Source organism: Pelophylax lessonae (genome assembly GCF_965119305.1).
Source record: "Pelophylax lessonae genome assembly, chromosome: 8".
Taxonomy (NCBI): Eukaryota; Metazoa; Chordata; class Amphibia; order Anura; family Ranidae; genus Pelophylax; species Pelophylax lessonae.
In genome coordinates this window covers 211,701,572-211,989,929 of record NC_138775.1, presented here as the reverse complement: position 1 = coordinate 211,989,929, position 288,358 = coordinate 211,701,572, and the positions used below count along the sequence as shown (strand labels likewise).

The following is a 288,358-nucleotide window of genomic DNA, read 5'->3' as shown; positions in this document are numbered from 1 at the left end:
TCATTATGAAGTGCCATGAGTTGGTGAATATCGTTTTGGAATAAACCTGTGGGAGGTTTTTCTGTTTTGCTGGATATGCGATTATTTGATAGTTATCTGGTGAGTGAATAACCAAAGGGAGCAGTGTCACACATTCACGTGGTGTGGTGGAAAGCTAAACTCAGAAGTGTCTCCTTTATGAACTTTCCAATATTTATTTATTCATTTATGGACGATTTTTATTTAGTCATTAACTAATATATCATTCTCTTCACAGGGGTTGTTTTGCTATGTGCCACTTTTTACCGTTATTGTTTGTTTAGGAGGTAGACATATTTTTAATGATTGTCCTCCAATAGACTTCAATAGGGTTTGAAGTTAAATTAGGGTTTTGCAGACTTTAAACAGGATTTGACAAACCCTACTGAAAAACCCAGGCAGACTCACACAATCCTACTACAGATTCAGTCATAGTTCCTTTAGCAATAGTACTTTAGAATACCTCTAACATTAATTGATTGCAGGTACCAGTCCTGCACAGAATAGCTCACGCTAACATCAGGAAAGAAGCAGTGCACATAGGGAAGTCTAAAGTTGGCCTGCTGGTTGAACAAAAACAATGTATCATCTATGGGTTGCCTAACTTTTTTTATATTTTAAAAACTACTAACATAAAGCAAATCAATTTGTAAATACTCTAACATATAAGTCTGATGTACAATGCTGTGGCAGGTTTCTATATAAGGCAGATTTGATTTAAGAGAACTTTGTTTAAAAATCTTTTCTATCAATAATTACTATAGGAGATGACATTCTCACCTGTAATATTATTGCCGATAAAGGTGGATAATATGACTCCCTGTCCCTTCATTGTCTTGTTTCGCCTTGTACAGTAATTAAAATTTCTCAGTGGGACCCTGTAATGGGACAGCTTGTCACATCGCATTATAGAAATTGGCTGCTCGTCGCTAAGAAAGGACAGAACCACCCACGGTTATGTCATCTGTTTCTGAGATGTCCCGAGAACTCATCAAGTAAGACTCAGCGGCTTCCGTTATCAGGAAATTGTGGCTGCTATGGACTGGTAACATCACACCGATACTTGTGAAATCCAAACATTTCATGACAGACTAATGATAGATCTCTAATCCAACATTAAAAAACATCTCTAGGTAATAAGGAATATTGTGCCAATGCTGTTCAGGTAACTTTGCAAATGTGTTTTATTAAAAGTCTTTTATTTGAATATTTTATAATACATTGGACCCAGATTCATGAAGATTTTTATAGTTCTTCTGGTATAACGTAGCTTCCTGTCACCTAATTTTGTGCTGTGAAACCTTTCTCTATAGGAACTGCAGATGGAGGTGGCAGGTATTTTGGCAAGCTTAATGTTAGCACCATTCAGGAAACCAGAATACCAGTGACCACAGGGAATTGGCAGCCAGCTGCAAAGATTTCATGCCAGGATGTACACTAGAGCCATCAGCAGTTAAGCCACTGTGTGAGTCTAAATGTAAGCTTTTCATGTTTAAATGGAGTGGACCTCCAGGAAGGAAAGGTCTACTTTTGCTAGCAAAATAATATATTATATGTAAACCATCCAGACCATTTTGAATCTGTTAAAAATTCTCTTTTCATTTCAATCAGCAGCTGCAATAATTTTTTAAACTATCAAAAAATTTAAAATGTTGCTTCCAAGCAATATGACAAACTGGAGAAGGGAAGGAGAAGTCTGCATAGAGCTGCAAGTCAAAATAAAGGCATCTCCTGCAAAAAGAAGTTTCATTTTTGCTAGGAATAGGATACCTTATTAGACACTGTTTGGCTAAAACAAACGAGAAGATGCTCTGTTTTCAATATCAACATTGAGATTGCTCATAAAATGATAATGAGTGCAGGTCTTCCTATTTAGCACTCAATTTAAAGTGTTACTAAACCCAGGACCCTGCATTCACTATATCTGGTCTCTCACAGTACACAGAACATGGAAATACATTTATTTTAGTAAATATAAACTGCCAAACACATTTTCTCATTAGCCGTATATATAGCAGTCTTCTGACTTCTATCAGTGTCCGGCTGAGCACTGGTTAAAGCTTGTAGGAGGGGTTTTCATTCTCCTCTTACTGAGGCTGCAGGACCCCTATCTGGACAGTGCTGATTGGACCTGTGCTGATCACATGCACCCTCCCCTCCTCAAAAAACTCTCTAGCAATACACACTAAACTGAGCATGTGCATGTGCAGAGCCCCTCCTAGGGCTCTGTTCTATCAGCAGATGGATTGGGGACTGTGGAAGAAGAGGAGGATCAGAGAGGACAGGATCAATGCAGAGGATTAACCCCTTAGGTTCCACAGTTAGTATAGCAAGCATGCTTTACTGCATATTAATACTGATTTTACTCTTGTGGGTTTAGTAACACTTTAACCAGTTCAGGACTGCCCACCCCAGTTTATACTGCGGCAGCTCAGGTGTTAGGCGAGTACCTTAATGGGCGATGTTCAGGCCAAACTTATGCTTAACCCAAACCATTTGCCTATCCATAGTGGTGCCTGAACACTGTAACCCCTCACATTTACTCTTGCTGGGTGTAGGGACAGACACTGCTGTTAAAAATTAAAAAAAATTAAATTACATGCACCAGTCAAACAGGTGCAGAAAAATTGGGCCTTGGGTGTTGTGGTGCCTGAACACTGTAACCCCTCATAGTTACTCTTGCTGGGTGCAGGAACAGGCCCAGCTGTTGAAAATTAGAAAAACAATTGAAGTTGTATGCATCTCTCAAACAGGTGCAGAAAAATTGGGCTTTGGGTGTTGGTGGTGCCCTAAACCAAAAACATTGTTGGAAGCTGGCGTTATCAAGATTCAGGAAAAAGATAGGCAGCATAGGAAGTCTTCAAGGCACCTGTTACATCAGTTACATCAGCATCAACGGCTTGATAGCTGCTGTTGATCCAGGACTAATTAATGTCAGCCGGTCAACAGAGTCTGTGGACAGACACACTCTTTTATCCCTCACAAAACCTCCTGCAGCAATGAATGTCTTTTCAAAAAGCACGCTGGAATCAGGGTGGGCCAGTAGCTTGATTGCATATTAAGCAAGTTCTGGCCAGTGGTCCATCCTCAAGACCCAGTAACCCAGTTGATACGCAGTTGTAAATGTCTCCAAGTCTGCCCTTGTGCCTAGATAATTCTGCACCATATTATATTATGAAGACGCTGTCGTTGGTTGTTTAAACCTAACAGCCCTGGGCGCTGAGGACTAAAAAATTGTTTAAAGGCATTGGTCAGCCGGCCACCTTCTCCACCGCTCCTCCTTTGACCGAATGAAGCCTCATAAACACGTTGTCCAGGAAATGGTAACCTCCCAGTGTCTGGAAAGGTTACACAAATTTTTCTTCAAGGCATCCTCAAGATGTTTCATCCTCTGTGAAGGCAGGATGAGCTCTGCAACTTTACCCTTGTAACGTGCATCAAGAAGGGTTGCCAACCAGTAATGATCCCTCTCCTTGACACCACAAATTCTCGGGTTCTTTCACAGGCTTTTCATAATCAGGGAGCCCATACAGCGTAAGTTTGAGGAGGTATGAGAGTCTGAGCCCTCTGGGTCACTAGGGATGACATTGTTAGGACCAACCTCTCCCCAGTCATGTACAACTCCTGGGGTTTCTGGGGAATGAAAACCTTCCCTTAAAGACTGCTGTATGTTATCCTCTACAGCCATGCTGCCACAACCCTCCTTCTCCTCTCCCTCCTGTGTGTTTTGCATCCCCGCTGGAATAGTATCTGCATAAAGGGGCCTTGTGAGGAAAGGAAGTCCTCCTCTTCCTCCCGCTGTTCTGCCCCAAGTGCCCTGTCCATGATTCCATGAAGCGTGTGCTCCAGCAGGAAGACTAGACGGATAGTGTCCCTGATGCATGCATTGTCGTGGCTCACCACCCTTGCACCCTTGTGGCCTCCTCAAATAGTGACAGGACAGTGCATGCCTCCTATATCAAAAGCCACTGGCGTGGCTAAAATAAGCCAAGCTCCCCTGAGTCTGTCCTAGTGCCATACTCACACAGGTACTCATTGATGGCCCTCTGCTGCATGTGTAGCTGCTGTAGCATTGCCAATGCTGAGTTCCACCTGGTGGACATTTTACAAATGAGGAGGTTGGTGGGCAGGTTGAATTCCCGTTTAATGTCAGCCAGCCGAGCACTGGCATTGTATGACGGAAATGGCCACAGACTTTTCTGGCCTGCCTCAAAAGATCTTGTAAGCCCGGGTACCTGTTCAAGAAACTCTGCACCACCAAATTTGGGACATGTGCCAAGCATGGAACATTAGTCAAGTGTCCCTGTCGGAGGGCGGAGAGAAGGTTGGGGCCATAGTCGCATACAACCATTCCTGGCTCAAGCTGCCATGGCGTAAACGACTTCTGAGCTTGTCCCTGCAGAGCTGACAGAATCTCTGGCCCAGTGTGGCTCCTATCCCCTAGACAGACCAACTGAAGCACTAAAATACATCTTTTAGCCTGACTGCTTGCGTAGCCCCTTGACCGCTTAGGGAGCACTGCTGGTTCAGAGGACAATTCAGCAGAAGAGGCTATAGAGAAAGAAGAAGCGGAGGGGGTGGAGCAGACAGATGTGACAGAATCGCCACCAGCTTTTTGGAGGCGTGGTGCCGGAACAATCTCCAGCACTGAACCCTGTCCTGCATCCTTTCCAGCTGCCAGTTACCCAGTACGCTGTGAAGGAAATGTAATGTTCCTGACCATGCCTGCTTGACTATGAGTCAGCGGTAATACGAACCTTGCTGCTGACTGCTCTGTCCAACAAGGCCAAATCATTGCCTTCCACATGATGGTACAGAGCTGCAATGGCCTTACGTGAAAATAAATTGATCTTTGGAACCTACCACTGTGGTACAGCGCATTCCGCAAATTCACGAAAGGAAGCAGAGTCTACCAGATGAATAGGCAGCAGTTGTAGTGCTAGCAATTTGGCCAAGCTAGCATTTAAATGCTGAGCATGTGAATGGCTGGGACTTTTCCGAATCAGCAACTGGGTTAGCGAAATTTGCCTGTTGGTGAAGTCAAAGGGTGCTTTACTGCTAGCAGATTGGGCGCAAGTACCTGTGACACCCATTGCTATACCATCATCCCTCTCAGTGGAGGTTTTTAAGAAGACTTGAGGTATAGAAGGGGTAGAGATCCCGGATGAGGAGCAAAGAGAAGTCTGCAGTTTTTTATGATGTGGGTCTTTCAGGTGCTGTTGCCAATGGACTGCATTGCAGGTCATCATATATCTTGTCAAGCAAGTGGCACCCAAGCGGCTGGTGTTCTGGCCATGTTTGATCCGCTTCAGACAGAGATTGAAAACAGCAATGGTGCGGTCTGCTGCACATGTGTTGAAAAAAGCCCACACCAATGAACATTTGGAAGTCAGCAGAGAGGTAGCAGCGCCCTGCACCTGTGGAGCTCTGTGGTGTGATGCAATAGGGTGGCTGCCCTTAATCCGGCTCCTGGAGGACATCCTGCTTCGATGGAGTTGTCTCTCCTCCCCCTCACTTTACTCCTCTATTCTCTCAGGCACACAAGTACAGTCAGTGACCTCATCATCCTCTATCTCCTCCTTGCTGGAGCAAACTTGGCTGTATGCTGCAGCTGGGGGAACATAACTGCTAATTTCTTGTCTGTCATTGGCACCCCCTCTCTCTAGGCTCACTTTATTCCCTTCCTCAACCTGGGAACAAACATTGGAGCATTCAAATTGCTGCACATCCACCAGCAGCATGTAACTGACACTATGATCGAATAATTCAAGGGACTCAGGTGCATAATGGTGGGGCTATGGAAGGAGTAGCTGTGGACAAAGAAATGGTGGAATAGCCCACTTTGGCAGATGTGGTGGAAGGGAAACTAGTATGAGCCTGGGTGACAGAGGATGAGGAGGATGAGGACGACTTAGTTATCCACTCCACCTACTCTTCTGCATGTTGTGGCTCAATAACAAGGCCATCACCGGAAAAAAGAACAAGAAAAAATTAATAAAGCCAAAAAAAGAAAAACCACTGCTGACGCAGAAGGAATAGCACCTGCAACGAAGAAGGGGGGCAACAATTATGCCACAAATGATATTAGTGCTGCTGCAACACAAAAAAAAGGAAAGAAAACCCCTGCTGACGTAGAAGGAATAGCACCTGTGACGCAGAAAGGGGGCAGCAATTATGCCCTAAATATTATTAGTGCTGCTGTGCCACACAAAAAAAAACCTCGCTAACGCATGCGATGCAGAAGGGAGACAGCAATTATGCCCTAAATTTTATTAGTGCTGCTGCGCCACAAAAAAAAAGAAAACCACTGCTGACGCAGAAGGAATAGCACCAGCGACACAGAAGGGGGGACAGCAATTATGCCCTAAATATTGTTAGTGCTGCTGTGCATCGAAAAAAATGAAATAAAAAAAACACTGCTGACATAGAAGGAATTACATCTGCGATGCAGAAGGGGGAACAGCAATTATGCCCTAAATATTATTAGTGCTGCTGCGGCACAAAAAAAAATAAAATCACTGCTGATGCAGAAGGAATAGCACCTGTGACACAGAAGGGGGAGTACTAATATTGCAGCAACAGAACCTGATGAAAAATAAAAAATAAAAATATATCAAGGAAAAAAATGGGATCATTGGGGTGGCACAGACGTGTTGTATACACCAACACTTCAACACTTCAGTGGCACCACTACACTTTTGTTACACAAGAATAAGCACAGCCCAACACTACATTGACTGCACTAAACTGACTAAACACACACAATCCACTAACTACCTGCCTAATCTCCACTCCAAACATACTACACAGGGCTGCTGTGTAAGCAGCCTTATATAGTGTGGGGCGTGGACTTAGCCCCTGATCCATGATTGGCTAAAGGCACCCTGCCTTTTGCCAACTATAGCTCTGACAGGACATTGTGCTGTGGTTGGCCAAAGCATACAGGTCAGGCGCATGCTTTGGCCAATCACAAGCAGGTAATGCAGTGTAATCACACAGTTCATTATGGGGCGCTCATTGGTAGGCGAACTTCCTGCCAAGTGCCCCGAATGTTCGTGTGTTCAGCAAACACACAAACACCCAATATTCGAGTCTAACTTACGTTCGACTGGAACATAAAGCCCATCCTTAGAGGGGATCACTAGCTGGAGAAGTTTGTTATAATGTACTAACATGCTGTACATGCTAGCATAATATGGCTAAAAGCTCCTGAGGTCCAATTCAAATTTTTTTTTAAGGGGGGTTTAATTCCACTCATGCACCTCCTCCTGCTCCACCGATTTCATGTGGTGCTCTTATAAAATCAGAGAGCTCAAAGGTCTGATTCTCCCAGTTTACTTTAGATTGACTTAGAGATGCATCTTTCATCTTTTTCTTCTAAGCTTAACAGGGTGTTACATGACTGAGAGCTATCACATTGTTGCCGCATGAAGACTTTGCCACACTAAATCAATGAGCCGTAAGGATTCACCTGCACATAATGTGCACAATGCGGAATTGTTCAGAGTGAGACCCAACTCAGCCAGAGCGATAGAGCAGCAGTGAGGTCAGCCGGCCACATGTCTGTCATCCCGAGTCTATAAAGAGGGGCTGAGGCTGGACCTAGACCAAATGAAAGGCCTTGTCTGTTCCACTGGCTATCTCTCATCTCTCTGATGTCATGGACTTTGCCTCAGCAACTCACTTCAAAGGATCCATCCTATGTGTTTTCCTTTTAATTGGGAATAATAATAGAACATTTGCTGCCTTCACCAGATATGTTATTTACACACAATACATAAATGTCTTCTTGTCTACCCGCTCATATTGCTAGTTTATTTGTCCACCCTGTACTTGGTTTTCACGTGACCATTAGTTCAGTTCAGTTACATTTGGGTTATACCTATCCATTTATTGCATTCAAATTAAGTTCTTCCCACAGTGTTCTATAAAAACAGTATTAAACATCTGTGTACATACCAAGTCACTTACATAGAGTGCAACCCTCCTAAATTATAATAATTATTTTAAGAATTTATGCACTACAAGACACTAACAAGAAATGTTACAGAACAGTGATAAGGTCTAAAATGTCATAGTAATTTGTCCTAAATTCCACTACAAGTAACAAAAAAACTCTAGCAAGTCAAGTTAATCTTCAGCTAGTTTGAGTGCCAGTTCACATATATGAGATGCGGGAACCCTGCAAATCTTCTACAGATTCCCGCATCGCATTCAACTCGCAGGCACACTGCCATATGCAAATCGCAGGGGGTGTCAATACAAAGCTAATGACACCCCCAGATCAGTTTGCATATCGCAGTGCGAACTGTCAGTTCGAACATGAATCAGATCGCATAGGTGTGAACACCCATGCAATCTGATTCTGGTGCGGACCCAAAAAATCGCATGTGATTTTCAGAACAGTGCGATCCGAATCACATGCGATGTCTGTCATTGCACATATGTGAACCGGGACTGAAGCATGGCTGCAATAATGTAAAACGAGTGTTAGAAAACAAAGTATGTGTGCTGCTTCTAACAGCTAATGGGAATTCAAATCTTTTACTACCTGCCCTGGAAGAATGAATGCTGGAATCTGTCTGGAATGTGGGAAAACGCTCATCCATTCCTTTCGTTTTTCTATTTTAATAGATCAACCTTAAAGCATATCTAAACTCAAGTAAAAAATACAATTCTATACACTACTGTGCAAAAATTTTAGGCAGGTGTGAAACATGCTGTAAATTAAGAATGCTTTCAGAAAGAGAAGTGCTAATAGTTTATTTTTATCAGTTAATAAAATGGAAAGTAAATTAACAGAAGAAAAATCCAAATTAGATCAATATTTGGTGTAATCACCCTTTGCCTTCAAAACAGCATCAGTTTTCTTAGATACACTTGCACACAGTTTTTGTAGGAACTTGGCAGGTAGGTTGTTCCAAACATTTTGAAGAACTAACCAGCTGCCTCAAATCCTTCTGTCCCTTCATGTAATCCCAGACAGAATCTGTGATGTTGAAAATTAGGGCTCTCTGGGGGCCAAACCATCACTTCCTGGACTCCTTGTTCTTCTTTAAGCTGCACATAGTTCTTAATGACATTGGCTGAATGTTTGGGGTCGTTGTTGTGCAGAATACATTTGGGGTCGATTACACATCTCCCTGATGGTATGGCATGATAGAAAAGAATCTGCCTGTATTTCTCAGCATTAAGGACTAGGGCCGTCTTTAGCACGGGGCAAAAGGAGCAGCTGCCCAGGGAACAGTCATTGTTGTAGGGCCCAAAGCAGCTGCACCTTGTGCCTTTGTAGCCCACAAATAGTCAAGTGGATTTGGCTATCACTCGAGATGAGAGCAGAATTGAATGCTGGGGGCACTGGCGATTAGTTGGGTGTTAAGTTTGCAGCCTGTGCAGTAATTGGCCAGCTCAGGAATGTAAACCTTGCTGGGGGAGAGAACCTGTCAGTCCCAGGCACAGTCGCACCGTCCCTTCTCCCTCACCATGTCTGACAAGCCGAAGACCATCGGACCGCTGAGGAACTTCTTCATTCAAAAGAATTGAAGGGGTGTGCCTGGCGTTCGCCTGACATCTTTTTCAAGGTAAGACCGCTTGGGGGTGGGGGGGGGCAGGCAATGCAGGGGTCTGTGGAGGGAAGGGGTCCTGTGTAACAATGTGGGTAGTGTGGGGAAGGGGGTCTTGTGTAATAATGGGGGCAGTATGGGGCTGGGGGTCCTGTGTAATGGTGGGGGTGGTATGGAGGAGGGAGTCCTGTCTATCGGTAGAGGTAGTATGGGGAGAGGGGTCCTGTGTAATGAAGGGGTAGTTTGGAGGAGGGGGGGGGGGTTCTGTGTAATGATGGGGTAGTGTGGGGAAAGGGGTCCTGTGTAATTATGGGGTAGTATGGGGAAAGGGGTCCTGTGCAATGATGTTGTAGTTTGGTGGAGGGGAGGTCCCGTGTAATGATGGGGGTAGTATGGGGGAGGTGGTCCTGTGCAATGATGGGGTAGTATTGGGAAAGGGGTCCTGTGTAATGATGGAGGTAGTATGGGGGAGGGGTCCTGTATAATGAGGGAGGAGGGGGGTCTTATTGTTCTACAGTTGGCTAGTATGTACTGTAAGGCTCCGTTCACATTAGGTCGCTCCGACTTAGGGGGCGACCTGTGAAGTCGCGTGCAGCGACTTGCACGGACTTCACATAATGGAAGTCAATGCAAGTCGCCTCCAGGTCACTCCGAAGTAGTGCAGGACCCTTTTTCTAAGTCGGAGCGACTTGTGTCTCTCCTATTAGAATGGCTCCTATACTACACAGTGGGAGCGACGGTGCACGACTTGTCAGGCTGACCAAGTCGCCTGACAAGTCGTACCAGTGTGAATGGACACTTACAGATCAAGCTAAGAACTTGTTTGTGGACCAGTTCTTTATGTTTACATTATTACCTTTTTTTGAGATAAGTCTATGTGTGCGTTTGTTTAGTTGTTTTTTTGGGATGTTGGGGTGGAGAGCAAAATTGCATTGGGAAGTGGAGGGCTGTTGCCTGTTGAGGACACCCTGACCAAATCTCCATCTTCATTTGCAGAAATGCAGCCCCCAACTTGCAAGGAACCTCTACCATGCTTCACTGTTGCCTGCAGTGCTTCACTGTTGTACCTCTCTCGAGCCCTTCGGCAAACTTCCTCCTGGTACAGCCAAATATTATAAATTTTTGCTCATTAGTCCGGAGCACCTGCTTCAATTTTTCTGCACCCTGACTCCTATGTTTGCATGTATAGTTGAGTCGCTTAGCCTTGTTTCCATGTCGGAGGTATGGCTTTTTGGCTGTAGTTCTTCCATGAAGACTCCTCTGGACAGTAGATGGGTGTACCTGGGTCTCCCTGGTTTCTGCCAGTTCTGTGTATATGTATTGGAATGCCTGCCTTTACACGGCATCCCAGTCTTAATCCATAGGGTTCAATATTTAGTTGGCCCACCCTTTGCAGCTATAACAACTTCAACTCCTCTGGGTGTGTTTATGGGAATGTTTGACCATTCTTCCAGAAGCGCATTTGTGAGGTCAGGCACTGATGTTGGACAAGGAGGTCTGGCTCGCAGTATCCTCTTTAATTTATCCCAAAGGTGTTCTATAGGGTTGAGGTCAGGACTCTGTGTAGGCCAGTCAAGTTCCTCCACCCCAAACGCGCTCATCCATGTCTTTATGGACCTTGCTTTGTACACTGGTGCACAATCATGTTAGAACAGGAAGGGACCATCCCCAAACTGTTCCTATAAAGTTGGGAGTATGAAATTGTCCAAAATGTCTTGGTATTCTGACGCCTTAAGTGTTTCCTTCACTGGAACGAAGGGGTCAAGCCCAACTCCTGAAAAATAAAAACCCATACCGTAATTCCCCCCTCCACCAAATGATTTGAACCAGTGCACAAAGCAAGGTCCATAAAGACATGGATGAGGGAGTCCTGACTTCAACCTGATAGAACACCTTTGGGATGAATTAGAGCAGATACTGAAAGCCAGGCCTTCTCGTCCACATCAGTGCCTGACCTCACAAATGCGCTTCTGGAAAAATGGTCATAAATTCCCATAGACACATTCCTAAACCTTGTGGACAGCTTTCCCAGAATAGTTGAAGCTGTTATAGATGCAAAGGGTGGGCCAAAACAATATTGAATCCTACAACCTAAGACTGGGAAGCCATTAAAGTTCATGTTTGTGGTTGGGGTCCTAATACTTTTGACAATATAGTGTATGTAGCACCCTCCTAAGTAGATGCTAGAAGAGAGAGTATAGTTTGGGGTCTTTCTGTTTACCAGAGAGATTGCCAGGTAAATTTATTTTGCTCTTTGCCTACCAGAGAGCAGAATCTCTTAGTGAGGTCTGCTCAGGGAACTCAGGAGCAGCTCAGATGGTCTGAAATGTTTCACACTGGTCCAGTAAGGAGGCAGATTGGAAAGTGGGAGTAAACCTGACAAATGAGTGCAAAGGCATTTGTTTCATTCCTGGGTATTGGCAGAGGAAAGTGCATCAGTGCATGCTGGGATACTGTATAAATGCCAAGGGCATTTGTGCTCTTGGTCTTTCAGCTGGAGGGAGGGGACGACTGCCCCTAAACTGTATGGCTGAATTTGCATCTTATTCGGACTAAACTCGTGAAGAAGCCTTTTTTTTTTGTCCACACCAGAATCAGATCGCATGGCTTTTCACAACCATGCGATCCGATTCCTGTCTGAATTCACAGTTCACACTGCTATCTGATCTGGGGGTGTCATTAACTTTGTATCATGGTGGTCATTCCCCATCCGGGGGTCACTGATCTGCGTTTTTGAGGAGCATCTGGAGGACGCGCTGCATGCTGTTTTCGTTTTGGAGGAACTGCCTGCTATTTTACTCTATGCCCTATGCCCGGTTATGTATGGGACAGGCATACTCTATATTGTGATTACCTGATACCTTTTTAATTGGCCATAAGCAGTGCGTGCTCCTCCAGCTACCTCAACAGGTCACCCCTCGTGATTACTAATTACAAGATTGGTTTATTATCCTCCTGGTGCCTTTTGGTTGGCTCCAGCAACATCTTCCTATGGAATCTATATTCCAAACCGCTCCGGATGAAGTCTGAACACCAGGCGAAACATGTAGAGCAATTGGACATATTGGTTTATTTCCTTTTGGAAGCTGTTATTATATTGTACAGGACGCTCTGCGTTGCCTGCACCGTGGTGCGGCCTGTGTGCAGCGTATAGCGCCCTACTTTTCCTTTGTATATCATTCAAATGCAATCTTTTATTGTTTGTTGCATTGTATGTCCTAGGTGGTGAGGTCCTCCCCATTCACCTATCATTTGTATCCTCTGATCAATGGATTTTGCCCATGTTGATCGGTCGACACATACTTTTGTGGTTTTAATACTCATCTAAAATAAAGCGTTGTTTTTTATTACGGTGCCTTCAAAGTCCATTTATTTCTCCCCCTTTTGTAACTTTGTATTAACACCCTCAGCGGTTCACAGAGGGCAGTGGGAACTGCCAGCGATTCAGGTGCAATGTGGGAACCCACACTGGATTTTCAGGGTTTCCCCGCATCTCACCAGTGTGAACCGTCCCTTAATGGTATTTTTACCAGACAAAAAGAGAGCAAACAGATGCAGTTCATTGCTAGGCTTTACATTTTACAACACTCCTCTTTCTAAAAATGACTTAAAAATCATCCCTCTGAGATTGATGTTTATTACTTACCTCTCCAGCCAGTTGCGCTGCAGATCTTCCCTATATTCAAGAGCTATAGCTACCAAAAAAATCTTCAAACCTAATCACTATGATCTCATACAAGCTTTACCAACTTAATGCAATTTCAAAGGTCGTTCTCAATGTTTTTAAGTCCACAACTGTCAATAAAATAATACCTGGTAATTGTGTCATGAATGTTCTTGTGCAGGGACCTCTTGTTATGGGATGACAACACTCTTTCTCTTCGGAGTTGTCACCCTGTTACCTACACTCCTGATGGAACCTACAGGCAGTTGTGCTAGTACACACTGTGCAGGCATGGTCTACTCTACAGTTGTCTCTATGAGAAAGCCTGTGCTGAGTAATGATGTGCAGCTTTCACTAGATCAGGATTGGGTGCAAAGAAGCTGGACAAGATCACCAGTTCTAATATCCCAAGAAAAAGACTAAAACCAGGTGAAAATAAATTTTAATTCAAAAGCAGTGCCATCCAGATTAGATTTATTTGTAGGGTCTAGTGACACACCTAGCATATTTAATACCAGGAGACAGAGGCGTAACTAGAACCTTCAGGGCCCTGGTGCAAGAAACCATAAAGGGCCCCCTTGGACCCCTGGCCGGGGCCCTTCCCTTCAAGCCTGGGGCTCTTCCCACTGATCCTGGGGCCCTTTACTTCCGTTGCGGGGCTCTTTATTACGGTCCTGCAGTGGGACCCTTTCACAAGTTCTGCAGTGGGCCCCCTTCCTGCCATCTTGGAACCTCCCCACAGTGGTGGAATGCCAGGGCCCGGTTGCAAGTGTGACCTTTGCAATCCTGGAAGTTTTTGGTATTTTAATTGTATTATTTTTTATCATTTTATTTTTTTTTTTTTTTACAATGTCACTGACTATGACTCTGTCCATTTAGAAAAGGAAGGAGCTGGTAAATTTCATATTTACTGACCCCTTCCTGGTTCTCTATTGTTATACATCCCCTGCAGCAGCCAGCATGAGGGGGGGGGCAGCACAGTGGGGAGGGGGAGACCAGGGGAGTACACAGGGGCCCAGAGACAGCAGAACACAAGTGAACTGGATAGGAGGAGTGGTGGGGGCAGCATACAGAGGAACCAATCTCCTCCATTTTCCTCCTGCAGCTACAGGAGGAAAAAGGAGGTCAGTAATTTCTCTACATGCTGCCCCCGCTGCCCCTCATATCCAGGTATACAGGGGAGCTGCACGGGCATGGGGCCCGGTTGCAATTGCAACCCCTGTAGTCATGCCCCTGCCAGGAGCAGATTATTGTTTATAATCCCTAGAATAGTACCTATAAAATAAACAAAAATTTGCCCAAAAACAAAAAAAGTAGTGGAAACAGTGAAATGTTCCTAATATAAACAATGTATATATAATAACACAGTAAAAAAAATAGAGTACAAAGGTCTAACATTGGCACATTTGATATGATTAATAAAAGCACTGGAGTGGAGAGTGACGGCAGAAAAAAGACCAAGTGCTCCGTCGTGTCTATCCCAATTTATTTTTCTTTTTTGTCTGAGTATAGATCTATGTTTTTCCCAAGCATGTTTTAATCCCCTTAGTGTTGTCTAACTCACTACTTCTGTTTTAGGTCTATTCAAAGCATCAACTATTATTTCAGAAAAATAATATTTTCTAAGATTAATATTTCTAAGAGTATTAACTCCTGCTTGTTTGAGGTCATGTCCCCATGTTCTTAATCGTAACTTCATATTCAAAATGCTGTTCCCATAAACCTCTAAACTGCAGCCACTTGATCATTTGACAAAAAATGTCAGTTCTGAAAGTACATGGGCTATAAAAAAGACAATCCTATAGGCAACAAACAGTCAATTGTCATAATATGTGGGCAACCAATGGGCAACCATTGTAATACATGGGCAACAAAGGAGCAATTTTTATTATATGCAGTTAATAAACTAGAAACATTGACAATAGGTGAGAAACAAATGGCCAAACAATATGCGGGCAAATCCCTAAGCACCAGTTTAGGCCAGACCCCAAAATAAAAATCTCCTGATTCGGCAAAGATCTTTCCCATCTCTCCCTCCATGCTAAAAACGTACTAGATCTCAGAAGCAGAGCAACTCCCGGGTCAAAGTGAGGAGAAGTCATACCAAGCTTTCCTTTGGCTTTGTGTTATTTGAGCTGAGCAGAATTCTGGGAGAGCTTCCTTTTGCTCTGTGCCACTCTGCATCTAGAGTATGCCCTGGGTACAGCTGTGGGTAAAACAAGTAACAGCTTTGCATGTATAGGGGTTGATTTACTAAAGGCAAATATGCTGTGCACTTTGCAAAGTGCAGTTGCTCCAGAGTAGAGATGGGTGAACGGTTCGGCCCGAGCATGAGTTCATGCCGAACATTTGCCTGTTTGGCCGTTCACCCAACACCCGAATTTGCAGACGAACACACTGCAAAGCACTGAGCGCTGCATAGTGCGCCCTGATTGGGAAAAACTTTGCCCAATCAGGGCACAGTGTAAGCTGATTTTTAGGGAGCAGGGCTGGGGAGGCGGCCGTGGTGTCCCTAACAACCGAAGAGGCATCAGCTGTCAATGGGTTTCCCCGCTGACAGCTGAATAAAAAAAAAAAAAGTGTCAGTAAAAAAAATAAAGAAACAAAAAGCATGAGGTTGTCTCCCCAGGAGGACTCCCACTGTTTACCTGCTCTGTGCTTTCACAGTTCTTATACTGTATAGGCAAGGGGCGTCAGAAGGGGGCAGTGCCACCGGCTGACGTAGCCGGGTGGCCCCACCCCTTGCCTATCGAAGCGCAGAGTGGGCAGACTGCGGGAGGCCTTCCAGGAGGCGACAGTGTTTTTCATTTTTATTTTTGGGTGCGGTGGGCGTCGTGATTGACGATGAATTGACATCAAGGGACCCTACTTTTTTATTTTTGGACTTGTAAAAAACAGTTTCATGTGGTTATTACTTTTTGACACTTTTTTGGTGAATGGGTAGGGATACGATGTACCCAATACCCATTCACATATGGAGGCGCGGGATATGGGAGCCCCCTTGTTCCAGATTCCGATAAGCCCCTCACCCGCAGACCCCCACTACTACAGCCCAGGGTTGTCGATAGAGGCCCTTGCCCCCCCCCCCCGCCCCAAAGCACCCACCCCCCCATCTTGAGGGCACGTGGCCTGGCATTGCTCGCTCGTCCCCTCCCCTTTCCTGACCTGCCGGGCTGCATGCTTGGATAAGGGTCTGGTATGGATTCTGGGGGGGGGGACCCCACGCTCTCTTTTTTTTTTTAGTTTTGGCATTTTTTTTATTTCAATTTTTCAATAGCCAGAAGCCGGCAATTGTAACTGTGAGTTATTTTAAATGGGATTTGACAGTTTTTTTTTTCTTTCATTTTTGCTGGAGCATGTTTTAGGCATGCTACAGATGCGCCACTTTACAGGCACATTAAGGGGACACCCAAGGCACCATATTTAAAGGGATTTTTCATTTTTATTGCTGCACTTTAAGTATAATTAAAATCACTGCTCCTGAAAAAAATGATCGTTTTTAAAAATAAAAAATTTTATTGATACATGTCCCCCGAGGCCGTACTCAGACCCAAAACCCATTTTATGGCCAATTACTTGCATACAAGCCTTCAAAATGGGCACTTTTGCTTTTTTACTGTTCGGCTCCCATAGACTTCAATGGGGTTCGCTGTTTGGGTTAGAACTTTTCCCCTTTTTGAGAGTTCTGCTGTGAAATGAACAGGGGAGGGTATTCCGCCCATCCCTACTCAAGAGCTTAGTAAATGAGGTAAGGCTTCACTTTGCAAAGAATACCCAATCAAAACAACATTTTTGCTTGCATATGATTGGATGATGGAAGTCAGCAGAGCATCTGCTCATTTACTAAGCTCTGGAGCAACTGCACTTTGCAAAGTGCACAGTCTATTTGCCTTTAGTAAGTCAACCCTAAAGTGTAATTGTGGTGCATTGTGCTGCAGAAAATGCTGCAGGTGAATGAACCCTAAATTTTATTAGGTTTAAATATAAAATTGTGCATTTATTTAGTTTTTTTGTTTTTGTGAATGTGTGCATTCCCTGGAGCTTGTGTTATCCATTATGTCATAACTCGGAATTAATTCTAATGTGGATTTGGCAATAGGAAATGGGCTTTATAGGTACATTTTTAGTAGTATAGGCAGTCACTGTACTTCCATATTGACTTCATTTCTCTAGGAGCATTTCTGTTAGCTGCATGTGCAGGCTCTCTGTGTATCTGTGTACATTGATACCTAATCGCAGGTTTGATCTGAGGGGCAATTATGTCTGTTATCATCGGAATGAGACAGAGGGTAAAATAGATTTACAGAATATTGCTGAACTGTGGATGAACTCACAGCCTGGCAATCCATGCTGCCTGCAAGAGGCCACAGAGTTTAAAATACATGTTAACCCTAGAACCACTGGAAGTACACCCTAATATGGCGGTTTATTAGAAATGCTCAGCAAAGGATCATTTAGAAAGTGTGGAACATTACGACCTTTGCCATTTCTTATGTTATACCCAGGAAAAAAAATCTATAAGTGCGGTTGACTATTAATCATGCAGCTGCTATGGGCCCAACAACACAGAGGGACCAAAATACTCAGGGAAAAATATACCCTTACAAAAAAAGTCTGCTTTATTGCAGAATTACTCTTTAAGACATCATCCACATAAAGAAAATCATTATAACAAACTAAATGAAGAATAAGTATGATTGACAAAAAAGAACTGGACATATTGGGAGAAAAAATAAATACATGTGTACAAGTTTTGTGCTTTTGTTTCTACTAAATTCTAATAATTATTATAGGATTTCTGCAGAACAGATATGGGTGACTAACAGGTCAATGCAATATATTACCTTCCTATGGGTTGTCCGGTCTGATCTGCTTAATTTTACCACCGCTGTTTAAGTCCAAGGCAATGATGGTCAAATTTTCTAATATTGGGGGGCTCATGTGCTACCTCTGTAACTGTTAGTGATTGCAGGCAGAAGTTGTTGGAGACTGGGGACCTACTTCAGAAGATAGTCATAGACTACATACATTAGACTCCTTGAGATCACTGCACTGTACAAATCAATGCTTCCATGTTTGTGCCCTCTACATTGCCCTTAAAACTACTTTTGACACTGTGAGATCTATTAACCACTTTAAGACCAGAAGGATTTGCCCTCTTAATGACCAGGCCCTATTTTGCGATTCGGCACTGCGCTACTTTAATGGACAATTGCGCGGCCGTGCAACGCTGTACCCCAAAAAAAAAATGGATGTCCTTTTTTTTCCCCCACAAATAGTGTTTTCTTTTGGTGGTATTTAATCACCTGTGCGATTTTTATTTTTTGCGCTATAAACAAAAAAGAGCGACAATTTTGAAAAAAAAAAACAATATTTTTCACATTCTGCTATATGACATTCTCCAAAAAAAAAATTAAAAATCAAAATTTTTATAACATTTTAGGCCAATTTGTTTTCTGCTACATATTTTTGGTAAAAAAAAATCGCAATAACGGTATTGTGATTGGTTTGCGCAAAGGTTATCACGTCTACTAACTACGGGAAAGATTTATGTCATTTTTATTGTTTTTTGGTTTTTTTTACTAGTAATGGCGGCGATTTGTGATTTTTTGCGGGACTGCGACATTGCGGCAGACAGATTGGACCCCTAACTGACATTTTTTACACTTTTGGGGGTACCAATGACATTACTACAGTAATCAGTGCTAAAATATGCACTGTTACTGTAATAATGACACTGGCAGGGAAGGGGTTAACCCTATGGGTGATCAATGAGTTAAATGTGAGCCTAGGAAAGTGATTCTAACCGTGGGGGGGCGTGGCTTGTGAAATGACCATAGAGACATGTGATCCTTCATAGTAGGATCACATGAGCTCTGTGATCATTTCAGGGAGAAGAGCGGTCGGCTGTGTTTACAACAGCCGACTGTCCTTCTCCCTCAGCGGGGAGCAATCGCGGGTGTCAGGCAGCAGTCGGAGCCGCCTGACCCATGCATCGACTTCCCTGCTGCCGAGTGGGGGTGGGAGAGCGCTGCTCACCCCCTAGCTTCCCGCGCACGACCGACGTAGACCTACGTCGGTTTGCGCAGGAGAGCCACCCTGCCGCAGTAAATAGGCGGTGGGTGGTCGGGAAGTGGTTAATAATCTGTGGGAAAAAACGTAGAATATGAAAAAGGATGGATATTATAGAAAAAAAAAAGATAAAAAAAAAAAAATCAGCACCTAATTAGGCAGATCACAGACTAATGTCTGCAGGAGCTCCAAGGACCACATCCTAAGAACAAAACGTCCATAAATTGGGCATCAGGGGCCTAATAACTCTGTGCAGTAGATGATCAATGTCTACATGATTTGTGCCATTATGCTACCACATACTTATGTATTTGTGAGATTTAGGACCAATTCAGTTTTTTATCCCCCTAGGCCCTCTCCAACTGCAGTCAATTGGCTCGCTTTTGAATCTCACTAACATTGAATGACATTGAGAGTTTCAATTTTCCCTAAAAAACTATTGCTCGGAGCCAAAGGGCGACCAAAAGTAAAGGTATTATGGACTTACAGTTGTTTTTGAGTGTTAAAAAAGATCCTTTCAACTATCCTGGACCTTTTTCAGCCAAAAACATTAGCCTTCTGCCACCCATCAGCCTTTTTTTTTTTTTACAGAAAGTCAAAACTGGCAGCGAAAAAAGAAAATAAATTTAGAATAACAATAACTTTTAAACACACGAACATTAGAAAAAAAAAGACTACGATACCGTTTTTTAGAGCTGGCAGTAATGACCGATGCGGCACGGGAGTCGCTTGATCGTTACTCCTGCGAGCGAGAGGGGACATCCCCCCCTCCCGCCGCCTTCCGCAGCTCTGCCCGGGTCTCCCGTCCCATGGGAGACCCGAGCAACCAGCCTGTGCATCCGCCGGCTGGATGGAGTCCCGATCTAAGCCGGATGCAGCTTCGATCGGGTCTCCGATGAGGTAACCCGGAGGCAGCATCCATGACGTCAAATCCGGGTTACTGGGCTGCTAAAGGCGGCAGTTTCAAAAAGTGAGTGTATTAAAAAATGCAGTTTTCTGCGTTTTGAAAACATGAAAGTGCAGTCGAGGGGTTAAAAAAAAAAAACCTGTGTTAAAATTAAAAAAAATAAATAGGAAAAAAAATTTTTTTAGCCGCCCCCATCGCCATTAGCTCGCGCACTAAATAAAACGTATACTGAAGTCGTGCCGCAAATAAAATCGCTGTTCAAACCACACATGTTAGGCATCGCCACGATCGCCAAAGCATGCACAATAATTAAAAAAAAAAAAGAGCTACACTCTAACTCTAAACTGGTAACCGTTAAAACATTTTAAAGTGTCGCCTATGGAGATTTTTATTGACCGTAGTTTGTTGCCATTCCCGTGGGTGTGCACAATTTTAAACCGTAACATGTTGGTTACCTATTTACTCGGCGTGACATCATCTTTCACAATATCCAAAAAAATGGGCTAACTTTACTGTTTATTTTTTTTTAACTGCAGTGAAATGTGATTTTTCTTAATTTTTCCCCAAAAAATGGCGTTTGAAAGACCGCTGCGCAAATACCACGTAACAAAAAATTTTGCAATTACCGCTATTTTATTCTCCAGAGTCTTTATTAAAAAAAATATATATATATATATATAATGTTTGGGGGTTCTAAGTAGTTTTCTAGCAAAAAATACTGATTTTAACTTGTAAACAAAAAGTGTCAAAAATAGGCTCAGTCTTGAAGTGGTTGATGCATAGAATGCATTAGGATAAAAATCCTTCTGCCTTTAGAACCACTTTATAGCTGATGTTAAGCTCAAAATTTTTGTTACTCTATGGCGTTAGTTACATTCCATACCTTTAATTACAGCGGAGTTCCGGCCACAAAAAATAAATTTCAATAAACATACCCCCGGGACAGTCAGGGCTAGTACATTCCACAATGGATAGCCTCTGTACTGTCCCGGGTCGCACTTACCTGCAAGAAGAAATACTCACTTTTAAAATTTCTTCTCCAGCGTTGCCATCTCTGTTGTGGGCAGCTGAAGCCGGCGCGATCCTCTTCTGCGTCCTCTTCCGTGTTCTCTTCTCCCAGAATGCGCCTGCACCGGCCCATCTCGTCACTTCGGGTGCCTCGCCGCATTCCTCCACAGCTTCTGGGCATGCCCAGAAGCTGTTTAGCAAGGAATGCGGCGTTGCACCGGAAGTGACGTCGGGGCCGGTGCAGGCGCATTGATTCCTGGGAGCGATGACGTTCAGCTCCCAGGAATCATTGCAAAGCGGAAGTGACGGCGTGAGCCGTGCAGCCGAGGGAGGAAGTGGAAGGAAGGTGAGTATTTTTTTTCTGCAATTACAAGGTAAGTAAAAAAAAATAAAAAATCCTAACTACCCATTTCTTTTTCAGGTGAGCTATAGCAAGCGGATGGCCCAAAATCGACTCGATTTTGTGGCCGGAACTCCGCTTTAAGTATAATCCACAAGGTGCAGGCTGGATTATGTAAAAAATCTTCACAGCAGGACTGCCCTGTCCTCTTCCAGCTGCTGAACTTTCAGCGCAGTGGGGGTTAACAACTCTGGGTCTCCATGTTCTGCTGCACTAAAGATGATACAACCTCTCCCGCCCTCTCCTCCATTGAGAAAAGTTCCTTCCCTATCTACCATGATCTGTAAATGGAGGAGAGGGAGGGCCCTGTGACTGATCCGGCACTCCCCCATTCACAGATTGTGTTACAGGCAGTGGAATCAGTGAAAAACTTTTACTCAATGGAGGAGAGGGTAGGAGGAGGCATGTCCACGTAAGATCTTCTTTAGAGTGGCTGAACATGAGGATCTGAAGCTGTTAACCCCTAAAGTGTCGAATGTTCAGCAGCAGGAAGAGGACAGGGCAGCCCTGCAAAGAAGATTTCTATATAATCATGCAGCCTGAATTCTGGACAGGTAATGCAACTAAAGCTGCAGAGAAAAAATGTTTTTAGCTAAACTTCAGCTTTAATGTGAAGTAAACTGCTTAAAACTTTATTTTCTGAAAATGGCAAACTATAAGGCAGGTGTTACAAATCTTTGCTGACCAGCAGTAAAAAAAACATGGATTTTAGAAACAAGCAGTTTTGGGACTTCTGTGCTGTTATTACGGTTTTCATTTTAACAAATGTCTAGAAGCTGCAACAAGCAGATGGCTGCTGTAGCTACAAGTTTATCAACCAATACACAGGGTGGAATATATATTGTATAGTTAGGTTCTGTATCTGGGAGTTAATAAAGAATATAAGGGGCAGAAACCTTTTCCCTCTGCATATTTGCATATTTGTACCCCTAGACAAGGGTTTCTAAACTGGGATTCCTCGAAAGGTTGCAAGGGATTCCTTGAGCAATGAAGAGTTTCTACCTCCCAGTAATCCCTGATATTAAAGCGGTAGTAAAAAAAAAAGTTTACACCTGCAAGGCAATATCATAATGTGCTAGTATGCACCACATACTAGCACATTAGGAAAGACTTACCTTAAAACAAAGCCCTCCAGCGGCACACTGTCACTGCTTCAGAGGCTTCCATCTTCTCTTCCTTCCTTCCAGGTTCGGGGACTCCGGGCATCTGACTGGCCAAACCGCAATGATGTCTCAGCCACAGCACACAGCTCTGAAGGAACAGCACGGGTATGCCCTTTCTTTAGAGCACATGCCCTGGTGAAGTCACTGGCTGTTTGCTGCTCGCAGGAATATCTCCTAAATGCAGATTTGTATAAAGTACTCGAAACCCATACTTGAGTAAAAGTACAAGTGCTCGATCAAAAAGTGACTTGAGTAGAAGTGGAAGTGCTCGATCAAAAAGTGACTTGAGTAGAAGTACTAAAGTATTCAAAAATTTTTGTACTACGTATTGCAAGTAGTTTTTTTAAAAATTTTGCTACTCAAGTACTGAAAGTAAAAGTACCAGTAGTTTTGAAAAAAAAAATTGCTACTCAAGTACTGAGAGCTATTAAAGAAAGAAGTCAAAAGTTTGAACATCATATTGTTTTTTATTATTTCAAATGCAGCTTTTATTTATACATACAGTAGCATTTATTTTCGTATGCGCTGATAATACACATGTTTTGAGCTTCATGAAACCTGCCATCTACTGTTCTGGCAGTGGTAATTTTTATAATTGTAATGAGTAACTATGCAGCACAAAAAAAAATATCGGAGTAGAAGTATTGAAATCATTGAAAAAATGTAGTGAAGTAAAAGTGGAAGTAGGAGAAAAAAATTCTACTCTAGGAAAGTACAGATACCGCCTTTCGGTACTTAAGTACAGTAGTGAAGTAGTTCTACTTAGTTACTATACATCTCTGCCTAAACGGCGCACGTTTAGGAGATATTCATTTTACCTACAGGTACCCTTAGATATAAACTTACCTGTAGGTAAAAACCAAATCCCAGGGTTTACTTCCACTTTAACTATCTTTTTTTGGCTGTGTGTGAGTAGGGGCAATTTTCCCACTGGTCAACAATGTAAGAATGTCTGTCTTTCTCCCACTAACCAGTAATAAAGGGGTTCTTCTTCCATTGGCCACCAATGTAATGGACCACTACACCGACTACCAATATAAGAAGGCACTTTTCCACTGACCCCCCAATGTAAGGGGCACTACAATTTACACCTTTTTTCTTTTGTGGCCATATTTATTTTGTTCCATTTTAGGATTGTAATTACTTTCTTAGAAAGGGAGTGTTAAAAAATGTCTATGAGTTGGCTATCTCACCCTAGAGCCTCTAAATACTTAAAAGAACATATCCCCTAACATCTCTCCTAAGTCTGAAGTTTCGGTGTGATTGACACTACATTCTCTGTTTCTTGTATATTTAATTTGTTTGATGACCAACCTCTGCTTACAGTTTGAACCCAATAGGGGTAGGCAGGATTTGGTTACCAAGAATTATATCAACATTTGTTAATCCTTCCTTTGTTGCAAACGGTTCTTACTACACTGCCTGGCCAAAAAAAAAAAAGTTGTCACCTGGAATTAACTAAGCAACTAACTAAACTAAGCATGCAGTAACTATCCTATTGGATAGTTACTCTGCATGTGCCCAAAGAATGAGGTCAGCTGACTACCTGAATATACTGAATGACCAGGTTATTCCATCAATGGATTTTTTCTTACCTGATGACACGGGTATATTCCAAGATGACAATGCCAGGATTCATCAGGTTCAAATTGTGAAAGAGTGGTTCAGGGAGCATGAGACATCATTTTCACACATGGATCGGCCACCACAGACCCAGAACTTAAAGCGGAGTTCCGGGCACAAAATCGATATTTTTTTTTGTGCCCGTCCGCTTCTTCCCCTTAACCTGAAACAGAATTGGATAGTTAGATTTTTTTTTTTATTCACTCACCTTGTAATTGAAGATCGAAGATACTCACCTAGTCTTCACTTCCTCCCTCAGCGCCGCGGCTCACCCGTCACTTCCGGGCTTGCACTGATTCCTGGGAGCTGAACGTCATCGCTCCCAGGAATCAATGCGATGGCACCGGCCCCGCTCGTCACTTCCGGGCGGAAGGGACGAGAGGGGCCGGTGCAGGCGCATTCTGGGACAAGAAGACGCGGAAGAAGACACAGAAGAGGACCGCGCCGGCTTCAGCTGCCCACAAGAGAGATGGAAACGCTGTGGAAGAAATAATATAAGTAAGTATTTCTTCTAAAAGGTAAGTGCGAACCGGGACAGATCAGAGGCTAGCCATTGTGGAATGTGCTAGCCCTGACTGTCCCTGGGGTATGTTCAGTGAAAAATGACTTCTGTGCCCGGAACTCCGCTTTAACCCCATTGAGAATTTTTGGGATGTGCTGGAGAAGGCTTTGCGCAGTGGTCCGACTCTCCCATCATCAATACAAGGTCTTGGTAAAAAAATGAATGCAACACTGGGTGGAAATGAATCTTGTGACATTGCAGAAGCTTATCGAAGCAATGCCACAACGAATACGTGCCGTAATCAAAGCTAAAGGCGGTCCAACGTGTGTGACCTTTTTTTTTTTTGATGGCGACTTTTTTTTTTTGGCCAGGCAGTGTATATGTGTTATTTCTACCACTAAGACCAATCTTTTATTGTCATAATCTATGTTACTGAATTTTTGTAACGATGTTCATTATAAACCAATACAAATGTATTGTTAAAAAAAAAAAAAGTCTATGAGTGTCAAATATGCTAGATAAACTAAAGTCTTTATTTTATTTATTTTTTTTAATGCATTATTATATGCACAGCTCACTGATCACACAAACATGCCTTGAGCTAGAAATGTATTAATTTAGCAGGGGTTCCCCATTGCAATAAAATTATTTCAAGGGTTCCTCTGTGTTAAAAACACTGAGAAAGGTTGCCCTAGATGGACTGTAGATGGCAGCGGATTTCCCTCAATCTAAGTTAGAGATGATGCATGTGCTTGGTGAAGCATAGGAAAAGCTATGAATGGAAAGATTAGTTGTCATTTGTGGATAGATTTTAAAATAAAATGTATAAAGCATGCATATAATGTAATGTAATAGCAGTAATATTAATAATAATAAGACCATTTACTAAACAAAACTGACACAAGCCCAAAAACTGGCAAAATGGTTATATAAAATGTAAAAAGTTTTAATCAGCATAATAATACTGACTTGACTTAAAGTGGTCCTGGGTGCCCATAGTGACGATGCCGGCGCCGCCGAGGGAGGACAGAAGATAAAGACAGCTGAGCTGAGTGCACTGTTGGACCGTGGGCCGGGGGGGGGGGGGCTGTTTTTTTTATAGGTGGAACTCCACTTTATAGTGGAAGTAAAGTCTTATTTTTTACTTGTACCTACAAGTACAGTGCCTTGAAAAAGTATTCATACCCCTTGAAATTTTCCACATTTTGTGATGTTGAAATCAAAAATCTAAATGTATTTAAGGCCCCTTTCACACTTGTGCGACTTGTCCTGCGACTTGGGGCTGCAAAGTCATATGAACAATCGTACTCCATGATTTAGGCCCCTTTCACACACAGAGTCCGTCAGGCGTACTCCGTTTTTCTCAGCGGGGGATCGATCCGCCAATCCCCCGCTGAGCAGGCGGATGACAGCTGTGTCCACAGCTGTCAGGTCCCCATTCTTCTCTATGGGGGAATCGGATGGGAACAGATCATCTGTCTGTTCTCATCCGATCCGATCTGCCAGACGGATGGAAAATAGGGTTTCCATCCGTCCGGATTTGACGGATCGGATGTCAGCGGACATGTCTCCGCTGACATCCGATGCCCCATAGAGATGCATGGGGCGTCCGTTCAGATCCACCAAAAAAACTGACAGGCGGATCTGAACGGACTCCCTGTGTGAAAGGGGCCTTAAAATGAGTCCTGTTCATATCTGTGCGGCTTCAAGTCTCAACAACTTCAAAGAAGTCCCTGCACTACTTTGGTCTGACTTTAAAGCATTTTTAGGTCCAAAGACCTCATGATTACACAGGCATTGCTTCAAGTTCAGTCAAAATTGCGGCAAAAAATAGCAATAAAATCGCACAAGTGTGAAAGGGTCCTTATTGGGATTTTATGTGATAGACCAAGACAAAGAGGCAGATAGTTGTGGAAGGAAAATGATAAATGGTTTTCAAATTTTTTACAAATAAATATGTGAAAAGTGTGGTATGCATTTGTATTCAGCCCCCCTGAGTCAATACTTTGTAGAACCACCTTTCCCTGCAATTACAGCTGCAAGTCTTTTTGGGTATGTCTCTACCAGCTTTGCGCATTTAGAGAGGGAATTTTTGCCCATTCTTCCTTGCAAAAAAGCTCCAGCTCTGTCAGATTGGATGGAAAGCGTCTGTGAACAGCAATTTTCAAGTCTAGCCACAAATTCTCAATTGGATTTAGGTCTGGACTTTGTCGGGGCCATTCTAACACATGAATATGCTTTGATCTAAACCATTCCATTGTAGCTCTGGCTGTATGTTTAGAGTCGTTGTCCTGCAGGAAGGCGAACCTCTGCCCCAGTCTCAAGTTTTTTGCAGACTCTAACAGGTTTTCTTCTAAGATTTCCCTGTATTTGGCTCCATCCATCTTCCCATCAACTCTGACCAGCTTCCCTGTCCCCTGCTGAAGAAAAACATCCACACAAACTTATGCTGCCACCACCATGTTTCACAGTGCCGATGGTGTGTTCAGGGTGATGTGTTAGTTTTCTGCCACACATAGCGTTTTGCTTTTAGGCCAAAAAGTTAAATTATGGTCTCATTTCACCAGAGCACCTTCTTCCACATGTTTGCTGTATCCCCCATATGGCTATTCGCAAACTGCAAACAGGACTTTCTTTCAACAATGCTTTCTTCTTGCCACTCTTCCATAAAGGTCAGATTTGTGGAGTGCAGGACTAATAGTTGTTCTATGGTCAGATTCTCCCACCTGAGCTCTGCATCTCTGCAGCTCCTCCAGAGTTACCATGGGCCTCTTGGCTGCTTCTCTGGTTAATGTTCTCCTTGCCTGGCCTGTCAGTTTAGGTGGATGGCAATATCTTTGCAGGTTTGCTGTTGTGCCATACTCTTTCCATTTTCGGATGATAGATTGAACAGTGCTCTGTGAGTTGTTCAAAGCTTGGGATATTTTTGTAAAGCCTAACTCTGCTTTAAACTTCTCCACAACTTTATCCCTGACCTGTCTGGTGTATTCCTTGGCCTTCATAATGCTGTTTGCTCACTAAGGTTCTCTAATAAACCTCAGAGGGCTTCACAGAACAGCTGTATTTATACAGAGATTACACACAGGTGGACTCTATTTACTAATTAGATGACTTCTGAAGGCAATTGGTTCCACTAGATTTTAGTTAGGGGTATCAGAGTAAAGGGGGCTGAATACAAATGCACGCCACACTTTTCAGATATTTATTTGTAAAATATTTCAAAAACCATTTATCATTTTCCTTTCAATTCACAATTATGTGAAACTTTGTGTCTATCACATAAAATCCCAATAAAATACATTTACGTCTTTGGTTGTAGCATGACAAAATGTGGAAAATTTCAATTTTTTTTTTCCAAGGCACTGTAAGCCTATATTAAGGCTTACCTGTAAGTACTGTGAAAATCTCCTAAACTTGCACAGTTTAGGAGATATTCAGAGTGCATGCAGCCAATGACGTCATCGGCACATGCGCTCTGAATGTCCAGCTTACTGTACCGGACCTTCAGAGCCCGTGCTGTAAATGGCGGCTCCCATGCGCATTCAAGGGAATGATGTCATTGCGACTCCGGCCACTCACAGCGACGGAGCCTGCGAATTCGGAAGAAACACCGAGGTAGATGTCAGCTGTCTCAGCGGTGTGCGGGCGCGGCTGGAGGGCTTTGTTCTAAGGTAAGTATTTCATAATGAGCATGTGATTCATACTAGCTCATTCTGCCTTTGTCTTACATGTTTTTTTGTTTTTTTTCCCGGGTTTACAACCGCTTTAATGAATACTCTACATTGAGGTAAAACATGTTTTAGCAATTGCTAATTGCCCCCCACCCCGAAAAAAATGTATCTTTATCGATTCAGCACTATGCCCAGCTGCATCTGGTCTTTCTCTTGCTCTTACAAGAGGCTCTGAAAGCAGCGGGAGCCATTGGCTTTCATACGTAGCCTAATATTTTTACAAGCAAGCAGTGTGGATACCTGAATGTGACCTGTTTGCAGCCTTTTTCAGTTGAAGGTAATCGGGAAGAATAATGCTGGCCATCATTCAATCTGGCACACTAAGGGCATCTAGTTGTGCAAAAGACGAATGCCATCTCTGGATTGACGGTATTCATTTTTAATTTGCCTTTAGGCCCCTTTCACACGAACAATCTGATCAGATCCGCCTGTCAGTTTTTTAGGTGGATCTGATCGGATCCTCCATGCATCCCTATGGGACAGCGGATGTCAGTGGAGACATGTCCGCTGACACCCGCTGCCATCAGCATCTGATCCTGTCCATAAATCCGGATGGATGGAAACCCTATTTTCCATCTGTCCAGGGGATCGGATCGGATGGGATTGGATGAGAGCGGACAGGTGGTCCACTCTCATCCAATTCCCCCATAGAGGACAGCAGGGCTCTGACACCTCCCTCTCCGCACACAGAGCAGAAAGGGAGCTGTCACCTGCCTGCTCAGCGGGGATCGGCGGATTGATCCCCCGCTGAGCAGCACGGAGTCCGCCAACGGAGGCGGACCGTGTGAAAGGACCCTTAAATAGACAATAGTTGCCAAAATAATTTTTTTTTTTTTAAAAGCACCCTGTAAATAAAGAGTGATAATGCCTGCCTTGCTACCTGTGTCTTCTTTAGGGACAAGCTCCCGGTTCAATCTGGACACAGGTTTGGACCAAACTGTTCGTGTTGAGGCAGAATGCCAAACTTTCAGCCCATTCAGCAGGAGCTAAAAATGTAGATAAAACAGGTGCACTGCTATGGTGAGGTGAATATCACCAACATAAAATACACACTGATAAGTGAAAAATTGCGAATTGCTGCTCCCACCTAGTTCAAGTACTTGACAAATATATTAATGTGAATGTGATAATGGTGTGCTATTCAATTCATTACAATATTAGGTAAGGCAGAAATTAATCAATGGAATACCATATATTACTACTATGCATATATGAGTGCCTAATCTGCACCTCAGTACCAAACATCCAAAAATACACAGTGAAATATTGTGAAAAAAGTGATAAAAAATGTGATTAAATTTTTTTTTTGAAAGTTCCAACACATGCAATGCTTCTTTTTTGCAATATCAAGAGAGATTTGTGACTCTTTATGCAGTGCTTCCTCAATCACAAATATTTGTGTTTAATGTGCCCAATCCATTCACCTGCTGTGCATCTCTGTGTGCAATGCGCGCTGACCTGAGGCACAAAGAGTTTTGTGCAATATAATATAAATCCGTCCACCCGTGGGACTTCTTAGCTCTCTCTCTCTCTGTAATCCTCCTCTGCTATAGGTTCAACAGCTCCACAGTTATGCAAACAAAAGAAGTAATCTCATGGTGTAGTAAGTTACTAGTAACTTACAAAAACATTTATTAACATAAAAATGTCTTAGGTACACTCACATTTAAGCAGTGTAATCCAATCTCTGTTGTGCTATCGATTTATGCTGTGAATGAGCCCGACTCCCCAACTCCCCAGCTCCAATCGCAGTACAACAGCTGAGTGTGACGTCACTTGACTTCTTCGGGGTTCCTTCTTCCAATGTCAAGGTTGTTAAGGAAATGGTGGGTGCTGGCACCCACACCATCCTTAGCAACCATTGACATCATCTGGCCTCATTGACAAAAAAGATCCCACGAGCAACCTCCTTACAAACAATATATAGATGCTGCAAACACTCCACTTCTCATATCAGTGTAGGCAATATAAATTAAATAAATAGTGTTGTGCAAATAATATAAAATAAATGATAACTATCAAACACTGAACCAAACATGGAAAACTCACAAAAATAAATAGATGAATAACCTATATGGATGAGTAATAAATGAAGCAGTGAACCAAACTCCACAAAATAAATAATTAACATAGATGAATAAGTGATATATAGACATGCAATAAAAAACAAATAAATATGAAATATAAAAGTGCAAAGTGATCTATTGAGCAAAATGCAAAAAGTCCAATATAATAAAATTCCTGTGAGTAATGGTGATAAAACACAATCCGAGTGATCAGGCCACCTGGAAGTGGCTGGTGCTTCCCAGTAGTGAGTGGCCAGAGTGTCACAGTTAGACGACAACCGAGCACCCCCCTTTGAGTGGGTGCTCACCTTAAACTATATACGGTAAAGCGTATATGTAGGGGATCTCAATAAATGCCCATCCTGATCTGTATGGCTCCTCCTAATCGAAACCACTTTGGCTGGTATATGTTGTTCCTTAATTCAGCGCCATATGTGGATGTAAGAAAAACTCACAATAGTGCTGAAATCCTTATTAAATATTTATTTATAAAAGAAAAACGATCTCACTCACATGTAAAGGTGCATACATGCACCTTTAAAAAGCCACATCAATGGTTAATCCAACCGGGAAAGTCTCGTGGCGGTATAGTGAGGGACGCCGTTACCGTCTGCCTCCTTCCAAGAATCAGCAGCCGACAGTCTCACCAATCAGCGAAGCGTTCCGTCCGTCCTTGCCCCTTCCCTACGTGTGACGACACAGGGGACCTCGTGTCTCTCACTATACCACCACGAGATAATATTATATATATATATATATATATATATATATATATATATATATATATATATATATATTATTATATTTATTATTATTGTATATATATTTACATATATTATATATAATATTATAAAGATTATATTATAATATACCTTCCAATGGGGACACTGGTTCTTGGGACAACCAAGGGTTCTCTCACTTTGGAGGGATTTCCTCTCACTTCCTGTTTTGGCAGGAAATGAAGGGAAATCTCCCTAATGGGACACAGATGGCAAAAAAAACTGACCTTTACTCTATGCAAAATGGCAGCTTTACTTTAATTACTATAATTGCATTACTCTATTCTCCTGGAGTAAATATGCAGGTTAGTACATAAAGGTGTAAAGAAAAATACCCCACCAGGATAAAGCACCTCAAAGGCTACTAATGCAGTATAAAATATAATGTATTGCATATCAAAAGTACAAAAAACAGCACAAACCCATAGACCGGGTCAGTCAGCTAACCCATGGAGGGGGAACCCCTCATCCCACCAAAGAAACTCCCCCACCCAAAGAACCCCCCCACTCCAGTGTCCCAAAAAGGAACCCTATCACCTAATCTCCCCTCAAAAACCACATCATCCCCTCCACCTGCTGGTTGAATCTTCCAAAAACACTCAAAAAGGGGCCCAATAGCCCCCCCCCCCCCAAACCCCTAACAAGACTGAAAAATGCTGACTGATGGAAAATAAACGTCTCATGCATGCATGAAAAGTCCAAACCTGGTTGCACCAACATTTGATCTTAAACTACCTGCTTCACAAAGTAAATATACTGGAGTGGTCTCCTCTGTATACAGTTCTATGTTGAATACAAGTGTACCAGGTATGAGACCAATCCATGTAAAAGCAAACAGTGTTGGTATTTTAGGTAACTTACAAACTGAAATCCCTGTCCTCTTTGATAGATCCAGTCTATGGATGTGAGATCCTTCTGTGGCCACAGGTGTAAAAAATCATGAACTCAAACTAGAACAGATCAAATATGGTACAGCACAAATCTGGAAAGTGGTTGCAGAGCCACCCTGAAGCAAAGTGAGAGGTCTAAATAACACTACTGCAACTGAAAACTGAAATGACTACATTGTTTATAGTTCAGATACATTGTTTCTGGATAGAATTAACAGTTCAAATGTTGACTTTACCAGAAAATACTGAAGTATTATTGGTTCATAAAGTCATTATAAATGTAATGGGCATATACTCAGTGACATAAAACACACCCAAAAAGCCCAAAAGAATACCCAAAAAACGTCACTGCTTAAAGCGTAACTCCAATTTTGTTGAGAAAAAACTTTCCCCTCTGGGTGATCTGTGTACATTGCAAGCATTATAACAACCTTTTATATCATAACATAACATATATATCATAACAAAATTCTGTCCAGCCAGCCTGACCCAACTTTTCTCAGTTGTCATTTAAGTAGAACTTCGCTGAAATGTGAAGTCCCGCTGGTTCACTCCCTCCCCCCAGCCCCAGTTACAATTTTTTTCTTTGGGGGGGCAAGTTCCACCTTTTTATCATTCACCAATCCCACTTGTCCCTTGCCATGCCCCCTCCTCTCCTGCAGCCTCCTAGGACTTGTCACTTGTCCCAGAAGGCTGCAGGATGGTTCACAAGGCTCCAGTGTGGGCAGGTGTACTGGGGAGCTGAAAAGACAAGAACTCACTGCTCAAGGTGGTGTAATTGCCTGATGACTCACACCGGTGCATGCCCCGGCTCGCCTCCGTGAAAACTTGATAAAGGAAAAGGAATTGGCAGCACTCCAGGTTGAGTCAAAATCCAGATTTATTGACTGGACATCCAAATATGACAATAGTTACAAGGTAGACGCGTTTCACACACTGACTGTGTGCTTAATCATTACTACCTATGATTATGACCACTACTAATGATTAAGCACACAGTCAGTGTGTGAAACGCGTCTACCTTGTCACGATTGTCATATTTGGATGTCCAGTCAATAAATCTGGTTTTTGACTCAACCTGTAGTGCTGCCAATTCCTTTTTCTTTATCAAGTACTGGGGAGCTGGCTGTGGTTTCTCAGGAATCTGCAGTGGTAAGAAGTTCTGGCTGAGGCAAGACAGGGTTGGATCCTAGGCACTGGTAAGTACCTGATTTTAAAAAGTCAGCAGCTACAGTATTTTTAATATCTGATTTTTCCAGAACCCTGCACAACGATACAAATCAGATTTTGGCCATCTTTGCATACTCTTTAACAAATATTTGTTATGTTAAGATTCTCCTAAAACATTAATATTTTCTAAAGGAATTCAGACCCTGCCACTATGCTCATTAGACCACTGCAAGTGCAGCAGCAGATCAATAATGAAAAAGTCACTCACATTCACACATGGACACAAACAAACAAACAGCTTTTTCTTCAGAATAACAAAAGATAAGAATCAGCATCATAGTTTGTTAAAATGTTTGCAATGTAAATAAATTACCCAGAGGGGAATTTTTTTTTCTCAACAAAAAAGGAATGAGGCCGGGTTCAAAAGAGTGCAGCTGTGGTTCCAAGCATAGGGTCCGGTGCGCTCCTGTTCACTGGGTCAGGTGGGAAACAGGTCTACATTTTTGTCTGAATTTACACCTGAGCTGGACCCAAACACACACACAGGACCCTTTTGGAATGCAGACTGCTGTCACCCCAGACCTATGTTATTTGAGAGCCGGTCTCACTCACACCTCATGTGAATTGGATGCGGGGAAATCCGCATCCAATTTAGACATATGTGAACCCAGCCTTTAAGGCCCCATTCACACCTGAGTAGTTTCTATCTTGAAATTTAAAGCTCCAAAATGTTCAGGGAGAAAAAAAATGAATGCATCTCTATGGTCTATCCCTTCACTGGCTTCCACTTACCCAACAAATAAAATTCAAAGCACTAACAATAGTTTACAATGCCACCCACAACTCTGCCCCCAGCTACATCACTAACCTGATGTCAAAATATCAAACAAGTCTTCAGTCCTCCCAAGACCTCCAGCTCTCTAGCTCCTTTGTCACCTCCTCCAATGCTCGCCTGCAGGATTTCTCCAGAGCTTCTCCCATTCTTTGGAACTCTCTACCCCAATCTGTCCGACTGTCCCTTAATCTATCCATCTTTAGACAAGCCCTGAAAACCCCTTTCTTTAAAGAATCCTATCCGGCTTCTTACTAATACACGGTTTCATTTTCCCCATCAGCTCATCCCCCACAGTTATTACCTTTTGTATCAATTGACCCTCGCTTTTAGATTGTAAGCTTTAAGGGCCCTCTGATTCCTTTTGTACCACATTTTATTGTAACTGCAATGTCTGCCTTCATTTTGTAAAGCGGCGCACAAACTGTTGGCGCTATATAAGTCCTGTATAATAATAATAATAATATGGTGGTGGTTCACATCTCCTCTCCAAAACGCCTGAAGCCAAATGCCTGAAGCTCAAAAAAGTTTGGAGCTACTTTTGTAACCCAATTCGGGAAGATTTCTGTGTTTCCGAAACATTCTTTACCCATAGAATTGCATTGAAATGTGAGAGTTTTTGCGCATTTTGTTGTGCGTTTAGCCACATTTTTCTGTTCTTATATACAGTTTCCGCCTCATGAGAAAATGATCATAACTTGCCATGAAGTCAACAAAAACCCATACCAAGCAGGATGGAGGAGATAGTGTCTCTTTTCGATCCCAAGACTTTTATCCAGGTGGTAAGGGAGCACTCCTGTCTGTAGGATACTCATGACTCCCCTACTAGTCCCAAGGAACAAGAGAAGGACATGGGAGCAGATCGACGGGTACGTTTTTCCAGCTGGTAAAGTTTTACTGGCATGGTAAAGGATGATAAAGGCAAGCTCAATGTTTTGCATCTGCTTAGCAATGACACCTAACTGGTTGCAACCAGTGTATTAGTTTGATTTACACTCAGGGTTGCTTTTTGAAATCACAGGGCCCCGTACAGCCTACGTGACAGCCCCCCCAAAAAAAAAATATTAAAGGAATATGTTATATCTAAAAATATGCACAAATTTTTCATTTTTTAAATTAGCTTTAATATATTATTTATTATAATTTTTTATATTTTATTTCTTTAAAAAAAAATTACATATTTGTCTTCATGTGAACGTAGGTCGTTGTACATGACCCAGAATTGACCCCTCTGTTCTCGATCAGCAATGACAGGATGGACCCAATATCTTTGTGTCCTTCTCTTTCTCTCATATTCTTTTATTAGAAAATATGACGTTACTGCGGCTAACGCCATGACACCGTCATTGTTTGGAAAGCAGAAAGCCCCACAGAACACAGTGAAAACCAGAAAGGAGATGAAAATAATCAAGGAAGCAGAAACACATTGCAAAAAATGATGTCACAGATGATGTTTTATGCCCCGTACACACGTGCAGATTATCTGCAGACTTTTGTCTGCAGATTTACCTTTTCTATGTAGTGCAAGGGCCTGCCGGATTGCATACAAATTGAAAGTGTTTAGGTTTGACCTCATATTATATGGTTTTGGTAAGTCTGCAGACAAAAGTCTGCAGATAATCTGCACGTGTGTATGGGGCATTACTCTACAAAAAAACGCCAGAACTCCAAAACACTTGAAAACGTGTTGCAAAAACATGCATAAAAACGTGCAAAAAAAAAAAAAACACACAAAAATACAACTCTCAGGTGTGAATGCAGGTTAACTGCCTGAACAAAATTGATCAGAGGCTGATACAACGTAAATAAAAACTGTGAACTGACTTTGAATGTTTTGTAGCAATAAGCAGATGTGTTCTGTTTTAGAAGAATATTTTAATCTGCAGCGTGATTTGGCCAGAACAGGACAAAAGACACTTTGTCTTCCAGAGAGCCTATCTCTGAGGTGGGCTGCTGTGTGCATAAGGAGGTTATAGTCACCCTGCACCTGGGTCCGCCACATTGGAATGTTAGGGATCTGGGTTTGTGATCGACAGGAGAGGCATGCAAGACAACGCAGATGAAGCCTCTGCATACTTGCCATTAAAACATTGTTTCTGCAAACACTATCTCATCCGGAATGAATTGCATTATTATGTTTAATAAACTGCAATAAAATGTTATGTTTTATTAAATTATAAAAAAATGAAAATGTTTGTGTTCCTGTTTAACCAGTTATGGACCAGGAGGATTTGCCCCCCTAACCAGTTGCCGACTGCCTACAGTATATTTACTGCAGCAGTCTGGCTCCTACAGGTAAAGTGACGTAGAGATACGTCACTCGCCTGAAGGCAGCTAGGGGGCGCGCGCTCCTGCCCCCGATCGTCAGCGGGGAAGCCGCTGCGGGTACCAGCGATCGCTCCCCGCTGAGAGAGAAGGACGGTTGGCTATTGTAAACACAGCCGACCGTCCTTCTCCCTGCAATGATCACAGCGACCATGTGATCCTGCTATATAGGATCACATGTCTCTGTGATCATTTTACAAGTCCAACCCCCGTACAGTTAGAATCACTCCCCTAGGGTCACATTTAACCCCTTAATAACCTATACTGTTAACCCCTTCCCTGCCAGTGTCATTATTACAGTAACATTGCATATGTTTAGCACTGATTACTGTAGTAATGTCACTGGTACCCCCAAAAGTGTCAAAAATGTCAGTTAGGGGTCTGATCTGCCTGCCGCAATTTTGCAGTCCCACAAAAAATCGCAGATTACCTCCATTACTAGTAAAAAAAAAAAAAAAAACATTAAAAATTACATAAATCTTAAACGTAGTTAGCAGAAGCGATAACTTTTGCGCAAACCAATCAAAATACGCTTATTGCAATGTTTTTTTTTACCAAAAATACCAAAAAGTAGCAGAAAACAAATTGTCCTACAATGTTAAAAAATTAAGATTTTTAATTTTTTTTTTTTGAGAATGTCCTACAGCAGAATTGTGAAAAATATATATATATTTTTTTCAGAATTGTCGCTTTTTTTGTTTATAGCGCAAAAAATAAAAATCGCACAGGTGATCAAATACCACAAAAAGAAAGCTCTATTTGTGGGGAAAAAAGGACGTAAATTTCGTTTGGGTACAGCGTCGCACGACAGTGTAATTGTCCGTTAAAATAACTCAGTGCCGAATCGCAAAATAGGGCCTGGTCATTAAGGGGACGAATCCTTCCGGTCCAGAAGTGGTTAATGACAAGGCCATTTTTTGCGTTTCGGCATTGCGTTATTTTAGCGGAAAATTGCACAGTCGTGCAACATTATTCTGAAATAAAATTGATCTCCTTTTTTTCCCACAAATAGAGCTTTCTTTTGGTGGTATTTGATCACCTGTGCAAACAAAAAAAGAGCGCCAATTCTAAATAAAAAAATATATATATATTCTTCACATTCTGCTATATAACATTCCCCCAAAAAAATTTAAAAATCAAAATTTTAAGGCCAATTCGTTTTCTGCTTCATATTTTTTGGTAAACAAAAATCGCAATAACTGTATTTTGATTGGTTTGCACAAAAGTTATCGCGTCTACAAAATAGGGAAAAGATTTATGTCATTTTTATTTATTTTAATTTTTTTACTAGTAATGGTGGCGATCTGCGATTTTTAGTGGGACTGCGATATTGCGGAGGACAGATCAGACCCCTAACTGACATTTTTGACACTTGTGGGGGGGGGGGGGTTGACCAGTGACATTAGTACAGTAATCAGTGCTAAAAATATGCACTGTTACTGTAATAATTACACTGGCAGGGAAGGGGTTAACCTAGGGGTGATTAAAGGGCCTAGGGGAGTGTTTTCTAACTGTGGGGGGAGGGACTTGTGAAATGATCATAGAGACCTGTGATCCTATATAGTAGGATCACTGCCTAGTGGGGGCGGGGGTGCGCGCTCGCCCCCCAGCACCACTCGCATGACCTATGTACCCCTACATCGTTTTGCACAGCCGAGCCAGTCTACCGCAGTAATTCTGCTGCGGGCGGTCGGCAAGTGGTTAAATAGTCCAATCCCAGCTCTTTTTTTTTTTATAACAATGAAGTCAGCCATGGTTAAAATTAAAAGTACAGCCTACACTGCAATACTCATCCTATCTTCAATGCTGTTCTCTGTAGAACCATTGCTCTTCCATCCAGTTCTGGTCCTCTTCCTGATTGAAAGACACTTCGTATCATTGAACTTACTTCTTGTGAGTCCAGGGTGTCAAGGACCCACCCCTGGGGGTATGTTATTAAGTTTGCGTCCATGGACGCACAGTACAATGTTTCAGGTAACATCACCGTGCCATTATGTGTCACTGATCCCTGCAGCAGTAAGGACCCACTTATTGCTGAAGAGGTGTTTAGAATCAGAGGACACACGACATACAGCGAGAAAACATATGAATACAGATGCAGCAAAACCTTGGATGGTGAGCATAATTCATTTCGCAATCATACTTGTAATCCAAAGCACTCATATATCAAAGCGAATTTCCCCATAAGAAGTAATGGAAACTCAGATGATTTGTTCCACAACCATTTATTCCTAAATCCTTCAATTTATAGTCCAAATAAAATGATTACAGCAATGTGATGTCCTTCCACAAATGGCGCCTCCACAAGGGGGTTAGAAGCAGGAGCTACAGAGTATAAAAGAGAAGAGAGGCGCCTCTAAGTGTAGCAATATGAGTACATTTAATGAATGTTCAGCATTTAGAAACTCACATGGTTGATGATTAAAAGAGGCACATTTAAGTAAGCAGGCATCCGGGGTAAAACTGTCCACATAGACCGCCCTCCACTCCGCCGGCTTTCCCCGCTGTCAGTCTGCAATCGTGACCGGGAAGACAACCCTGCAGTAGAGCGATCTGAAAGCGAGGCTTGAAGCGCTCGTGGAGCAAAATGTGGAAGGGATGATGTAGATGGCGTGCGGAGGATGGTCTATGTGGACAGCTTTACCCCGGATGCTGCATACTTAGATGTGTCTGTTTTATTCATCGACCATGTGAGTTGCTAAACGTTGTACCTTCAATAAATGGAACTATATTGATACACATAGAGGCGCCTCTCTTCTCTTTTTTTTTCTCAGTTGTGTCATGACGCTACTTGTATATCAAGACATCGCTTGTTTATAAAATCAAAATGTATTAAAAATAATTGCTTGTCTTGCAAAACGCTCTCAGACCAAGTTACTCTCAATCCAAGGTTTTACTGTATTAAAAAAAAATAAATGCTGTGAGGATCAGTGGCAAAGGGTGGAATAAGGTGTGGGATGCTTAGTTTAAGCATACCCTTAATGGATTTTTGGATACAACTAAAAAAAGTACCTCAGTCTGCACTTAACCTCCTTAACCACTGCACCAGCATTTAACAGAGTGAGAAGATCTAATGAATTATCAGTGTGTTGCTGCTTCTCTGTACCCAATAGTAGGTTGGTGGTGGGGAGGTGACATCACTGTATTCCTAACTCTAACAGGGATGTATTTTCAACATCCTGGCTGTGCTGTCTGGTAGAGGTGTATGAATCACACAAGTTTCCAGACAAAATTGCAAATCCTTTGCAGACCAGACAGTAAACACGAGCAGAATGGATAAAAATGAATGATTTTTATTTTTTTTTAAATCTAAAAAAAATCTGATTTTTTTTTAAAAATAACTGTGAATTTTTTTTTCTATTTCCAAAACATTTTATTGAAATTTCAAAATGAAGACATAGATAACAAGTCAACTAGCATTTGTTAACAACAACATTACAATGGTTTGAGAGGGAATAACAAGGAGAGATGCATAAAGAGGATTACAATGACTGTTACAATCAAATAGAAAAGGGTAAAGCAGGCCAAAGACGATTCGAATTTCGTACGATTTATCGTTCGATAAACGAAAGCGGCACTCGTGCACATCATCGAGTGTACCATCAATGTGAGCCGAAAATCGTACGACAAAACACTATTTTTTGTGCCTTTTAACCACATCTCTACCGGACACACTCCCTACTGTTCTGTGTTTTGTTCGGCGAAATCATACAACTCCCCCACTAATGATACGAAATTCGGCCGATTTTCGCAAAAAAACCCAACATGTTGGATATGTGAATTTTTGCTGTCATACGAAAATCGAACGTTTTACATACCACACTAACAATACGAAAATCGTTCGATAACACTGCCATTTACGATTTTCGAACGAAATTCGAATCGTCTATGGCCTGCTTAAGTCTCAGTTGTATCCTGGAGAGGGTTCGGAGGCACCCCTTGGGAACCAGTGTTAATTTTGGCAGCAAATTTCAATTTAGTTTTAGTCTTAGTCTTAGGACTAAAATTGCATTTTACTTTTAGTCCCATTTTAGTCTTCTGCTAGTGTTTTAGTTTTAGTCGTATTTAGTCGACTAAAACTCCAGTACATTTTAGTAGACTAAAACGTCCTACTTTTTAGTCGACTAAAACGTCCTACATTTTAGTCATCTATAATCGAATGGGTGTAGTTCAGTTGTAATTTGTAATGCATTATTTAAGTATTTCTCTACATTTTCCAAACTCATTATATACTACTGCTGGTCCTGGAGTGAAAAATCTAATATGTTATTATTTATGGTATTAAGCTTTGAGTATGCACCAGTGTTAATTTTGGCAGCAAATTTCGATTTCGTTTTAGTTATAGTCTTTTGACTAAAATGCCATTTTAGTTTAGTCGTATTTTAGTCTTAAGACTAAAATGCCATTTTAGTTTTAGTCGTATTTTAGTCATCTGAATTGTTTTAGTTTTAGTCGTATTTTAGTCGACTAAAATTGTGTTAATTTAGTCGACGAAAACGTTCTGAAAGAAGGGCGCCGCCGCCAAACCTTGTCATATTGCATCCCTTGAAATGTTTTATTGACAAAAAGCAAGCTATAATTTAGGCTGTGTGATCTCCTCTGTCGTTATCATGAGAATTAGAAACTAGAACCATATGTAGGGGGATATATAGGTGTTAGTACAAATAGTATTGTGGAGTCCGGTAATGGTATTTCGTCTATAGCTCAGATATCCGGAAATTCCAGATGGGGCCTATTGTTGGATAAATTTAAGTAGGGGGGTAAAGAGAAAGGAAGAGAGAAGAAGAGAAAGAGAGAAAGAGAAGGAAATAAACAGAGGGGGGGGAGGGGAGGGGGGTAAGAAGAAGGGTGGGGGATGAGAAGGAGAGAGCTCTGTCCCCTTCCCCAGGGTGAGTATAGAGGTGAAGTCTATTCTGCCATGTCTTTGAAGTGGAACCAGCAGGCCCAGGTATTGGAAAATTTGGTTGGCGTGTCTTTAGCTTGATGAATAAGCTCTTCCATTTCAGTGTTTTAATAAAATGCTTTTGGAGTAAAAATCTATCTAAGCTTCCACCGCTGGAGACCAGACCGGAGCGGCTTCAGAAAAGGTATGTAAACCGATTTTTTCTTTACAGGGCTAGATAGGTTAGTCTTAGATCATGGATGCCTGTAGATTTAGAGATTTTAGTGTTAGGATGGACTTCTACTTTAATCTGGCCAAAGAAATTAGAGCATGGTTAGACATCCAAGCCCACATAAGGACATACTTGTTCTCATTTGGATCAGCTATGGGAATGCTTGGGAGGAAGGAGATGAGGCTGACATTCTTCAACCAATAGTGGCACCTGCTTATCAAAGAAAATAAATAGTGATTCGATAATGCGTTCTAAACTCTCCAATTATTTTCTTCCCTGAGATTTGTCATCCAGGACTGTCTCCAGCTGTTCATCTACCTGAGATTGTATACAAATCTGCCCAAATCTGTCCAAATCAGAAGGTTATCTCATACTTTAGGCTACATTTATTACAGACATATTTACCAGTAATTAAAGTGAACCTCTCACCCAGCCTCAAATATGTTCAGGTAAAAGCCCAGAAAAATCTTGTATTTTAAATTCTCACTTGTAGTATGTGTTTCGTTTTCCTATAAAAACATTGTATTGACTTGCAATAGCGCTAAACTACAAAATTTAAATGCTGCATGAGAGCCAATTTCCTAGCACAGCCCCCTCCCTCCTTGCATTTCATAGCCCTCTCCTCATTACTTTCTATGCTGACCCAGCATCTCTGCCCCTCCTCTCACATCCTTATATAACCTTTCATGGAGCTGCCAGGGGAGGAGTCTGCAGGGGATGCTGAAATCACATCCAAGATGGCATATCCATTAATAGTCTCAAGGCTTTTCGGTAAGTCATGTACATAAAATACTTTAAATGCTCATATAATCTTATGGGGAGATTGCTGTTGAAATGAACATGTGTTGTCTTCAAATTTGGTAGAAATTTCTTTTGCATGTGTGCGCTATTCTTTTTTAATATACATGTCTTTTGGTTCATAGCTGCACCAGCTTTAGAAATACATGGGTATGCTACCCCAAATTTTTTGCTTGTTTATTATGTATTCGGTCTGACCAGACTTCTGAGGTTGAGCACCCCACCCCCCACACATACCTGTACTCTATCAGTGTCCACTATCAAGTGGATATAGGAGGAGTCCCCTGTAGTGCATTTGCACATCTTTCCCAGCAAGGAGTATTATCTCCAAGGGTTAGAAAGGCTGGATTCATCTCTTTTTTATGGATAGTGTAGGACCCACTGATAATGGGGTACTTTAAAGTAGTGGTGGGCTTGAGCACTATATGGCCATATGGTGGGACCAAATCCCCATTTTTATTTATGGATTGTCTTCAAATTTGGTAGAAATTTCTTTTGCATGTGTGCGCTATTCTTTTTTAATATACATGTCTTTTGGTTCATAGCTGCACCAGCTTTAGAAATACATCGGTATGCTCCCCCAAATTTTTTGCTTGTTTATTATGTGTTGTGAAGGACTTCATTCAATTGACCTTTTAGGAAAAAGCACATCAATGCACCAAAATTTCGTCAGGCAGGATTTTCGTTCAAGGCCACCTTAGTACAGAGTGTTGGTATAAACATGACTAGCTTTCAAACAATGGATTGCATTTTAACGGGGCTGGAAAGTGCAGCCTTCCCTGGAGATGGCTACGTTTTGCCTAAAACCATATGTGGAAAAAGAACTAAGAGGATACCAAGCAGGATTTAACACTGGAAGGTCAACGACAGATCAGATTTTCTCTTTGATTTAAGTACATTAAAGACCTTTAGAATATAAACACATCACCTGTTTGTTGTTTTTAAAGCAGTGCATGATAATAACAAAGAAACATCTATGTAACGCCTTGAGGAAAGTGGGCATGCCAGAAAAACGAAATAGTCAGAAGGGTGCAACTCCCCAGGCCACATAGGTAGTAGAACACAGATATGCATCTAGATATTCTTAGCACTGAATATTGTTAATATACTGGAGCAGAAACATCAACTTTGCCTTCAGACGTCTAACCATATACAATACCATTCCTCCTATCCTTATTGGCTGGAATTGTTCTATTTTTGTATCTGGCAACTCACTGTACTGTGAAATTGCAGTGAACTGTCAGCCAACAGAAAAAAAACAAAAAAAAATTCCAGCCAATTGGGAAAGGAGGTTTAATGTCATTGTAATAATAACCATGCACCTACATTTGGCTTCCTAACTCATTAACACAACCTTCCAGTGACCCTTTAAGCGGGCTTTAATGCCCCAGATGTGGCGTAGCTTCTGTATCATGTGACCTCATTGGCTTTCACAGCAGTCACATGATTGTGAGTCAATCCTACTGGCTGCCAATCAAAAGCCTTGCTAGAGACCTATTGGTGACAGCTCAGTCAATGTGCTAAACATCTAAATAGATGCAAACAGCCTGGCCCGGGAGCAGGCCAGCACAAGTGCCCTCATGGGAAGCTGCTTCCTATGGAGGCACTTACTGGGGGGAGGGGCCAGGAGCACCGGAAGGGGATCCAAAAAGAGGAGGATTGAAGCTGCTATTTCCTTCCCCTCATATCAGGGTGCTAGGTGTAATCCAGGACTCTGACCTCTCCTTTCAGCCCCACATTTAATCACCATGCACATTTTGCCACCTTCACCCCTTTTGTAACCAATAATAGCACCAAGCCACTAACTCACTTTATTGTTATCTCTTGTCTCAACTACTGCCACTCCCTGCTTGTTGGCCTAACTCTACAAAGCTTTATAACCCTCACTTTACCATGAATGCTGCTGCCAGACTCATCCACCTTACCAACCACTCAGTGTCTGCCAATCCTTCAACTGGCTTACAATCAACAAAGGAATAAACCTTAAACTCAAAATATATTAAAATAATAACAACTTATGAAGCCATTCACAGCTCTTCCCCCTGCTACATCACCAACCTCATCTCAAAGTTTTAACCAATCATCCACATCCCTCCTATCAAGACTTCCTGCTCTCTAGCTTCCTCATGACCTCCTTTCATGCTCACATCCCAGACTTCTCCAGAACCTCTCCTATCCTCTGCAGCCCACTACCCCAACTTGTATAGCTATCTCCAATACTTCCATCCCCTCATATGAGGGTGCTAGGTGTAGTCCTGGACTCTGATCTCCCCTTTCAGTCCCATATTCAATCACTGTCTAAATCTTGCCACCTTCTTAACCAATGACTCCACCAAGCTACTAACTTACCTATTGTTATCTCTTGTCTCGACTACTGGCACTACTGTTTGTTGACCTAACTTTACACAAGCTTTCTCCCCTTCAATTTATCATAAATGCTGCTGCCAGACTCATCCCCCTTATCAACCACTTAGTGTCTGCCACCTGTTTCTGCCAATCCTTAAAGTGGCTTTCAATCGACCAAGGAATAAAGCGTAAAATGTTAACCTAAAAAGGCATTCAGAACATTGCCCCCAGATGCATCACCAACCTAATTTCAAAGTATCAACCAAACCATCCACTCCCCTCCTACCAAGACCTCTTGCTCTCTCGCTTCCTTGTGACCTCCTTTCGTGCTCACATTCAGGACTTATCCAGAGCCTCTCCCGCCCTCTGCAACTCCCTACCCCAACTTGTATGGCTATCTCCTACTCTGTCTATCTGTAGATGATCCTTGAAAACTTCTCTCTTTAGAGAAGCCGATGCCATCTCTAGTTAGCAACTAAATCTTACTTTGTCAAACAACTCCTCTGCATGCACTTGATACATTTTGCATCACTTCTCTTTCCATTTATATCGTAAGTTCCCGTTAATTGTATTATAACTCTACTGTCTGCCTTTATTTTGTGAAGTGCAGTGCAAACTTCTGGCGCTATATAAATTCTGTAATAATAATATGTGATGTTTGCAGAACATTGTTGAGAAAGCAAATAACATGAGATTTTTAGAAGAGTCAAATAATATAAGATACTCTACATAGAAGATACAGCATAACCACAGATACAGAAAATGTCTGTACATAAAAGATCTTGCCACCCAACAGTGTCCAATGGCTTGATTGAAAATGCACTTATCTGAAATACAGATCAGAAATGAAGAACAAAATGCAGTATTTTATATCAATACAGACATTGGGACTGATTTACTAAAGCTGGAGAGTGCAAAATCAGGTACAGCTGTGCATGGTATATAATCAGCTTCTAACCTCAGTGTGTTCAATTAAGCTTTTACAAAGAGCTGCTCTAGATTTTGCGCTCTCCGGTTTTAGTAAATCAACCCCACTATGTACAATATTTTAACCTCCCTGGCGGTATGATTATGTCAGGAATTACATACCAAAAGCGGTACAATTCTTTTCATGGAAATTTGGCGTTATGTATTATAGGCCTACAATTCTTAGTAATTACTGACTTAAACCTGACCAAAACAAGAGTCTAGTAGACATCCCAGATGTGATAAATTTGAAACACAAACACGTGAATTATAATCGAATCAATAATATTATTTTATTATTTAATATATAATATATATAATAAAATTATATTATTGATTAGATTATAATTCATGCATTATATATTATATATAGATATATGTGTGTGTACATATATATATATATATATATATATATATATATATATATATATATATATATATATATATATATATACATATATATATATATATATATATATATATATATATATGCATACATATATATATATATGCATATATATATATACCGGTGTATATATATATGCATATATATATATGCATATATATATATATATATATATATATATATATATAATATAAAATGTGTTTTGTGTTTTGTGCAACGTTTTTTTTTTTTGAATTTCCCTCCCTAGTTCCGCTCCCATGCAGCATTGCTGCTGCAGGGAACGGAACTAGGAAGTGATCACACCGACGGAGGGACGGAGGAGCGGCGTGACTCTCGGCTGGCGGTCACAGCAATGAGAGATCATCGCTGGATCGCCAGGATAAGGTAAGAGAACACCGCTGCGCTCTCTGCAATCCACCCCGAGCGTGACTCGGGGTTACCGATCCTGATATGAAAAATCAACCCCGAGTCACGCTCGGGATTACCGCTAAGGAGGTTAATATAGTATGGTATTACAAACAATTAATTGATGCAGGGATTTTAACAACATGAGCTTAGGCACAACATACAGTAATTAGTATGGTTTGTGGCATAACACATAACAGTTTCTTCTAACTGTTAGGTATTCCATGGGTAGGCTTTCTTCACTCAAGTTCCCAGGTCTGCTCATTGTGGCCATTGCAAAGGCACTGTTGGAATTTCAGTTTATTTTGCATTTATAATAAAGAATGCAACAGAAAGAGTACAAGATGGATGTGAATACTTAAGACATCAAGGTAGGTAGGAAATGAGCCATGAACTATAGCAGGGAGATCTCACAACTGGAGTCCCAAGAGATTTTAAAAGCCAGTAAATGATACAGCCCACCAGACTCCTACAACTGAAATGCTACTTTAACTATCTGTAATAATCACAAAATGCTGCTATCATGCATGAATCAGCTTTTACTAGTATGTAGTTCACTCCTTGTTCAAATGGTATAATATCTGAGAGTGAAATCAAAGCTGTGCTTATCACTAGGAATGTAGATATCTGATGTTCCAATTACTGTAGTTTAATTCAGGGGCTATGATATATCTTTTTACAGAACATACATAGCCATATAGTAACACTTATAACCATATATTAGAACTCAAAATTGTATGCATTTTATGTTGCTTGAAATGCAGAAAGCTTAATGTTTTCAGATTTCATATTTATCACTATTGCTTATCCTTCCAGCTGCTATGGTACAACATTCTGTTTATCTAAACCTTGGAGAGGAATTAGCTTAATCTTACCTCTCTAGAATCTCTTTGATGTTGGCATTCAATGGAATTTTTTGAGCAGTTAACCCTACAGCAATGGAATAGAAATTAGCATGCAAAATAATTACATTTTTAAGGAGAAAAACAAAACAAATGTTTTAGATTTTTTGGTGGAATAAGGGAGCACTTCCCCTTGTGTGTTCAATGCCTTAAGTGGGGTACACACTAGTAGAAAATCTGCCGAAAATTCCCGTCCGAGGTAAAATCGTATGATTTTCGGCTAGTGTGTACACAACTTTCAGCAGCCGATGCTGACATTTTCAACGAAAAAAATGGAGTGACAAACACCAAAATTTTTATCATGCGCCCCCAGCACGACCAATTTTCGTTCAACCACTTCTTACCCACCCACCGTCAAATGACGGCTGAGCAGTGTATCCATCGTTCTGGGATGCCGTCATATGACGGTGCACCAAAACAGCCTCTCTCGCGCTCCCCTGGGGGCACGCACAGCGGCGATTGTGGCTGCGCCGTGTTTCTAGGACACGGCGCGACTCCGATCTCGGTAAAGAGTCAATGAAATTACTCTTTACCCCTGTGATCAGCTGTGTCCAATCACAGCCGGTCACATGTAAATAAGGAAGTGCCGTTATTCGGCTCTCCTCACCTCACACTCTGACAGTGTTAGGCGAGGAGAGCTGATCAGCGGCTCCTCGCCTCACACTGTCAGAGTGTGACAAGGACATGTAATCAGGACACTGATAATCAGTGCCCTGATTACAGAAAATCAAAATAAAGTGCCAATCAGTGCCCACCATCAGTGCCCGCAGTGCCCACCATCAGTGCCCACAATCAGTGCCCATAGTGCTGCCAGTCAGTGCCCATCAGTGCCTGCTCATCAGTGCTACCCATCAGTGCTCATCAGTACCACCCGTCAGTGCCCATCAGTGCCGCTCATCAGTGCCCAGCAGTGCCGCCGTCAGTGCTAATCAGTGCCGACCGTCAGTGCCACCTCTCAGTGTCCATCAATGCCGCCTATCAGTGCTCATCAGTGCCGCCTATCAGTGCCACCTCTCAGTGCCCATCAGTGCGGTATATTAGTACCTCCTCATCAGTGCCACCTCATCAGTGCCCATTAGTGCAACCTCATCAGTGCCCATAAGTGCCACCTCATCAGTGCCGATCAGTGCAGCCTATCAGTGTCCATCAGTGCCACCTCATCAGCGCACATCAGTGAAGGAGAAACATTTTTTATTTCCAAAATTTACTGTCTTTTTTTCTTTTTTTTTTAAGAAATAAAAAACCCAGCGGTGATTAAATACCACCAAAAGAAAGCGCTATTTGTGTGAAAAAAATGATGCAAATTTCATATGGGAACAGGGTAGCATGATCGCGCAATTGTCATTCAAAATGTGAGAGTGCAGATAGCTGAAAAGTGGCCTGGGCAGGAAGGGGGGGAAAGTGCCCTGTAGGTAAGTAGTTAATGTGTATGCAGTATGTCCGCAAAAAATCGGATATGAAAGACCGTGCATGATCTGAATTTGCTGACGACCCGGAAGTCTAGGAACAAACATCTCCAAAAAAAAAAAAAAAAAATCGTACGAGAAATTTTGTCAACATTATGCACTGTCAACTAAAAACGGTTATGACCGCTGAGCATGAGAGAGAAAAACCGGAGTATATTTCGGTCCGATTTTCATCAAGTGTGTACGAGCCTATAGGCAAGGTTCAAATGTATGCAGTTCCCTACGGGCACTTTTTACGGGAACAGCGGCCCATTCATTTTAATATCCTACTGTGCCTGTGTGCGTTTTCACACAAGAAAGTGTGCTGTGTTTTCCAATGTGTGTGTGTGTGGGGGGGGGGGGGAGCCATTTAGAATGAAAGCACAAGGGGTTATTACTCACCTTTCCAACTGACCCCCACCAGTGCTGGCATCTTCTCTTGTATGCTGATCTTTGGCCTTCTTCATTGACTGGATGGACATACTTTAAGAGACACTTCAAAAATCAATGTATCCATTTTCAACAAAAAACAGTTTATAATTTCTCTGTTACGGCAGAGAAAATAATTTAAAGTAGTTAGTATGTTGAAGTACAATAGAACTTGCCATTTCACATTGTAAGGGGAGAGCTTCAGGTTTTTTGTCTCTGGTTTATAGCAAACACCCACTTGTAACTATTTAATTCATTTGGATCAGAGGGTAACAGAGCATTTAATGGTAAATAAATATGTTTTTCTTTACTGTATTGATGTCAACATTTACCTCTAAGTCTATCTCTAAACGTGAATGGGAAGTTGGACTTGGCACTACAATCACTTTGGCAAAAACATCCTCCTTTAAATGTTCACCTTTGGGCATAATATTTTTAGAAGAGGGAAGGAGGATATCCCTACTTCAGCGTATATCAGAAGAAATTAAATGGTAACTCCACTTTCATGGGGAAAAAAAATCAGCAAATAAAGAAAAAAACAATGTAGCATATACAATTGAGACACAAATCATATTGTAATTGAATGTTATTAAAAATTACTTTCCTTTTTAGTCTGTAGCTGCTGTAATTTTCTGAAAATGCAATGCAATATGGCTACCTGGAGCTTTTCTGTACACAGAATGTGTACTGACCACACCCCAGAAACATCATTTCCTGCTTGTGTGATTGGCTCACCAATTTTCCCAGAAGTCTGCCTAAGATACAAGTCAGATTTCTGGCATCCCCTGCAACAAAAATGTCATTTTTGGTGAGATACTCCGAATAGGAACACTTCTAAAGGGATGCAGGCCCAGCAGCTTTCCTCATTAGAGCCCTGCAGCTGCCACAGCTGATAGATAATTATGAAACTACTCACATTGGTCCCACTCAGCAGAGAGGAACAAACAATGATTTCTTCACAATAACAAAAGGTAGGAATCTGCAACAAAGTTTGTTAAAATCCTTGCAATGTACAGAGATCACCCAGAGCGGAATGTTTTTTTCTCAACAAAACTGGAATTACTTCTTAAGCGAGATGGGATATAACTCTAATTAGCATAATCAATTCTTCCCCATCTTCTTGGTTCACAGGTGTGTCCTGAAGTTACCAAAGGCTAATAGATGTATGATAAAGCTTACCCTAATCCTGTCCTACCTACCAAGCCTCCTTATTGGTCTTTTATGTTGTGGTAACCCTACCAACTGGTGGAGAGACACAGGGGTTGATTTTCTAAAGGCAAATATGCTGTTCAATTTGTAAAGGGATTTTCTCCAGAGCTTAATGAAAGTGACAAAATCCCACTCTGCAAAGATTACCCAATCGTGCAAAGAAGGTAAAAAAATAACAAAAAAAACAGGATGTTTGCCTGCACATGATTGGGTAAAGAAAGTCAGCAGAGCTTCACCTCATTCACTAAGTTCTGGGGGAAATTTCCTTGCAAAGTGCAAAGCCCATTTGCCTTTAGTAAATCAAACCCAAATAATTTCATATGATTGTCAGCTATCCGCATATCTAATATCTTCGGTAGGGATGATCGAACGGTTCGGGTCGACCATCGGTTCGACCCGAACATTGGATGTTCGATATTCGGCCGAATACCGAACTTTTTGCGGCAAAAGTTCGGTATTCGGCCACCAGAACCGCCCAAAATGCACTGGGACAGGAACTGGGCTTTAAAAGCCCGTGATTGGCCCAGAAACGTCTGCAAAAGCCAATGAGGGGGCAGGAGTCTCCTAGGAACGTGATTGGAGTGACTACGGGGACCAGAGGCCAATCAGGAGTGAATACGCCCCACACTATATAAGATGGCCCCGCCTAACCCCTAGCACAGTTATCCAGAGCCTGTTGAAGAGAGTTGAAGCAGTTCTGTCTGACTCCTGCTTGCTACACTACATTTCCTACATATCGAGTGGTTCTAAAGCTCCATATAGCAGAATTGTATTTAGCTTACAGCCAGTGTAGTTAGATACAGCGATTGTGCTGGTTCTTAGAGTTAAAAAAAAAAAAAAAAAAAAAAAAAAAAAAACTTAAGGGACAGTGTCAGTCTTCTGCTGTATGGAGCTTTCTATTTAGTGGAAAGGGATATCTAGTGTAGTTAGGGAACTTTGTACTACATTAGTTAGATTTGAAAATTTAGTTTCTGTAGGGAAAGTGTGAGGGTTCTGTTTAGTGAGCACGTGGCACAGTGCTGCTGTATCACAGCAGGTATACGTGCTTGCTAGGCAGCAAAATACAGTGACAACTTAACGCCTGTTGTTCAAAGCGTTAGGTGCACTGTACAAAAGCCTTTGCAACTGTGCGTGACACGCAACTGCTGTGCTGTATCCAGCGACAACTGTGGGTCGCATAGCAGTGTGCGTTTTTCACCGCACACAGTTGCCAACGCATCAGTGACAACCTAACGCCTGTTGTTCAAAGCGTTAGGTCCACTGTGCAAAAGGCTTTGCTACTGTGCGTGAACCGCAACTGCTGTGCTGTATCCAGCGACAACTGTGGGTCGCATAGCAGTGTGCGTTTTTCACCGCACACAGTTGCCAACGCATCAGTGACAACTTAACGCCTGTTGTTCAAAGCGTTAGGTGCACTGTACAAAAGCCTTTGCAACTGTGCGTGACACGCAACTGCTGTGCTGTATCCAGCGACAACTGTGGGTCGCATAGCAGTGTGCGTTTTTCACCGCACACAGTTGCCAACGCATCAGTGACAACCTAACGCCTGTTGTTCAAAGCGTTAGGTCCACTGTGCAAAAGGCTTTGCTACTGTGCGTGAACCGCAACTGCTGTGCTGTATCCAGCGACAACTGTGGGTCGCATAGCAGTGTGCGTTTTTCACCGCACACAGTTGCCAACGCATCAGTGACAACTTAACGCCTGTTGTTCAAAGCGTTAGGTGCACTGTACAAAAGCCTTTGCAACTGTGCGTGACACGCAACTGCTGTGCTGTATCCAGCGACAACTGTGGGTCGCATAGCAGTGTGCGTTTTTCACCGCACACAGTTGCCAACGCATCAGTGACAACCTAACGCCTGTTGTTCAAAGCGTTAGGTCCACTGTGCAAAAGGCTTTGCTACTGTGCGTGAACCGCAACTGCTGTGCTGTATCCAGCGACAACTGTGGGTCGCATAGCAGTGTGCGTTTTTCACCGCACACAGTTGCCAACGCATCAGTGACAACTTAACGCCTGTTGTTCAAAGCGTTAGGTGCACTGTACAAAAGCCTTTGCAACTGTGCGTGACACGCAACTGCTGTGCTGTATCCAGCGACAACTGTGGGTCGCATAGCAGTGTGCGTTTTTCACCGCACACAGTTGCCAACGCATCAGTGACAACCTAACGCCTGTTGTTCAAAGCGTTAGGTCCACTGTGCAAAAGGCTTTGCTACTGTGCGTGAACCGCAACTGCTGTGCTGTATCCAGCGACAACTGTGGGTCGCATAGCAGTGTGCGTTTTTCACCGCACACAGTTGCCAACGCATCAGTGACAACCTAACGCCTGTTGTTCAAAGCGTTAGGTCCACTGTGCAAAAGGCTTTGCTACTGTGCGTGAACCGCAACTGCTGTGCTGTATCCAGCGACAACTGTGGGTCGCATAGCAGTGTGCGTTTTTCACCGCACACAGTTGCCAACGCATCAGTGACAACTTAACGCCTGTTGTTCAAAGCGTTAGGTGCACTGTACAAAAGCCTTTGCAACTGTGCGTGACACGCAACTGCTGTGCTGTATCCAGCGACAACTGTGGGTCGCATAGCAGTGTGCGTTTTTCACCGCACACAGTTGCCAACGCATCAGTGACAACCTAACGCCTGTTGTTCAAAGCGTTAGGTCCACTGTGCAAAAGGCTTTGCTACTGTGCGTGAACCGCAACTGCTGTGCTGTATCCAGCGACAACTGTGGGTCGCATAGCAGTGTGCGTTTTTCACCGCACACAGTTGCCAACGCATCAGTGACAAATATGCCTGGTAGACCAAGAAAAGGCATACGTGGCCCTGCTGCGGAAAGGGGCACAGCTTCTAGGGTGTCTAGAGGCAGGGGTGGACGTGGTGGTCAGTCCTCAGCCAGGCCACCATTTGGATTGTTCTCCGGCAGTGGCCAAGCTATACGTCCACAGTATGTACAGGAGGTGGTGGACTATATGAACAAACCCTCATCATCGGCATCATCTGCAACTACAGTGACCCAGGCAGAGAAAAGTGGTCAGTCTTCTGCAGTTGTCAGAACAAATACAGATGAGTCCATGTCCACCTCATGTCCTCCCTTAGACCCAATTTCAGACATGGCAGAGGAGTCAGCTGAGCTGTTTGACCACAGTGTCGGCCATCTACTCCAGCCTGATGCTCAGTCCTTTATGGAGTCTGATGTTGGGTCTGAGTTTGAGGAGGAGGCAGAGCAAACAAGAGGGGAGAGCAGACGGCCCGCTCCATCTAAGGCCGCACCTGTTGTCTCCCAGGCCAGGCCTGATGCTCAGTCTTTGATAGAATCAGATGTTGGGTCTGAGGTTGAGGAGGAGGCAGAGCAAACAAGAGGGGAGAGCAGACGGCCCGCTCCATCTAAGGCCGCACCTGTTGTCTCCCAGGCCAGGCCTGATGCTCAGTCTTTGATGGAGTCAGATGTTGGGTCTGAGGTTGAGGAGGAGGCAGAGCAAGCAAGAGGGGAGAGCAGACGGCCTACTCCATCTAAGGCCGCACCTGTTGTCTCCCGGGCCACTATACACACCTCATCTTGCTGGGCCTTTTTTGAGACATCCCATGCAGATAAAACAGTTGCGATCTGCAAGATTTGTAAGAAGGGTATAAAACGTGGCAAAAATGTCAACCACCTGGGTACAAGCTGCCTAAACAGGCATTTGACAACCCACCACTCGGCCCGTTGGCAGGAGCATTTAAAGAACCCACAAAAGGGCCAAAGATTGGTCAGTCGGCCTCCTAGTTCTCCTCGCGCTCCTCCTCATGCTCCATCTGCTCCACCTGCTCCACCTGCACATCAGTCTGTTCCTGGCCCTGCTATAGTCACTCGTCACCTGTTGGCAGCCTCCACTGGCAGGGATGATGATATAGCAGGCAGTGTCGCATCTACCTCCAGCACACCACCAGCTGTATCATCTAGACGCCACATTTCGATTCCACACATGCTGGAACGAAAAAAAATGTATACTCCCCGCCACCCACATGCCCAGCGTCTAAACAGTAGTTTGGCTAAACTACTGGCTCTGCAACTATTACCATTTAACCTGGTAGAGTCTGCTCCCTTCCGTGACTTCGCAAAATGTGCAGTTCCACAGTGGCAGGTGCCAAGTCGGCATTACTTTTCCCGTAAGGCCCTGCCATCCCTATACCAACATGTGGAAGGCAATGTAGTGTCATCCCTGGCCAAGTCAGTCAGCCGTAAGATACACTTGACGGCTGACACTTGGTCAAGCAAACATGGGCAGGGACGGTACATTTCTGTCACTGCTCACTGGGTGACACTGCTTGCCAGTGGAAGGGATTGTAGCCAGGGCTCGGTGCTGCAGCCAGTGTTGCCCCCACGTCTGCAAACAGCTGGTGGTGTCGCTGATCCGGGTAGATCGATCACTTCTACCCCCTCCTGCTCCTCCTCCTCTACCTCCTCCATGCCCTCCTCTGCAGAATGGTCCTTTGAATATGATGAGATACCACGTAAACGTTCAAAGGGCTATTCTATGTCTCAGGCCAAAAGGTGTCACGCAGTGCTGCAGCTTGTGTGTCTAGGGGACAGGCAGCACACTGCCCCTCAGATTCTTGGGGCTCTGCAGGCACAGGCCCAGAGGTGGTTGACACCACGCCAGCTGCAGCCAGGGATGGTGGTTACTGATAATGGGTCAAACCTCCTGGCCGCCCTTCGTCAGGGAAAGTTAACCCATGTGCCATGCCTGGCGCATGTCCTGAATCTCGTGGTACAGCGGTTTTTGAACTCGTACCCGGGAATGCAGGATGTGCTAAGGATGGCAAGAAGGGTGTGCAGTCACTTCAGTGCCACTGCACGTTTGGCCGAAGTGCAGCGCGAGTTTCACCTGCCGGTACACCGCCTCATCTGTGACATGCCCACCCGCTGGAACTCCACCTTGGCTATGCTGCAGCGCCTGTACACGCAGCAGAGGGCCCTCAATGAATACCTATGCGAGTACGGCACCAGCACTGGCTCTGCGCGCCTGGGCTTCTTTTCACCACGGCAGTGGCTTTTGATTAAGGATGCATGCGCTGTCCTCTCGCCATTTGAGGAGGCCACAAGGATGGTCAGCCGGGACAGCGCATGCATCAGTGACACCCTACCGGTACTGTTTTTGTTGGAGCACACTCTGCGTGGCATTATGGACAGGGCACTGGAGGCAGAGCAGCAGGAGGAAGAGGAGGACTTCCTTGCCTCTCAAGGCCCCCTTTATCCTGAGAATCCTGACCCCATTATGCCTAGCTCCCAGAGGCCCGAGCAGGATCCAGGGGTGGAAGAGGAGGAGGAGGACGATTCTGCGGGAACTTTTGCAGGGTTTGAGGAGGAGGAGGAGGAAGACATGCGGCAATCTGCAAGGCCTAGTTTGACTCCCTCGGGACACTTTGGAGTAGTACGTGGCTGGGAGGAGGAGGAGCCCGTTGAAGATAATGTCGTTATGAGTGACCCCGAGGAGTCAGCTTCTCAGGCCTTCGCTAATTTGCGACGCATGGGAAACATCATGCTCCAGAGCCTGCGAAAGGACCCCAGAATCAAGGCCATTAAAGAGACTAACCACTATTGGTTGGCCACCCTACTTGACCCCCGGTACAAGTGTAAAGTCTCGGAGCTTTTCCCATCCACCCATAGAGTCCACAGGATCAAATCCCTTGAGGACAGTCTCAAGAGGAATCTGGTGAACATGTTCCCCGACTCCCGTAGGGTGCAGGGGCGGGGACAACCTACCATGGATTCTACTGGTGGTCACGAGAGGAGCGTTGGAGAAGGCGTGCGGTTGACGGATGCCTTTCGGTCTTTTTTTAGTCCTCACCGCCCAGGCCTCTCAGCTGCCACATCGCATCGACAGCGTCTGCATCACATGGTGGACGATTACGTGAGGGCACAAAGTGACACAGAGGGCTTTTCATGTGACGAATCCGATCCACTGGCATACTGGGTCTTAAGATTAGACCACTGGCCAGAACTGGCCCAGTATGCCATGGAGTTGTTGGCCTGCCCTGCTTCCAGTGTCCTATCGGAACGGGCATTCAGCGCAGCAGGAGGATTCGTCACAGACCATCGAACTTGACTCTCCACCGACTCAGTCGACCGTTTGACATTCATTAAGATGAATCAGTCGTGGATATCAAGCTTTGATGCACCTGATGCAGACCTTGTAGACTAGGCTATCGTTGTGATGTGGCAGTTGAGCCTCAGTTTAAGCCTGGACCATGGTGCCACCCTCAAACCCTCCTCTCATTCTCTTTACGTTCACAGAACCTCATTTTGGTTATGACAAAAACGACAATGTTTGCGCACCTGTTCCACAGGTGCACACCTTTACAATTTTTGGGCCTCCTTCAACACCAGCTCTTTGGGGTTAAGGTGGGGAGGCTATGCTAAAACAAAAACGACAATGTTTGCGCACCTGTTCCACAGGTGCACACCTTTACAATTTTTGGGCCTCCTTCAACACCAGCTCTTTGGGGTTAAGGTGGGGAGGCTATGCTAAACAAAAACGACAATGTTTGCGCACCTGTTCCACAGGTGCACACCTTTACAATTTTTGGGCCTCCTTCAACACCAGCTCTTTGGGGTTAAGGTGGGGAGGCTATGCTAAACAAAAACGACAATGTTTGCGCACCTGTTCCACAGGTGCACACCTTTACAATTTTTGGGCCTCCTTCAACACCAGCTCTTTGGGGTTAAGGTGGGGAGGCTATGCTAAACAAAAACTACCATGTTTGCGAACCTGTTCCACAGGTGCACACCTTTACAATTTTTGGGCCTCCTTCAACACCAGCTCTTTGGGGTTAAGGTGGGGAGGCTATGCTAAAACAAAAACTACCATGTTTGCGAACCTGTTCCACAGGTGCACACCTTTACAATTTTTGGGCCTCCTTCAACACCAGCTCTTTGGGGTTAAGGTGGGGAGGCTATGCTAAACAAAAACTACCATGTTTGCGAACCTGTTCCACAGGTGCACACCTTTACAATTTTTGGGCCTCCTTCAACACCAGCTCTTTGGGGTTAAGGTGGGGAGGCTATGCTAAACAAAAACTACCATGTTTGCGAACCTGTTCCACAGGTGCACACCTTTACAATTTTTGGGCCTCCTTCAACACCAGCTCTTTGGGGTTAAGGTGGGGAGGCTATGCTAAACAAAAACTACCATGTTTGCGAACCTGTTCCACAGGTGCACACCTTTACAATTTTTGGGCCTCCTTCAAAGCCAGCTCTTTGGGGTTATGGTGGGGAGGCTCCGCCAACACCAAAACTACCATGTTTGCGCACCTGTTCCACAGGTGCACACCTTCATAATTTTTACGCCTTCTTCAACACCAGCTCTTTGGGCTTACAGTGGTATGGCTCCGCCAACACCCAAACAACAATTTTTGCGCACCTGTCACACAGATGCATATCATTGTAATTTTTTTCCTTACAAAGGCAATTATTGCTTTCATTACCAGCACTTTCATAGGGATATGGTGTCAAGGCATCGTCCGCACCACCAAATGCCCAATTTTTAAGCATCCTTTACTTCTATTCAAAGTCAAGAGACAACAGTATTCATCCAAAACATCTCTAATCTTGTTCACTCTGCACTACATTGTGGCCCCTACCCCTAACCCTCAATGTATCCGTGCATATATGTCTGTTTCTTGTGAGATTTCAAGTTAAAGTGCACCAAACACCATTTTACATGAAATAAAGTGCAATTACATACATCTTTGGACTTCTTGAAACATTTGGTAATAAAAGCCCCATTGTGGAAATACACCCGTTAATTATATGCACATTTAAAGAGACAGCACCTTTTTCCAAAAAAACCTCTAATCTTGTTCCCAGTGCACTGCATTATGTCCCCATCATACACATTGGCTGAGCCGTTGATTAGGAGCAAAAGAAAGGTGCGGTTAAGCAAAAAAGTCATTTTTGAAGGTTTGGTATGCTGTAATTCTGGTTCTGGACATGCTACAGAGCTGAAACTTCACAGGTACAACTTTTAGACCACCCAGACACTAAATCCAAAGAAATCTCTTTTTTTTTTTTTTTTTTTATTTTTTCAATAATTGGCTATCTATCAAAAACGACAATTTTTAAGAACTTTTTTTTGTGTGATTAATAGTCCCTGGGGCATGACCCAGAACCCTAGGCACTTTTTAGGGGCATTTATTGGGTTTTAGGGCTTAAAAATGGTGTTTTTTGATTACAGAAGTTCGGGTCCCATTGATTTCAATGGGGTTCTGAAATCCGAACCGAACTTTCGTGAAGTTCGGGTGTTCTGGTCGAACCGAACTTTTCAAAAGTTCGATCATCCCTAATCTTCGGATCTATTGACCATTTTAGCAAGCAGTTTTTAGTGGAGGTGATGTCTGCTTAAGCATTTTTTCATCAAATGGTCATATTGAATTGCCTGTGTTTGTGACAGATTTACTATAAGAAGTCATTTTGTTGAAGTACATCCTGATAGAATATATTTATTGTTCAGCTGATAATTCTCCACCTGACTCAGTTGATTTTTAAATCGACTTTTGTCAAGCCAGGTGGTGCTTGCTGGGCCACCCATGGTTCGAAGTTTTGCAAGAATTGCCCAAAACTGAAGCTGCCTATGGTAAGATAAAGGTTGATGATTGGATGTTTTTATAACTTTGTGACTTTAACGGACAATTGCGCGGTCGTGCAACGCTGTACCTAAACAAATTTGACGTCCTTTTTTTCCCACAAACAGAGCTTTCTTTTGGTGGTATTTGATCACCCATGGTGATTTTTGATCACGCGCTATAAACAAAAAAAGAGCGTCAATTTTGCAAAAATAACAATATTTTTCACATTTTTTTATATGAAATTCCCCCAAAAAAATGTAAAAATCTAAATTTTTTAACATTTTCAGCCAATTTGTTTTATGCTACATATGTTTGGTAAAAAAAGCGTATTTTGATTGGTTTGCGCAAAAGTTATCGCGTTTACTAACAAAGGGAAAGATTTTTGTCATTTTTGTTGTTTTTTTTAACGCGTAATGGCGGCAATCTGCGATTTTTTTTGCAGTACTGCAACATTGCGGCGGACAGATCGGACCCTTGAATGACATTTTTTACACTTTTGGGGTTACCAGTGACATTTCTACAGTAATCAGTGCTATAAATATGCACTGTTACTGTAAAATTACACTGGCAGTGAAGGGGTTAACTTTTTTGAGAGGGAGGGGTTATGTGTGTCCCTAGGGGCGTGATTCTAACTGTGATTGGCTGTGGCTTGAGGTGTAGGAACAGTGATCAACGGTCCTACATAGTAGAACCGTATGATCACTATTCCTACACAGGGGAGAATGACAGGCGGCTTGTTTACATTAGTCGCCTGCCTTTCTCCCTCTCCACCGACGATCGCGAGTGACCGGTGGACGATAGAGTCCGCCGGTCACGCGTGCGGGGGGGGGGTACGTGACCGCGCGGGAGCGCGCCTCCGGCAGCGCGCACTCGCTGCCGAGACCCTCACAGGCTATCAACGTAGACCTACGTCGCTTTGCCTGTGAGGGGCTGACCGCCGCAGTAAATAGTCGTGCGGCGGTCGGCAAGCGGTTAAGTTATAGCTAACATCAGATTAAATAGGGTCCTTTCACACGGGGCGCTCCGTATGTCTGCAAATCATCCTATTTTTTTGCGGATGATATACGGACACAATGTATGTCAATGGGATTGCGGATGTCAGTGGATGAACATCCGCTGACATCCGATTTTCTTCCTTTCAGTTCTGTTCCGTTTTTTGGATTGGAACAGAACCCTATTTTTCCTCCGTTCAAAAAACGGAAAGGAAGGAAAATCGGATGTCAGCGGTGTCATCCGCTGACATCCGCAATGCCCATAGACTTACATTATGTCCGTATATCATCCGCAAACGGATGGGATGATATGCGGACATACTTGTGTCATCCGCTCCGTGAAAAAAAAAAAAAAAAAAGGACCGGAGCGGAGCCAAAAAACTGATCACCCGTGTGAAAGAGCCCATAAGTTGATGAAAATGTTATGTTTATCACAATAATGTATAGGAAATGCATCTTGTTTTGTCAACACTGTTTCAATATTTGCATTTGATGATTTTATGAATTCCAAAAGATGGCATCCTACTAAATACCTTTTTTTTATATTACTATCCAATTATAACTAGTTTTCAGGTGCTAACAGAAAAATATGTATTCTTGAAAATCTTGAAGATTGTTTAAATTGTGTGCCACAAAAGAGCTTAGTTTGACATCAATTTCATACTGGCAATACTGTCATATTAGTGCATTTTATGCTAAGAAAAGCAGCATCCCTTCCCTAACAACAACATACTGTACACTTTTCATTGCAGCAATCCACGGAAATTTTAGGTAGTGATGCTTATTGGCAAAATCACTGCCATAAAAAAACTGCTCCATGACCTTTCCTTAAGGACAAGGCCACACAGGACTTTTCTTTTTTTTTGCCTGTTAACCATTGTCACTAGGGGGAAATAGGAAATTCAAACTTATACAGTTGTCATCAGAATAGGAAGTGAGGGGAATTTTTCCAACAGGGACAACTTTTAGGGTGACAGCTGTCTAAAATACAATTTTCCTGCTATTTTGAGAAATTTTCCCTGACTTCATGTTGCATCCGCAGTGCAGGAAGTGAAGGTACATCTCCCCAATATACCATAGACAGCAAAAAAATGTAAAAAGTTTTAGCTATTGCTTGCTGCATCCAAAAATAATATTCCAATGTTTTGGCTAGACACATATTTTGAGGGAAACCTAAAATAGCTCTGATCTTTGATAAATATATAATATACAAATAAATCCAAATGTATACTAAGAGAAATATGAAGGCCATCTTTGTTAACCTATTGTGATATTCTAATTGCCTGGCTGTCATGATAATCTAATGAATTCAGCACTTCCTGACCTGACATAAGCATGCCCCTCAGGAGTTCTGACTTTCTTTGACCTCACCTGCTGCATGATTGCTCTAGTTTAGTAACTCATAAATCATGGAAATTATGGATCAGTAAGGCTTCCAGGTGACTAGCATTTCTAGAAGACAGTTAACAAAGGACGCCCCTACCCAAACGCATCTCTGTTACCTTAAAATGATGGCAAGTGATAGGAGGTTTGCTGGTGCTGCCTTGAAAATTGATGTCATGGTCTTCCCTGGAGAAGACAGCAGTGTCTAATATAGCTTGTGCTCCTTCATCCTTACAATCATCCTTAATCCCACAAAATAGATAATGGATCTTTTCACTACATACATACATTTGTTGAAAAAATGTTAAGGTATTTTAGGTACATGGTGATTGCATTGAACACAAAATCTATTGATCTGCCTATGTGTGTGTGGTCTACTTATGTTTGATGTCTAAGAACTATGTCATACGTTCACCAGTTTCAGACCATCCTAATTCCAAAGAGGCATCTGATGCCCAATGGACAGCAGTTCGCTGATAGCAAATACTGAGGTCTGAATGATATTAATCAGTCTGCAGTGTAGAGAAGCCCCTGCAGGGCTCAGCAGGCATGCTCCATCTAGGGTTTCAATAACAAAACCTTTTTAATGCGTCTGACTAGTCATCCCCAGCTTGAACTCGGCTCTGCCGGCCAGTGTCGAGTAACTGGATCTCAGGAGGTGCACAATGCGAATACTATTTTGGGCGAGATGTTATCACATTAGGGTTGGCCTGTTGCACGTGGTCACATAGTGTTTAAACCAAGGTGGCCTAAGATACTGTCTTTATTCTTATTACAGTATGCTAGAAGCTATGGTTAAGTACAGTACAAATTGATAGATAGAATAAAGGAAGCATGGATAGACAAGATGCCGTAGATAGATAGATAGATAGATAGATAGATAGATAGATAGATAGATAGATAGATAGATAGATAGATAGATAGATAGATAGATAGATAGATAGATAGATAGATAGATAGATAGATAGATAGATAGATGGATAGACGGATAGACGGATAGACGGATAGACGGATAGACGGATAGACGGATAGACGGATTGACGGATAGACGGATAGACGGATAGACGGATAGACGGATAGACGGATAGACAGATAGACAGATAGACAGATAGACAGATAGATAGATAGATAGATAGATAGATAGATAGATAGATAGATAGATAGATAGATAGATAGATAGATAGATAGATAGATAGATAGATAGATAGATAGATAGATAGATAGATAGATAGATAGATCAAAAAATTGTAGGATCATTCATCATTGCTGCAGGGAAGCCTTATTGTAATTTGCTAATTATAAAAGAGAACAGCATATTATGCACATGAAATGCAAGCTTGTACCCAACACAGAGCCACACACACAAGCATACTGTACAATGGAAGTAGCAGCATATTTCCAAATGTACCTCTTCTAATGTCACAGAATCATGTGAACATGGATTTTTGTAGAAGCAAATAAAATATTTTAATTCATTTTTTAATGTTAGATTGTTTTCCTTAGTTACCCAGGCTTGAAATTTTCCCATAAAAAAAAAAAAAAATCAAAATCCTAAATTACCTAATGGTACTATCTTCCTTATAAAATAAATAATTACTTTTTTTGCATTACTTTCTCATACTCTGATATGTGTGCGATCATGCCAATCTAAAAGCTGGCAATTCTATTACTCCACCTACAGTACACCTATGTGACTAGGGAAAACACAAAATATTTTCAATCTGATCTATGCAATATTTTTCCTACAAAATGTAAATATATATAAAATTAAGCCACCCATAATATTTAGGATGCCACACTGCTTGCACGCAAGCAAATAATATCTGCGCAGCAAGGATGGTAGTTAGCTAACTAAAAATTTTCTAAGTTCTATATCATAACCAATGGGGAGAATTTACTATAAAGAAGAAATAGAGACCATTTACTTATGAAAATGAAGCTCACTGAGGCTTGTTAATACAATAAAGCCATGTTCACTTCAATCAAGCAATCGCAAGCTAAAAAAAAATTTTTTTTTGTAATTTATTAAAAGCAGTTCTGTGGTGTACCAGCAAATTTGAGGGCTAGTGGTTATTAAACAAACCTAGCTTGGATTCACAAGCTGTCTGATATCCAACATTCAGCAAACTTTGTGACTTACTCCACTGAAGTCAATGGGAAATACAGCTTGTTTTGCATTTCGGGCCATTTGTAGTGCTAATAAGCAACCTATTGTCAATCAAAAGACATGGAAAGGACACACTGCTACAATGCCAACATTAAAAAGAAAAAAAAAAAATATGGCAGGGACAGTTATTTTTAATGCGGCTTTGAAGACAACATTGAACATACACATATTCATTTAATTACAGATTTGGGCCATGCATTACAGTTGCATATGTTGTTACAGAACAGATTTTTAAAATATTATTCATTATTATATATCTACTCTATCTATCTATCTATCTATCTATCTATCTATCTATCTATCTATCTATCTATCTATCTATCTATCTATCTATCTATCTATCTATCTATCTATCTATCTATCTATCTATCTATCTATCTATCTATCTATCTATCTATCTATCTATCTTGCAGCCATTTGCTAAAATCATTTAAGTTCATTCTTCTTCCTCATGAATGTACACATAGCACCCCATACTGACAGAAAAACACAGAATTGTTGACATTGTTGCAGATTTATTAAAAAAGAAAAACTGAAATATCACATGGTCCTAAGTATTCAGACCCTTTGCTGTGACACTCATATATTTAACTCAGGTGCTTTCCATTTCTTCTGATCATCCTTGAGATGGTTCTACACCTTCATTTGAGTCCAGCTGTGTTTGATTATACTGATTGGACTTGATTAGGAAAGCCACACACCTGTCTATATAAGACCTTCCAGATCACAATGCATGTCAGAGCAAATGAGAATCATGAGGTCAAAGGAACTGCCTGAAGAGCTGAGAGACAGAATTGTGGCAAGGCACAGATCTGGCCAAGGTTACAAAAAGATTTCTGCTGCACTTAAGGTTCCTAAGAGCACAGTGGCCTCCATAATCCTCAAATGGAAGACGTTTGGGATGACCAGAACCCTTCCTAGAGCTGGCCGTCCGGCCAAACTGAGCTATCGGGGGAGAAGAGCCTTGGTGAGAGAGGTAAAGAAGAACCCAAAGATCACTGTGGCTGAGCTCCAGAGATGCAGTCAGGAGATGGGAGAAAGTTGGAGAAAGTCAACCATCACTGCAGCCCTCCACCAGTCGGGGCTTTATGGCAGAGTGGCCCGACGGAAGCCTCTCCTCTCCATGTGTAAGACACATAAAAGCCCGCATGGAGTTTGCTAAAAAACACCTGAAGGACTCCAAGATGGTGAGAAATAAGATTCTCTGGTCTGATGAGACCAAAATAGAACTTTTTGGCCTTAATTCTAAGCGGTATGTGTGGAGAAAACCAGGCACTGCTCATCACCTGTCCAATACAGTCCCATCAGTGAAGCATGGTGGTGGCAGCATCATGCTGTGGGGGTGTTTTTCAGCTGCAGGGACAGGACGACTGGTTGCAATCGAGGGAAAGATGAATGCGGCCAAGTACAGGGATATCCTGGACAAAAACCTTCTCCAGAGTGCTCTGGACCTCAGACTGGGCCGAAGGTTTACCTTCCAACAAGACAATGACCCTAAGCACACAGCTAAAATAACGAAGGAGTGGCTTCACAACAACTCTGTGACTGTTCTTGAATGGCCCAGCCAGAGCCCTGACTTAAACCCAATTGAGCATCTCTGGAGAGACCTAAAAATGGCTGTCCACCAACGTTTACCGTCCAACCTGACAGAACTGGAGAGGATCTGCAAGGAGGAATGGCAGAGGATCCCCAAATCCAGGTGTGAAAGACTTGTTGCATCTTTCCCAAAAAGACTCCTGGCTGTATTAGATCAAAAGGGGGCTTCTACTAAATACTGAGCAAAGGGTCTGAATACTTAGGACCATGTGATATTTCAGTTTTTCTTTTTTAATAAATCTGCAACAATGTCAACAATTCTGTGTTTTTCTGTCAGTATGGGGTGCTATGTGTACATTCATGAGGAAGAAGAATGAACTTAATTGATTTCAGTAAATGGCTGCAATATAACAAAGAGTGAAAAATTTAAGGGGGTCTGAATACTTTCCGTACCCACTGTATATATATATATATATATATATATATATATATAGTGTCTCATAAAAGTGAGTACACCTCACACATTTTTGTAAATATTTTCATGTGACAACACTGAAGAAATGACACTTTGCTACAATGTAAAGTGGTGAGTGCACGGCTTGTATAACTGTGTAAATTTGCTGTCCCCTCAAAATACCTCAACACACAGCCATTAATGTCTAAACCACTGGCAACAAATGTGAGAACACGCCTAAGTGAAAATGTCCAAATTGGGCCCGATTAGCCATTTTTCCTCCCTGGTGTCCTGTGACTCGTTAGTGTTACAAGGTCTCAGGTGTGAATGGGGAGCAGGTGTGTTAAATTTGGTGTTATCGCTTTCACTCTTTCACACTGGTCACTGGATGTTCAATATGGCACCTCATGCAAAGAACTCTCTGAGGATCTGAAAAAAAGAATTGTTGCTCTACATTAAATTGGCCTAGGCTATAAGAATATTGGCAAGACCCTGAAACTGATCTGCAGCACGGTGGCCAAGACAGCACCGCACATTGTATCAAATTGGTCTGCATGGCTGCCGTCCCAAAAAGGAGCTTCTTCTAAAGATGATGCACAAGAAGGCTCACAAACAATTTGTTCAAGACAGGCAGACTGACATGGAATACTGGAACCATGTCCGGTGGTCTGATGAGACCAAGATAAACATATTTGGTTCAGATGGTGTCAAGCGTGTGTGGCAGCAACCAGGTGAGGAGTACAAAGACAAGTGTGTCTTGCCTACAGTCAAGCATGGTGGTGGAAGTGTCATGGTATGGGGCTGCATGAGTGCTGCCGGCACTGGGGAGACACAGTTCACTGAGGGAACCATGAATGCCAACATGTACTGTGACATACTGAAGCAGAGCATGATCCCTTCCCTTCAGAAACTGGGCCACAGGGCAGTATTCCAACATGATAACAACCCCAAACACATCTCCAAAACAATCACTGCCTTGTTAAAGAAGCCGAGGGTAAAGGCGATGGACTGGTCAAGCATGTCTCCAGACCTAAACCCTATTGAGCAACTGTGGGGCATCCTCAAACGGAAGGTGGAGGAGGGCATCTCTAACATCCACCAGCTCTGTGATGTCATCATGGAGGAGTGGAAGAGGACTCCAGTGGCAACCTGTGAAGCTCTGGTGAACTCCATGCCCAAGAGGGTTAAGGCAGTGCTGGAAAATAATTGTGGCCACACAAAATATTGACACTTTTGGCCCAATTTAGACATTTTCACTTAGGGGTGTACTCACTTTTGTTGCCAGTGGTTTAGAGATTAATTGGTGTGTGTTAATTATTTTGAGGGGACAGTAAATTTACACTATTATACAAGCTGTACACTCACTACTTTACATTGTAGCAAAAGTGTAATTTCTTCAGTGTTGTCATATTAAAAGATATAATAAAATATTTACAAAAATGTAAGTTGAGGGGTGTACTCACTTTTGTGAGATACTGTATATATATATATATATATATATATATATATATATATATATATAGAGAGAGAGAGAGAGAGAGAGAGAGAGAGAGAGAGAGAGAGAGAGAGAGAGAGAGAAAGAGAGAGCTACTTTTATACGCACATGAACTTTAATAACATGCCAGTCTTAGTCAGTAGGATTCAATATTAAGTTGTACCAGCTTCAACTCTTCTGGGAAAGCTGTCCACAAGGTTTAGGAGCGTGTCTATGGGAACGTTTGACCATTTTTCAATAAAACACATTTGTGAGGTCAGGCAGGCTCTAATTCACCCCAAAGGTGTTCTATCAGGTTGAGGTCAGGACTCAAACTCGCTCATCCATGTTTTTATGGACCTTGTTTTGTTCATTGGTTCAAATCATTTGGTAGAGGGGGGTTTATGGTGTGGGGTTGTTTTCAGGGGTTGGCCTTGGCCCCTGTCAGGGCACAAACACCAGGAGAAGGGCTCTAGGACCCAGCAGCGCTATCAGCACTTTGGCAGGAGAAGGACTTTAGGACCCAGCAGCACTACCAGCAATTTACCTGGGCCTATTTAAGGAAACCTGCCAGTGATTTTAGTTGCTGGTTGATCTTCAGCTCCTCCAGTGTGTTATCCCTGTGATATTCCAGTTCCTGTCTCCTGTTACCAACCCGGCTTGTCCTTGACCTGTCTCCTGATTGCTTCCTGTGTTTGACCTCGGCTATCCACCTGACCACGCTTGCTCTGATATCCACCTGGCTCCTGATCTTGGCTATCCACCCGACCACGTTCCAGTCTCAGCATTATCCAAGTCCTGCAAACACCTCACGGGCGCCACCTGTCTGCTGATTCCACTCCAGCACTCCAGCTGTACTCTGGATCCTCCTGCACACAATCCAGCAGGCGACCCGTGCTACTTTGGGCCTGACCTCTCCTGTTCTCATCCTCAGGGGGGTCTGGAACTTAGCCGCAAGGGAAGCCCTCTCTCTCCATTGGCCTCTAGCACCAGGTACGTGATAGTATCAACCAGCCAAGATGTCTGAGGCCGAGAGAGGTGCTTCCGCATTAGAGGCCCTATGTCAGCAGATTACAGTTCTTACACAAGCAGTCCAGAGCTTACAAGATGGCTACTTTCAGCTGGAAGGACGCCTTCACCCTCTCAGTTGTTCTGCTACAGCCGCACCTGCTATGGGTTTACCCCCTCTGGAGCCCAGAGTTCCCACTCCCGATCGCTTTTCAGGTGACCGACGGAAATTCAGGGCTTTCAAAAATGCTTGTGACCTTTACTTTGCCCTGCAACCAAGGACTTTTTCTCTTGAGACTGTCAAGGTGGGTTTCATCATTTCACTCTTATCTGATGAGCCACAGTCCTGGGCTCATAATCTCATTGAGCAAAAGAACTCAGTCTTGGATTCAGTTTTCACCTTCTTTGAAGCTATGGCTACCTTATATGATGATCCACAACGGACTGCCACCGCAGAGTCGGCCCTTCATGCTCTTGTACAAGGCAGACGACCTGTGGAGGATTACATTGTGAAATTTCGCAAGTGGTCAGCTGATACTGGGTGGAATGATGCCGCCCTAAAATACCAGTTCCGGCAAGGCTTATCTGAGTCTCTCAAGGACGAGTTGGCTAGGATTGAGGCTCCCGCCTCACTAGAAAGTCTCATCCAAGTCTCTATCCAACTAGACCGACGGCTGCGGGAGCGAAGGTCCGAACGCACTCAGACCCTTCGACCCACATGGATAATGCCAAAGGTCCCAGGACCAACACTCCCAGCCTCTATTCCCCAGTCCATGAATATGTCCGATGAGGAACCCATGCAAACTGGCCTACTCCGCCCTGCTTTAACCCCTGAAGAGAGAGCACGCAGACGACAGGATAACTTGTGTCTCTACTGTGGGACTTCGGGCCACTTCCTTCGCAGTTGTCCTGTTCGCCCAAGGAAGTCCAGCCTTCCACGCCCCTCTTACCTTCAGTTGTCTGGGACTATATCCACTCATTTAATTCTCCCCATCTCTCTGCAGGTGGATGGAAAGGAAGTAAAGCTGCAGGCGATCATTGACTCTGGAGCCTGTAGTTGCTTCCTGGATATCAACCTAGCCAAGAACTTGCGCATACCCCTGAAACTGAAGGAACAAAGACTTGATGTACATTTAGCAGATGGCACTGCTCCTAGCTCTGGACCAGTCACTCAGGAGACTATCCCTGTCCTTGCCACAACAGAAGCAGGCCATCGGGAATTCCTCCGCTTTGATGTCATCAGGTCTCCTATTTTCCCAGCCATCCTAGGGATACCCTGGCTACGGGCCCACAACCCGCAAATTGACTGGCCCAAGGGAGAAATCATCTTCTCATCTTCCTATTGTCAGCAACACTGTGGCGTCCCCACGCCTGTCAACTCTTCAGTGTGTCTCTCCGTTCAACCTACACCGGATCCCTGTCATGCTGTTCCTTCAGCCTACCTTGACTTCCTTGATGTGTTTGACAAAAAAGGTGCCGATGCCTTGCCCCCACATCGGTCCTACGACTGCCCAATTGAGTTGCTACCTGGAGCAGAAGTCCCCTTTGGGCGCATCTTTCCGTTATCCGAAGTGGAGCTGGAGGCCCTCCGACAATATATAGATGAAAACCTTGCCAAAGGATTCATCCGCCCTTCATCGTCACCTGCTGGAGCTGGCATTTTCTTCGTCGAGAAGAAGGATCGTTCTCTCAGACCATGCATTGACTATAGGGACCTTAATAAAATTACTATCAAGAACAGATACCCACTCCCTCTCGTCCCTGAGTTATTCCAAAGATTTCGAACAGCCCAGGTTTTCACGAAGTTGGACTTGCGGGGGGCCTATAACCTGGTTCGTATTAGGGAAGGTGATGAGTGGAAGACCGCCTTCCGAACACGCTTTGGTCACTTTGAGTACCTTGTGATGCCCTTCGGGCTATGTAATGCCCCTGCCACATTCCAACATTTTGTGAATGATATTTTCAGAGAATACCTTGACCTGTTCTTAATCGTCTATCTGGACGACATACTAATTTTCTCAGCCTCGCTTGAACTCCATCGAGAGCACGTCAGAAAAGTGTTAAAGACCTTAAGAACCCATGGCTTATATGCTAAAGCAGAAAAGTGTGAGTTCGAGAAACAATCTATCCAGTTCTTAGGACTCATAATCTCCACGAAAGGGATTTCCATGGATCCTCAGAAGGTATCAGCAATCTTGGAGTGGCCTGCACCTTCTGACAAGAAAGGGGTCCAGAGGTTTGTGGGCTTCGCTAATTTTTATAGGAAATTTATTCGGAATTTCTCAACTATTATTGCCCCGATCACCCAGCTCACTCGCCTGCACTCACGCTTCTCCTGGAACCAAGATTCTCAAGCGGCTTTCGAAAACCTGAAGGCTCTCTTCACCTCTGCTCCAGTGTTGCAACACCCTGACCCAGCTCTTCCCTTTGTCCTTGAGGTGGACGCATCCGAAGTAGCTACGGGAGCCGTGCTCTCGCAGCGTCAGGGCCCAAAGGCCCTGCTCCACCCAGTAGCCTATTGCTCCAGGAAGCTGAATCAGGCCGAAAGAAACTATGACGTGGGTGACAGAGAACTCCTGGCAATTAAAGTCGCTCTCGAAGAATGGAGGTACCTCCTGGAGGGCGCTAACCATCCAATTATGATCTTCACAGATCACAAAAATTTGGAATATTTAAGATCTGCAAAACGCCTAAGACCTCGACAAGCCAGGTGGGCCTTATTCTTTTCGAGATTTAATTTCCACTTGACATACCGCCCAGGTTCCAAAAATGGGAAAGCCGATGCCCTGTCCAGGATGTTCCCCGAATCTGCTGAATGTGCTCCTCCAAGCACTATCTTATCTGCCCAAAATTTTTTGCTGATTCAACCTAACCTAAAGGCATCCATTGAACAAGCTTCTGTATCGTGCCCCGAATCCGAACATGACTCGTTAAGGAGGCAGGGTGGATTACTTTGGCACCAGGACAAAATCTTTGTACCTCAAGAAGTTAGGTCTCTGGTTCTCAGGGCATTCCACGACCACCAACTTGCAGGGCACTTTGGGGCCCGTAAAACTAACGAGCTCATTCAGCGGTCCTTTTGGTGGCCTAACCTCAGTCGGGACTGTAGATCCTACGTCAAGTCATGCACCATATGTCTACGTAGCAAAAGTGACAAAGTCAAAGCCTGGGGGTTATTAAGACCCTTGCCTATCCCTAATCGCCCCTGGGAAATGATTTCTATGGATTTTATTGTTGATCTTCCTCCCTCTGAAAGATTCACGACCATCCTTGTTGTGGTAGACCGATTATCAAAAATGGCCCACTTCATACCAATGATTGGTACTCCCTCTGCAGCGGAAACCGCTCACATGTTTATCAAGGAGATCATAAGACTTCATGGACTACCAAAGAACATTGTTTCGGATCGGGGGGTGCAATTCACCTCTAGGTTTTGGAGAGCCCTTTGTAAAGCCTTGGAAGTGGAACTCTGCTTATCATCTGCCTACCATCCCCAAAGTAATGGGCAAACGGAGCGTACTAACCAAACCCTCGAGCAATACCTCCGCTGCTTTTCAGCTTTTTCCCAAGATGACTGGGCATCCCTGCTTCCGCTGGCGGAATTTGCCTATAATAACTCTGTCCATTCAGCTACAAATCAGTCCCCATTCTGGGCTAATTATGGATTCCACCCTGCTGCCCTGCCTGAAATTATGCCTGAAACTTCTGTACCCACTTTGCAGGACAGACTTGTTTTCATTCAAAACAATTATCAGGTCCTCCGGGAGTCCATACAGAAAGCCCAAGTGGATTACAAAAAACACTTTGATCGGAAACGGAGGGGAAATCCTTCCTTCAAGGTTGGGGACAAAGTGTGGCTGTCTACTGCCAACCTGAAATTGGCCTGCCCTTCACGGAAGCTAGGGCCAAGGTATATTGGGCCTTTTCAGATCAAACGGGAAATTAACCCAGTGGCTTACGAACTATCTTTGCCTGACTCATATAGGATCCATCCGGTTTTTCACACCTCCTTGCTTAAACCAACTGTTCCAGATCCATTTCCAGGGAGAGTGGAGCCACCTCCACCGCCAGTGATGATTGGTGAGGACACAGAATTCGAGGTGGAAGCAATCCTGGACTGCAGGAAGAGAGGGAGACAAACCCAATTCTTAATTAAATGGAAAGGGTATCCACCCGAAGAAAGCTCATGGGAACCCGAAGCCAATGTACATGCCCCCAGACTCCTCCAAGAGTTTAAGGACAAATACCCAGAGAAAATTTCTCAAATAGGCATCCGGAGGCTGCCCGTCAGGGGGGGGCACTGTCAGGGCACAAACACCAGGAGAAGGGCTCTAGGACCCAGCAGCGCTATCAGCACTTTGGCAGGAGAAGGACTTTAGGACCCAGCAGCACTACCAGCAATTTACCTGGGCCTATTTAAGGAAACCTGCCAGTGATTTTAGTTGCTGGTTGATCTTCAGCTCCTCCAGTGTGTTATCCCTGTGATATTCCAGTTCCTGTCTCCTGTTACCAACCCGGCTTGTCCTTGACCTGTCTCCTGATTGCTTCCTGTGTTTGACCTCGGCTATCCACCTGACCACGCTTGCTCTGATATCCACCTGGCTCCTGATCTTGGCTATCCACCCGACCACGTTCCAGTCTCAGCATTATCCAAGTCCTGCAAACACCTCACGGGCGCCACCTGTCTGCTGATTCCACTCCAGCACTCCAGCTGTACTCTGGATCCTCCTGCACACAATCCAGCAGGCGACCCGTGCTACTTTGGGCCTGACCTCTCCTGTTCTCATCCTCAGGGGGGTCTGGAACTTAGCCGCAAGGGAAGCCCTCTCTCTCCATTGGCCTCTAGCACCAGGTACGTGATAGCCCCTTAGCTGCAGTGAAGGGAACACTTAAGGCGTCAGCATAACAAGACATTTTGGACAATTTCATGCTGCCTTTGTGGGAACAGTTTGGGGAGGGCCCCTTTGTGTTCCAATGTAGCACCCTCCTAGGTAGGTGCTAGAGAGAGAGTATAGTTTTGGATCCTTTCTGCTTACCAGAAGGATTGCAGGTACTTCTTTATTGTTCTCTGCCTACCAGAGAGTAGGATCTGCTAGTGAGGTCAGCTCGATGTGTTCAGGTGAAACTCAGTTTGTCTGAAGAGTGTTTCAATAGGGAGGCATATTGGACAGCGGAAGGAAACCTGAAAAATGAGTGCACAGGCATTTTAGTACAGCCCTGTTGATTTGGCAGAAGAAAGTGCATTGGTGCATGCTGGGATACTGTATAAATGCCAGTAGCACATGTGCTCAGGGTCTTTCAGCTGGAGAGCGGAGCGGCTGCCTCCTCCTCTTTAGAAGTTGCCATGCGGCCTCAGGTGGTTGACCTGAAGGCCTAAAGAGCTAGAGAGGAACTGAACCCGGAGGTCTTGTAAAGCTGACTGGAAGGGAGACACTGGAAGGATCTGATCCTGTACATAATGAGTACAGATCTGTTTCAAGGGGCCAGTCCTGAGAGGGGCCATCCCTTCAGCTAGAAGAGTCAGTGGACGGGTGTCAGTATAGGGGATGCTAGAGAGTATCCTAAAGATAATGTAGTTCACTAAGTCTTTTGCTGGAGAAAGAGCAAGGAGACTTAACCCTTTCCATACATGTGGCAGTATGGTTAAAGCAGTGTGACTGCTTCCAGGAGCAACCTGGTGAGGCCAAGTGATAGTTGTCCTTATCAAATGTATATAGTTCCAGTTGGAGTATTCCACTATTCCCTTCTCCCATCCAAGTTCAACAATAAATACCAAAAACCAACACCCCTGGACTGTTTATTGAGTAAAAAGCCATTGGGAGTATGGATAAATGTGTGAACTGTACCCTAAGTGACTGTCTACTTGTAATCCAAGGAGGCCCAACAAGTCATCATACAGCAAGCCCTACGGGGACAGTGCTACATTTGGGGGCGTCATCTGGGATTTCCTCTGAGTTACAGCAGTGGTTGCTACCAGCTATGGCTGAGTATTAGACCAAGTAACACTATGTCTTCTCAAGTAAAATGCTGGAGTGGCAGTGGAGAAAGTAATGTCTGCTACAGTGTCACTAGTAAAGTGTACAGATTTTTTTTTCTGGTTGACACCAGTTAGTTAGTGTCAGCATCAGCGTCAGTTAGGGTCAATTCCAGATAGCGTCAGAGTTTAACCCTTTGGTTGCCAGTAACACTAACACACACACACACTATATACCTCCATTACTAGTATAGTGTCTGAATGGATCAACATCTTTGATCTGATCAGAACTATACCAGTGTCCCCAATAGTTTAGTGTTCCCAAAAATGCGGCGTTAACAGGATCACCCCTGACACCTGCCAGCACCTGGGTTCTCGTATGCAGCAGAGTGTCTGTGCTAGTGCCGTTCAACCTTCTGGTGAACTAGCGAGCACCAGCGGCCTAGTACATCCTGGTCGTAGACAAACCAGCACTGCAGTATCACTTGGGGACGTGACAAGTCCCATAAGTGCACAAGCTGGTGCAGTGGCTAATACAAGTAGTGGCCCGCAGCCACCAAGAACTCATAGAGCCCATAGTGCCCTTCCTGATGTGCTTGCAAATCCTGATTGGCAGCCCACAGATTCTGCAGCGCCCGTACTTCCCCCTTTCACTGGCCAACCCGGAATTCAAGTGGAAACAGCCAATTTTACTCCCCTTGATTTTTTGAGCTGTTTTTCACGGAGGATCTGTACGGATCTATTGTGAACCAAAGAAATTTGTATTCTAATCAATTTATCCAAATTTGACCCTTGCCAGACAATTTGGCTGGAAACCTATAATGGTTCCCGAATTTAAAACCTTTCTGGGCATATCCCTCAACATGGGCATTACTAAAAAGTGTGAGTTGCGGTCATATTAGCCCACTGACAAATTCATCATATGCCCGTGTTCTCTGCTGCCATGGCCAGGGCTCGATACGATTAAATATTGCGGTTCATGCACTTCAGTGACAATGAACTCTGTCGTCCTCGAGGTGACCCTGGATATGACCCGCTCCACAAAATTCGGCCCCTCGTAAACCACTTCAATCAAAGATTTTCAGCCTTGTTTATCCTTTGACAAGATGTCTGCATTGACAAGTCCCTGATTAAGTTTTCTGACTGCCTTGCTTTCAAACTGTTTTTCTCCAGCAAGTTTGCCAGATATGGGGTCAAAATGTATAAACTCTGTGTCAGGGCAACAGGCTATACATGTAGTTTTATGGTTTACGAGGGAAAAGATAGCAATGTGGAGCCCCCAACTGCCCAGACTATACCAGTGCTTCCTTATCAGTGTCCACTAGTAAGCAGATATAGGAGGAGTCCCTTTATAGTGTAGTTTAAGCAGTGTTTTCTGCAGCTAGCACATTTCTCTCATGCAAGGAGTAAGTATCTCCCATGGTTAAGAGAGGTGGGATTTATCCTTCCTTCTATGGATAGTGTAGGACCCATTGATATTAGGGTACTTTGACACAGTGGTGGGCTTAAGCACGATATGGCCATATGGTGTGACCGAATCCCCATTTTTCCATTTTTACTCATTTAGATCAGGTCTCAGTAGCATTGTTATATTTGAAAGATACTCCTTTTGTATGTGTGCGCTATCTCTGTGTTTATAATTGCCCAGGCTACATAGGGAGCAGCAGCAAGATTGTTTGGGACTTGGTGTCACCCTTATTCGGAAAGGGGTACCATTTATATGAGGACAACTTCTATATAAACGTGCCGCTTTTTAGACACCTCTTTCAATTAGGAATTGGCGCATGTGGCACCATGCGATCTAATCGCCGTAGCTTCCCCCAATGGATTGTAAATACCCCACTTAGTCAGGGGGAGAGAGCCTGCTTGAGGTGCAATGAATTGCTTGCAGTGAAGTGAAGGGACAAACGGAATGTTTTCGTTCTGTCTTCCGTTCATGCAGACATGATAGTAAAAATTACAACAGCGACTAGTGTTGAGAAGCCCTCCTCTGTGTCCATTACTACAACCGTAAAATGGGAGGGTGGACTTCAATGACCAGATGATGGGGCCATACTTAATTGCCCTCAAGGCCAGACGCTGGTGCAAAAAAGTTTCTGTATACTTATGTAGCACTGCCCCCTAGGAAGCTGCTGAGAATTGCACCTTCTGGATTCCCCTGGGTTACCCTTAGCAACTGATAGCAGACAAATAGCATTTCAGATCCTTGGCTCAGACAATAAACAGTCCAGGGGATGCTGGTTTTTGTGTTTTATTTTAGAACTGGGATGGGAGAAGGGATGAGTTGGATACTCCAACTTAAACTGTGCACAATCTTGAGGACAACTAACTGCAGTGTGCGGCAAGGCCGCTGCTTCACTTTGCCACTGAAGTAAGGATAAAGAAGACAGGATACATCACTGTTGTGCCAACCCACTGGGATAGTTACAAAACCTGTGTGTCACTGGCTGGGTTTCCTCTACTGTCCAACAGGCTCCCCTATTGGATACAGTGGGGACACTCCCTCAGACCAGATGAATCACACATGGACACATGCAACATGCAAAACTAACAATCAGGCTCCCCTGATAAGCAAATGGAGCTGCTAAGCTTTTATCCACCTAGCGCCTACCTAGGAGGGTGCTACACTTATTCCAATTGGCTCTTTTCAACGCTACTATACAAAGCATCTGGAAGAAGTGGATCCTTCCTAAAATTCCAGGAAGAGATCATCACAGCCCTTCTGTATCCAGAAGTTGCTGTGGCCCAATTTCCCAATCAAGATGCGGTGAGCCGGCTGCATGAGAGGCATTTTCTGGATGTCCTCCCTGGTACCCCTAACCAAAGAACATTCCAAAAAAGATGCCGGGTCTGTAGCAAGCGCGGATATAAGCATTACATCCACTTTTTTTGTCCCTCCTGTCCTGGCGGACCTGGTCTCTGCATCAGTGACTGTTTTCATCGCTAGCACACATTAGTGAAGTATTATTATAGGGTACAGCACGGCACAGTCTAGGGCACACTTTCACACAGGGTCTCGAAAGATGTTAGATGGCTATTACATTTTGAGAGACCCTAACCTGGAACGTTGATAGTTACAATAAAAGTGTAAATAAATAAATAAATAAATAAATAAAAAAATAAATAAACAAGACAAAAATAGTTGCTGTTTTATTGTTCCTACTGTTTTACTGTATTTTCTCCTATACTGTAATGTTTTATTGTTACTGTGTTACCCTTGTTTACTTTGCAGGTATGTAATTCTACTGTTTTACTGTACTGAATCTGTGTTTTATTTTTAACCATTGCTTGCTTTGCAGGTATGTCATTCTACTGTTTTACTGTACCATTACTGTGTTTTATTGTTAACCATTGTTTGCTTTGCAGGTACGCCATTCGACTGCAGCACTGATTTGCTTATTTTTTACAGCAACATGGATGTCTCTCACAATACATAAAATCAGCGACTCCAGCACTGTAGGAGGTAATTTCACCATTACAGTTAAAAAAAGAGCATATATAGTGAAGCATAGGGGCAGGGGTGGTCATAGGATTGCCCCTATGCTTTGCCATATATTTTTTACCCTTTTTTTTGCACAAATTGCGTTAAAAAAATTGTTTTATTGAGTTAATGTTTTATTGATACTGTGTTTTATCATTAACCATTGTTTGCTTTGCAGGTACGCCATTCAGCTGCACCACTGATTCGTTTATTTTGACAGCAACAGGGTTTGCTCTCACGTTGCCCACGGGCTGAACCCAAAAAAAAGAACAATGCATGTATGCCCATCATTAGAAGTGGGTGGATACAGGGTGGTATTCTAATGATGGGCATACCACCAATTAATTGATGTGAATGAAGGAATCTGTTTGGTTCTCTTTTTATATATATATATATATATATATATATATATACACACACACGTGCATCTCATAAAATTAGAATATCCTCAAAAGGTTTATTTATTTTAGTAGATGTATAATTTAAACCCGCGCTAGGAACGAAAAAATGCAATATGATGTGAAATTATATTTGAAATTGTTTTTGTAGCTGCTGTTCACTAAATATAAATTTAGGAAAAAGGTGATGTACTAAAAACAGCGCTTGCAAAAAATTATTTAAAAGTGCAAAATAAATCAATATAGTAATAATCGTAAAGTGCAGTAGTGCAAAATACAAATCAATGAATGCAATAAATATCACAATTCCAAGTGCAATGGTGCTAATATAATATTAATCAGTGCAATATGTGCAAAGTGCAATAGTGCTAAGTGCAATATTGCTTGGTGCAATACATAAATATAAAGTGAAAAAATATTGGGACAGTCCAATATAACTGTATAAATAAAATCCAATGCTCAGTGCAACGTGCTCAAAAAGTGCTGCTGTCATAAAGTGCAATCAGTGCTCCAACAAGTGCCAAGGTGCCACGAATCCCTTTGGGAATCCATTCACCAGATCTGCTGGACCTTCTTAGAAGGTCAAATGAGCCTTATGATATATCCAATAAACGGGACTCCTCCAGGCAACAACACCAGTAGATCCCCTTCTTTTATCCCTCACAAAGGAAAAAAGGAACTAGCATAGTGAAGCCCGAATTGTATGTTTATTTATTAATTAAATTAAATACTCACAAGGATAAAATATAGGTGCGCATGTAGGAATATAGCACAGCCAGCGTGCGTTCCACGGAATCCAGGAAGTGACATCAAGATTGGCCGTAACCGGAAGTGCATCGACACGTTTCGCCTGCCTACAAGGGTGTTTGAAAACCTTCGGAGTTATTCCATCTCTAGGAGTCCGCCATAATTTGAATCTATGTCAAATCATATCTATAATGTATGGTAAGCCGATGATCCTGACCTCGAATGTCAATATAGAGTGATAAATATGTGAACATTATGACTTATCATATATTTTCTCTCTTTTTTATAAGCATAATAGATTAAAAATCTCCTCATTCCTGATGAAGCAACAGTCAGTATATTAATCTGCGAAACGCGTCGAATGAGTGGATTAGGCTGTATAACTATTCATCTATGCATTATTATATTCTGTACCAGCTGTATCTATTGGTGTTTGTTTTTATGTCAAATTGGAATAAAATGCTGTTTTTATAACACATGCTTACCTTACTATGTGACCTACCTGGTAAAGTCCCAATTTTCAAGATCCTACTGGTAACTGGGACCAGAGGTTCAATCTCTCTTTATATGCAAATTTAGGGATGTGGGAAGGTTTAAATGGACAGCACTGATTTATAAGCTAACTAATAAAAAAAAGTATTTTTAATACAGAAATGTTGGCTTACTGAAAAATACATCCATGTACAGTATAGTGTGAACTTAATATTTTGTTGGGGCTCCTTTTGCATGACTGACTGTGGAAAGTTTTCATTTCATTTAGAAATCAAGGTCCCAGAGTCTGACAGAAGAGTGGAGAGGCACAGAATCCAAGTTGAATGAGGTCCAGTGTGAAATTTCCACAGTCAGTGGTGATTTGGGGAGCCATGTAATCTGCTGGTGTTTGGTCCACTGTGTTTTATCAAGTCCAAAGTCAGCATAGCTCTCTACCAGGAAATTCTTGAGCACTTCATGCTTTACCCTGCTGACTAACTTTACGGAGAGGCTGATTTCATTTTTTAGCAGGAACGTGGCATCTGCCCACACTGCCAAAAGTACTAATACTTATTTATTGATCATGGTATCACTGTAGAAGAAAAAAGGATGCATACGGCTGATAATTAAATAGATAGTAGGGCACCTTCATCCAGTTAAATTGATAGAGATTTCATGGATGTTCTGTGGAGTAAACAGTGAAAGTACCAGTAGGTTGGGGGTGAGAGACGCAATATCACCACATAGCCACTGGGTATCACATGTGCATCACACAAATTCCAGGAAATAAAAGGAGGGGGGTGCATGGGATTTTAATGGTGCCATAAACATCCAAATTACAAAAAAGCCAAAGGATAAAATATAAATGTATTTATTCAATTTCAACAATTCTAACATTAAAAACTCTAAACGAGTATCAAGTGTTATACAAAAAACTCATATAGTGTATACATTGAGCAACAAATACTACAGTTATAAAGATGGATCATGGATAGGTATGCGATGTTCCGAAAACCATGATATCCTGTGGCTAGGTAACAAAAAAGGTCCATGTCCATCCAGAAACTTGATGGCCAGCAAACTCGCCTGACCTAAACCCCATAGAGAATCTCTGGGGTATTGTCAACAGGAAGATGAGAGACACCAGACCCAACAGTGCAGATGACCTGGAGGCCCCTATCAAAGCTACCTGGGCTTCCATAACACCTCAGCAGTGTCACAGGCTGATCACTTCCATACCACACCGCATTGATGCAGTAATTCATGCAAAAAGAGCCCTGACCAAGTATTGAGTGCATACTATACTGTACATGGACATACTTTTTAGTAAGCCAAAAATGTTGTATTAAAAATCCTTTTTTTTTTGTATTGGTCTTATGTAATATTAAATTTTCTGAGATACTACATTTTGGGTTTTCATTAGCTGTAAGCTAGAATCGTCAACATTGAAAGAAAGAAATGCTTGAAACATATAACTCGATATAAAATATAGGAGTTTCACTTTTTGAATTGAATTATTGAAATAAATGTTTTGATGATATTCTAATTCTAATTTTATGAGATGTACATGTGTATATATAGATATTTATTTAAGACAAACAACAGTTTTACTAATAAAAATTATCTGATTTAAAAAAAAAAGACAAAAACATTTGTTACAAAAATGTTAAATTTTTATGTCAGGTATATTTGGAATAATGCCTTACATTTTTGTATTATCCTTTTGAGCCAGGAAGGGGAGCTTTTCACATTTTCTGATCTCTCCCTTTGCTTCTGATGAAAATTACCTGAACTTAATTCTAAGCGCCGGTTCACACTGGCGCGACGCTACTTTCAGGGGCGACCTCCGAGATCGCGGTGCGAGCAGCGCGCCGCGACCTCGGAGCGGCCGCCACAGACTTCATAACATTGAAGTCTATGGCGGTCGCCTCCTGGTCGCCCCAAAGAAGCTCCGGACCCTTTTTCTAGGTCGGAGCGACTTGTGTCGCTCCTATTAGAACGGGTCCGTAGCTTCCCTATGGGAGGCGACCTGCGGCGACCTGTGAGGCGACCAGGTCGCCTCACAGGTCGCCCTAGTGTGAACCGGGGCTTAAAGAAATTTACACACACAAGTGAATGCAGCATCTACTGTCCTTTTCCTGAGACCATAATCTTAATCCATTGTTATGTATGAGATGTTTGTTTGAATGAAAACATTGTATATTTCATTTAAAAAAGGTTAAAAACAACATTTCAAAAGCTTATAAACATTCAGGAAGAACCACACATATAAAACTGACCCAAAACGATTATGATTTTCTTTAACACTCTGTAACATCTCAGACAGACAATTTCCTTTGCTTTTTTGGTTATTATTCATTCAGGCCTGGTTCACACAAATGCGACTTCTGATGCGACTTGCGCCTCACAGAAGTGCATGACAAGTGAAATTCCACTGTTTTCAGTGGTGCCCATTCCAATCAATGGGACTCAAAATGGTGCGATTTTGAAAAAGGATCCTGCACTACATTGCCCCATAGAATATGCAAAGTCGCACCACATAAACGCACATCAAAGTAGCATCGCAGTAGTGTGAACCAAGCCTCAGTGTATTCTATTTAAAACTGAAATTTATATATATATATATATATATATATATTTTTTTTTTTTTTTGCTTAATAAATAAGCAATTCTGTCTGTGGTTTTTATTTTATAATAATAATATATGTAAAAATATTGTGTGTAAATGAGGCAATAATTCCAAATGTTATTGTGTTAGAACAAAAAAAAAAAACACCTGTTTTTGTATATTTTATTTTCTACATATTGTACAATTATTAAGCTAGGTTCATCTTTCAGAATGTTGCTGTGGGATTCATAAGCAGAAATAGCTAGAACATACTTTAAGCATAAACGTAATGCACGGCTGAACACTCCTTGCTTAGCAGCTCCTATGGAATGAATGACCCCTTGTTTTCAGGAATACTTTTCAAACAGAAAGAAACAAGATCTATTCCATAGCTCCCAATGAAACTTCTTGAAAATGTATTTTCTCCTCAGTTTGACCGCACGGTGGTATTTGATCGCTTGCATTGTTGTGACGCGGCTTTTGTGCTCTCACCACAGTCTGGGGTGAATGGTACTTCAGCTTGTCAATCTCACCTGAGAGAGGAAAAACATGGAGGCCTCAGCCCAACAGACAGAATCCCTTATTGGGATTACTTGCTTTATTTGGAAAGAAAGGACTTAATCTAGCTTAGATTATAATATGCTTCTTATGTATTTTAAATGTTTCAAAGGATTTACAGGAGAGCTACATTATCAGTGTGTTATTTGGGAGTGAGACAAGCACAATATTCATTGTTAGATGACACAGGAAAGGCTCCAATTGCTAGAGTGGCCTTGTCCTCTACCGCAGTATTGGGTGTGGACCAGGGAGCCTGTGTCCATTCCAAGCACTGTGTGGCCACAAATGTGGCATTGGACACACTTTTTAAATTACTTCCAAACGGGGCCTATTCTGGCACTCCTTTCCTACATGTAAAAATCATCATTTTTGCTGCTCCCCTGAGAGAGCCATGTGTGTGTGTTCCAGAGACCTACTGGTACTAGGCCTCAGTCTGTGCTATGGGCTGAAGGCATAAAGAAGCTTTGCCTGTGGAAGCTTGGCTGGAGAGGTGGGTTTTTTCCAGATGTAAAAGTACTTCTTGAGGATAAGATGTTAGGAGTTGCTGCAGGGACTATGACTGTCGTAGGGTTTCATATTTACAGGCTGTCCCCTTTTTCCTCAGCATCATTTTGTGGGTACTACTATAGGACCTAACACTGCTGGAAAAAAATGTTTAGGAACCTCTCCTCCAGGATTTTTGTAGTACCTTTGGGTTATCTGCACTCTAAACCCACCTCCTTGCATTTTCCTCCACATCTGTAATTTAAAGTAAAAAGACCTCTTGACTGAGCCTGAATTTGTCATTGTGCTTCTGTGGCAGAAAATCAGGTGGGCAGCCTCTGGACAAGTAAGGGGAACACAATTTACTTCCAGCAGCCCCTCTAGGGGTTAGCACTACATTTAGATAAAGTGGAAAAGAATTATACCTATTGGCAACAGTAAAGAAAGTGATATGAAAATTCAAAATGATTTTGGTTTTCCTCAAAACAGGAGGTACGCAGTTATTCTTCCAACAGGGGCACCAATTTAGTAACAGTTGTCCAATTCAGTATCAGTTTTCAAGGGGGTGGGGATGTCCTCAAAATTTTTGTTGTGTCTCTGGGACAAGAAATAATGGAAAATCTCCCCTGGGGCACAGACAGCAATACAAACTAAACTGACAGTAAATCATTCCCTATGCTTTACAAAATTTTTTAAAAAGTTTTGACTTTAGATATACTTTAAATTTCATAAAATGTTTTATGGTTGTGTAAGCAATATGACCCTTACCCTCTGCCTATTTTGCATATGACTTATCGTCATACAGATATGCACACATTAAGTTACATAGTAATAATAAAACAAGCTGCGCTAAGTGATCAAAAATGGGGTGACCAATTAATAAATTGATCAAAATGTATGTTCAAATATATCTACAAATTGATTTTATACAAATAAATAAATAGTGACAACGGTGATGAACCAAGATGTCCCAAATAACTATAGTGCTAGGAAATTGGAAAAAAAGTATGCTAAATAATGATATTTAATAAATTAATAGGCAATAAATATAAATAAAAAAATCTAGCAAAAATTGATAAGCATCTGGATACACCGTAATGTCTAAAAGCATTAATTAAATAAAAAGAATTAATGAATATGTGAATAAAAAGTCCAAAAGTCCTATTGAAGAGTATGACACAGCGTGTGATATTCAATAAACTGTGCAACAAATCTACTGCAAGTGCTCAATCCGCCACCAACATCAGATCTACTTACCAGAGGCCAATTATTATGGGACTTGTAAACACCAAGGCAGAGGAAGCAGCAGAGTTCCAATAAACCAAAGGATAACCTGGGGAGATATTGACGACTGTGAATATACACCATTGTTTCTCAACTCCAGTCCTCAGGGCACACTAACAGGCCAGGTTTGCAAGAAAACTGAAATACATCACAGGTGATATAATTTGCTGCTCAGTGATTGCAGTAATCTAGTCTGCATCTCCGCAAGGTAATACTTAAAATCTGGCCTGTTAGTGTGCCCTGAGGACCGGAGTTGAGAAACACTGATATACACGCCGTAGGTGTCACCTAAGTGAAAACACTTGTCCCAATCTCACGGCCCATGGAAAGGTAAAGCAGCCTTCATGGAATAAAAAACATTGGGAACTCCATAGTATAAAACCATCTAAGTAAACTTGATTATAAAAAGAGAGACAGTTACAATAATGCAGAGGGTGAGTGCTAAAAAAGCAGCCGGCCGGCTGGAAAATCCACCCGTCCTTCCGGGTTACGTAACCTGGAAAATATAAAGAAACTCCACATAGTGTGATAACATCTGAAATCAAATTTTTATTGAAAGGTATGTAGCAGGTTTTTCAGGCCTGTGGCCTGATGTGGGTCTGCCATTGTTACCGGTTACCTTCCCAGCCCAGGTGAGCTGTGGCCCTGAGTGTGAAGACTGAGACATGAACCACTGCGGCATCTTTGTTTTGTTGTTTTATTGTAAAGGGGCTGGGAGAAGGGAATGAGTGGGATACTCCTTTAAGCTTCAACTATATACACTTGGGACTTTGTTCCTGAAAACTGCCTGTTGGCGATTCCTTGACGCCAGTTGGCGCCAGCTAACACCCACTATTTCTGGGAACACTCTGTAACTCAAGAGAAGTGCTGAATCCTCAACTTGTAGTCCAGAAGATCCAGGACTGGGAAATTGTAGAACCAACGACACTGTTATACTGCAACAAGTCACTGAATATTTCTCTCCTGCCTTGCTCTGGCTTGAGGTAGTATGTTGTAGAATCCTGTCAAACTGTGCATTCCAACTGGCACACTCTGTACAATTCAGGGCCCATTAGTAGGTGCCCCCTTTAACCTTGAACTCTTTGGGATTCTCTGTCTATGCACCCCCCTCTGTAACTTCAGGGTCCTCAACCTAGGTACCCCCTTTCAGCTAGCTGGCACTGGATCCAGAACCTCTTCCGGAGTGGTCCCCTCTGACTCTGGCAAACCCCCAGGGGCAATCCGCAGTACTCACGACCTGTGTAGGCTTTCCTGGGACTGAACCCCTCTCACTCTCCACAAGTTCTCGGCACACCGGATCCCCTCAGCTCAACTCAGCACTCTCTGGATTCTCAGGCGACACCCAGAGACATCTTCTTCCCTCAGACAGGAGGAGACACAGCTGCCCTCTCCATCCTGGGACTCTGCAACCGCCAAAGACCTCGTGTCACGTGCCACCCCCAAACTTATACCCCCTCCCAGAATCCTTTGCAGCATAATCTGCCTTCTAGGGTAGTTACAAATCTGGATGTGTTCCCTGATTGGGTTTCCTCCACTGCCCTATGAGAAGCCTCTCACAGGAGCCAGTGGGGAGACTCCCCCTTCAGCAGGCACACCTGGGAGCCATGACACCCTGGCTAATAAATCACAGCCCTGCTGTTAGGCAGACAAGGCCCACTATATATTTACCTAGCACCTACCTGTAGGGTGCTACAGGTAAAAAAAAACTTACATTTTCCATATAAATGACAAACATAAGAACACATGTGTCTTAAATGGGCGCAGTATCGAGGAGAAAGCTAAATGTAACCAAATCTAAAACACAAAATGTATTTAATTTAAAAATATGATTACTATGAATGTAACTTAATTAAAAAGGACATTATATATCAATTTGCAACATTAAAGCGGAGTTCCGGGCACAAAAAAGATTTTTTTTTTTTGTGCCCCTCCGCTAGGTATGCCGCACCTGAAAAGGAATTGGATAGTTATTTTTTTTTTTTTTGTTTACTCACCTTTTTATTGACGATCGTAAATACTCACCTATGACAGCTTCCTCCTCCAGCGCCGCGGCTCACCCCGTCACTTCCTGCCTCGCGATGATTCCTGGGAGCTAAACGTCATAGCTCCCAGGAATCAATGCGCCGCACCGGCCCCGCTCGTCATTTCCGGGCGACGCCGCATTCCCCTGCTAAACAGCTTCTGGGCATGCCCAGAAGCTGTTTAGGAATGCGGCGCCGCACCGGAAGTGACGAGAGGGGCCGGTGCAGCGCATTCTGGGACACGAAGACGCGGAAGAAGACGGAGAAGAGGACCGCGCCGGCTTCAGCTGCCCACAACCGAGATGGAAACGCTGTGGAAGAAAACTTCTAAGTAAGTATTTCTTCTAAAAGGTAAGTGCGAACCGGGACAGATCAGAGGCTAGCCATTGTGGAATGTGCTAGCCCTGACTGTCCCGGGGGTATGTTCAAAAAAAAAACGATTCTCTGCCCGGAACTCCGCTTTAAGGCATCCTCCCAAGTTTACCAAATACATTTTAAATTTGTTAAAATAAATGCACATGTAAAAAAATGTATATAGTGCCATCAGTTAATTCATTTACACAACTATTTTTTCTACTTCCCTCTTAAAAATCCTAGCTATCATAATATCATATCGCCATATATGTCAACCCAATGTCAAGCAGCTTCTTGTTTGTGTTATGTTCTGAGTTCTCATAATCTACTGTTATAAAACATTACATGAAATTTGTAAAACCGGATATCTTAATCTAACATTTTGCTAACAAAATTAAATGAAATATGACTGTCATGACCCATAACCCAATCATTTTTCTAACATAAATTTGTTGTGATTACACATTATGCAGATTTTTCCTAATATTTACTTGCCCTGCTTCCTGTTCCTGGAATATTTGCTGCGTTTGAGTTCTACAACCACTGGGAGAACCATTTGACACACATCAGTGTATGACGAATATCCATGTGTGTTGGGTGCTTACCACAACCCCCCCTCGTCCGTGCTGTGGTTGAATTCACTGAACCCTAAATCACAACTGTGTCCTGTAGTGATATAGGTGGGCTGTGATTGGAACTATTACATTCAGCGGTGAGCCATACAACAAACACAACCAGGGCTTTAGCTTTCAATCAAAGGATCCAGAAGTGTATAATGGGCAGACAGGTAAGAAACTAGAACAATCTTCTACTGAAGGAAAGGCTAAAGAGTCCTCGCTCTGAGATTCTTGCTAACCACTAGCATATATACATATTATATATATATATATATATATATATATATATATATATATATATATATATATATATATATATATATTTTTTTTTTTACATACTATAATTACTATAATATATTAATTACTGTAAATTGCGTTATTTTTAGGCTCTAAAGAATTTCTATCATAATATATTTTAACTCCAGCCCTTTTATTCCATTTTTGACTCAAGAAATTTATCCTTGCTCTTGTCTTTTGACAACAGTATTAGAAGGACCCAAGTGGGCAGTTTGACCCCTGTTAATGTCTAATATTTGGCTGCATAGACAACAGACTTTTGTAACCTTACAATGCTGTTTAGAAAACATAAGGAGGGTTATCAAGATAGCTTTGCAACATGTGAGCCAAAGTCATCAGCTTAATAATACGAATGTAGATTCCATACAACACAATGGTTCTATGTCATGACTGCCAAAAGTTTTACAGCTTTTTATGAGTCTCTTTCTTAAACCTTACATTATTTTGAAAGTCATCCAAACAGAACCAATTTTGGTAATTTTGGAAAATGTCTGTATTTTTCTCTGTTATTTTTATCTCAGACCTCTGAAGAGAGAAGCTAAACATAATTTGCTTCATCCTGAGAGACAAGAAAATGGTGGTGGGCAGAGGTGAATGTACAAATCTTTATAAAATATTTCAAAGTTTTAAAGGGAAAGCAGAACGTTTACCATTTCACATAAATAACACTTGTGTATTGATCGGTGTCCCAACGTGGACCTGTCCTGTGCTTGCCAAATACTTAAAAAATGACACCCAACCTAAAAATCCATGGTGAATGAGCTTTGCACGCTGAGCTATAAACATCCAAAAGGATTTCAGAGGAAAAATACTTTTTTTTTCGTAACAGATGAGAGCATTAGAAAGAAGCCGGCCACTGCTGATGTTTTATTTTGCATAGTGGTGCAGTTTTTTGAGACTCTGGAAAAATGACAAAAAAAAAGACAGAGTCAAATAACCCATAATACCTATTTTTATTCTCTATCTGTACCATTTTAGGGAGATTTCCCCTCCCTTCCTGTAAACTAAAAAAAGTGCATGTGAACACATACAAAAAAGTGAACCCAGGGTGTGTCTCTGGTCCTGAAGTAGGACCTTTCCTGACCCCCAGGGGTGCAAGGATCCTGATGGAGGTAAGGCAAATTCAGGTCCACCTACTCAAAAGACTCGGAAGCTAACAAATGAGTACTAGGTGAGATGCTATCCTGAAGAGTTATCCCCCTCCCCCAAGGCAGGGGATGTAGGAACCTAATGGTCACACATCCACCACTTAGACTTCAGAGTAAGCTTTCACCATCCTCCATCCAGAGTGAAAGGGCAACACATAAACGAGTGAAGGGTGACATGCAAATCAAAAAGATGCCAGTGCAAGGGCATTGGCTAGGCCATGTAGTCTGGTAACAAAAATGTCCCCAGTCTCAGACAAAAGGCATAGTCTATGAGGCATGGTGCATAAAAAAACATTTGGTGTCGTGACCTAGTTCAGTTTTACACAGTGGGATCCCAAACCTATAGTGCTACTCTGGCATCCCCAGGGCACCACTCCCAGGGGGAAGCTTGACACTGTGGGCTCTCTGCTTTCCTAGCCCTCAGCCAGACAAGGCACCATTGGTCAAAGGAGGGGGCACTGTCCCCCTCAGAACCCTCCATGCTAAAAAAGTACTCTTGAACCACCGCTTACATGGTGCATGTTATATTTGGTTTCCTTTCCCATTGAGAAAATACATTGAGAAAGCAGCAAGGATACTATACAGCCTGCCATCCTAGCTGTAAGGACAGAATAATGGTGGAGCACCCCTACTGGACACCTATAAGAACAGATTCTACACGTGATCTTAGCCAAAAGGCCAAGAAGCCTTTTTGTACATATGTCACAGGAACAAGTGTCCTTATTGGAAGATTTCCTTTCTATTTATGTCCTGGTGGAAACCCAAAATATTGGATTTACCCATCACTTTAATTCCTGGTGACGTTGCGGATCAGGACAATTAGAAAGCTTGAATCCCCTTAACGGGAACACAGACAGACAATCTCCAGTGTCCAACCACACCTGTATAATATATACAGTCTTTGTTTATATCCTCTAGTAGTTTGCAGTCATATACAGGGTTAGTTGTTAAACTAGTTGTAGACCTAAAGACTCCATGTGATTTACAGCTTTTCAAGGACAGTGGGCCAAAATCCTGCACTAGAGAAAAGATATACCTGCACTCAAATCCCAACAGCTTGTACGTGTATTTAAACTATCAGGTGCTAAAGGGGTGTGACCCCATATTAACAATACAAATTCTGGGTGGACCCTCTGCACACTGCTACACCCTTTCCAGCAAACTTTGCAATGAAAAACAGGGATATTTGGTTTACATATATTGCAATACATGTTTAGGCTGACCAACTGCATCAAAGTAATCCCTCTTCTGGCCAGTCCTGCACTGCCTTGCAACTGCAAATGCTACGGTGGACACCATGCCAACATGGGGCATAAAGACCCAAGGTGGAGGAGAGCAACTAGGTTCAGATCTGGTCACTAGTTGTTCTCCTCCACCTTGGGTCTTTATTCCCCATGTTGGTATGGTGTCCACCGTAGCATTTGCAGCGGCAAGGCAGTGTAGGACTGGCCAGAAGAGGGGTTACTTTGACGCAGTCGGTCAGCTTAAACACATATTGCAATATATGTGAGCCAAATATCCCTGTTTTTCATTGTATAGTTTGCTGGAAAGGGTGTAGCAGTGTGCAGAGGGTCCATCCAAAATCCTACCCTAGTCTCACCAATTACAAAGCACATACACATTTCAAGTTCTATTTTGCAGGCCATTGACCTACATAGGAGTAGTTGGTTGCCAGTGTCATGTGTCAACGTGCATCCTTTTCAAAATTTTTGAATTTCGATTGGGTTAACATCCATTGACCTAGGCTTGTTAACACTTGCTGGCAACACATCAAAACGTATATTACATGGGTTTTAATGCACCTCCGTTGATTTCTTTGGGCCTGCTAATGCATGAAAGCGTAGGAAAAAAAAAAGCATATATGTCGTATTTTTCAAAACACAATGTACACTATTGGTAACAGATGATATTTTTATAATGGGGAAGTTGGACAAATGTTAGCATGTTTCTATGCATGTTTTAAAACACAGAGTAAATGTAAAGAGTAAGTAAAAAAAAAAAAAAAAACTATCTTGACTACTTAAAAAACAAACCTAAATGAAGAAGAATAACAAAAATAAAGTTGATTTTTTTCAAGCCTTTTTTGCCCAAGTAGTTTAGTGAGTGAAAGTGAAATGTTTAATTTCAATAAAATTTCACAGACAGCTAAATAAATAATTTTGTAGCAAAATCAATGTGCCAATATCATCATTTTCTCATTCATAATGTTAATACTTACCAATCCCTACTATTACAAACTCTTGCAAAGTTCCTATTTATATTACAATTCTTCCTTAAGGCTTTATTGTTCATTGCCCAGTGAAGCACCATTTTACAGTGATACACAAAATATCTAATAAAAAAAAAATAAAGCTGAATACCCGATGGTGTAACATGAGCAGTTTATATTGCACGATGTACAGTGGAATCTGATACTGAATCTTCTTTCTGTTCCACACATTTTTACCTCTTCCACCATGTGCTGAGAAGATAAGCTGTGTGCAGGTCAGTTCTCTAGTTAAGTCTGTCATCAGGTGCTAATTTATGCGCTGGCTGATCTACTACCCCCCTTTATCTGAACATTTGGACCAGGTGTCACCTGGAATCCAGCCACCTCCTCAGGAATAAAATAATATGTCCTCCATTCATAGAGCTACAGAGCTTGGCTAGTTCAGGTCGCCAAACTCTGTTTTAACCCTTTCTTTGATCTGCACTGTTTCAGCAAAAAAAAAATACCTTGGGACAAACTGTGGACATGAATTGCCCTGAAGGGAACAATTATTACAGTTTTTCTTCTTAATATCCGTAAACTATATATTCAAAAAGTGTGTTTGCAAAATGGCCAAATACAACAAGATCCGGTTACCTGACCTAGCTTGAACCAATACGACAGTCAGGCCAAGAATAAATGTTTAATTGCTACAAAAAGCCCAGATGATTACTGATTAAATGATCACTGTTGAAGAGCTGCAAAGGCAGTTCTTGGAAATCATAAGGCCCTGTTCACACGTGAGCATTTTTCAGCTCATAAAATGCTAATCTCTGAAGTCTCAAAATGCCCAACAAGCAAAATCCCTTTCATTTCAATGGTCCCTGTTCACATATAAGCGTTTTGTTGCCTGAAGCTCAAGCTGAAGCAAAAGGCCTGAAGCTCAAAAAAGTACACAAGCTTCTTTTTTTGGCAGATTACAGGCCCTTTTGTTAGATGTCAATGCCTGCCTCCAAACGCCTAAAAAAATGCCTAAGAAACGCCCAAAAAAAGTCTGAAAACAATATGCTCAGGTGTGAACGGAGCTTAGCTTAGGGCCTGATGCACATTGGAAGTTTTTACAGCTGCTGTTTTTGACTTTAGGCATTTTTTTCTGCAGCCAATAAACTCCCCAGTATGTTGTCCTATGTGTCCATGCACACATAGGCTGTTATCAGCGTTTTTTGGCAGGGGCGTTTTCTGGCTGAAAAACAACCCAAAACTAGTTGGTTTTAAGAAGAGTTTTTCAGGTGTAAAAATGCTCTAACTCTGATAAAAGCTAAAAAGCTCTAAAAACCGCTGCTATGCGGTGTTTATCAGAGTTTTTTAACCATAAACATTTGTGGGAGTATAGCTTTGCTAAAAAAACACTACAGCCTTAAAACCACCAAAAAAATTCTGAAAAACTCATTCTATGGCTACAGCTTTCTACAGCTAACTCTACTGACATTTTTATAATGTCCAGTGTGCATGAGGCCTTGCGGTTGGAGGTGTAGTTAAAATAGGTGGCTTTTTTTTTACCACCCCCTAACTACACCCCATAAGCTGCAAATGCACCTAGATAGGGATACCCTTACACTGTAGCCACAATGCTTTGCTTCCCTGCGCTGCAAAAATGAGGCTCTGAGGAAGAGGCAGGGCCTCAAAACGCGTTAGCCCTTCGTCTTCACAAGACATTGGACCTCTAACAAGGATGTTGCTCTATGGAATTGATATGCTGGAATATTGTGCATGTTTGTGAGTAGCTGATTTTAAAATTTGTTTCATTAAAAGCCCACTGAGGATAATACGCTAGGCTGGTGCACCCTTTTCTTTGTTTTTATTTGCAGTGTTTTGTTTACCACCCTGGTCGTAGAGGGCAGCAAAGCTTTGCCATAGTGGATGCCAAGTGTGAGTTCCGGGATACAGGCAGCCCGAGGACCTGGTTCTGAGCGCAGGAGCAGGGTGCTCAGCATCACAATTGTCTTTTCTGGAGTAGCTGCAAAAATGACCCCCTGTTGAGTTTGGCAGGTAGTGCATATGATATATCCACAAGCGAACAGGGCTGGGCTGCAATCTTGAGCCAAACACGTTGTTCGCAGTTGTGCTGTGGAATTTCTATTAAAATAGCCATTGGACGGTCAAAAAAAAAGAGCCACTCAGCAGACAGCAGTATTGCCTCCGTGAAAAACATTTCACTGCGGAGAGTAACGCATGTGTAAACGAGCTTACAGAGTGACAATGAAAAAAAATCTGTTCCCGGTCCATGCAACAACTGGCACAATTTGGGAGAATCAGGTGACTCATGAAGGAATTTTTGAATCAGTTGCAGAATCACATCAGACAGACATTTGTCTCTTATTTATCTCCACTTTTCTTATCAGTAATATGGTGGTATTTTTTATTTTTTTTTTATTTTTACTTGTTCAGAAGTTGTCAATCAAACCTGATTTCTTTTTATGAGCGGAGCACAAGACTGAGCCTTTAAAACCGATTCAAAAAGGTCAGGGGAAAAGGCCCCCATTACTTGTGCTGGAGGTAAGAGAACTTAGAAGTTTCAAAACAGGGATCAAGGCTGCAAGACAGTAGGTAAGTTTGGCTTCTAGCAGGAAAAGATTTGGGCTGTGGCATTTGGCTTGAGAGGTGGCCTGTAAAGAATTCAATAAACGTTTTTTGCTTTAACAGAGTCATATAAAGGCAAATGATTATGCAAACTGGAGTCATACTTGGAAAAATTATCATGATCAGGATCCAAGCAGTAAAAAAAGGCACATGACTGGAACTGGCCACACAAGAGTTACAAATGGGCAACTGGTCAGTAGTTTCAATGCAGTTCTGGATGCAGTTCTGGGACCAGGGCCTAATCTTTCCTGTAACCCAATCTATGTGCAGGTTATGAAGTTTAAGCCAGGGATACCCTGGCCTAAGATAAGGGGATAAGCAGGATATGTTATCAAGTAGAAGCTGATTATCTCCCTATGAAATTCCCCAGTGGTCAGAGTAATAGGTACAGTGCACAAGGTGACCAGGCCCATGGACAAGGGAGAGTTATCAACAGCTAAGACTAAAAAGGGTCTGTGCACCCTAGTCACAGGAATTTGTAGATGGTGTGCTACCCCCTGGAAAGCTGTTTGTTCCCCTCCACCTTAGGCATAAAGTGCGTTCAGCAGCACATGACGCTAAGATAGCCAGGTACCCAGGGATTACTGAAACTTTTTCTTTGGTTTCTTGTGGGCTTTGGTGGCCCTCCCTCCACTCCTGTTCCTACTCAAAAGCTTGCAAAAACTGTGCTCACTGAGAAGTCAAGCCCTTTGAATTACCTCTATTTTTGCCTGTCCCTAAACTCCCTTAAACGCACATCCAGGCTAACTTGTCCTCAGGTTCCGCAGTGGCTACAGCTGCCGATGCAGTCCAGTCAGTCGCTACACCTGCCGATGCGGTCCAGTCTGCCTCTGCACCTGTTATTCAGATCCAGCCCATGTCAATTGAGCCAACTGCTTTTTCTTATTCAGAACTTTCTGTAACCTGACCTCACCCTACTGCTACTACATCCACTCAAACCTGTCTACTAAGTTCAATCCATCCTTTGGATAGACTGCCTCATTCGGCCAGGTGGGGCTTTCAACCTTTTTTTAAGCCTCTTTGCATCCTGTTTGTGTATTAGCCATCCAACTTGAATCCTGTGATACATCCCCTGCTAACCAACCTGACCTTGCGGATCCCCTGACCTCTGCCCAGTCTGATGGTCCTGTGCTGGATGTCCAGCTTGTCTTTAAGGGTCTGGGGGCCCCTCCTCAGAAGGTGGGTAATGCCAGGAGCTTCTAGTGCTCCTGCACCTCATTCCAGCATCCGGGTTTTGGCTATGGCACTCTCCTTGTCTGTCCACCTGCAAGGTGGTTAATACTAGGGGGAGTACAACTGGGAGAATCAATGGTGGAGAAGGATCTGGGTGTTCTGGTAGATCATAAGCTTAATAATAACATGCAATGTCAAGCTGAAGTTTCCAATGCAAGCAAAATTCTTTCTTGTATTAAGAGAGGTATGGACTGCAGATAGAGAGAGAGATTTAATTTTGCCCCTGTACAAATTATTAGTGAGACCTCATCTGGAATATGCAGTTCAGTTTTGGACACCAGCTCACAAAAAGGATATTAGGGAACTAGAGTAAGTGCCGAGAAGGGCAACCAAACTGATAAGAGGCATGGTGGAGCTCAGCTATGAGGAAAGATTGAAGAATTGAAGAACCAAATTTATTCTCTCTTGAGAATTGGAGATTGATATGGATATGATCAACATGTACAAACACATAAGGGGTCCATATACTGAACTTGGTGTTGAGTTATTCACTTTAAGGTCATCACAGAGGACAAGGGGGAACTCTTTATGTCTAGAGGAAAAGAGATTTCATCTCCAAATACTGAATGATTTCTTCACAGTAAGAGCTGTGAAAATGTGGAATAGACTCCCTCCAGAGGTGGTTCTGGTCAGCTCAGCAGAATGTTTTAAAAATGGCCTGGATTCTTTCCTAGGTGTACAAAGTATAACTGGGTAATAACATTTATAAATGTAGCACTGTCCCAGTAGGGCTTGCTGTGTGTTGACTTCTTAGGCCTCCTTCTGGTTACCTGCAGACAGTCGCTTGTATTTTTTTTTTACATATCCCTCCTTACTCAAGTTTGCTCGTTACTCAATAAACAGTCCAGGTTGTTTTGTTTTGTAATTATTGTGGAGCTTGGATGGGAGAAGGGAATAGTATCAGCTAGCATACTTGATGCAACTACTTTATCTTCAGGACACTCTCTAGCACCCCTTGACTGACACCCATCCTCTGACTCTTCTATTTTAAGGAATATCCCTCACAGAACAGGCCCCATGACACAGATCTGTACTCACAGTAGGCAGAATCACATCCTTCCTGGCATCTCTCTTCTAGTCAGCTCTGCAGGACCTCTGGTTTCAGTTTCCCTCTGACTTTCAGGCCCTCAGGTTGACTACCAAAGGCGGCATGGCAATTTCTACAGAGGGCAGCCACCCCCTCCCCCAGGGACTCCGCTCTCGAGCCGTAGACCCCGAGCACATGTGCCCCTTGCATTTATACAGTCACCCAGCATGCACTGAGGCACTTTCCTCTTTCAGTAGCCAGGGCTGTAACATTGCCTGTGACCTCACTTGTCAGGTTTCCTTCTACTGTCCGATATGCCTACCTATTGGACCAGTGTGAAACATTCAGACAAGCTGAGCTGCACCCAAGCATCATGAGCAGACCCCATCAACAGATCACACTCCCTGATAGGCAGAGAGCACTCCAAATTTACCTGGCAATCTTCCTGGTAAGCAGAAAGACCCAAAAACTATACTCTCTTCTATCACCTACCCAGGAGGGGGCTACATAGGTAAAGTTGATCCAGGGAATATCCGATTGCCTCTCGGGGGATCAGGGACATTTTTTTTTTTCAACTGCTGTAAGCAAATTGGACCATGCTTTGCTGGGGTTTTTCACCTTCCTCTGGCTCAACTGTAGGTAAAGGATTGTGTATATGGGATTGTATGTGTTTTTTTACATTTTTTTATTTGTTGAACTAGATAGACTTGTGTCTTTTTTCAACCTGACAAACTATGGAACTATGTTTTATTGCACAGCTTTTGTATATTTGGGGCAAGATTTTTTTAAAGGAAGTTCTGGATTTCAAAATAACAAACATACATACTCTCCTAGGTGGATGTAGTTCCAATGCTGCATCTGTCCCCCACTGCCTCTAAGACCGAGACCACTGATCACTCAGTTCCTGGTCTTCAGTGAGCAGAGCGTCGGCTCTGTGCTCTGCCCCTCCGGTGCTCACTGGACCACAGGGCTGTGGAGGGTGAGGGAGTGGCTGGCTCAGCCTTTCTGTGGCACACTGAGAGTCTGAGCCAGCTGCCACTCAGGCATCTGGGTGGATGCCAACATTGAAGTTGGGATCTGCCCAAAGTCTGGAGTGGCTCTGTGATGTCAGCTGACAGCAGACTTTAGCCCGCTGTTGGCTGAATACGGGTCACAGGAGCTCAAAATGACCCACAGGAGAACTAGAGCCGAAAGAGCTTCGGCCCTACTTCTCTTTTAATATGGCCATAATGCCAGAATATGGCCATAATGCCTCTCCAGTATTTTTTTTTACTAACTTGAATAATGATTCCATAAACTCTGTGGGGTCTATGTCCCATTTCACACAGGCATTCTGCTAATCCTGTTTTTCATCCATCAATTTTTGGTTGGAAATCAGGCAGTAATTACATCATATTGTCTCACGAATCTTAATGGTTAATTATCCTTTTACATCCACCTACATCTGTGTCTGTTCAGTTCCGTTTTTTAAATGTAACAAGGCTGTGCCATATTCTATTTAGATGGATCTGAACAGATGTAAATGGATGCCATCTGTTTTATGTCTATTGCACTTATATCTGTTTTTAGGCAAGAAAAATATATTTTGTTTATACATTTGTCACCTATGAGGAGTTTCTTCATCAACTAAAAAGATTAGTGTGTGCTGTAAATTGCCTCCAGCATTGCTGATGTTTCTTGTAGCTGGAGGCTGCCATTTTGTTGAAGCCCAAAACAATAATTTCCTTATTGGAAACTCTCTCCGTCTGCTTGATCTCAAAAACTATATGCCACTTTCTGTAATTAAAATGTGTGCATTTTCAGCCTTGATTGTATGTCTTGACTCGGCTAGAGAGGAAGGCCGACAGAAGCTATACAGTGCTGAAGTTCATAATGCTGCTGTTGCCAAGGAAGAAAAAATAGAATATCAGAGAGATAAGATAAGAAATTATCCTTGTAAGTTTAACTTTTTTGTGTCTCCATGGCAGCAGAGTTTGTCCCGTCACCTCTCTTGCTTTTCTTTTATCTCTGCCTAATCTGTGTTCCCTTGGCACAGTCTGTATTAATTCTGTTGCTTCTTCCCGGCTGATCAGCCTATAGCAACTCACTGATTTTAGGCATAGTGCAGAGAATACAAGACAATTGAGCGTGTCCAGAGCAGTGTGAGACAGTGTGTTACTGGATTTTAAACAATGTAGACACTTGTTTGTAATGCTTTATATAGCTATACCTGTAAAAGGGCCCAGCCTGAAGTAATTTATCAGGACTTAATTTTCTGACTAAAGTTGCACTTTAATTGATCATACCCTTGTGAAAGGAGCATTTTTACACAATTTTTCCCCAAGATCCACACAATTTTCTGTTTTGATTCACATGCGAAAGTGTGTGAATCCTTTGTAAAAACATTTTTATAAATAGATCCCTATAACTTTGGAGAAAACCTATAGAAAATTGCTGCTCTCTGAGAAATGATGCGATAATCTAAAAAGGAAATAATTAATTTATACACACTGTATTTGATTTATATTAAATTTATATTAAATCCAAAATGTAAAATCAAAATTTAGAGGCTTCCCCCTAAGGCCAACAAAAACAAGGATAGAGCAATTTTCTTCTGCTTTTTACCAACCTCCATGATAGTAGAATATGTGACCTATTAAAGCAGTAGTAAACCATTGAGTGATTTTTTTTTCTAACCTGAAAAGTATTGTCATAATGTGCTAGTATGCATTGCAATGCGTATAAGCACAATATGTTAAAATTACTTGAAAACAAAGACTTCCAGTGCCGAGCTGTCACTGCTGAAGGCACTTCCATCTTCACTCGGTCTTCTTTCCGGTCCGTGGACTCCGGCTGTGTGACTGGTCAGAGCCTTGATGACGTCACTCCCGCGCATGTGCGCAGGAGCCGGAACAGGACTCTGAAGGAATGGCCCGGGTGGCCATTCCTTTAGAGCACATGCGCCGGTGACGTAACCGGCTGCATTTACAGTAAATGTCTCCTAAACGGTGCACATTTAGGAGATATTTACAGCACCTATAGGTAAGCTTTATTATAGGCTTACCTAAAGTTAAAAGTCAGAGATGGGAGTTTGCTCACACTTTAAGACTTCTACAAAGTGTAATTGTAATATAAGAACAGGGATTGTTTTATTCCATGTACGTGCAGTACAAGTATAGATAGTGAAGTAGAATATTTTCTTTTTTTTTTTTTCCAAAAATAATATTTTCTGTTGCAAATGTGTACATATAGTATCTAATATCTGAAATAAAGCAATAAATAAAATTGTTTCTAAAATTAAATATTCAGCTTATTAACCCCTTCCCACCCAGCCCCTCATCCCTTTAAGTGGGTCTTTATGCTCATGGGGCAGGGCAGAATGTCCAATCACGTGACCACTGTGATTGGCTGTCACAATGGTCAGATGATCAGGAGCCCATCCTGCTGGTTCCCAATCATTACTAGAAACTAGGAGCTTTCCACAATAGATCGGTCACTGTGAATGCTCTCTCAGCACAGAAACCTTGGCCGCCCATGGCTTTAAAAACCCTTGTCTGTTTCAGGGCACATGTGGTCAGCAAAAGGTTATCAAATCACTGGTGCACAATTAGTAAAGATAAACTATGCTGTAGTCTGCCCCGAGATTCAATTATTACTCCACTGTGGGCTGCCATCTTGCTTTTCACACTAAAAGTACAAAAAGTCTACATTTGCATATTAGTAATTGTGCTGCTTAATCTGCTTATGCTGCACCTTTGGGGGAGAAAAGAGCTGATAGAGGAAATTATGAGGGTACCCACTTATGAAAAAAGTAAATTGTATCCAAAGCCAAAACTTTTTTATAGCCTTGGATGCAGTAGACAAAAAACGTTTGGAACCTAAGGGTTTTTATTCCGTGTCCCTGCTTGGGAGATTCCCCTTCCCTATGTGCCCTGATGACCAATGTAACTGGAACTAAAATTGAGGAAACTACAAAAAGTTGTGGCTTTACCTACATGTTAATGACATTTTAGGTGTGTAGATATTGTCGTTTTATGGTTTGATTTTTATTCAGTCTGTTTCAGTGCTTTAAGTGGCCCAAAAGAGGTGCCGGTACTCTATAATAGCCTATAAATTTTGTCCCCCACCCCACCCCACATCAGGGTCCCCACAGAGCATCCCCCCTGGCCTGGGCTTGGACTCCGGAGCAGGGGGACTCACTGGTGGTGACTGGTCTGGCTCTGGAGTGGGAAATATTCTTAGGGGGGGCAATTGAGGGCGCAGATGTTCAAAATGAGCATACTGGTACGCTAAGGCGCACAGAGAGGTGGCGGTATGCTCAAGAGCCATATTTGGAAGTGGCGGTACTGAGTACCAGTGCATACCGGCCCACTTAAAGCACTGGTCTGTTTAGTATTGAAGTAAAAAAATATCTTCTAATGCGCAGCATGTTTAAACCAATTAGTTGCATTAGGACTGAAATACTGATATACTTAAGCTGATAAATCCAAACCTAGCTCTTCATATCTTGCTATGAAATAAAATTTTCTGAACATTCTAAATCTGAAATGTGCTTGAAGCCAAAAATTACAATATTATTGCAGATATAGACCAGTCAAAGGATAATAGTTTTTTTTTACTTACAGTATAAAGATATAAGATAAAAACACAAAACCTAGATTCTAGATTTATCCAAGATTTTGTGAGACGGTTTAATCATGGGTACAAGTATACCTAATTGCTTCTGGGTACTACAGTAAAGTCTTATAAAATAAATTAACCTAAAAAAACCTTTGTTGTTTTTGGCCCTTAGGCTCTTCATTTTTCACTTCTTTTCCAGTAGATCTAACACTTCAAACAGCGGATAAGAAAAAGAAAATAGGTTGTGAACTAAAGAGTTTTTTTTCTGTAGAATGTAATGAAGGCACATTGTGGGTAAATAACAGGACGCAGCTGTGAATGAACACATAAACCCCATAGGTCCATTACCAGCTGCCCCTTCTGTGCACTCTTTGCCAAAGTCAATAGGTAATAGCAGGGGTGCTGCTATCATTTTTAAAGATTTAGGGCACCCTGGGACACATTAAAGCAGAAGTACCGCCTAATACCTTAAATTCTCCCATGCAGTCGTTAATGTAAGCTGCATTCAGTCTTATGTGTCAACATTAAAAAATACCTGTTTTTCTACCTTTATTTTGCGGTATTCAGTGCCGTCACATGACTTCCATTCCTCTTCCTTCTGAGTCCAAGAGCAGCAAGTGGGTGTGGTTACTGAAAGCTAGATGACATCACTTCCAGGGAGGGACATTGTTCCTGTATAAGGAATTTGAACACACTAAGTCGCATCACAAGTCACAGCCCATTTATTTCAATGGCACCCGTTCTCATCTATGCGACTTTGAAAATCAGCAACCTAGAAAAGGTACCTGTACTACATTGATGTAATTTTGATGTAAAGTTGGATCAAAGCTGCACTCAAAGTCGCATCAAAGTCACACTCCAAAGTTGCACTCTAGCCTAGTGGCTATGTTTCCACTAGTGCGACATTTAAGTTGTGCAATTTAGAGTGCGACTTTGAGTGCAGCTTTGATCCCTTGATCCAACTTTACACTCTCTGGATTTAAGTTGCATCAAAGTGCAGGCACCTTTTCAGTCGCTGATTTACAAAATCGTATATATGGGAATGGGTGCTATTGAAATCAACGGGCTGTGACTTCTCATGGGACTTTAAGTCGCATGACAAGTTGAACTAGTGGAAACGGAGCCTAAAACTCATTACTTACATGTAATGAGCAATAGAAATCGATCTGTATCCTTCTAAACTTTCAAAATGTTTCTTTGTACCTTATTTCTTTCATATATTGTGCCGCTCACATGACCCCCTTCTTCCTCTCTCTCTCTCACAGGAAAAGCTGCTAGCCTGAATGAGGATATGAAGACAGGAGGAGATCATGTTCTGTGAAGGATAGGAGGGATGGGGTGGGGCTAGGCAGGTCTAGGCTGAAAAATCGACAACCTTTTCAGGAAGTGAAATACAGCTTAGCAAATTCAGATAAAGGGATCACCCCCTTGTGGCAGTATTTTGTTGAACCACCTTTTGCTTTATTTACAGTCTTTAGTCTGTTGGGCTATGTCTCTACTAACTTTGCACATCTAGACTTTGCAATATTTGCCCACAACTGCTCAAGTTGAGTTAAGTTTGATGGTGAATGTTTGAGGACTGCATTCTTCATGTCATTCCACAGATTTTCAATGGGGTTTAAGTCCGGTCTCTGACTAGACTTGATGTTATACTCTGACTAAAAAGCGTTCCTTTAATTTTTTTGAGCAGTGTATATTTAAAAATTCAAAAAACTTTTATTTGCCTTATTCTTTCTTTATTTTGTAAGCAATAAAAAAAACATGTTTAATATGTCTGAAAATGTATTCAAGTAGCAAGTCTGAATGAAATTCTAAAGATCCTTCAAATGAAATTAGTTGACTCAATAATGGCACCATCTAATGCTCTGGTGAATAATTTTTTGGAATGAATGTTCAAACAAAATTTAACTGTGTTTGGCCAGCCCAGAGTTCAGAGACTACTGTATACAGTGTGCAATATAGCATATACAGTTCAGCAGTCAGAAAGCAGTGGTCAAGACGAGAGTTGAGCTGGATGTCCGGGTTCAGCAAGTTCGACCGAACTTGAAAAAAAAGTCAGGGTTCGTGACCCGAACTTAACCCGAACTTTACCCCGATCCCGAACCCCATTGAAGTCAATGGTAACCCGAACTTTTGAGCACTAAAATGGCTCTAAAAAAAACATGGAAAGGACTAGAGGGCTGCAAATGGCAGCAAAATCTTCTTAAGAACAGTAAAGTATGAATGAAAAACTGAAAAATAATTGTCCCCTTAAATTGGTGGTTTTTGAATAGCAGATTAGAACAGCAGTGTCTAAACGCTGTATGTGAGTGTCACAGTAAAGTATGAATGAAAAACTGAAAAATAATTTTCCCCTTAAATTGGTGCTTTTTAAATAGCAGATTAGAACAGCAGTGTCTAAACGCAGTAAGTCACAGTAAAATATGAAGGAAAAAACTTTTTTTTTTTTTTAATCCAGATTAAGCAGACACATATGCACTGAGCTTGCTTACATGGTCGCTACACGCCGCACGCCGCCCACCTAACAGACTGATAAACGTTTTTTTTTCTCCCTCCTCCTCACTGGGCTCAGGTCAGGGCAAAAAGATTGTGCACTGCACCCCCACACTATAAAATCGATGTAGATCGCTGTCTGATTAAAGAAGATTCTTCCTATTCTCTCCCTGTATATTTATGACCTACAAAAAAACTATCAGCGCAAACCTATTATATGTGATAAATTAACTCAACACCAATTCACTGTGCATAAATCAGGTGTGTGAACTTATAAATCAATAGTGGTGTCCGGCAGCATGCACCAATCGTGTTTCACAAATCACAATAAACTATAAATCATACAAAAATGTGATGCGCCAGAAATATAAAATCAAAAAGTGATGACAATAAATCATATCCAGTTCATAAGGCACATAGCAATGTGTGTGCTTCCAATAAAATGATATAAAGAGTGTCCCGTGTTCAGATGAAGAAAATCCAGTGATGAAAACAACTTGTAATCACCAATATAGTGAATCCCTCCACCAGGTGAATCAGCCTCTCACCTTTCTGAAGGACCCAAACGGGCCAGCAATCACATGTATCATTGATCAGACTTCCAGGAAAGAGCCACACTATATTGCACCTCGAGGGATCCCGGGACATATAGAAAACAGATGAAGAAATCTAGTGCTCTCCGCTTACTAATGAGGGTATGCTTTATTAGAGAAAGGCAGATCAACTCACATTTGTCGGGCACTCAGCTGTGCCTGCTGTATAATCGATGTCAGCGATCTGTTACCAGAGAGAGACTCTGCGTCGGCCACGCACGCTCCGCCCCCCTATACGCGTTACGTCGAGCGTAATGCTCCTTTGACTTCCTCGGTAGGGGTGGCTAGTGCGTGCCAAGCCTCACTTTAAATACATCAACTCTCAGGTGGATTGGCCAGCAGATCTCAGTCCCTCCCCCCGCTCATAGCTCAGTACAGGACACTGGAACCTCCGAACCAGGCATGTTTACGGCGGTGTCACTGGCTCATATCGCTAATGGGGCAATTTTATTGTATGGGCATTGATCAGATTACTATTGCACATTTGCGGAGATCGCGTGGTGGCGCAGACATCTCTCTGGTTTACATTAAAACAGCTAAGACACATAATCACAAAATCTCATACCATAATTATCACATATTAAAAATACATCAATAAGCTAAAATCTGGAATAATAAATGTTGGCTATTAAAATTTATAAAAAAAAAAAAAAAAAATTAAAAAAAAAAAAAATTTTTTAAAATATATTATAAAAAAAAAAAATAAAAACATTTTTTTTTTTTTTTTTTTTTTGTCTCAGATAAAAATATATAATGCATGATGGGGTGTTATTTATTACTAATGAAACAATTTAGATCAAAATCCTTATTTAAACCTCTGGGTGCCAACACCTTGGCCTCGTAGACCCAAAAGGATTCCCTTCTACTTAGCTGGCGAATATAGTTGCCTCCTCGCCAGTGTGGTTGGACATGTTCAATTCCCCAGAATTTCAGGGAGTGAGGTTTCTTATCATGAAATATTTTAAAGTGCTTGGATACGTTGTGTGAAACCTCTCCCTTCTTTATGTTAGAGATATGTTCCCCTATCCTCACATTTAGGGCTCTGGAGGTGCGTCCTACGTACTGGAGTCCGCACCCACATTCCATCATGTAAACAACCCCAATTGTGGTACATGTTATTAGGTCTTTGATCTGGTATTCTTTACCTGTGCTATTGCATATAAAAGTTTTCTTCTTTTTGGTGTTCTTTTTAGTCTGCTGGCAAACACCACATCTGCCGCACGCATGGAATCCAGACAAGAACTGAAAAATAGTATTTTTCTTGGGTCTAGGGGGATCTATCACTCCCGGGGCCAGCCTGTCCTTCAAAATAGGGGCTCTCCTATATATGAAGCCAGGTCTCTCCGGGAGGTGGGGTCCTAAAATTCCATCTTGTTTAAGCACCCCCCAGTGCTTTCTTACAATACGTTCAACCTGTTTATGCTGAACGTTGTAATCCAGCACTAGTTTAAAGTTGTTGTTGTTTATATTATCATCCCTGGATGTAACAGCCTTGTTGGCTAAAAGTTCTGTTCTGCTCAGATTGGATACTTGTTGTAAATCAGAAGACACTTTTTTCATATCGTACCCTTTCGTTTTGAACCTGTCTACCAGTATTTGGGACTGTGCTTTGAAATCTTCCTCCTTAGAGCAGTTCCTCTTGATACGGATCAGTTGACCCCTCGGAATGTTAAAAAGCCAATTCCTGTGGTGGCAGCTGTCCATAGACAAATACGAGTTACGGTCAGTAGGTTTAAAAAAATTTTTAGTGTGTAACTGGCCGTCTAGAACAAAAATCTCTAAATCGAGGAACTGTATCTTTTCTTTGCTCTCAGTCCATGATAAAACAATGTTCCTATTGTTAAAATTCATTCTAGCTTTAAAATCATTAAAAGAATTCAAATCTCCCTCCCATATCATGATCAGATCGTCTATAAATCTCTTGTAAAAGATCAGTTCTGGGGGTCTGTTGGATAAAACCTCTTCTGCTTCCCATTGGGCCATGAATAAATTGGCTACACTGGGGGCAAATCTAGCCCCCATAGCCACGCCTTTGGTTTGTAAGAAAAAGTCCCCTGAGTACCAAAAATAATTATGTTTTAAACAAAAATCCAAACTTTCTAACAGGAATTCTATGTGATCACCATCCAATCCCGACTCATCCAGGGCCCATGATGCGGCCCTCATGGCGGCATCATGCCCGATGATCGTGTATAGAGAACCTACATCTGCAGTCGCCAGAATGCAGTTCTCTGAGATAGGGAGGGATTGTAGGTCCTGAATGATATGTTTGGTATCTTTTGTATATGCTGGTGTCCGGGTAACCAATGGCTGCAAGTAAAAATCAATGTATTGGCCCAATCTGGAGCTCAGGGAGTCAATGCCGTTAATGATTGGTCTCCCAGGAGGTTTCTCCACAGACTTATGGATTTTGGGGAGAAAATATATAATAGGGGTTCGACAGGCCGTAGGGTTTAGATAAAGTGCTTCTTTTTTATTCAAAATGGCGTCCTCCAGCCCATTTTGAATTAGTACATCCAGTTCTTTTTTATATGCATTGAGTGGGTTACCCCTCAAACAACAATATGTATTCGGGTCTGAAAGTTGTCTTTCCATTTCATTATTATAATACGCTTTACTCATGACAACAATACCCCCCCCTTTATCCGCTGGTCTTATCACCAGCTGTTTATTAGCTTCCAGGCTAGTAATACCATTTTTGATCCATTGGGGGTCTTGAATTTTCCTAACTTTTAATTGCTCAATATCTTGTGACACCAGATTTTTAAAAACCTCCATATATTTGCTATCCTTATTTGGTGGATTGAACACAGATTTGTTTTTCAACATCGAGTGGTGTGTTCTCTCACTATTCGTGGGGCGATTGTCTGGTTTAGATAGGAAATACTTCTTCTGATTTAAACCCCTCATGTATTTCTGTAAGCTAACATATGTGTCGAATTTATTTAGGTTTTTCACTGGGGCATATTTTAACCCTTTATCTAAGACTTTCGTCTCCTCCTTGGTCAAAGGTATGCCACTGATGTTGAATATGCCTGCTCCTATTGGGTTTTGCTTTTTTTGGAGGCGTCGACCTGCTCGTCGTCCTCTTTGTCTTTTCTTTTTTCCCCAGATTGTTTTCCAATTGGACCCTTGTACCCCCACAGGGCACTGGGTTTCTCTAAAAAAACATCCGGGGGATTGTTGATTACGGCTGGCGGGTAGAGTGGGGTAAATCTATTCATGGTGGGGATATTATATGACGTAGATGGGCGAGGGGAGTCATATATTGACTCCTCCCTCCTGTCTTGTCGTTGATCATGTGTGCCCCTTGGTTCCTGGGGGTACCAATTCCCTTGTTCTGCCTGATAGGGACTATTCCTGTTCCCTTGTGTTGGGAAATACAGGCCATTACTGTTCCTGGGTGCCTGTTGATATGGGCCGCTATTTCCCTGTGTTTGATGATAAGGGCCACCATTGTTCCTCCCTTGACCTCTACCTCTTCCTCTTGGTCCACCTCTTCCTGCTCTCCTCCCCCTTCCATTACCTCTTTGTGGTGCATGGTAGGTGGGTGCAGGAGTGTTGTTAGATTCCCGCCTTGCAGGAGCAGGCGGCGCTCTGCTCCATACAGGGGGTGTCATATTAACTCTCTCCGGTGTACTATCACGGGATGGTAATATAGAGTTGCTCTGAAGATCTTTCTGCCACTTAAAGACTTCATTCCCTCTATAATCATTCATATCCCTAATGAACTTCTTTCTCTTTTTTTCCTGAGTTTCTTTATCTGTTTTTTCTAATTTTTTCTTTAGTTCTCCTGCTAGTTGGTTGAACTCAGGAGAATCTTTTAGTGACTCCAATTTCTTTTTGAGCTCAGCTATATGCGATTCGATTATCGCAAGTTTCCTGCGTTTGCGAATAAGCAGGAAGTTCATGAGGTCTTGTCCTTTAGAATTGAAAAAGATAAACCACTCATCTAATGACTCATCATCCTCAAGTCCGTCATTAGGGGGGACTTCCCACCTCAGACGTCTTGGGATGAGTTGGTGGGCTATATACTGCTCAAATGACACAATGTCCCACCAAGCCCTGGTTTTCTTTTCCATAAGGATACCTAATTTCTTAAAGGATTGTGTAATGTCCTCATATCTGCCTCTGTTTTTATCTCCTGAGAAGATGTCATCAATTATAATATTCCTATTGTCAAAATAATCAAATATATCCATGGTTGCTGCTAATAGGTGAGTGAAAGACACAATCAAATGAAATACAAAAAAACTATCAGCGCAAACCTATTATATGTGATAAATTAACTCAACACCAATTCACTGTGCATAAATCAGGTGTGTGAACTTATAAATCAATAGTGGTGTCCGGCAGCATGCACCAATCGTGTTTCACAAATCACAATAAACTATAAATCATACAAAAATGTGATGCGCCAGAAATATAAAATCAAAAAGTGATGACAATAAATCATATCCAGTTCATAAGGCACATAGCAATGGGAACATAGGGGAACATATCTCTAACATAAAGAAGGGAGAGGTTTCACACAACGTATCCAAGCACTTTAAAATATTTCATGATAAGAAACCTCACTCCCTGAAATTCTGGGGAATTGAACATGTCCAACCACACTGGCGAGGAGGCAACTATATTCGCCAGCTAAGTAGAAGGGAATCCTTTTGGGTCTACGAGGCCAAGGTGTTGGCACCCAGAGGTTTAAATAAGGATTTTGATCTAAATTGTTTCATTAGTAATAAATAACACCCCATCATGCATTATATATTTTTATCTGAGACAAAAAAAAAAAAAAAAAAAAAATGTTTTTATTTTTTTTTTTTATAATATATTTTAAAAAATTTTTTTTTTTTTTAAATTTTTTTTTTTTTTTTTTTATAAATTTTAATAGCCAACATTTATTATTCCAGATTTTAGCTTATTGATGTATTTTTAATATGTGATAATTATGGTATGAGATTTTGTGATTATGTGTCTTAGCTGTTTTAATGTAAACCAGAGAGATGTCTGCGCCACCACGCGATCTCCGCAAATGTGCAATAGTAATCTGATCAATGCCCATACAATAAAATTGCCCCATTAGCGATATGAGCCAGTGACACCGCCGTAAACATGCCTGGTTCGGAGGTTCCAGTGTCCTGTACTGAGCTATGAGCGGGGGGAGGGACTGAGATCTGCTGGCCAATCCACCTGAGAGTTGATGTATTTAAAGTGAGGCTTGGCACGCACTAGCCACCCCTACCGAGGAAGTCAAAGGAGCATTACGCTCGACGTAACGCGTATAGGGGGGCGGAGCGTGCGTGGCCGACGCAGAGTCTCTCTCTGGTAACAGATCGCTGACATCGATTATACAGCAGGCACAGCTGAGTGCCCGACAAATGTGAGTTGATCTGCCTTTCTCTAATAAAGCATACCCTCATTAGTAAGCGGAGAGCACTAGATTTCTTCATCTGTTTTCTATATGTCCCGGGATCCCTCGAGGTGCAATATAGTGTGGCTCTTTCCTGGAAGTCTGATCAATGATACATGTGATTGCTGGCCCGTTTGGGTCCTTCAGAAAGGTGAGAGGCTGATTCACCTGGTGGAGGGATTCACTATATTGGTGATTACAAGTTGTTTTCATCACTGGATTTTCTTCATCTGAACACGGGACACTCTTTATATCATTTTATTGGAAGCACACACATTGCTATGTGCCTTATGAACTGGATATGATTTATTGTCATCACTTTTTGATTTTATATTTCTGGCGCATCACATTTTTGTATGATTTATAGTTTATTGTGATTTGTGAAACACGATTGGTGCATGCTGCCGGACACCACTATTGATTTATAAGTTCACACACCTGATTTATGCACAGTGAATTGGTGTTGAGTTAATTTATCACATATAATAGGTTTGCGCTGATAGTTTTTTTGTATTTCATTTGATTGTGTCTTTCACTCACCTATTAGCAGCAACCATGGATATATTTGATTATTTTGACAATAGGAATATTATAATTGATGACATCTTCTCAGGAGATAAAAACAGAGGCAGATATGAGGACATTACACAATCCTTTAAGAAATTAGGTATCCTTATGGAAAAGAAAACCAGGGCTTGGTGGGACATTGTGTCATTTGAGCAGTATATAGCCCACCAACTCATCCCAAGACGTCTGAGGTGGGAAGTCCCCCCTAATGACGGACTTGAGGATGATGAGTCATTAGATGAGTGGTTTATCTTTTTCAATTCTAAAGGACAAGACCTCATGAACTTCCTGCTTATTCGCAAACGCAGGAAACTTGCGATAATCGAATCGCATATAGCTGAGCTCAAAAAGAAATTGGAGTCACTAAAAGATTCTCCTGAGTTCAACCAACTAGCAGGAGAACTAAAGAAAAAATTAGAAAAAACAGATAAAGAAACTCAGGAAAAAAAGAGAAAGAAGTTCATTAGGGATATGAATGATTATAGAGGGAATGAAGTCTTTAAGTGGCAGAAAGATCTTCAGAGCAACTCTATATTACCATCCCGTGATAGTACACCGGAGAGAGTTAATATGACACCCCCTGTATGGAGCAGAGCGCCGCCTGCTCCTGCAAGGCGGGAATCTAACAACACTCCTGCACCCACCTACCATGCACCACAAAGAGGTAATGGAAGGGGGAGGAGAGCAGGAAGAGGTGGACCAAGAGGAAGAGGTAGAGGTCAAGGGAGGAACAATGGTGGCCCTTATCATCAAACACAGGGAAATAGCGGCCCATATCAACAGGCACCCAGGAACAGTAATGGCCTGTATTTCCCAACACAAGGGAACAGGAATAGTCCCTATCAGGCAGAACAAGGGAATTGGTACCCCCAGGAACCAAGGGGCACACATGATCAACGACAAGACAGGAGGGAGGAGTCAATATATGACTCCCCTCGCCCATCTACGTCATATAATATCCCCACCATGAATAGATTTACCCCACTCTACCCGCCAGCCGTAATCAACAATCCCCCGGATGTTTTTTTAGAGAAACCCAGTGCCCTGTGGGGGTACAAGGGTCCAATTGGAAAACAATCTGGGGAAAAAAGAAAAGACAAAGAGGACGACGAGCAGGTCGACGCCTCCAAAAAAAGCAAAACCCAATAGGAGCAGGCATATTCAACATCAGTGGCATACCTTTGACCAAGGAGGAGACGAAAGTCTTAGATAAAGGGTTAAAATATGCCCCAGTGAAAAACCTAAATAAATTCGACACATATGTTAGCTTACAGAAATACATGAGGGGTTTAAATCAGAAGAAGTATTTCCTATCTAAACCAGACAATCGCCCCACGAATAGTGAGAGAACACACCACTCGATGTTGAAAAACAAATCTGTGTTCAATCCACCAAATAAGGATAGCAAATATATGGAGGTTTTTAAAAATCTGGTGTCACAAGATATTGAGCAATTAAAAGTTAGGAAAATTCAAGACCCCCAATGGATCAAAAATGGTATTACTAGCCTGGAAGCTAATAAACAGCTGGTGATAAGACCAGCGGATAAAGGGGGGGGTATTGTTGTCATGAGTAAAGCGTATTATAATAATGAAATGGAAAGACAACTTTCAGACCCGAATACATATTGTTGTTTGAGGGGTAACCCACTCAATGCATATAAAAAAGAACTGGATGTACTAATTCAAAATGGGCTGGAGGACGCCATTTTGAATAAAAAAGAAGCACTTTATCTAAACCCTACGGCCTGTCGAACCCCTATTATATATTTTCTCCCCAAAATCCATAAGTCTGTGGAGAAACCTCCTGGGAGACCAATCATTAACGGCATTGACTCCCTGAGCTCCAGATTGGGCCAATACATTGATTTTTACTTGCAGCCATTGGTTACCCGGACACCAGCATATACAAAAGATACCAAACATATCATTCAGGACCTACAATCCCTCCCTATCTCAGAGAACTGCATTCTGGCGACTGCAGATGTAGGTTCTCTATACACGATCATCGGGCATGATGCCGCCATGAGGGCCGCATCATGGGCCCTGGATGAGTCGGGATTGGATGGTGATCACATAGAATTCCTGTTAGAAAGTTTGGATTTTTGTTTAAAACATAATTATTTTTGGTACTCAGGGGACTTTTTCTTACAAACCAAAGGCGTGGCTATGGGGGCTAGATTTGCCCCCAGTGTAGCCAATTTATTCATGGCCCAATGGGAAGCAGAAGAGGTTTTATCCAACAGACCCCCAGAACTGATCTTTTACAAGAGATTTATAGACGATCTGATCATGATATGGGAGGGAGATTTGAATTCTTTTAATGATTTTAAAGCTAGAATGAATTTTAACAATAGGAACATTGTTTTATCATGGACTGAGAGCAAAGAAAAGATACAGTTCCTCGATTTAGAGATTTTTGTTCTAGACGGCCAGTTACACACTAAAAATTTTTTTAAACCTACTGACCGTAACTCGTATTTGTCTATGGACAGCTGCCACCACAGGAATTGGCTTTTTAACATTCCGAGGGGTCAACTGATCCGTATCAAGAGGAACTGCTCTAAGGAGGAAGATTTCAAAGCACAGTCCCAAATACTGGTAGACAGGTTCAAAACGAAAGGGTACGATATGAAAAAAGTGTCTTCTGATTTACAACAAGTATCCAATCTGAGCAGAACAGAACTTTTAGCCAACAAGGCTGTTACATCCAGGGATGATAATATAAACAACAACAACTTTAAACTAGTGCTGGATTACAACGTTCAGCATAAACAGGTTGAACGTATTGTAAGAAAGCACTGGGGGGTGCTTAAACAAGATGGAATTTTAGGACCCCACCTCCCGGAGAGACCTGGCTTCATATATAGGAGAGCCCCTATTTTGAAGGACAGGCTGGCCCCGGGAGTGATAGATCCCCCTAGACCCAAGAAAAATACTATTTTTCAGTTCTTGTCTGGATTCCATGCGTGCGGCAGATGTGGTGTTTGCCAGCAGACTAAAAAGAACACCAAAAAGAAGAAAACTTTTATATGCAATAGCACAGGTAAAGAATACCAGATCAAAGACCTAATAACATGTACCACAATTGGGGTTGTTTACATGATGGAATGTGGGTGCGGACTCCAGTACGTAGGACGCACCTCCAGAGCCCTAAATGTGAGGATAGGGGAACATATCTCTAACATAAAGAAGGGAGAGGTTTCACACAACGTATCCAAGCACTTTAAAATATTTCATGATAAGAAACCTCACTCCCTGAAATTCTGGGGAATTGAACATGTCCAACCACACTGGCGAGGAGGCAACTATATTCGCCAGCTAAGTAGAAGGGAATCCTTTTGGGTCTACGAGGCCAAGGTGTTGGCACCCAGAGGTTTAAATAAGGATTTTGATCTAAATTGTTTCATTAGTAATAAATAACACCCCATCATGCATTATATATTTTTATCTGAGACAAAAAAAAAAAAAAAAAAAATGTTTTTATTTTTTTTTTTTTTTTATAATATATTTTAAAAAATTTTTTTTTTTTTTTTTAATTTTTTTTTTTTTTTTTTATAAATTTTAATAGCCAACATTTATTATTCCAGATTTTAGCTTATTGATGTATTTTTAATATGTGATAATTATGGTATGAGATTTTGTGATTATGTGTCTTAGCTGTTTTAATGTAAACCAGAGAGATGTCTGCGCCACCACGCGATCTCCGCAAATGTGCAATAGTAATCTGATCAATGCCCATACAATAAAATTGCCCCATTAGCGATATGAGCCAGTGACACCGCCGTAAACATGCCTGGTTCGGAGGTTCCAGTGTCCTGTACTGAGCTATGAGCGGGGGGAGGGACTGAGATCTGCTGGCCAATCCACCTGAGAGTTGATGTATTTAAAGTGAGGCTTGGCACGCACTAGCCACCCCTACCGAGGAAGTCAAAGGAGCATTACGCTCGACGTAACGCGTATAGGGGGGCGGAGCGTGCGTGGCCGACGCAGAGTCTCTCTCTGGTAACAGATCGCTGACATCGATTATACAGCAGGCACAGCTGAGTGCCCGACAAATGTGAGTTGATCTGCCTTTCTCTAATAAAGCATACCCTCATTAGTAAGCGGAGAGCACTAGATTTCTTCATCTGTTTTCTATATGTCCCGGGATCCCTCGAGGTGCAATATAGTGTGGCTCTTTCCTGGAAGTCTGATCAATGATACATGTGATTGCTGGCCCGTTTGGGTCCTTCAGAAAGGTGAGAGGCTGATTCACCTGGTGGAGGGATTCACTATATTGGTGATTACAAGTTGTTTTCATCACTGGATTTTCTTCATCTGAACACGGGACACTCTTTATATCATTTTATTGGAAGCACACACATTGCTATGTGCCTTATGAACTGGATATGATTTATTGTCATCACTTTTTGATTTTATATTTCTGGCGCATCACATTTTTGTATGATTTATATTTATGACCTGTTCTTTAAAAAAAAAAAAAATTCAAAATTTGTGCCTATAAAGTCCCACCTCTAGGGGAATTATTTTGCTGCATATTCCTATTCATTCCCTGAAAGCAATCTCCAGCCTGCCCCTACAATAATCTCCTATCTCTCCCTCAGCAGCATCAGGAACCTTTCCCTACACTAGTTAGAGCAGAGTGACGTGCGGCGCTATGTGACTCCAGCTTATATAGAGGCTGGGTCATATGCTGCACTGGCCAATCACAGCCATGCCTACTAATGGCTTCTAAGGGCACACTAGTTAAACGCTTGTTGATTGGCTGCCCTGCAGCTGTTGAAACCGCGCTATTAAAACCGCGCCAAAACATGAAATAAATTACCGAACAACGGACTGTATCCCGAACATACAGTAAAATGTTCCGGTCCGTGTCCCAAAGTCTGGTACGATCCCGAACAATACAGTCCGTGTTCGCTCAACCCCTAGTCAAGACTATGTGATGAATGGACGAATGGCACAGCTTGCAGTGTGCTGAGGTCAGGCATAACCACAAGGTTCAACACAGAACCCAGCATACAACAAGACCAAAAGCAGGTTCAATAGTGATAAAAGTGAGATGGGTGGCGTGGGCAGCGCAAAAGGTAAGTATTCCATGTTTTCCAGGTTGGAGGTAAATTAGTTGTACTCACCATCTTTATTGGTGGCCAGAGGTTCAGCTTAGCCATTTTTAATTTCACAATAACAATAAACACTGCATCCAGTAGTCAGTACCATGCAATCACTGGATAGTGGCAGTATAAACACAAACCCCAATAAATACTACCTTAGGAGTCACTCAGGCATAAATTCTCAAGCAAGACCCAGTTACTACCCACAACCACTATTATGTTGTCTACCAAATTTCCCAAACTACAAAGGCGAGTTGATTCAATCCAGATGGGGAGACCTGGGGCACATGCCCCCAATGACAAAGTCTATTGACGTAGCAGGGTAAAGGTGATATTATCAGATTTATAGGCCATAATTTGAATATGATGGTTTCATTAAAACAATCCAATCTTAAACAAAACCTTTCAGCCTAAATTCCCTAATAACGTGGTATTTACAATGAATAGCAGGCACTTCAAAATGCTGCATGTCAGCTTCACTCTCTTCTACCCCAAACCGAAACCAAGTTACTATGGCCATTAGTTCTGGCCTCTCCCTTTAGCCTCCTATGCTATTGGTCATTAATGCTACCCATCACACTCATAGGCCAAATGGGAGTTGTTAAAAGTGATGGGAGTTCAGACCAGAGCCCAAGGCTACAGACTACAGCTGGATGCTATTTGGTTAAGAGAGTATACCAAGCTTCAGGGCTAGCAGGCTGCTCAAGACCATGGAAAATGGTTGTGGGGTAAATTCTGTAATTGAAAATTTCTCACACAATGTGGAAGTGGGTAGACCTTTAAATCAGCTCTATATATAAGCATGTGTGAATTAAGGTGATCCCTGACTTTAGGAACAATTGTATTTACAAGCCAACTGCATTACCTGGACAATGGAAAGGCAGTGTTCTGGGTTATAATATGATTATTGGATAATTTCCTTGCCTGCTGTGTGGATTAAGACACTCTGTGATTATCTGTGGTTTATAAATTCTTCAGCTCATGTCATGGAAAAGAGCTTGTTCTGTGTACTCTGCATAGTAGAAATTCTTTGCTGGTGTGGCTGTGCAGCATTGAACTTTTTCTTTGATTTGTATCTTGTATAACATGTTATTGCTGGTAAGGTCTTAGTACTGATCTAACCAATTTGATTAAATTTTAATATCAGAGGGCAGTTGGTTAGAAAGAGATAGATTCTGATTGGTCTATATAGATTTTTGGCCAGCTCACATTTCCCTTTACTTTCATGTATATGTAAAACTCAAAACAAACTACTTTTGTCTGCCTCGTTAAATATACCATTGAGAGAGTTTTGTTATATGTCTCCACAATAAAAGCAAATAAATAACTTGATCCTCCCAGATGTAAAAAGCTATCATGTGCTCTCTGCAGCATTATCCTAAACCAGAGGTCTTCAAACTATGGCCCTCCAGTTGTTCAGGAACTACAATTCTCATTATGCCCAGTCATGTCTGTGAATGTCAGAGTTTTACAATGCCTCATGGGATGTGAAGTTCTGCAACACCTGGGGGGCTGCAGTTTGAGTACCCCTGTCCTAAACCATGTTATGAGAAAGATCCACAGAAGAAAGAGCTCATAGTGTATTATGTTGTGACAAAATGACGAAACGCGTAGAGAGGAGCTGGCTCTGCGTGTAGCTCATCACACCAGGAAGGTATGCCATTTCCAAGGAAGTTCCGTTGTCATTTCACTATTGCTTCACTGTTTTTACTATGAGCTCTTTCTTCTGTGGATCTCTTCCCCTCAACTGAAACATCCTTCCACCTATTGAGCAACTCTGCTTGTCTGCCATTATGGATGGAGGAAACATCAATAAGGCTATGTAATCCTCCTAACATCTTTGAATGTGTTTATGATCATTGTGGAAGCAATGATCCTGGGATTGCGGTAAGAGGCAGTGTGTTCGTGTGGTGGTAGTGTTGGATATTGAGTCACCTTCCATTGGTATTTTTGCACTCAGAAGTGGAAGATTTCCTGTCTGGACAACTAATTGTTGGACTTTTTATTAATATTAATTTTAGGCGCTGCATTCTCTATTCAAATGTCAAAATGACTTGATTGGTGAATGTCAGTCCAGCGCAGAGGGTGTTCCCAGGAAGGCTGTGTTTGCATACAAACCACCACAGGTAATGCCCACATGAGATGCTAAGCCTCCTTGATTGAAATTAAATATCAGTAGAGGAGAAGGAGCTTGTACAGCCGTGCAAGACTGAGTGCAAGACTGAAATTCAGCTTTAATTTTCAATTTCAACTGGTATGCACCATTAAGAAAAACACTGGTAAAATGTGGTATATTTTTCCTTCTATTTCAATAATAACATTAAACCAAGAACAATCAATGGGCAGAAAATGCTTACCATAACCTTCCCCATCCTAACATGACATTAAAAAGAAATAAGCTATGTTTTACATAAATAAAATGCACCAGTGTGCAACATTAAATACTCTCAATTGTATTGGGTTGTATGTTCCATGTCATAGGTATTGCAGCTAATACACTGAATTCCTCAGTCTACGTCCTTCCAGTGCATGACTGGTGGTTTCAAGAACTTACAACTAATTCGATTTTCTAGTTAAAGTCTCATATCTTGCCTTCATATCTGCCCGTTGGCCAAGGAGTCATGTATCCATGTCTGTTTGGAGTCATCTGCTTTACTGCATGTTCCATGGTAAAACAAGTCATTTTACAGTATTTCATGAAGCCCCTTTATATACACTGAACACAGCTAATATGGATAACTCGACCACTGGATTTCATTAAACGTTGCACTTTCTTATCAGACAGTTGCTTTTCCTGAAATAATCCCACAAGTCACTGCTCGAGATCAAGCCTCAGGGTGTATAGTGTATAGCTTAGGTCTAAGCTCAGCAGGAGTTTTGTAGTATATCCTCATGAGGTCAAGTGATGTCTTCGTTGTCTAAAAGAGTGATCGTACTGTTCCAGTAGAAGATGGTTTTATTTTCCTGAATGGAAATTTGCAACGTGTATCGTATTTCAGGATGTAAAATAGGAGTTTTGCATGGAGTACAGACGATCAATGGGATTTCCAACTCTGGATTGCAAAGAACCTACTTCTGGTGCTGCTAGAAGACATTCACCCAGGCTGAGAGATGCATCATCACTATCCAAATCATGGAACAGGGTCTCTCCACCTGAAAAGACGTAAAACCACAAAATGTAACTGCTATATAGAAAGCTCCAACAGAACAGTACTCTCTAATACAGTGGCGTTAACACTATGGAAGATAAGTAGGAGGACCCTTTTACACCGAGCGTGTGTGTTCTGATCAGCAGAGGATCTGTAAACAGATTGGAATTGGAGCTAAGTGGCACAAATATCACTCCACCAAGAGGAGGCAATAGGAAGAGAAGGTTACTAGGAAGAGAGGCATGGTGGATTTTTAGACTTAATTCCAGATCACCTTTAGGGTTAAACCTGAGATGGGATCTAGATCTGCACATACATTAAACTGTCTCTCTCCAGTATCTCTCTTCCCTTTTGTTCTCTTTATAATTTTTCTTTATTATTTTCATTGATTTTTTTTTTTTATTTTCATTTTTATCTATGTATACTATCATTGTGTAGTTTGTGGATATTAGGTGGCACATACATGGGTTTCCTTAGTATATACTACAACTGATTCTATTTTTTGCTAATTGTCTACAATTCATTGGAACAATGAATAGGTGGAGCCTGTGATATGTAGAGTCACTATATATTTCAAAGTTTTGTGTCTAAATGTAGTTATGACTAAGGCCTTATAGGCTGAAACGTGTCAACTAATCTTATCAGCAGTTGTGTTCTGTGGTTCCTGAATAAAGATGAAAATTTTTTTAAGAGCACCTACTGGTGTGTGGATCATCTTTCTACACTTTTGGACATCCATGTCTGCACAGTTTTGCCCTTCCTTAGCTCAATAGACCAATTTTAGGTCTTTGAGCATGCAGATGTAAGCAGAGTTGCACCTGTTTTTTACATCTGACTGCCTCCATCCCATGTCCTATGTTAGAAAAAAAAAAAAAAAACAGAGAAAGACATAGATGTTTTCGTTTTTTTGGGGCCTAGATGGACTTGGAGGTAATCACATGTAAATGGATGCACATCTGCCTGCTCATAGCCTAGCATGGGGCTTCCGTTCAGACCTGCCTGGAAGGTGGATCTGATCAGAAAGCCCATGTAAAACAGCATTGTGCTTGATGCTTTATTATCAAGATGTTAGATCTCAAAGGAAAATTGTGTACCATTTTGTTGGGTCAGGGATAGTTTTCAGCTCCCATGGGTGGAGAGAAAAAAAAAAAAAAAACCCTCAATAATTTATGCAGCAAAGGTGCCCTTGGTAGTGTGGGGTGGTGGCCATGGAAGAGTCAAAGTCATCAGAGGTATTATATAGACACTTATTGATAACACCAAACATGCGTTTCTTGGCTAATCTGCCTTTTCTTCAGTTTATGCAGCTGTTTCACTGAGTTGTAGTGCCTCCTGGTTGCTTAGTAATCCTTGCATTGTGTCTGTGTGAACACAAACATGCGCCTAGGATTTCTAAGCAACCAGGAGGCACTGAACCTCTGTGAAGCACCACATAAACTAATAACTTTGACCCTTCTATGACTACCAGTCCACTCTATCAAGGGCACCTCTGCCATATAAACCCTTGAGGGCTTTTTCTCTCCACCCTTGAATTCTACCCACCTCCCAAACATTTCTCCTTAGGACCTAGGGTTGGGCTGACCAGAGGCATTGAGTGTAACTGTCCACTACCAGCATGGGGACAGGGATATTCTCTGCGTTCTAAACTGGAAGATTTCATTTTCCATACATTTTGGCTAGTTGCAATCATATTAAATGTAAATTATTTTCATGTCAGATCATCACACTTCTGTATAATCTAAAATACTGTACAGCTGTTAGATTATAATGGCACTCCTGCCTCTCCTCTTGTTTTCTCTTTTTCTGGTGAACACCACATTTTTTTTTTTTCTCCTGCCTTAGTTCCTATGGAGGGTGCTGTTAAAAGTTCTCAGGAGCCTGGCAGGGAAATTTATTTTAACTCCCACTACAGCCAAAACAGACCTCTCAAGACTCTTGGGCTAATTTAATAAATTTGTTTAGAAACTTTACACAATAAATTGTATAAATGTTAACTTTCAAAAAAATAGCTTTTCTCATGATTGCCTTTGAAAACTCATCCTCTGTGTATATAAAAAATAAATTAAAAAAAAAGCTAAGAAACAGCTTCAGGTCTAAAGTGCATACATCCCGAGATGCCTGCCTTACGTGTAGAAGCCTGAAAAAGCCTTCGGACATGGCCAAATGTTGGGTAGTAATGCCACTTCTACATACTCCCAAACCTTGCCCACTCCTTCCTGCCTTCCGGACATTCCTACTGGCCTGTTTGGCAGCCCAGCATCGTAATAGGCTAATAGAAATGTGAGGGGGCCGCAAGCATTAACACTACCTGGCAGGGCTGCTGTTAGAAATCACAGGTCCCCGTACAGCCTACCTGGCAGCCCCCCCCCCTCGAATTTATCAAGATAATATTTTCACAAAAAATACACTAAAATCATTGTTAGCAGATACAACATAACAGAGAATTTAAAGAAAAAGAAAATGTATAATTTTTTTCTTAAATGTTAACAATTTTTGCAATTATTTTATTTTACAATTTTTTTTTAAATGATTGATTACAATGTTTAACCACTTGCCGACTGCTCACATTGAGGGTACTGCGGCAAAGTGGCTCGATTCCGTCCAGCGATGTAGACCTACGTCGCTGGACTCCTCCCCTTCTGGGGGGGGGGGGGCGCGCGCGCGCCGCCGGAGGCTCGCTCCCGCTGTATTCAGACACAGTGGGAGTTGGGCCAGGGGAGGAGAGGCGGTGATCACCGCCGTTCTTCCCCGATCATCGGGGATCGAGTGAGGAAAACCGCCCGCTTGTGTTAACAAAGCGGGCGGATCTTCTATGTGACAGGCAGGGACAGATTACAGGATTCAGCATAGCTGAACCTGCGATCTGTGCCTGTGTCACACAATCCCCTCCCCCCACACACGTCAGTAAGCACCAGGCATACATTTAACCCCTTGATCACCAATAAAGTTAACCCCTTCCCTGCCAGTGTCATTATTACAGTAACAGTGCATATTTATAGCAGTGATTACTGTAGTAATGTCACTGGTCCCCCCAAAAGTGTCAAAAATGTCAGTCAAGGGTCCGATCTGTCTGCCGCAATGTCGCAGTCCCGCAAAAAAATTGCAGATCGCCGCCATTACTAGTTTAAAAAAAAAAACAATAAAAATGACATAAATCTTTTCCGTAGCTGCGATAACTTTTGCGCAAACCAATCAAAATACGCTTATTGCGATTTTTTTACCAAACATATGTAGCAGAAAACAAATTGGCCTAAAATGTTAAAAAATTTAGATTTTTACATTTTTTTTGGGGGGGGGGGGATTTCATATAAAAAAAATTTGAAAAATATTGTTATTTTTTCAAAATTGTCGCTATTTTTTTGTTTATAGCGCAAAAAGTAAAAATCGCACAGGTGATCAAATACCACTAAAAGAAAGCTATATTTGTGGGGAAAAAAAGGACATAAATTTCATTTGGGTACAGTGTCGCACGACCACGCAATTGTCCGTTAAAATAACACAGTGCCGAATCGCAAAATATGGCCTGGTCAGGAATGGGGTAAAATCTTCTGGTCATAAAGCGGTTAAAAATACGCTTATTGAGAATTTTTTGTCAAAGACATGTAGCTAAATACATTTTGGCCTAAATATATGAAAAAATTGAATATATTGGATATTTTTTAACTGTCAAAGTAGAAAAATATTGTTATTTTTTCAAAATTGTCGCTTTTTTTTTTATTAATATCGCAAAAAATGAAAAGTGCAGAGGTGATCAAACACCACCAAAAGAAAGCTTTGCTTGTGGGAAAAAAAGGACTTAAATTTTGTTTGGGTACGGCGTTGCATGACCTCGCAATTGTCAGTTAAAGTCGCACAGTGCCAAGTTGCAAAAAGTGGCCTGGACGTAAAGCAGAAAAATCCTCCGGTGGTAAAGTGGTTAATTAATGATTATTATTTTTTTTTTTTTTACAATTTTTTTTTTCTACAGGACAGTGAAAAGGGGGCACACAGGGAGGGGGGTCAGAAGAAGGCAACACAGGGAGGGGGATTGGTGTCAGAGAAGAAAATACAGGAATGATGCCCTGTGTCTATGCCTCTCTCCCTGACCAGTCTTTCAGCTGCTTCAGAGAGCCGCACAGGACTTTCTTCTGTAATGACCCCTCCGCCCGATGCACCGATTCCCCGTGCTGTTGGGGCCCCCCTGTATGCCCAGGTTCCCTACAGGAGGACTGGTGGTTCCCCCCCCCCCATCAGCAGCCCTGCTTCCTGGACATGTTGAAGCTTTTTTACATCAAAACGGTCCAGCATCCAACTGTATGTGTGCACTTTTTTTCGAAGCTGCTGTTGGTACTGTATGTGCTGGGACTTCCATGTGACCAGATTTTATAAAGGAAAATGTTATTGTTCTAGAGGTAGAGTAGATGCAGAGATGCAGAGGGTATTTTTACTTTTTCAGACAAATTGCGATAGCACCTAATTTATATTTATTACGTGTTCTCATTCACATAGTATAACTTGAAATAATATTTAACCGGTTGCCGACCGCCGCACGACGATATACGTCGGCAGTCAGCCCCGGCCAGGCAAAGTGATGTATATATACGTCACTAGCCTGTCACTTGCTTGGGAGCCTATAGCGGGCGAGCACGCTCCCGCGGAGGCGCGCTCCCGCCCCGGCTCGTTCCCCAGCAAGTCCGTGCGCGTGACCGGCGGACCCGATGTCCGCCGGTCACTCGCCGATCGTCGGTGCAGAGGGAGAAAGTCAGGCGGCTGATGTAAACAAGCCGCCTGTCATTCTCCCTGGTGTAGAAACAGTGATCATATGGTTCTACTATGTAGGACCGTTGATCACTGTTCCTACACTTCAAGCCACAGCCAATCACAGTAAGAATCACGCCCCTAGGGACACACACCACCCCTCCCTCTCAAATAAATAGTACCGCAAAAAAATCGCAGATCGCCGCCATTACGCATTAAATAAAAACCACCAAAAATGACAAAAATCTTTCCCTTAGTTAGTAAACGCAATAACTTTTGCGCAAACCAATCAAAATACGCTTTTTGTGATTTTTTTTACCAAACATATGTAGCAGAAAACAAATTAGCTAAAAATGTTAAAAAATTTTGATTTTTACATTTTTTTGGGGGGGGAATTTCATATAAAAAAATGTGAAAAATATTGTTGTTTTTGAAAAATTTACGCTATTTTTTTGTTTATAGCGCAAAAATTAAAAATCGCACAGGTGATCAAATACCACCAAAAGAAAGCTCTGTTTGTGGGGAAAAAAAGGACGTCAAATTCGTTTAGGTACAGCATCGCACGACCGTGCAATTGTCCGTTAAAGTCATGCAGTAAAAAATCGCAAAAAAACCCCTGGTCAGGAAGGGGGTAAAATCTTCCAGGGCTTAAGTGGTTAAACATTGCTCCTTATCATTTTACTGGCTTTTTACATTATTCTCTTTTTTATGTAAGAGCTTGGACAAATGTAAGTATGCATATGTTTTTACCTGATGGGCCACTTTAGAAGCTGGAAATCACTGTAGTTGTAGCTTCTACTACAATAACCACCGTTATCTTCTGGGTCATGTGTGGCAGCTCCTTTGCATACTGATCACAGGAAGTCACTCAGCTGCCATTTACAGAACACCTTATATTTTTTTCAATGAATACAAAATGTTCTCTGACTGGAAGAGGTGGATAGGAGAGGCAGGAACATCATAATCTCCACCACATCCAGTCAGAGAAAGCCTTGTATTCATTGAAGATAGCTGAAAGATACCAGCAATTACTGTAGCAGTGCACACTACTACAGCGATTTCCAGCTTCCATGGTGGTCCCTGGGGTTTAGAATTAGCATACTTATTAGCATACTTACTTTGTGCAAGATAGCTATATATAAAAGTTTTACCCAAGCTCAACCGCTATGTTTTATATCTAGGAGCTGGAGTCCGGTGCTCTAGCTGGGCCGTTCAATTCCCAAGGTAGTAGATATCAATAAGATAAAAGTCGGCAACTTGGAGTGGTCTTGCAAAGAAAATTCTTTTATTGGCTACATGTATAAAAGCATGATACAAAAGATGCTAATGCGTTTTGGCTTTTGCAGCCTTCCTCTTTGCATTGGTTTTTATCTTGTTGATATCTCTTACTTTGTGCAAGCTGTACCACAGTAACTATGCAAATAAGATAATACCTGGAGTTCAGCTTTAAGGAGGAGACTGAGGATTTATGTTTGTGATAATTAACTCTGTCTGTACTGTGCTGGCAGATTTTCATTTTCAGTTGTAAATTAGATGTACACGACTTTCTGTCCTAACAAAGGGTTACAGATCTCAAGGCTTGGTTGGTGCATTGTTTGGTAATGCAAAAAAAAAAGTTCCTTGCTTTGTCCCTTTTCTTTATTTTCACATTGCCATCTTTTCAAAGCAATAGACATTGCTTATAGATTTAGTTTAATGGTTTAAACTCTGTTATGTGAATGGGAACACATAACAGACATACAGTTGAGGTTTCTCAAATTTAACTGCAAAAGTGGAAATACACTTTAAAGAATGACTCAAAATGACAACTTGAAGCTTAACTCCAGAAATTCAGCCAGTTTGAAAAATGTTCTGGATTACTAGTTAAGGCCAACGAGGTGCATGCCACCTTGTGGACTTATCTCTGTAATTTACAACTGAGTGCCAGGGGCATAGCTATCCCTATACTTCAGCGCTTGGACATTCTGGTCTCAGCTCCATCATGCTGTGTTTGTAGTATCCGCAGAAGCATCCCCGACTGCTTCTTATAGCATTTATTTAACATGAGCACTTGGCTGCACTGCTGAACACAACGCAAAGCATCTTAAAATGGTAGTAAAGTTCCCCACCCCAAAAAAAAAAAAAAACTTGTCCCCTGCAAGGTAATGGCATATTGTTCTAGTATACATTGAATACTAGCACATTAAGAAAGACTTACCTTAAAACAAAGCCCTTAAGTGGGGTACTGGTACTGCTGATAAGGCTTCCATCTTCACCGGAACCTCCTTCCAGGTCCGCAGGCTGAGGCACGATGACATGACTCCTGTGCATGCACACGGGAGCCATGGCACAGTGCTTTGATAGGGACGGCATGCCATAGTGTGCATGCACAATTTTTGTTACTGGCTGCTGAAGTAGGGAATATCTCCCAAAATTTGCACATTTAGGAGATATCATTTGCCTACAGGTAGGCTTTTTTATAAGCTTACCTATAGGTACAAACGAGCAAGCAGTGTTTACTATCGCTTTAACCAACACCCATGCTAATCAATGCTTTGATGTGTGCTGAGTTTGGACCTAAATTATACATTCCGGAAACTTGATTTAGAGCAACTACAACTACAAAATGTCTACATGTACCCCAGGGCAGTTTGGTCTCTGAAATAACTCTTTACACCAGCCCTAGGCCAAACAACATTCATTTGGCCCACTCTATATGCTTCATATCTTTTTGTGGAGAATTCACATATTTTTTGGGGAGAATCCAGTAAGACTAAGTTACACTGGTTACATTAATTGGTAATTCCTGCTTAGATCTTCTCTTGCCACCCTTCTACATATGCAAAAGATAAAAATAATAGGCTGATCTTCAGTATTTTGTCCTTAACTCGGCATTAAAACCTTTACAGAATTTTATTGTGAGACTCTGGTAAATGTATGTCAACTGGTTCTTTTCGGAATACATGGACTATATTTAAAGAAAATAAAAATCAATCATTGTAGAACAGATCTATAGAAAGGAAAAAAGGATTACCCTTACCATAAGGATGCATGTGGTCTCCTGGCATCTGGGGTGGTGTGAGCCCTTGCTGGAATGGGTCTGCACTGTACATGTTCTGCTCCACAGACAGTAGTTGTTGAGGAAGAGATGTGAACACATTCATGATCCCTTCAATACTGGAGTTACTTGAACTGTGTGTTTGAGCTGTAAGACATTAAGAAGACATTGTAATTTTAATTCATACATTTACTAAATGTGGACAAAATAGAAAAACTTCAAACTCCAGGATTGAAGCTGATGCTAGCACATATTCTAACGAATTGTATGTTGATTCCTACATGGGAAAAACATATTCCTTTTAAAAATGCTAGTTTCCCGATTGAGTCTGACTTCAAGATCTCAGGAACACAAACCTGGAACAACCATGCAAATGATGAAAGTAATGAAAATGGCCTTATTTCTGCACTTGTTCCTGATTTGTGACTCAAAGTACTGAAGCCAAAGCTTAAATTGTATGTAAACCCTAACATCGAACTTTACTTATCTGATGCCTTTTGATCTGTTAAATATACACATGTTTATATATACATGTTTTGCTATATACAGTATGGTCAGTGTTCTCTTTAAGGACAACAGAACACTTTTACCCAGGGTTATGGAGATGAAGAGAGAGGAAGGTCTTCTTTCATTTCCTGCTCTAGGTGGTAATACTGATCCTCCATTGACAGAGGACAATAGGTGAGTACTGTCACCCATGTACAGGAAGTGTGTTAATGATTGATTCATTGGGTGAAAAAAGCCTGAAAAAAAGGAAACTAATGCAACCACCATATCTAAGGACTGGTATCCTTCAACATATTATATTTTGGTTCTTGAATTTGGAAAAATAACCACCACAAAATTAGCAATGTCAGAAGTAGTGGTTAGTATTGTCAGCCTACATTATTCTTCCATGACTGGTCTTCTTTATGAAAACAATAAGTTAAGTATTCACACAGCCTATTTGATGTATAAGATTTCAAAATACAGTAAAACCTTGGATTGCGAGCATAATTTGTTCTGGAAACATGCTTGTAATCCAAAGCACTCTTATATCAAAGCGAATGTCCCCATAAGAAATAATGGAAACTCAGATGATTCGTTCCACAAGTCCTTCAGTTTATAGTCTATATACAAAGAATATAGCAATGTGATAGGTTGTGTAACCATAAAATGTCCATCCACAATATGCAGCCTTCCCATGGGGAATTGGAAGCAAAATCTAGCAGAGCTACAGAATATAAGAGAGATGAGAGGCACCTCTAAGTGTAGCAATATGGTTACATTTAATGAAGGTTCAACATTTAGCAACTCACATGGTTGATGATTAAAATAGGCACACCTAAGTATGCAGGCATCCGGGGTAAAGCTGTCCACATAGACCATCTTCTGAACCACTGGCTCTCACCACTGTCAGTCTGCAATCATGAGTGGGAAGAATAGCCTGCAGTAGAGTGATCTGAAAGTGAGGCTTTGAATCACTTGTGGAGTGCAGCGGGGAAGGGATGATGAAGATGGCTGTGCAGAGGATGGTCTATGTGGACAGCTTTACCCCAGATGCCTGCATACTTAGATGTGCCTGTTTTAATCATCAACCATGTGAGTTGCTAAATATTGAACCTTCATTAAATGTAACCATATTGCTACACTTTAGAGGCTCCTCTCTTCTTTTTTATACATGACGCTACTTGTATATCAAGACATTGCTTGTATATCAAGTCAAAATTTATTTAAAAAATTTGCTTGTCTTGCAAAGCGCTCTCAAACCAAGTTACTCTCAAACCAAGGTTTTACTGTACCAAGCATATTAAAATGTCTACCATGTATTGTCTGAATAGTTATATTGCTATCATTGGGATAACCAGTGGGAGTCCTGCTCTGAATCATGCCATAGTTTATCAGGATAAGCTTGTCATAATGGAAATGTGATGATATAGTTGCACTCAGAATTAAACGTTCGTCAAGCTAGCTAGACCACTCATGATCTTTGAGACTGCAAGCTAAACCTTTATTGACAGTCTGCAGTATTTTAATTATTCAACAATAAAGTACTGTATTTTAACCTTATATTGAATCTGTATCAATCATTTCACACTGCTGGGATTATTCATATGATATGCCCTTTATTTATTTATTTTTTTGCTGTCATAAGAGGGTTGCGGGTATCCAGAATATGCATCCTTGGCTTCCAAAGTAAGACCCTCAAAAATGTGAAGAAAACTTGTAAAATCGTCCTCTCTAGAAGCAAAACTTTTTGAAGTCTATGTCTTTTTTTAGTCAGGATTATTAACAGAAAAAAACAGATCATATAACACATCATCTTAACCACTTTAACACTGCTCACGGTGTTGCTACTGCGGCACAGTGGCTCGTTATCGTCTGGCGACGTAGACCTACTTCACCAGACATTCCCCTCTCTCGGCGGCGCGTGTGCGCCACCCGAGGCTCGCTCCCGCTGTATTCAGTCACAGCGGGAGTCGGGCCAGGGGAAGAGAGGCGGTGATCACTGCTGCTCTTCCCCGATCGTCGGGGATCGAGTGTGGAGAACCGCCCGCTTGTGTAAACAAAGCGGGCAGATCTCCTAAGTGACAGGCAGGGTCAGATTGCAGGATTCAGCATGTCATTTTTACAGTAACAGTGCATATTTATAGCACTGATTACTGTAGTAATGTCACTGGTACCCCCAAAAGTGTCAAAAATGTCAGTCAAGGGTCCTATCTGTCCGCCACAATGTCGCAGTCCCGCAAAAAAAAATCGCAGATCGCCGCCATTACTAGTTAAAAAAAAAAACAATAAAAATGACATAAATTTCCCATAGTTAGTAGCTGCGATAACTTTTGCGCAAACCAATCAAAATACGTTTATTGCGATTTTTTTTTACCAAACATATGTAGCAGAAAACAAATCTAAAATGTTAAAAAAATGTTAAAAAAATTAGATTTTTACATTTTTCTGGGAGGGAATTTCATATAAAAAAATGTGAAAAATATTGTTATTTTTTCAAAATTGTCGCTCTTTTTTTGTTTATAGCGCAAAAAGTAAAAATCGCACAGGTGATCAAATACCACCAAACGAAAGCTCTATTTGTGGGGGAAAAAATGACATCAATTTAATTTGGGTATAGCGTCGCACAAACACGCAATTGTCCGTTAAAATAAGGCAGTGCCGAATCACAAAATATGGCCTGGTCAGGAATGGGGTAAAATCTTCCGGTCTTAAAGCGGTTAAAAATACACTCATTGATGATTTTTTTTGTCAAAGACATGTAGCTAAATACATTTTGGCCTAAATATATGACAAAAATTGAATATATTGGATATTTTTAAGCTGTCAAAGTAGAAAAATATTGTTATTTTTTCAAAATTGTCGCATTTTTTTATTAATATCGCAAAAAATAAAAATCGCAGAGGTGATCAAATACCACCAAAAGAAAGCTATGTTTGTGGGAAAAAAAGGGCGTAAACTTCGTTTGGGTACGGCGTTGCATGACCGCGCAATTGTCAGTTAAAGTCGCACAGTGCCGAATCGCAAAAAGTGGCCCAGACGTAAGACAGCAAAATCCTCCGGTGGTAAAGTGGTTAATAAACTGTATTTATAATTTAAAGCAGGGGTCTTCAAACTATGGCCCTCCAGTTGTTCAGGAACTACAATTCCCATCATGCCTAGTCATGTCTGTAAATGTCAGAGTTGTACAATGCCTCATGGGATGTGTAGTTCCACAACAACTGGAGGGCCGTAGTTTGAGGATTTTTGATTTAAAGAATATTCAGTGTATGGAATATGGCATATGGAAATGTATGCAAACAACATACTTTTTTAACCCCCTTGTCAAAATCCTATGTTTTCCCTTTGTATCCCTGTTTACCTGATGTAAGTGAATTGTAATTTAATATAGATGCGTCTGAAAGCCTTGCAATACTTTTGTAAAAGGAGACCCCCTCTCCCTAATCTTTCCGGTAGGAGTGACGACAAATTTTCAGCAGCAGGAAAGTCTTGAGGGGCCAGCCCATGACTCATTAAAGAATGCATTGCCGGGAAGAATTGTTACCATACCTGCTGGTATCCGTGATGGATTTTGCTGATCTTGCTGCTGTTGTTGTTGCTGTTGTCTCCTTGCCAACTTCTTCATCTAAGTAAAGTACACAAGTAAGATTCTAAAAAATAAGCATGCTTGCGTACTATTCTAGTAATTCCTTCAGGTAATGTGTATAAATATCTAGTCCGGGAACTGCATTGTGTACTCTTTATACAACTCCAACAAGATAAATTATCTGTACTTGCATCAAAATAATAAAGACTTTAGCATTATCAGTATGCAGTTTCCTCACTTCTTTCAAACAATTATCAAAGTGCTATTATAATAGGTAGCGATGGGGAAATCTGTCCAGGTTCAAATATTTAAGGGTTTGGTAAAAGTTGTTCAAAATTTAGCAAACCTGAGGATCATTTCAAGTAGCTTCAAGGGTAAAATGGAAAATATACAAATCCTTTAGATAACATGCTTGTGTATGTAAACCATTTTTTCTATTTTTGGAAAGAGCAGACAAATTTGAACTCCTGTGAAGGTTTTTTTGCTTTCTGGAGTGTCATTAGAGACATCTACCCTTGCTGTCCTGCTGACAACCGTTTCATCAGACAGGAAGTGAGGGAAAATCTGCAACAAGGACACAAACAGAAATAAAAATCTAAAAAGGGGTTCTTGCTATACCCTACTCAAATACAGAAAAGCATTCTTATTGCTTGGAGAGTTTGCCTCACTTCCTGTCTGGTAAAGCCATTGTCACTAGGACAGGAAGTGAGAGTAACTCTTTAACCTCTAGGCGCTGAGCGCACACAAATATGCAGCCTCTCAGCAACCAGGCCTTGACACAGAGCAGCCGCATATTTGCGTGCATTGGCACAAATAGAGCTGTGCCAAGAGCGCACCCCCTGCACGCTCCTGGCACAGTGACCGGTGGCCCACGAAAAGCTCCTGATCGCTGCTTGGTATCGGGAGATTTCCAAACATGTGACTACCGTGACAGACAATCACAGTGGCCACATGGTCCCAAGCCCCGCCACCCGGAATTCACAACCCCTTAAAGCGCTGACGGGAGCCAAAGGGTAGAGCAGTCTTGCTAAGGGTATTAGCAGAACTTTCCCCACACTAGCCAAAACAAAGAAAAAGTATTGAATTGACCATACACTCTAACCCAAAATGGAAAATAAAAGGTTAGTGTTCATATCTTTTGTCTGACAAGACTGGGGCCTGCATTTCTTGCCAATTAGGGTCATCATTTGTATGCAGTCTGTGTTGGCTGACAAAATGGGGCCTGGGTTTATTGCCCAATAGGGTATTCATATGTATGTACTCTGTACATTCTTTCTGTGTTTGTATGGGGTTTTCCTCCTACCATCCAAAAGCAGATCCAGTGTTAACCGCAGTCACATATCTACGGTAAAGACATTAGACCGATAGTTGGAGTTAAAGCATACATAATGGTATGATGTTGTCTAACAAGCACTATCTATAAATTTGTAACACTGTATAAATAAATACAATAAGTCAAAGTAAATTATGTATATATTAAATACTCTAGACTAAATACTGCAGTCTTCAGGAGACTAAAATCTTCAAACCTATAAGAATTTTATTCCAAACTGTAATAGTATCAAACTCATTTGCTCTTTTAGCGAAAAAACACGTAAGTGTGTCCTGCTACTGAGAGACAGTATCAACATATGATGACTCCTTTGGTGAGCATTAAATTATGAATACACAATCATGTTATGTGTTTATCTAAAAAATGGGATGTATAATGTATATTTTTTGTATAGTTGTAGATGAAAAATTCTGGTTCCTGAAAAGGCAGTACCCTGTGAAACACGTCGGACCCCATCTACATACCATATTATGTCTACATCTAGCTGTAATCTCTCAGTTGAATTTTTAATGTTTTACTGATTTTTTCATCAAATGGAATTTGAATAAAAAGATATACTTTTTTTAACTATGGTTGTATTTTGCTCACTTTTTTGACAATAACACTTCCTTAAAAGTCCCCTACTTCTTAGATATATGCAATATATATCTTTCATGTGTTTTTTTTCGCTGATCTATTTGAGATGTGGAAGTGTTAATTGTCTCTAGAACCGATATAACCCATCAATTAGAATCATTTGCTATATTAAACACTGTAATATATGACATTGATTACGTCTGCTTAGTGTCTCACCTTTGCCCTTTGATTTTGGAACCAAACTTGTACCACACGAACACTAAGGCCAGTTTCTGCCGCAAGTGTCTCTCTCACCTTAACCAAAGAAAAATCAAATAATTTTTCATATTAGACAGCAGGCAAGCAAGCACACACCACCTTCTCCAAAAATTGTGTGTGTTTTTTTTTTGTTTGTTTGTTTTTAAAATTAGCTTATTAACATGCATAAATGTGCAATACCAGGGGTACAATATACAGTATATGAACCATAGCAAAAGACAGATACATTTTTTCTGGAATCCATTAGCAAGGGGTGCCTACTGTAATTTGAGGTCACCCACATACACCACAATGTGGTGTATTTTCATAAGCATGTTATTTTAACTATAGGGTCAGTGCCAGCAAAACTGATATTTTAATTGTAGTCAGATTTTAAGGAATTTTATCACAGGCTGTTCTCTTATATCTGCGATGAGGTCCCTATACCTGATATCCACAGGACTTTCTACCTGACAAGGTCATTACAAGAAGGTACTGGAGTCTCCAAAAGACTTGAGCCCAGCGGGTGATTCAGCCAATCAGCTTACACGCATAATTAAAACAGAAGATGTGGTTTGGCTGATTGTCTATTTTAATTAATAATTTGGGTTCCTGTTTTCTTCCTCTTTTCCCTAGAAATTGTTTGTGTGTACACTGTACGGTGCTTATACCTTAGTGTACACTCTCAGCTCACTCCAGGTATCTTACAGATACCTGGAAATGCAGCAGGTGCTGGGAACGAGATAAGTGCATGCCCAAAGACCAAAGAGAACCATTACTAGACCTGGAAAAAATGACAGCAGAGCGTACAGTGGTTGGGGCACAGCGGTGATAGGTGCCTGAATGAGTCATTGCTGGAGGACAGCAAAGAAAGACGTAAGTGTGTGCTATAATCTGCAATTACTGTATGCTGTACATACGTTATAGCAAAACCTCACCCCCTCCAATAAAGTTTAATTTTGCTTTAAAGTGAACCTGTGTCAATTAATGCATTCCAACATATTTACATATTCTGAACAAACAGTAAAAGCACTTTAAATTGATCCCTAATTCATCTCTTTAGCTACAAGCATTTTGGAGAAGTTTCATTTTCAAAGCACACAACACATTATTGAAATCTTAGCTCTTTCCTTTTTACTTTCTGTTGCATCAGAATCTTAGCTTACCAGCACTTTAATGTAAAAGAAAATCAGGTGTTTTAAACTGTTAAAAGCCCACTGAAACCGAACTTAACCACTTCTGGACTGGAAGGTTTTCCCCCTTAATGACCAGGCCATTTTTTGTGATACGGCACTGCGTTATTTTAACTGCGACCCTGTACCCAAATAAAATGAATGTCCTTTTTTTCCCACAAATAGAGCTTTCTTTTGGTAGTATTTGATCACCTCTGCAATTTTTATTTTTGCACTATAAACAAAAAAAGAGCGACAATTCTGAAAAAAAAAATAAATAAAAAAAATAAAAGATTCCCAATAAAAAAAAAAAAACTAAAAATCAAATTTTTTGCATAATTTATGCCAATATGTATTCTGCTACATATTTTTGGTTAAAAAAATCCCAATAAGTGTATATTGACTGGTTTGTGCGAAAGTTATCATGTCTTTGAACTAGGGGAAAGATTTGCTATTTTTATCTATTTATTTTTTTACTAGTAATGGTGGCGATCAGCGATTTTTAGCGGGACTGCGATATTGCGTCTGACAAATCAGACACCTAACACATTTTTGCGGGGACCAGTGACATTACTACAGTAATCAGTGCTAAAAATATGCACGGTTATTGTACTAATGACACTGGCAGGGAAGGGGTTAACCGCAGGGGTGATCAACGGGTTAAATGTGTCCCTGGGGGGTGCTTTCTAACTGTGTGAGGGATTGGCTTGCTGAATGAACCCAGAGACCTGTGTTCCTAAATAAGTGATGGATGTTTACTTATATATAAGTCAATAAGTTTCACTATGTTCAAACCAAAATAAATATGTGGTTCACTGTCATTCAAAGATTAAAGGGGTTACTAACAAGGACAAAGTATCAGCTCACCTTTCTGCATGGTTTGGAGGAGACCTCAAATGACGCTTTAAAGGCCCTACGCTGCTGTGTTGTCAGAATGGTTCTGGGTCTCTTTGGCCTTTTCTGATCTTTGCCATCTTCTCCTTTGCTGTCTTCAAATTTGCTGCCATCTTCATCATCTTCACTTTTACCTGTGGCAAGTGGAAAGACAATGCAAACTCAAAAGAACTGAATGCAAACTCAAACAGAATAAACTCAAACAGCTGTAGGCAAAATGTTATACTTTTGCTGAACCTGTGCCTACAAATTAGCTTTAGCAGCAAAAGGTCTGTGCTGGTATTTTTTGGCACAAGGCTCCAAGCTAATGGAATGCTGTCCTACAGTATCTTCACACTAACCTTCCTGTAGTCCTAGCACTTACACTCAAGCTATCCCTCTATGTAACGCTAAATGTCTTTTATGCAAAAATAACTCTTCATTTGCATACTCACCTCTCCTGCATGGTGGTCCTCTGTACTAATGACCAACCCTGTCCTACACTATCCTCACACTAACCTTTCTGTAGTCCTATCATTAACAATCAAGCTGTCCCTCTATGTAACAATAACCATTCCTTATGCAAAAATATCTCTTCATTTGAATACTCGCCTCTGCTGCATGCGGATCTACTGTACTCATGACCAACCTTTTCATAGAGAAGACAAAGATGCCCAATACTCTTGCTTCCATTTGTGCTATTAACCAGTAATACATTGCATGTCTTTGCCAAATTCTTATTTTGTTTTTTATTGAAAACAATTATTTTACAAGGGATGTAGTTTCTACAAGCATTTTAAGGAGTTGATAATATTATTTGATCTTTTACATGGCCTGTTTTAATAACAATTTTCTAAAGCTGTCCCCAAACAATCAATCAGATTGGAATTTTCATTATGCAACTGTAATTTCCACCGCAGGCTTGAATCTAATTGGTGGCTGTGAAGATAGTTAAAGCATTTTGTGAAGGGATATGTTAAAATATATTTCAAGCCCAGTAATAGTTTTAGGTCGAGTAGGGTAGGGAGTATTTAAAACCCCTGTTCTATTTTTTTAGGTTACTGTCCCATTGATTAGAGTGATAATCCTTCACTTTTTGCCCTGCAGAAGAACAAGAGGTTAGAGAAAGTCTCTCCAGGATGTAAAAAAATAAAAAATAAATTAGTTGTTAGTGTAACAGGTTTACCCATTTGAAAATTTTCCCCCTGTTTCTGATTTGGTGACCAATGTAAAATGTCCATCACCTTCTGTTCGGGTTACAACAGTCAATGGGTCAGAAAGGGGGAGAGGGTATAGACAATAATAAAAAACCTAAAAGGGAATTTTTAATACGTTCCATCAATATGCAAACGCTAAAAAAAAACTGTATGTATATACTCTATTTTAGAATAGAAGGTGATGATTTTTATGAGCCTTATTTGTGGTAAGAGTATCAATTAGAATCTTTCACTTTCAACCATGCACTGGAAAAATGACAATGGCAATCAGGTGTCTTCCTTCAGACAAATTTAAAAATACATAACAAAAATTAAAAAAGACATTATTTTTTTTCAGACATTTTTATAAATAAGGATCACAATTGTTACTGCCTTGAATTTTTTATTCATTTTCCTTTAATATACTTTTTTAGAGCGTCATGTGGTATTAAAAGAATAGGCTAGTCAATATTCTGTAGCTGGCCATATATTCTGCTTCTGATTTACTGTGAAGCTATAGAAATACAACCTATTATGTTTCCCGCTTTACCAACCACAGAGGCCTATCCCTTCTACATCTGAGCACCATAGTAAGTTGTACAGAGCAGTATCCTAAGACAAGAGGATGTAATTCCATCCAAAAGCATGACAGTGCACCCCAAACTACCACATTGGATTTGGTTAAGATGAATTTTGTAGATGTTCTGACTTTTTAGACCCCATATGAATGTAGAGCCATGGGTCCGCTAGATGTTTGCTTAGGCTTTCGTTTTCTGCCTATATATCGGTACTTAGATGGATCTTTGAGCAGCCTATTGAGGTCAAGCTAGAGCATGCAGAACACTATGCCTAGCCAGGTAGGAAGTAGATATGTGGAAAAAGCAATAGCATCACATGGGCCTGCCACGCGGAGAAAACCAAGGTCTACATGTTTCAATACTAAAGTGGTGGTGTAGATAAGGGGGGCTTTGGGGGAAAAACATATGACAGTTTTACTAGTCCCACTTTAGGCTGACTATGCAAGCTATGCAATGGATTTCAGCACATGAGCTAAATATTTATTTTAAAGCTAGACATTTCCTTATTGTGTTGTTTAAATACTTCTTTCAAACATATTTCTTAAGGGACTGATTTAAAATGTGAGGCTTATCTGCAAAACTAATGAATATTTTAGTTCATGAACTACCTGTAATGGAACATAAATTATTAATAACACTTTTTCTAGATTTCCATTACAGCCAATTTGGAAAGGAACTGATCGTGGAATTAAAAGAGCAAATTCATAAGTCCACAAGACTTGATTTAGAACATAGTACGGTATTGTAAATATCCTCTTAATTACTAACCAAATAGGAGATAATCAGCACAGGGTTTTCCTATTAAGATCTGATTTATATTATTCTTAAAGTGAGTATGGCAGAACAAAATCCTTCATTCGCTTACGTTCATCGACGAACACAAATCATAACTAGTGGGTTATATTGCCCCTCCAGGAGTAGGACTAGGCAGAACAAAAACACCTGGCTATGTCCATGGGCCATCCTCAGCTGGTATATAATCCCCCTCTGCTCTAGGTAACCAGTTTTAGTCTGTCTAGTCAGGAGTAAGGACGTAGGCTTCCGGCTGGGATCTCTGGTCCTAGAAATTTTCTCCTTCCTTACATCTTTTTTGCTTTTTTCTCTTGGGAGATCTAGTATCAACTGCCGGGCTTGGGAATGGGCTGGATAATTTAGATCCAGTGGTCCCCCCAGCCCAGCCAGTGAGCGCATGAAGACCGCAGCTATGCGCTAGATTGGCCGCGACATAGCCTCACGGACAGTGGCTGGCCCATGCGTTAAACATTTTGTCGTGTCGCATACGACTGGGCTTGGGTCTGAGTCGCAGCGGTCCCTTGGCCAACAGCTTCCCTACTTCAGTGGCGAGGAGTTCTGTCTGGAGCGTTACCCGCACAATTTTGGTGGTTTTCTTTGGGGTGGACGCGGGTAACCTCCAGTGACGGTCGGACCTGCCTACAGGTTTCCTCCTCCCATGCTTAAATCCCTCACTGAGCTCCCATTCCCCCCTGTCTGGACCTAGAGTCTAGGGGGGGGGTCCCAGGGCAGTCAATGCAGCAGAGACCCCTGGGGTTTCCTCCGCTATCCCCACTCTGTAAGGGTCCTGGGATAATGTGTGTCTCGTCCTGGTAGTCAGGAGGGGAACCAGTGTAGGAGACCCCTAGGTGCATGCCCTGCGGTTTGCAGTGTGGGTATAGTCTAGGGAGTCCCAGTGCAGAGACCAGTGCAGAGTCTCACCGAAATGTGTGTCCTACCTTCAGAGGGGGTCCCCTTGCAGAGGGTGCAGCATTGCAGAGGGTGCAAGAAAGATCCTCGCAGCATGCTTCAGTGTTTGTAGCTGATAGTGGCTATTTTCCCTTAGTCTGGCTAGTCTCCAGTTGGCGGCCATGTTTGTGTAGTCGCATGATGTCACGGGGGTAATTTTCCCTTAGTCTGGGAGATGCTGGAGACAACTGAAGCCTCGTGGGGATGCCAAAGCTCTTCCTCCTCCTCCTCCTCCTTAGTTTCCTCTTCCTGTGCCCGGGACATATGAACAGAGATAGCGTTCATGATGATGCTGGTTTGGAAATTCTCTGCGCTCCTCTGGTCGGTAGGGTGGTTCTTTGGGGTCCCTGTTATCTCTCTCTCTGCTGATAGGTAACCTGAGGCTTGAGGGGATCCTTTAGTGGTGCCAAAAGATTGTTTTTGTACTGCAAGGTCTTCCTTTCCTTATAAAAGTTCAGGGTCACATCTCCCCCAGTGACCCCCTCAAGGAGGTGGTAGGTCCCTCGGATAGCCAGCTTCCCATGGTTGCACTGATGGTGGTCCTGCACTCCTTAGTGTCCCGGGTGGAAGTGACATGTGGGCAAAGGCCCAGGAGGAAGCGCACCCCACCTTCCCCTGCTCAGGCTATCTCATCTGATTCTGAGCCTAATGCCGCTGTGGACTCGGCCTGTCCGGGGGGAATTAATATTACACCTCCTGATCCATCCAATAGTAGGGATGACTCCTCCATGGTCGCAGTAGCATAAGAAAAACCGCTGGTAGACGCACTTATCACTGCAGTGTGTGTGAGACTTTAAAAATGGAGGATGCGGCTGATGTAGCCATGGACATGGCTGTGTTGTTTGGTATGCACAAGTCACATCGTACTCCAAAGGTGTTTCCTTATGTGCCTTATTTTGACAGGTTTTCCTGTAAGGAATGGGAACAATCAAAATGACCCTTTTGGTCCCCAAACGCTGCTGTACGTTACCCTTTTGAGTGGTCACTTTTAAAAAAGTGGGCTAGTCCACCAGTGGTGGACCCTCCTGTTTCCAGGTTGAATAAAGCAACCATGATCCCAGTAGAGGAAACTCCGTCCTTTAGGGACCCGGCTGACAAGAAAGCAGAGGCTGCAGCATACAGCATGTTTACTATGGCTGGTTTGTTCATTGGGCCAGTCTTTGCCTCAGCCCTGGTGTCTCAGACCCTAACTGAATGGGCCAACCTTTTGGGGCCTGGGGGATGAGTAGGTCCCTGCTGCTTATGTTAATTTAGCAGACCAGTTGGTCCAGTTTATTTGTGATGCAGCTTTGGATACAGCTCCTGTGCTGTCCAAACTTTCTGTTTCAGGGGTGGTGATTAGGCGCGTGCTGTGGCTTAAGAATTGGTCCACAGACCAAGCCCCTAAGAAAGCTCTCATTGATCTGCCCTTTCTAAGCAATCACTTGTTTGGGGCTACCCTGGATGAAATCATTAAGGGTATCATGGGGGGAAGAGTACTTTCCTGCCACAGTCAAGGAAAGGGAAGGAGCCTCGCCACAGACAGCCCATTGAAAATTATTTTGTGCTTCTGGGACAGAGAATAAGGGAAATAGGTCTTTTAAATCTTCCCCGGGAGGTTCGGACCAGCAGACAAGACTTCTTCAGCATGAAGGTCTGCCCTCACCCATTATTGGGGTGGGGGGACATCTTTGCTGGTTTCTGGCCTTGTTGACTTCTTTGAAAAAAGCATCAAGGAGATCCACAAAATGTTTCTTTTGGGGGTACCCAGAAATGGGGATAAAGCTTGTCCTTTTCAGGTTTTTTAGGTTCTAAGTCTCCTTGTACGGATTTATTTCCTGCAAAGGTTCAGGGGATGTCTGAACTACCTAAGGTCCCCCTATCACTGTCCAGGGAATTGATTTACCTAGGTCTGATAGGTCTTTTTCTGACCAGGGAGGTCCTTCCTCTGCACAAACTTCAGGGACCACAGGCCACGATTCACCGGCTGCTGTCACAAAGATAGTTCTTTTTCCCATGTCCTCTGACAGATGCCACACGGTAAGGCCAGAATCATTCTCGGCTAAGGCTTCTTCCGCAGTTCCTGCGAGGAATAAAGAGCGAGGATCTTCCAATCATCCTGGTGGCTGTAAACGTCCCTTGGGGGCTTCCTCTCAGAGAAGACTGGTTTTCCCAAGGGCTGATCTACCGTTCTATTTTACAGTCGCTGGTTTTAATGGCTTAGCTGTTGAAAGCCAGGTACTAAGGGATATAGGTCAGCCTGGATCAATGATCCCTACTATGGTGAAGGCAAGGAGGTTGTCTTCAAGCAAGATATACCATTGTACGTGGAAAGCATACAATTCTTGGTGTGAGTTGATTGACGCTCATCCTCGATCCTTTTCTGTGGCTCGGATCTTAACCTTTCTTCAACAGGGCGTTGATTAGAAGTTGGCTTGAGTACCATCAAGGGCCAGGTGTCTGCCTTAGCAATCTTCTTTCAATGACCCCTAGCTACACACTCTTTAGTTCATACCTTCATTCAGGGGGCTCGACATGTGGCTCCACCTGTACAGTCTCTTTTGACGCCATGGGATTTAAGTTTAGTACTTTGGGTTCTCCAGAAACCTCAATTTGAGAATGTTTGAGACTTTCCCTTGCCTGCGTTATCCCAGAAGGTGACATTCTTGGTAGCTATTACCTCAGCCTGCAGTGTATCGGAATTGGCGGCATTATCAGGTCATAGTCCCTATTTAGTGGTCCATAGGGATAAAGTTGTTCCTCGTCCCTGTCCATTGTTCCTGCCCAAAGTTGTCTCTGATTTACATTTGAATGAGGACATTGTGTTGCCTTCCTTGTGTCCCAAGCCGGCTTATCCCAAGGAATTTGCTTTGCATACCTTGGTTGTGGTCCATACACAAGATCTAGCAGCTACTGAGTCTTTTCGGAGGCCAGGCTCTCTTTTTGTGGCTATGGACAGACCAAGAAAAGTGCTGGCCGTTTCTTCAGCTGCCATCTCCAAATGGTTCAGACAGACGGTGACTCAGGCCTATTCCATTAAAGGTCAGGTGCCACCTTTCCCTGTCAAGCCGCATGCTACTCGAGCGCTGAGTGCTTCTTGGGTCTTCTGTCATCAAGCTTCAATATCGTAAGTTTGCAAATCGGCCACTTGGTCATCCATGCATACATTCACAAAATTCTATAAGGTAGATACTTTGGCATCTGCAGATGCTTCTTTTGGCTGCATAGTTTTGCAGGCTGCTTTTTAAAGAGGGGCTGTTCCCTCTTGAGGGGTGTTTTTTCTTTAAACCTTTATTTTTCAGACGGGCTTCTGTGACTCTGGTTAAGGCACCTGTGCCTTGGTTAAGGGCTCTTATGTTTACCCTTGGGTTATTTTCCCCACCCCTAATTTTCCTTTTGCCACTGCTTTTGGACATCCCTCTACTTATGATTTATGGAGCGCTGTGTCCGTCTATGAACGAAAGAGAAAATGGGAGTTTTGTAAGATCCATTTCTCTGAGTTAATCGACGGACATAGCACCCGCCACTCTATGGAGTTCTGATACTTCTAATACTGCTTGCTACTAAACTGATTACCTAGAGCAGGGGGGGGGGGGGGGTTATATACCAGCAGAAGACAGCCCATAAGCATAGCCAGGTGCTTTTTGTTCTGTCTAGTCCTATTCCTGGCGGAGGCAATATAACCCAACTAGTTATGACTTGTAGAGCACTGTGTCCATCAATGAACTCAAAGAAATTGATTTTACGGTAAGTACAAAAATCCCATTGTTTCCAGTTCTGGGATAAGCCCATCACTCTGTAATATGCTACACAGGAGTGTACTGCTCCTGAGGTAGCACAGTGACCAGGAAATGGTCTGTTGAAACCTCTAGCAGTGGTTGAGGACCCTGGATGTGTTTTTAAATTTGATCAAAGGACAGGTTTTAATTTTTTATCATTTAATCGTTTAAATAGGTTAAATGTTATTTAATAGGTTTATTATTATTTAACCTGTATCTAACATATCAGTAACTTCCCCACATCCTTATTGATGAAATTCACTTTAGTAGGGCAGTATATCAAGATGTAATCTTAATATACAATCCCATTCAAGTTTATGGGCAGCAGTGAGGGAGAAATTTGTTGGCAAGGATGTAAACACCAAAGCAGGCCCTAGCTGTGTAGAGGTAAATAAGAAATTGGAGTGTGTGTGTAGGGAGGGAGTTGGTAGTGGTATGGTTTAGCTAAGAGGCGGGGGGGGGGGGGGTTAAATGCCATGTGGAACATGTACAGAATAAAAAAAAAAAAGATTTTTAAATACTGTTCAGTGGGGAGAGAATTGCTTATTGTCATTTAAAGGGCAACGCTAAAAACACACAAATCCTCGAAATAACGTGCTTGGAGATTGCTGTAATCCTGCATGTAAAGATGCAAATGCAATAAGATGTACTAATTTAAAAGTGCCATTTTGTGTTTACAAACACTGGCCTGGGAACTATCATTGAGCAGCTGTAGCTCTATTACCTCTAAATGTCAGTTCCTCCCCGGATTCCATATGTACACAAACCCATGGATCTATCATTTAGTGCTGCTATCACTACCACCTCTAAATGACAGTTCTCTACAAGCTCAATTTATATTTGGTCAATTACATCACCCAGTATCCCATCAGCTCCTGTATGTAAAAAAGCCGGCAGTGATCCTGGGTTCCTGCCACTTGCAAAAGGAGTAGCGGCAGGTTAAGATGGTCAGGCATGGTAGGTCTAAGAGTCAACATCTCCGGGATTCACTCAATGGGATTGATGTGGATTTACATTGTTGGACTTGATGTTGGATATACATTGGGGGACATTTCTTTCACAATAAACAAAATTTTCCACAGTGTAGGGGTTTTCTATTTATGTTTTTTCGTGAATGGGAGTACTATGTATGGCTCAAAATTTGTGACCTCCCTAAAGTCCCTCACAGACTTCCACATCCTTTTTGGGGAACAGGATGTAAGAACAGCATAATGGGGGTGAGGTGCCTAGCGAAAGGGATAAGGGTCTTTTATGGACCTTTGTTTTCCTTAAAGAGATTTATCAAAAGCTGCAAGCCACCAATAGAAGAATGGCTTCTGCCTGTGTCAGCTAAGGGTTCAATCTGGGGGAATAACTTGCCAAATCTGCCCTTTCTGTTGGCCGGTTCAACAAACTGGGACCAGCTCAGGTTCTGGTTAGACTCTTAGTCGACCCAAAACACATCCCTTGTAGGGCAGTGAGGGGAAGAGTGTTGGTGCTGGGCCAAACAGACAGTAAATACACTCCCAGAAGAGGGGAGGGCTATGATATATATGGAATAAAAAATTAATATAAAAAGAATAAGGGCTGATTTATGAAAAAAAAAGTTTTGCTCAAGGTAACCATTTAGAATCATTGTTTATTCTTGCCTAAAGATGAAAAGTGAAAACTGCTATTGACAACAACTTCAGTTTTGTGCTATTTTTCTCTGGTTTTAATCCATCAGCCTCAAAAAGTCTTAAGAAGTAAGTAGTTTAGTGAATCAAGTGATTTGAGATCACAAAGTATTCAAACTGTTAAATATTCTAATATGCTGGTTCATATATATTGATTATAAGGTGAAAATAAAATGTTTTTCTTGGGTAAGCTACTTGATATTTTATTCTATATGTGCAATTAGAGCAGCGTATCGATGCATTGTAGGCCTGTCTATCAAAAGACCAACCAAGAAGTAAGACTGGGAAAGAGCAAACAAGAGCCCACTGGGAGCTCTCCACTACGACACCCTAATATCGCACAGCTTGTCACCACCTGCCAGAAAAGATGATATTCAAGTTGAATAATAGTAAAGAGCTCTTAAAACCAATGCAAATTCAACAAGGGGAGACTTTTTAATTACTGAGAAATCTGCAGTCTTAAATGTCTTAGGCACTAGAAGGGATACTTAATTAAGCCTTAACCCTCTTCTCTTAGTCCTGCCTGAGAAGCTGAAACCATATTGTGCTTGGTGACCTTTACAGGAGCTGGTCTTGGATGGCTCTAGACAATTGTAAGGTCCATATAGTACAAAGGATGTTTATTATCAGTATGAGATGAAGACGAAGAATAGGGGGCATCCTGAATAATGAAGCTGCACTTACCAATCTCTTTCTTTCCTTTAAAATCATTGCCTCTGTTGGTTCGAGAGAATCAGAAGAAGAAGCAGAGTTAGGGCACTTAATTGGAAATGGGGATGGTTTTTGAGTTGGTTCTGTTTACATAGGATTGAGTGCTTGAGTTGACAGAGGCTGTAATTGAAGTGTGAGCTTTGGAGATTAGCTGCAGCATATGGGATCTGTGGCTTGGCTCTACTCCTTTCTACGTTTTCCAATAAAATTGGGTTTAACTTATGCTTCCCCTCTCTTACCCTCTTGTCTACAGAGAGCTCTTTCAAAGTTAGACATCAGAAGGATACAGAAAGTGATACAAAGCAAGAAAGACCAATCATGGAGAATGAACATGACAGTGGATAGCCAAATTCAAAACTGAGTCTGCAGAAAACTAGAAAACTGTTGAATTAGCAAATATATATATATATATATATATATATATATATACTTGTAGGGCGAGTCACTTTCCCTGTATACAGCAGTCCAAAACACAGGAGGGCTCTCACTCATCCACCCCAAATAAGTATCAGTAAAGAAGGATGCAATCTCCAGATGCAATTTCTTTTACTTCCAAATAGAATTCCATTCAATTACATGCATTGTATCAGCAACTGTACAGCCTCAAGCATCCCTGCTCCACAGGGAAATTGCATCTCTCTCTCTCTCTTTATATATATATATATATACTGTATATATATATATATATATATATATATATGTGTTTTCTTCAAAAAGTTTCCACACTTTTATAGACATATAGATATCTTGCGATATAATATATATACAGTATGTATGTGTGTGTGTGTGTATATATATATATATATATATATATATATATATATATATATATATATATATATATATACACAATTAAAGAAGCAATCAACTTCTAACACACTTAAAAGAAAAGCAGATTTTTTTTCTAACTGCTTATGTCTAACACAAAATGTGCACCCAGAAATGTAACAAGAAGCCACAAAGCCCAGGCCACCTACAACTAAGGTTCAATAGCCAGGTTTGACAAATTAATCCAAAAAAAATGAATAAATACTAAGTAAAATGTGTTCTTTCTGAAAAGTATTTTTTTTTTTTTAAATCTAAAATTAAAAATACACACTGTTTATATAGCCTATATGGAAAACTGTTTAGGAAGCTCATTAAAAAGCAACAGTAGCATTTTTTGTTTTTTTTTTTTAAACAAAATTTGTTTTCTTCTGTGCAAAATGGGATCTGGGTGTAGAGGATGAGGATCAGTTGCTGTATGCTCTGGCCCACCATTTTTTCTCCCAAAGTAAAGTCAAACGCGTATGCTCACAATTACATGTTATTTACTATTAAATACTTTAGTGAAATTATTAGATATAATTTGTTTTACAGTCTTATTGCAGGAATTGACGATGAAATGTTGATAATAAAACAAAAGAAGTCGTTACTATTAAAAAAAGATCAAGTCAATTGAAAGGGCACTCTTTAAGGATTTACCATTAGGTACGAGCATTAGGTGGCACAGGGGAAAAGATGAGCTTCCCCGTATTTTTATTGACAATATTCTTTTGTGTCTTCAGAAAGGAAGTTAGGGGAAACATACCAAACAGTGCAACCGACCAACAGAGTTTTTAACCCCCTCCCCACTTTATTCAAAACAAGCAAGAAGTCCCTGGAGTTGATTTGTTTCACTTTGCATGAGACATACCTGAGTCTGAAGCCGCTGGGCTCACTAGGCTGAGCAGATCCCGTTCTCTTTCATAGTCACTCTTACAGAGAAGCTGTCCATCTTTCAGCACAAACTCATCACCTTTCTGAAGCTGCCTCTCACATACACAGCAGCAGAAGCACGAGAGATGATAAACACTCTTTTGTGCCCTCATGACAAACTCACTGGGAGTGATGGTGTCAAGGCAGGACCCGCATTTCACTGCAAAGAGTCTGTAAGAAAAAGAGAAAAAGTTCTAATAACGTACACATGAGGACTGAAAAATATTTAGGTATTTTCTCGTTACCTTGCCCTTTGGGCTGGCGATACATTATACAATTTTCTATACAATTTTCTTGAAATTTACCTTCAACTATGTTGTACAAAGGCCTGCCTAATTGGATACAAGTGAAAGTGTTGTTTAGCTTTGACCTCATATTATGTGGTTTGTGGTAAATCTAACAGAAAAATGTACAAGAAAATTGAACATGTATGGCCAGCCTTATACACGATATCCTTGTCAAAGCACAATACCATGATCTATTTTTTTTTAGTTAAATAAATGACCAGGTCATGAAATGTTGTGTTTGGATGAAGACAACACAAACTGTTGAGGTCATCGCCAGTCTATCAATTCACCGATACAGTTGACAACGTATAGAAATCATAGCTTTACATGGTAGCCTACCTAGCCATCCATGGCTCATGAAGCAATGGGCACCTGATGTCAATATAAGGACTTTCGTACACTTAATGTAATTCAGAATTGTAGTGCAATGCATTTCAACATGGTAAAATTAAATGAAAATTCCCAGGACGTGGTTCTGTACAGACCAATGCATGTGTTAACTATTTTAATGCATGTAATTTGCTGTGTTCCTGATTATGGCAATACAGATCATGTATGGGTTAACCAGAACAGCCTTAGATATTATATGGTAACCTAATTTATAGGAAAATTCAGAAAAGAAAATTCTTTTAAAGGTGGCCTGGAAGTTTGTTGAGTTGCCCAATACAAAGATATTACATCACCTGTTAGACTGCTATTCTTTGAAATATTTTAAAGTCAAGCATGGGCATTTGTATTCCTCTACAAATTTACATCTAAATCGCTGGAACTAGGTTTAAATTTACTACTAGGCACAGTAGGCTTGTGGCTACTGGGAAAAGGGAAAGAGGTAGCTTTTTCCTTTATAATTATTGACCGCACATTTATCCTCATCATAAGGAGTAATAATGGTCATCACATATTTATGCAGACAAAATATTCTAAGCCAGGTATGCACCTGTAAAATTATGAAATGTTCTGTGTAAATCATGCTAATCTAAGCAGAGGGGAGTTATCTTTGTCAACAAAAATGGTGCACTGAATGGTTCAAGTAATAGAAATGCCAGATTGTTAAACCCCTACCTGAGCTTAGTGCTGACAGCAGAGACTCCAGATTGCTCAATGCTGAAAATGTATATACTTTTGTGTAACACTGACAGTACCTTTATTTGAGGACAACTTTTTATATGTCTGTTATCAGCACTCAGCTCAGTCAGGGATAGGATAGCCTGTGCAGGTCTTCCAGCCTGAAGCTTATAAGGGACCTGGATTGGACAGCAGTTGGTGCAAGCCATCTAGGTTCCAATCCACTACTTCTTGAGATTAAGCTATCACATATCTGTCTTTAGTCTGCCATCTTGGGCACATTTCTCCCAGGCTATAGGCCCTTTCTCTGAATTCTCATCCAGAGGCCTAATGTTCGAAAAAAAAAAAAAAAAAGAAATGTCCACTCCATTTGCATTTTTCAACACTTACTGCAGTCAGCAACTTCTTTCAACAAACTCGATACTTGACATATTGCTGTGCAGAGCACTTCCTAGTGCATCGTAATATCCTGACAGCAGTCACTAACAGTGTGGAGCGCTAGTTTGCTTAATGCAGCCATCTTCCCTATTCTTCTAGGAAGCACCAGAAAATTGGTTTCGCTCCCCTCTGGAATGTTCAGTTCTTGGATCAAGGCCTTACTACTGCAAGCCGCAGACTCACAGCTGAGGATCAAGGGTGGCAAGACCGCCTCCATTTAGCATCCTGCTTGATTTCAAATGTCCCATTCACGATCTTGTCCAGCTGGGCATTCTCACTTACTATTCCTGAGATATGATCTACATGGTACAGCACCAGAGTGTCCTGTTCGCATACCCTGCTCTCCCTGGGCCTCAACCACAGTTGGTATTATATGGGCACTAGTTTCTCCAATTACATCACTACAGGAGGGTCAAAACTAAAAGGGGCATGAACACCTGCCAACAATCTCAGCTTGCTATTTCTGATAGGATAGGGACAGAATATAAGTAAATAACCAAAAGTAAACCACCCATAAAATTTAAGGTTGCATTATTAGAATGATTCAAGTAAAGGCTAAAATTATTAGAAATGTCCATTTGTGCCTGGTTCTCTGATGTAAAATATCAATAGCCTACAGTTCTGTATGAACAAAGTTTTCACTGAGAATTCACTAAGTGGTCACTTTACGTTACAAACCCACACACAGTATTTTTTTTCTATACACATCCATATATAATATAAGTCAAATATAATAAAAATAATACAACATTAATATGACAACAGTTTTCAAATGTGTCTAAACAAAAATACATTAGCTAATTGTTTTAAAATGTATAATTACCTGGAAATTGGGAAAGTCAGATACCAACAATGTTTGGTATATGTACATGCATAATAATAACTCTGTCGTCAATGCACTATCCTAGATAGCAAGCAATTGTGCTGCAAGTTTGAAAATGAGTTGCTAAGCTATTGCTATTGCTAGACTTGCCGGGCTTCACAAGCTTGTTGCACAATTGCAGTCCGCATTGCATTCCATTGATTCCATATCAACTTTCTTTGCAAACATTCTGCAAGTCTGATGCAAGTTCTGGTTCAGTTATGTTGTGCAATATTCAGGGTTCACTGTGGATGAATTTCCATGCTGTAGACTTGCCGAAATCTTGCTGTAGACTCATAAATTCAGCTTTTCTCTTGCTATTGACTTGCCACGCAAATTTGCTACAAATTGGAAAAGTGTCGACTAGAATTTGTGCTTCAAGTACTCTGCAAGTGTACAACATGCCAGTGAAAATGTGCAGCAAGATAACAAGACTTACAATTCAACACTGCCACAAATTTGCGGCAAGTTATCCTTGCTATCTGGGATGTTCAGATAAACAGCTATTAACATTTACATTTTGAGTTAGTCTAACAACTTATAAGGTCATAGGATCTAGGTTGAATGTTTTGCCGGTTAATCCTCTTTTGGAGCACTAGAGCAAAATTGTTTTACTTATTGGAACCAATCACTAGCATAACTGTTATTCAACCTGTCCCTGGAAACTGAGGAATGGTAACACATAACTGGTGATATACTGTATAAGCTTTATCTTTTTCCTTTTTATTTTAAAACTGTTTTAAAGAATGCAAATTTTTGTAATACTTTTTATTTCCTAAAATCGTAAAGCCTACAAATGTAAAGGTTAACTCTAAATGAAAAACTGAATTCTGAGATGCACAGAGAGAGAACAGTCTTACTGCAGGCTCTGTACTTTTATTTTTTATCTATGCATTGCTGTTGTGTACCAGACCTCCTCACTCCTTTTTCAATAATCTGATAGTCCTGGAAAGTACCTGCTTGAAATGCTCTTACACCCACTTTTTGTTTCACATGTACAAAATCTTATCATGTGAAAATGGCAATACTACGATGTTTCTTTCAGCCTTTATTAGGGTTGATTTACTAAAACTAGAGAGTGCAAAATCTGGTGCAGCTCTGTATAGAAACCAATCAGCTTCTTGTATTTTTTAATTTTTTTTTTTTTGTCAAAGCTTTATTAACCAAGCTGCAGTTAAAGTCCGATTGGCTACCATGTACAGCTGAACCAGATTTTCACTCTCCAGTTTTAAATCAACTCCAATGTATTTCAAACCTGCCTTGTAGGTTTGAATGTGATTTGTGATGCGAAAAGCAGAAAGAGAATTCACAGGATTCACGAAGTATACTCCTTCTGCTCCCATTCTTAATCATGTGAGGTAGTTTGAGTGCTATTGGTGAAGTGGATTACAAAGAACCAAGATTAGGGTGAACTGACTAAATTGCCTGATGTAAGCACAGCTGCTGTGTGCTGAAATGTGGTAGTAGCTTGCTTTTAGCTCACCGATTGATTTTGCTTATTTTTCTGAGTTACCCTTTATTATGTTTATCTCTGATGTTTTAAATATGTTTATATATCCAAGAATATATATAATATCTCTTATTTCAATACTTATAAACCCTTTGAATGTTGTTGTGCATGGTATTAAATTGCTGATTGCTGCAGAGCAGGATTCTATTAGCTGTTGTAGTAGGTCATCATATAAAGGGACAGTTTAGAGTTGTTATTGTATTCAGGATTGTAACATGTGCAAAAGTTGAGGAAAAGAGCAAGCAATGGGCATTGAAAGTTTTCCCAGCGCTGAATGAATGCTGGGCACAAGGTCACCTTGGCCATTACAACATCCTACACATAGGTGATACTAGGTGTGTGCACCTTGGCCTAGACGGTCACTGTCACCACCAATATTGGAGGTATAGTGTTAAATGTTTAAAAATATGACTTACAGTGACCAGACATTGAAATCATTATTCACAGTTTCCTCTTATAGGACTATTTTGCAGATGGGCAACCAATGTGCAATGACCTGGCTTCCTCTACACCTTGTGTGAAGCAAAATTGATGATTCAAGAAGTTAAGTCTTTGGCGTGGTAAAGCCTTGGTAATTAAGGCTCTCCAGGCATTCAGTGGTAATCCAATGAAGGGCTATTTCCCATAAATAAGTAAGGAACAATCTTTCCTTAAGCATCTGAGCTTTATCATATACTAAGCCTACTGAGAGGTCCAAAGGAAAGACAACTTGTGTAAACTGTCAATTGCTTCACTACTGTTATCAAGTTTCATGAACCGCATCCGTGGAGTATGTTAACTATAATATTACCGGAGACATAACTGAAGCAAATTCCTAAGACTTTGCAAAAAAAAAAAAAAAGAAAGCATAAGTATTTTTGAGTATGATGGAATATGTCAGCCCTTACCCTGTGACAAGTCTGGAGGAGGGGGATACACAATGTGTACTGATTTCATTATTAGAATAGAACAGAGCTAATCTTCTTAAACCCAGCAATAACATGGCTGAAGATAACAGAGCCTCTCAGTTGAGCTATATAACCACACACGTCCCTCAACACAAATGACCCTTTACAAATCCTGATCCTGTCCAGCTGTTTAATCAGTAGAAGGACACCAAGTTACACACTGCCTATTTATTCAGATATTGCATCTAAAGGCCAGAAAGTGCACAACGCAAATGCTATACTTTTTCTTGGTCTGCTAGTTTTCACATACTGTACATAGAACGTGTTGACATACATACAAGGATGTCAGAAGAATAGAAGATGTTCTCAGTCATAAAAGTTTTCAATATGGTGCCCATGGAAGAAAAAGAGACAGTATATTGTAAGATTGCTAAAAAAAAACAGCCCTAAAATTTATGGAGACACCCTGTTTTTTCTCAGCTCACCCAGTCTCCCTGCATGATAAATCTCCCTTCTCATTTACCAGAGACTCAACCTAGCCCTCTTCCCTGCATAGGTGGAAGGTAACCTTCACTTGGCCACAAAGATCTGATATGTCCATCATATATTTAAAATGTGGTTGTTGTATATTTTGCTGATATGGTTTTTATGGACATTGCTTACTATTACTTCTTTTGTTACACAAAATAAATAAAATTACCTGTTTTTGTTCTTTCTATCTAAATGTGACACAGTACTAGTACATGTCTTGTGTATGCTAGGTGTAATTCTTAGTATTTATTCTCATTCTGTAGGTAGGGTTGCTGCCCACTAGTCCTTTTCTTTTTCTGTATGCTGGGTGTAATTCTCAATGACCTTGATTTACCTAAAGTGGTTCTAAGAGCAGAAGGCTTTTTTTTTTTTTTTTTAATGCATTCTATGCATTAAGATAAAAAAACCTTTTGTGGGAACAAGCCCCCCTAATACTTAACTGAGCCCTATATTGAGCCAGCGATGTTGAACAAGAGCATCCTGATTGGCTGAGCAACCGGTGTCAAAGTCAGTGATCCAATGAGGAGAGAGGGAGGTGGGGCTGAGCCGCAGCTTCCAGTGTTTTTTGTCAAAGCTTAATTAAACAAGCTGAAGTTAGAAGCTGATTGGCTACCATGCACAGTTGTGCCAGAGTTTGCACTATCCAGTTTTAGTATATCAATCCTAGTGATTATTGCTAGCGGCTATAACTGCTGACAATAATCGCATGAAAAATCTGACAAGCTTGTTATACCCAAATTGATCAATCAATCAATTTGGGTACAATCAGCCTGCTCATACATAGTTCAAATCTCGGTCAGTCCCTGCTGAACTGGCCAAGATTTAAATCCCTCTATGGCCGGCCTAAGGAATTGAGCATATTCACGTTGCAAGGGAATTTTTACGTAGTAAATGTGGAAATAATTACCTTCACAAAGAACACCCAATCACTTGCAAGGAATATTTAAAAAAACAGGATGTTTTCTTGCCCACATGCACTAAGTTAAGTGAAAAATCTCTTTGCAAAATGAACATGATTAAAGCGGAGCTTCACCCAAAAGGGGAAGTTCCACTTTATCCCCTCCTCTCCCATTTTTGGGCACATTTTTTTGGTGGAACTGGGTACTTAGATTTGATAGGTACCTGCTCCCACTTTACGGCTGTGAAGTTGCAAGGTATCACAGCCGGCTTCCTAAAATAAGCATGCCAGCATCGGGACCTGCAGACCCGCCTGGGCAGTAGTTAAAAAGAAAATAACGCGGGCCAATTGCCCTCAACTTGGGGGGGGTGGGTGCTTTGGGGCAGGGGGGGGCTCTACCCCCTACTCCAAAGGGGGCAAGGGCCTCTTCCTGACAACCCTGGGCTGTGGTTGTTGGGCTTTGTGGACGAGGGGCTTATCAGAATCTGGAAGCCCCTTTTAACAAGTGGGCCCCCAGATCCCACCCCTCCCCCCTATGTGAATAGTACCCCTACCCATTCACCAAAAACGTGTACAAAAGTAATAAGCACACGAGACAGTTTTTGACAAATCCTTTAATAAAAAATAAAAACATAAAAAAATAGTGTCCCTCGATATAAATCCATCATCAATAATGCCGCCTGTCGACCAAAAAAAGAGAAAAAATTAAAAACGCTAAGGCTTGGGAGGCTTCCTGCCGTATGCCTGCTCCACGCTTTGACATTTCTTATATAGGCAAGGGGCGAGGCACCTGGCTACATCATCCAGTGGCACTACCCCCTTCTGAACCAAAGCACCCACCCCTCCATGTTGAGGGCATATGGCCTGATATAGTTAAGGAAGGGGGGGCGCTTGCTCATCCCCCCTCCCCTTTCCTGACCCGCCAGGCTTCATGCCCGGATAAGGGTCTGCTATGAATTTTTGGGGGGACCCCACGCCATTTTTTTCTTTATTTTTTCAATAGCCGGATGCCGGCAATTGTAACCGCAAGTCATTTTAAATGGGATTTGACTCTGTTTTTTTTTTTCTTTAGAAAGGTCATTTTTTATGCATGCTACAGATGGGTCACTTTCAGGCACATTAAAGGGCCCCCCCAAAGGCACTATATTTAAAGGAATTTTTCATTTTTATTGTTGCACTTTTAGCAAAACTAAAATCAATGCTCCTGAAAATGTATTGTTTTTTTTTTTATTGATACATGTCCCCTAGGGCAGTACCCAGACCCCCATACCCCCTTTTATGGCCAATTCCTTGCATATAAGCCTTCAAAATGGGCACTTTTGAATCTTCCTGTTCAGCTCCTATAGACTTCAATGGGGTTCACCATTTGGGTTGGAACAGTTCCCTTGTTTGGGAGTTCTGCTGTGAACTGAACAGGAGGGTGTTTAGCCCACTCCTACCTATATGTCAACCCAGGCTTTGAAAGAAAATATTTCATCAAGTGATAGCAGGGGAAGCATTGATTGCACTTGCTGTGAGATCTAGCTGGAGAACTTTACGTCAATGACCACTGAGACTGGATCATTTGTGTCCTTAAGAGCCGGTTCACACTCATGCGGCTGTGGCATTCGCATGTAATGTCGGAGCGCACTGCTCCTTCATTACATGCGATCGGCTGTGCGGTGTGAGTTTAGCCATAAACTTTGTATGGCTAAATTCGCACCGCACCCGCAGCAAACACGCACAGGACCCTTTTTTGCAGCCGCATCAGGATCGGATCGCACAGCAGTTCACACTTGTGCGATCCGATCCTGTGCGAACTGTCAGATCGCACTGCGATATGCGATCAAACTGGGGGTGTCGTTAAGATTACATTGACACCCCCAGCGTATCGCATATGGCAGTGTGAACTGCCAGGGGTCTGTTTGCGATGCGGGAACAGGCTGCGAATTCACAGCCTTCCCGCATCGCATAAATGTGAACCGGGGCTTAAGCTTTTGGTTGGGTGTTGTTCATAGGTAGCCGTGACTGCTGAAGGATGACTAGCATTACAGAGGAGTCCATAGTTTACAGTATCAATTGTTGTTTGCTTCTGTGGATTGTAGGAAGAATGGGGTTTTAAAGTTTGCTAGAGTTTATAAATTCTTATTGCTGGCATTTTAAATAATGACCACCAACCACCAGCACTATGTCAGATTAACATAGGTGTCTTTAGGAACATTGATAGTGTGAAGTGACTTTGTTAAAAATGCACAGTAACTCATTGAAGCCCATCTGATTTTAGTTTACTGTGGTCAAGTAAATAAAAGTGTATTTCTTAGTGGCTTCGTTGGGTTCCTGCAAATTCTCCAGCATTCAGTCCTGCTGGCCAACTAGACTTATTTTTTTTTCATAACATTTAACTTAAAGCAGAGGTCTTGTACTATTACTGACCATACCACATTTATGCCCCATGCTAGTTATAAATTAAAACCTTTTGCCCTTTTCTGTCTCTATACATGGTCACTGTACCTTACAGTGCTTTATTAAACAAGCAAAAAATATACCCTTCATGCAAGCAAAAAATATGTTTTTGTTTGAATTCAGCTCTATGACACCATGTTATTGCTGTGTATGTCCAGTGGAATGAAGACGTATTCAGCAGAAGTATGCAGCCACGATTATCTTAAACAAGCATGTATACAATAATGGTTCCGGAATAAGCTTGATAAAAAGGTACATCCCAGGCCTCCCTACTGACAGAAATAAAACACACTCTGTATATCGAAACTATTCCCAAGGTCAGGAAATACTTCTGTCCTCCTACAACGCTTCACCCTATCCTTTCTACAACACAAGCATACTGTAAATGTTGCCATCTACAGTCAAACATCTTTATTCACTCTAGAATACGTATATGTTAAAAAGAAAAAATAATAATTTTAATTCTGAAAATATTAGGAAGAATTTTCTGAACTTGAATTGACATTTATTTAACAAACTGAAAAAAAGATAACACTGGTGAAGCAACCAGATTTAAATTTATTAAGAACAAAACTATTCTTCTTTAAAAATGGATACTAAATATTGTATGAGCCATTGTTATTTTCCGGACTAAAGTATCCAATGTAATGTGTACTTACAGGCAGTGTTCTGCCTGTGTATACAATAGTAATGTGGTATATGGCACAATAAGTGTTGTGTGATGCAGAACAGCAAAAAGAGCAAAAAAGAGTCCAATTGGAGCATTCAGGATAACTTTCCATAGCTCTCAATGCACCAGATGGAGCAGCTCTAAAGAGACTGAAGTATCTCTGGGTGAACAGATAAGAAGAACAGCAGGGTGCAATCTGAGTGTACTATATTAATATATTGATTGTGGAAGGGGCTGAAGGGTTTTCTTGGTACCAATAGACACACAGCAAAAACATAAAATCAAGTAAATTTTATTACAAAAAATAGCAGCAAAGCATAAAATTACAACAAAGTGAAAATATGCATTAAAAGAGTTTTTGTTCTCATTGCACCCTGTTACTCTGACCCAGATGTGTTATAGTCTTTAGTCACATCAAGTGGGGGTAATGCTGTGAAGAAGTAGAATGATATTATAAAAAAACGTAAAAACACAGCTTGTCAGTACTCAACTAGTTTTGCGGTTTCCCGTTTCTTCAGGAGTTTGAAGGGTGAGGCACCAAAGAATTTTTTAATGGGTGCATGAACAGGATGGAAAAAAAAAAAAGGCAGACAGGGGCATCAAAACGAATCTCCATGGGCGGATGTGAAAGCAGACATAAAGCCGCAACTACCTGTATAGCCCTCTACAGATGTCAACCATGACTGGTATATGAGGAGGTATTTCGCTTTTCCAGTGTTTCCAATTTAAAAAGACTCAGTGTATTAGTTGGGAAGAATAAATAGTGCCCACACGGTTGTCCACAGTGCCAGGTCAACCAATAGCGACAAATCAAAAGTAGATAATAGTAATGAAGATACAAAAAGAATATAGCGTCGTTTTTTTTGTATCGTGTATTAGGACCCGAATCCACTACATTAGGACATCACAGCCAGTGATCAGAGATGATATAACAAGTAGGTTCCCATATCGATAGGTGTATAAGGAAACACCGGTTAGGAAAAGCCTGTCAGGGAGACTCCTACAGCATGGCCCAATGTCTCAGTACATTTCCTAGCAATGCTACACTGAAGAAATGTCTCCTCTTACACTCAGCTAGCCTTCCCAAATCCCCAGCTTGTTAAATGTCTCTTATTTTTGTGTATTATATTGGGGATGCGGTGCAACATGAGGACCTATCAATCCTATTGTTTTTTATATTGTAGCCTTCTTTGTTTCTGATACTTTAATCCACTTATGTTCTTAACTACTGATTGATCAATTGATTCAGTATTTATTAACTTATATTCTATTCTATTCTATTCTATTCTATTCTATTGAACTGTTATTAGATGAAAATCTGTATATTTTTTTGCCTCTGGTAAAAGTTTATTCTTGCTCTGATTTTTACTAGTTTAGCAAACCAGTCTTAAATCACTAAAAAAAAATAACAAATAAAAGTATACTTTTCCTAACATCAGCCAATTAACCAGTTTATTTTCTTTGGTTATTACTGTAGATATCAGCTGATTGGCTGGTTTGGGTCTTTGCAAGGCATGTGTACCTATTATTTAGTCACCAACATAATGGTCTCCCTTTACTCTTTATGTTCTAAAGGAGAAACAGAACTCCATAAAATAATAATATGGCCTTCATGAATCCCTGATACTATAAACTATGGAATCTCCCACAAGGCTAGGCATCCTGTGGCTCCCTATGAATGTCACCCAGCCAAAATCCTAAAGGACACAAATAACCTTCAGCCCTAAAATGCCTAGACACAAAATCCTGCAGATATCCTTAAAGTAGTGGTGGACATACAGCATTACTGACACTTTTTAACACAGTAATAACTATGCAGATACCATAACTTTTTTCTGTTTAGATCAAGTTTAAAAAGTTCTGTCATATGACCCTGCATTCTTTTTATAATGGGGATGAGGATACAGGACACTGTGCAGACACATATTGTGCCTGTATTTCAGAGTCTGGTCAGCCTCGCAGGCTGTGAGTGAGCAAGGGGCATGTTCAAGAGGCAGACTGTGATTGGTAGGGGGGCATGGTAGGTTAACAAACTACCCAATACAGGTATGCTATGTGAGGATGAAAACTGACCATGCAAGCAGAGATCAGCTTTTGTGCATTCTGTATTCAGTTTGGAACAAGAAAAAAGTGACTGGCAGGATCAACCAGGTACTTCACATGGAAGAAGTACATAAAAATAATAGTGACTATCATTTATAAAATACATAAATGGGAACATACACATAAAGAAAAAAATATATTATACATTTCTCACTAACAGTACAACAGTTATTCCAAGAGAGTAATTGTAGCATATTCTGAAATGAAAATTCTGGATGAAGCAAATAAAATGCTACCAGATTCAATGCATGTGGTCAATTTAGAACAAGAAAGAAAGTGACTGGCAGGATCAACCAGGTACTTCATATGGAAGAAGTACATAGAAATGATAGAGACTATAATTTATAAAATACATATATGTGAACATACACATAAAGAAAAAACTATTTAGGGTAATATATGCTGGATTATTATGAAATGCAAAGTTCTCTATCCCAGGCACCAGTAGAGGGCCCTGTCACAAAGAATGACAACACTACAGAACCCCTTGCTGCAGTCCCCCATTGGCAGGCTGCAATAAAAAAAAAAAAAGCAATGGGGGTTCAACAGGAGACTTGGGACTGTTCCCTGACAATATTGTAACTAACAGGTTTACTCAATAAAAAGAATGTTCATCATTTGTTGATTAATTAAATAATTGAACACTACATTGCTTCACACAGTTAGGGCAAAGTCATACTGGTCTATTTAACACCACATTGGAAACATTTAATGCTACTGAAAATTAATACAATACAATTATGTAATAGTTGTTTTTATGCCCTTTGTCTAAAGGCTGCATTATTATACATTTCTCGCTAACAGTACAAAAGTTATTCCAAGAGAGTAATTGTAGCATATTCTGAAATTAAAATTCTGGATGAAGCAAATAAAATGCTACCAGATCCAATGCATGGAAAGATGCTTAATGTGCAAGCGCGACATCTCTCTTACTGCTATGAAGACACATAAGAGTTGGATAAACAGTAAGAGCTGAAAAGTTCATTTAATGACTCCAGGCCAGATGGCATCACGTCTTTCCAAACCTTTCTGGAGCTATTTATAGAAAGTGATCTAATTACATGCACAATTCATAGTAATTGTGAGTAATTTAGCAGTGGATGCCACCATGGCTAGACAGCATATTAAGACAGTAAACCTGTTTGGAAAACATTGCAGAGGGATTTAGGCTCAATAAAGTTACACGGTTTGAAACAACTAAATTTAACACTAATTTGATACTAAATTTTGCAGCAACAGATTGTCTGATTTTTTCTAATTAGTCATCTTCCTGAGACCATGAATGTTGTGAGTTTAAAATCTTTGAAGTTACCTTATAAACAACAGAGCACACATAGAGCTATTGTCCATGACATCCAATCATGTTTCCTGTTTGATTGTCTTTAAAGTCGAAGCAGAAATCTGTTTTTTTTTGGTTTGGTTTTGGTTATACATTGTAAATCACCCACAAATGTCCAGGATTATGGCCAAATAAAGAATTATTAAGCAATGTATGTAATTCAGACCACTTTTAACCAATGGCTTTTTCTAAATGTTAAAGAGTGTTTTCCATAACAAAAGTTTTAAATCTTTCGAAACGTAACTTACTGAGGAAGTAATGTTTACTAACTGTAAAACTTCCAATTTTCAATCACATACCGGGGAATTAAAAAAAAAGTAGGGACTTTACCCACATATGTGGCAAGAGCACAGGTTAACTTTAACTGGAATGAAACGGTTTAGGTAAATTACCGTGTATCAGGATAGTCAGGATGCAGAACTATACAGTATTCCATTTTGCACAGATACAATTGTATTGTTGTCTACTGTACATATTTTTTAACATTCATCTGTTGTTAATTTTATATATTTATGCTATGGTTTAGGAAATAATAATATAGTTATTCTGTAATAAAATAAACAGTATATACTTTTGTGCCAAAAACTGATTTTAAAAATATTCTGGGCTCTGGACAAAAAAGTGTCTTGTAGATCACTTTGGAATGTAATAGAAGGGCATTTCACTGAGCAGTGTACCAAGTATTTTTAGCTAATAAATTGTTTTTGACAGTCCAGGAAATACAGCATGTTTGATGGTCTATGCCAGTGGAGAAAGCCAAGAGAAAATGCGACTAGACTGACAAGCCTTCTCATGAAAAAGATGTGTCAAGCAGGGTCAATAATGCCACTTGACGCAACTCTTAAAATGCCAAACACAACAAACCCAGCAGCACTCAGCATGGAAAGTAAAAGCATTGACATTTGAAAGCATTTCTTATAAAATTTGAAGGTTTGCATATACTCATAGGGGTTGATTTACTAAAACTGGAGAGTGCAAAATCTAGAACAGCTGTGCGCAGTAGCCAATCAGCTTCTAACTTCAGCTTGTTCAAGTAAGCTTTGAAAAATTAAAACCTGGAAGTTGATTGGTTTCTATGTAGAGTTGCACCAGATTTTGCACTCTCCAGTTATTGCAAATCAATCTCATACTGCGCTTGGAGGACATATTCACAAAAGCATAATTATGCAATTTTTTGGCTCCGCACTCAACTACTGCCCAAGCACATACACTTAAACTGGGTACACATGTACTAAAAGGCGGCCAGTTCAGAAGGAGCAAGACAACTTTGTGTATGTGTATACTCTTCTCCATTTACCAGAAGCTGGTCTAAAGGCCAGCTTCTGTTGAATGGTCATGCTAGAAAACTAACATTCAATGAGCGCTCACAGCAAATAGCTGCAAGCGCTGATCAGCATATTCTGGTAGTGGTGGTGGGGAGGTCCCTTAACCTTGGTGGGGTGAGGGAGGAGGTCCATCACTTGCGTTGATGCAGGGATCTGTCAGTTGTTTTTTTTTTAACCTGCTGTTTGACCAGCAGAGGGGTCCCAGCACCTGCTTAACCCACATGCAATAATGATCTGCCCCCCCCCCCCCCAAATCCCAGAAGGCCCTTGTACAGCTGCACAGTCTAGTAGATCAGCCCCTGCTTACTATTGCAATGCCATTATTAAAGTGTATTTATACCCAAAATCTTTTTTGTTCTTTATAGAAGAGGTAAAAAGTTTAGAACCTCTGTCAGGGTTTACTGCTATCTGGTGCTCTGTTAAAGAGTAATGATGGGCCTATGCGTCGGTGTTAGGCCCCCGCAGTTTGCACCAAAACTTCGGAACAAAGAAAAAGTTTGGACCCAAGCCACAAACTCAATTAAAGTCTATAGGACCTGAACACGAAGCCCCCATTTTGAAGGCTTATATGCAAGTTATTTGCATTAAAAAGGGTATGGGGGCCCGGGTACTGTGATTTTAGTGATGTTTAAAGTGAAACAAGGAATAATTCCTTTAAATATAATGCTGGGTGGTCCCCGTAGTCTGTCTGTAAAGTGGCACATCTGTATTGTGTAAAGAACCTGCTGCAGCAAAACTGAATTTTGTAAAGAATAGAAAAATTACATTTAAATTGACTCGCGGTTGAAAACCATTGCAGGCAATACAACAAAAAAATAAAAAAAAAAACAGCGTGGGTTCCTGCCAATGCTTACCAGGCCCCTTTGGGGCTGCTACGATTTTTTAAGGGAACACCATGCCGAAATGTAAAAAAAAAGGATGTGGGGTCCCCCCATAATCCATACCCGACCCTTATCCAAGCACGCAGCCTGACAGGCCAGGAATGGGAAGGGGAAGAGCGAATACCCTACCCCCCCCCCCACGTACATACTTTTTTAAATTCAGCTGTCATTGGGGAAGCCCGTTGACAGCTGATAACTCATTCGTTGTTAAGGTCACGGCAGCAAACATCCCGCCGAGCGCACAGAAAATTTGGATGTTCGGTGAACACCCAAACAGGCGATGTTCATGCTGAACTTATGATCAGCCTGAGCCGTTCGCCCATCCCTATTAGAGAGATTTTCCTTTTGAGGACAACATTTTATCAGACAGAAAAAGTGACAAACTTAACAACAGGGAAATGCTGAATAAGCACTTCCCAAATGGCGACAAGGTGTTGTTGAGCATTTATTCAGCATTCCCTGTTGGCTGGCACTCTTGTAAGTGTTTGTATTCCATATACATTGGCATACATTATATATAGTGACATACATTATTTTTATGACATAAATTGATGCCCATGTATATGAGCCCTTTGAGTGTGTAAAATACACCCCCTCCCCCGAGGTATATGGCCCATTATAAGGCTTTGTCTTCATTCATAACTGGGGCCATGCATGGCATTATGAATACCTGGGTGCCAAGGTTAGAAATTTGTATTATTCTGGAGAGTGCCACAAGAGACAGAATTCTCATCCTTGCCTAATGGTAAGAACAACCCAGCTAAAAAGTTCTAGATTTTTTGACACTCCATAGTCCATCGCAATCTTTTCATATCTGACAATCATTATCTATGTGTACTTTTACATTGTTGCTGTCCTCTCCCTTTTCTCTGCTCCTCCCGTGTTCTTGTCTGTTTCCATAGCCAAACCAAATTCCTCAGCTAATACACTAACCCTTTCCTGAAAGACTGTGCTTTAGGCAGTTTACAGCACGCTCATGGCCCCCTATACCCAGCAGGACAGTGGCAAAGTGAGGAAGGAGGTAGGATTGGTATAAGAGGATTTAGCACATGGCTCTAACTGATTCCTCTATGCTTTTATCCCCCCCTATTGTGAAGTTACCGGTTGACATTCTGTTCCAGTAGACCAACAATAGCCTTACTCACATATTCATTTTTTTATTTTCCTTTAATTAAAATAAAGGATTAGCCATAATATAAAACAACCACAAGAGATGGCGAACAAATGTGTCTGTTTTCAAGACCCTAACACAGAAGGAAGAGCAGCTGCAAGATGGTAAGGCATGGTATGGACTGTACCAGGCTGTCTGGTAGTGAGCCAGGAGTCTCAGCTGCTTCTTTGCCTTGCAAGCACATAAAGATGTTCTCCCCAAACTGGCTAATATTCATCTACTTTTTGTACAAGCCATAAAATCTATAAAACTTAAAATTAATCTCATTCCAAAATTTAGGGAATAGAAAAGAAAACATAGTCCCATGTCAACAACCAATCAAATGTAATTTAATTTCTAAACCTACCCCAAGAAAATGATAACTGAAATAATGTTTATGAGCGATGTCTTCACATTCTTTTCACTAGTTCTTATGCATTAGACCCAAGACAAACGTTTCTACACTGCACTTGGCTGGCTGCAAATATCCTACAATTCTTTCTTTGCCATGTTAATTGACAATTATAACCCAAAAATACCTAAAATATTCATAAGTCACTAACAAGTTTGAAGTTCATAGCTGCATCACTCATAAATGTCTACTCAATAATGCATTAAAATTATCCAAAAGCCTCAAAGAGTAAATGAAAATGATACAATGCACTGGGATGGTAAAGCAGAGCATGCTGCATACAATATTCGTTAAATAAATGAAGGAAGAGTAGTAGTGATAGTGACATTAATGGAACACATTAGAAGTTTTATTCTAATTCTTACCTTTCACATAAATTACATTGAAATTGAAACCACAGAGATAGATATGCAGTCATATGTACTAACAAACGGAAATTTGACTTTACTTTCCTGTCGTTTTGCAGAGCGTCTAAATATTAGGGACATTCAAGTAGACACCAGACTAAATACTGTATATAACTATGTAAAATCTAATTCTCAGCACACTTAAAGCTGATCTTAAGGTTTTGCTGAAGTTTAAAAAGTGTGGATCAATGTATAGATAACACTCCTCCTCTTCTGTAAATATCGATAGTTCATATAAGCGGTTCTCCATATACCGCTCAAGGAAACAGAAAATATCTCATACCGCAATATATCATCTCATCATAAAAAATTATTAAGCAGCAGGGTTAAAATAACATTGCATCTTTAACCACTTCTGGACCGGAATATTTTCCCCCTTAATGACCATGCCATTTTTTGCGATTCAGCACTGCGACACTGTACCTAAATAAAATCGATGTCCTTTGCCCACAAATAAAGCTTTCCTTTGGTGTTATTTGGTGGTAACCTGTGCATTTTTTTTTTTTTTTTTTTTTGCGCTATAAACAAAAAAAGAGCAACAATTCTGAAAAAAAAAACAAAAACTATTTTTTTTTACTTTCTGCTATATAACATATAACGGGCTGCCGGCTCTGTGGATTGGCTTCCCCGCTGGAGAGTGGGTACGATGATTCATGGTGGCTGGTCGGCAAGTACTTTCTGCTATATAACATTTAAAAAAAATAAATAAATAAACCACATTTTTTCATCATTTTAGGCCAATTTGTATTCTGCTACATATTTTTTGTAAAAAAAAACCCCAATAACTGTATATTGATTGGTTTGCGCAAATGTTATCACGTCTAAAAACTAGGGGAAAGATTTATGTCATTTTCATTTATTTTTATTTTTCTACTAGTAATGGCGGAAATCAGCAATTTTTAGCAGGACTGCGACATTGCGGCAGACAGATCGGATCCCTAACTGACATTTTTGACACTTTTGGGGGGGACCAGTGATATTACTACAGTAATCAGGCTAATAATATGCACTGTTACTGTAATATTGATACTGGCAGGGAAGGGGTTAACACATGGGACGATCAAAGTGTTAAATGTGAGCCTAGGAGGTGTTTTCTAACTGTGTGGGGGGATGGGCTTGTGAAATCAATACAGAGACCTGTGTTCCTAAATAGGAGGAACACAGGAGCACTGTATTGATTCCTGAGAGAACAACGGTCTGCTGTGTTTACAACAGCAGACCACCGTTCTCTCTTCACGGGCTGCCGGCTCTGTGGATTGGCTTCCCCGCTGGCGAGTGGGTACGATGATTCATGGTGGCTGGTCGGCAAGTGGTCAATACAAGCGTTTTCTCCTTAATATATGAACTTTTGATATTCACAGAAGAAGAGAAGTATTAACTATACATTGTGCACATTATATTATATTGCTTATGGTGGAGAACAGTACGGCAATATACAAATTATTATTATTCACAGAAGAAAAGTTTGAACAAAACACTGGAATAATAAATGTTATATATATTTCACATATGATTTACATATGTGTTTTAGGTTTATATATAAGTATTTATTTTTAATTGAAAGTCGTTTATGCACATTTGAGTTATTTTTAGAATGGTTGCACAATGTTTTTTATTTATTGATTTGATCTGGTGTGGAATCGCACGACAAAAGCTGCTGCAACCATAGTGGAGCCTTATATAATTATTGCACACAAAATTTTTAGAGTTTTTTACTGATCTGAAATGAGATGCATTGTTCTCTATGGAGCCATGCACACAGAGTAGAGATCAGCAATACAGCTTAAAGTGTAGAGAAGTAAAACAAAAATACAACATTTTGCATTTGAAAAGCAATGTTTACACAAGCATGTTTACTTGTCTAGACGCATGTTTACACAAGCATATTACAACTGGGAGTGTCAATACAAAGTTAATGACACCTCCAGATTAATTCGCAGATCGCAGTGCGAACTGTCAATTCGGACAACAATAGGATCGCATGAGTGTGAACAACCATGCGATCCGATTCTGATGTGAAGGGTCTTGCACGACTTTGGGCCAAATGCGATGCAAATTCGCATCGCACAGACATCGCATGGGATTTTTAGAGCAGCGTGGTGCGAATCACATGCGATGTCTGACATCGCTATAGTGTGAACCGTCACTTACTCTTGATTTTGATTTTGTTAAACAATAAACATCTCTGCTGTTTTTAACAGTGTTTTTGCTTTTCTCTATATGTCCCTCCAAAAGTCGATAGCTACATATCAGTTCTTTATTTGTATACGGAGGATGAGGGCATATAGCACTCAGGGGTAGATTTACTAAAACTGGTGCAGCTGGGCATGGTAGCCAATCAGCTTCTAACCTCAACTTTGGTAATAAATCCTGGAAGCTGACTGGCTTCTATGTAGAGTTGCACCAGATTTTTCACTCTCCAGCTTCAGTAAATAACCCCCACAGTGTCTTATGTATTCTGTGCACTTAGCCGCTCAGATAACTTTTATCAGATAGGGAATCGCCTGCTGAAAAGAATGGCACCAGGATCATGAAAGTAGCTGCAACCACGATCCTGGTATAACCACCTCAATACAAGGCGGTGTATATACAGTAGGGATCGACCGATTATTGGCAAAGCCGATATATTGGGGGCCGATATGCACTTTCCCCGATATATCGGAATCGGCCACCAAGGTGACCGATATTGCCAATATTTCAGGAAAGTGCTTGTACCAGAGTGATGCCTGCAGCTAGAGGCATCACCCCGGTACTGGCGTCCATAGCCGACGCTCGGCTGTCTTGTAATCTCAACCGATGCAGCTGAGAAGCCGTTTGGCTGTCATTACATGGAGCTGGAGGGGACGTCCCACCCTCCCGCCGCCTTCCGCGGCTTGCCCGGGTCTCCGTCCCACCGGGAGAACCGGGCAACCAGCCTGCATTCGGCTCTGATCGAGTCTCAATGCAAAAACCCCGAAAGTGGTGTCATGAGTGACATCACTTCCGGGTACTGTCTGACACCAGATTTAAAAAAAGACAGCATTCAAAACAGCCAAACTTGGCATTTTGAATGCTTTTAAGTGCAGAGGAGGGGTTTGGGGTCTTTTAGACCCCCAGATCCCTCCACAAAAGTACCTGTCGAAAAAAATTAAAAATAAAAGAATTTTAAATGCACAAAAATATCTGCCAATATCGGCAGATACCGATATGCATTGGCCAAAATATCGGTATCGGCAACGAAAAACCGATATTGATCGATCACTAACATACAGTATACGTATATATATATATATATATATATATATATATATATATATATATATATATATATATATATATATATATATATATATATATTGTACATACGGCAGTATAGAGGTGGTAGAGGTTATTTAAAAAAAAAAAAGAAGCATATTTTTACATCCACACAAGACCAAGGTGGAAGGAGGAATCCCCCCCCCCCATTAAGATATTTTAATTTCCAGGTTGCACCCACTGCTGCACCCGGTTGCACCCACACACACACAAATCAGCAGCTGCAGCAGATTGACTACAGCTGCTGATCAAAGAAAGTTTTCCAACATGTCCTTTTCGACAAATGTCGAAATGGCCGAATTACGATCAGTGCATGGCAAGCTTTACCAGTTAGCCAGCAAGAACAAGCAACATAAACAACTAATGTGCTGCTGTAAATAATTACAATGAGGATATAGCTGTCAATATAAGCCCCCGTTCACATTAGGTCGCTCCGACTTCGGGGGCGACCTGTGAAGTCGTGTGCAGCGCGACTTCGGCGCGACTTGCACGGACTTCATAACATGAATGTCTATGCAAGTCGCCTCCAGGTTGCCCCGAAGTAGTACAGGACCCTTTTTCTAAGTCGGAGCGACTTGTGTCGCTCCTATTAGAACAGCTCCTGTACTAAACAGTGGGAGTGTGAGGACCGCGACTTGTAAGGCTGACCAAGTCGCCTGACAAGTCAGATCCATGTGAATGGACACTAAGTGTGCTTCATGCTCTTCAAGAAACAATTTCACATGCATGCTAGAGGTATCTTATATTTTGTAATATCCCATGCTAAAATATTCTATCTAGGTAACTTACATTATTATACATGACTTTTTAAAGTTCTACAGTGCTTAAAAGGAGAGGAAATAAAACATATCTCGTATTGCAAGCCTGCTTTGTTTTATTCCTCGGGAAATAAAAAAAAGGGAACTGTTGAAACTTTACACATACCTCCTGGGGCACACTACTGTATGGGTCTCTACCTTGGCCAAAGAGCTGTCTCCATAGCTAAAAGCTGATTCACGTGACTGTTTGGCCTGCAGTTTGTTTTTCACCTTAGTAGTTAACATGACCCTTTATTCTCTCTCTCTGACCCTCTCCTCCTGTGACAGACAAGTTTTCGTTTAATACCTGGCAACCAAGGGAGAGTTAAGCTTCCTCAAATATGAGCGTTTTTTTGGCTGGAATGGCACAGGGCCGCAGCCCAGCCGAGAGAGAAAAATTAAACACCACAGGCCGTGGCTCCAGTGAAGAGGAGATAAAGTGTTCCCATGGAGTAGGCCGGGCACAGCTTTTCTTTAGTTAATACTTAACAAGGCCCCTCAACAAAGACAGCCAATGTAGCTTGCGCTCAGCAAGCTGATTCCCAGCATTTTGCTGTGTAATGGAGAATTCCTTCCCCAGTAACCCCTTCACTCCCACAAATCTGTCAAGTCCCACTTCACTTAACAGTTAATCAACTGACCCAAGTCTTGCCCGGCCTTCGGTTTCATACTGTGAGCTGTCAAAGGCAGTATAAGTGATATTTTTCTCTATTTAATGGAGAGTGCTGTTGTTATTAATTAAATTCCATTAATGCCTCTAGATGACAAAAATATCACTGCCTCTGGCCTTAAGCCTGAGATGACCTGATGTACCAATGAATAAAGACATTCGGATTCTGGACAATCCTGGTGGTAAATCAGCCTTTGTTGTCAGACAGGTCTTTGTACAACATTCTAAACAAGCCAGCATATCAATGAATGAGACCTCTGAGATTTGTCACTAAAGACCCTCCTGAAATGAACACCCGTTATATTGTAACAAGCTGCCTGCAGAAACTAAAAGAATAAGAGCATCCAAACATCGAATTTGTGTGTATGTGTCAGATGATCCATGCCAACAATGTCTGCTGCTTGGAATACATATAATTAATGACATTTTACCAGGCTGGGTGGCATATGTTTGTGTAGAGTAGCAGCTGTAGGGTGAATTTTATAGACGTCTTCTGTCTTTATTTCCTCTTTTTTTTTTTTGTCGTCAACCTGTTTGTACAAATTACTGCCTATGTGGCTCACAGATATGTGAGTGATAGACACATTGCATTTCCCATAGTAGATTTAACATGCATTGCAAAACAAGCCTAAAGGCATTCTTTATTGTAGGCGTACGATACACGGGGGGAAATTTATTATTAGCAGGTGAATTTAGGCAAGTTTGTAAGGTCTAGCTGTGCCTGCATAAATGTAATTGAGGAATTTAAAAAGAAAATCCTCACTTGTAGTACAGGATGTTTTTGCAAAGTAAAAAAACAATTTGAGGTAATTCAGGGGTAATTCGGTAATTCGGGGGGGGGGGGGGTGGCCTGCCTCCTTACCTCCTCCTGTCCGGGCCATGCCGGGCAGTGCTGGATGACTGAGCCGCCGTCGTGTGTCTCCTCCCTCTTCCTGGCCAGTGGCCAGTAAAATCGCTTTATTTTTGGCCAATCAGGAAAGAGGTCTCACAACCCTCTTCCTGATTGGCTGGGAGGAGAATCAGTGTGACAATAGCGAATATTTAATCACTATTGCCATACAACTGGGTGGGCTCAGGGCGCAGTGCTCTGCGCCCCCCGAGCCCACCCTTTTTTGAAGCCTATTAGAGCCTCTGGGTCTAATCACGTGCTTCAAAAAAAAAAAAATTCCCCTATTGGAATCCATGCATCCGGCGCTGTGCATGTAGATTAGGGGGCTGGATGCATGGATAGGGGGGACGGCGCCCCTGCGCCCCTAATGGACGGTCCGCCACTGGGCATTTCACACTGGCTTTCTGCCCGTCTTCTTCTTTCAGCTTTCTGCTTAATTTTGCTCAGCGGGGATCCATCCGCTGATCCCCACTGAGGAGGCGGACGACAGCTCCGTTTCCACTCACTGTGCTGAGATGGAACTGTCAGAGCCCTCCTCACCTTTATGGGAGATCAAGATAATAACGGACCGCCTGTCCGTTTTCATCCCATCCTATCTGATCTGATCCTCCAGACGGATGGAAAATAGGGTTTCCATCCGTCTGGATTTCACGGACAGGATCGGATCAGATAGCAGCGGGTGTCAGCGGACATGTCACCGTTGACATCCGCTGCTCCATAGGGGTACATGGAGTGTCCGGTAAGGTCAGCCTGAAAAACCGGATCGGAAAGCCCGTGTGAAAGGGGCCTTACAGTATGTGACCACTGAGTGCACATGAGCACTAGTAGGGCTCAAGCTCAAATCACTCACAATAAATTTGTGACTCTAGCATTTTCTAATGGCTTAATATCAAATATAATGTATTTTAAAAAATATTAAAACATTTTAAAAATTTGCTTTTGTGCCTAAGCCTTAAACATTTAACCACTTGCCGACTGCCTAATGTACATTTACTGGGGAAAAATGGTGATATACTAAAAGGAACTGCGCAAGTGGATATTGGTTACACAAATTAGTGCTGTGCTATACCTTTAAATAATCGTGAATATAAAATTAAAATATTTAAATAAATATATATATATGTGAATGTATAATTTGTGGGAATCTCTCCACACTGCAAGCAGCAAACAAAACGTATATAACGTGACAAATGTGAAATGAGGGTAAATAAGTGCATAAATAAATAAATAAAAGCTGGTATACAAAAAGTCCAACAATGCTTAAAAAACCATTAGTAGCTTAAAAAGACCACAACAATGGATAAAAGCACAAAACCAGCTTATATGCATAAATAAATAAATATGTACAGTCCTTTGAGTGCTTAATGCCCTGTTCACATTGCCGCGATCCGACTTGGGGGGGCGACCTCCGAGGTCGCGGTGCGAGCAGCGCGCCGCGACCTCGGAGCGGCCGCCACGGACTTCATAACATTGAAGTCTATGGCGGTCGCCTCCGGGTCGCCCCAAAGAAGCTCCGGACCCTTTTTCTAAGTCGGAGCGACTTGTGTCGCTCCTATTAGAACGGGTCCGCAGCTTCCCTATGGAAGGCGACCTACGGCGACCTGTGAGGTGACCAGGTCGCCTCACAGGTCACCTTAGTGTGAACGGGGACTTAAAATCAAGGTGATTAAATGGTTAATCGCAGCAATGTTTAAAAGCGTAGACTTGATAGAAGTGATGTGAAACCTTCACCTCCACACCTTCACCCACTGCTTTTAATAAATACTCCTTACCAGAAGGATATGACCCCTTGATTATAGGGGGTCAAAATCAGCATTAGTATCCACAATAACTCCAGGCCATCCACATAGCTGTCTTCTCACCAATAAAGATGTGTGACCAGGTATTTATGGAGCTCCAAATGCAATAAAAAGAAGACTCTCATAGCGCAGTATGCCAGTATAATCAACAATTTAATGATAAAATTGCACTTACTCCATATTGCACAAACAGTCCGCCTTCAATTGCAATCACAATATCGGTTGGTTTGGTAAATAGAACGCCACTCCACGCCTGCGTTCCACCAACCCGGAAGTCTACGGTCTCATGCTCCCGACGCACGTTTCTTCAGGCCGTGCTGACGTCATCAGGGGATAATGTACATTTACTGTAGCAAAGTGGCTCTACTGCATGAAATCACATACCTGTATGTAATTTCCTGCAATAGACATTAGGTTGCGCTGGAGCGCCGCCGGAGGTGCGATCGAACGCTGACCAGACAGAGGGGAAGCCAATCAGTGGGTCCAGTGGACCCTGATGTCCATCGGCCACCCGTGGTCATTCCCGAGAGGCAGAACGGCCTTGTTTACATGCTAAGCAGGAACACAGATCTCTATCTTCATCCAGTCAGAGCAACCCCCCCCCCCACAGTTAGTAAGCACCCCCTAGCGACACATTTGACCCTTTGATCTCCCCTGATGTTAGCCTCTTCCCTGCCAATGTCATTAGTGCAGTAGCAGTGCATACTTTTAGCACCGATCACTGTAATAATGTCACTGGTCCCCAAAAAAGCTTCAAAAGTGTTCATTAGGTGTCGGAGTACCGTTAAAAATTGCTGATCACCACCATTGCTAGTATAAAATAAATCAATAAATAAAAATGCCATAAAACTGTCCCATAGTTTGTAGATGCGATAACTTTTGCGCAAACCAATCAATATACGCTTATTGGGATTTGTAGCAGAATACATATTGGCCTACATTGATGAAGGAATTCGACTTTTTACATTTTTAGGAGAAAGTAAAAAAATATTGTTTTTTTTCCAAATTGTTGCTCGCTTTTGGTGTATAGCACAAAATAAAAACAGCAGAGGTGATCAAATACCACGAAAAAGAAAGCTCTATTTGTGGGGAAAAAAAGGACATCGATTTTATTTGGGTACAGCATTGCACAACCACGCAATTGTCAGTTAAATTAACGCAGTGCGTATCCCAAAAAATGGCCTGATCATTAAGGGGGTAAATCCTTCTGGGGCTAAAGTGGTTATAGTAGATCTAAAACCTAAATTAATAATATTTTGTTTGCTAAATCACTGTGCAACATAAACAAATTACCTTTTTATTTTGTTTTTACTGTTTTTGCTTTTTTTTTTATCCTTTTATATTGCATTGTAGTGCTGCAGATCTCCTCCACTCTAGTTACATCTTCTTCCTGTCCACATGCACTAGCTATAGAAGCCCCTAAATGTCACTGCTAAGGCGGTACTTTCTGATCATGCCAATGGCGGAACTTGCCTGCACAATTTGTGTCAGTGTGGATGCTTTTAGCCTTCACCAGCAGTACATGTTACAGAATGACAACGCAAGAGAGCATTTGGAAGACAGGGACTGAGTGTAGTCACCCTATAACAGGAAGTGGCTGTACAAGAATTATCCTAAGAGGATTTCTAAATAATATTTTAATGAAAGTTTTAGAGAAAAAAAATGAGATTAGGGTTTTACATTACTTTAAAACGTTAAGGAGATACTTCGGGCCTGTTTTTAAAAAAAATAAAAAAATCTGCAGTTACAAATACTGTAGGGCTTCAGATCCCTGGCGCTGCCATCTTGGATGCAGGAGCTGGCTGTGATTTCCTGGTGTCTCACAGCCGGCTCCCCACTGCACATGTGTAGATCCTGCAGCTTCCTAGGATGTGTGACTCATCCCAGGAGGTTGTGGGCAGACCAAGCTGTCGTCATTCTTGCCTAGGCAAGACTTAAGAAAGTGGGAGTGGTACCTGTCAGAAAAACGTACCAGCTACCAATTTTGTTAGAGATGGGGGAAGGAGGAGAATGGGCAGGACTTGCACTTTTAAGTGAATATCTGCTTAAAGTGATACTAAAGTCTATTTTATTTTTTATTTTTTTTAAATAACAAACATGTTACACTTACCTGCTCTGTGCAGTGGTTTTGGACAGAGCAGTCTGGATCCTCCTCTTCTCAGGTCACTCGTTGCTGCTCCTGGCCCCTCCCTCCTGCCAAGTGCCGAGCTTGCTATGGGGGCACCCGAGCCGTGCCGCTGCTCTGTGTGTCCAATCAGACATGAAGCGGTGGTTTGGCCCCACCCCCTTCTTTCCTCCTCGGCTCACTGACTTTGATTGACAGCAGCAGAAGACAATGGTGCACCGCTGCTGTCTTAGCCAATGAGGAGGGAGAGTCTCAGGCAGCCAAGACTCTCATGCAAAATTGCTGGATCTGAAGTGGGCTCAGATAAGTATTAGGGGGGGCTGAGGGGGTCTGCTGCACACACAAGGTTTTTTTTATCATAAAGAAGTTGTAAAGGCAGAAGGTTTATTATCGTAATGCATTCTATGCCTTAAGATAAAAAGCCTTCTAATACTTACCTGAGCCCCCTCTCTATCCCGCAATGTTTACCAGTCCCTCAGCCTTCTTGATTGGCTGAGACACAGCAGTAGCGCCATTGGCTCCCGCTGCTGTCAATCAAATACCGGGAGCCAATCAGGAGAGAGAGGGGGTGAGGCTGAACGGCAGCTCCATATCTGAATAGACATACAGAGCTGCAGCTAGGCTCTGGTGACCCCATAGCAAGCTGTTTGCTGTGGGAGGCACTCAACAGGAGAGTGGGGCCAAAAGCACCTGTGGTGGACCCGAGAAGAGGAGGATCCGGGCTGCCCTGTGCAAAATCGCTGCACAGAGGAGGTAAGTATAAAATGTTTGTTATTTAAAAAAAAAAAAAAAAACAAGACTTTACAAATAATTTAATGCATAGAATGCATTAAAGAGGAAGTAAACCCTCCTCTGTAACTTGTACCTATAGGTAAGCCTATGATAAGGCTTACCTATAGGTACTGTAAATATCTCCTAAACTTGTACCGTTTAGGAGATATTTACCTTACATGCAGCCATTGACATCACTGGCGCATGCGCTCTGAAGGAACGGCCGCTGGTGCCATTCCTTCAGAGCCCCGTGCCGTGACCGTCGGCTCCCGCGCGCGTGCGCGGGAGTGACGTTACAGCGGCTCCGGTCAATCAGATGGCCGGATGCCGCGATCCCGGAAGACGGGCGACTGGACATGTCGCCCGTCATACAGATAAGCGGGCGGCACGGCATGGGCTCATTCTAAGGTAAGTATTTCATAATGAGCTAGTATGCGGTGCATACTAGCTCATTTTGTGTTTCTCTTTCAGGTTACAAAAAAAAAATATATATATATATATATATATATAAGATAAAAAACCCTCTGACTTTAGAACCACTTTAAGGAGATGCATAATTAGCTTCACTGCTATTTTCACATATTGTAAATTGCCTTCATTTAACTCATCAGTAACATCATTAAAGATAATAATATAAAGCAAATAATTGAATAAACATTTGAATCCTAACATGCTTTGTCAGTAAATCACATTTTTAAACCCCTGATCCAATCAATCCATACTTGAGTAATTCCTTGGCCAATTTGCCGTCCTGTCTCCCTTGGGAGGACGCTCCTACTCAAGCAGAAACTGAAGCAGGTATAATATTACGATGCATCTGAACAGGAGACCCACTTGGTTTTCACCAATAAAATAAATACAAGGAAAATCTAGCACTCAGCCTTAAATGCAACAACAATTTTCGATACAAATATTCTGCAATACCATTTCACCTACAGCAGTCACCTCATTCTGTTATGTGACTGTCAATAAATGATGCAGACATACATATACAAGAACATTTACCAATGAGATGAAAAGACCACATTTGTTTCCAGACCACATTCCTGTTCAGACTTCAAATATTAGGTCCTGGTTTATTACAACACATGCAACTGCCCCCTGTAGTATTCTATGCTTAGCTGAAGAGCTAAGCATGCCATCATGATTCTATTTTAGGAGCTAACTACAAAAAAAAATATTTGAACCTTAAAGACTCTATAATCCCACTGTTAAGCCAGGCATAGACGTTTTGAATATTGGCTGAATGTACCCAAGTCAAACGATCAACTTGGGTACCACTAGCCCTATGGGTTTTTACATGCAATTATTGCTAGCTGCTGTTATAGCTGCTAGCAATAATCACTGTGTTCTCCAGGGGGAGGGGGGGGGCGGCTTCCACCTCCCCCTGTCGGGTGAACACAATGGCTCTGTGGGAGGAATTCTCTTGTCAACACTGTCTGCTTTTTTGGGGGATCGGGTGATTTTCAACCAGGGGTTGCAGGAAAGAATATCAGAAAGTCTATGGCCGGCCTTAGGGAACATATCACTTGGTAATTGTGTTTCATGATGGGCCAGCCTGCATTTACGTCAACCGCAGGTAAGTGAAGGAATAATTCATATAATGTCTGATTTCTACAATTCAAAGACATGCTACATGATATCAAATATAATTCTGTGCACTACACTTATTCCGACAGACTTGGCCCATTCAGGTGGATTTACTAAAGGGAAAAAGGCTATTCTCTTCGCAAGGGAAGTTGCCCCGGAGCTTAATAAACATGGCAAAGTTTCTTTTTTTCAAAGAATACCCAATCACATTTAAGGAAAATAAAAAACAGCATCTTTGCTTGTGCATGGTTGAATGATGGAAGTAATCCTGGGTAAATTCCCAAGCAAAGTGCAACTTCCCTTGCAAACTAAAAAGTATGTTTGCCGTTAGTAAATTAACCCCGTTGTGAACTGAATTGCCCTCTCATATGAACCCAAAATTTAGCTGTTCTCAACTCATGCTGTACATACTGTATATTCATATCTTTAAAGGAAACCTGTCTTGACAGGATCATAGAGGCTGCTGTTCCTGGCCATGCTTTCTGAAAATGCTAGTTGCCTGGCTGTTCTTCTGGAGCAATGGCTTTAATGCTTCCTGAGTCACTGACCAGCACTAAGTATAGAAATAAGGAGTTATCACACTCATTTTCAACATGCAAGTTCTGGATCTCTAACCTAAAAAGGATTTATTCCAGACACAGCCAAATGAAAAAATATTTTTTTTTTAGAAAGAGGTCTGCATTGGCCTCTGTACTTCTTTACTTCTTTCATGAGTCACTTTAAACATTAATAATTTGACCAATGTGATGATTGTAAGCCATTAGATTGATGGAGCGAATCCACCATACTATTATGGATACTATGCCTATATTTAAAGGTACTTGGGAAACGTAGTCTTCTTTTTAAAGTCTATGAGAAATTGGTTACTGGCTGTGACGTAATGGATAATGACAATCTTTCCTTTTCATGCTTCTTGTAGTTTTATACCTATATTGTATGCCTACTATTAGCTAGTTCCTGTCATTGTCACATACTGTTCCTAGTAGGGCCATAGTCAGTTTATGCATATATATCATATGTACCTCAGAGTCTGAGCCATATACATGCGGTATATTCAATATCTTATATATGATGTCTCTTTAGGATTGCATTGTTTCTATAGTTGTTGCAGCCTATTGCATTGGGGTATGCACCCCAAAACTCAAACACACACGCCTTTCTCTGCAGCCTCAGCTGCACTGGACTCAGTGCTGTGCGGCTTCCTGTTTTTTTTTCACAAACTGAAGCATAGTAAACACTTACTTAGTGAGTAAAACACTTTACTATGCTTCAGCTATGAATGAACACAGTGAGTGTGTTCCATATGTTCATTTAGTAAAGGAAGGGGCCGGAAAATGACATATTGACTAGCCCCTTCCCCTGCTCTCCATCCTAAAACATCCTCACAGCACCCGGAGGGGAGAGGAGAGAAGCCAGCAGAACTGCAGGGGGCGCAACACAGGGGGACGCCCCGGCCAGTAGGGGAAATTGGCACCACACAGAGTGATTAGGGTGTGCCCAGGCACCCCCTGTGCATGCCTAAAAATTTTTAACTCTAAATAAAAGCATTTGTATTTTTTTTTTTCAAATGACCTATATGACATTTTTTTCTGTTTGGCATCTCCACAACTAAAAATCAAAGATCACACAGTTGCAAAAACCTACATAACATAGTGTATATATATATATATATATAGTGTGTATATATATATATATATATATATATATATATATATATATGTATATATATATATATATACAGTGTATATATATATATATATATATATATATATATATATATATATATATTATATATATATGTATATATATATATTTACATATATATATATACATGTTTACATATATATATATACATATACATATACATATACATATATATATATATATATATATACATATACATATATATATATATATATATATATATATATATATATATATATATATAGAGCCATTTATAGGTGTCTCATATCCATAACATGTATCTGTCTCTCAGATGAGAAAAAAAATCTTTAGTCATTGGCTGCTGTTGTACAAAGCAATGCATAAATATAAAAAAAAAATATCTTTTACATTAATGTTTAATACATAGGGATTCTATTGCCACCTATTTTATTGTGATATTGGCACCTATTTTATTGGTATTTGTTTGATTCGTATTCTAGTTTTCATTCTCAGTCTTCCAAAGACCTCTTAAAAAGCAAATCAGCCAACTTCAGCTGAGCAGAATCCTATATTACTCGAGAAGAGCTATGAAGGAAACATGAATTAAACAATGGCACAAAGCCTGAAGACAGAACTGATTAAAGCCAGAGGGATAAATATCCACAATTAAAAAGCTAATATCTGAAACGTACTGATGCAGAAACTGTCCGCTCTTCACCAAGAGACTAAACTATTCCAGAGGGAATGGGGATTCTTCCAACATTTAAAGAATCATTTAACTTAATGACATAAAATATTCATTTTATAGGTCTTTTTCCACTCAGTAAAACAGATGGCTTTCCAAAGCATGGCAATATACTAACCATTAATAAGCTTGTATCTGAAAATGGTGAGCAAACATTTATACGCATACGTGCAGAAGGTAAACTAAAGAGGTAAAATCTATGCTGACCAAGCACAGGTATATTTTTCCCACCAATCAGCTGAAGGGTAAACCGTACATATAGAAGTTTTTCTTTAAATTAAAAGGGTCTCTAAAGTGTATCTCTAGGCAAAACATTTGTTTAGTTTTAGATGGAGTGGGTGAAAGTTAGAGCCACTGTGAAGTTTTTATTGCTTCAATTCCCACTCCACACTCTTATTGTAAAACTGAACTATGTGATATAAATGATTCACTAAATATAATACAGATCTCTCGCGCTCAAACTCAAATAGCACAAATGAACAAATGAGTGCTGCTGCTTCAATTAATCAAAATATAAACATATAGTGAAACTCACACCTAATTAAGTGAAAACGCCAGCAGTGCAAAAATAAAATGTTCCCTAAGGCTCCCCTGTGACGAAGTCGGGAGTGACGAAACGCATCAGGGCGTGGTTACACGGCAACCAGACTGTCAGTCAGGAGATCAGAGGACGATTCCCGGAGTCACTAAAGCCAGTGTGGAGGTGGTGAGGACTCAGGAGAGCGGATCGATCATAGTTGACATATGTTGTAGCGCTGATGTTTTGTATTTTATGTGAGTGGATTGCAACTCATTTTAAAATAAATGTTTAAATGTGTTACGGTATCACACTAGCGGAGCTTTTCTTTCTACATGTTACCTACAGAGTGACTACTAGAGAAAAGGGCCGGAGAGGATTAGGCCTATCTAGAGGATTCCACATAACGTTTTGTTTACCAGCGCTTGTGCCAACCATGTATTTGGGGGGCATTAATGTTTGGTGAGTGTACATCTGATGGGGGTGGAAGTTGATGTCACACAGCGGTGGTGGTTTGCGGTGACTTATGTTATCTTTGATTCACGGGACTCATATCTATTTTTGTACGCACTGAATCAACAATAATGCTATTAATATTATTTTTGGACTGTGCACTGATCCCGATTAATGTTTGGACTTATATATTTTTTGGAATATGGTTATAGTACTCCTAATTTAACAGCACCCTCTTCACACTTTATATCATTATTAATCATTAATTTATTATTTATTCACTATTATTTTATTTTTGCGCTTCTGGTGTTTTTACTTAATTAGGTGTGAGTTTCACTATATGTTTGTAAATGATTCACTATCTCAGCTGCTGCAATATACACCCCAATGATATTTAAAGTGGAGCTCCAACCAAAAGGGGAAGTTCTGCTTTAAGCGCTCCCCCTTCCCTCCTATGCCACGTTTGGCACGTCATTTTTTTTTTTTTTTTTTGGAGGGGCAGCAGGTACTTAGTTTTGACAGGTGCCCACTTTCACATCTCCTCTCCCCCTCCCTCCCTGAAATATTCTGGGACACGTCACAGGTCCCAGAAGATTGCCCGACCATTCAGGTGGTGCAACGTGACATGCACAGTGGGCATCCAGCTGTGAAGCCGCAAGCTCTCACAGCGGGGTGCCCACAGTTGGGGAGAGGAGAGGAAGAGGATCAATTGTTCACATCACTGGATACTGGGACAAGTGAGTGTGCTTATTAAAAGTTAGCAGCTACACTTTTTGTAGCTGCAGATTTTTAATAAACACCTTTACTGGAACTCTGCTTTAAGCTAATCAGGTAGATATATTGCAACAAACCACAAAATATGATATAAATATTAAAACTATGCAAAAATTCTACCCTGTAGTGTTAATTTATAGTACAAATGTTTAGCTCTGCAAGGTAGAATTGTATGAATATTTTTAATATTTATATTATTTTGTGGTATGTGGTAACATATCTACTTGATTAGCTTGAATGAGTTTTTATTGCTGAGTGTATCCTCATTGGGGAGATTGAGCCTTTTCTTTGTCCTGATGACTATTGTCAAAAAAGAAAGCAGAAATCCAATTTTTTACACTTGTCCCCAGAACAAGAGGTAAGGGGAAATCAACAAATTGGGGACACCTGTCCTGTGGACAACTGTCTAAGAGCGGAATTCTCCTTACTTTAATAGGAAGATTTTCTCTAAGGGCTCTTTCACACAGGCGGACCGTTCAGATCCACCTGTCCGTTTTTTTAACTGAACGGCCCCACCTCATGCATCCCTATGGGGCATCGGTTGTCAGCGGAGACATGTCCGCTGACATCGGATTCATCAAATCTGGACGGATGGAAACCCTATTTTCCAGCGGATTGGATCGGATGGCGACGGTCCGTTCCCATCCGATTCCCCCATAGAGATGCATGGGGAACTGACAGCTGTGTCTTCGCACACAGCGCGGAGACACAGCTGTCATCCTCCTGCTCAGCGGGGGATTGGCGGATCAATCCCCCGCTGAGATAAACAGAGTCCATCCAATGGACGGACAGTGTGAAAGGGGCCTTACTCTAGACAAAAAAAAAAATTACAAGGATTTTAATTTGGCTACACCTACACATCAACTATATACAGATATCCTTGGGCAGAGTAAAATGATTCCAATAGCTACAAAACTATGAATTTTATATTAAAAATGTTTACAATTTTAAAATTTTTATTTTTTATTTTTTTTGCTCGAATTAACTATTTTTTTCATGAAACAAATGTATTCTAACTTTATTTTATAAAAATATGCAATTAAAAGTTCTTAAAAGTTTAAAGTTCTTCTGTAACATTTAGGTTCATGTTCGTATATGAGAGTGTATATCAGGGGGTGTCCATTCCCTTCACTCATGTCTCAGATTACACTACACATCAGTTTTAGTAAATCATCCTAAAACAATCTATGTCTGTGTAAATGGAAATCTATATGGAGCTATGTACAAACAGAGACGGGCGTGATACAGCTAAATGTATGTTGTAAATGGAACAGGAATGCAGGTGTTCAAAACAGATAGGCTATTTGGGCTGGGTGTACTAGTAAATCACTGCAGAAAAACCTAGAACCGGCAGCCTTTATTTTGGCACCTGTTGGCTGAAAATGGTAAATATGAACCTTTACATCAGTGGTTCTCAACTCCTGTCCTCAGGACCCACTAACAGGAAAGGTTTACAAGATATATACAGTATCTCACAAAAGTGAGTACACCCCTCACATTTTTGTAAATATTTTATTATATTTTTTTATGTGACCACACTGAAGAAATGACACTTTGCTACAATGTAAAGTAGTGAGTGTACAGCTTGTATAACAGTGTCAATTTGCTGTCCCCTCAAAATAACTCAACACACAGCCAATAATGTCTAAGCCGCTGGCAACAAAAGTGAGTACACCCCTAAGTCAAAATGTCCAAATTGGCCCAAAATGTCAATATTTTGTGTGGCCACCATAATTTTCCAGCACTGCCTTATCCCTCTTGGGCATGAAGTTCACCAGAGCTTCATAGGTTGCCACTGGAGTCCTCTTCCACTCCTCCATGATGACATTACAGAGTTAGTGGATGTTAGAGACCTTGCGCTCCTCCACCTTCTGTTCAAGGATGTCCAGTAGGGTTTAGGTCTTGAGACATGCTTGGCCAATCCCTCACCTTTACACTCAGCTTCTTTAGCAAGGCAGTGGTTGTCTTGGAGGTGTGCTTGGGGTCGTTATCATGTTGGAATACTGCCCTGCGGACCAGTGTCTAAAGGGAGGGGATCATGCTCTGCTTCAGTATGTCACAGTACATGTTGGCATTCATAGTTCCCTCAATGAACTGTGGCTCCCAAGTGCCGGCAGCACTCATGCAGCCCAGACCATGACACTCCCACTACCATGCATGACTGTAGGCAAGACACACTTGTCTTTGTACTCCTCACCTGGTTGCTGCCCCACACGCTTGACACCATCTGAACCAAATAAGTTTATCTTGGTCTCATCAGACCACAGGACATGGTTCCAGTAATCCATGTCCTTAGTCTGCTTGTCTTCAGCAAACTGTTTGCGGGCTTTCTTGTTCATCATCTTTATAAGAGGCTTCCTTCTGGGACGACAGCCTTGACGACCAATTTGATGCAGTGTGTGGCGTATGGTATGAGCACTGCCAGGCTGACCCCCCCACCCCTTCAACCTCTGCAGCAATGCCACCAGCACTCATACTTCTATTTCCCAAAGACAACCTCCTGATATGACGCTGAGCACATGCACACTTCTTTGGTCGACCATGGTGAGGCCTGTTCTGAGTGGACCTGTCCTGTTAAACCGCTGTATGGTCTTAGCCACCGTGCTGCAGCTCAGCTTCAGGGTCTTGGTAATATTCTTATAGCCTAGGCCATCTTTATGTAGAGCAACAATTCTATCTTTCAGATTCTCAGAGAGTTCTTTGCTATGAGGTACCATGTTGAACTTCCAGTGACCATTATGAGAGAGTGAGAGCGATAACTCCAAATTTAACACACCTGCTCCCCATTCATACCTAAGACCTTGTAACACGAATGAGTCACATGACACCGGGGAGGGAAAATGGCTAATTGGGCCCAATTTGGACATTTTCACTTAGGGGTGTACTGTCTTTTGTTGCCAGCAGTTTAGACATTAATGGCATGTTGAGTTATTTTGAGGGGACAGCAAATTTACACTGTTATACAAGCTGTACACTCACTACTTTACATTGTAGCAAAGTGTAATTTCTTCAGTGCTGTCACATGAAAAGATATAATAACATATTTACAAAAATAGGAGGGGTGTACTCACTTTTGTGAGATACAGTATATATATATTGTATATTGTGTATGTATATATATATATATATATATATATATATATATATATATATATATATATATATATATATATATATATATATATATATAAAATATATATATACAGTATCTCATTGAAACATGATAATGACCCCAAACACACCTCCAAAACGACCACTGCCTTGCAAAAGAAGCTGAGGGTAAAGGTGATGGACTGGCCAAGCATGTCTCCAGACCTAAACCCTATTGAGCATCTGTGGGGCATCCTCAAATGAAAGGTGGAGGAGCGCAAGGTCTCTAACATCCACCATCTCTGTGATGTTATCATGGAGAAGTGGAAGAGAACTCCAGTGGCAACCTGTGAAACTCTGGTGAACTCCAAGAGGGTTAAGGCAGTGCTGAAAAATAATGATGGCCACACAAAACATTAACAATTTTGGGCCCAATTTGGACATTTTCACTCGGGGTGAACTCACTTTTGTTGCCAGTGAAATAGAAAATAATGGCTGTGTGTTGAGTTATTATGAGGGGACAGAAAATGTACACTGTTATACAAGCACACTCACTACTTTACATTGTAACAAACATTGTGTCATTTCTTCAGTGTTGTCACATGAAAAGGTACAATACAATATTTACAAAAAATGTGAGGGGTGTACTCACTTTTGTGAGATACTGTGTGTTTATATATATATATATATATATATATATATATATATATATATATATATATATATATATATATATATATCCCTTTGCCAGGAAGAATATTGGTTTTGTCTGCTTGATGGTATATATTAAGTTCTTTTCCACTTTAAGCCTACATAAAGTTTGGTGTATACACTGCAATGCTCACACACTCACTACAGCAAAATAATCTAAAAAGCAATAAGCACTCACAGTCAGATGAAACAATCACCCCCTTCATTCAACACCCCCTTACTGTTCATATTATGTACATTATATATCAAATTATAAAAACACTAGTGCTAGCACCAAAGGTCACGAATACATGCTGATATAGGCAAAATACAATAGATTCTAATAGATGACATATATGGCAGCCGCACGGTATGGGATCAGCATGAGGCAGATATGTATGTAATAGAACATTCTCTTACAGAAAGAAGAGCACAAATACCTAAAAGCATTTCATATATTTGTGTAGCACAATTTAAAAGCATTAAAGCATTAAATTAAGAGTATTTAGCCAATTTTGGCATAAACAGTGCATATTCATGGAGTATATTAACACATTTTGAATGATGCTAACATGTATGATGAACCAATCTGATTGACCCTTTTTTTTTTTTCATTTGTCGAGATTTACAAGCTATTCAAAAATCCACATCACATGCACTTGTTCACAAATATGATCCCTTTTAGTATAGGCTGCTCAGTCTGGAGAGGAAGTTTGTTAGGACTACAGAACACATCCCCTTCTCCTCACTGGCATAACACAGAGGGCAGTTGTTCTTTAATTTGAAGAACTGGACAAAGCTGATAACATTAACAGTAATAGGCACATGGACCTCACATGTTGAATAGTATCATAGGTATCTTAGTCCAAAGTATCACCTAATCCAGCAACCTAAAGAACTAGGATTTTTCAAACGAAACCCAAAAAATTATAACACTGATAACACTGCCATTTCAGTGTAGCAAAAGGAAAGAGCATAGGTTGTTATAGGTTCACTGGTTTTCCAGCAGGATCAACAGGTATTCTTTTACACCTCTTGAACAGATAAATCAGTACTTTTAATTGTTTATTTAACCACTTTAGCTCCGGAAAGTTTACAACCTTCATAACCAGGCCATGTTTTGCTATATGGCATTGTGTTTCTTTAACTGACATTTGCGCAGTCACCCAAATAAAATTTAGTCTTTTTTTTCCCACAAATAGATTTTTTTTTTTTGGTGGTATTTGATGACCTCTGCGTTTTTTTTACTTTTTGCGCTATAAACATAAAAAGACTGACATTTTTGAAAAAAATAAATATTTTATATTTTCTGCTTTAAAACATATCCAATAAAATAATGTAATAAAATCAAATTTCTTCATCAATTTATGCCATTATCTATTCTGCTACATGTGTTTGGGAAAGAAAATCCCAATAAGCGTATGTTGATTGGTTTGTGCAAAAGTTATAACTTCTACAAACTAAATTATTATTATCAAATTTTTATTTATTATTTTTTTTACTAGTGGCGACAATTAGCGACATATAACGGGACTGTGACATTGCGGCAGACAAATCAGACACCCCGTGACACTTTTTGGGGACCAGTGACACCGATACAGTGATCAGTGCTAAAAAATATGCACTGTCACTGTACTAATGACACTGGCGGGGAAGCGGTTAACATCAGGGGCAATCACAGGGTTAAATGTGTCCCTAGGGAGTGCTTTCTAACTGTTTGGGAGGTGCTTGTACTATGGGAAGGCAGAGATCCATGTTTCTGCTAGCAGAAACACAGGATCTCTGTCTTCCCTTGTCACAGAACGGCAATCTGCCTTGTTTACAAAGGCAGACCGCCGTTCTTCCTGTTTCAGAAATGATCGTCAGGTCCCGGCGGACATCAGGTCCACTGAACCTGCTCATTGGCTCCCCCTGTGTCCAATCACAGCTGGAGCTGGTTGCTGGTGGCGTGCGTGCGCGAAGTGGAGAGGACGTAAAGGAATGTAAATTTGCCGGTAGGAACCACCTCCCCGCAGTATATATACGTGGGCCAGTCGGCAACTGGTTTCACAGAACATAATGGGGCAAGTAATAGACTTAACTCTACAGTAAGTGTGCTAAAGCATAGAAGCACACTTTTAATGTAGGGTTATCAGGAAAAAAAATAATTTCTAAAAGAGTAGAAAAAGTATATAAAAATACAGATATAAGTAAAATGCTAGACTGCAGATGCCTTTAATTTTAATAACTTTTGGTATTTTTTTTTTTTAATTAAAAGTTGGTTATTCAATCCTGCTCTATAAATGTCTGTCTGGTAGTTGTTCCTGCTATAAAACTCACTCAGAAGAAAAAAATGAAGAGATATAATCAAATATAAACATAGGCGTCATGGAAAGACACTCCGAAAACAGCCTTTTTATAGGTTACGCCAATATGGAACTACTTCAGTTAAAATATATATATATTTATCCCACATTGACACATCCAGAGTCAGCAATGATTAAAAAAAATAAATATTCACCAATGATAAAATTGAACATTTAAAAACAATCCTAGCATATCTTTATATGCCTTTATATGTCACCTTATTTAGGGGCGTAATTACTGTATAAAGCAGAGAATCTGACATTTACCAAACATTCTCTACAGGTGAACCTTCCAGGTGCTTGTGTTTTAAATGGCAGTTCTCCGTCAGGGAATGTTTGGTGAAATCACATTCACTGCTTTATAAATAGAACCTTACAATGTGGTGTTTTTTATCACAAAATGTAGTGAGTGTTTCTACCTGGAACAGAAATATCAGGATGGGTGGATTGAGCCTGACTATATTTCTGGGGAAGCAATAAAATAAATTTGGACAATTTAATGCAGAACTCAAAACAAAAATATTAAGATTCGTCCATTCACACTGATCTGACTTGGACCGCGACTTCTCAGCCTGACAAGTCGCGGTCCGTCACGCTCCCATTGTGCGGTACAGGAGCCGTTCTAATAGGAGCGACACAAGTCGCTCCGACTTAGAAAAAGGGTCCAGTACTACTTCGGGGCGACCTGGAGCGACTTGCATAGACTTTCATTTTATGAAGTCCGTGCAAGTCGCGACTTCACAGGTCGCCTCGAAGTCGAATCCGCCGTAGTGTGAACGGGGTGTAAAGATAAAATAACAAATGCAACTTTTGTTGTAAAATTCACCTTCAGTGCATTTTTTTTCTGTCCAAGATGTTCTCAGTCAGCATCATTGATCCCACTTCCTCTGAGCCCAGTTCAACCTAAACTAGTCCCAGCCTGTGATTGAACAGTGAAAGGAGCAGCAGTATAGTGATAAGCTCATGTCTCTATTCCTCTGCTTTCTCCTTCTATCAGCATGATTTTTTTGCCAGCACATAAACTAATTGGCTCCATGTGCTGATTCATCCTCTCACTCTCCAGTTCTGTAGTATGGGGACTTACCAGGTATTTAACTACTAATTATCATTCACGTTAAACCATTATTCATTTAATGATTGTATTTGTGATTAAAGAGCTGCATTAAGGTGTGTCCTTTATACCTGCCTAGAGTGCAGGTTTATGTTTCCCAGTTACAATGAATATAGCTGAATTATTTGACAGTTCAAATAACGGACTCATCATTCAATGAGACCTATGCATCTATATGCAATCCTGACATCCACCATGCATTCTGACTAGTACAATGCAATGAACCTCAGGAGCAGGAATGCTCAGACATTAGAAAGATAAAAGATTATAAAAGGCCTGGATTCTTTCCTATTCTTTCCTAAATAAACATAACTGGATACTAACATTTATAGGTAAAGTTGATCCAAGGAATATCCAATTGCCTCTTGGGGGATCAAGAAAAAATATTTTCCCCTTCCGGAGCAAATTGAATCATGCTTTGCTGTTTTTTTGGGGGTTTTTTTTGCCTTCCTCTGGATCAACTGTGGGTATGGGATTGTGTATCTAGGATTGTAAAAACAAAAAAAAAAATTGTTTTGTTTCCCCTTTTTGACAGGCCTTTATTCTTCAAGGGGTAAGTTGACTCAGCCTTTGGTCAGGTGATTTCCCCTTTTGCTGAAGCTCAGGGGTCTGGCTCTCATGGAAGGAAGTCTTCTCTTATTTTTTGTAGGAATCCCCATGGAAAGACACCTCAAACAGTGGATCATTCTGGGGAAGAGACCTATTACATCATTGATATCAAGGGGCTTGGTTGTCTTTGGCATCTTGTTTTCCAAGGTAACATCCAGAAGTTCTGGGCTGTTTTATATAACCTGGATCCAAGCAGACAATGCCATAAAGGTGCAATTTTCAGGTGGAGCTTGAGTTTTGCAGTAGCAAAAGGCTAGATTGTATCCTTGGCAAAACGTCAGGCTTCAGCCTTTTCCGGCATGACAGCAGTGCCTAAACCTTTGAGACTGATTTCTACCCCTTGAGCTATTCCTGGAGGTATGTCCCAGGTAGGCAACTTCAGAGGCTAACTACCTGGCCCATGAGATCAAACTAAAGGTTGGGCAGTTTTGGCCCAGGTGCAGTGGTCCTCTTGTGACTTTCAGTACTTTCTTCCCTCGTTTGTCTTGCATGTTTGATATGGAAAGCCTTCTGGTGTTCCAGGCTAATCTAGGCAGATGTGGTACCCCAACCTAAAAGGGGTGCCGGACAGTTGCTCCAAGGGATTTACTGGATCAGGATCAGGACCATCTGTTCCCAAGGAATGTTTTTTGCCACCCAGCTTCAAGCTACTTTTGCCGCTTGATAATTGAAGCTCAAGATTTGAGACTGGGCATCATGAAGTCTAGGAATCCCTTGATGCTAAGCAGGGAGGTCTACTTCTTCATGTTAAATCTATTGCTGGACATGCAGTGATTGCTTATCTTGGTGTAAGCCTCAGGACTTTCTCCCCAAAAGTTTCTTTACTGGACAAGTCCTCTCCTGTAGCTGGGCCTAGGTCGGGATTTGGCTTTTAATATTGCTGCCCATGTGACTTTGTGGGATTTTAAGTAGTTCACTCGTAGCCTTCACTTAGTGAGGTGACTGTTCAAGACAGGTTTAACCTCCCTGGCGGTATGATTGTTTCCGATTTTAGGTGTTGAAAGCGGTATCATTATTTTGCATGTAGTTCTTAAGGACGAGCAGCCCAAACCAACTATTTACATATGATTTTTTTTCACTGTGCGTTCTTCTTTATAACATCTCGGGTATGATAAAGTTTGAAACACAAAATCATAAATTATAATATAATAAATAACTATAAAAAAGTAAAGTATATATATATATATATATATATATATATATATATACATATATGTGTGTGTGTATTTATATATATAAAAATATATATATATATATATATATATATATATATACACACACACACACATATATATATATATATATATATATATATATAGTACAGTAAAACTGCAGGCAAGGGCACTGGGGGGCAAACTAATGTCAGTTTATTTTATTTAGTAATGTAATCCAATAGGATTGCAATATATCAGTGTGTTTGTGTGTTTTACTTTTCAAATTTGCCTCCGATTCCACCCCCCTGCGACGTGACGCTTGCAGGGAATGGAAGCCAGGGCACAGAGCATCAGGCGGAAGATCCGGCCGCCGTATGCTGCAGGAATACATCGCGGGATCCCGGGGACAAGGTAAGTAACCTCTCTTCCAGGATCCAGTGATGCTCCCTGGTGGTACCCCGAGTGTGGCTTGGGGTTACCCCTACTGGCACTGAAATTCCACCCCGAGCCACACTCTGGAATACCGCTAGGTAGGAGGTTAACATAAGACAAGGTTAATTTCTATCTGTCTCCTCAAACATGACATCCTTTTTTAGTTCTTTGATCTGCATCCTGTTCATCTAAAAGAGGTTTCTGTCTCTTGGTTGGATGTGGTCATGTTGGAAAGTTTATCTCTCAGCCTTTACTTTCCTCTTGTATTTCAAAATGGATCCTCTACTGATGCTCCGTTTTCTAGCTCCTTCATGTCAAGTTGACTCAGCAGACCATTAACCAACTCCATGGTCTAGGGTTCAAGTTCCAGGACAAGATGCACTCTACTAAATCTATGCATGCATTCTGAGTTTTTGGCTGCAGACTACAGTTTCTCAGATTGGCAAAGCTACCACCTAGGCTTCTATAGTCACTTTCCCTGCGTTCTACCAGGAGCATGGGGTGATTGTAGCCAGATTAACGCACTTGCTGCAGGAGCATTTGGGTGCTGTCCATTGTCTTTTCTCCATCTGCACTGTAGTTTTTTGGGCAGGCTTAAGGGACATGTCCCCTTGGGGGGGTGCGCTCTAGGGAGCTGTCCTGGGGATTTCCATGTTGATGTGGATGGGGAGGGTATCGCGGATGGTGCTCAATTGTTTTTCTTCTAGGCAGACATTCATCCTTATCCTATTCTTAGCTCTTCAAGCTGCAGGAAGTTCACATCCTTACTGTTGTCATAGCATCAAGAGTCTGTGGGTGTTTGTTTGCCTATCCTGTAGTAAGATTGCTTTGTCTGACTTGGGACCTAAGATTTAACTTTAAGTTAAATCTTAGGTCCCGTTATATGGCTGGGCTGCAACTACCGAAAGTAATTGCTGTACGTTCCTTCAGCAGCATCTGAACATCATTGGCACCTGTTACAGAGATGTCAGCCAACATGACAGGCAGGGGAGCCAATCTGGTTCCATTTTGTCAAATTTATTAAGCACTACTGATGGGCTAAGTAGTCCTCACTACACCTGTCTTTGGCAGGAAGCCAGTACCTTACTCACTTTCTTGTGATGGAATTTTGCTGAAGCTTCCCACCCTGATAGCTAGTTATTGATCTATCACACATATGCTGCCATGGAAGCACCAGGAAAACAGAAAACTGTATCATACCTACTGTAATATTCTTTCCCTGGTACCTATCCATGGCAGCATACCGAACCCACCCAGTTCATTCCTAGTGATGTACAGGGAATGGGCTGCTGTGTGGGTGTTAACTTTTTATAATTATGCACTGGTCCTGTGGGCGGAAGTAGCCGGGGCTACAATCACACGTATGCTGCCATGGATAGGCACCAGGAAAAGAAAATTACAGTAAGTATGATACAATTTTCTGTTTTTTTTTTTTTTTTTCATTTTGGATAGAGCAAGGGAGGGGTATGACCTCTGTTAGATTTTTTTTTGCCATCTGTGTCCCATTGCAGAGATTTTCCTTCACTTCCTGTCCCATAACTAAACAGGAAGGGGTGTGAAATCTCTGCAATTTAAAGGAAATTATTCCTTGGGGACCCCCAGGTCACCAAAACTAATGTCCCCATTACAAGATTCTCCCTCTCTTTCTTTTCTGGGGACAACCCAAAATGTGGGATTTTCTTTTACCTTTACTTTCAATGAAATAGTAAACAGGACAAATAGAGAGGATGAATCTCCTTAACGGAGCAGAAGCAGCAATAAAAACTGACAAGCATTCTAATCCCTCTCCACTCTGTCTAAAACTAAAAAAAAAGTTGTGCCTTTAGTTATACTTGAAGTTGTTATGTTCATTTTATAATTGCAAATCCACTGTGGGTTTCATAAGATGTGGACAATGTGTTGGATCAGCTAGTCAGTTAAATAATCACGGTAGTAAATCCTTGCTCATTAGCTACCAGCAGAAAGAAACATATTCATACTTTTAAAGACATAAAATCCCCAAGGCCAAAGGACAGTTGTGGAGCCCTAAATTTTCCACTAACTGGTGACTGTGCTAACTCTCTCTTTGTTGCCATTATTAAGTTTGAACTGCCATCAGTTATGTCCCCACTAGAGACTCCGCAGGGGTTCATTGTAGCTCCAGCCCCTGGCTTCAGTGCCTATTTTCTTCCTTTTCTGTTCTAATATTGTAACTTTTGTACCATTGTTGCAACCTTTGTGCTGGGAAAATGTATTAGTAAAGTTAAAGCTGAGGTTAAATTAGTTTTTTCCTGGTTAGCACACTCACACTACTACAATAATATAATGTATGTAAATAGTTATGGCACAATTTTCAAAAAAATGATCATAAAAAAACATTGTCATACTAAAACTTAAGGGTAGGTTTACTAAAGGCAAATAGATTGTACACCTAGCAAGTGCAGCAGCACTAATTTTACCAAGAGCTTAGTAAATCAAGAAAAAACACACATTTTTTCACATTTATTAAGCTCTGGGGAAAATGAGTGCAACTGCATTTGCAAAGTGCAGAGTCTATTTTCCTTTGATAAATCTACCCCACAGTTATTACTTTAATAGATTTATTAGAATCAACATCATCCCTGAAAACTAGAACGTGGTGCTGGAAACCTGCGATCTGAGCACACCTGGGTTCAAAACATGCATGGTTATGATCTGCAGTGGGTGTCAATGTTAAGTTAACGACACCCCAAAGCAGGTCACAAATGCAATGCATTTGCCTGCAGCCGATCACATGATACAAAAGAACCAAGTGATCCAGTTGGTGAGCAACTTTTGGTGCCATGCAGTGCGAATTAGGCAGTTTTAAAATGACTCTTAATTATGAAGAGCGCCTGCAATCGCTTGATTTATTCTCCCTGGAGAAGAGACGCCTGAGGGGGAACATGATAGCAATTTTTAAATATCTCAATGGGGATCTCAGCTTAGAAAAAAAGCTATTCAGTCAAAGGGATTGCATGAGGACTCGAGGGCATACAATGCGATTAGAGGAGAAGCGTTTTAACCTCAGGCAATGCAGGGGGTTCTTTACTGTTAGGGCTACAAGATTGTGGAATTCTCTACCACAAGAGGTGGTTTCTGCGGGTAGTATGGTGGCTTTCAAAAGACTCTTAGACTTACATCTCAAGGATCAGAACATTCAGGGCTATGTGAGATGATTACAGCCACACACACCTACACAGGTTGAACTGGATGGACTATTGTCTTTATTCAACCTCACCTACTATGTAACTATGTAACCATGGGCTCAAATCGCCCTGCACTGAAACTGATGTGATATGCACAGGAATGTGCTGTGCATTCCTACGCAATTCATAGTGTAAACCAGGGCCTAACAAGATGACTAGTAAAGTATGGAAACTAATATAAGTCATAATTCACCTGACAATAAACCTTGCAAATTTAAAGCCCAACTCCAGGTAAATATTTTTTTTAGTTGTGGACAGAGTGGGAAAGGGTTCGAGCTCCCTGTATTGTGTTTATTTGACTCTGTTTGCCCTTTAGGGATCATTTATCTAATTTCAATTTATTAAATTAAAGGACAGGAATTGTTGGGAAATTTCACCATTGGGCCAGACTGCAACAAAACCAAATTTTTAGGAAAATGAGGAAAGGGTTAGAACCTCTCGTGTTTTTATTACTCTCTGTGTCTAACTATCCTGGTGACAACTGGTCTTCTCATTTCATGGCTTGCAATCATTGTTTGTCACAGAGACAGGTAATATGGTGAAATGTTTCCTACAAGGTCAGGGATAGCAATAATATACAGGTGCATCTCATAGAATTAGAATATTATCAAAAAGTGAATTTATTTCAGTAATTCAATTCAAAAAGTGAAACTCATATATTTTATATAGATGTGTCACACACAGAGTGAAATATTTCAAGCATTCCTTTCTTTTAATTTTGATGATTATGGCTTACAGCTAGTGAAAACCCAAAAATTAGTATCTCAGAAAACGGCGTGGAATGGAGGGGGTCAGCTTGTGGCACTCCTGAGGTGTTATGGATGCCCAGGTTGCTTTGATAATGGCCTTCAGCTCATATGCATTGCTGGATCTGGTGTCTCTCATCTTCCTCTTGACAATACCCCACAGATTTTCTATGGGGTTTGGGTCAGGTGAGTTTGCTGACTAATCAAGCACAGTGGTACCATGATCATTAAACCAGATATTGGTACTTTTGGCAGTGTGGGCAGGTGCCAGGTCCTGCTGGAAAATGAAATCAGAATCTCCATAAAACTTGTCAGCAGAGGGAAGCATGAAGTGCTATAGAATTCCTGGTAGAGGGCTGCGCTGACTTTGGACTGTGGACCAACTCCAGATGACATGTCTCCCCAAATCATTATGGACTGCATCAATGCCACACTACATTGATGCATTAAATTATGCAAAAGAAGCCTTGTCCAAGTATTGAGCGCATACTGTACTGTACATGGACATACTTTTCAGTAAGCCAAAATGTATATATTAAACATCCATTTTTTATTGGTCTTATGTAATATTCTAATTTTCTGATGTACTGAATTTGGGGTTTTCACTAGTTGTAAGCCATAATTATCAAAATTAAAAGAAAGAAATGCATGAAATATATCACTCTTTATATAAAATATATGATTTTCACTTTTTGAATTGAATTTCTGAAATAAAATAACTTTTTGATGATATTCTAATTTTATGAACTGCACCTGTATATATATATATATATATATATATATATATATATATATATATATATATTTTTTTTTTTTTTTTTTAAAGCTAAAAAGAAAGTTGAGCTTATTTTGATGACACTTCATATAAATGTAATCATTGGAAAGCAACTATCCAGCATGATTTATTTAAGTATTATTTTTTATATATATTTTCTTATACATATTCATATATATTTTCTTTTTGCATGTGAAATGCAAAGTACGTTTTGTAACAAACAGCAACTAACAGCAGGATGTAAATGAGCACACTTTGATGGACAGTGCCCATGGTCAATGCAGCTCAGTGGGGGTTCCATTCTTAGTGATGTTTTACCTCCTGGTTCTCATGTAAGACTCAAGAAAATTAGCTTCAAGAAAAGTCTTTTAACTTTAGAATTTTGAGAAGCTCTATGTTTAAAACAAATTTGGCATTTCCTACATTGTGAAAATGTAACCTAACAAAGGAAGATTAAGCACCACCAGCGAACCTATCCATGCCTTGCCTTAACAAACCAATACTATAACAATCCCCCTAATGCCTAGTACACATGAGCTGAATGTCAGAAGACATCGGCCGGTTCAATAAAATCTGACTGCAACCCATGTGTATGGCAGTCGGTCTGACAAGCCGACCATTTGGCTGGCTTCTGTCGGACAAACAAGCTGGAAAACCAGCAGCCAATCAGCTCCCGATCACTGCACTCAGTGCACACTGCCAATGGCTAAGAGTGCTGACTGGAGGGTTCTGTCAGTACACAACAGCTCAGCGGGGAAAATCGCTGTACTAACTAACATTGGATTGTTAGTACAGCAGCTCTGACTGGAGTTGTCAGGTTTTTTTTTTCGTTCGAACCCCCGAGTTGATTTAAAAAATCTATTAGTGTGCACCAGGCCTAAGTCTTAGCATGCATTTTTGGGCTTTGTAAATGTTGACTGTGGACACACACCCTAATTACATCTCACCGTAGAATGTAGTGAGGTTGTCTGCTCGTTGTCTGCTTGTTTTACTGCTCTTCATTGCATTGTGGGATTGGGTGAGGAAATTCCTCAGTGCTGACTTTTCAAAACATTGTCATCTACACACTGCTGGAGTTGAGTTTTTTGAGCTTCTGGGGTGCCCTGGCATAAGCAATAGCCTACTTGACCACTGAAAGGTTTGTTTGGGAGTAGTGCTAAGCTTTAAACTATTTGAGGCGCATTTGATCCAACACCCAATGGCCTAGTCTGCCAACCTTCAGAATCATTTGGATGAACAATGATAAAGTAGCACATTCTCAGATGTGGTTAAATGATTATCATCCCACTCAAATGATATCAAAGTGAATAACCATTGTTGTGGACAACCCATGAAGGACCTCTACACAGGAAAATGATTAAAGCAGCTGCAAACCTCAAATGAATGACATTTAGTTTGATATACACTATGTATAAAAAACTATTTCCATGTTTTAAAATAAATACTGTTGTCTCTTTTTTTAGTTGCATATGATCTTTTGTGTGCAACCACACCCTGTACACAAGCATCTACTGCAGCAACTCCTGGCTGATCGTTTCTTATGATGGGTTTCCTGATGGTGATAAGAGAGGACCATGCAATGTTGTGGTCTATATTGTGAGTGCATGCGTAAGAGTGACAATGCAGGAAATTAATTGGGAGGCAGGGCCCAAGCGTAATCATCTTGTAACAGGAAGAGTCCTTAAAGCGGAGTTGCGGCCACAAAATCAACATAATCGATTTTGTGGCCATCCGCTTGCTTTTATTCACCTGAAAAGGAAATGGATAGTTAGGATTTTTTATTTTTTTTACTTACCTTGTTATTGTAAAAAGAAATACTCACCTTTCTTCCACTTCCTTCCTCGGCGGCCGCGGCCCTCGCCGTCACTTTCGGTTTGCAATGATTCCTGGGAGCTGAACGTCATCGCTCCCAGGAATCAATGCGACGACACCGGCCCCGCTCGTCACTTCCGGTGCGGCGCTGCACCGGAAGTGACGAGAGGGGCCGGTGCAGGCGCATTCTGGGAGAAGAAGACATGGAAGAGGATGCAGAAAAGGATCGCGCTGGCTTCAGCTGCCCACAACAGAGATGGCAAGAAGAAATTTTAAAAGTGAGTATTTCTTCTTGCAGGTAAGTGCGAACCGGGACAGATCAGAGGCTAGCCATTGTGGAATGTACCAGCCCTGACTGTCCCGTGGGTATGTTCATTGAAATTTTTTTTTTGTGGCCGGAAATCCGCTTTAATAGCAGGATTACCAGATGTTATTTTATTGAAAGTGGAAGCTATCAAAACCAACTTTTGAAATCACATAAACAAGTTTCTTTGAGATTTTATTGTATCAGGATTATACATACTTTAATGAAGTAGGTATTAAACAATGATGTAGGCAACGTTTGCCCTGCTTAGGTTTAAAGATTACAAATGGAAATTTTTTTTTTTACAGACAGTGTGAAACCAATAAGCAAGAAATACATTAAAGATGATTGCTACATTAACAAATTAAAATATTTTATCTGGTATTTGGTAATTTACTAATCACAGAACACAGCCCAACAGGGAGAAATAGAATGCCCTGAAAGAACAAGCAATTTACTTAAAATAACGTATTGCACATAAAATTATTATATTTTAGTACAAAATAGTTGCATAAACACAAAGATGTAACTAAAAGAACAAATATCATTTAAGCAGCAGTTATGAGTATACCAGAGCTTATAATTTAGCCTTTATTTTTATTACCGCTGTCTCTCTCAATATTTCCTTTGTAATTAAAAGAATCATCATAAGGGGACCCAAATCCAACTTTTATGACCGTGTTAATTTCCTGGTTTGTAAATAAACCCTTCTCCCTGAATTACTTTTTATAGCTGCTGTTTATTGTACCAATTATGGACCTTGGCTGGAAAGTTAAATACAAGCTCAGTTACGCATTGTTAGCGACCACGAGAGCTTGTGTCAGGGACAATGTTCCCAGCCCTAGATCTGTTAATGATCATGTTTATCACCAGGAGATGTGCTTCAAGACGGGTTTTCTATTGTACTAGATACAGGCCAGTTTAAAGCCTCCGTGTATTCTTGCACTAACTGGAAACATGAAAACTATTGATTTAAGCTCAGCAAATTTCCTTTTCATCTGTTTGCTAAATACACAGTGCCTGATTTAATAAAGTTGAGTTCATGTTGCAAGTGAGGGTCAATAACATTCACTTTTCCTTGGAAAATTATGCTTACTTTTGCTTGCTTGTACATACCTGAGCATGCATGCAGAGACAAAGACCCCTCTGCTCATCAAATGACCACTGGAATGTAGCTTACACTTGATTGGTTAAAGTGGTCGTAACCCTAAAAAATACAAAAAAACAACTAAGATGTTCCTTTAAGGCATGATCTATAGCACTGTGCTTGTGCTGTGTAATTTTTCCCTTCCTATCATGTAATATACCTGGTTGATCCTACCTGCTCCTGTGTCCCCCTGTCTGTTTTGACCACGGTAATCATGGCTGCTGGGCCATGATTACTGTGGTTACGTTACGTGCCTCCATCAGCCTGTTGCTCTGCTGTGAGATTCTCTCATCTCTCCCCTCTCCCGCTATCCCCCTCCCTCCCTGCCTGTCAGCGAAAAAGCAGCTTTCCTCCCTGCCCCTCCCGCCACTATTCAGTGCCAAACATACATGTATCCCCTCCGGAGCATGCTGCCATTAATGATAGTGTATGTGTTTTTTAAAAATTAAAAGTATAAATACCTTTTCCCACACTGCCGCTGTGCGGTCACGTGTTCCCCCTGTGCTGGCCATCTGACGTCACAGGGGAATCTCGTCCCCTCCTGCTTCGCTCCATAGATTGGGGAAGACGAGCGGAGGGGGATTACGTGACTGTACAGCTGCAGTGTGAGAAAAGGTATTTAGCCTTTTTATCTATAAAAAACACATACGCTCTTGTTAATGGAAGCATACTCTGGATGGGATACATGTAGTGACTTTACAAGCACTTTAACAAGTAGTTTAAAAAGGACCTACCATTTAAAATTAACCTTCACATGAATCAAGACACATTTTTTTCTTTCCATGATTAAAAAAAAAAAATGCTAAGCAGCCTAATGTGACCCAAATTCAAGACAACACTAAATCACATGGTCTCTGCCTATCAGATTTTACAAGAACTAAAATGACCCAATCACCAGTGTCACTTCTAAACACAGACACAGGAACAAACATGACTCTGAATTCAGATTTTCTAAGGGTCACTGAGATTGTCACTGGGTATGCTAGCTCCAATTTAACAGCACTCCACAAAACAGGGACTACCCTCAGGACAGAAGGAAAGGGCTCAGGACTCAGAGATGAGAATCCACACACATACAATCCAATGAGAGCACCAAACAGATGTCCATGAGTCCAGGGTAATTTAATGATAAAACTGATTCATAGCAAAATAAAACACATTTTGGGGGCCAAACACATTCTCACTTTATCAGGGCTTAAGAGTTTTGACTGTTCTAAAATAGACTCAAGTGAGCAGATACCAAAAAACAAAAAACAAAAACTGCACTGTGATTTAATGTTCAGAAAGTTTCAGGAGAGCAGGTTATGCCAGTATTAGTGAATGTAGCCAAGGAGGCCACTTTAAAAAACTCAGAACTCTTCACAGCAGCCCAGGCAGTGTGCTGCAGACGTATATCCTCACTGCCCATGTCTTGAAGCCACTGCCTGGTGCCCTCCCTAACAGTATGGTTTATACCCCTTCCCCACTCCAGTGGCACAACCTGCAGGATATGGTATTGCGAGCTGAGGGTGGTGGCTGATCTAGGCAGGCAGACAATGGTATATGAATACACTATAAGCAATATTAGTTGTATCATTGTTTGAAATGCAATGTTAGTGATGCTCTAAAGGGATTGAAAAGGCACACGGTTTTTTATCATTATGCATTCTATGCATTACATTTTAAAAAACCTTCTGCATGCAGCAGCCTCCCTCAGCCTCCCTAAAATGTACCTGAACCAATTTTTATCCAGCAATGTTGCAGGAGTTTCCCAGCTGCACTCCTCCTTGGCTTATACAGCAACGCAGTGCGATTGGCTCTCGCTGCTGTCAATCACAGTCAGTCAGCCAATCAGGATAGAGAGGGGGCAGGACTGGGTCGCAGCTCCATGTCTGAATGGACACAGTGGATCTGCTCGGGTGCCCCCACAGCAATCTGCTTGCCCAGGAGGGAGGGGCTAGGAGCACAGAAGAGGGACCCGAGAAGTGTAACATGTTTGTTATTAAAAAAAAAAAAAAAGGGAGACTTTACAATAACTTTAATCGGTGGGAAATATAAAAGGTGGGGGTAGCGGGTTTCTGGCAGACTTTAGTCACAAGCCTACAAAATTAATGGTAATTTGGAGGACTAGTTGCTGCCTTGAGCCATAACCAGACGGGGCCATAACCAAAAGCTGACCCGGTGAAACCAAGTATTTTATATAAAAGAAGGCAATTGGTTATGATTTCTGATAATTTAACAAACTAGATGCCATTCAGTTAGAGTTTACATCTACTTTAATATTACTACTTAACTTATATTTCTGTTACTTGCACTTTATAAATATACAAGCCGTCTTGTCAAAAGTGTTACAACAAATTCTTTCTTGGCTAGTTAAGTGCTTGAAGTATGAGAAGAATCTTACCAAGACATGACCCTGAGATGGAATAGCTCCATAGACAGACTTCATATTCATTTATGCCACTATAAGATTACAAAGGCTCTTCATTGCTGCTGAAAGGGAGATCCAGGTCTTAGGATCTATACACTGGATTGTATTACCTGTGTCTTAAAACATGACACTTAAAAGAAAATCATTTGTAGAGGGTAAGAAGAAGCCAGCGATTTCATACTTCTACATAGTTACATAGTTACATAGTTAGTCAGGTTGAAAAAAGACACAAGTCCATCTAGTTCAACCAATAAATACATATTTTTACACACATCACGTGTATATCTTTGCATCATTGTATGCGTATATCTAATCTATATATACAAATAAGGCATGTAGATAAATATGACAGATAAAAAAAAAAAAAAAATCATCTGATCACAAATGTTCTCCATACATGCTGATGTGCAATTAAAAAAAAAAATAGGTTTACAAGTATATCCTTTTTTTCAATATGTGAAATAGTACTTTTGGTGCACACTAGTTATTCAGATAATTTGTTTTCAGCATAGGTATTTATGCACAGGTACTCAGCACGTTTTAGGTGCAAATATGTTTGTGCAATGCAAGTATTAGACACATAATTATGTTTCAGAGTCATAGGTTGTGTGCTTGTTTAAACTGAACTCATGCTTTTGCAATAGGTTCATGTGACTTACCCTTTCCCGAGCTGCACATACTCACCTTTCTTTCACTCCCCAGCCACTCTATGGAGTCACTGAGATTTACCAGAAATACTCCGAATATACAGGTAGAGGGAGCATGTGATTCACTTCCCTTCACCCTACACATCAGTAAAAGTATTTTGTGATCGACCTACTGTTGGCACATGTAGGCATGCACTGAGTGATCAACACTGTATAAGCTTCAAGCACAAGTTCACTTTTAATAAACCCCCAACCCCTTTACGCGCAGAGTGCCATGGTAAATACTTAAAGTGTAAATAAAGGCAACATTTTTTATATTAGATTTGGACAGAGAGAAGCGGGACTGAAACCCTAGTCAGTTTTTATAGCTGTCTGTGCCCCCGTTAAGGAGACTCACCCTCTCGATTTGTCCTGTTTACCATTATCATTGAAGGTGAAAGTAAAAGAAAATCCCAAATCTTGGGTTGTCCCCAAAAAAGTACTAGAGGGGAAATCTTCCAATGGGGATACTATTTCTGGTGACATGGGGGTTCCTAAGGAGTTCCCTTTATTTGGAGGGATTTCCTGACACTTACTGTTTGGCTATAGGACAGGAAGTGAAGGGAAATCTCTGCAATGGGACACAGATGGCAAAAAAAAAAAATCTGGCAGGGGTTATAACCCTCCCTTTCTCTATCCATAATGGGAAAAAAAGCTTTGCCTATAGTTCTACTTTTTCACCATTGCAGTGACCTTCACTGCGCAGCCCTGTCTGACGCTGCACAGCCTTTCTCCTAAAAAATTTCCAGTTGGTTCTTGTTAGTACATTGTGGTCCCGTTCATTACTATTGGCGAGCCATATTCCACTGGATCAAACATATGACAGTGAAAAAATATCAGCGCAAAAAATGGTGCAACATATAAAATGTGTGCAAAATTATACTGTGTACTAATCAATATACTCAATTATATGCAAAAATAATATTGTATATACTGTGCCAAAGGATGGTATACTGTACCAAAAGATTCAAGTGACCGGCGGCATACACCGACTGTGTTCACTGTACAAAATCCAAATCATAAATAAAATCAAACAGTGTTGCGCCAGATACAGAAAGTGAAAACATTATTTAAATGGTGAATAATGGTGTACATCCAGGTGAATAACAGAAAGTATATTAATCCAATCAAATAAGGGCAATCTCCAGTGCTTCACACCGCAGTGAATGTGTTCACCGACCCTCCACCAATAAAAATGGCCTCTCACATCACTCTTAGACCCCTGAGTCACCAAGTCAGCTTGTTCCCTCAATTAGGGTATACACAGGATAATAACACCATATAGGGAAGTGTAGACCTTCACTCCGGTCTGATACGATCAGGTACACATATGAAGAGATAATAAACAGGATCTAGTGCTCTCCGTATAATAAACAGGGTAAACATTTATTTAGAAATGCACTTACATAGTATGGTATTTAAAAAGCATGACACGTAGCAGTTCAGGACGCTCGTCTCGAGGGAATGTGACACCAGACATGCAGGCTCTGCCCCCTATACGCGTTACGTCAGCTCGTAGAGCATCGACTTTCTCGGTAGGGGTGGAGGAAGTCGATGCTCTACGAGCTGACACAGCGCATATAGGGGCGGAGCCTGCATGTCTGGGACATATCTGAAGAGGCGGTGAGTACTGTAGTCTCAGATTATTTTCTTATTTTACCAAGACATGGGCTATGCTTTAGGAACTTTTTGTAAAGGGTTAAAAGCTTTATTTAAAAGGTTAGTTAAGTGTTAGGATAGGTTGATTGTAAAGATGTGCCTTAGTTCATTAAGAGAGATGAGTTATTTTAACATTGACCAGCAATAAAGTATCTTCCAACACCAGCACATAGTAATTTCCAGCATTATAAATTTGTCTACCAGCACCATAACATTTCAGAACACTATATTATTATCCAGCATCATCATTCTAACCACCCACCAGCACCATTTAAAGACCCACCAGCAACAATATAATATCCACCAGAACTATAATATCGTCTAACACAATAATACCATACATATGTGTCCACCAGCACCATGAATATTCCCTTTGCACCATAATAACATCCACCTGAACCACACTAATATCCATTAGCACTATTAAAAACAGCATTACCATAAATACCCCCACAGCCTATAATCTCTAAGCTTGCACTATACTAATAAATCCCTTATCTCTCCCTTATCATCAGGTGAATAACCTATACAGCAATGAATGGGATCATAAGTAAATAAGCTACGGAAGGGCAGTTCACACCATAGTAGTACTGCAACTAATGATCTGCAACTTTAAAGGCTAACAGGAAAGAGCAATAACACAATAATATTATAAGGATAATTGCAGGAATAGGATCTGAGGCACTTCACAGGAGTTGCACATCATGGACCCCAGGAGATACCATTAAAGAAATGAGAAACTGTAAATAGGCATAAAAAGCAACCAATCTTACTTTGTACAAGTGTTACTGATTTATTAAAGTATATCTAAACCCAAGAACAAAAAAGCTATATATTGCACAACATCACTAGTTCTTAGATGTGGTGTCTGCACTAGATTTCTTTCTATCAGGATAAGTACATTTTCTGCAAGTACAGAAAATTCCTTGTTGATCCTGCTAGAAGATGTGTTTCCAAGTAACATCCTGCTCACTGAAATAAAATCTAAAATTATGTGATCTTCCTTCCAATCTATCTTCTTGAAGCTAACATTGTCACTGTGGATCATGAAATGTGTTACTAGCAGGATCAACAGGTGAAGTAAAAAAAGCCTAAAGAAAATAGTGTTTTGGGATTTAGATATTATTTAAGACTATTATTTGGTCTTGCTATGGGTTGGAGGGGATATATTAACGCTTGGTAGCAGATAGGGAGAGGGTTCGGAGCTCAGGGGGACACTGGATCCCAAATCCTTTTTTTTTTTTTTTTTTTTTCTTCCTTTTTTTTTTTGGAGTCAGGGGTGAGGGTGGAGGTAGGGGGAAGAGGAGTAGCACAAGGAGGAGGGCTAGAGGGTATTAGTTCGAGGAGTAACATACCTAAGTTTGTCTCACTTTTATATTCATAATTTTTAAATTGCAATTTTCTTTAACAAAATGTGTAAGAAAATGGTGGTCGATTTGTATAGGGGTTTTGAGCACAGCTCCGTCCTCCGACCGGGCTGAAGAAGTCCTGCCCCCTGGGATGTAACGCGTACGGAGGGAAGGAGGAGTTTGTGACGTCACCTGCAGTCCAGCAGCCTGGTCGGAGGACGGAGCTGTGCTCGCTTCCAGCTGTGCTGCAATCACCTGCACTCATTATCCAGAAAGATTACCGATTGTTTTTTGCTCCTGGTTTGCTGACATCAAGTAAGAGGCTTTTTACCTGTTATAAATAAAGTTTTGAGACTTTATTACGCTATGGTGCTGCCTTCTTTTTACTTTATATGGTGGATCATATACTGCTGAGTTTCGAGAGGATAAGGAATCCATCCATTGCTTAGTGGAGTCTTGGTGGCTGTACCTGGTCCGAGTGCATGTCTTCAGATGCCAGTGTGTGGTTACAACCTATGCTGTTTGTATTGCAGCTTTCAGGTGAGGGGCTAGCAATACCGGTGGAGGATTTTCACAGTGTGTGAGCACTCTTTGGATTAGGACATTGCACCGTGCACTTTCTCTGGGCTGTTTTTACATGAATGAACTTATCAACTTTTACATATTGGGACTTTCTGTACATGTTTTATCCCAGTTCCATGGATTGTTTTAATAGTTCTATGGATTGCATTCAATTTTAATTTATTTATTGTTGATCCTTATTGCATATCCAGCGCTGCACCATATTCTCTATTGTTTCCATTTTGGTGTTGTTTATTGTACCAAGGTGTTCAGCAGCTTTGATTTTACCTATTTATGCTTGCACCAATATATTTTTCTGGGGAAAGAATGTGACCATATGATGTGGATCCACCCTGGAGTCTGGACCAGCACCTCGCTCAGCCTGTCAGCGGGCTGCTGGGAGCCTGAGCCAGCAGCTCCCACCCCCTACACAGCCCAGCGATCCAGTGAGCGTGGGGGGGGGGGGGGCAGAGCAGAGAGTCAGTTACTGACTGTCACCATATATAAACCCAATCACAGTGCTGCGCTACTAGGTGTACATTAGAAATAAATATCAACATTAATGTGATAGTGTGATCCAGTGCTAATCACAAAAAAATGTGCAGTCAAATCCTAATGACCACATATCTAAATAAGACACAAATATAGATAGGATACTAAGATAATAAGATACATCAGCATGTAGGCTCCACCCCTTAGGGCAGCGTCACATCTCAGCCATCTCGCCTATGTGAAACCGATGGTTTTATGCCCGATCAGCTAGTACTGCTTTAAGTGCCACACTGAGTTTTTTTACCATTCATTTTATGTGTAAAATAAATTAATATACGGAGAGCACTAGATTCTGCCATCTCTTTCCTTCATATATCCGCTATTGTGGAGAGTTATCAGGGGTTCACTGAGACGGCTGGAGGAAGTGTGAGTGACAGAGGATCAAAGCGCCAGCAGTCCACCAGATTAATCTCTTATCCCCAGAGGGGAACCGCTGTTTTTGACCCGCTGGTGGAACAGGGGTCAAAATATGATGTGCGCGGCCAGAATATACTGGTGGAGGCGAGCACGAGCACTTTGGAATTTTTTTTGCCCTTTTTGGTGGATCGCTTTTGTGGATTTGTTATATCAAGCCACATCTTAAAACATTTATGGACTTTGTTTATGTCTCTTATTTAGATATATAGTCATTAGGATTTGATTGCACATTTTTTTGTGATTAGCACTAGATCACACAATCACATTAATGTTGCTATTGATTTCTAATGTACACCTAGTAGTGCAGCACTGGGTTTGGGTTTATATATTGTATTAAGTGCAGTGCAAGCATTTTAGTGATAGCGATCACTTGGTGTTTTTTTACATGATTTTATTATTTGTTTATTATTGTGTTCATAGATTGCGCTGATTGATTTCTTGGTTAACTGACTGTCACCAGCTCTCTGCTCACAAAGAACTGAGTGATCAGCAATGTTTGATTGCTCAGGTCTCAGTCTTGGAGCCAGCAGGGGACGGATGCAGCATTAGATAGATCCACCTAGGTAAGTAGAATTTAAAAAAAGTATGATTTAAAAAAAAAAAAAAACAGCAGCCCATGCTTCTCTTAAAATAACAAACAAAAGTATTTTCAACTGACAATAGTATTGTCAATAAAAACAGTAAATGTCACTTCTAATGGGCTTAGAGCATGCTCTTAAAATGCTAATATAATTATTTGTATAGTTTAAGTTTAGATTTAAATTTTATTTTTATTTTATACGTTTTCTCAACATTTAAACAAAGGTAAAAGTATACTTTAAACAGTGTTAAAGCAGAATAAAAGTTAAAAACAGCTAGGTAGGATTTTTATCACAGAAGAAATCCTATTGATCTCTTCTGACATAACTGCTTAACTGCTTCTCTTTGGCTGTCAGAGCTAATGTACATTGAACCATACATGTGCAGCTCAGTAGACATTTATGGCACTGCTCTGTGCCATGATGATGTGATTCCCATGTGCATGCATGGAGTGTCACCCTGCCAATCAAACAGGTGAAGAGTCTGAACCTAAAGGAAAAACTGGGAGAAGATGTAAGCACCTGTAGCATTTACCCCCGCAGGAGCCACTGGTGCTGATGGGTACTTTGTTCTGCCATAACTCTCTAAACTGCTCAGTTCCCACTGACACATAGGTTTTATAAGCTGAAGACCTGCTCACACCTGTGTGACTTAAGTGTTAATAACCTACCACTAATAATGAAAAGAAAATAGACCACAAGCCACTTATTGGTAGATTACTCAAATGTATTAAGCCAATGCAGTTAAACAATGCATAAATTATTAAACAGGCAAATAAACAGATTCAAAGATGCTTTTTTTCATAGGTAAAGCAAACTCTAACCCACAACATAGCAATCAACTGAATTATAGTAATGTTAATTCAAATTATAACTGGTGCAAACAGGGTAAAAGTATCAGCATCAACTAAGTCCGATAAATAAAGGTCCTTGCATGCACCCTTCACATACATACCCAATAATGGGTGGGCATATGCGTTCCTGACAAAGGGGTACCCCTGAAGGTGACTGATAAGTACCTGGTGCCTAATTGTCAGTGATGGCTGCCTTTTAATGGGGCCCTTCTGTAAGGTGGTGCATGTGTAGTTGTCCCTTTATGAGTGTGTAACGAATGGCTAGTGGGCTGTGAAACAGGGAGCAGTCTATGTTGCATAAACTGTGTCAGTATTGAGAAAAACACAGATAGTTCAGGTCACCCCCTCCCCGTACACAAGACTTCAGTCCAGAACACGTGGCAGTCTGCAGTTCTCTGAAGTCAAGCTCAGTCTCTCAACTCAAGTCCTCACAAGGTGCAGTCTCCTAGCTCTGGTTCTCATAAAGCTGCAGTCTCTCCGTTCTGGTCTTCACAAAGTGCAATCTTTCAGCTCTAGTCCTCAAAATGGGCTTGTTGTCTCTGGTCTTTTGTGTAGGGTACAGAAACCCTGCATGAGGGCACTCTATAACTTCCCACTCTAGACTCTAAGTGGCTATTTCTGCTTTGCTTCCTCTCAGCCAAGCCCCCCCCCCCCCTCATTCTCCAAATTTGCTTGGAAAAAGCTAAGTTCTCTCATTCCCTGAAGTGCAGAGGATTCTAGGTGGAGAAGACCACAGCCCATTAGCCTTCATTAACTTGTATAGAGCAGTGCTCCTTTAAGGACTATATTTCCAAGAATCCTGGTGTCAAAATAGCAAGTTCTCTTTCCCCCTGATTGGCTTTCTGCCACTGCAAAGGGGGGGATGAACGTGTGAGGGGTAGATCTACACACAGCACGTTAATTTAGCAGCAACCCGTCAGAGAAGTGAGGGGGAGAGAGCCGGCTATTGCACACACAGCCCAGCACTCCTATAGTCTGTCACAGCTTCCAGTGGCGGGGGGGATGAAGGCGGAGAATAGGCACAGAGTGGGGGGGATAAGTGAAGGAGGGGAGTAGGCACAGGAAAAAACAGCCCGCTTCTCCAGCGTCAGCAGCACCAAGCTACATACCCATGACAGCCGAGAGTGCTGACACTGCAATGCTGGAGGGGATAATTTTCCGTAATGTGCAAAATATGCTATGTATACTAATACATTATGGCATAAAGCTCCCGGGGAATATTTTTAAAAAGAAATTTTATGACCAGGTTTAATCCCAATATCACCAATATCATGAATTGCATGAAGCAAGGAATATAACTTTCTTTCTATAATTGAAAAATACAAAACAGTTGAATGGCTATTTAAGAAAACCCTCTTGCCGTTGCATGATTCCAGCTGCATCTGTATCAGTTCATCCACTGACCTTAAGTTTTACAATGAGATAATTCTCCCTTCTTATTATTACGCCGTCACAGCATTGAACTTTATCCAAGTCGGCTGCGGCAAAGCCTTCCGATTACTTGCCCCGGGTGGTGAATAATTAATGTCTATTTTAATGTAAAGCTTTTCCTACAAGGGATCGGAGGATGGCTGGGGGAATTACACATTACGGAACTACTTATATGTCTGGCTCTTTAGACGAGATTTCAGTGGTCCCCCGTGTATGAGGCAGAAGGTTGTTAAAAAGCTCAGGTCATCCAATGTGCCAGTAATGTTCACATTAACTCAGGAATAAACACATCCACAAAAATGGACTTCATTTCCAGGTCAGCCAGACGTATTCATTAAAGAAAAACTACACAAGTGTCTGACTTGTAATTCTTTGTCTTTTTCTGTAGCATCCGTAGTGCTAACAATGCAAAATATTTTCACAATTTTTTGCCATTTGGCAATAGAGCTTGATTGCTGTGATTTACTAAAGGAGTAATTTTCATTCTAGCTTCTGTTAGCTTTAAATTATGTGTAACTTTTAATATTAAATTATTTTATGTTCTCCTATTTGGTCCATTACACATATTATAGAAAGTGTATTGTTACGTATATCTGTTTGATAACTGAAAAAAAAAAAAAAACTGTTGATATTGTCATGGCTTTTGTGAGCTCTTTAGAGCAGTGATCCTCAACTCCAGTCCTCAGGGCCCACTAACAGGCCAGATTTTAAGTATTACCTTGGGGAGATGCAGACTAGAGTACTGCAATCACTGAGCAGCAAATTATATCACCTGGGATGTATTTCAGTTATCTTGCAAACCTGGCCTGTTAGTGGGCCCTGAGGACCAGGGATGAGGACCACTGCTTTAGAGAGTGATATCTGCCTCTGCTGACTATTATGAGTAGGCATTGCTCCTACTTCTCTCTGTAGACTATCTTCCTGTGACACTAATGAGCTCTGACAAATCTCAAAATAAGTGGAAAAATAGGGAAGTGGAACTAAACACAATGCCCCCCTCGTTTTCCCCAAATTCATAAGTTGATTCTTAAGATACATTTGTCAAAAAGCAGAGAACTTAGAGGGAATGCAGAGATAATATAAACCTACACTAGCCGGAAAAAGGCCCTGTCATAAATGGTCAAGTCATAAACAAGCTGGTATGTAGTTTAAAGTAACATAACTGTGAGACCAGGGATAGTGACCCATAAATGAATTGCACAAAAGTAAGTTCCATTCATATTCTTTAACTCCAACACCTATTGAATTCCTAAAAAGTGGTCACAATGATGTAGAAGACAATACCACTAAATTAGGTTCCAAGCTTGACTATATTACAAGGTCAAAAAGGCTAGTAAGACACATTAGACCTCCTAGAAGAAGAAATATATTATGAAACATTTTATGCTTGTATCTAACAAATCATAATTTCATTTTGCTAAATAGTATGCCAGTTTGCAGATTGTGAAACCTTGTCATATGGAAATATAAATGTGCTGAGGATAGTTGGCAGTAAGGATGTGTCAGCTGGGCATTATGAAACACTCCAACACACCTACACTACAACTCTCAAACCCTTTGATTGGGTGGAGTTAGTCCTGTAACATCCTATTCCAGGTCAAGAAAAAGTAGTTGACCTAGTTCTCATTTTATCATCGGAGAGAGATAAAGATTATTGAGAGTTACAATCTGAAGGCCAGTAATTCTTGCAACATCAGATTCGACCCAATCTACTAGTAAATTGAACTCTGAACTGTATCGAGACCATGCGGACTTTACCTAAGTTTTTTTCACTTGTATTTGACTGTTGCTTACATCTGTTTTCTTAAGAATCCCTTTTTTCTTTTCATCAATCTGATATAATAAAATCGTTGTACTGAACCTCTGAACATTCAAACTAGAAATGAGAAACTCTGCCTCTTTAAAGAAGCTAGGGTGTTTTACATTTATGTGTAGGCATGGTGGTGAGGGATAGAGATAATCGAACTTTTCAAAAGTTCGGTTCGGCCAGAACATCCGAACTTCCCGAAAGTTCGGCCCGGATTTCAGAACCCCATTGAAATCACTTCGGTAATCAAAAAACACCATTTTGAAGCCCCTAAAAAGTGCCTAGGGTTCTGGTTCATACCCCAGGGACTATTAATCACACAAAAAAAGTTATTTAAAATTGTCATTTTTGATAGAGAGACAATTATTGAAAAAAAAAACAAAAAAAAAAAACAAAAAAAAAAAACATTTCTTTGGATTTAGTATCTGGGGGGTCTAAAAAGTGTACCTGTGAAGTTTCAGCTCTGTAGCATGTCCAGAACCATATAAAAAAAGATCGTTTGTATTAGGTCACTTATAGAACAGGTTAGTGGCTTCTCTCTTTTCACACCTTGCCGGTTTAGAAGCAAGTGTTTTTTTGGGCATTTTTTGGGGTCTTTTGAGGCAGTAAAAACATCAGAACATGTGTATAGGGGGTATATATACACACCCATGTATGTATATATACACCTAGACATATATAGGTGTGATAGTAGCAGAAATATATGCTTGCGCTAATGAAATCATTTACACTAATATGGCTCCGCTCCTATCACACCCATATATGTCTAAGTGTAAAATACATATAAGTATGTGTGTATATATACCACTATACACAAGTTCAGATGTTTTGCCTGCCTCCAAAGAACCCAAAAAAATGCAACAACCAGGTGTGTTGTTGCAGGCATTTTTGGGAGTTTTTGGAGGCAGGCAAAACATCTGAACTTGTGTATAGTGGTATATATACACACATACTTATATGTATTTTACACTTAGACATATATAGGTGTTATAGGAGCGTAACCATATTAGTGTTAATTATTTCATTAGCGCAAGCATTTATTTCTGCTACAGTGATTCTTGAGACCTTGAAGGATGGGTTGCTGCTAATCTGCCGGCCAGTTTGTTTGCTTTTAACCACTTCCATACAGAGCAGTTAGACACCCTTCCTGCCCAGACCAATTTTCAGCTTTCAGCACTCTCACACTTTGAATGACAATTGCTCAGTCATGCTACACTGTAAAAAAACTAAATTTTTATCATTTTTTTTCACACAAATAGAGCTTTCTTTTGGTGGTATTTGATCACAACTGGAGTTTTTTTTTTTCGTGATATATGCAAAAAAAGAGCAAAAATTTTGAAAAAAAACACTTTTTTTTAGTATTAATTATAAAATTTTGCAAAAAATTAATTTTTCTTCATACATTTGGGCCAAAATGTATACTGCTACATGTCTCTGGTAAAATTAACCCAAATTAGTGTATATTATTTAGTCTGTGTGAAAGTTATTGAGTCTAGAAGCTATGGTACCAATTACTGAAAATTGATCACACCAGATGTACTGACTGCCTATCTCCTTTCTTGAGGCCCTGAAATGTCAGGACAGTACAAATACCGCCCAAATGACCACTTTTTGTAAAGTAGACAGTCCAAGGTATTTAGTAAGAGGCATAGTGGGTTTTTTGAAGTTGTAATTTTTTCCCACAATTCTTGGGAAAATGAAGAAAAAATGTTTTTTTCTTTTTTTTCCCACAAAGTTGTCAATTTATAAGCTATTTCTAACACATAGCATGTACACAGCAAAAATTACACCCAAAAATACATTCTGCTACTCCTTCCGAGTATGGTGATACCACATGTGTGAGACTTTTACACAGCCTGGCCACAAAAAGAGACTCCACGTCCAAGAAGCACCTTCAGGCGTTCTAGGAGCATAAATACACATAAAACTTTCTTACTACCTATCACACTTTTCAAGGCCCTAGAGCACCAATACAATGGAAAAGTCCACAAAATGACCCCATTTTGGAAAGCAAACACTCCAACGTATATTCTATGAGGCATTATGGGTCGTTTGAACGTGTCATTTTTTTCCACAAGTTTTTGGAAAATGTGGGAAACAAATGAAAACCTTTTTTTTTTTACACAAAGTTGTCAATTTATAGGATATTTCTAACACATAGCATGTAAATAGCAAAAATTACACCCCAAAATACATTCTGCCACTCCTCCTGAGTATGGCAATACCACATGTGTGAGACTTTTTCACAGCCTAGCCATATAGAGGGGCCTAACATCCAAGGAGCATCATCATGCATCCTAGCCACTTGCCTAGGCCTATTTTTGACATTTGGTGTTTACAAGCTAAAATCAGTTGTTTTGCTAGAAAACTGCTTAGAACCCCCAAACATTATATATTTTTTTTAGCAGAGACCCTAGAGAATAAAATGGAGATTATTGCAATATTTTTTATCACACCGTATTTGTGCAGCGGTCTTCCAAACGCAATTTTTTTGGAAAAAATTCACTTTTTTTAACTAAAAAATAAGAAACCAGTAAAGTTAGCCCAATTTTTTTCCATAATGTGAAAGATAATGTTACGCCGAGTAAATAGATACCCAACATGTCATGTTTCAAAATTGCGCACGCTCACGGAATGGCGACAAACTTTGGTACTTAAAAATCCCCATAGGCGACAATTTAGAAATTTCTACAGGTTGCCATCTTTGAGTTACAGAGGAGGTCTAGGGCTCAAATTATTCCCCTTGCTCTAACGATCGCGGCGATACCTCACATGTGTGGTTTGAACACCGTTTACATATGGGGGCGGGGTTTCTGTATGCGTTCGCTTCTGCGCGCGAGCTCACGGGGACAGGGCGCTTTAATTTTTTTTTTTTTTTTTTTTACTATTTATTTTATTTATTATTTTTTATTTTTACACCGTTTAAAAAAAAAAAATTTATCATTTTTATTTCTATTACAAGGAATGTAAACATTCCTTGTAATAGAAATAGGCACGACAGGACCTCTTTTTTGTGAGATCTGGGGTCAAAAAGTCCTCAGATCTCACAAGTACACTAAAAGATAGAAAAAAAAAAAATTATTATATAAAATGAAAAAAAAAAAAAAGGACCTTTAAACCGGTTGCTAGGCAACAACATTTTCCGTAGCTCCGGTCCTCCAAGACCATAGAGTCAAGTGAGGGCAAGCTTGCCCTCACTCGACATCCTGTCTGTGAGGATCTGGGACCGGATCGTTTTCCCCGCTGCCGGCGGGTCCGGTAAGCGGGGAAAAGGACCGGAACGCGGCGGGAGGGGGGGGGGCGCCTCTTCCGCCATCCCGGAAGGGTGATCCCACGGTGAATCCGCCACTGGGGCCACCCTTATCGGAAAGCCAACCGTCCACCGTTTAAAAAAATACCAGGGTTATGGCAGCTATCTGCTGCCATAACACCGGTATTTAGGTTTAAATGGAGGACGTATATAAACCTTTTTGGACTTGGACATGGTGGCTGTATGAAGGGTGACAGGTACTCGGGTACTTTGTTGGGCAGGTGACAGGTACTCTGGTACTGATGAGCAGGTGGCAGGTACTCGGGTACTCCGATAGGCAGGTGACAGGTACTCGGGTACTCTGATGGGCAGGTGACAGGCAGGTGATAGGTACTGATGAGTAGTACTGATACTGATAGGTGATACTGTACTGATGGGTACTGATGATCAGTACTGATACGTGATAGGTACTGATGAGTACTGATGAGTAGTGATGGGTACTGATGAGCAGGCGGCAAGTACTTGGGTACTTCAGGCGTCAGGTACTCTGATGAGCAGGTGGAAGGTACTCGGGTACTCTGATGGGTAGGTGACAGGTACTCAGGTACTCTGATGACGGGTACTCCGTTGACAGGTACTCAAAGTACCCGAGTACCTGTCATCAGAGTACCCGAGTACCTGTCATCAGAGTACCCGAGTACCCGTCATCAGAGTACCCGAGTACCTGTCATCAGAGTTCCCGAGTACCCGTCATCAGAGTACCCGAGTACCTGTCATCAGAGTACCCGAGTACCTGTCATCAGAATACCCGAGTACCCATCATCAGAGTACCCGAGTACCCGTCATCAGAGTACCCGAGTACCCGTCATCAGAGTACCCGAGTACCCGTCATCAGAGTACCCGAGTACCCGAGCACCTGTCATCAGAGTACCCGAGTGCCTGTCATCAGAGTACCTGTCATCAGAGTACCCGAGTACCTGTCACCAGCCCATCAGAGTACCCGAGTACCTGTCATCTGAGTACCTGATGGGCTGGTGACAGGTACTCGGGTACTTTGATGGGCTAGTGACAGGTGCTCTTTATTGGGGGGGGGCAATCAGTGTGGTTGGGGTGCACTGTAATTGGTAACTAGCTGTTACCACACTCTCTTCCTCACACAGGATCAGTGTGTGAGGAGGAGAACACGGTGACAGCTAGTTACCGTGTTCTCTGTTGACATTTGTGACCGGCTGTGATTGGACACAGCCGGTCACGTGGTAAAGAGCCAATTTCATTGGCTCTTTACCTAGATCGGGGATCGACTCTGTCCGAGGGACGAGCCTTGTCCCCGATCGCTGCTCTGCGCGCCCCCGGGGGCGCGCATTGCAGAGAGAACGAGCGGCTCGTGCTGGAGCCGGTCATGTGATCGGCTGTGATTGACATAGCCGATCACGTGGTAAACAGCCAATTTCTATTGGCTGTTTATCTTGATCAGGGATGGGCTATGTCCGAGGGACGAGCCTCACCCCCGATCGCCGCGCTGCGCGCCCCCGGGGGCGCGCAGTAGAGGGGAGATCCGGGCGACGTCATATGACGGCGGCCCGGATCCTTACAACCACTTTGCCGACGTCATTTTACATGACTCGGTATGGAAGTGGTTAAAGGCAAATTTACATTTTCTTTCATGTAAGTGCAATATTTTGATTATTTTGAATAAAGTTTTAAGGATTTTATGCTATGATGAGCCTTTTATATTTTTGGTGTATTAGAATTGCCAAGGACAGGATGGTTTGGAAGACTGCTGCAAGTATATACATGAAGGTGTTTGCATTTTATATCTGAAGTTTTTTTTTTCTTTACTTAGAAAGATTATCTTTCATGTATAATGTAACACCAGCTACTACACCTAAATTAAACATGGGTAGATATAGACAGGTTAGATGGAAAATATAGTTATGCAATGACAGACTGTTTGCACCTACAGTCTTTATAAGCTTCTAGGCCAGGGATCTCCAAACTTTCTAACAAAAGGGCCAGTTTACTTTAGGGGTGCCAGACATTGCCCAGTGGGAGTAAAAAATGCCTGATCTTTGGTATTAGGGGAAGAAATAGTTGGTGTCAGTGGGAGGAATAGTGCCCCAATTTCTGTCAGTGGATGGAGTTATGCCCCATCATTGGCAGAAATAGTGCCCTATTTTTGTTGTCAGGGGAAGGAATTATTCCCCATCATTGGTGTCAATGGAAGGAATAGCCCCCCTTTTGTTGGTATCAGTGGCCGGAATGATGACCCATTGTTGGTGTCAGTGGCAGGAATAATGAAGGCCCCTTGAACCTCATTTCGGGAAAAGGAGCCTTGACTGCTGGAAGCTTGGCATCACTGTGGGTGTGAATCTAAAAGGGAAGTTAAGTAGCTCCCTTAGGATTGGCTACAAAGACCTGAGGTAACTGGGTGGAGCTTGAACTATAGGAAAAGGCTACAATGGGGCACATCCAACTGCTCTGAGGAGATTCAGCTGTCACAAGTCGCCCACCCTCCTGCCAGTTGTGATGTTTTGTCACAGCTTTATTGGCAGTTTTGACCTTTCCAGCAATTGATGTTGCTTTATTGGTTATGCCCTCAAGTTAAATTCTGGGGTCAGTCTAATGTTTGTCTGACACTGATGGTAAGGACAGGTCTCTTAGGCTATATGAGTTTATGTTTTATGGGTGCTCACGGTAGCACTGTGACTGGTATTGTTGTTTTGTAAATTCTTGGGTCAGTCTAAAACCTGTCTGGCACTGATGGTAAGGACAGGCCTCATAGACTATGGGAGTTTATGTTTTATGGGTGCTCACAGTATATCCGGTACTGGCATTGTTGTTTGGTAAATTCTTGGGTCAGTCTAAAACCTGTCTGGCACTGATGGCAAGGACAGACCTCTTAGACTACCGTATGTGAGTTTACATTTTATGCGTGCTCATAGTATAACCGTGACTGGCATTGTTGTTTGTTCCATTTGGAAAGTTGCTACTTTTGCAAAGTTCAATAAAGCTGTGGCTTGGCCCTATTTCCAAATTAATCATCTTCTGTGTCATTTTGGGGGGCAAGGTTCTGGTTTATTAGTTGGTTATAAATGAGCCTATGCTTCTCAGCAGTGGCTTAAGACAAGACAAGCTCCTGACAAGTCGCGCTCCCTCGCAGTCCATTGACTGCTACAGGACCCGTTCTAATAGGAGCGACACAAGTCGCTCCGACTTAGAAAAAGGGTCCTGTACTACTTCGGGGCGACCTCGGAGCGACTTCCATAGACTTCCATTATATGAAGTCTGTGCAAGTTGCGCCGAAGTCGCGGTGAACGGGACTGACAAGTCGCCTCCCGAAGTAGTACAGAGTCGTGTCGCCTCAGTGTGAACCGACTCTTACTGTCCTTCTGTTTTGTACTTGCTGATGACTGCTCTTCCCCTGTTTTAAAAAGAAAAATTGATCTCTAAAATAGTTACCTCTGGCTTTGCAGTGTGGTATTCATATGAATATTATGAAATATAATGAGCATCAGCCTTAACTCTAAATGTGTTAACACATCTCCAACTTTCAGGCCCTGTCTCAATGTTGATTTTGTATCTGTGCACTTTGTGCTGAATTTCTCTCTGGCAAAATATTGAAGTGCAACGCTAAATGTGTTTCTGTAGTGTCAAAACTCACAGTCAGTTTCCAAGAAAGATTCAGCCAAGATATTCTCAGGTGTAACATTAAATCCCTTCAACTTTTGTGCAACAACAAAACAGTAACAGAACTAACACAGTGACTGGAATAATAAAGAAAATGTATATGTTTTCATTACTTTCTTAAGGCATGCTTAAACCCTAAAACAAAAATGTAATATATTGCAGCTTACCAGTTATTAGATGTGGGCTACATACATTTTTTTTTTTTTTTTTTTTTTTAGCTTTCCTTACCTTTATTTTCACATGGCAATCCTGTCCCTGGCTACATTTATATCTCCACTGTATCTATGGAGGGAGCCCTGGCTGTCACGCAGGCTGGATTTCAAATATTCAAATATTTCAAACCTTTGTTCATTCCCATTACATGGCTATTGATGGGATTAGTAGTTTACAACAGGAAACAATAATATTGTTTTTGCTGTATTTTCAGCTAACAAGAAGTGGCAAGTGCACTGCATTCAGGGCAGGATCACCAGTTTTTTTTTTTCTGTATTTGCTTGAAATGTCCTTAGCCTGCAAAATGAGAACTAATGCAGCCAGCACATTAAAAGACTAGTTAGCAACAATATATCACAATTTTTTTTTTTACACTAATTTTTTTAATGAATGCTAGGGTGTCTAGAAATTTCTTGTATAGCCAAGATAGGTCTGGGCTCACCCACAGAAAAAAGCCACTATTATGGTATGGTCTCATGTTGTACCTTGTACCTTCTCATTATTACCATCCTTATTGTCACAAAAACTGCATCATTGGGGAATTGCCATATTTATGCATACACTATATTACCAAAAGTATTGGGACGCTTGCCTTTATATGCACATAAACTTTAATGGCATCCCACCCTTAGTCCGTAGGGTTTAATCTTGAGTTGGCCCACCCTTTGTGGCTATAACAGCTTCAACTCTTCTGTGAAGGCTGTCTACAAGGTTTAGGAGTGTGTCTATGGGAATGTTTGACCATTCTTCCAAAAGCGCATTTGTGAGGTCAGACACCAATGTGGATGAGAATGCCTGGCTCACAGTCTCCACTCTAATCCAAATTGATTGGGGTGAGGTTATGGACCTTGCTTTGTGTACTGGTTCAAGTCAGTTGGTGGAGGGAGAATTATGGTGTGGGGTTGTTTTTCAGGGGTTGGGCTTGGTTCCTTAGTTCCAGTGAAGGGAACTCTTAAGGCGTCAGCATACCAAGACATGTTGGACAATTTCATACTCCCAACTTTGTGGATAACAGTTTGGGGATGGCCCCTTCCTGTTCCAACATGACTGCGCACCAGTGCACAAAATAAGGTCCATAAAGACATGGATGAACAAGTTTGGGGTGGAGGCCAGCACAGAGACCTGACCTCAACCCGATAGAGCACCTTTGGGATGAATTAGAACAGAGTCTGCGAGCCTGGCCTTCTCGTCCACATCAGTGCCTGACTGCACAAATGCGCTTCTGGAAGAATGGTCAAACATTCCCATAGACACAATCCTAAACCGTGTGAAAAGCCTTCCCAGCAGAGTTGAAGCTGTTGGGTGGGCCAACTCAATATTGAACCCTAAAGACTAAGACTGGGATGCTATTAAAGTTCATGTGCGTGTAAAGGCTGGCGTCTCAATACTTTTGGTAATATAGTGTATCTGCAACCCCTTAATTTCAGTGTGTCATAATCTGTTATTAATCAGTATCTGCACTTTTTGAGATTACCCATAGATACAAGATTTTCAGTAATAGGTAAAGTAAAGCAGACACAAACCTCTCTAATTCAAACTGAGCATGTGGTTAACCACTTGACCTCTGGAAGATTTACTCCTTTCATCATGACCAGGCCACTTTTTCTGATACAACACTGTGGTATTTTAACTGACCATTGCGTAGTCATGCAATGCTGTACTCAAATAAAGTTTATGTCCTTTTTTTCCTCACAAAAATTTTTTTGGTGGTATTTGATTACCACTGCATTTTTTATTTTTTGCGCTATAAACAAAAAAAAAAAGACCGACAATTTTGAAACAAAAAAACAATATCTTTTACATTCTGCTATAAAACATAGCCAATAAAAAATAAAAAAAAAATCAAATGTCTTTTTTAAATGTAGGCCAATATGTATTCTGCTACATATTTTTGGTAGAAAAATCCCAATAAGCATATCTTGATTGGTTTATGTGGACGTTATAGCGTAACATAGCACAACTATGGGATATATATTGTAATTTGTATTTATAAAATTTTTTAAACTAGTAATGGCAGCTATCAGCAACTTACAGAGGGACAGCGATATTGCAAAGAACAATTGGACACTATCAGGCACTTCTAACACCTTGCAGGAACCAGGGACACTAATACAGTGATCAGTGCTAAAATAATGCACTGTCACTGTTCTAATGATACTGGTTAGGAAGGGGTTAAACATCTAGGGTGATCAAAGGGTTAACGTGTGCCTGGCCAGTGTTTGTGTTTACTATGTGCACTTGTTTACGAAGACAGAGATCCATTTTGAGTCTCTGCCCAATGATCGGCGGGTGTCAGCGGACATCAAGTGCCCGGGCACCTGCAGATCGTTTTCTGCTGCGAATAATAACAGAAGAAGTAGCGGGCGCGTGCCCCCTGCAGGTGGAAGTGCAGGATCACGTATATATATGCGATCCTGTGCATAGCTGCTGCCCTGTAGCAGTAAAACCCTGAAATAGTTTACACTTGTTTCAATATGTGGCATTGGACACACTTTTTTAAAACACTCTGAATGCCAATCAACGCGCCTGCCACTAAATAAAATGGTAAGCTTACAGTCCTGTTTACACATTGTGTTTGCTTTGCTTTTCTTCAAAAATGATACCCCATGTTCCTTTCTTGGTGCTTCAAAGTGTCTTTAAAGCCTCCATAGAAGTCTGTGACAAAGCTTGCTTACAGCAACTGCAGCTTTTGGAAGACTTTTATTCAGCTTTAACTTTACCTTTGCTTTGTTTTGGAGGTATTGCAGGTATGAAATATCCCAGGATGCACTGGTAAACCAACAAGCAAACCAGGAAGACATGATCAGCAGTCATTTCCAGTTCATGTGTATATTCTGGGAGTGTCTGGTGCAGACATCCCATCTGCTGTGCAACATGGAGCAGCAGGAAGGTGAATAGGGTCCGGACTGGTGCAAAGCAATTACCAGACAAAAACATGTGTGCAACATGAGAATGGAAGGTGAGCGGGGACCAGAGATGAGCGGCAAAGGATTTGCAGAGCTGGGTGACCAGAGTAGGAGAAACTAGCAATGTCTGACATGGTGCGCAATGTGGGAGCTATATAGCGGGAGATGGGGGGGGGGCAGAGTGAAAGGAAGATCAGCAAACCAGAGGATCAGCAGAGCTTGGGGTTACTACTGAGCAGGGGATCAGTAGAGCTGGGGGGGTACTACTGAGTGGGGCATCAGCATACCTGGGGGTACTACTAAGCAGGGGATCTGCTGAACGCGTGTACTAATGTGCTGAGGATCTACTGAACGAGGGTACCAATGCAGCTTGGGATCTGCTTAACAGGGGTACTAAGGAGCTGGGAATCTGCTGAGTGGGGGTACTACATAGCTGGGGTTCTACTGGGTCCCCTAAAACAAATGGAAAATCAACATACACAGGGCATTTGAAAAGCTTCAATAGAGCATCACCGAAGCTTCATCAAAGCATCACCAAATTATCACAGAAGCAGTAGGCGCTTCAATGTGTCTTAAAGTCGAAGCAAGTGTAAATGAGCCCTTAGGATTCTATGGAACCTGGTTGAGAAAGGCTGCTTTAGAGGAACGGTACTGCCCTGTAGCTGGCATTGGAGAGTGATACATATTTGGCTCTTCTCTAGACAAAAAATATAGCATTAGCTAACATATCATATATGGAGTCTTATTCTAAAGTGAGAGGTGTCTATTAAGCGCAAAAATGAAAATATTTGCCTAAAGTTTAGATTGATGGATGATATGATTACAATTCCGACCAATCTGTGAATCTTGTTTTGAATGTTTCTGCCAGTTTCCCATGCATTTACCTCCTGTAGTCATACAAATCTGCTGATTCGTGACATCCAATATGATAAAACCATTGCCTCGACCAAGTCAAACAAATGTTTAGCCAGGCGAATAATTCAGAGTGATGCTCATGTCTTGGCTTATTCTCTAGGGCAGACCGTCTGCCAGGCTAAAACTGCTGAAAGGGTCATAATATGCACCCCAGTCTTCATGTGCCCCAAGAACATATCTAAAACAGCGGCAGCATCATTTTCTAAAATATTACTGTATGCTTGGGATGTAAAATGTTTGTTCTACTCAAGAAATGAATTTCAGCTCAGCAGTTGGCCACTTTGATTATATTTTCTGGTGATATCCTTGACTCCCAGTCCAACTGCTCAAAGCAGGAATGTATATGTACAGATTTATAGACATTTTTTGTCAAGCAGCCTAAAACATGGTCCTTTATAGGGATGATCGAACGGTTCGGGTCCACCATCGGTTCGGCCCGAACATTGGGTGTTCGAGGTTCGGCCGAATTTAGAACTTTTTGCCCAAAAAGTTCGGAATTCGGCAACCAGAACCGCCCAAAATGCAATGCTTCAGGAAATGGGCTTTAAAAGCCCGTGATTGGACCAGAACCATTAGCAAAAGCCAATTGAGGGGGCAGGAGAATGCTAGGAATGTGATTGGAGTGACTAGGGGGTCCCTAGACCAATCATTAGTGAATACGCCCCCCAGTATATAAGATCGCCCCCGCCATATTCCCAGCATTGTTATACTGGACATGGAAGAGAGTGGAAGCAGTTCTGTTAATTTTACTTTAAAAGTGTCATTTAGCTATTTTTAGTGTGAGGAAAGGGATATCTAGTGTAGTTAGAGTGCTCCTTTACACTTAAGTTAGCTTCAAAAATTTAGTTTCTGTAGGGAAAGTGTTAAGTGTCAGGGGACCGTAGTGTAGTGTAGGGTTAACTGACAGTGACTGCTATGGCAGGGTGACAAAACCCTTCCATAGCAGGGTGACCGCTATAGAGAAATGATCATTTCTCTGAGTTGCTTCGGGACAGGTATGTGGCTTCTCACCAGCAAGCATTTTTTATGCTGCAGGGGCTGCCACTGCCAGTGTTTTTTTGAGGACATGTTTGATGTCAGACATGACATCTGAACATGTGTATAGGGGGTATATATAGACATATATGTCTGAATATATACCCCTAGACATATATAGGTGTGATAGTAGCAGAAATAAATGCTTGCGCTAATGAAATCATTTACAGTAATATATTTCTGCTACTATCACACCTATATATGTCTAGGGGTATATATTCAGACATATATGCCTATATATACCCCCTATACACATGTTCAGATGTTTTGCCTGCCTCAAAAGAACCCCAAAAAAATGCCAAAAAAACGCTAGCGTCAAAAAAAAAAAATGCCCAGGTGTGTTTTTGCTGGCATTTTTTGGGGGGTTTTGGAGGCAGGCAAAACATCAGAACTTGTGCACAGTACCACTATACACAAGTTCAGATGTTTTTCCTGACTGCAAAGAACCCAAAAAAATGCCTGCTATTAAACCGGCAAGGTGTTACAGCAGAGAAGCCATATTCCTGTGCTTAAAGTTTTCTAATACAAACAATCTTTTTTTTTATGGTTCTGGACATGCTACAGAGCTGAAACTTCACAGGTACACTTTTTAGACCCCCCAGATCTGAAAAAAAATCTCTCTTTTTTTTTTTTTTTTTAATTTTTCAATAATTGGCTTTTTCATCAAAAATGACAATTTTTAAGAACTTTTTTTTTTGTGTGATTTTGTGTCTGGGGGGTCTAAAAGGTGTACCTGTGAAGTTTCAGCTCTGTAGCATGTCCAGAACCAGAAAAAAAGATCATATAGGTGTTAAAGTTAAAGGAGGCTCCCGAACCACATCCCTGTTCTACTGAAAAATTATCTCTTTTTTTTCATGGTTCTGGACATGCTACAGAGCTGAAACTTCACATGCACACCTTTTAGACCCCCCAGATACTAAATCCAAAGTAAAAATCAAAAAATCTCTTTTTTTTTTTTTTTTTTTTTTAATTTTTCAATAATTGGCTTTTTTATCAAAAATGACAATTTTTAAGAACTTTTTTTTTGTGTGATTTTGTGTCTGGGGGGTCTAAAAGGTGTACCTGTGAAGTTTCAGCTCTGTAGCATGTCCAGAACCAGAAAAAAAGATCATATAGGTGTTAAAGTTAAAGGAGGCTCCCGAACCACATCCCTGTTCTACTGAAAAATTATCTCTTTTTTTTCATGGTTCTGGACATGCTACAGAGCTGAAACTTCACATGCACACCTTTTAGACCCCCCAGATACTAAATCCAAAGTAAAAATCAAAAAATCTCTCTTTTTTTTTTTTTTTTAATTTTTCAATAATTGGCTTTTTTATCAAAAATGACAATTTTTAAGAACTTTTTTTTGTGTGATTAATAGTTAATGGGGCATGACCCAGAACCCTAGGCACTTTTTAGGGGCATTTATTGGGTTTTGGGGCTTCAAAATGGTGTTTTTTGATTACCGAAGTTCGGGTCCCATTGATTTCAATGGGGTTCTGAAATCCGAACCGAACTTTTGTGAAGTTCGGGTGTTCTGGTCGAACCGAACTTTTCAAAAGTTCGATCATCCCTAGTCCTTAACTACAATGGAAACACACAGCCACAAGGTTAAAATCATTTGTAAATGATTATGAAAAGCTAAAATGACTGGAAAGAATTAGACATTGCACACTGAAGATTTGTAGGTGTCCAATATCCAGTATGGTCACAGATGGTCACGCACTGCTGTAACCTAGTTATATCCAATATCCATCCTCATCTATTTGTTAATATATTATTTGTATTCAGTTACTGTACATTTGTGGTATTATCAGTGCTCAATATCCATCACTAAACCCTGTAGGCATGCTACCTTTAGGGCCCAAAAGCAGCACCCCCCTGTTAAGATAATCCCATTTACACACAATAGGGTTGGTTACTAGAGAGTGCAAATGCTGGTGCAGCTGTGCATGGTAGCCAATCAGCTTCTAACTTCAACTTGTTCAACTAGGCTTTGACAAAAAAAATCTGGAAGATCCTTTCCAAGAATGTTGTGTCAATGTGTTAGCAAGCTTATAAGTTATGATTGTGTTCCTACTGAGAAGGGTTATGATATGAATGTATGTATAATGATGATGGAAAAAATGTTGTGCTGCTTAATATACAGCCTCTTGGCTTACCCTTCTCTAGGCACATGCCGAATGAGTGACTGACCTCCTCTATTTACTAAGAAGCAGGACAATTGTTTGGCATGGGACATGCCAAACGATGGGATGGGATGGGAAGGTAATGGCAATCATTGTAGTCGTTGTGCCTACTACAGTTGTATGGCACAATCATTACTTACATTGGTCCAAGATGGATGTAAAAATAGCCATACCTGGAATTCAGCTTTATTTGAGACATTCAATTTTCACTTCAGTTGTCCCTGTAGGCATGCTACCTTTAGGGCCCAAAAGCAGCACCCCCGCTGTTAAGATAATCCAATTTACACACAATAGGATTGGTTACCAAAACTAGAGAGTGCAAATGCTGGTGCAGCTGTGCATGGTAGCCAATCAGCTTCTAACTTCAACTTGTTCAACTAGGCTTTGACAAAAAAATCTGGAAGTTGATTGGTTTCTATGCAGAGCTGCACCAGATTTAGCATTCCCCAGTTTTAGTAAATTAACACCAATGTTTTTTTGTTTTTCAGATCCTTTCCAAGAATGTTGTGTCAATGTGTTAGCAAGCTTATACGTGATGATTGTATTTCTACTGAGAAGGGATATGATATGAATGTATGTATAATGATGATGGAAAAAATGTTGTGTTGCTTAATATACAGCCTCTTGGCTTATCCTCCTATAGGCACATGTCGAGTGAGTGACTGACCTCCTCTATTTACTAAGAAGCACGACAATTGTTTGGCATGGGACATGCCAAATGATGGGAGTGGATAGGAAGCTAATGGCGATCATTGTAGTCGTTGGGCCTACTACAGTTATATGGCACAATCATTACTTGCATTGGTCCAAGATGGATGTAAAAATAGCCATACCTGGAATTCAGCTTTAAATTGAGACATTCAATTTTCACTTCAGTTGTCCCTTAGAACCAGAAACAAACACGTAGCTGCAGTAAATACAGCAGATGTAGCTCTATCCATAGACGATAGATATGAGAATATAACTAGGGGGGACAGAATAAATGTCAGGTTTTTACAGGTAACACTGAAGTATTCTGATATCCTCCAGGCTGTCTTGCTTGTAGAATGAAAATGCAACTCTGTCTCTGCCAGACTTACCCAATCATGCAAGAGTTAATGCACAATGACTAAACTCTGGAACTTCTTCCAGTTCTATGAGAGCTTTGTGCACAGCTGGATGGAGGAGATTGTTGTGAAACATCTGGCCTATCCCTGGAGCCCTTCTGGTTACTTGTCGAAAACCATGTTCTGACTATAGAACTAACGAGGCCTGAAGCTTTTAACCCTTCTACCAATGGAGAATATTACATGACTACAATCCTATATATGTTTATAGAAGTAAACTAATCTAAGGCTTATTCAGTAAAGCAATACAACGTGCAAAATGCAGTAACATATTTGTACTGGGTAGCAACCAAATTTCGGTTTAGTATAGTCAATTTAGTTTATATATGATTTAATCAAAAAGGCAAAAAGCAATTTTCAAAGTGCACTATCATGCAGCAACCAATCAGTAATCATATTTCAGTGTTCTAAACTTACGGAAGATTAAATATGATTGCTTAGTTTGTTGCTGCATGTTGCATTTCATTACCCTTTATGATTTGTAATAAATGTAGAATTTTGTTTTTGACAGTTGTAAGATACACATGTGAAAATGACCAGATAATTAGTGATTGTTTTCATTATTTAATTTCCAGTACCTTAAAATGAACCTGCCTCCTGCATGGCAAAAATAAGACTTTCACTCAAAGCTGATCTCCTGTCTTAATTTCAGTTGTACAGACTCCTCTCCTGTACTTAAATTTCCACATAATTTGAACTACCAGGCATTTCACTTCATCCCTGGCACCTAAACATCGTGGTAGGGTAGCAAAGGAAAGGAAAGTATGTAGAGCTGGGGCGGAAAGCAGTTATGTAAATGCCCCCTACTGACGTCTATGTGACGAAACGTATTGGGAGGAGCTGGTTCTGCTCACACGCCATTACATCTGGAGGTCGGCCATTTTGTTGGGTTGAAACACCAAAAAATTTTGCTATACTACAGACATATTTATCAGTTATCTTGTGAGTATAATTTTATCTCTCAGTAAATTTAATCAAATCTACTACACTATGAGACTCTTTTACTGGCTTGTTCCTGATCTATATGCGCCCTATCCTGGATGCTGATGAGTGGCTCGGACATACAATCCATCCGGATTAGAGGCTGTGTGATCCTCTTGAATCACTCAATGTGCTATTGACCATTGTGGGAATAATGGTCCACAAATTGTGGTAAGAGTCAGTGTGTCTATTGGTGACAGTGGAGGATCCTGCTCACGTTTTCATATAAGTATTATATCAGGGTGGAAGATTCTGGCTCAACTACTCTAGAACTTTTTTCTGATGTCCAAATGTTCATATATTTATTTGATTTAAAGTGCTGCATTTTGTTTATATATAGTTATTGAAACCTGTTATCCCTGCATAAGCTAAGTTTGGATTCACTTTAACTTGTGGAAGGAACAAAAGCCCAAGAGCAGATCCATTAACTTTCTGGAAGTAAAGCTGGTCCCTGACTGTCACTGACAGTTGCCAGCAAAAGCAACTGCAGGGAAATTAGCGAAATAAGAAGTCAACAGAGAAGGCAACATTATAGTGGCTGTAAACCTCTGAAACAAAATTTGAACAAAGCATATCTTTCTATAGTATCTACTTGCCTCCATTCAAAGCACAAAATGCCATTCTCTATGCTCCCTCCTTCGTCTGCTATCTCTATGAGTCACTTCCAATGTTATGTCCACACCAGAGAGACGGTGATTGACAGCCTCGGCTGTCTATGGGGTCAGTTTGCTAAAGCTGGAGTGCAAAATCTGGTGAAGCTCTGCAGAGAAGCCAATTAGCTTCCAGGTTTTATTTTCAAAGCATAACTGAACAAGCTGAAGTTAAAAGCTGATTGGCTGCCATGCATAACTGCACCAGATTCTGAGTGCTCTAGTTTTAGTAAATATCCCCCTAGGATCCTATATGAGAGTGTGTAGAGGGAGGTGTGTCCATTCTCTTCACATAATCTCAGATTACACCGAGCTCCTCACTATGCTGCACAGTGTATGACATCAGATCCCCACCCCCTGCCTTCTGGAGCTTAGAAAAAGCTTTTGATCTGTGGGTTTTAGAAGGCTGTAGAAGAGATGGGGCTGCAGATGAACAAATATAACCTATGTAGGAGGATTTTTTTAATCCCTGTGTATCGCCTAAGGCCAGTCACTTCAGTATATAAAAGGGTTTACATCCACTTTAAAGTGGTTTTATGGGTTTTCAGGGTGCTGTGGATTTGAATTAGCTTCTGAGCGATACAGAAGCTCCTGCGAACTATCTTGTACCTGTTCTGGTGCTAACAAATTATAAAATAGATAGTAAAAAATAACATGCAATAAAACATTTAAAATGATAATGATCAAATGTGCACAAAAAGGGGAAAAAACACAAATACACAAATACAAAGATAATGAAATAGAACTTAAACGAAACTACCTTAATTACATCCTCACACAAATAGAGAACATTCTTTTTTTTTTAAGTTCATTTTTCAAGTACATTTTTTGGCTTAATGAAAGAAATGGAGTTTAGGTTTCAGCAAACTTTTTGCAGACAGCAAATGAGGCCATAATGCTGATTTCTAAATTGGCCCCTAATGTATTTTCTCATGTTATGTAATTATCAGGCTTATTAAATATGAATAGGAATGGCAATGTACAAGTGTAGTAAACTATAGCAAGCAATACTAAATCTTTTGTAATTTGTATGACTGCTCCAAAACTCTTGAAAATCGTTACTGCTGTTCACATAGACATATTAATAACGGTCTTATTATTATTTAATCTTGATGTTATACAGCAAGGGCAAAACACAATTATTTTACAGCTACAAGTAGCACATGTGTTAAATATTTGAAAATGCTGTTTTGCACTACTTTTTTTTTTCCTCAGGGCACAGGTGTGGAAGATGTTGTGCTCCTGTCATGTTAAACCTGTAACAATGTTCTGTTTGTTTGATCTTGCTTGGCTCAGGGTTGTGCTAAATCCAGAGATGATTTCTAAGCATTCACTGTGCTCCTTCTATTTCTCCATCGTGAAAAGTTCTATTGTGCATGAAGACATCTGGAGTGGGGACTCGAGCACTGTCCAAACGCAAGACTTAAAGGTTATGTCCAAAAGTGTTAGCTGTTACAGTCAGATAAACAGTCAATTTCAACAGAGGGATCAGTAACCCCAATATATCAAGGCTGATAGTGGGCTGGACTGCTGTGCTCAAGAAGTTTGAATTGAGCTGATGTCTTCTGTCATTCATTGCAAAGCCAGCTTGCCAGATTCATATTCTGTCAGTGTTGCAACCTCTGTGAGGTCACCTAAAGGAAATCACCCCTGGGAGAAACACATAATCTGCCATTCCTGATCTCCCTGAAAATGCTACTTGCCTGGTTATCATACTGACCCTTTTGTTTCAATACTTCGTGTCACTATCCTTTATATGTACAGTATATAGATAAGGATATACTAATTTTCTCTACCTTTCCTTATCTACATACTATGTTTTTACCACCATGCATTCTATTCTTTATGGTAATAAAACCTTCTGTGTGCAGCAGTGCCCCCAACCCCCCCCCCCCAAAACATAGCTGAGCCCCATCACGATTCAGCACTGTACATGAGAGCCTTGTATCTGCAGGAGCTCTCCCTCCTCAATGGCTGGGACCGCAACGGGAGCCATTGTTTATTTATTTATTTAAGGTTCTTATATAGAGCTGTCAATTTACGCAGCGCTTTACATATACATTGCACATTCACATCAGTCCCTGCCCTCAAGGAGCTTACAATCTAAGGTCCCTAACCCACATTCATACATAAATAGTAGGGCCAATTTTAGTAGGATCCAATTAACCTACCAGCATGTCTTTGGAGTGTGGGAGGAAACCGGAGTACCCGGAGGAAACCCACGCAGGCACAGGGAGAACATGCAAACTCCAGGCAGGTAGTGTCATGGTTGGGATTCAATCCAGCGACCCTCTTGCTGCTAGGTGAAAGTGCTAACCACTAAACCACTGTGCCGCCCATTGTTGCTCAAATACAAACGGAGAGCCAATGAGGAGAGAGAGGGGGCAGGGCCGAGCCACGGCTCTATGTGTGAATGGACACGCAGAGGCTCAAGAGTGAGCCTGCTTGGGTGCCCCAATAGCAAGCTCTTTGCTCTGGGTGCACTTGGCAGGGCAAGGAGCACTCATGGGGGACCTGAGAAGAAGAGGATCTGGGCTGCTCTGTGCTAAACCACAGGTAAGTATGATACATTTGACCAGATGAACCAGGACCCATGAAAACATTATATGCCCTCTTGCATGTTGGATTATGTGCATTAGTATTTATGGACAAGTAAAGTAATTGATTAATCCTAATATTTTGCTATGAACTCTACAATAATCATTGGGATTGTACTTATCCTTTCTTACTGATCTCTGTGGGGGCCTTTTTTAATATTCATATTAAGCAAATTGCTTTACAATTATACATTTAGCTAGTATAAAATGCAAGTTAAATCACAATTAACATAAAAGTTTAAAATATTATTTTTATCGGTCTTTTTGAAACACCATGCAGTGGTGTACCGTAATCACAACCTTTGCCATATGTATGTACCACCTGTAATCCTGCCAATCACACTCTGGAGAGTCTTTGCAGGGTTCATAATTTCTGTAGCTACACTATAGACATCTATATTATATTTCAATACAACCATTTAAGTCTCTGCTTCCTTTCTTCTCTCCATAGGTTTCAGCTGTAGATTACCTTTTCTGTCAAGTCTGCCCCCCCCCTCCCCTCCCCTCCCCCACAGCTCTCTCTATTGCAATTTGAATGACAATTCTCCCTCAGTTTGAGTCAAGGTGATGTTACTAAAGTGATTGTGTACTGCTAGTTAAATTTAGTATTTAGTATTCGTAGCTTCTTGACATTAGAACCAGCAGAGAAATTTAAAGTAAATATATGGTAGTTTTCTTTCTTTCTTTCTTTCTTTCTTTCTTTCTTTCTTTCTTTCTTTCTTTCTTTCTTTCTTTCTTTCTTTCTTTCTTTCTTTCTTTCTTTCTTTCTTTCTTTCTTTCTTTCTTTCTTTCTTTCTTTCTTTCTTTCTTTCTCCTAAAATAACAGACTTCATTAAAGGTTTTAAAGGCTCTCAGTTTGCTCCTTTGATGAAGCCAATTGTTTATACAGCTCACTGACTGGTCACAGTGAACAATCTTTTATCCAATGCTGCAGTCCAAAGTTTCATCTCAAATCATTTTTTTCCTCTAAGCAGTTCTGCTGTGCTTTTTCTTCAACAAACCCATAGTGTTTTGGGAATATTTAATTTTTATTTGTATGTAGCACTGCCCCCGTAGGTGCCGCTGTTAATAACTGGTTCTTCTCCACAAGTACAGAAGCTGTCAGTCACCCAAGCAACAGTCCAAGGAGATGTCTTTTAAGATGTATTTGCTTGGAGAAACTTTGAATAGTGACAGGAGTTAGAGCATGGGATACTTCAAAATGCTTGGCACTCAACAGCTAGAGGACAATCTTCTCCTTAGATAAATGTGAATAAAGAAAAGTATTTTCCCTCACAGCTGGGGACTTTGGGGTCAGGTAATGAACAGTCTGAGACCTTACATCTGGGGGACCATCAGTGCAGTTTACAAAATACTGCAAAGTCACAGAAATAAGTTTAGGAACTTTACTTACATTCTTTAGGACAACTGTCATTTTCCAGCTTCCTCTGGACTTGGTCCAGTGAGTGAGATGGCACCTCTGTAGACCAGATCCCTTGTGGTGAGGTTCAGCAATCAGTTTCTAGCAGAGTCCACTTAGGCCCACAGCCTTAACACTGCTGGGGTCTTTAGAGCAGCTGTACAGTACATGGGCTATTTGAGAGAAGCACCCCCTCTGTTTTTAGGTCTCTCTTGGGGAGAAGGAATCCTGCTCTCCAGTGTCTCAGACAATTTATCACCATTCCAGCCCCCTGCTGGACAATCCCCTCAAACGACTAGCTATAACCCAATATATATTCAAGCTGGTTTGAACTTCCCACTGTAAACTCTGTAAGCTTCTATCAGAGGCAGGGGGAAGTAATCAAAATGCCAGCCTGTGGGACTCTGAACAGGCCAGAACAAACAATTACTGCTCCCTTGATTACAGAAAAAGCCATGAAAATGTTTACCTAGCATCCTACGCTGAGAGGGTGCTAAAAAATTAAATGTAAATGTAAAAAAAAAAAACCATATAAACACACTTTAAAAACAAGTAAGCTTAAAAAAGGTTAAAAACATTTTGACCCAAAGCCTTCATTGTTTCCCAATAGAAACTAAATCCATCTATCTGACCATGTTTTATATTGCAACCATATTTAAGGTGAAGCATAAAACATGGTCAGTGTCTACAGCCCCCACCCCACCCTCAAACTGCTTTCCTCCACTTACAGAATCATGGGCTTCTGCTTCTAGCTGGCTCCTGTCATGTTTGAATTTGGTGTGAATGAAACTTGTAGTTCTTTGACATCTCCTCCAGCACTATAACCAAAGGTTCATACCTTAGTACGAGGATTTTATTTATTTATTTTGCAAAAGGTAAGATATGATTTTATGCTAAGTAGCAAAAGCATTCATTTATATGGACTCTATTCAGTCATTTGAGTATATGGGAAATTCTTTTCACCGCATAACACTAGGATGTAAACCACAAGTTGGTCAAATATCTAACTTTGAGAAACACTGCCTTACAACAGAGTCCCTTAAATTACTAATTGCATCGCTACTGACCTAAACTTTTTTATTTCAGTGATAAGAATTTTTGGTACAAATATGCTTCATAATTAGGATCGAATGTGTCCCACAATCTACCATGTCAGATTTTGATCCTTTGAAAATGATGAACCCTATTCAGGAAAAGCATGATATTTCCGTCTACTCTGACTGCAATATATCCCAGTTTCTATTTCCAGTTAATGTACAGTAGGTTAAGAAATGTCAGGTCTTGCCTCTGCACTGTTTGCTGCACAACACTGTCAGAGGAAAGTAGACGTGGCTATGTTGTATCATCACAGCCCTGCAATGTCTTTCAGCAAACTGCTGGGAGCTACAAGGACACGGAGGAAGATATGTGGACAGAGGCAGGTAAACACTTCCACACGCCTGCAGCTAATTGTGAAGTGACTCAATGATCACATCATCCCAGGTGAGAGATATCACACTGGGGCGCCAGAGTCCACCATTCTACAACTTAACCCTAAAAGCATTGCACAAGGAGGGACTGATAAAGATGCTGCTTAATTATCCATACTGTATATTAATTGCAATATTATTAATATAGCTAGCAATGGGGAATCTGATTTAAACTGTTCCAGTACAGTCCCTTCATAGATCCCTTTGTATGCTAAAAAAAAAGCCCTTGGCAAGAACTTTTTTTTTCACTTTTTACAATTTCCTCCTGAATATCTTACGCTAATATCCTGAAAGAGTTCACCTACGACCACTAACCTGAACAGTGCTTATCTAGCATCCCTGGGAGCAGGTCCCTCCAGGATTGTGCAATCCCGACACCCCTTCCCCCCCCCCTCCCCCACCCCTTCCCATTGTCCCTATCGTCACCCTGTTTGTTTTCTATCTCTTTCTCTTCTTTCTTATTCATTCTCTTCCAGGATTCTGGCTGAACCTCATCTCCCTCTCTATCTTGGCCAGGGCTGGAGTTACTTTTAATACAACCCACTCTAATACCTGCCCATTCATATCTCTTAATACATGGTTACACTCTGAACCAAACCATACAGTCGAAACTTGGATTTCTTGAGTCTTTTCAATTTTTCATGCTTGTGCTACCTGATATCCATTAGTTTTGGAGCCTTTAATTGAGATGTATACTATGCTTGACTTGACTATATGCTAATTTCTTAAACAATGAATCGGTCAATTTCAATTCTACTTGGTATGTATATAAGTAATACATTTGCTATTTCTATTTTTGTACAAATGTACAGTTAACTGTAACGTGTGTTAAATTTTTCAATAAAGCACCTTTTTGTGAAAAAAAAAAAAATAAAAACTTTTACGATCCTCATTGCAATGTATTTTTAGAGCATATTACATGGAGGTACCTAGAGAGGACAAGCCTACATATATGAAAGGTTGTTTCTTGATAAAATGTACAGTATGTATAGGCAATTTTTTTAAAATCCAAAAACATTTTATTAAAAATAGTTATTTCACATAGTACAGGTACTTGTCAACCAGGCAATACAAGATTGTAGAGCAAAACCAAAGGCATAACAGTAAGAATCATGTTTACAAGTATCTACACAGCTGTAGGCTGACATCATGGGACATCAAATATCATACATCAAAATATCAATTACAGGGTCTCTCCCCCAGCAAACAGTCATAGTTTCATAGATTCATAGTTGATAAGGTTGAATAAAGTCACTAGTCCATCCAGTTCAACCTGTGTAGGTGTATGTGTGTCAATGTCGATAATTATTTCCCATAACCCTATGTTGTGTGTTCGATAAGATGTCAATATTTGTTGACACCACCAATTGCGGAAGAGAGTTCCACATCCTTATTGCCCTGACAGGGAAAAACCACCTATACAACTTAAGGTTAAACCGCTTCTCCTCCAATCTCATTGTGTTGTCCCTTGTCTTCTTACACTTCCTTAGACTGAATAGTTTCCTACCTACTCTGGAATCCCCATTGAGATATTTAATTTATTATCATATCCCCTCTCAAGTGTCTCTTCTCCAGGGAGAATAAGTTTAGTGCTTGTAGACGTTCCTCGTAATTGAGGTCCTCCAGTCCCCTTATTAATTTTCTTGCCCTTCTCTGGACTCTTTCCAAGACATCCTTCCTGAGGATTGTTGACCAAAACTGGACAGCATACTCAAGATGTTCATAGAGAACACTAAATAGGTCAAAAGAGAATACCTGAGAGCGAAGAAAGGAGAGGAAACAAGAGGCCAGTGAAAAATGGGGCATCCGGTTTCTCTCTCCTGAAAGAGAGAAAGTATGTACAGAAGGACAGGCCAGGGCCTAAAAGAGATTTATCGTTTTGGGAGTAAATAACATCTATGGCCAATGTTGACCTCCCAGCTAGAAGATATTGCAGGAGCTGTGTTTAGCCAGCCTAGGTTCGTAATTTAATTTCATAGAGTGGGGAAGGTCTATACCTGATAATTATTCATTTTTATGTATACTATGTATATTGCTTGTATCTATTTTTATGTTTATTTTACCCAGCATGCCAACTTTTTTGGAATTAAAAAAAAGGTGAGCTAAAGGTGAATTCCCTTCACTTTTAAGAGATTTCCTTTTACTTCTTGTTGAATTTGCAAAACAGGAAGTGAAGAAAATTCTCACTAATTGGACACAGACATCAAAAAGAAAATATTTAAATATTGTTCATAGAAGTAGAGACGGCAGTGGCACAATTTAAAAAAATATATTGCATTTTGATTCCTTATTATTGACTTTTAGCAGGTAGTATATATCTCAGCTTCTATTCACATTTTTACCAGGCTAACCCTAACTCCTTGCTAAAAATAAAAATGACCTGAATTCTTATTACACACACAGCTGAATGATTCAGAGGACTGAATCTCCTCTCTCTCTATAATGAGAATGCAAGGCCCACCTATCTTTTAGTCGAACATCTCTTGAATAAAAAACACTAACTGAAATCAATAGGTGAATAAAACATTGAAAGAGAAAAAATATTTACCTTACATCCCAGATTATGGCACACTCGCCTAGAAAAAGACAATGTCAATAGACCTCTGAAGGGTACTAAGAAAGCTGAGGATCCGAATTCCCATGAGAATGTACTCCAGCATATTACTGGACCCAATTGTCATGAGATCCTCTGGTCAGACTTAGTGATGTCCCTTTGACCTACAGTAAGTGTATTTTTTTTACATTTTTCTCTCTTTTTATTATTTTTAGTAAGCATTTTTAATGGGGGGGGGGGGGGGGAGTAACTTTAAGATAAGCGAGCTTTGTATTTTCATGCAAGCTGGTTTCACTATTCTATTCTATAAGAGAAAGGAACTCAAAATTGTAAATGGTAATGGTAAATGGTCCTCGCTGTACCCGCTGTAAACGTATTCACAGCACTGGAGCCAGCGGAAATTATGCTTTCCTATTATTGCATGTTTTCAATGTTTCCCAGACAGTGTACTTAATTTTAAAAATGCCCTAGGATTATTCTCCCCAGACATAAGCTATCATAGAGGGCCTCCTTACTGCAAGTATGTTTAGAAATCAGATCATGTAAATGGAGTACTTTTCCATTATTGCATATTTTCATTGGCTCCTGGATAGCATTGTTGTCTAGAATACATTTTAATAATATTCTAAGAGCCTCCTCCCTAGAGATAGTCTATAGGGGTCCTTTAAATCCTAAACTCATGAATAAGGTAATAACTATAATATAGCATCCTACAATTTCTTAGATGCAATGACTGCATTAGTTTTCTTATTTTCAAGTACTTTCACCTGCTGTTTTTGCCACTTTCTGTCCTAGGATGACAACGCTCACTCACCTCATTGTATCAGGACAACAGAAACAGGACAAGACTACAGAACTCTCACCAACTCCTCTTCTTCATAACATAGGAGGGCAAGGGATCTGTAATCCTCAGAGATCACTAGAAACAATATTAATGATAAGAACAGGGCCGTCTTTAAGGCAGGGCAAAAGGGGGCACCTGCCCAGGGCCCTGTCAATGTTGAGGGGCCCAACATCCTAACAATCCAACCCTGGTACATAGTGCAGCTGCAGGAAAAGGGAATTAGTAAGCGGCAGTGTCCTTGGCTGACAGCGGGAGCTGGCCGAGTGGAGAGACATACTGACAAGCAGTGGAATCGGCCAGAGGAGTGAGAGAGGATCGCTATGAGGAGGCAATGACATAGGCGGCATGGATGAGCAGAAAGCCGGTGGGCGACAGGAGTTACATCCAAATGAGAACGTGTGCTTGGCTTTTCATCACCTTTCTCTGCCCCTTTGCTTGCTGTTAACATTACCAGCCCCGCATGTACATAACACCGATCAGTTGGCCAGCTGGTATGTTTTGTGATTACCAATCTGAATGAGCTAGTTTGCCCTGCTGTATTGAACTTTCACTTATCTGCCTCTCTGCTTTCTATGCTCATTGACAGTACTGTTTTGAATGTTTTCCTGGTCGGCTTCATTAACCCCATATTTTCTGCCACATAATACATTCTGCTGCAAGGGAAAACTTCTACTCTGGCAAGGGGACTGTTGTGTGTTTGTAGCATATTCTATCTAGCAACCAATTAGCTAGCAGTAATGATGTGCAGTAACCTGTAGCAACCAATCAGCAGTAATGATGTATAGTAACCTCTAGCCACCAATCAGCACAGTACTGATATGTAGTAACCTCTAGCAATCAATCCGTGAGTGGTAATAATATGCAGTAATCTCTAGCAGCCAACCAGTTTACAGTAATAATGTGCAGTAACCGCTAGCAACCAATCAGTGAGAAATCGCTGCCTTATCTGCTGCAGTAAACTGATTTTGAGTTTAGCTGCTATTTATTGTATCTCTCAGAGCAGTTGGAGAGCAAAATTGCATGGTGGCATTGTGGGAGCTGGGGGGGCCCAATAAATTGCTTGCCCAGGGTCCAATCAATGTTAAAGACGGGCCTGGATAAGAACACAGCAAAGGCTGAAAGCAAACAAAATAATCAGCTAACAAGATTTCCAGCAAGAAGTTTATAATAAAAAAAAAATCACTTTCAATGGTGTGTTTAGTAGAGCTAAATGAACCAAATAGGAAAAGTTCATTGTTCGGGTTGACATACCCGTTGATGTATTTGTGGACACAGGGCAAAAGTAATGGTGGTGCTTCCCCACTTTCCTCAAGTGTTACCCCAACACTTCATATTCCTGATATGAGCCTGCTGTAGCATGTACTTGCATGGGAAAATGTTCTGTTCTCTTTTTATTGTTTTCTTTATGCAAAATCCCTGGTGTTCCTGTCAGTCACTCTCCTTTCCTATTAAAAACTAACCACACTAAATAGGAGAACACACCTTGGTCAGTCCTCCAGCTATGCTGGGAATACAGTGTGCTCTCCTCCAATGATCAGACTTGTCCTGACACCAATACCCCCCCCCCCTTCCCTGCTGCACAGCCATGCACTGGGAAGCCCAGTGTGCTGCTGCTCCCCCCCCCCCCCCCCCAGCTATTATGCAGCTGAGAATAGAGGGGATGTGATCACTTATAAAAGAGGGAAAAAAGGGATTTTTAATGTTTTTATTTTTATGTAGACAAAAATGTTTTGCCTTTCATTTCTATGTTAAACTGAATGAGTTGTTTTACAGGGTGATCATTCAATCACTTTAAATGCAATAATAAGAGAAGGAAACCCTCATGGTGTAAATCTTGATATTGTTAGCTAGGATTATTATTGTATTGCGTAGGTTACAGTAAAACTGACAATGGGGTATATTTATGAGGGAAGAACTTGGAGGCTTAGTAGGCCTAAAGCTGGCCATGCAATATTATTTTTTTTTTCATTCAGCCTGTTCAAAATTAAATCTAACAGGTTCCTTCATTCATTATATACTGTATACCATGGGTGGACAAACACCCCCACTGGGCAGTTGTATTCTGAAAGCTGTCAGTGGTAACTGTCGGAATACCCCAACTGCCTCTGATTAAATCAGTCACTGTTCGACCATGAATTTTCTGTCTGGCCAACAGGTCCACCCACTAAGTAATTTCTGCCAGTTCATCAGGTACCAGGTGAAATGTGAATGGTGTATGGCCAGCTTAGGCCAGCCCTTTGACACTGAACCTGAAGGTATTTGGCTTCACTACACTGAACCTTCCTACAGGTTAATGCTTTTTACTGACAGCTATTGTATTAGCAGTTTGCTACCCACACATTTCAAGTATTAGAAACATTATAAAAAGATGTACCAGATATTTCTGTACAGTGGTAGATTTATTGCAGCATCACTTCAGACCGATGATCAGTTGATAAATAAATCTAGGTTTTTACTAAATAGCCATAATAATTTCTTGAGAGATCACTTTAGCACGCCTTAGGTGTTATCACAGCTTAGTAAAGAAGGCCAAATATTCTCTTTATCTTGATGCCAATTTTGAGCAGTTGTTAAATTATAAAAATGATTCCCCCCCATCTCTAGGTGATGTAAGATTCAATGTGCGCTTTATCAAGGATATGATATTCCACACTTTCGGGAACCCACTATGTTCCATCTTCTGGTACTAGCAGCAGGGGACATGCTATTTCAAAGCCAACCTAGAAGTGTGGAACAGGATTGATGTAGAATTTTTTGGGGCAGAGTGAAGTTTTAGCAAACGGCTTGGTGGACCGATATGTATGAACCTTTTTCCCTCCCAGGGTATTACACTTTCAGTTATTTGACCTTCTGATGGGGTTCCTTTAAAGAATGCCATGTATGGATGTTTTTACAGTCAGAGTTACATTAGTAGAGCTTGGACCAATTTAACTATGCTTATAGCATACCTCTGGGCCCCCTTCCCCGGGAGCTGGAAGTCACTCTACTAGGCACCACCACTGCAATGGTGTCTACTAGTCTCCACTAGTTTTTTGGTCCCGCGCCGAGCGGCTGCATTCTGAACACAGGGGGTTGCCCACTCGGCATTGGCTCCAGTGAGAGAACACTGCAATTTCCCAATGAATTCAAAATGTTCCTGATTGGCCAAGGTTCAGATTGAGATGTCACTGCCCCACCTCTTCACTTTCTCCAATCAGAGAACACTTTACAAATTTTGAGAAATGCTATGTTTTCTGAACGACATCCATGGTGAGTGGGCAGCCTCCTGTGTTCAGGAAGCAGCCAGACAGCCACTCGGCAATGGACTCAACAACTAGTGGAGATCACTGGAGTATCAAAGGCTATTACAGTAATTTCGAGTTTACCCAACAATCCCAAAGGGTATGGCACATACATACTTACATTGGGTCAAGCTGGACTGATGTAACTGTGCATAAATATACATACCTTGGCTAACAAAGGGTATTGCTTTATTTCAAAACTTTCTGCAAAAACTGATAACTAAATGTATTATATTGCAGTTTTTAAATACGTGTATATATATATATATATATATATATATATATATATATAATATATATATATATATATAGTGGAAGCATTCTTTTTTTTTTTTCAGGCTTTCTTTCCTTTTTTTTTCACCTGGCGAATCAGCCAGTAAGGCAGACCATAGATTATGCAATTTTCTTTCCTGCAACAATGGGTACTGTTTTAGGAATAGTGACCATATCCCCCAGGTGGATGTCAATGGAGGCTCTTGACTTGCAGTTATAATACTGCAGCTACAGGCATCATCCCATTTTTTATTATTTTTTTCAACCAGCGATTCCCTTTTAGGTAAAAGCCATCCTATTGGCTAATTGTGGTTCCCCCTCCTGCTGTTCTCCGGCGCCACCCTGGGCTTTCCCATGCGAACAGGGAGTCCAAGACCCAATCTGGCAGTGCCCTCGGGTTATTATATAACTGGCCGTGCACCAGGGAAGACCCTAGACGTCTCCATAAAGAGGACTTGTTATGCCTTATTTCTATGACAAGGCATATTTAAATAGTAATAGGAGAACAAGTGATCAAAAGAGAAACAAATTAGAGGGACAGTGTAAAAATAAAAAATGTAAAAAAAAAATTCAAAATGCACCTCTGTCCCCCGTGCTTGCGCGCAGAAGTGAATGTATATGTAGGTTGCGCACATATATGTAAACCGTGTTCGCACCACACATGCGAGGTATTTCCGCAAACATTATAGCGAGAACAATAATTCTAGTGCTAGACCTCCTGTGTAACTCTAAACCGGTAACCTGTAAAAAATGTTAAAGCATCCCCTATAGAGATTTTAAAGTATCAGAGTTTGCCCTTATTCTACGAGCGTGCTCAATTTTAAAGTGTGACATATTAGGTATCTAGAGAATTTACTCGCTATCATCGCCCTTTTCATTTTACAAAGGACTGGGTTATATACAGTTTTTGTTTTTTTGTTTTTTGCATTAAAATTCATTAAATTGTATTTTTTCCCCCAAAAAAAATGCATTTGAAAAATCGCTGAGTAAATACTGTGTGATATAACAAATTGCAACACCTACCACTTTATTCTCTAGGGCTTCTGCTTAAAATATATACAATATATATGTCTAATATAATATAATAGAATATAATATAATGTATACAGTACAATTTATAATGGGATAGTAATTTTCTATCAAAATATTGATGATTTTTATAAGTAGGAGAGAAATGTCAGAAATGGCCTGGGCTGGAAGTAGGTAATGGTGAATTAAAATTTAAAGCATTCTGTCTAATTTATTTTTGTCACCTCCAAATGGTATACTTATGTGTTTCCGCTCAGCACTGAGAAGTCCAAAACTTTTGCAAAAAAGGGTACTTAGAAATCACAACTTCGATATTAACACTAAAACATGATTTCATATCCGTTCTCTGTACTTACTACGATCTTCTATTCTAGACTATAAGTACCTGCATTACTGTCATAGCTTAAATTGTATTAAATGGCTGGTAACAGATGATTCATCGCCTAGTTGTGAAGGTCCATCAGTTACCAGGGGTAGGCAGTGATAATTTTACTTAACAGGATTTGTTGCGCTGTCACACAGAGAATAGTCTCCACAGAGTCCCATTAGTCACCAGTATTAGGAAGGGAGAAAAGATTTGGGTGACGCTTATTGTGAGACTCACAGTGGGGATTGCGAGATCACAGTGAGAAGACACTCACTGCCTGGGGCAGAGGAAAAAAACACATAGGAGGAAAAAACACTGAGCAACAAAAAAACTGTTACATAATCTAAGTGGATCCTCCCTGCTTTGATGAATTTGGATTTTTTTTTTTTTTTTTAGATAAGTGACATTTATACAAAAAAAATATAACAAAAAAAAAAAAAAAAAGAAAATTCAACAGTTTAAAGAAAATATATTACAGGAATTCTATGTGCATTTAAAAAATTAATTATTAAAACATTGGGCCTGAATTACCAAAGAATATGCACATCCACCAGTATATTGATCATACCCCGACGAGCAACTTGCATCCTCACAGAATTTAAGTTCCTATGTGGTGCACTCTGCAGCATACTGTATATACGTAAACTTTACTAATAAATGTGGTTTGCTGTAGAGTATATGCTCCAGCAACCTAATGTACATCAGCATGCCCAAAATTATTATTTTTATTTTTTTTGTTGTTTTTATATTTCTGAGTCTATTTAATCACTGATTACATTTTTAAGTGTGCATGCAATGTAATGTTATCAAAGCAGACTGTAAAAACTCTAATTTCCAAAAGGACTCAATGACTTATTTGAGGTATATCTACTGCACATGTGCAGAGGTTCAAGCACTAACTAGCAAAAGAGGTTTTAAATGGTGGAACAGAGATTCCAGTAATAAAAATCCCCCTACGTACACTGACCGTTTCCTTTAGGTTGCATAGTATGCAGCAATTTTTGGCATGCTGTTGATGCATGCAAATTTACTTGACCAGTTTCATCATTTTCTTATTATTTTTAATTAAAAATTTGAAAAAAAAGATGGCGCGCCCATTTCGTAGTGCACTCCATAGGGAACAAAAGGCACCCAAAAGCACTATTTGGATGTCCCATAGCAGACAAGGAACGCACCGTACACATTAAACATCAGTGTATGATTGACAGGAAAGTTAATTGGAACTGCTATCGATATAGATAGATATATATATATATATATATATATATATATATATATATATATATATATATATATATATATATTTATCTATCTATCTATCAATGTATATATAAATATACATATATATATATATATATATATATATATATATATATATATATATATATATATGTCAATGTATATATCTATATCTTTATCTACATATATATATAGATATATATATATATCTATATATATAGATATATATATAGATAAAGATAGATAGATCGATATAGATATATACATATATCTATAGCTATCTATCTATCTATCTATCTATCTATCTATCTATCTATCTATCTATCTATCTATCTATCTATCTATCTATCTATCTATCTATCTATCTATCTATCTATCTATCTATCTATCTAAATATCTATCTATATATATATATATATATATATATATATATATTATATCATATACAGACTTGTATAAAGTACTCGAAATTTCTACTTGAGTAAAAGTACAAGTGCTCGATCAAAAAGTGACTTAAGTAGAAGTGGAAGTGCTCGCAGAAAAAGTTACTTAAGTAGAAGTACTAAAGTATTCAACATTTTTTTTACTTAAGTATTGCAAGTAGTTTTTTTAAAAAATTTGCTACTTAAGTACTAAAAGTAAAAAGTACCAGTAGTTTTGAAAAAAAAATTCTACTCAAGTACTGAAAGTAGAAGTACAAGTACTGTGTTATGTAGTTATTAAAGAAAGAAGTCAAAAGTTTGAACATCATATTGTTTATTATTTCAAATGATTTATTCAAATAATTAACCTGTGTTTGTTAGTAGTTTCTTGATGCACTTTAAGCGCTGTAGCACCATTTATTTGTTTGTTTCATATTTTCTTTTTATTGGAAAGATTTGGTATAGCAGCTTTTATTATACACAGCCTTTATTTTCGTATGCGCTGATTTACAAATGACATTATACACATTTTTTTGAGCTTTATGCAACCTGCCATCTACTGTTCTGGCAGTGGTAATTTTTTTAAAAGTAACGAGTAACTATGCAGCACAAAAAAAAAAATACTTGAGTAGAAGTATCAAAATCATCAAAAAAATGTAGTGAAGTAAAAGTAGAAGTAGGAGAAAAAAATTCTACTCTAGGAAAGTACAGATACCGCATTTCGGTACTTAAGTACAGTACTTAAGTAGTTCTACTTCGTTACTATACATCTCTGATCATATATATAGATATACATGCATGAGAAAAAAAAAAAAACTGTAATATATTACAGCTTAGCTGCCCTTAGATGTAGAGGCTGCATTACTTTTCTATTTCTTTTCAGTTCTTTTTTTTTTTAATTCCACCTGGTAAACTTGCAAATAGAAACTTTCTGCCCTTCACGTTCACACTCATTTCTCCAATGTATCTTTGGAGGCTATCATGGTTATCACACAGCCTGGACTTCTCTGCCTTTATTCATCTGCATTACATGGTGAATTAATAGCCTGGTTACTTGTTTTAAATACTATCTGCGGCTGAGCTAATGTTAAAGGGAATTCCCCTAATTGTTGGCACAGAAAAAATCAAAATAAAATATAATATTAATAATAATTATAATAATAATACTATACCAGCATCCCCCTGAAAGCTGAGCCAAATCGGATTGGTAAAACTTTCAAATCACTAAACTGTATTTAGTAGAAATATCTGATTTATGTTTTTCTGTGCCACCTCAACCTTTCCTGTTATGTAATATTGTACATTTTACTTTATCATATTATACTATTTAGTGACGCAATTGACAGTGGACTGACCTGATGACACACCAAGTCTACATCCTGCACAGGACGTAACAGATTTAGATGTAGCATCAGGCACAGTAGGCCTGTGCCTAAGGGCTGTATTCCCTACAAGCCTTTATTTCCTTGCTCAGCATGAAGGCAAACCTTATATATTTTCATAGGCACACAAAGTCTGATTTGTAACAGATGGAAAATGACTGTGCATGCAGGAGCTTCATATTTTGATATTTAATACAACTACAAGTTAATAATCAGTGTCAGTAGCTACAGATCTGTAGGTTCCAGCTATATAGATTAAAACCTGGTATACATTATTGTATAAAGTGTACCACTTTGACTTGGTAAGCTGCAGTTTCCATGTTATCATATCCTTCCTATCTTATTGAAGGGACCATTAAAAGAGAAAAGGTGATTACAAATGATGTGACTATAGGGTTGATTTATTAAAGGCAAATAGACTGTGCACTTTGCAAGTGCAGTAATTTTCTCCAGAGCTTAGTGAATATGGTGAAGCTCTGCTAATTTCCATCAGCCAATCATGTGCAAGCAAAAATGCTTTTTTTTTATTTTTCTTGCATCTGATTGGGTATTCTTTACAAAGTGAACCACACTTACATTTATTAAGAAAAAGTGCACAATCTATTTACCCTTAGGCTAAGTTCACATGTAGACGTTTCGGGGCGTTTTTCAGCTCTAAGGATCAGCTCAAAAAACGCCCAACAAGACAAATCCTGTTTATTTCAATGGCCTTGTTCACATCTGAGCGTTCCGACAACTTGAGCAAAACGCCAGACACTCATAAAAGTACTTGAGCTTCTTTTTGGGCAGATTATAGGCGTTTTTGCCCCATAGACTTAATGCAAACGCTGGAAAGGCGATATGGAGCTGTAAAACGCTTGTAAAAATGCCTATCAAAACGCCTAAAAAACGCCTGGAAAACGCCTGAAAAAAACCTATAAAATAGCAAAGCCTAGATGTGAATGTAGCCTTAGACCCTGTTCACACGTAAGAGTTTTTCAGCTCGAAGCTTGACACTCATAAACGCTCAACAAGCAAACTCCTATTCATTTCAATGGACCCTGTTCACATTTAAGCGTTTTGTCGCCTGAAGCAAAATGCCTGTCACTCAAAAAAAGTACACAAGCTTCTTTTCAGGCAGATTTGAGCGTTTTTGTCCCCATAGACTTCTGTGGTTGGCATATGTTAATCAAATAGATATTTATTCTATGGAATACGTCACACTACTATGCCTGGATGAAGCCCATGTAGTGAGGAGCCTTAAAGTGACCCTACATGGTATTCCTATTCTAGAAAAAGTAATCAATACACATCCACTAACTAATGGTCCTGCAAATATATTTTTAATGAAATTGTTTTTTTTTTTTGTGTGTTTCTGACTCATACATCGTGAACTCCCGAATTTCTCCTTTAGTGCCGGTTCACAATAGTGCGATGCGGGAACCCTGCAAATCTACTGCGGGTTCCCGCATTGCAGCCGACCCGCAGGCAGTTCACACTGCCATATGCAGTGTCAATACAAAGTTAACGACACCCCCAGATTAGTTTGCATATCGCAGTGCAAACTGTCAGTTCGGACAGGAATCGGATTGCATAGGTGTGAGCACCTGTGTGATCCGATTCTGGTGCGGACCGAAAAAAAGGGTCCTGGTCCGAATGTGATGCGAATCTGTATGGCTGAATTCGCTCCGCAAAGACATTACATGTAATTTGCATAGCAGTGCGGCACTGAATCCCTCACTTCTGTTTGTTTGAAAAAAGCAGTGCACATTAGTTGCGGTTATAGGCACTGCTATAAGCACACTACAAATCGAATAGTTCATAGTCCATCATAGGAGCGAGCAGAGAGGGCGGCTATGGTCCTACATACCGTTGGGCCATAGAGAACGAAGTTAGCCCCCCTCTCGTCTTTTTTTTTTTTATTGAACTGGCTGATATCAACTGACATTCAGCCCCTGTGTACTAGACTTTAACCCCTGTTCACACCTGAGCATTTTTCAGCTCGTAAAATGCTAATCTCTGAAGTCTCAAAACGCCCAACAAGCAAAATCCCATTCAGTTCAATGGCCCCCGTTCACATATGAGCGTTTTGTCGCCTGAAGCAAAACGTCTGAAGCTCAAAAAAGTACATGAGCTTCTTTTTTGGCAGACTGCAAGCGTCAATGCTTGCCTCCAAACACTTGCAAAAAAGTCTGAAAAAACGCATGAAAAACGCCCAAAAAAAAAAACCGCCTGAAAATGATACGCTCAGATGTGAATGGAGCCTTAGGCTTTATTCACACGCCCATGAAAATGTTACTGATGTTATTAAATGTGTTATGTAGGAGAAAAGTTCCTGCCTAATGTCCAGGAAAATACTTGTGTATAGATGCGTTTAAATGCATAAAGACGCATAAAGATGTGTATGTGTACACGATGATAATTTATTTTTCCCCCTTGTTTAGACTTAATTTACGCACATACAAACATGTATGTATATGTTTATACACATATGTGTGTAAAGCACACGTTCTTAGACGCAGATTTGTTTTGTTACGGATCAGAATGTAGGTATGTTACGCACTTGTGTGATGGGCTCCATTGAAAACAATGCAGCTGTGTTTAGATCCATAATTATGAAACACTTGTATATATACGTTTTTTTTTTTTACGGGTATGTGAATGAATCCTATAGCTTTCTGTCTGAAAAAAAAAATGTGACAGTACCGGCCTAATAAGAAACTACAGGCCTCTTAATGCAGCCCTCCGTTCCATCAGAGCTGCCATCTTTGAAGGTCCAGCGAATGCGTAAATGTGCCAGAGAAAATTTCCTTGCCTTCAGAACCTGCAGAGTTTCACCCATGAGTACAAGGCCAAAACTAGGGGAGTTCAGGGGTAGGCTGCACCCCCCCAGGTTACATTTTTGCCCCCTCCCCCATGCCTCTGCATTTTCAGAGGCGACTCCTGTCTTCTGCTCTGCCAGAAGTAACCTCTGACAGCCCTGTGGCCCCTTACAATGCCCTTCTGACCCCTGCCCTCTGCCCTTCTGAACTCATACACTGCCCTACAAACTGCTTACCATATCGTCTACTGAACCCCTGTACACTGCCCTGCTGACCTCTTATCCTCTGCCCCCCTGACATTTTTAACTGTGACCCCACATTAGACAGGCTAGATCCAGCCTTGCATGTGTGCAGACAATCAAAGATTGAGGTCCTCATTGTGCCATCGTTGTATATACACACCTGTGTATGCACAGATGTGCTGAAGGTCTCTGCTGGGTCCCGAAGGTCAGACAGAGCACTTCAGCACATCTGCCCCTGTAAAACCTATGGGGAGAAAATAGATTGTACTGCCCTTTAGCAACCCCATCCCCACCAGAACTGCCATCTTTGAAGGTCCAACACATGTGCAGATGTGCCAGAAGACTCTGCTTGGCCTTCAGAACCTGCAGACTTTAATGTGTGTGTGCAGACAAACAGAGGTCGGGGTCCTCCTTAGTTACTTGTACCATCTTTGCACATATGCAGTGAAAAATCTGTGCATGCACACACAGAGCTGCTGAAAATCTCTGCTGGTTTCCAAAGGGCGTGCAGAACACTTCAGCACATCTGAGCATAAGTGCACAATGTCATTCCGGCCTGGGGGAGAAAGAAGGAAGTGCTGCCCTTCAGCACAAAAAAGAAAACAAGCACTTAAAAAAAAAAAAAAAATAGATAAATTGCGGGAGAGCGAGGGGGGCTGGAGACAGATGCAAAAAAATAGTTTTGGGGAGTCAAGGTGCCCTTTAAAAAGTGTTATCTGGAGTTAGGCTGTAGTTTACTAAAAAACGACATGAACGTCTAAAACTACCCTGTCCAGAGGGTGACAACACTGCTATGATTTGTTAAAGAGTTAAATACATCAAGGGGGTGAATAAGGTTCAGGAGGGCAGTTTTTTCAATATGGAGCCAAAATCAAGAACACGGGGACATGACCTCAAACTAACTAAAGGAAAGTGCAAAGTGCATCTCTATTATTTCACTGAAAGGGTGGTTGATGATTGGAATAAACTACCAGCAGAGGTAGTAAGACTGTCAGTGGTGTCTGGTGCTCCATGGGCCGGGGGGGGGGGGGGGGGGGCTTTAGATGGACCACACCATACCCCCCCCGGACCACACCAGCCTGCACACCATACCCCCCCCCGGACCACACCAGCCTGCACACCATACCCCCCTGGACCACACCAGCCCGCACACCATACCCCCCCTCCCCCCAGTCACCGGCTCACTCACCCTGGACATGTGGGGGGCAGTCAGCGGTCAGCAGCAGCGGTGGCGGCTTCCCCATCGGTCTCCTGCGTCTCCTCCCCCATTAGCCAATGCCAATATGGAAACAGGTCTCAGGACCCGCTTCCTGATTGGCCAGGAGAAGCCGTGCCATTGGCTGAGGAGGAGGAGGGAGGAGACGCAGGAGACCGATCCGTGTGACAATAGCAAATATTCATTCGCTATTGTCACACAACTGGGTGGGCTCAGTTCCCCCCCGAGCCCACCCTTTTTTGAAGCCTATTAAAAAAAAAAACCCTATTGGTATCCATGTGTCCGGCGCCCTGCATGTAGATTAGGGGGCCGTACACATGGATAGGGGGGGCGGCACAGCTGCTCCCCCAATGGGCGGGCCGCCCCTGAAGACAGTCAACAGTAAATGGCTTCAAACATGCTTGAAATAAACATGGATCAAATAGTCAAACAACAAAGTTAACGAAAAAAAAAAAACAATAATAAAAAAAGAAAACCAACCCCCCCCCCCCCCCAAAATAAAATAAAAATGGGACAGACTCGAAAATGGGACAGACTCGATGGACTACTCTGTCTCTTTATGCCGTCACTTTTCTATGTTTCTATGATTTCAGTGCAAAATGCTGTGTCACCCTTCTAATGGCGCTTTTCCACTGCATAGAACCGTACCGGCTCGGCACGCTTTTGTGCTTTTCCACTGCGGTACCGCATGGTATAGGGTCGGAACGGTTCGGTACGGTACGGTATAGGTTTGCTTTTCCACTGCATGGAACCGAACGGTACGGTACGGCTCTGAAAAAACAGTACCTACTCGATTGTGGTTCCAACAGGTACCAAACTGGTACCATATCCCACAATCCTTTGCATGCAGTCACTACTAGCCACTGATTGGTCAGAGAATCACACCCACCCCGTTGTTATCCCACCCACTTAACTTTAGTACTACTTTAGTGGAAAAGCAAACCTATACCATACCGTACCGAACCGTTCCGACACTATACCATGCGGTACCGCAGTGGAAAAGCAAACCGGGCCAAGCAGGGCCGAGTAGAGCCGAGCCGGTACTAGCCGGTACTTGCAGTGGAAAAGTGCCATAAAAGAAGTTTAGTCTAAGGATCAACAACTATAACTACGTCCCAGGAGGGACTCCAATAAACAAAAAAAGCTGTGTTAGTACTATTGACAGACATATGTCGATATATGTTTTTTTCCTTTGACCATATTACTACATCAACCACCATCATTGCTGTGGTCTCCCTCAGCATCAATGTCACATATTTGCTTCAGTCTGAAAATAAAGCAGTGCAAAGCCTGAAAACACTTGTAACCTTTAAACCCAAAAGAGGGAGCAGGAGCGTCCGGAGACAGTGCTTCTGCTGGGGGATTGTGAAGATGACAAAGGTTGCAGCCACAGGGCTGACACCCAGCAGGGGCTTCTGATTATGGCCCACTTGGACATTCCAGAAATAGCTCCTGTGATCCCTCAGAGTTTACACAGAAGCCGATTCAAAGAGCTAATTAAACCTTTAAGCAAAACTATCTGTAGACATGAATTAAAGTACTTGGAGAAATGTTCAACATCTCGAGAGGGAGCTCTTTGAAGCAATAAATATAGGTCTGCATGTATATGTACATACAGTCAGTAACAAAATAAATCCCACATGTCCTCAGACTGACATTTATCGGGTTCCTAATGAAAAGACATCTTCTCGTTGCATAAATACTTTGGTTTGTTGTTGTTATCAGCCCTATCAGAAATAGTTTATATAAGTTTTCAGGAATATATGCAATACACGTTCACAAGCAAATGTCAATTTGCTAAAAAGAGATTATTTTTCTATTCACTTTGTTGACTTTGTAACCTTATTTAGGCTCCGTTTCCACTATCGCGGCTACGAAGTCGTGCTACTTCTAGCGCGACTTCGTAGTGAAAGTTGTTTGTGGCTTTCAGTGCGACTTGTCCCTCATTATAGAAGGAAGTCGCACTGAAGTCGGCCCAAAAGTAGTGCACAAACTACTTTTGAAGTCGCCGCAACTCAAGTAGCGGCAGTGAAAACGGGCCAAATTGAAACGAATGGCTTTTGACTTGCTGTGCGACTTGACATGTGTCAAGTCGCACAACAAGTCGCAATAGTGGAAACTAAGCCTTAGTACCGGTTCACATTTGTGCGATGTGGGAAAGCTGCGAATATACAGCGTTTTCCCGCATCGCATCCGCACCTCTGGTAGTTCACACTGCCATATGCGATACGCTGGGGGTATCAATTACAAAGTTAACGACACCCCCAGATCAGATTGCATATCGCATATCGTAGTGCAATCTGTAAGTTCGCACAGAATTGGATCGCACTAGTGTGAACCACCATGCGATCCGATTCTGCTGCGGACCAAAAAAAGGGTCCTGTGCGTGTTTTAGTGCGATTGTGGTGCAAATTTGCACCGCACAGAGATTGCATGTAATTTTAGGAGCAGCGCGATCCAAATTACATGCGATCTCTGTGATCGCAATAATGTGAACCGGCACTTATATTGCTGTTTGTATAAAATCCATATATTTATAGTATTGCTTTTTCATTTTCTTTTGTTAGATCAGATCCAGATTCTCTTAAGGGCTCTTTCACACGGTCCGCCTCCGTAGGCGGATCCGTGTTGCTCAGCGGGGATCGATCCGCAATCCCCGCTGAGCCGGCGGATGACAGCTTCGTCTCCGCTTGCAGAGCGGAGAGGGAGGTGTCTCAGCCCCCGCTGCCCTCTATGGGGGATCGGATGAGAGCGGACCGCTTGTCCGCTCTCATCCGATCCGATCCCTGAACAGATGGAAAAATAGGGTTTCCATCCGTCCAGATTTCAGCACAGGATCGGATGCGGATGGCAGCGGGTGTCAGCGGAGGTGTCTCCGCTGACACCCGCTGCCCCATAGAGCTGCATGGAGGATCCGATCAGATCTGCCTAAAAAACTGACAGGCGGATCTGAATGGACCGCCCGTGTAAAAGAGCCCTTACAGTTTCTGGTTCCTGCATATGAGTAAGCATTTTTTTTATAAGCAATACTCCCTGGATACTGTAGATCTCAGCTACACCATTAGCTAATGAGCCAATGGGGTTGATTTACTAAAACTGGAGAGTGCAAAATCTGGTGCAGCTGTGCTTAGAAACCAATCAGCTTCCAGCTTTTTTTCTTCGTGAAAGCTTAACCCAGGGGTCTTCAAACTATGGCCCTCCAGTTGTTTCCCGGAACTACAATTCCCATCATGCCTAGTCATTTCTGTGAATGTCAGAGTTTTACAATGCCTCATGGGATGTGTAGTTCCACAACAGCTGGAGGGCCGTAGTTTGAGGATCCCTGGTTAACCGCTTCACGACCGCCCGCCGCAGTTATACGGCTCCTGGGCAAATCGCCGTAGCTGTACGTCGCTTGCTCGCAGGAGGCTAGGGGGCAAGCGTGTGCTGCCGGCGGCGCGCTCCTGCCCCCGCTCATCAGCGGGGAAGCCGATGCAGTGGGCAGGCGGCTCCGATTGCCGCCTGACACCTGCGATCGTTCCCCGCTGAGAGAGATGAACGGTCGGCTGTTGTAAACACAGCTGACCATTCTTCTCCCTGAAATGATCATAGAGCCCATGTGATCCTTCTAGATAGGATCACATGTCTAAATGGTCATTTCAGAAGCCACGCCCCCCCCCACAGTTAGAATCACTCCCCTAGGTACACATTTAACCCCTTGATCACCCAAAATGTTAACCGCTTCCCTGCCAGTGTCATTATTACAGTAACAGTGCATATTTTTAGCACTGATTACTGTAGTAATGTCACTGGTCCCCCCAAAAGTGTCAAAAATGTCAGTCAGGGGTCCGATTTGTCCGCCGCAATGTCGCAGTCCCGCAAAAAATAGCAGATTGCCGCCAAGACTAGTAAAAAAAATAAAAATGACATAAATCTTTCCCGTAGTTAGTAGACACGATAACTTTTGCGCAAACCAATCAAAATATGCTTATTGCAATATTTTTTTTACCAAAAATATGTAGCAGATAACAAATGTTAAAAAATTTTGATTTTTAAATTTTTTTTTTGAGAATGTCATATAGCAGAATGTGAAAAACATTGTTTTTTTCTCAAAATTGTCGCTCTTTTTTTATTTATAGCGCAAAAAAATAAAAATCGCACAGGTGATCAAAAACCACAAAAAGAAAGCTCTATTTGTGGGGAAAAAAGGACATCAATTTTATTTGGGTACAGCGTTGCACGACCGCACAATTGTCCGTTAAAGTAACGCAATGCCGAATCGCAAACAATGGCCTGGTCATTAAGGGGGAAAATCCTTCTGGTCCAGAACTGGTTGAAGGTGAGGAGACGCATGACTTTGCTGGGGGGTGCAATGTACACTCTGGTGATTGCGCAGGTCTTTTTACTTATAATAATTAGGCGGTGTAAATACTGTCCTGTGTTTGTGTGTTTGTAAAAGTACCATTTAGTTTGTGTCCTGCCAACAAAATTAACGGATACAAATAAAGAACTCCTCTGTACATAAAATGTCCAGTTTACTGAAGGAGTAATGTTTACACTGCTCTGTATTCAATTTAAAAATCCTTCCTGGTCCAGGGGATTTTTTTTTTATTGTAAATTCCCTGAACTTAATTGAATATCTGAAATTAAATCACACCAAAATTAGTCATCTACTAAATCATGTTTAAAGCGGTTCTCCAGTCTCGAAAAAAAAAAAAAAATTAAAAGTCAGCAGCTACAAATCCTGAAGCTGCTGACTTAATAACAGAACACTTACTGGTCCAGGAATCCAGTGCCATCCTCACCCAGGATAGTTCTTTACTAGCCTTTGGGTTTCTAGTGCCGGCATCTTAACTGTGGTCAGCCGCCTGTGCTTCTTGTGGCTTCACAGCTACCTGCCTACTGCGCATGCGCAAACCACTCTGCGCATGCGCAAACCACTCTGCGCATTGTGATTGGTGCTGCGATCTTCTGGGACAAGTCACAGGTGCAAGAAAACTGCAGGGAGGGAAGAGGAGAGGAAAACTTTGCTTGGATCTCTAAGGCAATCCGAGTAGATGTGGGAGCCGGTACCTTTCATAACTAGGTAGCAGCTCCCCCCCAAAGGAATGACAAGCTTCAGGTCCTCCCAAACAGTAAAAAATGTAAAAGCATTCAAGTGGGAAGATTCTTTATATTCAAAATGTGAGACCGCACTCAGGATGTGTGGTTATGAGTAAGCGACTAGCAATGTCGTGAAACGCGTCAACCTGACACGTCTGCCTGTACACTGTCTGTCCATTCTATTTGAGGAATAAAAGAAAACTTTTTGATTTCAACAAAATAACATCCTGAGTGCGGTCTCACATTTTGAATATCCTATGCTTCTGGACGACGGATCTGACCTGCACCAGGTCTGAGACATACACCTGAGCGGCTTCACCCTTCTGTTTCCCAAGATTCTTTATATGCTATGTCTCGCAGTCTTCTTTAGGCATGCCTCAGTTTTGGAATGAATAATCTCCAATGCGCATGCGCATGCGCATACTCATGCGCAGGAGGTTACATCCTTCAGGCCCAGCCAATCAAGATGCCGAAGATCCCAGATGAAGACTGGGCCAAGATGTCGGTGCTGAAAAGGGAGTAGGGGGAGGTGAGTATAGTTCCACTTTCTCTCTTACTTTATTTTACATTTTAGTAAAGACGACTTGAAAATAAAATTAATTTGATATGTGAAATGCACATAAAAAACGCTGACTGTTCATAAGCATCAAACAATGGGATGTCATTCATATAATTTCCTTCTACAGGCATTAAAATACTAAGGACAAAAAAATATTATTACTGGGATTAGAATTTATAGCATAGAATTTTGCAACACAATTCAGTATAATAAATCTCTTGGGGCACTTCACCATATACCAAGTAATAATGAATTTTCATTGCAAACTAAATTACTTTAGCCGGCGGCAGTTTTTTCAATAATCAGAAGACAATTTTCAACTAAAAATTTGCATTTTGTACAGGCAAGGGGGTCAACTGAGGAAATATATCAGAAAGAGAAGAAAAAAGATAAAAATAAGGAAAGGGGTAATATATGGAAACTTTAGGATGGATTCCCATCATATGCATTGAGGAGAATTTACTAAGACTAGCAGCCAGAACCTGAAAATGCTGTGCATGGCAACCAATCAGCTTCTAGATTTTATTTTTAAAACTAAACTGTAGAAGCTGAAGCTTGAAGCTGATTGGTTTATATGCATAGTTGCTCTAGATTCTGTTTGCTCAAGTTTTAGTTAATTACTCTGCTGTGTTTAGCATGCATTGACACATGTTACAAGAGAAGTATGGACTTTAAAAAAAAAAATTGTACTCATACTCACCTAGGTAGATGCAGTATCCGTCCGATGCTGCATTTGTCCTCCATTGGCTCTGCAGTTAGAACTGAGCGATCAGACACCGCTGATCACTCAGTTCTCCCCCTCTGCTCTGAGCCGTTATTGTTAGTCACCAGCTCTCCGCTCTCCCCTCCAGCCCTCACTGGAACTCTGGGCTGTGGAGGAGGTAGAAGGGTTTGGTTTGGGCTCTCAGCAGATCATTGGGAGGCTGAGCCAGCTGCTAGTGAAGACATCTGAGTGAATCCATATGGTTGGGATCTTTCCTAAGGCTAGCCATACATTGTACAATTTTCCTACAATTTTCTTTAGATTTACCTTCAACTACCCTGTTTCCCCGAAAGTAAGACATCCCCAGAAAATAAGACCTACTTACAGTTTTGCCTCTCGCTGAAATATAAGGCATCCCCCTGAAAATAAGACCTCCTCCGAACATAAGGTCTCACCGATAATAAGGCCCCCCGAACCTACCGTAACTCTGGACTCTGGACCCTAGCGGCGGGCACAGCTCACTGTTGGCCCCAGCACAGCCGGAGCAGACAGGAAGTGCGTGGTCTCTTTTAATCAGAGAGCCCACGCCGCCGCCAGGACAAGCTGCCGCCTGCTGCTCGCTCTGCACTGACTGAGTCTGGCTGACTCACAAATAGACAGTGAGTCGCGCGGGGCAGGAGTCGGGCACATTGTGTGGACACACAGGGGTAAATGAGGTAGGAGGGAAATGTGTGATAAAGGGTTGGGGTGGATGTCTGGTGAAGGTGTCCACTGGCACAGGGGTGGGGGGAGTGGGATCACTTAAAATGACACAGGAGGATCAGAGGGGGCAATCAAAATGACACAGGAGGATGTAATTTGCTGGTTTGTGATGACAACTACTACCGTACCTTATACAGGTAATAAATTTCCTTTTTTTTGGTTCAACAATAAATGTGTACCGTATTCTTCTTCATGGAAAAATAAGACATCCCCTGAAAATAAGACCAAGCGCATCTTTTGTGGCAAAATGTAATATAAGACACTGTCTTACTTTCAGGGAAACAGGGTATGTAGTACAAAGGCCTGCCTTATAGGATACAATTGAAAGTGTTGTTTAGTTTTGACCCCATATTATATGGTTTATGGTAAATCTAACAGAAAATTGTACAAGAAAATTGAACATGTATGGCCAGCCTAAGCCTAGACCGGCTGAGTGACATCGGCCAACAGTGGAATTTAGCCCCCTGTCGACTGAAAATAGGTCACAGGAGTGCAGAACGAATTGCACTACTTTGACCTACAGGAGAATTATAGCCAAAATAGTACCATTCTTTTTTTCTAAATTTGATTTCTACTATGTGAAGGGATGAGGTGCCAACACCTACCCATCAAGGTACCCATAGGTACACTGATGCATTGACATCCCTTTTTTAAAGGACATTTCACACCAAGTGCACTGGGACTGTGCTGGACACCCTGACAAGACATTATAAAAGCCTTGTTCGCTATTGGGTCAGTTTACACCACTGTACTGTGCTGGTGTGCACTGAAAAAAGTACAGCATGCAGTACTTTGCTTTAAAAAATGACAGCAGTTTTCTCAATGCAGCATGTTGTGACGCAATCCACCGCATCACGCCATATTGCAACCAATAGAACATAAAGTGTTACTAAACCCAGAACCTGCATTTACTATATCTGGTCTCCCACAGTACACAGAACATGGAAATGCAATTATTTTAGTAAATATAAACTGCTAAATACCTTTTCTCATCAGCAGTATATAGCAGTCTTGTGACTTGTATCAGTTCCTAGTAAAGCTTTTAGGAGGAGTTTTAATTTTCCCCTGATGATGGCCTGATCCTCTGTCTGGGCATGTCTGGACAGTGCTGATTGGCCCTGTGCTGATCACATGCACTCTCCCAAGAAAAAAAAAAAAAACACTCTCTAGCAATACACACCAACTGAGCCTGTGCAGCCCATCCCCTGGCTCTGTAAATATCAAGTTATTTTTTTGGAGATAGTGAAAGAAGAGGAGGATCGGAGGAGACAGGATCAAACAGCCTTTATTCACAATGCAAAGGATTAACCCACTTTGGTTCCACAGTGAGTATAACAAGCATACTTTACTGCATATAAAGCCTGATTTTCCTGTTGTGGGTTTAGTAACACTTTAATGAAATGTCACGTATGACATTTTAATACGGTTCTAGCGAAAAAAAATAGTAAACAGTGTGATGTGCGAGGATCAGCTCATTGGCACTGTATCCTTCCAGCACACACCAACAACTCTGTGTTCAGCACGGCTTCCGGTGTGAAAGAGCCCTTACAAGTTGCATTGCACTGATGCACATTTTTTTTCCATAGCAGAAGCCTAAATGCTTTATTTAGTTTAAGTGCTGTAGTTTGTTGCAGCATGTTGTCCTGCATTTAAATGCAGCGTGTTCCATATTCAGCCAGAACATTTCAACACCTGCATTGGTGTGAACCCATGGGGGCCTATTGTCCTATTGGAAATAATAAATTCCAGCTTGTCATTACTTTGGGCCTGCATTGAGCAAAGCAGTCCAACACAGCCCAACATCTCCAGCCTTAGGACAAACCCCTATAGAAGTCCATGGGGGTGTAAAGCAAAGGTATAGCTAGGACCATAGGCGTGCGCACAGGGTGTGCCAGGTATGCCTGGGCACACCCATATCACCCAGTGTGCTGCAGATTCCCCCTGTTAAGAACCCCTGATATTTCACCAAAGCTCCCCTAACAGGGCTCCGAAAAAAAAATGAAATTGTAAATAATATAAAATAAAATAATAAAAATAAAAAATACTGACACCTTACACAGCCCTACTGACACCTAACTCTGCCCTGCTGACACCAGCCACTGCTCAAATGACACCGGCAATATATATACACATGCACATGTATATGCATTTGCACTTTGGGGTGCACACCCTAATGCAATAGGCTGTGCACACCTATGGCTAGGACAGTGAGATTTGTGGCACAGGATGTAAACATACACCAAAGTCCGGGTCTATCAGATCAAAGTGTTTATGTATCTGTGGAGGGAAAGAATGGGTTAGGTAAAGTCAAGGCAAAGGGGAAAAGTGCACTTATCCTTTAAATTCTGTTTAGCAACTCTTCCCTTGAAACCCAAACAGAAGATTCCTAATTCATAGTATTTGAAGAATTGGAGATTACAGAAAATATAGAATCTCTGGGGGAGATTTACTAAAACTGGAGCACTCAGAATCTGGTGCAACTGTGCATGGTAGCCAATCAGCTTCTAACTTCAGCTTGTCCGATTAAGCTTTGACAATGAAACCTGGAAGCTGATTGGTTCCTATGCAGAGCTGCACCAGGTTTTGCACCAGCCAGTTTTAGTAAATAACCCCCTCTGCATCTAGATTCTAAGTTGGCAGAAGACTGTGATTATTCTGGCTTTGGAAACACATTCAGTACCCTGGACAGGTCACCAAATGTATGTAGGTGCATTAATAAACTGATTGGTACAATCCACAGGCTATAGGTAGAATAAGCTCTATAATATTTCACAGGTATTCTTATAAAAAAAAAAATCAAGCCATTATAGCAGCAGGAAGATTTTACACCTAAATTAACTATTTTTATTAATTTAGAGGTTCTATGTAAGCAAATTTCACTTAGTAAAACTTGAAAGGAAACAACACTGCACTTTCTTTGAGTTCAGAACTTGACATTCGGTTTATAAAACTTTTTCATATACAGATTTAAAGAGTTTCATTCTAATTGTAATATAATATAATATAATATAATATAATATAATTGCCGATTTTATTTGCTGGAAATCGACTGTTGAGATTACAGGAAAAACACAAAGGGGTTAATGTACTAAGGGCAAATAGACTGTGAACTTTGCAAGTGCAGTTGCACTCTGCAAACACAGTTTCTCCAGAGCTTAGTAAATAAGGGGAAGCTCGGCCGACTTCCATCATCCAATCAATGCAAGCAAAAATGCCGTTTTTTTTTCTTTGTATGTGATTTTTGATATTCTTTGCAAAATGAAGCTTCATGTCATTAAATAATCCGCAGCAACTGCACTTGCAAAGTGCACAGTCTTTTTTTTTTTTAACAATTCAACCTTATTGGGTTACTTTACCTTCACAAAAAAAAAAAAAACAGAAAAATATATTCCAAGCCCAGCACTAATAATGAAGAACATAGCTTGTGTGTGATAAGCTTACATTGCTGTTGCCATACATTTATTCAAAGTTAAATCTAAAAAAAGACACACATTGATAAGATTTCTTACACTATGCTAACATTCAGATGTATTATCTACACCACTGAATACAGACAATAGTACACTGTCACATTTGGCCAAAATGATATCAACTAAATTCTGATAAATTCCCAGGTTTTTACAAATAATTTGTGAATGTTGCCAAAACCTTTATACAGATGAACTAGCCATAATATCTAGCGCCCATTGTCATTTAGAACAAATACATGTAACTATAATGTTTCATTTTAATTTTCATAGGTTGATTTACTAAGGAAGGAGAGGATGTTCACTTAGCTTAATGAATAAAGTGAAGCTGTATTAAAGTGTATGTAAACCCTCACCTTATAAAACAACCCATTCAATTTAAAATAGAAATGAAAGGCAAAACATGTGTGCATGGATATAAAAAAAAAAAAAAACAGATAAACACGTTCTTCCCCTTTTTTAAGTGATCACATATCCTCTGTTCTCAGCTGCATAAGAGCTGGGGGAGGAGAAACCACAGCACACTAATCCTCTCAGTGAAAGGATGTGCAGTGGAGAGGGGGGGGGGGGGGTGTCAGGACATGTGTGATCATTGAAGGAGAGCAGCCTGAGTTCCCAGCACAGCTAGAGAACTGACCATTGCTGTGCTCTCATGCCTAGTTTGGTCAGATTTTAATAGGAGAGCAGAGGAACTGGCAGGAACCCCAGGGATTTCACACAAAGGAAGCAACACAAAGAGAACAGGAAACTTTTTTATACAAGTACATGGTACAGCAGGCACATATCAGGAATATGAAATGTTGGTCAGTCTGTCAAAGTCTATGAAAATCTGACAGTTGCTGCAGCTGGACGGTGCTGGAGAATGAACTTAGCTGTACAGAAGCTAATTGGATCATGCTTTGCTGGAATTTTTTCGCCTTCCTCTGGATCAACTGCGGGTATAGGATTGTGTATATGGGATTGTATGGTTGGGTTTTCTTTTTTTGTTGTTTTTTTTGTTTTTTTATTGGTTGAGCCGGATGGACTTGTGTCTTTTTTCAACCTGACTAAGGCCCAGTTCACACTGGGGCGATCCGACTTCCCGGGGCGACCTCCGAGGTCGCGGTGCGAGCAGCGCGTCGCGACCTCGGAGTGGCCGGCACGGACTTCATAACATTGAAGTCTATTCCGGTCGCTCTGGGTCGCCCCAAGAAGCTCCGGACCCTTTTTCTAAGTCGGAGCGACTTGTGTCGCTCCTATTAGAACGGGTCCGCAGCTTCTCTATGGAAGGCGACCTGTGAGGCGACCAGGTCGCCTCACAGGTCGCCCCAGTGTGAACGGGGACAATCTATGTAACTATGTAAGAAGTTTAGGGCAGTATGCACAGTAGACTTCTTGGGCTTCCAGCATTTATCCCTGAATGCATACTGCCCTAACCATTTGTATAGTTAAAGTGGATGTAAAGACACAAGGTTTTTTACCTTCATGCATTCTATGCATGAAGGTAAAAGATCTTCTGTGTGCTGCTCCCCCCACAGCTCTAATTAATACTCAATTGAGCCCCCTCTTGATCAAACAATGTCCATGACAGCTTTGCCTCTCCAGGAATTCACACTCCTGACTGGCTTTTGATGCAGCAGGAGCCATTGGCTCCCACTGCTGCCAATCACAGCCAGTGAGCCAATCAGGAGATGGAGGGGCGGGGCCAGGAGTGTGCCTGCTTGGGTGCCTCCAGAGCAAGCCACTTGCTGTCGGGGCACCCGGCAGTAGGGAGGAGCCGGCGCACCGGTGTGGGACCTGAGAAGAGGAGGATCCGGGCTGCTCTGTGCAAAACAAACTGTACAGAGAAGGTAAGTATAACATGTTTGTTAATTAAAAAAAAAAAAAGTCCTAATATTGCTTTAAGTGCTCCGTGCAGTCCCATGCAGCTGTGCCAGCTGTCAGACTCTCATAAGCAGCTGGACCTGAGCAGACCTTTGACCAACACCTGTGCCTTCCACCCACCAGAGCCCCATGCACCGGGGCTAAATGTCAGTGTGCATGGGGCTTATAGCATGTGTAGGCTAATTAAAAAGAAGAAGAGTTTTTTTATGATTGGATGTTTGAAGCAAAAATACTGCACATTCACCTTATTCACTAAAACCCATAAAGAAGTCCCTCTTTTTTTTCGTTCAATCAGTGGGTTGAACAAAAAAAAAGACTCGATTTCACCATCAACACATTTGAGCAATATTCTTTGCTGCGCTATTGCATTGCATATTTATTGGTGGATCTAAAGGAGATTGTAACACGTGTGGTAAGCTTAAAAAGCAGCAGACTCTTACGAATATCAAATCCCCTTAACGCCAGCGCCTCCCAGCCCTTTAAGGGTTTCTGATGCCAGGAGAGGAGGTTTATGATCATGTGACCGCCATGATTGGCTGCCACATCAGTCACATGATCGGAAAGCTCCTGATCGCAATTAGCTTTCTATTAGGGGCCGGTAACCGTGCTGTTAACCTCTTCACGCCAACCTTCTTGGCAGGTGGGCCTTGACGCTGAGCAGCCGCATATTTGCGTACCAAATGTAAACAAACCTGTGCCAATAGCACGCGCCCTTTGTTCTCCGCGGAGGGCACGTGCTATTGGCACAGGTTTGTTTACATTTTGGTACGCAAATATGCGCCCTTTCAGCATCAAGGCCCACCTGCCGAGAAGCCGCATATTTGCGTGCTGTGGGCGTGAAGAGGTTAACGGTTACTTAGGCTGCCCTAATGCATGTTACTGTAATAATGACACTGGCAGGGAAGGGGTTAACCAAGGGGCGATCAAAGGGTTAAGTGTGAGTCTAGGGGAGTGTTTTCTAACTGTATGGGGGAGGGCCTTGTGAAATGAACACAGAGACCTGTGATTCTATATACAAGGATCACAGGAGCACTGTGTTCATTTCATAGAGAACAACAGTCAGCTGTGTTTACAACAGCTGACCGGTGTTCTCTCTCAGCGGGGAACGATTGCGGGTGCCTGGCGGCAATTGCAGCTGCCGGTCCTGTGGATCTGCATCCCCGCTGCCTAGTGGGGGCAGGCACGCACCACCGGTATATATGCAGGGGGTGGTCGGCAAGTGTTTAAAAAATGATTCCAAGTAAAATGTGAAACAAAACAGGGAGCTGTCTCTAAAGATTTTCATTTATCCAGCTCATGGTATATCTAGCAGGAGTTAGTGCCAGTTCACATTGGTGCGATGCGGGAACCCTGCGAATCCACTGCGGGTTCCCACATCACACCTGACTCGCAAGCAGTTCACACTGCCATATACAAACTGCTGGGAGTGTCAATACAAAGTTAACGATCCCCCCAGATTAGTTCACATATCACAGTGCGAACTGTCAGTTCGGACATGAATCGGAGCGCATAGGTGTGAACACCCATGTGATGCGATTCTGGTGCGGACAAAAAAAGGGTCTTGCGCGACTTTGGTCTGAATGCGATGCAAATTCAGCCATGTTGTCTGCATGGCTAAATTCGCAATGCACAGACATTGCATGGGATTTGCATAGCAGTCCGGTGCGAATCACATGCGATGTCTCACATCGCAAATGTTTGAACCGGCACTTAGTCACATGCAACTGGACATGTTCTGTAATTTTGAGGATGTTTCATCGCTTGTCCAAGCCACTTCTTCAGTTTCTGAACTGACAAAAGGTGAGCTATAGATGTTATCCAGCAAATTGGTAAAATAAAATTATCTTTTATAATCAATGTTTTCTGCAATCCACTAAAGGTAGAATGCAAAGAGTACCACACATGATCATTGAAAAGGCATTTTCTAAATCAGGTTCTGCTTAGCTCCCTCTTTCTCTCCTGCAGGTATCACCAGTCACATTTCAGCTTCTAGAGCAGATTTGAATCTGATTTGTGACTTTCCAATTCTTATCTATTAAAGTGTTACTAAACCCACAACAGTAAAATCAGTCTGTATATGCAGTAAATCATGCTTGTTATACTCACTTTGAAACCTAAGGGGTTAATCCTCTACATTGTGTAAAAAGGCGGTTGATTCTGTCTTCTCTGATCATCCCCTTCTTCCACGGTCCCCAGTCTATCTGCTGATAGAACTAAGCCTTGGGACAGGCTGCACATGCTCAGTTTGGTGTGTATTGCTAGAGAGTTTTTTTTTTTTTGGGGAGGCAATCAGCACTGTCCAGACAGAGGGTCAGGGATCACGCAGCCTCATAGCACAATAAGGGGAGAATGAAAATTCCTCCTACAAGTTTTAACCAGACACTGATACAAGTCACAAGACTGTTCTAACTGCTGATGAGAAAAGATATTTAGCAGTTTATATTTACTAAAATAATTGCATTTCCATGTTCTGTGTACTGTGGGAGACCAGATATAGTGAATGCAGGTCCTAGGTTTAGTAACACTTTTAATCTTTGTAACCTACACTGGGTGTAATTAAAAATGCCTCTGCTGTATCATGAGCAGAAGTTTTAGATATTGCCCACAAAGAGTACCTCAATGGATTGGTGCAGAACAGCATGGATGGCATGAATAGTTGACTTGCTATTATGATAGATTGTGCTGTCTGAATGCAGTTAAAGGTTTTAAACTCAGTTTAAATTATGAGTACCTTTGAAGTTAAAATATCACAAAACCCACATCACAAAAAACTATCAATAGATGCTGTATTACATGTTGTTCATAATCACTCACAGCCCACTCCCTCCCTCTTCTTAAATGACCACTAAGCTGCTAAACGCAATGGGGCAGGATATACAGTGCTGTATCTTGGCCTAGGCCAACAAGGCCCAGGCCTAGGGCGGCACTTTGCAGGGGGGCAGCAAAAAAAGCTGCACCCTGCACGAATAAAAAACAGCCTCCTCCCGGGTCCCACACGAAAAGGGTCTTCGTCGGCTTGAGCTACACTTTTAATATAGTGCCAGTCTTATGGGGTGAATTGGGCCAGAGGGCAGAGTCCAGGAGGCAAATCAGTCTGGCAACTCCATAAAGCGGTCAGTGATGAGGCTGCACAGATGGGCACTGATGAGGCTGAACGTGTGGGAACTGATGAGGCTATGCTGATGGGCACTGATAGACTTGTGGTCTGTGGTTCACAGATGACAGGGTTGTAAACAGTAAAGGGCGTGGCCTTTACAGGAAGGGGTGGGTCATATGTAAATTAGGGGATGCACAAGTTTAGTCAGGCCTAGGGCAGTACAAAACCTAAATACACATGTAGATTGATGGAGGCTTCACCTCCCTCGTATTCTAAAACGCAGGCTGGAGGGGCGTAACACAGCCTGTGACTGGCTTATTATAAAGATTTGATATAATTTATTCATTTTTACTATGTATTCCATGTTATATATATATATATATTTTTTTTTTCTTTTAATAATTACAGTGCCATCATTAACATACAGAAATTGAAGGGATAGTGTCATTTAAACAGTGTGTGTTAAGTATCACTTTATGCAATTAGCAATGAAAACTTGATCATGCAGCAATTCACAACTCAGAAGATAAATCTATGTTACATGTAATTCCAATTCACTCTGACTTCTGCCATGTATGTCTTTTCTATGCAACTTATTTTTGTAAATTCAAATAAAAAGGCTCAAAAAACATACAATGCCTGCTGCCAATTGTTCTGCAGTGCCATCAACAGAGAACATCTTTTTTCCAATCACTCAATATTGTGATTTTCCTTGATATGTAACATATTGCTTCAAAGTTATTCTGTCATTATATACCTACCTGGTTAGAAACCTCCAATTTTATCAGCATCTGCCATTCTTTAATCTATGGGCCACACTCACATTTCAAAAAGACCAAAACTACAGGGCCCAAGGAGCAGAGATTATACACATTTATTATGCATTTCTCAGCAATGTAAGTATCAAAATGACAGATGTCAATAAAGAAGTGCAAATTGGGGTTGATTTTCTAAAGGAGTAGAGGCTGCTCATCCAAATGTATGTTCAATTTGCAAAGTGAATGGAAGTAAATAAAATTAACATGTGTCAACTTGAGTCCCCCATTATTAAAAATTGTATTTTTTTATATATTATACATTTTTTTATATAATATTACAATATTATATATAATATATAACATTAATATTGTAATATTTACTGCACTTAGCGCAGTAATAATTTAATTTTTTATTTACATTTTTCATTTACTTTTTCAAAAGGACAGTCTCTACTCCTTTAGTAAATAAATGCCACGAAAAATCAAGGGCTTTTAAAATTGTATCAGAAAGCTAAAACTTATTTAAAAAGCCTCTAAATATTTTGGGTCAAAAGTCACCCATGACTAGCTCTTGCAGTTGCAGGTAATCTAAATGACTGACTTCAGCAAGAAGAGGAAACTTGGTGACCTTCCAGCAAAAATATTGTACTTGTACAAACTCTTATCCCTTCTGGTGCAAAAAGAAACAAATAGTGATCTTATCTGATATTAGATTGGGGAAATACACCCTAAAATTGTCTCACAGCTGCACATCTACAATGTACAATACAAATATCCATACTGTTATTGCAGCAATATAATAGCATATATATCATATCATATAAATCATTATATAATATACATCACTTTGCCATCAATAAGGAGGTTCAACAATATATATTCTATTCTTGCAAATAGTATACTATGGCATCACACTGCATAAAGTATAATGTATACTGCACAAAAGCTAACCAGCGAAAACACTGCTTATGTTATTTATCATAATGTTTTCAGGCGTGAATTGATCTGAAATTGTCAAAGAAGGATCTGGATACAAAAACAATGTCCAAATGACCATAAACATGTAGTTATGACTAAGGGCTTATAGGCTGAAACGCGTCAACTGATCTTATCAGCAGTTGTGTTCTGTGGTTCCTGAATAAAGATGAAGATTTTTTAAGCGCAACTACCGGTGTGCGGATCATCTTTCTATATAAACATGTAGCACCATTCATATCACAATGGGCTCACTTAACAAAGCTTTAACATAAGGATAATGGGTTTTTATTTCAGCCATGTGAATGTAATGAATAATGGGCTTAGCTGAAAATAACTGCCACTTTTTTTTTGTAAATAAGGGTCTAGTGTGTTAGCTTTGTAGGCTTAGCCTATTGATTCTTATTATGATGTAAAAAAACAGCAGGAAAGGTGTGTCTCCTGGCAACCAATCAGATTGCATCTGTCATTTTTCTGGTTGGTACAAAGCAGGTGTACACAGAAGTCTGCTGTCGGTAAAATCTCCAGCTTTTTATTAGGCAGTGCCATAATATATGTCATCATGAGGTCACACTGCACAGGTGCCTTGTTGCACAAATCAAGTCGCTATTCCAAAAAAGCAAAGGCTGACATTGATACAACATTGTTATAGGAGCCATATCTGGTTTGTAGGGACTTACTTTTCATAGTCAGCCCTGCAGTAAAGTTTCTTGTCTCGGTAGAAGCAGCTGCTCTCCAGGGGTTCTTTGCAGGCACAGCACTGAGCACACTGTTCATGCCATAGACTGTCACTGATCCTCAGGAGGAAGCGATCACAGATCGCCCGATCACAGCCCTCACACACCCACTTCTGATCCAGAGCTCGTCCTGCCATAGAAGAGGACAGATTGATAAGTCTCCACTGTTATGCAACTTCTATACATAATCCCCATCATCAGATGTACACGATCTATCATTTACTGCCTTCCTGTATATGTTGGCTCTATAAGTCTCCAGCCAGCCAGGCACATCGAGGCGCTTTGTTCCTCCACAACCCTAAATTGTATCCATAATTGCTCATTAAAGTCAAAAAAGAAAAGTCATTAAAGAAAGCCATGTGTTCGATCCTGTACAATAATAATAATAATAATAATAATAATAATAAAATTATTCGATCAATGTCTGATCAGATATGTCGACAGTCTGTGTTGCTAATTATCTCAAACACATACGTATAGTGAGCCTATTAGTGACAATTTAGTACAAACGGGGGGTTGCAATGATGTGTATATTGTAATAATGTTGTAGAATTGATTTTAATGGTAGAACAAATATCCAATGTAAAAGTGTGACAAGTGATCCCTCATTTCTTCCATAAGATCATTATTCCCCTACTGGACTACAGACACCTCCCCTCCATCATTTTACAATAAATACAAAATCATTCAATATGACATAGTGATATTGTAAAACAATCCTTTTGTTTGTTTGTTTGTATCTCTGTTTCCATATTTCTCATTTCTATTCTTGTTCATTTAGAATAGTTTACAATGTATTACTTAGATGTGAAAGTCTATGATACATTCTCAGAGAGTTTGTTACAAGTACTATGCAATCTCTTTTAAAACTACGCAGCATTTATTTACTGCACCCGTTTATTGCTTTATATGTGTTGATTCGGGTAAACTGTGTATTTCATCCGATTATCTCATTCATCCATCCATCCATCCATCCTCCATATTCCTGCTGAGCCTCCCGAATGTCATTGTGCCAATTTCACTGACCCCAAGCTGTCAAGGTGACTTTGTCTTGGGATCTGAATAAAGTTGGGCCCCTATAAAGTACAGTGTGTATATATCTGGATTTATTACATATATCTGCTAATCTACATTTCCTTTATCGTTCACACATTCAACACTGAGAACTAGTAAAGGGTGTATGCCCCTGGATGAGCAGATATATGAATCGGATTCCCTCTACTGAGAGGGGTCTCTCAGCTGCTGAGAAATCTCATAAAAACATAATAGATGTAACCCTCAGGCATGAGGGCCAGCAAGGGTTAATATTCTTTATTAGATCTGTAGAGCCCGAGGTGTGAGTCTTGAACCCAACTTCATTACTGTGTGTGTGGATGAGGGTGGAGGGATACTGTCATCTATCTATCTATCTATCTATCTATCTATCTATCTATCTATCTATCTATCTATCTATCTATCTATCTATCTATCTATCTATCTATCTATCTATCTATCTATCTATCTATCTATCTATCTATCTATCTATCTAGTATATATATATATATATATATATAGCTAGTATTTGTATTCATGAATAGTCAAACACTTAAAAAAACACTTAAAAATAAAGCACATACAAAAGAGAAAAAGCTACTGTATTTACATGAATATATATATATATATATATATATATATATATATATATATATATATATATATATATATATATATATATATATATTCATGTAAATACAGTAGCTTTTTCTCTTTTGTATGTGCTTTATTTTTAAGTGTTTGACTATTCATGAATTTTTAATGATGGGTAAAGTCAAATTATCCGATAACTGCATGTTTCTTTCTTTTTTCTGTTTATCTATCTATCTATCTATCTATCTATCTATCTATCTATCTATCTATCTATCTATCTATCTATCTATCTATCTATCTATCTATCTATCTCTAGTATTTGTATTCATTAATGGCCCCAAAGGCACACCTAAAATGAAGCACATATAAAAGAGTAATAGCTACTGTATTTACAGCATATATATATATATATATATATATATATATATATATATATATATATATATATATATATATATATATATATATATATATATATATATATATATATATATATATGTATATATATATATTATATATATAATGGATAAAGTCAAATGATCCTATAACTGCAGCCCCAAATTTCTTTCTTTCTTTCTTTCAATCTTTCTTTCTTTTTTTTCTTTCTTTCTTTCAATCTTTCTTTCTTTTTTTTCTTTCTTTCTTTCTTTCTTTCTTTCTTTCTTTCTTTCTTTCTTTCTCTAATTTTTGGATTTTCATTAGTATTAATCGATGGCCCAAAAGACATACCTCAAAAATATTTTTGGCTAATCACATAGACAGCTCTGTATATAGACGTATAACATGCCACCAATAATCTAAAGTCAAATAATAATCCTATTATTGTATCTCTTTCTCCCTCCCTCTATCTAGCCATATATCTTTATGTTTTTCAATAAGGCTCAGTTCAGTGAACCCAGTTAGTAACCTATATTAAAAAAAAAAAAAAAGATATAAATATAGACATAAGTCCAAAAAAATCCTATAAATGTCTTTCTTTCTTTCTTTCTTTCTTTCTTTCTTTCTTTCTTTCTTTCTTTCTTTCTTTCTTTCTTTCTTTCTTTCTTTCTTTCTTTCTTTCTTTCTTTCTTTCTTTCTTTCTTCCTTTCTCTCTTTTCTTTTTATCTCATCTTTATGTTTTTCAAGAACCCAGTCCAAAAAACCTAGTAATTTTTATTCTTTCTACCTACTTATCCAATAAGTCTTCATCTCCTTTATGTTAATGATCATATACATCGTTTATATGCCTCCAGTTTTGGATGTACCAACGTTTTAAACCCGTTAGCATGTTTATATTATATTAGCTGTGATCTAATTCCATATACAGATTTACAATCGATCGTACGATGCCTTTTACATACACATTCAAATTCCAGATTTTAACAACGTCAAACTTCCGAATAAAAATCTTTGAACCTAAGACGTAATGGGTGACCTGTAATATTCACATATCTTGTGATAATAGAATTATTGTGATATACAACAAACTATTCGATCCATAGACACACACACAGCTCTCCTGTCCTGATCTACAGCCGATGTCATAGGAGAATAAGCCCCGATCCTAATCCAAACCCCAGCCCTCACTGCCGACACTCACCGAATAAAGACAGATTGGCGGAGTTCTCAATGACATTCTGGATATTATCCCCCATTTTCAGCCCATCAAGCATGGTGAGACACTGAAAGTACAAACAACTCATCAGGGACCTGTACAAATGTAATAAAGTCTCAGCAGTCCATGGGAGACCTTCCCTGTACAGAGCAATGAAAATGTCATTATACCAATACAACAAACTCAAATGGATGGACTGCCTTTACAAGTCTGTTCTATATAGAGATTCAAATAGTCAAACTGATTCTTTAGTTTAAAAAAATATATATAATTCATCGGTATCTTTCATTTTCACAAATATCTAAATAACAATAATTGGTAATCAATTAGTTAGCGTATATACAAATTGCAGGCAGTGTGTAATTTAATAGTACATGGATAGTAATTGAATAATATTGGCATTTCTATAATTTTCTACAATATTATTAACATCGGTATTTTATTTACAAGAAAACAAGTTTTGGTTCTCCAATGTATACAGGAGAACATTACACATACTTTGGGATCTATTTAACAATGTTTTACCCAAAGTTCACATTCACATTTCAATTCGAAAAAACGTGTGAAGGGTGAAAGTGGTGTCAGTTTGGGTGAAAACACTGATAAAACGACCCTTTAGAAAATGCCTTATTTGACAGGACATCACTGCAAAGATAATTATTTTACTGGTATAATAAAATAACATTGTAATCAAATTAAAATAAAATGTGATAGATAAATGAATAGATAAACAAATAAATAGGCAATTAATTAATTAAGTAATTAATTGAAAGGCAGGTAAATCCAGGGCAACGATAAAGAGATACCCTAATGCACAGAAAAAAAATAGTTGCTTCATTAAAACAGGAAAAAAAAAGCATAACATTTTAGATGTTATGTTCATAGCACCCAATTAGAATTAATTCATAAAAAATAAAGATGATCATTAATTGGCTGCTGTAGAAAGCAACAAAAAGTTTTGAGCTAATTTTTGTTTCTCTAGTTTTGATGAGTCAATCCAAAAAGCTAAAGGAAAAATATATGACAGAAGATAGATAGATAGATAGATAGATAGATAGATAGATAGATAGATAGATAGATAGATAGATAGATAGATAGATAGATAGATAGATAGATAGATAGATAGATAGATAGATATGTTAAATACGTCCAAAGAGCAAAATGATAAGTATATGAAAGAGAGAGAGAGAAAGAAAGGAAAGGAAGAAAGAAAGAAAGAAAGAAAGAAAGAAAGAAAGAAAGAAAGAAAGAAAGAAAGAAAGAAAGAAAGAAAGAAAGAAAGAAAGAAAGAAAGAAAGAAAGAAAAGTAGAGGGAGAATTACATTAAAAAAACAGAATATAAATAGATAGATAGATAGATAGATAGATAGATAGATAGATAGATAGATAGATAGATAGATAGATAGATAGATAGATAGATAGATAGATAGATAGATAGATATGTTAAATAAGTCCAAAGTGCAAAGTGATAAGCATATGAAAGAAAGAAAGAAAGAAAGAAAGAAAGAAAGAAAGAAAGAAAGAAAGAAAGAAAGAAAGAAAGAAAGAAAGAAAGAAAGAAAAAAGCAAGAAAGAAAGAAAGAAATAAAGAAAGAAAGAAAGAAAGAAATAAAGAAAGAAAGAAAGAAAGAAAGAAAGGAAGAAAGAAAGAAAGAAAGAAAGAAAGAAAGAAAGAAAGAAAGAAAGAAAGAAAGAAAGAAAGAGAAAAAGTAGAGGGAGAATTGCATAAAAACAGAAGATAAATAGATAGAAGGATAGATAGATGGATAGATAGATAGATAGATAGATAGATAGATAGATAGATAGATAGATAGATAGATAGATAGATAGATAGATAGATAGATAGATAGAAATTTTAAATACGTCCAAAGGGCAAAATGATAAGTATATGAAAGAGAGAGAAAGAAAGAAAGAAAGAAAGAAAGAAAGAAAGAAAGAAAGAAAGAAAGAAAGAAAGAAAGAAAGAAAGAAAGAAAGAAAGAAAGAAAGAAAGAAAGAAAGAAAGAAAGAAAGAAAGAGTAGAGGGATAAAAACATAAAAAAAAAAACAGAAGATAAATAGATGGAAGGATAGATAGACAGATAGATAGATAGATAGATAGATAGATAGATAGATAGATAGATAGATAGATAAAAAGAAAGCACATATATAATATTAAAACCATACAGTAGGGAGTAGGATTATACAGATACCAATATTGCCTGTTTATTAAATGACATAAAATGGAATGAATCTCTGTAGAAAACAATCCCAGATGATAGAACTATTGATATTATCTCAGAGAGAGGGTGAGATCGGACAGACAGAGAGATAGAAGCAATAGATAGGTAGATGTGATAGATAATAGGGATTAGTGGGATCCGCTCGGACACTCACCCAGATGTGTGGTCAGTAGGAGGAGGTGATGGATAGTGGATAGTGATGGATGGGATATAAGGAGAGGAGTGCCTGTTTCCTCCTGACACTTGTCTCCTCCTCCTGCCCCCAGGTTAGAGGACAGCCCCTCTCCGCACACTGCGCTCCCTGACACCTGTCTGTCACTCTTCACTGGCCGCCTGCTGGGAGATCGGGAGTCCGGGCCGGGGACAGAGATGACATGTATGGGATACTTGCTGTGATCGGAGCTCAGTGATCCCTCTGTATGTCTCTCCTATGCAGTCACTGCTCTGCTCCGATGAGTGTAGAGGAGATCCTGGACATCACCTCCTCCCTCTATCAGAGAAAACTTCCTGATCTTCCTTCCAGTTTTCCTTCTTTCCTCTCCCAGACCCGCCTCTCCTTCTCCTCTCCCTGCCTGGACTACATGACTTCCTCAGCACACATCACTCCCAGCTTTCCTGCACTTCATTATCATTGTCAGTTTGGGAGATTCTACTATATACACTTTCCAGGAAGAAATCACACCTGATCCCAGCCCTGATCCCTATCTCATCTAATAGTGGCCATACATGCTTTGATTTGATCGCAGATCGATGTGAGATTCAATCAAGATGACCGAACTCACAAATAAACAGCCATTATTATTCATATTATTTTACAGGATTTACATACCTCCCAACTTTTTGAGATGGGAACAAGGGACACCTATAAGCAAAAGTATGTAGATATAGGACCCACCCCTTCTCACCCCCCTTAAAGGAGAACTAAATAAAAAAAATTAGTTAAATCCACAAATGCTTTCTTTTTCCCACTATTATTCCTTTATATTGGCTTTTGAAATTTACAAATGCAGAAATGTAGACATTGGATGAAAGGTTTAGCGTTGGCAAGTACTTCTTGAAAGAAAAATAATGCATTTTATATACAAGTATATAGATCAGAACAAAATGAGGGACAAATGAGGAGGAAAGAGGGACCGAGGGACTTTGTTCCAAATCAGGGACAGTCCCCCCAAATCAGGAACAGTCCCTCCAAATCAGGGACAGTCCCCCCAAATCAGGAAAAGTCCCTCCAAATCAGGGACAATCCCTCCAAATCAGGGACAGACCCTCCAAATCAGGGACAGTCCCTCCAAATCATGAAAAGCCCCTCCAAATCAGGGTCAGTCCCTCCAAATCAGGAAAAGTCCCTCCAAATCAGGGACAATCCCTCCAAATCAGGGACAGTCCCTCCAAATCAGGGTCAGTCCCTCCAAATCAGGGACAGTCCCTCCCAATCAGGGTCAGTCCCTCCAAATCAGGGTCAGTCCCTCCAAATCAGGAAAAGTCCCTCCAAATCAGGGACAGTCCCCCCCAAATCAGGAAAAGTCCCTCCAAATCAGGGACAGTCCCTCCAAAACAGGGACAGTCCCTCCAAACATGAGACAATCCCTCAAAATCAGGGACAATCTCTCAAAATCAGGGACAATCCCTCCAAATCAGGGACAGTCTCTCAAAATCAGGGACAATCCCTCCAAATCAGGGAAGTCTCTCACAATCAGGGACAATCCCTCCAAATCAGGGAAGTCTTTCAAAATCTGGGACAATCCCTCCAAATCAGGGACAGTCCCTCCAAATCAGGGTCAGTCCCTCCAAATCAGGGTCAGTCCCTCCAAATCAGGAAAAGTCCCTCCAAATCAGGGACAATCCCTCCAAATCAGGGACAGTCCCTCCAAATCAGGGACAGTCCCTCCAAATCTGGGACAATCCCTCCAAATCAGGGCCAGTCCCTCCAAATCAGGGTCAGTCCCTCCAAATCAGGGTCAGTCCCTCCAAATCAGGAAAAGTCCCTCCAAATCAGGGACAGTCCCCCCCAAATCAGGAAAAGTCCCTCCAAATCAGGGACAGTCCCTCCAAAACAGGGACAGTCCCTCCAAACATGAGACAATCCCTCAAAATGAGGGACAATCTCTCAAAATCAGGGACAATCCCTCCAAATCAGGGACAGTCTCTCACAATCAGGAACAGTCTCTCAAAATCAGGGACAGTCTCTCACAATCAGGGACAATCCCTCCAAATCAGGGAAGTCTTTCAAAATCTAGGACAATCCCTCCAAATCAGGGACAGTCCCTCCAAATCAAGGACAGTCTCTCACAATCAGGGACAGTCTTTCAAAATCTGGGACAATACCTCCAAATCAGGGACAGTCCCTCAAAATCAGGGACAGTTGGGAGCTATAAATTTAAATAGTGCCAACAGTTTGCGCAGCACATTACAAAGTTAGGGCAGACAGTACAGTTACAATGCAATTCAATACAGGAGGAATCGGAGGACCCTGCTCTTTAGAGTTTACAATCTATAGCTTTTCTTTCCATCAATAGACTCAGTTTCAATCAGATTCAATTAAAATGAGTTGATCGGCTAGGGTGTATTTTTATTGATCGTTTTGCATCAATCGGCAGCACTAGGATACTAAATTCATTGACGTAATCATATTTCAATCGATCAGATTATGAGATTACATGGTGGAAGCAGAGATCAATCGGATCTTAAATATTGATTAAAATCAACTTCCTATTAGTGATGTCGCGAACATAAAATTCGCTGTTCGCGAACGGCGAACGCGAACATCGGCGAATGTTCGCGAACCGGCGAACATTGCGAACCGCCATAGACTTTAATAGGCAGGCGAATTTTAAAACCCACAGGGACTCTTTCTGGCCACAATAGTAATGGAAAAGTTGTTTCAAGGGGACAAACACCTGGACTGTAGCATGCTGGAGAGGGATCACACAAAAAAAAGTTCTTAAAAATTGTAATTTTTTGATAGAGAGCCAATTATTGGAAAAATTAAAAAAAAAATAAAAATAAAAAATTTCTTTGGATTTAGCATCTGGGGGGTCTAAAAAGTGTACCTGTGAAGATTCAGCTCTGTAGCATGTCCGGAACCAGAAAAAAATTACGAATTAGGGTTAGGGCTAGGGTTAGGGTTAGGGTTAGGGTTAGGGCTAGGGTTAGGGATAGGGCTAGGGTTAGGGTTAGGGTTAGGGCTAGGGTTAGGGCTAGGGTTAGGGTTAGGGCTAGGGTTAGGGCTAGGGTTAGGGTTAGGTCTAGGGTTAGGGTTAGGTTTAGGGTTAGGGTTATTTTTATGGCTAGGCTTAGAGGCTTAGGGTTAAGGTTAGAAGGTTAGGGTTATGGTTAGAGGGTTAGGGTTAGGTTTAGTTTTAGGGGCTAGGGTTAGGGTTACGGTGAGATACTTAGGGTTAGAGTTAGTAGCCCTACCCCTAACCCTCTAACTCTAACCCTAAGCACTAAAAATAACCCTAACCTTAGCTCTGACCCTAACCCTAGCCCTAACCCTAACCCTAACCCTAGCCCTAACCCTGATTCTATTTTTTTTCTGGTTCTGGACATGCTACAGAGCTGAAACTTCACAGGTACACCTTTTAGACCCCCCAGACAATAAATCCAAAGAAATTATTTTTTTTTAAGTTTTTTTTTTTTTTTTTTTTTTTTTAAGTTTTCCAATAATTGGCTCTCTATCAAAAATGACAATTTTTAAGAACTTTTTTTGTGTGATTTAGTGTCTAGGGGGTCTAAAAAGTGTACCTGTGAAGTTTCAGCTCTGTAGCATGTCCAGAACCAGAAAAAAAATATAATTTTTCAGTAGAGCAGGGATGGTGGGAACCCCTTTTACACCTATATGATCTTTTTTTTCTGGTTCTGGACATGCTACATATATATATATATTAAAAAAATACTCAAATACCAGCCCTCAAAGGGGCTTTTAGGGACAATATATATATATATATATATACAAAAAAAACCTCAAATACCAGCCCTAGGAAGGGCTTTTTGGGGTGCTGTCCTTACAGCAGGAGTGTACCAAGAACACTGGCTAACAAGACCGGGAACTGTCCCCAGCTATAACAGCAGCAGCAGCACCAGCACTTTCCCTGCTCTCAGTAACACAGAAATGATCTAAGATGGATGCTGCCCTTGCTTATTTATAGGAGGTGGGAGGGTGTGGGAGGGAGGTATGCTGATTGGCCTGGAATGTGTCTGCTGACTGTGATGTTCAGGGTCAAAGTTTGCCTCAATGATGATGTATAGGAGGCGGACCGAACATCGCATATGTTCGCCCGCAGCGGTGAACGCGAACGTTCGAAGTTCGCCGGGAACCGTTCGCCGGCGAACCGTTCGGTACATCTCTACTTCCTATGCGTGGCATGCTGATCAAATGGGTTGTCAACTATAGACTGATTATTTCTATAGGAAGAGATTGATCATTTGTCGAAGCACATATGGCAATCATAAACTAACATAGGTTTGTAATTTAAAAAAAAAAAGAAAAAAAAAGTATCTGAGATTTGTTTTTGTATTTTTTTTTTTTGCAGAATTTGATTGGATAAAGCATATGACATAGTTATTCCCATCTTCCTTGGTGCCCCATAACTCTAGCTGCACTATCAGTGAGGGCACCCCATTGGTCCATGGCTGCTTTGTTTTGGAGCGCCTGTCTCTGGCTCCCAGCACCTGCCCAATGCAAGCACCAGCAAGAGGAATGCAGAGGGCGGTGAGGCTAACCATAGATCATAGAACCACAGGGAAATAAATTCTGCAGACAAAAAGTATTACTGGTTCAATATTTTCATTTAAAATTTTCAATCTTTTATAACCACTTCTGGACCGGAAGATTTTCCCCCTTAATGACCAGGCCATATTTTGCGATTCAGCAATTGCGCAGTCGTGCGACACTGTACCTAAATAAAATTGATGTCCTTTTTTCCCACAAACTGAGCTTTCTTTTGGTGGTATTTGATCACCTCTGCGATTGTTATTTTTTGCGCTATAAACAAAAAAAGAGCGACAATTCTGAAAAAAAAACAAAAAAAAACAATATTTTTAAAGTGGTTGTAAACCCTAAAACATAAAAAAAAAAATAAAAAACCTGCAAGACAAAGGCATAATGAGCTAGTATGCATCGCATACTAGCCCATTATGTGTAACTTACCTTAGAACGAAGCCCCGACACGGACCCCCGGACATCGCTGCGGGCGCTGCCATGATCCCTCGCCGTCTCTTCCGGGTTCGGCGGCTCCGGCGCGGTGATTGGCCAGAAGAGACGGCTCCGGCGTGATGATTGGCCGGAGCCGCGATGACGTCACTCCCGCGCATGCGCGCGGGAGTGATTTTTCCGGCAAGCTCCCGGCAAGTTAATTGAAGGTCCCCCCGGACCTTCAGAGCGCATGCGCCGCTCGCGCGAGCGGCTGCATGCACTTTAAATATCTCCTAAACCGTGCCGGTTTAGGAGATATTATTTGTACCTGCAGGTAAGCCTTATTATAGGCTTACCTGTAGGTTAAAGTGCCAAAAAGCGGGATACTACCGCTTTAACTATAATTCTGCTATATGACATTCCCAAAAAAAAAAAAAAATTTAAAAATCAAACGTTTTTTAACATTTTAGGCCTATTTGTTTTCTGCTACATATTTTTAGTAAAAAAATTGCAATAAGCGTATTTTGATTGGTTTTCGCAAACGTTCTTGCGCCTACTAACTACAGTAAAGATTTATGTCATTTTTATTGTTTTTTTTTTTTACTAGTAATGGCGGCGATCTGCATTTTTTTGCGGGACTGCGACATTGCGGCAGACAGATCGGACTCCTGACTGACATTTTAGACACTTTTGGGGGGACCAGTGACATTACTACAGTAATCAGTGCTAAAAATATGCACTGTTATTGTAATAATAACACTGGCAGGGAAGGGGTTAACATTGTGGGTGATCAAGGGGTTAAATGTGTACCTAGGGGAGTGTTTCTAACTGTGGGGGCATGGCTTGTGAAATGATCATAGAGACATGTGTTCCTACATAGAAGGATCACAGAAGCTTTATGATCATTCTAGGGAGAAGAACGGTCATCTCTGTTTACAACAGCAGACCGTTCTTCTCTCTTAGTGGGGAACGATCGCGGGTATAAGTCGGCAATTGGAGCCACCTGCCCGCTGCATCGGGGGGCGTCAGCTGCCTCCAAGCGACCGACATAGCCCCACGTTGGTTTGCTTGGGAGAGCCACACTGCCGCAACAAATATGCGGCAAGCGGTCGGCAACCGGTTAAAAATCTGCAGATTTCATTTAAATAATAATCTAGTGATCCTGTCAATACCATCTTTTTTTCAGGCACATCCAGCTGTAGTGACAACTGTCTTTCACAGAGCAGGCGGCAGCATATGCACTCCTGTACAGGCTATAATGAGTGAATATTTTTAGTCCGCTTGCTAGTAATAGGTGTGTGCAGCCATTTGCATTAGGGTGTGCACCCCAAAACTCAAACGTATACTGTATTCATGTGTGTGCATGTGTTTATATACTGGCAGTGTCAGTAGAGCAGTGGATGGTATCACAAGAGCAAGGATTGGTGTCAGTAGGATATTTTTTACAATTTTTTTTTTTTTTGCCCCACAGGGTAATTATGGTGTGCCCAGGCACCCATGGCACACCCTGTGCGCACAGGCACACCTGGCACACCCTGTGCGCACGCCTATGCTAGTAACTAACAACATGGCCGCCTCCAAGGTGGCGACAACTAGCAGGTGGACTAACAATGTCCACTCATCATAGCATTTACCGGAGTGTACAGGCTGCCGGTTTTTCTGTGAAAACCCCAAATGGTTGAAATCTCCAATTATTCCTGCTGTAGAGTCACCAGAACTGATGTGGTTGGAGATTTCGGTGACTTGGAGTTTTTCGTAGAACACCGGATCCTCTTCTTCTCGGGTCCCTCTTCGGCTCTCCTGGCCCCTCCCTCCTATTGAATGCCCCCACAGCAAGCATCTTGCTATGAGGGCACCTGAGCCGACTCACAGCTCTCTGTGTCCATTCAGACATGGAGCCCCGCCCCCTCTCTCTCCTGATTTGCTGACTGACTTTGATTGACAGCAGTGGGAGCCAATGGTGCTGCGCTGATGTCTCAGCCAATGAGAGGGGAGTCCCGGGCAGCTGAGACACTCCTACAACATCGCTGGATAGAGATGGAGCTCAGGTAAGTATTAGGGAGGCTGCTGCACACAGAAGGTTTTTTTTTTAATCTTATTGTATAGAATGCATTCAGATAAAAAAAAAAAAAAAAAAACCTTCCACTTTTGCAATCACTTTAAAGTGGGGTAGATCTACCTGAACAACGTTGGATAAGTCAAAGATCACCGGGCACAGTGTCACCCAGTGTCACCTCCTCACACCTGATTTAAACCTCTAATTGTCCTACTACTGTGTCACAATCGCATTCATTGCACCGCAATCATGGGTTTAAATCAGGTGGCGAGGAGGCAACATATCACTTCCTCACCACCTGTCAAACACACTCAGATCGCTTTTCAGAGGAGCAGCAGTGCCTGCTGCACTTGTGAATGAGACCTTAGTTGCATTCGGCAGCGGCATCCTAATGCCCTGTACACACGTTCAAATAATCAGACGACTTATCGTTTGCATTTTGTTGCATGATACTAACATCGAATTCAACCAAACCGTATGATTTTTGTTGTACGATTCAGGAAAAGCTTCCTGGTTGCTTAGCTACGTATCAGATGGTGCAAATCAAAAACAATGGCAGCCAGGCTTTTTCTGGGTTACTTTAGTGTTTCTGATCATGCGCGGTCTTTGTCGATCGATTTTTAGCGGACGCATAGTGTACTGATGAAACGATTGTCGTTAGCGGGGCTATCATACGACAGAAGTTTTCCTGTTTGTCCCTTCGGATTTTGTTGGACCAACTGTCGTGATCGGCTGTCGAAAGCTGTGTACTAACGATCAGATTATCGTGCGATCAGGTCGAAAGCGAGTTTTATCGTACCATTATCGGAACGTGTGTACGGGGCATTAGGGCTTGTTCACACAAAGTTGGGTGGTGGTAAAACCCTGCGGATGATTAGCAGATTTACCGCTCCCAATCCCTACCCCCTTTAGCTGCTGATGCAGCAGCCAAAGGTGTACACATGCCGCAGCAGCAGTTAAGCCCCCCTGTTGCTTTTAGTGGGTGCTACCGTCTGCCAATTGTGACCAGTTCAAGAAAATGGTCCACTCTACAGGTGCCCGCAACTGTATGCTTCTGCGGGGTCCAAGGGGTTAAAGCAGCTGGTGAGAAAGCAACACAACGCTGCCTGTTTTAACCCCTTGTTTGCTGTACTGCACAAGGTTGCAGGGCATTTGCAGAGCGGCCTCATTCACTTGACCAAGCATGACAGGGTATATAACTCCTGCTGTGACTGCGACATCTGTACACCCCTGGCCACTGCAGCTAAAGGGGGAGTGGTTGGGGCAGGGGTGGTAAAAACACATCTTAACTATGGGGTTTTACTAACCCCAATCTAAAAATGTAAATTAACCTTTACTGTTCTGAGCCCCCTTTTACATTGATGTGCTGTGGTTTACCTGCACTGTGGGTGCAGCGCCCTGCATCTGCAACTTTCCTGGTTTAGCTGCACTTTGCCATCGATTTCTATCATATTCTGCAGGTGTGATGCATTTTCTGAAGGCGCACCAAAACTCCTGCATTCAGAAAGTGCACCAAACCCGCAGGATATACTCTTACCAAAGTCTATGGCTAAGGACAGTCCACCGCACCCTGCAATGTGGGTAAACTGCAGCACATCAGTGTGAGAGCAGCACTATACTATTATGCCCAGTATATTGCTTCATACTAACCTGAAGATGTGCTGGCACCACTCTGCAGATCGCTAGCCATAAGTGGTGGAGTGCAGTTGGTATCACCCTGCATGGGACAGGAGCCCGCACTACAGAGGTGGCATTGGCTTATGCAGCTCTTGCTCCCTACTACAGCTCCAACTTTACATGTATTCCCTCTGCATTGTACTCTGTTTGATGTTCTGGGATGGTGGGTCAGCAAGCCCAGACCCCCGCAGTAAAGCATGCTTGTTATACTCACTGTGGAACCTAAGGGGTTAATCCTTCGCATTGTGTAAAAAGGCTGGTAAATTATGTCTTTTCTGATCCTTCCCTTTTTTTACTGTCCCCAATCCATCTGCTGACAGTACAGAACCTTAGAGGTACTCTGCACATCCTCAGTTTGGTGTGTATTGCTAGAGAGTTTTTTTTTTTTTTTTTGGGAAGGTGCATGTGCCAATCAGCACTGTCCAGACAGAGGGTCAGGGGTCATGCAGCCTCATATGACAGTCAGAGGAGAATGAAAACTCCTCCGACAAGTTTTAAACAGTGCTCAGTTGGACACTTATAGAAGTCAAAAGACTGTTATATACTGTCTTGAAAAGGTATTGAAGAGTTTATATTTATTAAAACCAGAGGCGTAACTATAACCTTCAGGGCCCCGGTGCAAGAAACCATGAAGGACCCCCCCGGACCCCTGTCCAGGGCCCTTCCCTTCAAGCCTGGGGCTCTTCCCATTGATCCTGGGGTCCTTTACTCTTGTTGCGGGGCCCTTTATTACGATCCCGCAGTGGGACCCTTTCACAAGTTCTGCAGTGGGCCCCCTTCCTGCCATTCTGGGGCCTCCCCACGGTGGTGGAATGCCAGGACCCGGTCGCAGGTGTGACCTTTGCGATCCTGGAAGTTCACCCACTGGTGTCAGTAATTTTTACTTTTTGGTATTTTGATTTTATTATTTTTTATAATTTTATTTTATTTTTTTACAATGTGACTGACTATGACTCTGTCCATTCAGAAAAGGAAGGAGCTGGTAAATTACATATTTACCGACCCCCTTCCTGGTTCTCTATTGTGACACATCCCCTGCAGCAGCCGGCAGGAGAGGGGAGGGAGAAAGGGGACAGTACAGTGGGGGGGGGGGGGGGGACCAGGGGAGCACACAGGGGGCCAGAGACAGCAGAACACAATTGAACTGGATAGGAGGAGTGTCGGGGGCAGCATACAGAGGAACCAATCACCTCCATTTGCAGCTACAGGAGGAAAGGAGGACAGTGATTTCTCTACATGCTGCCCCCCCCCCCCCAGCCCCTCCTATCCAGGTGTACAGGGGAGCCGCACAGGCCCCCTGGAGCATGGGGCCCGGTTGCAATTGCAACCCCTGCAACCCCTATGGTTACGCCCCTGATTAAAACTATTGCGATTTCATATTCTGTGTACTGTGGGAGATCAGATATAGTGAATGCAGGGTCCTGGTTTAGTAACACTTTAACTATGCTTCTGTGTTGTCACTCTATCACATGTGCTTCTTGGTGGATACTACAGGTAACCACGCTGACATAGAGCAATTATTTGCATCTGGAGCAGTGCATGTGGGCATAAAGGTAATGAAAGAGGCTGCAGGAGCCCAGTACTGCACTGCAAAAGAAGGTGAAAGGAGCTGAAAACTAGGGATGATCGAACGGTTCGGGTCGACCATCGGTTCGGCCCGAACATTGGGTGTTCGAGGTTCGGCCGAATTTAGAACTTTTTGCCCAAAAAGTTCGGAATTCGGCAACCAGAACCGCCCAAAATGCAATGCTTCAGGAAATGGGCTTTAAAAGCCCGTGATTGGACCAGAACCATTAGCAAAAGCCAATTGAGGGGGCAGGAGAATGCTAGGAATGTGATTGGAGTGACTAGGGGGTCCCTAGACCAATCATTAGTGAATACGCCCCCCAGTATATAAGATCGCCCCCGCCATATTCCTAGCATTGTTATACTGGACATGGAAGAGAGTGGAAGCAGTTCTGTTAATTTTACTTTAAAAGTGTCATTTAGCTATTTTTAGTGTGAGGAAAGGGATATCTAGTGTAGTTAGAGTGCTCCTTTACACTTTAGTTAGCTTCAAAAATTCAGTTTCTGTAGGGAAAGTGTTAAGTGTAAGGGGACCGTAGTGTAGTGTAGGGTTAACTGGCAGTGACTGCTATGGCAGGGTGACAAACCCTTCCATAGCAGGGTGACCGCTAGAGAGAAATGATCATTTCTCTGAATAGCTTCGGCACACCCATATGGCTTCTCACCAGCCAAGCATTTTTTATGCTGCAGGGGCTGCCACTGCCAGTGCTTTTTTGAGGACATGTTTGATGTCAGACATGACATCTGAACATGTGTATAGGGGGTATATATAGACATATATGTCTGAATATATACTCCTAGACATATATAGGTGTGATAGTAGCAGAAATAAATGCTTGCGCTAATGAAATCATTTACAGTAATATATTTCTGCTACTATCACACCTATATATGTCTAGGGGTATATATTCAGACATATATGTGTATATATACCCCCTATACACATGTTCAGATGTTTTGCCTGCCTCAAAAGAACCCCAAAAAATGCCAAAAAAACGCTAGCGTCAAAAAAAAAAAATGCCCAGGTGTGTTTTTGCTGGCATTTTTTTGGGGGTTTTGGAGGCAGGCAAAACATCTGAACTTGTGTATAGTGGTGTATATACACACATCCATATATTTATATACACACCTAGACCTATATAGGTGTGATAGTAGCAGAAATATATGCTTGCGCTAATGAAATCATTTTTGGGGTTCTTTTGAGGCAGGCAAAACATCTGAAATTGTGTATAGTGGTGTATATACACACATCCATATATTTATATACACACCTAGACATATATAGGTGTGATAGTAGCGGAAATATATGCTTGCGCTAATGAAATCATTTACAGTAATATATTTCTACTACTATCACACCTATATATGTCTAGGTGTGTATATAAATATATGTATGTGTGTATATACACCACTATACACAAGTTCAGATGTTTTGCCTGCCTCAAAAGAACCCCAAAAAATGCCAAAAAAACGCTAGCGTCAAAAAAAAAAAATCCCCAGGTGTGTTTTTGCTGGCATTTTTTGGGGGTTTTTGGAGGCAGGCAAAACATCAGAACTTGTGCCCATTACCACTATACACAAGTTCAGATGTTTTTCCTGACTGCAAAGAACCCAAAAAAATGCCTTCTATTAAACCGGCAAGGTGTTACAGCGAAGCCAACCCCCTGTCTGAAAGTTTTCTAATACAAACTATCTTTTTTTTTATGGTTCTGGACATGCTACAGAGCTGAAACTTCACATGTACACTTTTTAGACCCCCCAGATCTGAAATCCAAAGTAAAAATCAAAAAATCTCTTTTTTCTTTTTTAATTTTTTCAATAATTGGCTTTTTTTTATCAAAAATGAAAATTTTTAAGAACTTTTTTTGTGTGATTTTGTGTCTGGGGGTCTAAAATGTGTACCTGTGAAGTTTCAGCTCTGTAGCATGTCCAGAACCAGAAAAAAAAGGATTGTATGTATTAAAAAACTTTCAGCTCAGGGGGTTAGCTTCTCTCCACACCTTGCCGGTTTCAAAGCAGGCATTTTTTTGGGTTCTTTGCAGTCAGGAAAAACATCTGAACTTGTGTATAGTGGTACTGTGCACAAGTTCAGATGTTTTGCCTGCCTCCAAAACCCCCAAAAAATGCCAGCAAAAACACACCTGGGCATTTTTTTTTTTTGACGCTAGCGTTTTTTTGGCATTTTTTGGGGTTCTTTTGAGGCAGGCAAAACATCTGAACTTGTGTATAGTGGTATATATACACACATCCATATATTTATATACACACCTAGACATATATAGGTGTGATAGTAGCAGAAATATATTACTGTAAATGATTTCATTAGCGCAAGCATATATTTCTGCTACTATCAAACCTATATATGTCTAGGTGTGTATATAAATATATGGATGTGTGTATATACACCACTATACACAAGTTCAGATGTTTTGCCTGCCTCAAAAGAACCCCAAAAAATGCAAAAAAAAAACGCTAGCGTCAAAAAAAAAAAAATGCCCAGGTGTGTTTTTGCTGCCATTTTTTGGGGGGTTTTGGAGGCAGGCAAAACATCTGAACTTGTGCACAGTACCACTATACACAAGTTCAGATGTTTTTCCTGACTGCAAAGAACCCAAAAAATGCCTTCTATTAAACCGGCAAGGTGTTACAGCAGCGGAGCCAACCTCCTGTGCTGAAAGTTTTCTAGTACAAACAATCTTTTTTTCCATGGTTCTGGACATGCTACAGAGCTTAAACTTCACATGTACACTTTTTAGACCCCCCAGATACTAAATCCAAAGTAAAAAATCAAAAAATCTCTTTTTTTTTTTACATTTTTCAATAATTGGCTTTTTTTTTAATCAAAAATGACAATTTTTAAGAACTTTTTTTTGGTGTGATTTTGTGTCTGGTGGGTCTAAAAGGTGTACCTGTGAAGTTTCAGCTCTGTAGCATGTCCAGATCCAGAAAAAAAGATCATATAGGTGTTAAAGTTAAAGGAGCCTCATTCCTGTTCTACTGAAAAATTATCTTTTTTTTTTCATGGTTCTGGACATGCTACAGAGCTGAAACTTCACATGCACACCTTTTAGACCCCCCAGATACTAAATCCAAAGTAAAAATAAAAAAATCTCTCTTTTTTTTTAAATTTTTTCAATAATTGGCTTTTTTATCAAAAATGACAATTTTTAAGAACTTTTTTTTGTGTGATTAATAGTTAATGGGGCATGACCCAGAGCCCTAGGCACTTTTTAGGGGCATTTATTGGGTTTTAGGGCTTAAAAATTTTGTTTTTTGATTACCGAAGTTCGGGTCCCATTGATTTCAATGGGGTTCTGAAATCCGACCCGAACTTTTGGGAAATTCGGGTGTTCTGGTCGAACCGAACTTTTCAAAAGTTCGATCATCCCTACTGAAAACAGGATCTGATGGGGAAAAAAATACATGGTCATTGTTTATTATACACAGTGGGGTGGATTTATTAAAAGAAATAAGACTGTTCACTTTGCAAGAGAATTTGCACTTTGCAAGGGAATTTTTTTTAAAGCTTAGTGAATGAGGCAAAAGAAAAAGAGAGAGAGCGCTCTTTTTCTTTTGTTTAGTTCAGAACTCCTCTTGTCTGTGGAGAGCAGCTCGGTGCCTTGGACATTTTCCATCAGGACTCTGTCATTCATCAATTTATGGTATTTTTTTCATCTCCGTTTTTTTCATCTGCGTTTTTTCATCTGCGTTTTTTTTTTTTTTTTGCAGTTTCTATTCCCCATGTTCTCTTCCCTTCCCCTCCCCCACCCGTTCTAACCCATTTACTCTTCATGTGCTGGAGGTTTTGTTAGCGCTCCTACATTATTGTTGTTTTTTTTAGTGAATGAGGCAAAGCTCTGCCGACTTTCATCATCCAGTCATTTGGAAGCATTAATACTGTTTTTTTTTTTTCTTGCATGTAATTGGTTATTCTTTGCAAAGGAAAATTTAACCACATTCACTAAGCTCTGGGGAAAAGTATCTTGCAAATGCAACTTTCCATGAGCAGCCTATTTGCTTTTCATCAATTAACTTCAGTGTGTTAGTGAACTAAATATCATCCTGCTAGGGTTTAGTTTAACTGTAATGCAAATGGTTGATTTACTAAAGCAATAAAGACACCAATGCTGGGGGTTACTATTGTGTTCACTGACACCAATATTGAGGGTTATTATTGAATCTGCTGACACCGATGTTGAGGGTTATTCTTGCATCTGCTGACACCAATGTTGAGGGTTATTCTTGCATCTGCTGACACCAATGTTGAGGGTTATTCTTGCATCTGCTTACACCAATGTTGAGGGTTTTTCTTGCATTTGCCGACACCAATGTTGTGGGTTATTCTTGCATCTGCTCACATCAATGTTGTGGGTTATTCCTGCATCTGCTCACACCAATGTTGTGGGTTATTCTTGCATCTGCTCACACCAATGTTGTGGGTTATTCCTGCATCTGCTCACATCAATGTTGTGGGTTATTCCTGCATCTGCTCACACCAATATTGTGAGTTATTCTTGCATCTGCTCACATCAATGTTGAGGGTTATTCCTGCATCTGCTCACAGCAATATTGTGGGTTATTCTTGCATCTGCTGACACCAATGTTGTGGGTTATTCTTGCATCTGCTCACATCAATGTTGAGGGTTATTCTTGCATCTGCTCACATCAATGTTGAGGGTTATTCTTGCATCTGCTCACATCAATGTTGAGGGTTATTCTTGCATCTGCTCACATCAATGTTGTGGGTTATTCCTGCATCTGCTCACACCAATATTGTGGGTTATTCCTGCATCTGCTGACACCAATGTTGTGGGTTATTCTTGCATCTGCTCACATCAATGTTGTGGGTTATTCTTGCATCTGCTCACATCAATGTTGAGGGTTATTCTTGCATCTGCTCACATCAATGTTGAGGGTTATTCCTGCATCTGCTCACACCAATGTTGAGGGTTATTCTTGCATCTGCTCACATCAATGTTGAGGGTTATTCCTGCATCTGCTCACACCAATGTTGTGGGTTATTCCTGCATCTGCTCACATCAATGTTGTGGGTTATTCCTGCATCTGCTCACACCAATATTGTGGGTTATTCTTGCATCTGCTCACATCAATGTTGAGGGTTATTCCTGCATCTGCTCACAGCAATATTGTGGGTTATTCTTGCATCTGCTGACACCAATGTTGTGGGTTATTCTTGCATCTGCTCACATCAATGTTGAGGGTTATTCTTGCATCTGCTCACATCAATGTTGAGGGTTATTCCTGCATCTGCTCACAGCAATATTGTGGGTTATTCTTGCATCTGCTGACACCAATGTTGTGGGTTATTCTTGCATCTGCTCACATCAATGTTGAGGGTTATTCTTGCATCTGCTCACACCAATGTTGTGGGTTATTCTTGCTTCTGCTCACATCAATGTTGAGGGTTATTCTTGCATCTGCTCACACCAATGTTGAGGGTTATTCATGCATCTGCTGACACCATGATTGCAGGTTATTCTTGCATCTGCTCAGGCCCGTCGCGTCAAGGCAGGCAAAACAAGCAATTGCTTGGGGCCCCGAGCTGGCCTGGGGCCCCAAGACCCAAGACACAGACTGACATTATCCCAAAAACCCAAAACACAAATGCCGCAGCCGTTTGCCGCGCCTCACACACAGGCGGCCTGTGACAGGCCGGTGGGTGGGCGCACAGCGGAGGAGCGACATGACGTCACGCGGCGCTGGATCGCTAGGGGTAGAGTGCGCAGCAGCGGCGCTCATCTGCGCAGTGCGCACCAGCCCTGACCCGGCCTAGGCGGCCTAAAGCGCACGCGGGAGTGGCGCCACCCCACCAGGCCCGCGAACTTCACCAGAGAGAGACACACCACGAGTCATCACATCACATCCTCCTCACACACGTGGACCGGACCAGGCCAGCGACAGGTATGATCACGCTGACAGTCTGTCACTCCATTTTTTTCATGCAAAAATTGGACCAATTGGGAACAATACCTACCTGTTAACAGACAGCTGGATAGTCCCATAGCATAAGAAAAAAGTCCCCCTGGTATCATCTAGGGCACATGGTGGGGGAACGGGAGGGGCGATAATATCTGGCAACTTGTTGTATAGGGGTCAATTAAGTTTAATGAAAAATATAAAGCTGTATAAGATGATCAGAGATCTTAGTGGATACCAGTCTGCCTTGCCTTCTACTGCCCTCCTTCATACCCCTCCATTACTATCAGTGCCCGCCTCAATTACTGCTTTCCCTCCCTCACTGCCCCAAATCTGTCAGTCCTTCTTGCATTGTCGCATAACATTGCATTTGCCAGAATTTAGCAGCATGAACTGAAAAATGTTAATGTGAGTGCGTGTGTGTAAGTATGTTAGATTTAGTTATTGTGCACTTTTTAATGTATATTTGATTTTATGGTACAGTGGTGTATCTTGCAAATGTTCAATTGTTGAAAATGTTCAAATTTCAAATATTTTTTCAAGCAGTATTTGCACTGTACTCATTTTTTATTTATATAAAGTGTGGGTGAACTTAAACTGTATGGCTATGCTGTGGTTCCTGTAGGCTTTGCGTGTGTGCGGGGGGGGGGGGGGGGGGGCCTCCATGTCCATTTTGCTTTGGGCCCCCAAATTCCTTCAAACGGCCCTGCATCTGCTGATACCAATGTTGCGGGTTATTATTGTGTCCACTGACACCAATATTAGGGTTATCATTGCACTCACTAACACCAATGCTGGGGATTATTATTACTGAATACACATAGAGAACTTATATGTAGCTATTGACTTTTTGAGGGACATATAGAGAAAAGCAAAAACACTGATATAAAAGCAGAAACTTTTATTGTTTAACAACATTAGAATCAGGAATACAACTCTACAAAAGTCATTAAAAATATGCTTGCCTTTAGGTTCACATGAATGTAATGATTAATGCACTCTCGTAATCTCGTAAAACATAATCAATGCGCTCTCAGTACATAAACGGCCACCCACTTACAAATATATGTGGTCTATAAGCAATAAAGCCTACCCTTTTGCCACTGCACATATGTGTCCGGTGGTCATATAGAGGTTAACCGCTTGCCGACCGCCGCACGACTATTTACGTCGGCGGTCAGCCCCTCACAGGCAAAGCGACGTAGTACTACGTCGCTAGCCTGTGAGGCTCTAGGGAGCGAGCGCGCGCCGCCAGAGGCGCGCTCCCGTGTGGTCACGGACCCCCCCGCGCGTGTGTGCCCGGCGGACATCGGGTTTCGGCACTCACGATCATCCGTTACACCGGAAGAAAGGCAGGCGGCTAATGTAAACAAAGCCGCCTGTCATTCTTCCCTGTGTGAGAATGGAGATCAGACGGTTCTACTATGTATGACCGTTGATCTCTGTTCTTACACCAGTAGCCACAGCCAATCACAGTTAGAAACATGCCCCTAGGACACACTTAACCCCTCCCTCTCCAATACAGTTAACTCCTTCACTGCCAGTGTCATTTTTACAGTAACAGTGCATATGTATAGCACTGATTACTGCAGTAATGTCACTAGTAACCCCAAAAGTGTCAAAAATGTCAGTCAAGGGTCCGATCTGTCCGCCGCAATGTCGCAGTCCTGCAAAAAAAATCGCAGATCGCCGCCATTACTCGTTAAAAAAAAAAACAACAAAAATGACAAAAATCTTTCCCTTTGTTAGTAAACGCGATAACTTTTGCGCAAACCAATCAAAATACGCTTTTTGCGATTTTTTTTACCAAACATATGTAGCATAAAACAAATTGGCCGAAAATGTTAAAAAATTTTGATTTTTACATTTTTTTTGGGGAATTTCATATAAAAAAATGTGAAAAATATTGTTATTTTTGCAAAATTGACGCTCTGTTTTTGTTTATAGCGCATGATCAAAAAATCGCACAGGTGATCAAATACCACCAAAAGAAAGCTCTGTTTGTGGGAAAAAAAGGACGTAAAATTAGTTTAGGTACAGCATCGCACGACCACGCAATTGTCCGTTAAAGTCACGCAGTGCCGAATCGCAAAATAGGCCCTGGTCAGGAAGGGGGTAAAATCTTCCGGGGCTTAAGTGGTTAAACTCCCTTAGTAAAGCAAGCCCAACAACTTCCACCAAGAAGATCATTGGAAATATCAGCATGGCACTGTATATACTTAAATAAAGTGACCTAAGACACCTTGACCAGGTCACTTTTAAATTTTTTATCTGATTAACTATTAT

At 41.1% G+C, this 288,358-nt stretch overlaps 1 protein-coding gene across 1 annotated transcript; it reads right to left on the bottom strand.

Moving 5' to 3' along the window:
- Positions 1-116,940: 116,940 nt before the first annotated feature.
- LMX1A (LIM homeobox transcription factor 1 alpha) lies at positions 116,941-269,963 on the bottom strand. Its single transcript, XM_082266472.1, has 9 exons — positions 269,857-269,963; positions 267,466-267,547; positions 264,204-264,390; positions 145,146-145,378; positions 133,827-133,987; positions 131,767-131,844; positions 129,605-129,680; positions 125,552-125,716; positions 116,941-117,799 (listed from the first exon to the last, which is right to left on the bottom strand). The coding sequence occupies exons 2-9, from the start codon at positions 267,536-267,538 to the stop codon at positions 117,642-117,644; spliced, it is 1,131 nt and encodes a 376-aa protein (XP_082122598.1). The 5' UTR covers positions 267,539-267,547; positions 269,857-269,963; the 3' UTR covers positions 116,941-117,641.
- Between the last annotated feature and the right edge of the window lie 18,395 nt (positions 269,964-288,358).

Excerpts from the sequence above, each read along its gene's own strand:
- LMX1A (XM_082266472.1), bottom strand. The coding sequence starts at position 267,538 with ATGCTTGATGGGCTGAAAATGGGGGATAATATCCAGAATGTCATTGAG. Across the intron at positions 145,379-264,203 it reads TGCAGGGCTGACTATGAAAA|ACTCTTTGCAGTGAAATGCG; the intron begins GTAAGTCCCTAC and ends TTTTTCTTACAG. Across the intron at positions 117,800-125,551 it reads AGACCACATGCATCCTTATG|GTGGAGAGACCCTGTTCCAT; the intron begins GTAAGGGTAATC and ends ACGTCTTTTCAG.